The 288,358-nt window shown below is 39.6% G+C and overlaps 2 protein-coding genes across 11 annotated transcripts; one reads left to right on the plus strand and one right to left on the minus strand.

Moving 5' to 3' along the window:
• Positions 1–48,978: 48,978 nt before the first annotated feature.
• Positions 48,979–190,029, plus strand: CFAP46 (cilia and flagella associated protein 46). Of its 10 annotated transcripts, none has more exons than XM_073353952.2 (60): positions 48,979–49,051; positions 49,684–49,768; positions 50,363–50,487; positions 51,615–51,746; positions 56,607–56,671; positions 57,150–57,314; positions 69,738–69,861; positions 71,995–72,089; positions 73,463–73,573; positions 74,690–74,789; positions 77,595–77,693; positions 80,927–81,117; positions 83,609–83,837; positions 86,927–87,047; positions 88,520–88,643; positions 89,188–89,318; positions 93,633–93,778; positions 94,345–94,478; positions 99,867–100,079; positions 101,952–102,171; positions 102,442–102,591; positions 103,411–103,515; positions 108,181–108,362; positions 111,649–111,780; positions 113,505–113,670; positions 119,250–119,334; positions 121,528–121,666; positions 123,346–123,529; positions 124,386–124,545; positions 126,260–126,483; positions 129,124–129,240; positions 129,524–129,691; positions 138,232–138,380; positions 139,192–139,290; positions 139,629–139,758; positions 140,769–140,915; positions 142,410–142,610; positions 143,158–143,264; positions 148,922–149,104; positions 149,895–150,030; positions 155,153–155,341; positions 157,255–157,443; positions 159,036–159,170; positions 160,390–160,569; positions 161,521–161,691; positions 162,381–162,478; positions 163,332–163,411; positions 164,099–164,280; positions 166,682–166,803; positions 167,250–167,332; positions 169,177–169,341; positions 175,989–176,065; positions 177,567–177,627; positions 177,714–177,749; positions 180,547–180,649; positions 181,808–181,920; positions 184,325–184,406; positions 186,492–186,628; positions 187,284–187,370; positions 189,664–190,029. In XM_073353952.2, exons 2-60 carry the CDS (start codon positions 49,720–49,722, stop codon positions 189,798–189,800), a joined length of 7,965 nt encoding a protein of 2,654 aa, XP_073210053.1. In that variant the 5' UTR covers positions 48,979–49,051; positions 49,684–49,719; the 3' UTR covers positions 189,801–190,029. The 10 variants fall into 10 exon arrangements, 9 of the variants coding, with proteins under 9 accessions (XP_073210053.1, XP_073210056.1, XP_073210055.1 ...); XM_073353953.2 differs by having other exon boundaries at positions 48,990–49,051; positions 49,687–49,768; XM_073353955.2 differs by lacking the exon at positions 148,922–149,104.
• A 32,884-nt stretch (positions 190,030–222,913) lies between these two features.
• LOC140915360 (vertebrate ancient opsin) lies at positions 222,914–246,044 on the minus strand. The gene is made up of 5 exons (XM_073354948.1): positions 245,681–246,044; positions 235,144–235,354; positions 233,684–233,801; positions 224,140–224,379; positions 222,914–223,144 (listed from the first exon to the last, which is right to left on the minus strand). Exons 1-5 carry the CDS (start codon positions 246,042–246,044, stop codon positions 222,914–222,916), a joined length of 1,164 nt encoding a protein of 387 aa, XP_073211049.1.
• Positions 246,045–288,358: the final 42,314 nt, after the last annotated feature.

A 288,358-nucleotide genomic window follows, 5' to 3' on the forward strand; every position in this document is an offset into this window, starting at 1 on the left:
GAATGTCCAAGCTGAATTCAACTGCTCTGACAGTACATAGCAAGGGGTGATTTCTAAGGTAGCCACAACCCAAATTACATAGAGGTTTATGACCTAAAATCAAAACCTTTAATTACACCCAAAAACAAAATGTTAGCCAGTGCAATCTAAAAACCAGAAATAGGTTTATAAAATAATATTTATCTTGTAGGATTTTTTCCATAAAGAAAAAAATATATGTAGTGAAAGTCATATATGATAAAAAAAATTATAAAATACTGATAAAGCTAATTGATACAGTGAATATGAAGAAATAAAAAGAGAAACTCCCAGAGCCACAAAAAGACTTAGGGTCCAAACTCTCCCCTTTAAGTGTCTAAGTCCAAACTTTAGGCACTGTTGAGATCCTCAAAACCCATGCTCAGCTGTCGCCTACCTCTGGAGGTGCCTAAAGTTCCACTAGTGGTCTTAAACCATAGCTCCAAGTACAGTACACTGTAGTCATTCAACATGGAGTTAAAAATACATAGACAATTGTGATGAGACCTGAATCTGATAAGAAAGATAGCAAACTACTAGGCAGACACAAATGGGAAAAAGCACTTCTGACTAGTGCTGCTAATCCTCAACCATATCTATCACTCTCTGAAAAGTAAAGGAGTACTAGTGGCACCTTAGAGACTAACCAATTTATTTGAGCATAAGCTTTCGTGAGCTACAGCTCACTTAAAATGTTTCAATGAAACAGAAACTGCTCTGGGAATCCTGGCTGCAGCCTGAAGTAAGCCATTATCTGACCATCATGAGCCATTCTTACTCTCTTCCCATATCTCTTCTTTCAACTGAATCTGTGAAAAACTGTTTGTGTTTGAGCACAATGAAATGCAGGAAACATTTGGGGGCCCTTAAAATTTAATACTTTTTTTCTGTAATGATCACATTTTGAATTTGATTGTGAATATTTCACAAACTTTTACATCTGAAATCAAAAATGAGATCCTACAAATCATCTGGGGTAGTTCCACTGTTATCATAGTAGTAGTTCCCAAATCAACCTATTTGCGACATTTTCTGTATGGCTGCTGGTTTCACCCTCATTTTAGATGCCAATTAAATTAGCCTAGGATAGCATGTCTAATTTAACAAAAATGGTAACAAAGTTGTGGCCTGCCCTACAGGAATTGTCAGGGTGTTACCTGGGGGGCCTATCTCCAAAATGCAGAGGGCTCCCCAGAGCAAGCCAGTCTTGCTAATCCTTGAAAGGACATGGGTACAGCCTTCCACTCAAGGATTGACACATACAAGCAGAAATTCATAAAAAACAAAATAATTATTTATTGAACAGAAATAAAAAAAAATACAGAGAGTTTAATAAAGCAAGAAAGATACATAGGTTTTAATAAAACACAATGGAATTACATTTAAGAATTATACAATAAAGTGGCACAGCAAAATAAAAGAGACAGACTGCATAAAATACCTAACAGATACAGAGAATACAGTAGGCTCAATGTAACATGCATATAAAGATCCTTCATGCACAAAGGCTTTTAGTCTTAGTGTTACAATCTAACCCCATAATTAATACAATTTAGTATACGTGGTCTCTATATACACATATGAGAAACCATCATCATATTCACAGATTAAAAAGAAAATATTTATTTAATACTAACATTAACACTTAACACTAAACATATAACATCTAATATTTAGTATTTAACATCCTGTAAGCACTGCCAAGCGGTCACAGGATAGGCAGGGGAGATCTCATTCAGAAGCAGGCATCCAACTTTAACAACAACTATACCCAGGCACACTTAAAATAATTTATAAAATTACACTTACACTCACATCAAAATCCCTTTGACTCGTCTTAGGGCCATCTGCTCTGTCAATATAAAAGATGAAGATCATAGTATATCAGGGTTGGAAGGGACCTCAGGAGGTCATCTAGTTCAACCCTCTGCTCAAAGCAGGACCAATCCCCAACTAAATCATCCCAGCCAGGGCTTTGTCAAGCCTGACCTTAAAAACCTCTAAGGAAAGAGATTCCACCACCTCCCTATGTAACCCATTCCAGTGCTTCACCACCTTCCTAGTGAAAAAGTTTTTCCTAACATCCAACCTAAACCTCCCCCACTGCAACTTGAGACCATTACTCCTTGTTCTGTCATCTGCTACCACTGAGAACAGTCTAGATCCATCCTCTTTGGAACCCCCTTTCAGGCAGTTGAAAGCAGCTATCAAATCCTTCCTCATTCTTCTCTTCCGCAGACTAAACAATCCCAGTTCTCTCAGCCTCTCCTCACAAGTCATGTGCTCCAGCCCCCTAATAATTTTTGTTGCCCTCTGCTGGACTCTTTCCAATTTTTCCACATCCTTCTTGTAGTGTGGGGCCCAAAACTGGACACAGTACTCCAGATGAGGCCTCACCAGTGTCGAACAGAGGGGAATGATCATGTCCCTCGATCTGCTGGCAATGCCCCTACTTATACAGCCCAAAATTCTGTTAACCTTCTTGGCAACAAGGGCACTCTGTTGACTCATATCCAGCTTCTCGTCCAGTGTAACCCGTTGGTCCTTTTCTGCAGAACTGCTGCCTAGCCATTCGGTCCCTAGTCTGTAGCAGTGCATAGGATTCTTCCGTCCTAAGTGCAGGACTCTGCACTTGTCCTCATTGAACCTCATCAGATTTCTTTTGACCCAATCCTCTAATTTGTCTAAGTCCCTCTAACTAATCCATGCTAACTGTTCCTGATCACTTTCCTCTCCTCTAAGTGCTTCAGAATTAATTCCTTGAGGACCTGCTCCATGATTTTTCCAGGGACTGAGGTGAGGCTGACTGGCCTGTAGTTCCCCGGATCCTCCTTCTTCCCTTTTTTAAAGATGGGCACTACATTAGCCTTTTTCCAGTCATCTGAGACCTCCCCCGACCGCCAGGAGTTTTCAAAGATAATGGCCAATGGCTCTGCAATCACATCTGCCAACTCCTTTAGCATCCTCAGAAGCAGTGCATCTGGCCCCTGGACTTCTGCTCGTCCAGCTTTTCTAAATAGTCCTGAACCACTTCTTTCTCCACAGAGGGCTGGTCACCTCCTCCCCATGCTCTGCTGCCCAGTGCAGCAGTCTGGGAGTCTGCACCTCGAGAAGATGGTTATTGCTAATGGGTCACAGCGGTTATCTGCCAGAGCTGCTGCAGTAGAGGGGGCTAGCTAGCTGCTTTAGAAGTTGCTGCCCTCTAGAAGTTCTACTACTGTTGCTTCTGCAGGTAGCTGCTTGATTGGGTTGCTATGGAAGCCGTTGCTGTGGTGACTTTTAGAATTCTGCTGCTGCCCATTACATCATACCTATTTTATATATAGAGCTCCTCCCCTGATGCCATCTTGGATAGAGCTCCTCCCCATCCTATTTTTAGGAAGCAAAGCTCCTCCCTATGAGTTGCTGGAATCTTCTGGAATTTTCCACTCTCTAAATTTAAACTACGTCATCCCTGTCTCCACCATTTTGATCTGCCATGTTGGATTCTCTAATTTTAAACTATCATTAATTTCTACTTATTTAAAGCCTAAATCTTAGAGCTAAATTACTGTTTTATGCAAATCAAAGTGTCCTCATAATGTCATCCCCTTCATTTTGTAAATTGGGAGATGTGAATTTTACGGTGTTTAAATCCCTTTTCTTCAGTTTTTCTCTGCTGGTCTCTATCAGGGCACTGTAAGGTTTTTCAAAACAGCTAAAAGCAAAATTCCTCATTACACTGGAATCACCAAGCATTGACAACTCTAATTCCAGGCTTAGATTTCCTAAAATACAAAACATGATCTTTTATTGTGTATGCTTATGTATCTCTCATTCTTATTATAACATCTAATACTGAGTAGTGAGGCTATAACTCTTTTAGAAGTATCACAAATTTTCATGTGCTATAAATTGCATTGAAATATGTGGCTCATTGTAATTTTCTACCAAAATACACCATCATAATTATAATACTCAATGTTTTTCATCTGTAGATCTCAGAATTTTCCATGACTCAAGGATCTTGGGTGACTTCTATCTAAGCACATGTAGGAGAACACACTCTTTTGGGGTTAAAAAGAGAGGTGTGGGAAATGGTCACAACAAAATTCAAAATGTGTGCATTTTACAAAAATGTGATATTTCAAGGGCCCAGATACAAGCAAAATGAAATGGAGAAAAATCCAGAGTTTCTTCTTTTCCCTAGTTTTCCTAGTTTGTCAACCATTTATTTTTAAAATAAGAGACTATGACGAGAACTCTAATTTGGTTATTATGTGTAGTGTAGAAAAATATTAGATCTTGAATTAATGGAAGTAGTCAGAGCAATCATATGATACTTCTGGCTCATATGCAGCCTAGTTGCCATATTTTGGTTTTCTCAACTGGTGGCTCAGCATGATGAAATATTTGAAAGGTGGATTTAATAAGTTATTATTTAAAAAAAACCTCAGAATGTAAGATCCATTTAAATTTAGTGATCAGTTGAAAACTTAGTAAAATAGACCCATTAAGATTTTGTCAGTTGTAATGACAGTGTGATCATACAATGTCTGGTCTCTTGACAATGTGGAATTTATAGTGTGATATTTATATGGCTACTGTGCCCACACTATCAAAGCAGCAACAACACTGTATTTTATCAAACTCAAAGAAAAGTCCTGTAGGGATGATGATATAAATATGAATCCAATAATGGAGACTGACCAGATTATTGCATTTTACCAACACATTGTACAGCTATAGCAATTTAAAGCAAAGAAAAGTTTTTAAAAAGTTAAATAGTTGCTAGTCTCCTGTGCATTAAAGTATTTATTCTAGAGGTGTTGTTAGTTTTAGCGGTGCTCAAATGTTTGCCGAACTGTTTCCAAAATAATTTGGGTATCTGAGAAATTTGGAGACTTCAAAATGTGCCTCCTTGAAACGAATGCTGAGTACAGAACTAGTATCTCCTTCCCAGTAATTAAAAAAATACATTTAAAAATATGGATTGAAGGCTATATGGTAAATTATTGGCAAATTTCCAATAATGCAGCTGTGAAATACAAGGAACAATATACCACTTACAGTGGATTATAAGGCTGTATTTTCATCAAGGTTTTCTAGTGAAACAATACAGCACAAATGTGAAACTCAAGTTTTTTAGCCCAAGATGGAATTATAGCCTTAATTTATGAATACTTTGGGAGTGTGTTATTTATTATCATGTCTGGGAGTGCTGTGAAGGCAGCATAATCTGCTCTGGAGGGTAAGGCTAGCCTCATGTCTGCCAAAAGCAGCAACAGCTGAGCTCTGTAAAGAGCCCTGTTCAGCTAGTGTAAGCAGAAAATAACCATCCTCATGTGAAGCATATGTAATAAATAAGATGGTTGCCTAAGATGGAAAAAATGAAGTCTTTGTGAAATCACTCTTTGATCTGGTTCCCAGGCCATGGGTTTGATAAACCAGTTAAGTTATTCTCACCTGGAAGGCCCCTGCTCTGTGGGACAATTGAGGTGTGGAGCACATAGATACCTTAGATAGTGAGTAATGTCAGAGAATGGATATGGATGATGTGGTGTTTGCTTTAAGGGATGAGACACCTAGCAGCGTGAATTGTTGTTTTTCTTCAAAACAGTAATTTAGTGGATTGCAATAATTGTTCTCAAGTCAGGTTTGGGAGGTTAGTTATGGGCTGCTCCAACATTTTTTAAAATGTACATATTTTTACTGTGTTAGTGATTCTAAAGTTTTTTAGTTATTTGTAACAGAAGTAATTAATACTTTGTATTATAATTGTAGTTATGATGAGCATTCTAGGTGCATGAGAAAGTTGCATCAGTTTAAATTAATCAGTGTAAAATCATAAATTTAGTTAAATTTACTAATTTCTCCTGTATCTGTTTAAACCAATCTTACTTCTTTAGTTTAGGTCAATTATGACTATATTATACTCAGAAATGAGCCACTCTTAAACTGAAACAAGAATGTCTTCAGGGGATCTGGTGCAGCATTTGTCTACACTTGAAAGTTATACTGGCATAGCTATGTTGGTCAGTGGTGTGAAAAAAGCAGCTATGGCCCAGTGTAGACATAGCTATATTGATGGAAGAATGTTTCCATCAGTGTAGTTAACATTGCTCCGAGAAGTAGTGTTCCTACAGTCAGCAAAACCTATACTGTTGGAGTAGGACGCACCTACACTACAGGGCTATGCTGGTATAGCTATGCTGACATAACCATGCTGGTATAGTCTCCGTATTGTAGACATACTCTCTCATTCAGTAAGACACTAATGCAGCTAAATCTGTTAAAATATAGTAGATTGATGACTTAAGCTAAATAAGTATAAGCAAATGTCAAAATGGTTTAAGTATATCTATATTGAGAGTTTGCACTTGTTTAATTAGATTGATTTTTTAAAATTAATTTTAGTTAAACCTATACACTTTTATAGACTAGATAAGGTCTAAAGCTACTATGCTTCAAATATAGCATGTGCTTAATTTTACTCACGAGTAAACCTGTTGAACTAAAGTACATGCTTGCAGGTTTACATTGAGTTCACATTTGAAAGGTCTTCACAGTCCCACTGGCTACAAGCTTCAGACACTGATTCAGCAATGTACTTCAGCATGTACATAACTTTAAGCTGAGTAGTAGTATTGATTTCAGAAGGACAACTCACTCATGCTTAAGCACCTTGCTGAACTGGCCTTAATTTTTTAAATTAAATCTTGCATTCTGGAGCACAATTCTGTAGCTAAGGGTGGATTTTGACATGATTTCTATGGCTGCAGAAAATGGAGTGCATGGGATCCTGGATATCTGATGTACAGTATCCTATTTATATAAGTGTGTTACACAGAGTCTCAGAAAAAGTTATCTTTGCCTCAAGCCCTGTTCAAAATAAATAAGTACAAATAAACATTTTTCATCTTCTGTCTGAACTCATGTAAGCATACACTGTGAGAGAACCCAATTTTAAATGTCTTAGAAGTGCCTTCAGGAAAAGAAGTTTCCTCTAAATAAGATTAGCTATGTGGTGGAGCTCCAATAATTAGTAGTTATGTTTGAAAGAACATCAACCAAAATCTAAACCCTGGAATTCACTTTCCCTAGAGCTTTAAACTGTCTTTTCATTACTGAGGAGGTAAAAGGTTAATTTCAACTATTTCAATTAAATTTGAATAAGGTTTTAATGAAGCAGTTTTTACTATATATATTTTGAAACCCAGTTTCCTCAGAGCCTTTACAAATATAAAAATACTGGACTCTTTCATTTTTATGAATTACCAGCATATCACTCAATCAGCATTTCAAAGATAACATAGCTGGGAGGGAGAATAGAGGGAGTTAAACAGTGAGACTAGAGGAAGCCAATTACATATAGAGGAATGCAAATACAACTCAAAAGAAATATGCCTAGTTATAGATAGGTGAATACATGAACTTAAAGACTAAAAGTAAGCAATCACCTGAAAATTAAATTGACTATAATCTGCTGGCAGCAAGTAATGCAAATAAGAGGAATCAGGTTACATATAGCTTGATCTTAAAAACACATCAGCACCCAGTTATTGGAAAAATTCATAATAGTAGCAATATCCCCAATTCCTCTGTCCTGCTGCTGCACACACACCAACCTTTGTTGTTGTTTTTTAACAAAGGCATCAGAGGCATACTGTGTAATCCATTTATATATACTACCAGATGGTGCTCAGATTTTCTCAATGACTGCAATGGCTAATGATTCTTCTTTATCGACATGTGAATGTGTTTTGCTTGCAGGCTGAGGAAATAGCCTTTTCTTTTGGTAGGTGAAGTTATCAGCCCAGTTATGATACTCCCTCCAACCACTCACTCATTATCTTTGCTACACTATTAATTACTATTTATTATTATTATACATTGGTATCAGATCAAGTCTCCATTTTGCTAGGCACTGTATAAACACGTAGTAAGAGATTGTCCCTACCACAAAGAGTTTGTTATCTAAATAGAGAAGTCAGACAAAGGATGGAAGGAGAACTCTACCATTTTCTTAATAGTCTTGGCACTGGTGTTTATGGCAATGGTAGGCATTAATGTTATCCTCACCAAACATTGCACATGCCCATGGTATATTATCAAATGGCACAAGCATATCTGAGAGTAGAAACAGTCACAAGCAGTGATGCCACAGTGAGTAGGGGTCAGTACAAAGGCTTAAAACATGTGTTTGCCCAAAGCGGTGATCTGCTGTAATGAGAGAACAGGAGTTTGCAGAACAGAGGAAGATAGTATACTGTCACCTGTTCAACAATAGTGGCATAACAAAGCGGCGATGTCCATAACAATAGAACTAATGTATTAAATGCAAGAAATTTCATCTCCATAAGTGAACATAGTGTTTTAAGCCTTTTGAGATCTACTGATGAAAAGCACTATATAAGAGCTAGGTGGTACTATTATTATTATTAATTTTATTATATTCTCTCAGTTCTCCAAAGCCCCTTTCTGCCCATCTGCAGAGGGTCCCGATACAGCAGAATTTCTGTTTTTCCATTTTGCAGTTTCTTTAGAAAGTATTTTTTTTCTGCAGTGTGAATTCATCACAAACTCTTAAATATAAACCTGCAAGCTTATGTGCACAGGCAGAAACCACTGAAGTCAGTGGACTTCATGCAGACTCAGGGTCCAGTGCATTTGACCTTACAGGATTTTGCAGAAGGTTTGATACATTTGAGTTGCAATTAATTTCCCCATTTTTAAGCAATTAATATTAAACAGTAAACACACTCTATTGAAAAATGTTGAAGATTTTGATGATAGTTACAATCATAGAATTAAATTATGGAATCTGTAATTGCAATCCTGATTAATTCTATCTTTGTACATAGAAAAATTGAGGCTATGGAAAATGTAATGACATCCTGAATTATAATAATGTTAAAAATAACACAGGAATATTGAAATTTCTGATAATAGAGATGTGGTTGACATTTTTGGAAAAAGCTCATATTGTTAGATTCTCTAGATGTATTTGAACCACATGAATATGTTTTCATGTTCCAATAAACACTTTATCAAACACTCCAGTATCTTGCCATACTGTTTCTGCTACAACTGTTGTTGTGGATTTGAGATTGATTCGGGCATGAACAGATTATGACTTTTGTATAAGAATTTAAAGTAACATTCTGTTACAAGATAAGAATTTGTATTTTTCCAGAAGACGATAAGGCCACTCAGATACACAGAAAAAAGACTTTGAGCCCTTCAGGCAGACTTTTAGTCATTATGATTTTGTTTTTTGTTTCTCTTTTCAACAAGTCTTAGACTGATTAAATATGATGATAAAACTGTGTTTTTAAATTACGATCAAGCTAAAGATTTTCTTAGATGGAAAAAAAGAAAAAGGATTTAGCCCTAAGTAATGAAACAAACATGCCTTCCATCTCAAAGCCATCCAGTGTGCTTCTTGTTTCCATAACTACATGAGGATGGTCTGGCTGATTGGAAATAAAATATTAAAAATATTGATTTACATCTGATGTACATTGTACAATTGAAATGCAATGTATTCTATCCAGGTTCCTTTTAAGAGCAAGAGAGAAAATCAAAACTGATTGATTGTGAAAGTGTTGGCAACTATTAAATAAACTACCTGAATTATAGAGGAATTGCCTTTCATGCCTCCCACACTCTTACACATTTTGCATTTGACCATTCATTGTTTAACTTGATCACATCTGCACATCTCCACATCTGCACCCTACTCTGTTTCTGCTTAACCTAATTTTAGACTTGAATCAAATCAAAGTAAGGGGACTACAAAATTTATTATCCAGATTTACAGTGTGGTTATCATATACACACAGAAGCCAAGCTTGGGTTGTGCATAAGTACTGTGCTTGTGCTGGTTGTACACCAGCAATTCTATCGATTTGACATATTTTTAGTATGCAGGTTTAAAATATAAAAGTTATTGATTTTTCACCCAAACGCATCAAGTAATCCTGCTTTTCAAGATAAAAACTCTTGCCCCAGTTCAGCAAAGCACTTAAGTGCATGTTTTACTTTAAGCATGTGAGTATTCATGTTGAAGTCAATTGCTTAAACTTCAGCACGTGCTTAAGTCCTTTGGTGAATTGGGGCCTCTGAAAGTAAATCAAAAATATGTTATATCAGAAAGGTTCAGCAGTTTCCTTAGTAGTGAGGCCCAAAGGAAGTTGTTCTTACATCGCGTTCATCATTGTAGTATCTGAATAGAATTCCTATATACACATCCTATTCCTATATACACATCCTATTCCTTCTACACTAACAATTTCCCTATTTGCTGGATACAGAAAAGTACATGTATGGAACTGAAAGTGTATGCTGCACATGTTGACAATCTGTTGTTGCTCCTTAGATTATATATGTGGGGATTTGTGCTCCAGAAGAACCAATTCATTTCCTGCTAAAAGAGGAAAGGGCTAATAGTTGTAATACATGAAATTTATGAGCTCTAATACTGGCTTTGATGGGAAAAGTCCTGAATGCCTCCTGAGTGGTGCTGAGTACCGCCCCCCTCAATTATGTTGACATTAATGAGGCCCTCCCATCAATTTGGGGGGGATGGACTCAGCACTTTCCAGAACCAGGCCCTTAACCTTTCTGTTTCAGTTTTCTGATTTCTAAAATGAGGATAATCAATAATAATAATTGCATACTTAGCAAGGGTGTCCTGAAGACTAATTTGTGTTTGTAAAGTGCTTTATAGATGTAATTATGTAATTTCTAAGCATCCTTTTGACAGCTTCAGTTCACCAGAGCAGTTTAAATTAGGATAAGCAAGAAAGCAATGCCTTTTACCAAAGATCTGCATTTTTACTTTTACCACCTGAATTCATAGCTTCTCTGAAGAAAAAGAAATTCTCTGAATTTCTACCACTCAGTAGAATTTCTGAAATGTTTCTAATTCATCTATATATCTGTAGTCATCTTTTTTCCTTAAATTACTTTCCATTCCATTTGTGTTAAAGAGAAAAGTACATCTGCCACCTAGAATTCTTTCAAACCAAACACAGAAGCTTTTAAGCTCAAGAGGTAATTACATTTTTATGAGCTTTTCAGGGATGTGTAATATGGTAAGTAAGTCTTAGGTGTTGCCCATGAGCCTTTTAGAAATCACTAAACATAGTTTTGGTTAGGGAAATAGCCCTCAAATGTGATAATAATGAAGGAAAATTATATCAAGAATAAATTTTAAATGTTATGAAATTCCTTTCTCCTATATTACCCAGGCAGTACAGTACATTTCATCCAGTCAGAGAGAAACAAACAAATTTATCATTTATTGGTTTGCTCCTTATAAACTAGATGCTATACTTTCCAGATTCAAAATACACACTGAGCCTGATTCACTAATGTATTACTTCCATTTTATGCCACTGTAACTGTATTAATTTAAATGAAATTACACCAATATCAAACTGGAATAAAGCAGTAGGTCAGCAGGCTCAGCATGTTTTCCACAGTTGATTTAAGGTCTAATTATGCAGGTGAAAATTTGGAGGAACTCTGAGTACATCATAGTACACCCCAAGCCACCAGGCCACAGTCACTCTGGTAATGGGTGCAAAGGAAGCTGTTGACCCTTTACCATGATATCTGCAAGTCCCAGTGGATAGCAGGACATAGCCTCTGCTATCAAATGCACATGCTGGTCCTCATACAGGACAGAACCATTTTAAACTGGCAGTGAAACAAACCAGAATGTGAACAGATGCCTCCGGGTGTCTGGTTCCAAATTCTCCCACTCAATCTGGCCTCTTTGCACTGCTTAGCTAGCCAGCTAATATCCCTCTAGCTTAGGGGCATAGCCAAATCTAAGCCTATATGAAAGCAAAAGCTGATGTCTGTGTGGTTGTGGATCAGAAACTCCTATCTGAAGGGTGGTGGCTCTTGACCCGTCTGCAGAATGCTATGGCCAGAGTAGAGCAACCTGACCGGCCCGGCCGCTGCCTTCTCCCAGCCCCAGACAATTTTGGCAAGATTCAAAACACAGAGAATCCCTCTTGGCAAAAACTTTAAATTACAAAAAGACACAAAAACAGGAATATACATTCCATCCAGCACAGCTTATTTTACCAGCCATTAAACAAAAGGAAATCTAACGCATTTCTAGCTAGATTACTTACTAATTTAACAGGAGTTGTAAGGCTGCATTCCTGATCTGTTCCTGGCAAAAGCATCACACAGACAGAACCCTTTGTTCCCCCCACTCCAGATTTGAAAGTATCTTGTCCCCTCATTGGTCATTTTGGGTCAGGTGCCAGTGAGGTTATCTCAGCTTCTTAACCCTTTACAGGGGAAAAGGTTTTGCCTCTGGCCAGGAGGGATTTTATATCACTGTATACAGAAAGGTGGTTACCCTTCCCTTTATATTTAAGACAGGGGCCTACCCAACTTTCCAGTCCTAGCTATGTCTACTTCTCCGCTGGTGAACAGATCCTTGTAGACTGCTGCCAGCTGCCATAGGTTACTGCTGCCCCTAAGTGGCTTTAAACTACGTCAGACCTGGGACTAGACCTGCACATAGCAGAGAAACAGGGAATTATAACTGTCTTTTTGATACTCCTCCCCTTCTTCGCTGAGCAGATGTCAGGTCTGAATACATACACTTGGAATTGGGGGATATGGTGTAACAATCCACAGGTCCTACAACTCTTGCAGTGTGTTGCATACACCTGAAACAGGGTGACTAGTATGAAAACATCGCACAGTTGCAGTTGTATTTCTTTACGGTAGGCAATATTTGTGTAGTGTTGGGCAAGTCATTACATTTCTCTGCACTTCACCTTTGAAACCCGTATAATAATATTTACTTGCCTACCTCAGATGGGTACCATGAGTGCTAATTAGAGGGAGTTTTGGAAATGGAAAGTGCTATATAAGTGCTAAGGGCTAGATTGTAACTTAAGGAACAAATGGTAGTGCATAAACTGCACCAACCTAGAAGTCAGCCTGGAAGACCTAATGACTCAGAGACACTACTCTTATTCTCTGTGCCTCCCCTGCTTCCTCCTTGCCCTATGGTGACAGTAGGGACCCTAGGCTTGCAGCCTATACTAATACAGTGTTGCTAACTCTTATGATTATTGTTTTCCTTAAAGCCCCAGCTCCTGGAGTCAAGTGGATATGTGATGATTTCAGCTTTCATTCTTAAAGAAAAAGTAAGTTTCTAGCCCTGCTGGCTGTGAAGAAAATTTCCAAATGTGACCACCACACCCCCCAGTGCATCCTAAAAGCTCAACGAAGCAAAAGGAAAATAAAAACACCAAATCTATTATTTTTGCATAATCTCGTGATTTTAAAGCCAATCTCATGGGTTTTGGTGAGCCTGACTCAGGTTTTTTTTTAATATTTGGGGTTGACAATACTGATAATAACGAATTACAGGACTTCCTAAAAGGCTTAGCTCAACTGGCCAGAAAATGTCAAGTCTCTGATCATTTTTTTGTGCTTCTCCACCCACTCTGGAGGGAGGAAAATAAGCAAGTATGCAGATAACCCATACAAGAAGCAAAGGGGACTCATAGTAAGATTCACAATCAAGTTCTACCTTGTTATTTTTAGGTTTCCATTAAGAATCTCACAAAATATTTGCAAATAATACATGTGAGCTATTAAGTGTAGATAATTATCCATAGATAATTTCTTAAATAACGCCGGTTCTCACAGCTCTTAAATATCAGTTTGTTCCAAGACACAGCTATACTTTTATATTGCAATTAGTCTTCTGAATAGATTAGAAAGGGAAATAATATAGTTAAGAAAATGCTGTCGAGTCTACAAGACCCTCAATCACGTCTACCAATTTTGTTAAGTAAATATTGCAGTTATTGTTTCTTTTATAGCATCAAAGGTGTGTTAGGCATTTTACAGAAAAACAAGGGGACATAGTCCCTTTCATGAGAATCTCTTAGTCTAAATAGCAAGGGTCAGGGTGCCATCTCTGTTCTTTTCCTGCCTGCACTATGCTTATGAGCACACCCCTTGTTTTTTCTAAAGCGCTTAATAAAACTGTCACTATGGGTCTATGGCTGGCAGATAACTGAACAGAAAAACTGCAGATCTAACTGTATACTACAGAGGTTTCTAAGCTGTGGTTTACGGGCCATTGGTGGTCCGTGGTGCACTTGCTGGTGATTCATAAATATCTGGCTGGGTATGCTGCTGTTTTCTTTGTATCCTGCAGAGAGGAAAAGAATGGATGAAGCAGGGAGATGAAAAGGGGGGCAAAAGTAGATGGTGAGATTAACTCAGTTCAAAAAGGGAAAAATCCTTAGTGCACTAAACACAACTGAAAATACAAAACAAAACATTTCTAATCGTTTTTCTATATAGGCAATTGCCACAAGAATGTATGTGATCATTACTGTGCTCAGATATTGTGGTGATAATCATGGTATAAAAATCTATGTAGAATAGAATGACTGGGAGAGAAAGTGATCCATGCTGTTGTGAATGGGAGAGGAGGTGTATTGATAAGTTGTGGTTCAAAATGTGAAAGAAGTTTGAGAATCTCTGGTTGTGACAGAGCGCTGGGCTGGGACTGCTGAGCCAGCCCTCTGTCACTCCAGCTCCAATTCAGGGAGTAAATTGGAGCTGGCTAGAGACACCTATACCTGATTGACAAAGGGGAAACAACTGCCGGCCCAATTAGCCTGGAGCCATATACAGGCCCAGAGGCAGCCAAAGAGGGGATAGCTCTTCTCTTCTGGGTGAGGAGGCTAAGGAGTCCTCAAGGCTGAGAAACCCAAGTTGCATAGGATGAGAAAGTGGTGGGATTACACCCTGTAAATAAACTGCATCGGTGATTGTTGAAACTGAGGGGCTCCGAGTGGTTTTTGGAGCAGAGCAGAGGCAGGACCAAGCAGCACCCTGCTACACCCTGTTACACTGGTGTATTATAAACCATGTTGTGGAGGGTTGGAAATTATCTTCATTTTCAGGGCAAACTTCTAAAAGTGTGTTAGTGTTTTTATGTTCCATACAGTAGTTCTAGAAGTGAGCTAGGTGATCTATAGAGGAAGATAACAAGGTTCTTGAACTAACAAATTTAAAATCTAAACAAAATATTCAATTAAAGGGAATGGAATTCAGTGACAAGTGCTGTGATTGAGGGGTGATGTTTAGCATGCATTTAGGTGGGTCTACATTTGGGGTTTTGTTTTGAAGGATGTCTTTTGACGTCTCTTTCTTATGCTCACTTTCTTTCCTCACATCCATCCTGTTAGAATTCCTAGAGAGGTGAGCTAGGATTTGCAGGCCTCTTACAAGAAGTGGGTCCCAAGGAGGGACTTGGAGGAGGAGTGGATTAGTGAGGAGGCTACAGATGTAGGGGTTGCACAGAAAAAGGCACAGAGATGAGAGTGGAAAGATACAAAAGGTGTGTTAAGTTCTACAAAGTAGATTGGTGGAATGAGGAGGATGTTGCGTAGTTTATATTTGCATTCCTTAACTGTAGCGTAATAACAGGTTGACTTTTTTTAAACTAAAGCTGAGGGCCAGATGTAAACCTGACTGCACTGGGGGGGAGATAAGGAGAAGCCCTGCAACTACAGGACTGGTTGGCCCAGCTAGACAGTATTCTCCCAGAATTCCTCTAGGGAATCTAGAGGAGCAAGAATTCCATCCCTCTGTGCTGCCTTGGTTTCACCATGGAAGGACAGGGCCATCAACCCACTCTCCCTGGACCTTTTGGGGATGCTAGTAGCCCTGCTAGTCTATCTCCTTGCATCCTCTCCTACACCCCTTTGCACACATCAGAGCCAACCACATTCTGGTCCTGAGTATATACAACATAAGAGGAACTGAGCATTTTGCCTGTTTCCCAAAGGCCAGAATGCTGCCTTTGTCTTTTGCTGCTGCTGCTATGCCAATGAACACCAGAAATGTGTTCAGTTATGGTCAGATAGTGATCATATTTGTTTTAAGATTATAGGACCTTTGGATTAGGACCACAATTCCTACATTGGATTAGGCTGTGTAGCATCAAAGCAGTGTGCTGATAATGGATTAAAATACTTTTCCCCACATACTATACATTATAGAAGAATACCTGAACAAGATGTCTGCTAACTCCATTGCTATTTCTAAAGAACAAATAGTTCTTTAAAGAACAAATAGTTGCTATTTCTAAAGAACAAAGGATTTCAGTCAGGGTGTGGAAAACATAAAACGTGGATTTTTACAAATGATATTTTGCTCCTATTAGTTGTAAAATATCTTGGACTCAAAATGTTTTCTGAGATCTTGGGGGAAAAGTCAGGTTTAATATAAATCGCAGAAAAAAAATTTAAAAATCATCTTCTGTTGTTTAAACTTATAAGAAAAGACTTTGAAAATACTGAAGACGTGTGCTGAACCAAACTAAAATGGTAAAATATTTAATATTTGACTTGCTGGGAATTTGAATGGAAATATATATGTAACATCTGGGGGACACTGCTGATTAGATAGATAATATACAGCAGTGACTCTCAGATGTTAACACCAAATCTAAATTAGCAGAGAGAGACCCATTCACAATTAATCTAGATCATTATGGGGAAGGACTGGTGTCATAAACCTTCTCTATCTTAGGTTTATTTTGTATGTGCTCACTGTTACTTCCATTAAGATGGTCTAATGATCCAAAGTAAATTAAAAATATCCTTTCCATGGTGAAGGAGCAAGGAGGAAATATACTCGGTCAGTATAATTTGCTGCTTGTGTGAGTGTGTAGAACTCCACTGAAATTAATGGAGTCTCACCCCTTTACAACAGAGCAAAGGACTGAATGTGATAACATTTTCTTCACTCTTCATCCTGTCTTAGGCCCCTATTCAAAAAATCATGTTGGCATGTGCTTAAGTCCTGTTAACTGCAATGGGATATAACCACATGCTTAAAGTTAAGGTTTAGATTTTCCCATTTGGAAGTATTATCTCTGATTATGGTCTAACATTCCATTTGTATGCTGACAGCACACTAGTTTCCACTGCGGGTTCTTACTGGTAAGTACCATCTAGTGCAGGGGTTCTCAAACTTCATTGCACCACTACCCCCTCTGACAGTAAAAATTACTACACGACCACAGGAGGGGGGACCGAAGCCTGAGCCCGCCCGAGCCCCACTGCCCCGGGTGCAGGGTAGGGTGGGTGGCAAAGCTGAAGCCCAAGGGCTTCAGCCCCAGGCGGGGGGCCTGTAACCTGAGTCCCGACATGCAGGGCTGAAATCCTCAGGCTTTGACCTCGGGTGGTGGGGCTTAGGCTTCAGCTTCGGTCCTGGGCCCCAGCAAGTCTAAGCAAGTCATGTGAACTTGAACATCTAGTTGGTGGGTTAAAGATTAGATTATTTCTGGAATAACCAATAGCCAGTCAGAGCAAGGTTGTTGTGAAAAATGAACTCAACTTTGCAAAGAACAGTTATTATTTGCATACTAGTGAAAGTATTAACAAGCAGAGAAAGAATTGATGTGCAGCCAATTAAAAATGAATACCGAGGCATGAAGGCCAACAACAAGGGGTAAAGAAACAGGTGAGTCCAGATTTTTTTTTACTGCGACTGCAGAGTCAGCCATAACAAAATTGAAAGGTGTCTGCCACCAAGGGCTTGTATATTGAGTTTTCAGAAAAACAATTATCTTGTTGAAGTATTCAGCACAGATTTAAAATATGGGGTGTTACAGATACATTGGGAGAATAATGGGAAAGACTGGAAATTAAAGTTGTCAGGAAAAATAAATAATATTTCAGACAATAAAGTGAAATATAAGGAAGTGAGCATTAGAATACAAAACAAAATGATCTTATATAATACTCTTTGGTCTTTTGACACATTGCATTGTACTATTTTTACTTTATTGCACCCTGCCTAGAACATTGGATATGCCACTTATCAATATACATAAATAGAATTAATATAACTAGTGAGGGTAAAGATCCCAGATTATCAAAGTCTATAGATGTGCAATTATTGGAATACTAGCACTTAAAGCAAAAGCTGCTAAATGAAAACTATAAGTACCTGCTTGTTACAGAGAACTACTTCCGTCATTTCATTAAAAAAGCCTATATATCATGATATATCAGAAATGAGAGCAAACAACTATTCATAAATGGATACAATCTATGACAGACTTTCAGCTCATTAAAGAATGTCACCCACTGCTGCCACCATTATTACATTTCAATAGATAAACATTTTAAATGTATACAGTATGATTTCTAGGATTCAATTATAATTAGCTATTAAATTTATTCAGAGTTTGGAGTTCGGTTAGACTAATAGTATAAATTATGTAGTGCTTTGGTTATGTCATATGGTATATTATCATCATTGCCATGTTTGTGTTAATCCCTAGATTATACATTTAGGAAAAATCTAATTTAGCAGAGCATCTAATCTAATCTAATTTTTTTGGGCAGTATGGCCATTTTTCTCACTTTAAGCATAGTTTATAATCATTTTATTCAAAGCTAAACTTAGGCCTGCAAAATACAGCCAGTCACACAGGGCACCAAATTCCTATTATCCCTCTGCTAGCAGAGAGCCAGATGAAAGGAAATACTTTTTTTTTTTTAATGGAAACAAAGGGAAGAGTATTTTTCTTTCTAAGAAAGAGAAAAAGGAGGAACACGAGAAAACAAGGAGATAGTTAAAAGGGAGAAAACAAGCACTAAATGGGGGAAAACATCAGAAAATGGAAGGGAAATGGATGATGACAAAGGAGTTCAGGAATGGAAAAGGGAAACTAAGCAGGAAACAACAAACAAATTGAGGTTAGTGATTTGTATTTCACTTATTCCTACATATTTTTGTATTTACCTGGCCGGGTGTTCCCATAGCACCAAAAGTTTGAGTGAAAGGAGGTGTCGCTTTGGAGATTTGAGTTTTCTTATTTCATAATATTAGGCAGATATTTTTTAAAGTACCAGCATGTTTCACAGTGGTAGGTAATACAGGTATTCTCCCCTGAATTCCAAAACCTCTTTTGAAATAAAATTTGAAAATAAATGAAAGGGACCCAAAAAGGGAAACAGGAAAGAATGAGGCTAATTTGCCAGCCTTTGGGGGGAGATAGGCTGTTCCCTCAGTCACAAAGAACCCTATTGCTCCTTATGTCAGAGAACTCCTGCTTTTTGTCCACTATTTGAAAACAAAATACACACATTTAAAACTCAGTTGTCTTACAATATTACTAAAACACTCTGGACCATATTTCTAGCTGTTGTAAACTAGCATAGCTCCATTGAGCATTTGGCTCTTTGGGGTAGGGTTTTTAGATGTGCTCAGTGTAACCAAGGATAAGATATCTGGTATATTTTGGATATAGAGGTGAAATAGAAGTATTAATTAAGGTTGTGTAACAGATCCTAGAGGCCTCAGGCCTGTAAGATATTTAGCTTAGCCAAACATAGCCTCAGGCCCAAAGATAGGCTGACATGAGTAGCTAACCGGTGAATGATTCTATATCACAAGATGAAATATTTGACAGGTTTCAGAGTAGCAGCCGTGTTAGTCTGTATTCGCAAAAAGAAAAGGAGTACTTGTGGCACCTTAGAGACTAACAAATTTATTTGAGCATGTCATAAATATAAAGGGAAGGGTAAACCCCTTTGAAATCCCTCCTGGCCAGGGGAAAGCTCCTCTCACCTGTAAAGGGTTAAGAAGCTAAAGGTAACCTCGCTGGCACCTGACCAAAATGACCAATGAGGAGACAAGATACTTTCAAAAGCTGGGAGGAGGGAGAGAAACAAAGGGTCTGTGTCTGTCTGTAGTCGTCTTGGCCAGGGACAGAACAGGAATGGAGTCTTAGAACTTTTAGTAAGTAATCTAGCTAGGTATGTGTTAGATTATGATTTCTTTAAATGGCTGAGAAAAGAATTGTGCTGAATAGAATGACTATTTCTGTCTGTGTATCTTTTTTGTAACTTAAGGTTTTGCCTAGAGGGGTTCTCTATGTTTTTGAATCTAATTACCCTGTAAGATATCTACCATCCTGATTTTACAGGGGGGATTTCTTTATTTCTATTTACTTCTATTTTTTATTAAAAGTCTTCTTGTAAAACACTGAATGCTTTTTCATTGTTCCCAGATCCAAGGGTTTGGGTCTGTGGTCACCTATGCAAATTGGTGAGGCTTTTTATCCAACATTTCCCAGGAAAGGGGGGGTGCAAGTGTTGGGAGGATTGTTCAGTGTTCTTAAGATCCAAGGGTCTGGGTCTGTAGTCACCTAGGCAAATTGGTGAGGCTTTTTACCAAACCTTGTCCAGGAAGTGGGGTGCAAGGTTTTGGGAAGTATTTTGGGGGGAAGGACGCGTCCAAACAGCTCTTCCCCAGTAACCAGTATTAGTTTGGTGGTGGTAGCGGCCAGTCCAAGGTGTAATATTTTGTACCTTGGGGAAGTTTTGACCTAAGCTGGTAAAGATAAGCTTAGGAGGTTTTCATGCAGGTCCCCACATCTGTACCCTAGAGTTCAGAGTGGGGGAGGAACCGTGACATGGTGGCACAGTGGTGGGATTAACCGGAAATCATTTTGAGATCCAGTTGAGATTTTTTGAACTAGAAATACGGATTTTAAAAAGGAATTTTTAGGAAGTCCAGAAGGCAGCTTTGAAACTGAAAGCAGCTTGGTTTCTCTCTGCTTTGTGGCCAAGCAGAGACAAAAGGGGATTATCTTGTGAATTGCAGGTTTTCTTTGCCTGGAGGCAGGGTACTTAACTCCTGCAGCGAAATTCACAGTCTTCCAACCCAGAGGTTTTTTTTCTTTTTCTTTTCTTCCTAAAAGTAAATAGGGGGTGTGTGCTCTACCCATTTGCCTGGAGACAAAAGTGGCAGGGTTTTTTTTTAGGATTTTGATTTTTTTTTGTTTTACAAGGAGCACAGGTTTGAAAAGAAATTTTTTTTTTCTTTGGGCTGGGTAAGCAGGTTTCCAAGTGGTTGGAGGTTTTTTGCTTTAATTTGGGCCCAGAGCAGAGACAAGGGAATTGTCTTTTTCTGTAGGCTGACAATCACTATCAGAGAATAGGTATTCTATTCCAGCACAGCAAAATTTTACAGCCAAGTTTTGTTTGTTTATTTCTAAACCTCGGGTGTAAAGTTAGTTAAAAACAGAGAGGTTAGAATGGCCAAATCCTCGGCTCGACTACAGCTGGAATTAGCCAAATTTCAGGCTGAGGAAAAACAAAGGGAACATAAAAGACAGATAGAACTCATGCGGCTGGAGAAGGAGGTACAGGAGGCTGCCCACAAGAGGGAAATGGAGGCAAGGAAGCATGTGGAGGAGATGGAGAGGATAAAGGCCCAGCAGAATGTACCAACAAACCCTAGCAATCCTTCTCCAGGTACCACTTCCCATCCCAGAAAGTTCCCCACCTACGAGGCAGGTGATGATACTGAGGCCTTCTTAGAAAACTTCGAAAGGGCCTGCCTTGGGTACAACATCTCTACTGACCAATACATGGTAGAGCTGAGGCCGCAGCTCAGTGGACCCTTAGCTGAGGTGGCAGCTGAAATGCCTAAAGAACATATGAACAAGTATGAACTGTTTAAATCCAAGGCGAGAGTCAGAATGGGGATAACACCCGAGCAGTCTCGTCGGAGGTTCCGAGCCCTAAGGTGGAAACCAGACATGTCATTTACCCGACATGCCTACCACATTGTGAAACATTGGGATGCCTGGATATCAGGAGCAAGTGTTGAATCTCCAGTAAATTTGCCCTTCCTAATGCAAATGGAACAATTCTTAGAGGGTGTTCCTGAGGAAATAGAAAGATACATCCTAGATGGGAAACCCAAAACTGTAATCGAGGCAGGAGAGATTGGAGCCAGATGGGTGGAGGTGGCAGAGAAGAAGAAAACTGGTCGCAGTTGGAGTGGAGACCAGAAGGGACCACCCCAGACCACACCCTATTACCGGGGGCCGCCCAAAGCCCCACCTACCTCCCAAAGAACCCTCCAGACCCCTTATCGTCCCACCACCCCGTTCTCCAGCAACCCACCTCGCCCCGGTGACCCGTCAGCTGGACGATGTTTTAAATGTAACGAGCTGGGGCATGTAAAGGCCAACTGCCCCAAGAACCCCAACAGATTACAGTTCATTGCACCGGAATCACACCAGAGGTCCACAGGCCCAGATACCTCCCAGATACCCTTGGAGCGGAGGGAAACTGTGAGTGTGGGCGGGAAGAAGGTCACCGCGTGGAGGGACACCGGAGCACAAGTGTCAGCTATCCATGCTTCCTTAGTGGACCCCAATTTAATCAACCCAGAGATCCAAGTGACGATTCAACCCTTCAAGTCCAACTCTTTCAATTTGCCTACAGCCAAGTTGCCTGTCCAGTACAAGGGCTGGTCAGGAATGTGGACTTTTGCAGTCTATGATGATTATCCCATCCCCATGCTGTTGGGGGAAGACTTGGCCAATCACGTGAAGCAGGCCAAGAGGGTGGGAATGGTCACCCGCAGCCAGGCTAAACAAGCCGTGAGGCCTAGCTCTGTTCCGGAAACTTCTATCAGGACCCAGTCAGAGGTGATGGACCCGGACCCCAGGCCAATGTCTGCAACAGCAGTAGTGGATCCAGTCCCAGAGACCCAGACGGAACCAGTCCCAGAACCGGAACCAGCCGAACAACCAACACCAGACCCCGTGCCAGCACTGAATCCAGTACTTGCAACCTCAACACCAGAGGGCCCCACCGAACCTGAACTGGCAGCAGCCGATAACCCTACACAAGAGGCTCAGCCGGAGCCTGAATCCCAACATAGTGCACCAGCAGAGAGCGGTTCACAGTCAACAGAAACAGCTCCATTCCCTATATCGCTTCCAGAGGGACCAAGCCTATGTCCCCAATCCAATGAGGAACTGATGTCTCCAGCATCAAGGGAACAGTTCCAGACCGACCAGGAAGCAGATGAAAGCCTCCAGAGAGCGTGGACGGCGGCACGGAGCAACCCACCGCCTCTCAGCTCTTCTAATCGATCCAGGTTTGTTGTAGAAAGAGGACTTTTATACAAGGAAACTCTTTCTGGGGGACACCAGGAAGACTGGCATCCTCAGAGACAGTTGGTAGTTCCAACTAAATACCGGGCCAAGCTCTTGAGCTTAGCCCATGATCACCCTAGTGGCCATGCTGGGGTGAACAGGACCAAAGACCGTTTGGGGGGGTCATTCCACTGGGAGGGAATGGGCAAGGATGTTTCTACCTATGTCCAGTCTTGTGAGGTGTGCCAAAGAGTGGGAAAACCCCAAGACCAGGTCAAAGCTCCTCTCCAGCCACTCCCCATCATTGAAGTTCCATTTCAGCGAGTAGCTGTGGATATTCTGGGTCCTTTTCCGAAAAAGACACCCAGAGGAAAGCAGTACATACTGACTTTCATGGATTTTGCCACCCGATGGCCGGAAGCAGTAGCTCTAAGCAACACCAGGGCTAAAAGTGTGTGCCAGGCACTAGCAGACATTTTTGCCAGGGTAGGTTGGCCCTCCGACATCCTCACAGATGCAGGGACTAATTTCCTGGCAGGAACTATGAAAAACCTTTGGGAAGCTCATGGGGTAAATCACTTGGTTGCCACTCCTTACCATCATCAAACAAATGGCATGGTGGAGAAGTTTAATGGAACTTTGGGGGCCATGATACGTAAATTCGTAAATGAGCACTCCAATGATTGGGACCTAGTATTGCAGCAGTTGCTCTTTGCCTACAGAGCTGTACCACATCCCAGTTTAGGGTTTTCCCCATTTGAACTTGTATATGGCCGTGAGGTTAAGGGGCCATTGCAGTTGGTGAAGCAGCAATGGGAGGGATTTACACCTTCTCCAGGAACTAACATTCTGGACTTTGTAACCAACCTACAAAACACCCTCCGAACCTCTTTAGCCCTTGCTAGAGAAAACTTACAGGATGCTCAAAAAGAGCAAAAAGCCTGGTATGATAAACATGCCAGAGAGCGTTCCTTCAAAGTAGGAGACCAGGTCATGGTCTTAAAGGCGCTCCAGGCCCATAAAATGGAAGCATCGTGGGAAGGGCCATTCGTGGTCCAGGAGCGCCTGGGAGCTGTTAATTATCTCATAGCATTCCCCACCTCCAACCGAAAGCCTAAGGTGTATCATATTAATTCTCTAAAGCCCTTTTATTCCAGAGAATTAAAGGTTTGTCAGTTTACAGCCCAGGGAGGAGACGACGCTGAGTGGCCTGAAGGTGTCTATTACGAAGGGAAATGTGCTGGTGGTGTGGAAGAGGTGAACCTCTCCATGATCCTTGGGCGTATGCAGCGACAGCAGATCCAGGAGCTGTGCACTAGCTACGCGCCAACGTTCTCAGCCACCCCAGGACTGACTGAACGGGCATACCACTCCATTGACACAGGTAATGCTCACCCAATTAGGGTCCACCCTTACCGGGTGTCTCCTCAAGCTAAAACTGCTATAGAACGGGAGATCCAGGATATGTTACAGATGGGTGTAATCCGCCCCTCTGAAAGTGCATGGGCATCTCCAGTGGTTCTAGTTCCCAAACCAGATGGGGAAATACGTTTTTGCGTGGACTACCGTAAGCTAAATGCTGTAACTCGCCCAGACAACTATCCAATGCCACGCACTGATGAACTATTAGAGAAACTGGGACGGGCCCAGTTCATCTCTACCTTGGACTTAACCAAGGGGTACTGGCAGGTACCGCTAGATGAATCTGCCAAGGAAAGGTCAGCCTTCATCACACATCTCGGGCTGTATGAATTTAATGTACTCCCTTTCGGGCTGCGAAATGCACCCGCCACTTTCCAAAGACTTGTAGATGGTCTCCTAGCGGGATTAGGAGAATATGCAGTCGCCTACCTTGACGATGTGGCCATATTTTCGGATTCCTGGGCAGACCACCTGGAACATCTACAAAAAGTCCTTGAGCACATAAGGGAGGCAGGACTAACTGTTAAGGCTAAGAAGTGTCAAATAGGCCTAAACAGAGTGACTTACCTTGGACACCAGGTGGGTCAAGGAACTATCAGCCCCCTACAGGCCAAAGTGGATGCTATCCAAAAGTGGCCTGTCCCAAAGTCAAAGAAACAGGTTCAATCCTTCTTAGGCTTGGCCGGTTATTACAGACGATTTGTACCGCACTACAGCCAAATCGCTGCCCCACTGACAGACCTAACCAAAAAGAAACAGCCAAATGCTGTTCAGTGGACCGGAAAGTGTCAGAAGGCCTTTAACAAGCTTAAAGCGACACTCATGTCTGACCCTGTACTAAGGGCCCCAGACTTTGACAAACCGTTCCTAGTAACCACAGATGCATCCGAGCGTGGTGTGGGAGCAGTTTTAATGCAGAAAGGACCTGATCAAGAATTCCACCTTGTAGTGTTTCTCAGCAAAAAACTGTCTGAGAGGGAAAGCAACTGGTCACTCACTGAAAAAGAATGTTATGCCATTGTCTACGCTCTGGAAAAGCTACGCCCATATGTTGGGGACGGCGTTTCCACCTGCAAACCGACCATGCTGCACTAAAGTGGCTTCACACCGTCAAAGAAACTAACAAAAAACTCCTTCGGTGGAGTTTAGCTCTCCAAGATTTTGATTTCGACATCCAACACATCTCAGGAGCTTCTAACAAAGTGGCTGATGCACTCTCCCGTGAAAGTTTCCCAGAATCAACTGGTTAAAATCGTCCTTGAGATGTGGAAAATATTGTTAGTCTTTATGTACTTCGTAGTATATTTAGAGATGCATGTGTCTTATTAACTCTGTTTTCCTAGAGCTCCAGGAAGAAATCCCAGCCAGTGTTTCACCCTAGCTGAGATTTGGGGGGCGTGTCATAAATATAAAGGGAAGGGTAAACCCCTTTGAAATCCCTCCTGGCCAGGGGAAAGCTCCTCTCACCTGTAAAGGGTTAAGAAGCTAAAGGTAACCTCGCTGGCACCTGACCAAAATGACCAATGAGGAGACAAGATACTTTCAAAAGCTGGGAGGAGGGAGAGAAACAAAGGGTCTGTGTCTGTCTGTAGTCGTCTTGGCCGGGGATAGACCAGGAATGGAGTCTTAGAACTTTTAGTAAGTAATCTAGCTAGGTATGTGTTAGATTATGATTTCTTTAAATGGCTGAGAAAAGAATTGTGCTGAATAGAATAACTATTTCTGTCTGTGTATCTTTTTTGTAACTTAAGGTTTTGCCTAGAGGGGTTCTCTATGTTTTTGAATCTAATTACCCTGTAAGATATCTACCATCCTGATTTTACAGGGGGGATTTCTTTATTCTATTTACTTCTATTTTTTATTAAAAGTCTTCTTGTAAAACACTGAATGCTTTTTCATTGTTCTCAGATCCAAGGGTTTGGGTCTGTGGTCACCTATGCAAATTGGTGAGGCTTTTTATCCAACATTTCCCAGGAAAGGGGGGGTGCAAGTGTTGGGAGGATTGTTCAGTGTTTTTAAGATCCAAGGGTCTGGGTCTGTAGTCACCTAGGCAAATTGGTGAGGCTTTTTACCAAACCTTGTCCAGGAAGTGGGGTGCAAGGTTTTGGGAAGTATTTTGGGGGGAAGGACGCGTCCAAACAGCTCTTCCCCAGTAACCAGTATTAGTTTGGTGGTGGTAGCGGCCAGTCCAAGGTGTAATATTTTGTACCTTGGGGAAGTTTTGACCTAAGCTGGTAAAGATAAGCTTAGGAGGTTTTCATGCAGGTCCCCACATCTGTACCCTAGAGTTCAGAGTGGGGGAGGAACCGTGACAGAGCATAAGCTTTCATGACGTACAGCTCACTTCATTGGATGCCTGTTAGAATATTCTGGTGATTTGTGTGGCCATAACTTGTCAGCATTCCTTTTGTAATGATAATCACCCATTTTTTCATGGTTTGTGTGTATAAAAACGTCTTCTGTACTTTCCACAGTATGCATCCAATGAAGTGAGCTGTAGCTCACGAAAGCTTATGCTCAAATAAATTGGTTAGTCTCTAAGGTGCCACAAGTACTCCTTTTCTTTTTGCAAGTAATTATGGTGACTCAGTGATGTAAATGTTAATGAGTACAAGGGGAACTAACAAGTTAGCCTATGAAAAATGGGACACCTCAAGTTTAGTGGCGTATAGAAGTATAAATAAGGAAGAGGGGTTTAAACCTTCATAAATAGGTCCGAATCCCAGTGGGGGTCAGCGCAACTCATTAAAAAGCTGTATTCTGGCCTCTAGGTTTATAAAGAATTGCAAAATTGACTTTAATAGGACTAGTGGCATTGGTAAGACAACGAGAATTTGGCCCTCAGTTTCTGTGAATATAATGAGCAACTAGCAACACAAATGAAGTCCTTTTTGCCCCTGCTCCCATTCAGTGTGTTTAAGCACATAAAGTCTAAATGGAAAAAAAGCATTTTACTTTGTCTTTTGCATTCTGTAATGTCCCCTCAGACATCACCTTGAGTGCTGGCAGAGTTTTGCACCTAACCACTCCAATTCTATCAAAATCATTCTGTAATTCAAACAAAGCAGCACATTTCAGAGTAGACTTAGGAGCTATGTATTACTGCTTGAAGCGGTAAATGGAAAAATTCCCAGTCAGCTTCTGGCCAAGCGGTGACTCCTGCCATGTAGAAGGCAGAACCAGTGCTGGGGGTAGTATCACTGCCCAAAGGTACAGGGACCGTTAACAGGGGTAAGAGGTAGCTCAAAGTTTTGGTTTGTAGCTAGGGAAAGCACCTTCATCATAAGGGCCTGTTTATTATCCCCAGCTCACAGTATGTATCAGAGAACTACCTCTAGGAGCACCCCTTCCAGCTTACAGACAATCAGGACTCATAGCACAAGGAGCACCTTTTCCTGCTAGCATCAATGGTGCCTGGCTGGCAGCTTCTTCATAAGTAATGCACCCTGGCCTGCTGACTGGTAGATCAGGGGTATGATGTCCATACGCTACAGTGAGGGGCACTAAATAAGTACCTATCTAGCTAAATAGCTGTAGGCCTCTATCTGCCCAGGCCACTGGTCAGTTGTCACAAGTGAGGGCAAGGGTTTTGCCAAAAATGGTTATTTATTTAGATTTATAAAGCCACAAGCAGTGCCCATCTTACGTACTGGCTGGCGGAGTACAGTGGTTCCCCAGATGGTGGCAGCTGAGAGAGCAGCTAGCGGTGACGCCTTTCCAGGCCAGGTTGCTGGGGCCATAGAGGCCCTTCTGGGGCAGTGACACTGCCCAACTTTCTTATCAGCTGTCCAGGCTATGATTACCTCCAAACAAGAGGAGCACAAGGCACGTGAGGGCCTGTCCGTACTGTTAGGTCATTACACATGGAAATCGTTGAAAAGAAAATTTGGGAATGAATTAAAATTTTCTTCATATTTGAGCACAAGCTGAAAGGGGCAATGGTGAAGGGAAGAAGCCAAAGCAGAAAACAGCTGCCCAGAACCTGATCAACTCTCATTTTCACAAAATAACTCGAAGTATCTAAGCCTGATGCTCTTTCAGCACCTACGTGATGCTCTTTCAGGCCTACATGGTGCATACAGCAGAACATGACAGCTAAAGTGCAATAAAGATTGTGTGTTTGTACCACGGATGAAACCCCATTACCATGTGGGAGACCAGACTTAGGAGTGTGACTACAGTTGATGATGTCAAACTGCTTAGCCAATATGCTGGTATTATGATAGACCTGGAAATAATGTGGTTTTTGTCCCACTTTCAGTTCAAACCGCTCGTTGAAATTTTCAGAATTTCAAAATGTTTGACAAATTTACTTACAGTTTCAAATATTGTTCAGAAAAGGGTTGAATTTTCATGAACATTTTCCCCATTTTTTTTCTCATTTTTCTCTAGTTCCAACACAAATGTCTCAAATGTGGTGCTACTAACAGAGCATACATATCATCCCTGCAAAAAAGAAGACTTGCCTAGGATGTAAAAGGACCAGATCACACTGCAGGGACCAGCACAGGGAAAGTCATTCCATAAGTTTTAATATCCTGTACCAGGGCCAACACCTGAAGTTCCCACCAACTTCAGTGGGAATTTTGGGCATAGGTATAGCTTGACTTCTCTATTTTGGTGGGAAGCTCCAGTCAGGCCAATGGGGCCACACACATACGTGTGTGTGTAAATTCCATGCCTGCCCAAGGCTTGCAGTTTGAGGGGCCAATGCCCCCGCCCTCCAAACTATGCCCTGGTTTTTGTTGCACAAGGAATACAGAACAGTTTGATTTTGTGTTTTCAACCCTTTGCGTACTTTCCACAGAATAAGCTGATAATACCATGACGTTCTTTCAGAAAAGTGTAAACATATAAATTTTTACTTCCTAAAAATGATCTGGATTCTATGCCCACTTCCACCTCCTGCAGTCCCTTTGACTGCTGTGGGCTACATGGGGTTGGAGAGACAAGGTGGGTGAGGTAATATCTTTGTCAGACCAATTTCTGTTGATTACATTACATGGAAAGTAAGTCAGCACAGAGTTTGGGCCAACATACTGTACTTTCATTTTGCATCTCATCATAATGTAAAACATTCAAAGCCCTCCAGGAACTACTGACCTTTTGAGACTTTTTTTTGTTTGTGTTGTATCATTGTTGCCCATATGTAATGCTTTTCATCTTCAAGGGTCTCCTGCAAACATTAGTTAAGTACAATAGGAAAGATTTTGTCCACAGCATATTTTTCAACATTCTAAATTGTGTTTAATTAATGCTATGTGTTGTCACAATATATATAACTAAATTCACAGTTGGTCTTCTCTAGGTGCAATTATTAACACTAGAGATGAAATGAAGTAGCATTTCTGAATACTAGTCCTCATTAGCCACTTTTAATGAGTGTTTGTCAATATGTGTCATTAATCAAGAAGTGTTTTTTAAGGGCATTTTCTATCAGTTCAGAGCTAGAATTCAAGTTAAAGTTTCAGGAGCTATATGTAAATTTGAAATATCTAACCATGTGTGAATTTTGGCATTCCCTAAGGGGTTTGCAATTAAAATTATTCACTGATGTTTTAGAAAATACTGTCATCAGCAAAATCAAGGAGACTGAAGTCATCTTGAAGTTCAGGTATTTTCTGCAGAATGCTGAGAATTTCACTTTTTTAAAGAAAGTATATTTTAATGTTTAAAAACTATTTAACTTCATAACTCATAGGTGACATTTGTGATATGAAACTGTCATTGAAGCATGCTTTCAATACAAAAAATCTAACATTCAATACAGATGACAGTTAAAATATGTCACCAGTTGAGGGACTTTAAAAAAGACATAATAAATAGTAGGCTGTAAGCATTTTACTTAGATTTTTTGGTGATGGTGGTTGTTGTGGGAAGGTTGCAATTAATATCTGCTTACAAAAGGGTAGTTACCCAGATTGAGTGGTACTTTATTCCGCAAGTAGCTCCACTGATTTCAAAGAAACTATCTGTGGAGTAAGGGATTAAAGTGTGGTTTAGGTAGTGGAATCTCATCTATACAGTTTAAGACTTTTTTTCATGCATATGAAGCATAAAGTAATTCTTACATGCAACACTAAAATTCACTTCCACAGGAGACAGTAATATAAGCAGCAGGATTTTTAAAAGACAAGATAAATTTTTGAGCACCACTAAATAAGTGCACTGAGAAAAAGCAAGGCCTGTTGGCTGTTGTACTGTAGCCAGTGGCTGGTGCAGACCCCATCCAGAAAGCTCTAACAGGAAGAGAGGCAGGGTTGCTCTACAAGGGTGATATGGGCTGGTACTGCAGATACTCTTCTAGTGCTGCAAATACACAGACCTAGAGACAACAGTAACCAGGAACTTCACCTGTAAAGCACTCTGCTCAGGCAGTTTCAGAACACCATAAAGCTGGGGCAGTCAGAGCAGGGGCCAAACTTTCAGAAATTCTGAACCAGCTACACACATTTTTGAAAATCCCCCCAATTTTAAGAGCATCCATACTTAATCAATCCAGTTCTTTGCAGAATATACCAAAAGACTCCTTTGAAAAATCACCCAGCACATATCTATTTGGTAGATGATTGTTGAATTTCTAGGTGCTTAGCCCGATGGAATGAAATTTGTCTATAATTAGAATAAAGCTTTATTAATAAAGCAATTTTTGACTTTCACTCCACTTCACTATCAATAGGGTTTTACTATACCTAAATTCACTATAAATAGGCTCAAGTGTACTCCTGGTACCGTCACAGATAATCCTTCAGTTTTCAATTAGAATTTATTAACCTACAGAGTAAACACTTTTTGGTCATACTGGTTGCTGACTCCAGGAATCCTGAACATTAAATTATAAATCTTCTTATCTATTAATTTGTGCCACAACACGACCTATAATTTGTCTCTCAGATATTCCTAATTTATAGTAGACTGATGGAATGATAGATTGCTTTTCATTCTCATGATTGTCACTTACTTTCTGCATACTGAGTCTCATAAAATTAGCTAGATCTCTTTTCTCAGTTGCATTTTGTTTTTGGTAAGGTAGAATATTCTTTTAAAAACAATTAATAGATACAAAAAAGAATAATGAACACATTTTAAATGACTGAGCAGTCAAGGTTGTGTAAGCAGGGTCTGAATGAGTTCTCCCCTGACAACTTGCTGGGAGAGGGAGAGACTTCAGGAGCAAATTGTATTTACATGAACACACCTACTCTGCCGAGGTATCCAGCAGATAGAGTGGTGTTGCTCAAAGTGATCAGCTTTGGCTGGTGTTGGGTTACAAATCACTTTAATACTGAATGCAGGGGTAGTAAAATGTTGTTAGCAATGTTGTTGTCTTTGTTGCATGGATAAAGGGGAACAGAACTGTGCTTAACCTGTCCCAAATGAGGGGGTCACCCTCAGCTGAAAGGACTTAGTTAAGCCAGAGCCTAAAATGCCAGACCCTTCTGAAACTAAGAGGGGTTGGGACAGGTATCCCAGCCAAGAGGTGTGGACTCTCCTTAAGGGTCCCCAGTATGGTTTAACCTGTTCATCCCCACTGTTCAAAGATAGAGCTAAATAGGCACCATTAGGAGCCTCTGTTATTTTAAGTGCTTAAATGAGAGCTGAAATCATGTGGGTGGGACAGTGTTTCTGCCCAGACTGCTAAAAGCTGAAAAATCACTAAGAGCTGACAATCACTAAGGGATTGTTTACATTACCCGCTGGATTGACGGGCAGCAATTGATCCAGCAGGGGTCTAGTCTAGACATGATAAATCGACTGCCGAGTGCTCTCCCATTGACTCTGGTACTCCACCATGATGAGAGGCGCAAGCAGAGTTGATGGGAGAGTGTTAGCTGTTGACTTACCGCAGTAAGTAGATCTGAGTACGTCAGCTTCAGCTACTTTTATGTAGCTGAAGTTGCGTAATTTAGATCGATTCCCCCAACCCCCCAGTGTAGACAAGGCCTAAGAGACTGACCTGCAGAGGTCACAGCAGAGAGGCAGGTGACAGCAGACGGTAACTGACAGTCGGCCGGCGGGAGCAGAATGAGCTGGCGGTCAGCAGAAGTGGCCGGTGGGAGTGGAATGAGCAGCCAGAGCAAGTGCTCAGATGGTGGAGCAAGCAAGGTGCCTTCTTCCCTGGATGGGAGGTGAACTCACACAGATGCACCTCTGAACCCTGGGTCCTCACTGACCAAGGACAACTACTGAGTGGGGTATGGTGAGGTAGCATAGAGGAGCACAGAAAAGGAACTTTTGGTTGTAGAACTCAAGAACATGAGGCCCCATGCACTCTGGGGTGGGTGTCCTGCTCACAGTTTTATGATTATGAATCCAGCTTGTGGCATTTTCCCTAATTAATGTCAGATGATTTCCCTCCTTTCATTAAAAGTTTCTTTTCTACATTCAGACTCTGTGCTTGTGAGCGAGGAAGTATTGCCTCTCAGAGGTGCATAGAGGCAGTGTGTAATTTTCCCAGGTTACTGGGTGGGGGCTCGAGCTGGTTCTGTGTTGTATTATTGAAAAGGGACCCCAAGATATTGAACCCAGCCCTGGCAGAAGGATCACAGTTGCATGTCTTTCCTCACTATTTTTTCAAAATATGACAAAGCTTTGGCAATTTGTCACTTACCTAAAGCAACGTGAACCAATAGATTGCTGAATAGACTTATTGGACATATTGCTAGACTAGTTATAAATACATATGTGAAAGAAAAAAGAAAAGTTGTATCTACTAAACATTCACAGAAGACCAAGATTATTTTCAAAATTGAGGGTACTGAAGACTAAAACCTTTGTGACAATCCAGGAAAGTTGCTCTCCAAATAGATGTTTTACTAAAGGCCAAATTCTGTTCTCAGACATTTGTCTGAGCGCAGAATTTGGCTCTCAGTAATTGTCTTTTTCCATAAATATTTATTTTATTTATTAAAAATGACTCAACTTATAAGAAAGACAAGATGGATGCAGTAGTATCTTTTATTGGATCAACTTCCGTTGGTGGAAGAGACAAACTTTTGAGCTTCACAGAGCTCTTCTTCCAATCTGGGAAAGGTAAACAGAGTGTTATTAAGCATAAGGGGTTAACACATGTTGCAGTAGACCACTTAAAATGAAGTGGGCAATTAACACTTCTGCAGTCATAAGAGAAAGGAGGGTTACTAGGTTGAAAATTGTTGTATGGAAGGCATAAAACCAGTGTCTCTGTTGAGAAGAGTTGACCAATTAGTAGTCATCATGAAGAGATGAAAAATATGAGATTATTTAAGAAAATAATGAATTGGTCCAAAGGTAAAGAAAGTTTCACCCACTTAATTAAGCACATTTTAAAAAATGCTATTTCTGAGATTACAGTTGATGGGAACTCTTCTGCTGGAAGTTAACACAATTGGTGACATCACCAATGCTGGTGCCCTGCCTGGTACTAGAGATTGTAAACCACTCTTCACCCTGCTTTAATTTTGGTTGAACAATTGAAAGAAATTTAAAGATGTTAAAAATTCAGCAGGACAGTTCTTTTTTTGTTTATACTGATTCATAAAGCTAGGGGGAGAAAAAGTTTTCCAGTTTCCAATTATGTGTGAAATTTCAGACCCTGCCCTACCTAGGAGATCAATTAATAAAATATGAAATATAGATTTATACATATATAACATGAAAAATTCCATGTCAAGTCTAATGAAAATATCATATCAATTACATATCAATATGACATCAAAAATTACATATCATATCATATCTGTTTGTCAGAGGTTGGAGATGGATGGCAGGAGAAGGATCACTTGATCATTACGTGTTAGGTGCCCCTCTGGGGCACCTGGCATTAGCCAATGTCGGTAGACAGGATACTGGGCTGGATGGACCTTTGGTCTGACCCAGTATGGCCATTCTTATGTTCTTATACCCAAAGTTACAGTCCGTTCTCTCAGCATTAGGATACTTTTTCAAATGCAGAAGATGAAGTGTAAAGTGCTTTGCAGAAGAGCAATCATGAAGGCCAACAAAGGTTGAGTGTTAAAGAGAAAATTAACAAGATGAAACACTTGTATCTAAACAGAGATGATTAAGGAATATATAAATTCACACAATGATACAGTTCATGGTGATGGTTTAAAAACAAATCTGGAAACTCCTGTTTGCGCACACAGTGAAGTTCACCCATCTGTGGAAGGCCAGTAGAAAGCCCATAATGGGAATAGGAGTGGCCTAAGGAGGGCCACAGGATTTTAACTATGAGGATCTAGTGGCCACTCTTCTGATTGGGGTGCTAAATTACACTCCAACAATTTGTTCCCAGCACAAAGGCTGATATCTCTCGTTCTGTGCAGGGAGAAGTTCAGTGAATTTTATCCTTCTAGAACACTGAGAAGCAGGTGGACTGATTTATCATGGATATGGATTCAGAAACCAAGAAGAATGAAATTAAAGATACTCAGGACCTCCAAAACAGCCACTTTCATACACTGTAGTTAGTTAGTTCTCTTCTGTCTCAAGAAACATATATATAGCTCCACTTTTTCTATAGGTGCAGTGATTCACTGGATGTGTGTGTAAATAGTGCTGAGGAGGGATTGGAGTTTGTGATTTTCCTGGGTGTGCTCACAACAGGATGAATCACTTTAGCAACAAAAAATGTGTTGGTTTCTCACATCAACTTCTTGCAGATAAAAACAGGGTCTTGTTAGCCTCTTTAAAAAATTGTATGTATTCAATTTATCCACATCTTCTACAATACTCACTAGTTTTATTCATTTAAGAGATATGAAAGTGAGTGGGAGAGACTCTTAACCTGATGTCAGTGTGTGAATAGTGTTTGAAAGTGGCTGTTGATCAGGCACAGAGATGGACTTTAGATGGCAGGACTTTAAATTTCATTAAACTTGGCATGTGGAGGGATGCTACTCACTCCGTCACCCATACTCTCACATACCAGGCATTTTAAGTGGTTCTGGTGCAGGGTTTACAGTATATAATCCATAACTCAAGGTAGACTCTCAGCAGCCTAACTCTAGGATTCAGCTTGGTCTTCTGAATCCTTTCACACACTCCTCCCCACAAGGAGAGAAAAGGGTACTAAAAAGGAGCCCTTGGTCGCTGAAGGCCACAAGGTTTCATCCTATCCCATAGGCACAATGTCCATCAGCAAAATCCCAGCTCTTTTACCTCTGAGATCTGGCCTTTTTAACCATCTGCAACCTGGCCACTGGAGGCCATTATTTCTCCTAACTGTCCTTTTTTCCTTTCTTCCATCTTTTCTCTCCTCCCACCCCCACCCCACCCACCTCTCTTTTTCCCTGTCCTCAGCATTTCTTTCTTTTTCTCTCCATTTTTTTGTTTGCTTTCTAATTTTTATTTTTCTCTATTTTATGCCCTCCTCTTTTCTCTCTCAAAAACTCTTTGCTTCTCAAGGTGGGCATCCACTGGTGACTCCTTAGAGATTTCAGAGAAGAGAAGCTTGAGCTGGAAGGTTGTGGCTTGAGCCACAACCCTGTAGCTGTGAGCTGTTCCCAAGGCTAGTTTCATTAGGAGGCTAGGAGCTGCTTCAGGAGCAGGGAGGGAAGGTTGGGGACTTTCAAGGAAGTCCCTGTGTGAAGTCCATGTATTTGGAAATGTCAGATTTAGGTGAGACACAGGTGGGTGAGTGGGGGCTCTCTGCAATAGCATCCCATGGTAAAATCATAACAAAATACCCGGAGGTACTTCTGAATTCTCTGAACATTAATTCCCATGAATTACATATTGTATTGTCAGTATTTATTAAATAATCACTGATAATACTTACCCTTCTGGACATTCCTGTCTCCTTGGAAGGGAAGCTTCGGTTCAGATGCTAATAGGAGAGCATTAAGCCATGCTTCCACATAGGCAAAGAGTCCAGGAGAGTACTGGAAAAAGGTATAGAGTTACACAGATGTACCAAGGTCCATAAGATTTCTCTGTAGGTCTCAGAACATCCTCAGCCCCATTCCACCCCAAGGGTTTCAGAATCATGTCTCTGAACCCCAGGATGTCCCAGAATCTCTGCAGCCCTAAAACATTTGGAGATTTGCCACCAATTATCATCCTCCCATTAGGTTTTCCAGTGCAGGGTATGATCTGAGCCTTGAACCCATTGAAGTCACTGGCAAAACTGCCATGGACTTCAGTCGAAACAGGGTAAAGCCCAAATGTAGAAAAATCCCATTTAGGGTTTCTGAATATTCTGAAGCAGGAATATTTGTATCTTTGATTTATTGTCAGAGGAAAGAGTAAATCTGTTGGCTTTGTATTCATAACTCAAATTTATTGAAAGATTTGTTGCTGTGCTAGGAGATACAATAGGAAAAAAAGATTTCAAAAATTAATTTTCTACAATGGATGTGAATTTTCACTCAATAACAGAAATGCAGGAGTATAATTTTAACATTCTCCAGCCTACAAAAATGTTAAAGTCTATTAGCCTAGTTTGTGTGCAGATTAATATTTGTTTAAGAATAAATAAGATACATTAGAGCTTTTCATTTTTAGTAAAGGTGTTATGGCTACCAGGTTGTTAGCACTGCAATTTACAACAAACTGTGTGCCATAAAAACTATTATTATTTGTTCGAGTGCCACTTGCCTGATATACCTTTTACATTTCCAGTTCAGTGTGCTGTTCTGTCCTGGATGAATTTCTGCTTTTCCTTATCTGCAGATATTTATGCTTAATAAATCTGACAGTACAGTATTTGTAAGAACTACTTGTTATGCCTGACCTTCTCTCTGTATGTTTATGTTTAACCCTCAAAAGCTTACTTTATTTCCATCCATGGCAGAATTACACTAATGTGAAAGGTCAACCAAACAATGACTAAACCATTTGGTTCCTTGAGTGGTTTCAACTGGATGTACTATCCTTTAGAGGCATATATGGTTTTAATAGAATATCCTATCTTAAAAATGTGGAACATTAGCTTTTATTTCTCTTTTCTGAAATACACTAGTCATCAACAAAATCTATCCTAATAATGCCAGAATCCAATTATTTTTCTCAGGTTGCCTATATGGAAAAAAAAGGAGGAGATTGCTATATGCATATTAAAGGTACTGGTAAAGATCTGCATCTCAAGATCACTTATATTTGAAAGTGCATAATTTTTCTTAATCTTCAGTAATGGAAAAATTTCCTAGTTCATGCAAACTCACATCAGGTTTTGCAAAGCAAAAGCAAAAAACGGAGGTAGGAATCCATAAGGAGGCATACGCAAGTTCTATACATCTTTAGGTACAATCACCATATGCACAGATAATTTTGAAAGTTACATTGGTTTGCCCCCTCTAATGTGGGGTATATTCTGCCCTTGTACTTTCTTATCAACTAGCAACAAAGTGATTTGTGTCTGGACATTTAAGAAACAATATACTGATAGAAGTCTACATATATTTCGGTTTCAGAGTAACAGCCGTGTTAGTCTGTATTCGCAAAAAGAGAAGGAGTACTTGTGGCACCTTAGAGACTAACCAATTTATTTGAGCATAAGCTTTCATGAGGTACAGCTCACTTCATTGGATGCATACTGTGGAAAGTGTAGAAGATCTTTTTATACACACAAAGCATGAAAAAATACCTCCCCCCACCCCACTTTCCTGCTGGTAATAGCTTATCTAAAGTGATCACTCTCCTTACAATGTGTATGATAATCAAGTTGGGCCATTTCCGGCACAAATCCAGGTTTTCTCTCCCCCCCGCCACCCCACAAACCCACTCTCCTCTTGGTAATAGCTTATCTAAAGTGACCACTCTCCTTACAATGTGTATGATAATCAAGGTGGGCCATTTCCAGCACAAATCCAGGGTTTAACAAGAACGCCTGAGGAGGGCGAGGGGTGGGGGGAGGGAGGGGAGGAAAAAACAAGGGGAAAGCAAAATTTTCTCCACTGGTACAAGGAGAGGAATTGCTCTTTTGTTGCTTCATCTAATGTGAACTAGAAACGTCCCTGGAGAAATGGGAAAATCTGGTCATAGAATCATAGAATATCAGGGTTGGAAGGGACCTCAGGAGGTCATACAGTCCAACCCCCTGGACAATTATGTCCCTTTGGCATCTGACTGTGCTTGAAACAGAAAGTATCAGAAAAGGAGAGGATCAGCATGTCTAATATTTTATAATGAAATGCAAATGTAGAAAAGATTATCACTGATCAAAGCTTCAGCTACAGCACGGATACTTTTATGTGGTCTGGAAAGCAGCTTTTCATGTCTTAGCACAAGCTGCTGTTAATAACGCTTTCTGCTGCAATACCACCTCCCACTGGAAGATCTCAAAGTATTTTATACATTTTAATTAATTAAGCCTCACAACACTCCTTTGTGGCAGGTATATTAATTTATTATTCCTATCTTATGGATGGGGAAACTGACAGGCTGAGATAATACAAGACTTGCTCAGGGTTACACAGCAGGTCAGTAGCGGAGGCAGAAATAGAATTTAGGTCTCCTGGCTTCCTGTCATGTGCTTTTGGACCTGGTCTATCTTGGGTCTCCCTACCCTATGATCCCATGGTCTCCTATAAAGGGACATGGTAGGGAGAGACAAACTAAGGCCGTGATCCTTTAAAATGCTGCCCACTTTGGCCCTGATCCAACACAGCAATCCAGTACATGATTAACTTTAAGTGTATATGTAGTCCCATTAATATATATGGGGTTGCTTGCAAGCTTAAAATTAGGCATATTCTTAAGTCCTCTGCTGGATCTGGGCTAAAGTGCTAAGCTTTAAGAGAAATACCCTATAGCAAACAACACATCTTTGTAAACTTTAAATGGTTTCTTCATTCTGTACTTCCTAATACATTGCTTGCTATGCAATTCAGTATCTATTTTTCATGCTGGTTTCAAGACCACTTGGTCATTGTCTGATTCTGTTGGTATACAGCTTTAAAGAAAGACTGTGAGTGGAATCCACAATTCCTTATGCACGACTGTCTGTCACTGCTATTTTGCTAGTAAATATCTTCATTAAGTATTCTGTCTATCTCTTTTGGTACTGCTCCTGTGACTCTTGAGACATGGTCTTGGTCCAGTAGTAGATATTACGTACAGTAGCATGGTCTTGGTCCAGTAGCATGGTCTGGTCCAGTAGTAAATATTACGTCCAGTAGCATGGTCTTGGTCCAGTAGCAGATATTATGTACCTTGTCTCATTGATTTCAGTGGAAGTTAGGAGCCTAAGTACCTTTGAGGATCTGGGTCTAAGCAACTATGCATGCATCACAAAGGCTTCCCATGTATTGTACTTTCCTCATAAATAAAGATAGAATGGATCAAAAAGGGACAAGTCCTTGGTTTTGCATTTCATTAAAATCTTTATTTGCTTTCACCAATGAACATCCATTATAGTTCCTCACTACATTTTTGAGGAAGAGCCACAGACAAAGCTGAGTTGCCTTGAATTTATCTGTATGAATAAAACATAATACCATAAAAGTAATTTTATTTTTCATATTTCAAGATACTCTAGGTATATGCAGTAGCCAAAACAACATGTTTATTTTATATGTAATGGCTTAGCAGAGCAGAGCAGTTATTCTGTAGGAAGATTTGTTATTATGTAAAGTTTAAGAGGCTCTTCTTGGCAGAAGCAAATATTTCACAATATCTATGTGATGCTTTCTTTTTTAAAGACCTTAGTAAAATATAATGTTTAAAAACCTCCTAGAGTGAATATTTTAAGTTATGTTTTCTAGTGTTTTATCCCCATGGATAGATTTTTTTAAAAGCAAATAACTGATGACTTTATACCTCTTTGAAGTCTGAGAAAATATATTTAACATATGTGGGTTTAAAGTTATTTTATAGTAGGCAAAATTTTTATAGTCTTTAACCTTTCGTATAACTCCTCCAAGCAGAAGGAAATGTGCAAGTTTTTTAATTGTTCCAAGTCTACTGGAAAGAATATTAGATAAAGTACTTCAAGTTTAGCTCTTCTGGTTGGATAAGGCACTCTTCAACATGTAATACTTTTTTGAAAACTGCACATAGAAAATTTAACACTGTGGCCCAGATCCTCATCTCGTGTAAATTGGTGTAGCTGCATTGACTTCAGTGGAGCTACACTGATTTACATCAAAGAGTATCTGGCCTTATGAGCCTAATCCTGCCATGATTACAATGCAGAGCTATTGAAATCATGCAAGTGACCTCACTGGGTGAGTATACACTAGGAAGATCTATGAGTGTTTTCCTGCATAGGCACAGCTACAGGATTCCTACCAGTAGTGCAAACTGTTGTGCAGATTGGTTCCAGGTGTTCTTACCATGTTGGTGGCATCAACCTAGCTGTGGCATTGCTGCAAAATGCTTGCACATTTCTGTAGTGCAGACAGTACCACTCATGTTGTACAGGCTATAAAAAGCAGCTGAATTTGGCCAAGCTAGTTTAGCTAACAGAAGTATTCTTGCCAGTTGGGTTTACAAACTTGCAATAGGCCTGAAAAACAAACTATCAAATATTAAGCACTGGAGACACATATACTTTCACTTCTCAAAAGACATGGAAACTGATAGTTTGTGGTTATTTCTTTTAGAAAGAGAAGGTATAAAGCTGAAAAATTGATAATCAGTGTCAAACAAGAACATACTGATCTCAGGAGGGTAAGCTTCTTTTTTAAAGGGTTTTTTACACAGAATTTCATATGTACAAGTAAGGAATAGCACCTAATACATTGTGTGGTTGTAATAAAATATTTGCAAGAGATGTCTTGTGTGAATAGCCTCTTGCCTGGAGCATTTGAATAGTGTGCCTATCTCACTGTAAAAATAAATTATTTTGGTCAACTTTTTCATAAGGTTATTGCCAATAAAAACACGGAAGCTATGTGGAAATACTAGTAAACTGTATCTCTTATTAAGTTCAATGTGTTTTTGTGAGCATTTGTATTGTATAAATATGAGTTCATTCTAGCTGAATTTAGGTACTGTACACTATAGAATACTAGAAAATACCAGATTCTAAGGTCTGAGTTGCTTTGGGCATAATGATAGTCTTAGCTATAACAGTTATGTTTGACAACATTTGAAAATGGTGGATCAGATTCTGCTCTCATTTTTCACAACTGTAAATTGGGTATGTCACTTGAATTGTGCCTAATTTACAAGGTGTAATGAGAGCAGAGTCTCACCTGCATAGTTGCCTGGAGGAAAATGTAATATTTCACATCTCTTGGACTTACTATAATAAAAATCTCACATGGTGGCTCAGACAGAAAGAAATAAGTTATTATTTGGACATTATGAAAACCCTGGGTTCACCGTAATCGCCAGTGCTTTACAATAGTTACACTGGGGCTGAAGTCAGTCAGAATTTTGCTTGTAAAGTCAGAGTGTTCTAATTGGTGGCATGGAAGCAAATCTGCAAACTGAAGATTTAAGCAGAGCTTTGTAGACATTAGAGATGACATCAGAGACAATAATAGGTCAGCTAGTCCAGTCTGTTGCAGGCAAGCAGAACCAGAGAGGAAGGGGGTGCCACAGCATGGGCATCAGCAGCAATGTGTTGTCCTAACATTTCCTGCGGCTGCTTATCTCCTGCTATATTCTTTGACAGGGCTACTAACCTAGTGGATAGGAGGGAAGCAGTAGACATAATATATCTTGATTTTAGTAAAGCTTTTAACACAGTTACACATGACATTCTCAGAGGCAAACTAGAGAAAATTGGTCTAGATGAAGTTACTATATGCCTGGTGCACAACTGGTTGAGAAACTGTACTCGAGTAGTTATCAATGGTTTGCTGTCAGACAGGGAGAATGTATATAGAGGGGTCCTGAAGAGGTCTGTCCTGAGTGCAGTACTATTCACCATTTTCATTAATGACTTGGAGAGCATGCTTATAAAATTTGTGGAAGACACCATGGTGGGAGGGATTGCAAGGATTTTGGAGAACAGGATTAGGGTTTAAAATGACCTTGACAAATTGGAGAATTGGTCTGAAATCAACAAGATGAAATTCAGTAAAAACAGTTCAAAGTGCTACACTTAGGAAGCAAAGATCAAAAGCACAAATACAAAATGGGGAATAACTGGCTAAGTGGTAGTACTGCTGAAAAGAATTTTGGGATTACAGTGGATCATAAATTTAATATAATCCAACAATGTGATGCAGCTGCAAAAAAGGCTGATGTCATCCCTAGATGTAGAACAGGAATGTCATATTTAAAATATGGCAGGTAATGGTCCCAGTCTACTCGACACTGGTGAGGCTTCAGCTGGAATGCTGTGTCCAATTATGGGCACCCCACTTTAGGAAAGATGGAGAGAAACTGGAGAGAAGCCACAGCGAGCCAAAAAAAAAAAAGATAAAAAGTTAAGAAAACCTGATCTATGAGGAAAGGGTAAAAAAGCTAGGCATATTTAGTCTTGAGAAAAGAAGACAGTGAGGTGATCTGATAACTGTTTTCAAATATGTTAAGGGATGTTATAAAGAGGATGGTGATCAATTGTTCTTCATGTCCATTGAAGCTAAGACAAGAAGTGATTTAGGTTAGATATTAGAAAATATTTCAGCTGTAAGGATAGTTAAGTACTGGAATAGGTTATGAAGGGAGGTTGTAGAATCCTTATCATTGGAGGCTTCAAAGAACAGATTAGATAATCACCCATCAAGGATGGTCTAGGTATAGGCGGGCTAAGAGGGAGCTGGACTAGATGATCTTTTGAGGTCCCTTCCAGTCCTTCATTTCTATGATTGTATATCTTTCTTTCCCTAAAGTGTACCCTTACCTTCTCTGAGAGATTCAAGAGCCCACTTGTTTCTTCAGACATTTCTCCTGTTTATAAAGTTAGGTCATCGAATCAAGGAAACAGAAAACATAGCATGTGACAAAATGACCATTCCCACAAACCAAATTCCAAGTATGAAACGCTCACAGAATTGCTCTCTATGAAAATTTCATGAAAATCCATAGGCCCAAATAAGTTCTTAAAAACAAAAAGAAAAGGAGTACTTGTGGCACCTTAGAGACTAACCAATTTATTTGAGCATAAGCTTTCGTGAGCTACAGCTGTAGCTCATGAAAGCTTATGCTCAAATAAATTGGTTAGTCTCTAAGGTGCCACAAGTACTCCTTTTCTTTTTGCGAATACAGACTAACACGGCTGTTACTCTGAAACCTGTTCTTAAAAACAGTTATGAATTATGTTGAAATTAATAAGAATTGTTGTCTATTCACAGTCAGTTTGTGAATAGTATAAAGGATCAGATCCATACAATATAGTATCCACAGTAGATACTTCCACTTTCTGTAAGTTGATCTGTCCAACATCTTAATCACATTGTTGCTCTTCTTTGCATTCCCTTCAGTGGATCAATATCTTTCTGTTACTGTGGAGACCAGAAATAAATGCAGTATGTTAGGTATGATCTCATGAGTATTGTACATGAATTCCATTGTTCACGGTGCAATGCATCTGCATATGCAGCCCAACCGTCACAGTGGGCCAATCCTCCCCTGAGATGCCTGACCCAGAGGAGAAAGGAAAGAAGCAACATATGGGAAATATGTCATAGAAGCCTCCTGGCTAAATGAGCAAAGCTAAGTGGTATGCTGCCATCTCAGATCTTTTTTTTAAATTAAAAAATAAGCTCCGACAGAAAAAGTCATTAGAGAATCATTAATTTGCCATGCATGCGGACAACTGTTTGCATTTGCAAACTGGAGCATTATTGAACCAGGAAATACTTAATATTAGAAATAATTGCTTTATGGGTAAAGCCAGTGATGCATAAGGGGTTTGATCCATCCTCCACTGAAGTCAATGGAAAGGTTTCCATTGTCTTCAATGGGTGTTGGATCAGTTTACTCCCTTGTTTCTTTATATGGAAGGTGAAAGGATCCCCATAATGAACAACTGGAATAGGGAATAACCTGCCCTTACTGGAACTTTCTTCTCTAACCCTGTTAATAAGTGGTTGGTTTATGCCCTGGAGCATGAGAGTTTCTATCTGTTATAGTTTTAATCTTATTGATGTGATATAAATCTGTATGTTCTCATCATCCATATAAATGGAGGTTATTATAGCAACAGCCAGGGCCACATCAAATGATGTGTGGCACTAGTATGGCAGTAATTATTAGTCAGATAGCTGAAGTAGCCAGGAGTATTTTTTTCCATCTGTGATTGACCAAGAGTTTGTGACTATTTCTCTTAGGTGTATATCTCAGCACAGTTGTTCATTTCATCTTCATTTCCATTTTGGATTACCACAATTACTCTACACTAGGTTACACTTAAAGACAATTCAAAAAAGGACAAAACTTGATTGTCCTACTCTGTGCTTTTTGCAATGGTACACAGAATGAATTCCCTTTCAGCCCATTTCTGAGTGAATACAAGTTGTTGATTTTAACTTATAATGACTGTCTCTCTCTCTTTGCATTACCAGTGGCAAAGATCAGCTGAATTGCTTGAACTGACCATCCTTAGGTTTGTACATTGGGGAATGTAGGCAGAGTGTTCTCAGTGATAGGCTCTGACAGAGCCAGAATTTGTTGACTTTCAGGACATATTGTAAAGTCTGCCTATTAACCCAAGCTTTTAAGAAGAGTGGAGGGTTCTGAGTGTGGCTGTGAACCTTATCTTTTATAAGATTACTTCATTTGCTTACCTTGAAATGTGTTTTAATTTTTATTGTATATGGGCCTAGAGCTTTTGATAGATGTATTGTGTCCGTTGAAAAATAAATCAACATATATGTGTATTACACAACTTGGAACTATGCTATTCTTCAGGCCAATACCCATTTCAGCAGCCAGTTCAAGATACTCTAAATAGAGATATGCTTGAGTTGGGAAATGCTGGTGCTAGAATTGGATCCAAACTCTACTCACCCATGTTCAAGTGGATTCAGATGCAGTGTTCTTGTTCAGCCATTAGACAGATAATAAAAAAGATAAACATACTGTGCACTAGAAATGGTCAGCTTCTAATCTGAACTTCTCCATATCTCATGAAGGAGGAGGGTTTATACCTGCTGTTCCAATCTAGGTCCATCTCTAATTGTAATGTTCAAGTAACTGGGCATGCGGAAGACTATTAAAAATATGGAAGACTATTAAAAATAGTTACTAAAAATAGTCCAATGAAGTGAGCTGTAGCTCACAAAAGCTTATGCTCAAATAAATTGGTTAGTCTCTAAGGTGCCACAAGTACTCCTTTTCTTTTTGCGAATACAGACTAACACAGCTGCTACTCTGAAACCATTTTTCTTACTGTATGCCTCAAAACTCAGATACTTGCCATTTATGTTGAGACCTGTCATATTTTCAGAGATGTTTGAAATGCACATCAACACCATGCCATTTTCTTCGTGTGTGCAACTTTGGACATCTGCATTCCTTGACTGGAATTCTGGGATCCTGAAAGAGTTGCTAAAACTCTTTTGCACTTTCATTGACTCCACATGATAGATTCACTTTGGTTTTTTGCATTCACTGTTCATATACAGCCCATGTGGATGTGTGGTATTGGTTCAGTTATGTGGAAAGCCAGAGAAATACTGACTAGCAGTCCTTTGAAGGGAATGTACAAACCTGCATTTTCACTACATGCAAGATTTCCTCCAATTTTGGATTAGTTTCATAAGTCTAATTTATTGCTCTATTTTAGCATTTTCTAAAGCTCAGCTATAGGGTTTTCTTTCGTCACTGTACTTATTATCTTATCTCAGGCTGTCAGTTGCAATCCTATTTTTGAGTTGCAATCCTATTTTTGGCACATTTATATATATCATAGACACATTAATACTTTTGGTGGGGAAGGACAGATAGGAGAATTTCTCAGCTATCCTGTTGTATTTTTGAGGTTGTCCTGTGATTCACTATGTAAGTGCGTGCAATTTTGCCTTCTTGGTGAACCTGGAGGATGGTGATATATTTCTAGCACTTGTTTAGGATTTTTTTTAAAGCATAAGTGGTCGAGGCCCATGGTTTTGGAGCTGAAAGACAAGGGTCCTAGTCACATACATATGTAATGTATTTAGTAACTGGTCTGGATCTGTTGCCTGCCACATAATTTGTTATGCTCCCTAGTTTTATCACTTTTTGCCTGCGTAGCCTCTCATACTGACCATTATTCTATCAGAGTGGGACTGAGAAGGACTGAATACACCTCCTTTGGCAGCTTGTCAGTGCTATTGCACTTCTGAATGATATTAAATGCTCCTCTTACTATCCCATAGGTTGGAACATGCTGCCTTTACAGAATTCCCATCTAGCCTGAAATGCAAGAGACTTAGATTCATTTTCTACCGTATCTAGGCATTTATATTGTTTTTATCATTGTGGCTTCTGAGCACTATGGATGCTGGCATGGCTGAACGGGAGTTTGGAAATAGGGATAGCCCAAACATTTCATTTTGAAAATCTTTGAATTGATGTAAGCAGGGTCATTGAAGGTCCACTCCAACCAATTCATTTCTGACTGAATCTTTTTTCTGTACTGCTGTTCTCTGAAGAATGGAAATGCGCTTGACTGATATACTGTGAAAGGAGTCTAGATAAAATAAAACCTTAGATTTCAAAAGACACTTATTCATACCCAATGGCTGTTGTCTACATTGGTAAATATGATGTAATGTCATTTGCCATTACATGTGATTTCAGCCTAAAGCTGTGGACACTGGTGGCATATCTTGTTATTTCAAAAGATTCCATGGTAAAGGTACTAAAGGCAAAGGTGTACATCAGTGCTGATCACTTTTCTTGGCAAACACTCTTAGTGTAAAACTATCAATCACTGTTTTTGTTAACTAATTCCTGTTCAGAAGTGAATCTATATACAGTATGTTTTTTCATGAAATTGTGCTTTACAGATGCATTCATTTTAGGAGGATGTTTTTGCTACGACATGAGCAGGGTCTCCCACTCCCACTTGCGATTTTTGGAATCCTGCTAAAAAACAAGAGCAGGATTGTTCTTGAAGGACACAGTAAGAGAATGTTTCTTTTATAATTTCTTAACTGGATTGATTATGTGGCTAGGCTCTGCTCCTATTGTTCTCTTATAACCCCCTGTCATAAATGTAAAGGGAAGGGTAAACCCCTTTGAAATCCCTCCTGGCCAGGGGAAAGCACCTCTCACCTCAAAATGACCAATGAGGAGACAAGATACTTTCAAAAGCTGGGAGGAGGGAGAGAAACAAAGGGTCTGTGTCTGTCTGTATGCTGGTTTCTGCCAGGGATAGACCAGGAATGGAGCCTTAGAACTTTTAGTAAGTAATCTAGCTAGGTATGTGTTAGATTATGATTTCTTTAAATGGCTGAGAAAAGAATTGTGCTGAATAGAATAACTATTTCTGTCTGAGCATCTTTTTTGTAACTTAAGGTTTTGCCTAGAGGGGTTCTCTATGTTTTTGAATCTAATTACCCTGTAAGATATCTACCATCCTGATTTTACAGGGGGGATTTCTTTATTTCTATTTACTTCTATTTTTTATTAAAAGTCTTCTTGTAAAACACTGAATGCTTTTTCATTGTTCTCAGATCCAAGGGTTTGGGTCTGTGGTCACCTATGCAAATTGGTGAGGCTTTTTATCCAACATTTCCCAGGAAAGGGGGGGTGCAAGTGTTGGGAGGATTGTTCATTGTTCTTAAGATCCAAGGGTCTGGGTCTGTAGTCACCTAGGCAAATTGGTGAGGCTTTTTACCAAACCTTGTCCAGGAAGTGGGGTGCAAGGTTTTGGGAAGTATTTTGGGGGGGAAGGACGCGTCCAAACAGCTCTTCCCCAGTAACCAGTATTAGTTTGGTGGTGGTAGCGGCCAGTCCAAGGATAACGGGTGTAATATTTTGTACCTTGGGGAAGTTTTGACCTAAGCTGGTAAAGATAAGCTTAGGAGGTTTTTCATGCAGGTCCCCACATCTGTACCCTAGAGTTCAGAGTGGGGGAGGAACCTTGACACCCCCTGATCCCATCTACTGCTATAACCGTTTTCTATAATAAAAATATCAGTGACTGTGATGTTTTGTAGCACATCCTTTTGTGGAGGCCCTTGTTACTAAATTGTTTGCTTTCCCTGAAACTTCTTCTGTGATTTTAAAGCAATATATTCTGCTAGTTTATTTCTACATCCTCAACAGTTAATACTTTTCTTCTTGTCCCCTTTTGTCTGTCTTGGTTCTCTACCTGGGGATGCGGAGATGGGCCGGGGTGGACCTATGAATGTACATTCTGCTGTCTCAGCAAACACACACATCCTGTGGGCTTGGAAAGCACTGTGTGAGCCTCCAGGCCATCCCAAGCACTCCCCTGAGAGCAGGAAGCAGAGTGTTTGGGGCTGACGGTGCTCTGGATCTGGGTCCCTCCTGTGTGGATTCAGCCCCACACTACTGGCAGTCGCTGCCTTGGGAGTTGGGCGGCCGAGTCCAGCACATCGCTGTTGCTGGTGCCAGCTCCTGAGCAATTCCATTCCCAGGGACGGGCCAGTCCTCGCCTTGGGGCTCACCCAGAACTCGGGAGGCAGGAATTAGAACACACACGCACCCCTCCCCCCGGCCGGGAAAGCGCCGGGCTGGGACGGGAAGTGTGTCCCAGGCAGGACCCCGTAGGGGGAAGCGAGGTATGTTGGTGCGTTGCTAGGAGCCGCTGGGCAGCGAGTGAGGAGCGCTGCCGAGCAGGGGATGGAGGGCGCCGCTTGCTGATAGCGTCTGGTGCGGGCAGTTAGGGGGGCAGGGAGAGCGGGCAGAGCGAGGGTGTCGGCCTGGGACGGGGGGGCTGTTGGGAGATGAGGAGCGGGGCAGGGGGAGCGAGCGGAGTCGGGGCTCAGGCAGGGGCGGTGTTGGGGGGGCGGCGGCGTGGACGCTTTGGCAGGACAAGTTTCCTTGTGTTCTGGCCTTTATTCTACAGGCCGTGCCCGGACGCTACAGTGGCCCCCGCGCTATGGGGTGCCCCCCCCCCCCACCGCCCCGCCCTTGTGCGTGTGCCTTCGCTGCACAGTACTGTAGCGGTTTTTACAGACAGGGAACTCGACTGTTTGTAAATATGTCGTTCGTTTGTTCTGCTGGTTTCCGAGAGTCTCTAACTGGGAAGTGTGATCAGCCAAGGGAGGCCAGGGCCATCTACGGAAAGATAATTAAAATACACCCCTTTCTGTCTGGCAGCTTTAGCTGTATTTGTGATCTAAATAGACTCTGCGGTGTGCAGAATGGAGATTTAATCGCACAGTAATAATTATGGATCAAAAATAAATGTAGTGGGTTTTTAAAAAGAATCTGATTTGATTAATTCAAGCATCTATGTAAATAGTGTTTGTTTGAAACAATTGTGTTTATTGCATTTATAGCAGACTTGTTCAATCGGAGCCTTTTTGACTAAGAACATGGATTTGGTGATCAGACAGCAGTTGTCTGCAGCACAGAACCACCAAGGTAAATGCTTGAATAATGTATAGAAATGTTACTTGGCAGCTATTTTAAATAAAAGAGGACTGTAAAAGTTCTTGCAGTACATGGACCTTCATCAGTTCTTATTTTTATATATACAGAACTGTAGACAAAATATTTTTCTATGACTACTTTGTATGTCTTTGTTAGAGGACGTGAAATAAATACCATAATACAACGCTCTTTTTAGTCAAATAGTTTACTTCAAAACAATTTTATTTCATATAGTAGCTCTGAGAACTGGATCCAAGGTCCAATGAAGTCAGTAGAAAGATTCTCATTGATTTCAAGGAGTTTCAGAACAGGCCTTATATGTCCTTTGTTTTCTTGTCTGCTTGATTTTTTTTATTTAAAACTGCAAGAGACTCATTAAAATTCCCATCCAGCATGTGCTTAGCTTTACACAATGTCTTTTGATAACTTCTCCCTGCAAATATATGATTCTTTACTATGAGTAAAAATAAGAGCTCTTATTGTTGGGTTGATCACTTGAAATAATACAGTCAAGTGTCTGTGCATTCTGGCATAAAACAAAGAATATTATTTATTATCTTCCTTATACGTTATTTTTATTAACAGACATTCAAGCTTTGAAGAATACTTATGAGTTGATCAAATCAGCCAATCAAGGGAAATCTGCACTTGATTCATCAGAGAGCTTTAGCTCTGATTTATATGTCTTGTGTGCAGAACAAGCACTCCAGGTAACTACATTTTCTAGGTAGGGTATTTATCTGAAATAAATAAAAAGAACTGTCTAGAATTATACTATGATAGTGCTTTGGTAAATTAATATTTAAAGATATTGCCAGGACCACTGGAAATACAGATTCTGAAATTTGTTATGCTGCAATTTTCTTACTTTACAGACCAATTGCTTAGACTTGCTTTTTGGCTTATGCCAGTCTATCCTTTGCCCCAGCCTCTTCCCAAAGTCAGCATTTTTGTAAACGTCATCAATCAACAAGCTGCACTTTCTGAAGTCTCTGATTAGCACAGAGTAAGAGAGGTAGACAAGTCAAATGTATATTAATAGTTTTGTGATCATTGTTTCTTTTGTTATGAGAATGCTAGTGTGAGCTGTTTGGACAAGATGGAAGAGGAGTTGCTGATGAATGGTTGTTGTCATGCAGAAACTGAGAAAACATTCTAATCACAAGAGATTGTTGCTGCTACCTCTGAGTGTCATATAAAATGTGACTCAGATTTTTATAAGTTTGAAATATTTTTAAAGTATGATTTTGCACTGAAAAGTGGCATCTTAAGTTCCAATGTGTTCAGTTTACAAGTAAAAAATTTTTATTTCTTTTTCATAGTTACCATCCATATAAATTGTACCTGAGATCTGAAATCTAATGTGCATTATTTGGGGGCTGTGCATCATTGCCAGCAAAACAAGATTCTGTAGGCTAAATTCTGCTCTTGGTTATGCTTATGCAACTCAGAATTTGACCTTTCAGTTAACAGTTCTTTTAATGATGTGCAATACAGTGTAAAGTATAACAAATAATAAATATTTATTTTTATACTATAGTAAACCTCTGTGTGACTCTGAATAAACCTAGGAACCAGATCTGTTGTGTAAAAAGTTGCCATTTCCCATAATTTTGGGGGAGAAGAATGGTTAACTTTAAAATCCTAATGTCTTGAGTTGTTTGTGCAGGCCTTACTTTCCAATTGTAAATGGACCTATAAATGTACATGCTGCTGTCTCACCAAACACACACTTTTAAAAGCTGACCATTCTTGACCAACTGTTTATTGGATTGTTGTTCATTTAACAAAAAAAAAAAAACCCAACAAAAAACTTTAAAATAATGTTTTGTTCTAGTTGGGGTATCCAGAAATTAGCAGTGACTGTCTACAGATGTACTTTAAAGGAAGCCATCCTGTAAACCAGTTTATGGGTAGAGCCTACTTGTGCCAAGGCCAGTTGTACAGCCCACTCTCCACAGATAATTTGGTGAGAAAATATTGTGAATTTTAACATTATGGTAACATCTAGTTTTAAGAATGTTGATAGTTCAATGTTAAATTAAATTGTGAGTTTTAAATAATGTTTGTTCTCAATTCTTTTTTTTTTTTTTTTAATATATTTGTAAGGGTAGTAGGTAGAGCTGGCTGAAACGTAGAGATTTTGGTTTACCAGAAGTTTTGGTACTATCATATTTACTTTTGTTCCAAATTAGAACAAAAGCATATTTACCAACATTTCTCCACAAACTGGAGATAACCTGAATTTTTTGTTTTAGAAACACCAAGATGTAGTGTTACCCAAACAAATATGCAAAACTGACATTCTTGTAATTTACTGAATAGCAGCCATGAAACTGACAAGAATGTCAGTTTCTCTTAGCTGGAACTCTCACAGCAGCTAGTCCCCTAGCTGGAGCTCTCAGGGCTTTTAAGGCTTCCAGGACCCCTGCCATGGAGCTGGAAGTCATAGGACTGGCTCCAGCCAGAGCTCCCAGGGCTGCTGCCATAGAATGGAGACCCCAGCTCCAGCTGAGACTCCGGGGTCTGGCAAACTCCTTGCCCCCAAAGTGGGAAGCCTAACAGGCACCAGAGTCCTTGCTCCAGCTGGGGTTCTGGACAATGGCAGGGTCCCTGCCATGGAGCTGGTAGCCTAGTAGCCTTGAGAATGCTGACTCCAGGCAGGGTTCCCAAGATTGCTGCTACAGAGCAGGGACCCTGCCAGCCCCAAAAGCCCTGGCTCTGGGGGCTTGCATGCTCCCTGCTGGAGATGTGGACGCTGGAAAACTAGCAAGTTTTCCTGTGTTTCAACAGAAATTTTGTCAAATCTCTGAGAGATTTGATGAAACATTTTGCTTCAGTGAATTAGTATTTTCAGATTAAACTGTTTCATCAGAAAATTTCTGACCTTCTATAGTAGTAACTTATGTGTGACAACTTCCTAAAATGGAGGACACTGAATTTTTATATTACTACTTTTTTAAAAATTCCTTTCAGTGAGTATACAGATTTCTGGTTGATTTAGATTTTCAGAAATTCTTCAGGCCAGCATCTTTACTCTTCCTGCAATTCACTGTCTGTCAGTATGCATCTTCCAGCTTCTGCAGCAGATGAAACAGGGGTCCTACAAACAGTCTTCTTCACTACACAGCACTGTTTTCAGAGGCAGTCTATTCACTGTGCACTGAATCAGACAGGAGTCCTTTGGAAAAAAGTAGTATGTGATAACGTAATTAAAGACAGTATCATAAAGCATTCACAGAAGGGGAGCAAATTAAGTTGCACAGGTGACCTTAAATTCTGGCATTTCCTAGCCTTTGAGTATTTGACTCTGGAACCTTAAAAATGTTCTTTTAACATATTTGTGTGTAATTTCCCAGGTTTCTGAAAAACCTAAGTGAAAAAACAGAAATTCCACCATGCTGCATTACATTTATACCTACATAAATCATAAGGTTAGAACCTTTAGATCCATCACCCAAAACTTAGTCACTTGAGCTAATGGAGTAAATAACTGTCATAGGTTATCATCCTGTAAGTAGATCATTCCTAGAGCTGAATGGGGCATTTTGCCAGTCAGTTTCACTGATATCTGCTGACAGTGGAAGAATGGTAAAACTCAGGAATCTTGGGTTCCAGGCCAGGCTCTGGAGGGAGTACCTTCTGTCTGGACTCCCCGTTCTAGTCTTCCCCCACACCCCCCACAACTCCCTGTTCCCAGTCTTCTTGACCATGTAGTCCAGGTCCCCCCCTCCTACCGCCCTCATCTCACAGACTTTAAGGCCAGAAGAGATGATCCTGATCATCTAGTTTGACCTCCTGCACATTGTAGACCATAGAACCTCACCCAGCCATTCCTATAATAGACCCATAACCTCTGACTGAGTTACTGAAATCCTCAAATCATGATTTAAAGACTTAAAGTTACAGAGAATCCACCATTTATGCTAGTTTAGACCTGCAAATGATTAGTGCCCCATGCTGCAGAGGAAGGCGAAAAAGCCCTCAGTGTCTCTGCCAATCTGACCCAGGGAAAATTCCTTCACAACCCCAAATATGACGATCAGTTAGACCCTGAGCATGTGGGCAAGACCCACCAGCCAGACACTTGGGAAAAAATTCTCTGTAGTAACTCAGAGCTCTCCTTGTCCCAGTCTCTTTGCCCAGCCATTCCTAGTTGTTCCCCCACACCCTGGCTCCTCATTAGATCTGTCTTCTGTCCCCAAACTTACTTTCCCCACCCAACTGGTGCTCTGTCCCCAACATCCTTGCTCAGAGTCCCTGTTCACTCACCCATTTCCTCGTACAATCTCAATCTTTCCCCAATTTATTGGCTTGCAGTTCCCCCACTTATTTCTCTCCCCAGCTCCCAGTCCTAGTCTCCTTGCCTAGCCAGTCTTAGTCTCTCCCTCTGTCCCAACTCCCAGTCCTAGTTTCCCTCTCTCCCCCAAGCATCCAGTCCCAGCCTTCCAGGTGTCTTGTCCCAATCTACTCCCCACAATCTTCACACCCCTTGGTACAGTCTTGTCCCCTCTGAGTTTGAATCAGGCAGCTTTCTCCTCCAAATTGCCTCATCCAGGCACAGGGTCATTGAGAGCACGGAGAGATAGGGTCCCTGCTCTCAGTTCAGGTTTTCAGTCTAAAGCTCTTTCCCATTACAGGGAAAGTTTTGCACAGTCCTGGGTTGGAGCATGAATCTTTGAAATATAACAGGTTGCTACTTAGCGTGTTCGAACAGTGACTTTTCAAAGGTTTATAACTTGGCCAAATTTGAGTGGGTTTTTACAGGGATGAAAAAAGCCACGTTTCTTACACAAAAAGAAAAGGAGTACTTGTGGCACCTTAGAGACTAACCAATTTATTAGAGCATAAGCTTTCGTGAGCTACAGCTCACTTCATCAGATGCATCTGATGAAGTGAGCTGTAGCTCACGAAAGCTTATGCTCTAATAAATTGGTTAGTCTCTAAGGTGCCACAAGTACTCCTTTTCTTTTTGCGAATACAGACTAACACGGCTGTTACTCTGAAACCTGTTCCTTACACAAAGGCTACTCTTCCGCACCCCTTCCCCATCCCAAATTTCAACTGCTTGCTCCAAATTATAGACTTACCGGTGCCTTTCAAATAAAAGGTCAACAGAATTTTAAAGTGAGAAAAAAAAAAGTATTTTCCCTGTGTCAGATTCCCCAGGGTACAATCTGAACTGTTCAACAGCGATGTCTCCAGAACTCTCTAGCTTGGGGTGCCTTTTATATTGCTTTACTTCCAGAACAGCCACTCCTTGTCTGGTCACGCAGCCTTCAGCATGTAAATTCACTCTCAGCTAAATACACGAGTGCTCTCCCAGCCACGCATGAACTACCCGCAAATTCTTAGTCCCAGCCTTGTTCCCTAGAAATGAGCATTTTGCACTGCTCAGTATGCTCCTGGACAGTACAAGCTCATAGATAGTCCATCATTCCAACGCTGGGAAGTAATAATGCACCAATCTTGTATTCTCAAATAGAGGTTCCCTACACACTTTAATTCAAACACACACTGGTTAAGATAACACAGTAAGATAAATTTATTTACTACAGAAAGATAGATTTTTTTTACAAGTATAGATACATGTAAGTCAGGATTGGTTACAAAAGAACTAAAACCACATGCTAATACCTAAATGAACTCAAAAGCAAAATGTTTCTCTCACCATAAACTGCAACAGTTCACAGGCTGGATTTCTTTTCCAGCTAGGGACCATTCCCCCATTTGTTCAGTTCTTCATGTGTTCATTGATGACATGAGCAGAGAGATTATAAGTCAATTTCTTGTGCTAGAAACATTCTTGCTGAGTCATGGTGACAGGCGTCCCTTGTGGACTTGAGGTTAGAAACATACCTGTGTTGCAGTGTAAATTTCTTGTTTATTTCCCCCCCCCACCCCCCGCTGATGAATAGACAGTTAAATAGGTAATGGCCCCTTAACACCTTGCTGATGTGCCAGTGGGTCTTTGTTTCTAAGGCTTTTGTCTTCCCTGGCACTTTGTGGGCAAAACTTTTGTCGTTCAAAGGTGTTAACACCCCCTATACCCCCCCCGAATGACAAAAGGTTTACCACCAAAAAGTGCTGGTGTGAACAGCTGTTTGTCCGCAGAAGTGCTCTCCTGCTGACAAAGCCACTGCCACTCATGGGAGGTGGAAGTCTTTTGTCAGCAAGAGAGCTCTCTCTTGCTGACAAACAGCAGCTACACTGCGTGCCTTTTAGCGGCATGGCTGTAGCCGCACAGCAGTGTCACTAAAAGCCTAATAGTGTAGCCATACCCTGAGAAACTGGTTTGTGGGCGTTACCTGGAATTACAACATATTTCAGACAATCATGCCGTAGAAACTTATAACTTTACACATAGTGTTACTACACATATCTCAACAGAATGATAATATTCAGCAGAGTATGAGTTTACAATGATAACTCACAAGGCATACTTTGTACAAAATTTATCATAATCTTATAAAAGTGGTGAACATGGGGTACAGGCTGTCCTTGTTCTTGGAAATGACTGACTCCCTGGGATGGGGGAGGGGTGTGGAAGAGTGGTCTTTGTGTAAGGAATGTTTTAAGCTGAAATTTTCTAAACATATGTCAGCAAAAATTTCAGCCTAAATGGTTAAAGTTTGGCAATGTTATAAGCAGCTCTAGTAGGGTCTTTATTAATGGAAAGAATAAGACAACCTTAATATTATATGGTACTGGCAGCCCCACCTGTAGCAATAAAAATAATTTGATAATAGGCTGAAAATTATTAGTAATATGGCAGTGATTAATAAAGATATGTGTCAAACGAGCTTTAACAATTCTTTGTTTTTTTTAGGAAAAGTTTGAGAACTTTGTGATGTACCTTATGAAAGCATTAGACTTTGCAATACACGATCCAAGGTAAAACTATCTGATAGGGGTTACAGTTCCAAATCTCAACAGTGTTACTGACCTAGTTTTTTAAGATAATTGCTTCTCATACTTTCATTTTGTGGGGCTCTGGGTAACACAGATCTTTTTGTGGAGCATATCTGTCTCAGTCCTACTCCTTTCCTGTAACAACATTAGTGCTTCACTATGAAAAATAATAGTAGAACAGTATTAAGAAGACAAGATGAATATAAATGTGCTTTAATATGATATATATGGCTGATTATGTCCCTCCATTTTATAACTCTGCTGGTGGGAAGGACAGTGCAGGGTTAGCTCTCACTGATATATTCCTGAGGTGCCCACCATCCTCAGTCAGGATGGTAGGTGCAGTACAAACAATAGAAAGACGCAGTCCCTACTTTTGTTGTTTAGAAACTACATAAAGAGCCTTTTAAATAAGTATATGTTTATCTCAGATTATAAAATCCTATTTCTTGTTTTTCAGATATTATTTTTTGATATATAATGCTTCAGTCCTTTACTGGCAGGTTGTAAGGCCATATCTTAAACCTGGGTTCCGCTACCTTCTTATTCCCAGCCTATCTCAGATTGTAACAGCATTAAATCAAGCTGAAGAGCAAGACAAGCAATGGCGAGCAGAACTCATGATGTAAGTTTGAACTGTTATTTTAGGACCAGGGTCCTGTTGTCCTTTTGAGCATGTAGCTCCCATTTGTGGTTATCTTTGATCACAAACTGGCATATTAAATATTATTCTAAATATATTGTGAGTATGGTACAACTTGTAAATCATAGAGCAGAATTTCATAATTTGTACATAGACCAGTAGTTGTATAGAGAAAACTGCAGGATCAGACTGTTTAACTGTTCTTTAATAAAATCTAATAAAACTGTATATATAGTACTAAAGGTACTCCAGTTTGATATTTGTATTGTGGTTAAAATGGAAGTGACATCCGTGGATTTGACACGTCACAAGAGTTAGAAAGCTATAGTCACTGTCTCTGCAACAGGTTGTCTTGCTTCATATGGTCAAAATATATATTTAAAAAATCCCTGTCTGTAAAGGAGTTGTGGAATTACTCTTGGAAGGAAACTTTTACTCTCTATATCTAGTCAGTTCCAGTCTGAGGCATCATAACCTTTTGGATTAAATCAGCTGTGGTGCTGAATTAACTGTTGTGTGTGTCCTTTTAGGTTAGGAGACAAACTAGCTACATCATGGCTTAAGAACCATTTTTCTTTAGATAAAAATCCCTAGCCTAGACTGGGGCAACAGACATATCTCCTGTCCCCTGATCCTTGGAGAGGGTGGGAGGTTCCTGTCCCTGCCAGGAGAGTCAGAGAGGAGCATATTCAGTATTTCTGATTTCCTTCTTTTTTGCCTGATTGCGTTATATGGTAGTTGGGTTTGGCAAAATGTATGACCTTACCCCTTAAAAATTGACATTCAAACTGTCACCAAGGAGGAAGAATAGGGGCAGTCTCTGGCTGCATAGCTAAGAAGGCCCTGAAGTGCTGTCTGGCCAGTAGCCAGAGGAGCTCCCTTTCTCTCAGATGAATGAGTGAAAGGTCAAGTGAATTTGTGAAAGGTTAAATTTTCATATTAACTTTTTCTCCTGTTTAATGTAGCTGTACGTCAAAATGAAATTTCATGAAATAAGTGTGTTTAGCAAGTGACACTTGGAAAATGTATACTAAATACTAAATTTTAGAGTAAAGGGCACACAAATGAATACTAGTGTTTAATCAGTTGAGGTATGTGGGCTTTTTTATCCACGTGACCAGCTATGTATCATTTGTTACAAGAGCTATCTGAGATATAATATTTCTGAGACATCCTTGGGTATAAACATTATTCTTCATTATCAGACAGCACATTTTATGACTGTAAAATATGGTGAACTCATTTTGCAATTTGTAATTCATGCATATATTACTGGATTATATATTAGAAGGAAATTCTCATCAAAGTAACCTGATTCTGTTTAAGCTTATTTTTTATTAGTGAGTATTAGTAGCATTTTTCTTCCATGGTGTCTTAAAGGTTCTTCCTTACTAATTTGAACCAAAGCCACAGGCCTCGTGTCCCAAAGTATAAAAGTAGTAGGTCTCATTCTAATTATTCTCTAAAGCTAAATTTTGATCCACAGTCTTTGTTAACATTGCCTTTGGCATGAGCATTAGCAGTGCTGTCATAGCTTCTGCAATTTCTATAGCAACCCTCTTTTCCAAAGCAGGAGTCAATAGACAAAGGAAGTGAAAGAACTTCAGATACCATGTTGTTAGATTTAAACCATCAGTTTTGATCTTCCCTCACAGTAGCAGAGGAACTCATTGTGGTGTTCAGCCATTTCAGTAGTTAATACTTAAATTTATTCTCTGAAATTATCTGTGGACCTAGATTTTAAGTCATGTGACACTGTGAGAAATGATTAATTATTTTGGCATCCTGAAAAGTTCCCTAGTGCCATAGATCAGATTTAAACCAGCTGATTTTTTTTTCATATTTATAGAACTTTTAGATTTTTCCTGTATATCTTATTTGTTCAGTAATTAGAGTAATGAGCACTAGGTTAAACAATTATCTGTGGGCAGAATATTTAACTATTGATGCTCATAATAAAAAAATTCTGATGTAGTTACATATAGTCTATAATCATCTCTGTTTCAGAGATGCAAATACTAAGGGTATCTAAAAAGTCCATATTGCTTGTAGAGGAAAATTCAACATGAAACAAAGTAGAATGTCACTTAAAAAGATAGGTAAAAATATGGGATTTTGTTATACTATATATACTCGTTCATAAGCCGAATTTTTTCAGTAAATAGGGGAAGCATCAGAGAAGGGGGTCGGCTTATGAACAGGTATGGAGAGGGGAAGAGGTGGGACACAACCCCGCCCACACCCCCCAACAGAGGGGGCAGTTCAGCCAGCAGAGCCAGAAGGGAAGAGGTGGGGCCAGAGTCTCTCCTCTTCTGGCCACGCTGCTGTCCCCCCAGACTCTGAAGTAGCTGTAGCTCCGGGGCTGGCATCTTCCCCTGGCCCTCCCCAGGTAAGGTGGGAAGGGATGGGATGGGGAGAGTGTGGAGTCCCAGGCTAGGGATGGGGTAGGGAGGGGTTACACAGGGAGGGGTCATGTGAGGAGATCCTGAGTTAGTGGTGGGGTCAAGTGAGGGGTCCTCACAGGGGTTACTCTTCTGACCCCCAGCTTCTCCCCCATCCCCAAAATTTCCCCACCAGTTGCTGTCCCAGCCCGTCAGGGTAAGCCACTGGTGGGCCAGGACATTTTGTTTACTTGGGTTTACCTCCATGCCTGCGGATGCTCAAGGTAAACAAACTATCTTGGCCCACCAGCTGCTTATCCTGATGGGCAAGAAGCCAAAGTTTGCTGACCCCTGAATTATAGGGTCAACTAATGAATGGGTCATAAAAATTTTCGATTTTTATTGTCCATCTTGTGGGGGTCGGCTTATAAATGAATCAGCTTATGATCGAGGAGTGTTGTTGTGTTTTTTGTTATTTTGGTTTGGGCTTTTTTTGTTGGTTTGTTTTTTGCTAGTGCCACTAAATTTTCAAATGACCACCAAGACAGATTTTTTTTAGAAAAATTACATAAAGATGCATTTAAATGCAATAAGAACAGCAGAAAGATGCATGGTAGTTGTAGCATTACCATACAGAATCTAGTTTAAACAATGCTCAGTGGGTGCTTTCCAAATGTTATTTCACTGGCTGAATTGTCAGAGACCTTAATCTGAAGTTGTGTGTGAGGACATCTGCATGCACTCTTTTCTGGCACTAACACTGGGATGTAAATGGAATTTGAATGTGTGTTTTGTGTGTGAATTCTGTCCCTCAGGTGCCTAAGTATTAGTGTTCAAAAAGGACACATGAAGGTGTACTTTGGGGACAGGTGGAAGCCAGTTTTGAAAAATTTGCTCCGATAGATTTCCTGAATTAAAGGGAAAATTATGTGGTTGGATAATATTGAAATATTATTTTAAAGCAGTTTTCAGCCGGTCACAACAGTGGGTTCCAACAAAATAAGTCTGGGACCTAATTCCTTTAACAATATGAGGTCCTGCTAAAAAGACCTCTTCTCTCCTAGTCTGGTACTTCCACAATTGAGATTGGCTTGGTTGCTTGAGCTAACAGTCCTGGATTTTAACAGAGAAGTTATCTGGTGTTCTCAGTGAAAAGGCATTGATCCTTTTTGCATTTTAGTTCAATGGAGTTGAAAAGTACTTTCTCAGGGTCTCTCTGGGTTGAAGAGCATACAGAGGCTAAGACACTTGCAGGTCAATGGTCACCAAGAAAAAGGAATGTTGAAAATAACTCAGCTCAGAATGTGAGTAGGTTTACTGCATTTCTAATTATATGAAAAGCAAGTGATATCAGAAATCTTCACAAAAATAAATAAGAAAAGCAGTAGGAGCAAAGAGAAAAAAATGTTTTAGGTAGAAAACCATCATCAGTGCATTTTTCTAGAACTTACCGTGTAAAGCAGAATTGAAGCTAGGTTAATGGTATCCACATTGTAATATTTTTCAAAGGATTTGAAAGATAGTCCGTGCTTAGATGCCATGGTGCCATTGAAATACTTAAGAAAGATAGCACAGGAAACTTCTTCCAACTGATTTATGCCAGACCCTCACTAGAATGTGCATCTATATAACACGAATTCTGATATAACGCGGTCGCGGCCACAGATCCCAAATTTCAGTACAGTACCATTTTTTTTTTTTAGTATAGACGCAATAAATCAACCACTGAGCACGCTCCTGTCAACTCTAGTACTCCACCAGAACGAGGAGTGCAAGTGCAGTTGACGGGAGAGCGTCAGCTATTCATGTAGCTGAAGTTGTGTATCTTAGATTGACCCTGCACAGTAGCGTAGACAAGCCCTAAAATGATTGCTGTAGGCCTAGAACGCCATACAAATGTAATATAATAAAAATTTACAGGTACAGTACTGTATTTATCTTTAGAAAGATGTCAAAAATGTCAGGCAAAAGGAAGGCTTACTCGGTGCAGGAGAAATTGGATGCTGATGAACGACTTAGAAATGGCGAAACCCAGGCAAAGATTAGCCTCGATACTGGCATTAACGAGTCCACCTTTCGTGGATAGCTAAAGAATGCTGACAAGCTCAGAACTTACATTCATAACCTGGATGAAGAGTGTGGCCTTCAAAGAAAATGAGCCCATTTAGTGAATGATGCTGATCTTGATTCTGTAGTGTTCACGTGGTTTGTGCAAGAACAGCAGAAAGGCATTCTGATCTCTGGTCCGCTTATAGCCATGCAAGTGGAAAAAATCGACCAGGAACTTAAAGGCAAATTCAGCAATTTTAAGGCAAGTTTGGGTTGGCTATGACGATTTCAAAAAGACACGGAATCTCTCAGATTGCAGTTTTGGGGGAAAAATGCTCTGCTGACGACAACGATGCGCAATCATACTCTGCGAAGCTGAGGGAAATTTTACAGGCAGAGGGTTACTTGGAGGAACAGGTTTACAATGCAGATGAAACAGGAATTTATTATTGTCAAGGTTCCTTCCCCACTCTGAACTCTAGGATACAGATGTGGGGACCTGCATGAAAACCTCCTAAGCTTACTTTTACCAGCTTAGGTTAAAACTTCCCCAAGGTACAAATTAATTTTATCCTTTGTCCTTGGAATATCCACTGCCACCACCAAACTCTAACTGGGTTTACTGGGGAACGTAGTTTGGACACGTCTTTCCCCCCAGAATCCTCCCAACCCTTGCACCCCACTTCCTGGGAAAGGTTTGGTAAAAATCCTCACCAATTTGCATAGGTGACTACAGACCCAAACCCTTGGATCTGAGAACAATGAAAAAGCATTCAGTTTTCTTACAAGAAGACTTTTAATAGAAATAGAAGTAGATAGAAGTAAAGGAATCACCCCTGTAAAATCAGGATGGTAGATACCTTACAGGGTAATTAGATTCAAAACATAGAGAATCCCCCTAGGCAAAACCTTAAGTTACAAAAAAGACACACAGACAGAAATAGTCATTCTATTCAGCACAGTTCTTTTCTCAGCCATTTAAAGAAATCATAATCTAACACATACCTAGCTAGATTACTTACTAAAAGTTCTAAGACTCCATTCCTGTTCTATCCCCGGCAAAAGCAGCATACCGACAGACACAGACCCTTTGTTTCTCTCCCTCCTCCCAGCTTTTGAAAATATCTTGTCTCCTCATTGGTCATTTTGGTCAGGTGCCAGCGAGGTTACCTTTAGCTTCTTAACCCTTTACAGGTGAGAGGATTTTTCCTCTGGCCAGGAGGGATTTCAAAGGGGTTTACCCTTCCCTTTATATTTTTGACAATTATAAAATGTTGTCCGTTTAAAACCCTGGTGGTCAGAACAGATGAACATAAGAAAGAAGGATATAAACAGGTAAAAAATTGCCTTACTTTATTATTTTGTGTGAATGCAACAGGCAAGCATAAATTAAAACCATTGTGCATTGGAAAGTCTTGCATGCCTCTGTGCTTTCATCACGTAAATGTGAATTGCCTGTACAAGAACTCCAAAAATTCCCAGATGACAAGAGAGATTTTTGAACAATGTTCTTCACCAAATTTGTCCCTTCTGTGCGAAAGCATTTGCGGGCAAAACGCTTAGAAGAAAAGGCCGTTCTTTTGCTAGACAACGGTCCAGTGCATCCTCCGGCCAAAAGACTCAAAACCTGTGACAGTAAAATATGGGTTGAATACTTATCTAAAAACATGACTTCCAAAATCCAGCCATTTGATCAAGGTGTTATCGCCATTTTTAAGCAGCACTGTTGACGGAACTTGGTACAACAAATGATAGAAAGCGAGTTGTCTGTCACCGATTTTCTGAAGAAGTTGACTATAAAAGACTTCTTTTACATTGGTGGCGATTCCTGGAATTTATTACATGCTAAAACAATAAACCACTGTTGGATGGTGGAACTGAGAGAGTAGTTTGGTCATCCGCTCCTGGAAGAAAATGAAGAAAGCAGATCACAGTCTGACAAGGAATTCGACTTTGAGGGATTTACAGAGGAGGAAGTTGGAAGAACAGACGTGGAGTGGATGCAGGAGCTGTGCGAGCAACTGTCTTGGCTCGCGGTAACTGTACTGCCACAAAATATCGAGTCCTGGATAAGAGGTGATGATGAAGCAGAAGAATTTTGTCCCGTTGCTGAAAGTCTAACGGATGACCAAATTCTTCAGGCAGTACGACCAAACAACATTCCAGAAGCTGAAGAATTGGCCTTCGCCGTGGAAGAAGAAGAGGAAGATGAAGTGGACGTCGTTCCAATGTCAACTGCAACCATAGCCGGCTTAGAGACTGATTTGAAATGGTTTGAGACGTAAGACATTGAGCCTATAAAAATTATGCAGCTAAGTAGTCTTTTGCAGATTGCTAAGTGGAAGCAGCACAGCAGCAAGAAGCAAAAGCAACTCACCAACTTTTTAAAGAAAAACTAAACTAGTTTATTGTAATGTCAACTTTAAATCTCTAATAAATCAACACTTTTTTTTGTCGTTCATTGTTTCCTTCAAGTAGGAGTTTATTTTCTAAGGTTTTCTATACTTTATGGATGTGACATTTACTGTATACAGTAATTTCATTTTAACGCGGTCCCCGCTATAACACAGTACTTGTCATGGATCCCAAATCCCACGTTCTAGCGAGGGTCCGGTGTATTGCCTATGAGAAAAAACAAGAATGGAGAAATTGTAGTTGTTTGACATTTGTAATTCTGTCCATAGATTAGTATTTCATCTGAAGTTTTGTAGAACTGAACATAGAAATGTGTTGTTTTTCCCCTTGGCCAGTGATAAGGAAAGTCTGAAATGAATGCAGTGAATTTTTTATCCAAAGATATCCATCATAGTAAACTATCACGTATGGATTCCCTGAATAAGACCAGGTGTAAACTCCAAAAGCTCTTTAGGATTTTGCACACTGAATTGGTTGAAGCTGTTCCATATGTGCACCAACTAACTGTACCAGTGCTGCCCCCATTTTTCATTGACTGTTGTTGTTGCAGTAGTACCTGAAATAACCATTTTGCAGACCATTCGAGCTCATGATGTATTTCTGCCTCGTTTCTCCCTTGATCTCTTTGTGGCTTTTTCAGTTCTTCCATTTCCCAGGTGTGACAAATGTGGGAATTTTCTGTAATAATATTTTTATAAGCTGTCTCTGTGACACTGTACCTAATCACCCTCATTATTGTGTCACCAACATCATAAGATATTGTGCATCAGATGCCTGGCTGTGTCCAAACCCTGACAGATAATCTTCTTGAAATCTTTATGCTTTTTGGGAGGTGGCAGAAAATTCATTTAGGTATCAGCCCTCTTCCATAGCTTGAACTGTGCCTTGCCCTTGTAAGACATAGCTACCACAGATGGCAGCTGTTGCAAAAAGGCAAACCCTTTTCTCATGGGCAACCTAGCTTCCAAACTCATTTGGGTTTGGGGTGATGCACTCTGAGTTTATCCAGTCTAGTCTTGGCAACTGTCAGTCATGACTCTAGGAATCTCCTGGACAGGGTCTGAGTATCAAACCCAGAAACCTTAGCCAACCACCTCTAAAACTGAAGAATGCTTGGCTATTCCTGAGCACACTCATTCCCTTTGCACTCTCTGCCAATGTCATCAGTCTCTGAAATGTCACTAGTTTCATGCGTGTACAAATAACTTCATTGAATTTCCTTCACAGCTAGGCTTTCTGATCCCAAACAAACTATACCTTGTCTGGATGAGCCAGTATATCAGGGGGCCAGTAAAGGAACAGCACTACTAATCTTTGCAAACCAATGAAAGCTGATAGGAACAAAGTGCCAAGTATGTAGATTATCCCTGCCAAAAAAGAGCCAGTATGGCAACAGAAACTGACAAATTGTTCACTTATTTGCTTTCGGACTTGCCAGGTATCACGGATCTATAGGTTTTGGTCTATGACCAGGCTGTAACCAGGCCCTTGGGAGTGACCTCTTTAGTGTGCCAGACCCCAAGGACACACACAGGTCTTCAGCCTCTAGGGCTCTGAAACTGGGCCTTTAGGCACAAGTGGTCCCTATCTTTCTCTGTGGTTCCCTGCAGCGAATCCAGCCAAGCCAGACTCCTGTGGGAGACTTGTCCTCTACTCCTTCAGGGCACTATGCTGTCCGTAAATACTTGCAGCAATACTAGCCAGCCTTTTCAAAACAAGGTAACCATTTATTAGTCCCCTGCTATATAAATTCTGAAAGTCCTTAAGTTAGCAAAGAGAGGTAAGGTCAAGACAGAGATCAGACTGGCCAATGCAAGGGCTCCCTGAAGGCATGCTGCTGGTGAAACCATCTTGGCTCGTCCTTTCTGCTCTGTCCCTTTGTCTTTGGCTCCAGGTATGTGTCTGTGTCTTTGAGAGCTCAGCTTTTAATACAGCCGCCTGTTACCTTGTTTTTGTTCTCCAGCTCCAGCCATGCTGTTCAGCTGCCTCTGCAGCAAGGTGCTAATCTGTGGTCATTAGGTTTTCCACTGTCTCTGTAGGGTCTTCCATTCAAATATGTTGATTCCAGCCCAGACAGTCCTAATGGCTATAGGTCTCAAATATCTAACCTCATCTCTCAGAGAATGAAAATGAGTTGTCCCTTCTGCCCCCATCCCCAAATGGGTAGCGATGCCAGGCCTTGGGCATAGATGTGCACAAGTATTCATGAATGCATTTTTCTGGCATTTATAATGAAGTGCAGCAGAAAGTTGAGGAGTAAAATTCTCTTTTTGGGAAAAAGTGAAAGCCAGTGTGATGAAAGCAAAAGAGTCTTATAGTCACTTCCGATGGTCTTTTGTCCAGTTATTCACCCTCTCCACCACAGAGGTGTGAGCAATAAGCACAAACTGAGAAGTCTGCTTGTATAACTGAACCTTGATTTAAGGGTGCTCGGTATTGAGAAAATGAGGACATTCTACCTACTTTGAGGACCTTCCTTAGGGAGGGAAACTAAAAGCTTTTTATCTCTGATGTCCCCTAAATACCTTCAATGAATAGGTCTGAGCATTAGCCAAAAAGGCTACAAAATTAATTTTTTAAAATCTGTTGGAAAATTTTCCCCCTTCTTTGAATGTAATTGATCTTAGCAATATGAGCCAAAGACACTGCAAGGAATTCCAGGCCATCCTGGCAAAGAATATTAATGAGCCTCTGACACTAGAGGTATCCCCACTGGATTATAATTTTCCTCATTACAATTTTTGATATCTGTTAGCTAGTTTTTAATTCATTTAAAATGTGCTACATTGATTTTGTGTAGAGCTAATATTTTAATTAGAATGGAATACAGTATTAAGTCAAATATCTCACAGAAGCCAAATAAACTGGATATTTTTGATGAGATCACAAATTTGGTTGATACAGTAATGGTTGACAAGACCTATTTTCCATAAAACCACGTTTAACTTTAATTATAATACTGTCTTCTAATTATTTACTGATTGCATCCTTTATCAGCTTTTCCAAAACTGTGCCCGAGATCGATTCCTGGCTTGCCAGCCCATAGTTAACCAGGCCATTCTGTACAGCCTTTTAAAATATTTGCACAATTTTCCAGTTCTTTAGAATTTCCACAGTGTTCCAAGATTTGCTAAAAAGCTACATCAGGGACTCAGGGGCCTTCTTCCTATTCTTTTAAAACTCTTGGGTTCCACTCATGCTACTGCTGGTATGTTTTACGAAACTGTTTTCACTCAAAAACTGGTCCCTTCCTTCTGGAAAGTTGTTCTTTTTTCCTACCTAATTGCCCTAACGTGGCAAACAATATTTGCAGGAGCCAAAACAATAATGGTAAGATGAAAACATAGCTACTCTAGATATAAAGTGTGTGGGAGTAAGGAGACCTATAGTCAAGTAACTTAACCAATTTCTTGGTTCTGCCTAAGCAAGTTCTTAAAAACAAACAAAAATCCATTCTAAAATATCTCTGATCTAAATGTTTGTTGCCCTTCTCCCTGAATTTAGCTCAATTTAAAATTTCCTTCAGTTCAATTACCAATTCTTCCTCATGCTACTGGGCCAACTAAACAGCTGTCATCTTTTCAACCTCATTAAAGTGCTGATCCAGCAAAGCAGATGCATAATTTTAAACTCAGGATTAATTTTGTTGACTTCAATGAGATAAAGACTAAAAGGCTTAAAGTTATGCATGTGTTAAGTGCCTTTCTAGGTAAAGGCCTAATTTCCTTGTTTGTGAAGTAAAAGAAAAATGGAATAACTGAAGAGCAATTAGAATATTGAACTCCAGCCAGCTAGAGGCAAGAAGTACAAGGCTGTGGAAATTATACTATAGATAAACACATTCTGTTTTCCCATATTTTTTTCAGTTTTCATATTAAAGAAAGCAATAAATCAGTGTTTGATTTCTTCCCCTCCCCACCACACAAACACCATTTATCATGAGCTAAGACAGCAGTACAGTAGGACAAGCTATACTATGCTTTCACTGTACTTGCAAAAAATAAAGACTGAATTTAAAGAAGCGGTCTCACGCAAGAGTGAGGTATATTCTGTTGCGGAGTTTGAGATGAAAATCAGAAAACTTTTCATTTTGAGAATTTGGATTAAATTGCTGCTCCACTGAGTTTTCTTCTGATGTAGAGACACTTATGGCTTGGAGTCAAGCCCAGAGTAAGGGACAGTATGATGTTTCATTGCTCCATGTGTGGCCCAGGAGGGAGATCTATGACTCAATCACAATTTCCATCCTGGTCTCCCCACTGCTCCAGTGAGAGAGTAAATCATGCAGGTATATATTCAGTGCAGCATATGTTCCCTTCTGTGCTGACACAGCTACTCTGGCAGGGATGTTAGGGAGGGGGTGGCGCTAAAGCTCCTCCCAGTTCCCCCCATCTGTCCCTTCCTGTTTACCTGTGTGAGGTGAGGTGTAGTCTGCACAATGCTATGCATTGTACCCCTCTGTTGCTGTACCAGACAGGCCACAATTTGGCCTTTAGTTATAGTCTTTAAACTGTTACACAATTTAAAATATTTTGATTATGCAGTCATTTACTGGTCCTGCTTCTGCACCATTGACATCAGTGGGAGATTTACCACCAAGTCTTCTGCTTTAGTACTGGGGGGAAAATAACATTTATGTAACATGATCCCTTGTACATCTGATAGTATCTTTTATTGCACTACAGTGTCTATTTTGTTTTCTTTGGGTTTTTTTTTTGTTTTGTTTTTTTTTAAAGTGGACCCTGGGGGGGGGGAATGAAAAGTTGAATCCAACAGAGAAAAAATCCAAAAGTTATGCTAAAGGCTGTGAAAAATACCATGCTATGAATAAATCACATTATATGAAAATATCCTCTTTGGGGAATGTTGGGGAAACTTGTGAATGCATATTAAATGTATGTCCTGCAGGAGAAGTAGTCTCTTTGCATTAACCTTTTCATCTTTTACATTTACTTTAATTTGCTAGAAACATTAAAATGCGTTATTTAAGAGTTAACAATGGGTCTCTACTTGTTAAATCCTGATAAAATACTGAAAATGCAACAGGTATACTTCATCCAACTCCTGGCATGAATAGTGATTTATCTGACTTGACAGCTTTGTGAATCCAATCCTTTCATCAGGTAGAGAAAAAGAAATCTGAGAACACAGCACACTGAAATGTTTTACCAGCTTGTTTCATTTCACAGTTTCTGAATTTTTCTGTTTAATTCTTTGATTGAAAAGTATTCAAAAAACCTTCAAATCTAGTCACTTATGAGAATATTTTGTAATTGTGATTTTGAAAAAGCTGCAATAAATAGAAGATAAAAGTTATAAAATATTGTAGATGAAGAAAGGGCTTGGAACTAGGAGGTCTGTAGTTTAACATCCTGTTTGGGAATTATTGCCTTATAGTACCATTCTTCTCTATAGCACTGTAATGGGGAGCATGCAGCTCTTCTGGGTGAAGCATGAATTTATAAAGTCTCCTGATAGAATGTAAATAACTGAAATTTTCTTTAGATAATAAAAAGTGTTATTAGATGTTTAATATAATATATTTTTGTTTGTCTTGCAGAGAGCTACTTGAATGTTTCTTGGATGCTTCGAAAATTAAAGAAGCAGTGGATTTTTCATCTACAGCAGCTGCATTCATTAAAAATAATGTTCCAGATAAATACCAACACATGTTTTCTCTAATGGTAATTCTAAATATATCTATATATTTATATCTGTATCTATCTAATCTGTAATATTTAAATTAAGGATCAGAATTTGATTCTAGAACTAGCAAAATGCCCTATGAAGTCAGTGAGAGTTTTCCCAGCATCATGATAAAGGATTTCAGCACTTTAAAAGTGTTTTATCACAAAACATAAAGATCACAAAATATCCCAGAATGCAGTTTCTGGTAAATTTTATTATTGAATTTCTCTTTTCCATTTATCAGAAATTTCAGGACTTTGAGTATAACTGAAATAACAAATAATGCAAGGTAAAGCAACATAGAACTGATGTATTACAAAGGCAGATATCAACAGTGAAAATAATTTGCATAATTATTCATTTTGCTGTTGTAGGCTAAAGTCAGCCCTGGGGTAATATCACTGGAGTTTTATACCAGATTATTCTTATAAATCAGTTTTATAAGGATAGCTACTGTGATAATAATATTTGGGGATACTCCATGTTAATAACTTAATAAGCATAACCTGGGTTAATAAACTCTTCTTCATCCAATATGTTAATAAGCTTAGTTTACATTTATAAGCTCACAAATAAAGTAACTCAAGGTAAACTATTTAAATATGAGAAAGTCCTATTTTAAAAAGCAAAAATTCCAGAACAGCTAAAGTGTTTGGGGAAATGAATGAATGAAGATGAGTCTATAGGACAGTTCTTTATTAAGTGTGCCTTACATTTCCCATTATCCAAATATATCCAAAACATTTCTTGGGGAGCTATAACATTTCCATGGTTTGCAACAGAACTGAAATTTGGCAAGGGGATGTTTATGGGGTCACAGAAGTACCTCTTGTGGTCTCCCTTAAAATCCATTTAGATTTGGCCAAGTCTCAAATTGTCAAAAATTGTCATTTGCAATCTGCATTCTGCTTAACAGAGCTTGCTAGAGACTTGCTGCTAAAATTGATCACCATTGCACCTACCCTAAGCATGTTCTCCAGCATCTCACTTCAATGTGCCACTGATGGATCCTCTTCATCTTCAAAATGTTGATTGGCCTAGGATTGGATGCACTGTGTGTGAACCAGGAGACTATGAGATCTCAACTCATGTCCACTAATTAATGTTAATAATTCTGAGCTCTCCACATCCTTATTGTTTGGCAAGACTTCGTACCCCAGTGAGGAATTACAAAATGGGGGATTGGATCTCCAATCTTTAAAACGGGTGCAGGACTCCTTGCAATTGTGATATTAGTGAAGCAGTAAAATGGAGGCAAAGCCAGGCTGTGCATTGTTAGCTGCTTGGAGACATTGTTGAGAAAATCAGCCTGGCAGTGGCCTTAAAATGAACATAAAATGGTTTTAAAATTGCATCTGGACTGAATGTCTCAGCAGTGCCACCAAGCTTTGCACTCCCTTTAGTGCTTTAGTAATAGCATAATTGATTCCAGGATCTTTTAAGCTTTTAGCTTTTAAATAACATTGCATGAGGAAAAATACTCCGCAGGGGATAAACATAGAGAATTCTTGAGTGGGAGATGGGTCGGGAAGGAGATAAAGAGATTGAAGGAAGGTATTGCAGGAATGGAAGAGCTTTTAAAATAACCAAACATTCTGTTGGGGGTAGTGGGAAGCTAAGCCTTCCTCACAAAGGGTGAGATGGTTGGGAGAACAGAGGGCAGGGTGAGGTGTGAGAGAAGTTGAGGTGGTCATGTTTGTTGGCACGTGGAAGGTGAATACAATAGGCAGTAAATCAAGGTAAATCAGAGCAGATGAATTTGTGGGCTGTGGTTAATAGTATGTAAATATTCAGGTGTGTGACAGTAGTGGAACAGTGTTCATCCACAGTAACTGGAGGAGACTGTTAGGGCTTTAGTTAGTACTTTAAATCAAATCCTAATAGTATGTAGAGGTTTAACTTAATGGGCCAAATCCTCAGGTGGCATAAATTGGCATAGCCCTAGTAGGTAAAATATTCTTGCCTGTTATGCAGGAGGTCAGACTAGATTAGCACAATGGTCCCTTCTGGCCTTAAAATCTGTGGAAGGAAAAATGTAGTCAATGAACCTACGTTAATTTACACCAGCTGATGACCCGTTCCTTTGTGGTTTATTAAAATGGTGAATTATTTTGTTACCGTTTTTGTAGGTGCATCACAAACTAATGAACGCTTCCCAGATAGAGGAAGACATACAAAGCTCCATCAGTTTGTCAGTCATTTATAAAATTCAAACAATAAAATCGTAAGTATTGGAATCCAGACGTCCTTTTGAATTTTGATTTCTGACAATAAATATGTAAATCCAGATCCTAGCTCCTGTTCTGGTGGCACAAAGCAGCTTGTAAAGCCATCTTAGCTGATCATTAGAGGAATCCTCTTGCCTAAAGGAATCCTAGAAATCTGGGTGTTGTGGAGAAGCCATGATGGATCCAGTGCCACCCTTCTCCCAGCACCTAGCACAAGGGAAAGAGGTGAAATGATCCACTGGGACAATGTGCCATTGTGTGAAAATTATGCTGAGAACTGAGGGAATTTAAAGATGTCTGAAAGCCATCATTGCATAAATGTAGCTGAGTACAGATAACTGTACATAAATCTTAAATGAGGAGAGAGAGAGAGAGAGAATTGTGGAAGTCACATCTTAAATATAGGGGGCAAGTCATAAAGGGAGAAATTATCACCTATAGCTTTTAAAATTTTAAAAACGAAGAACAAAACACAGGCATCTAGACCTTGCTTTCTTTTAGCAACTATCAAACACAACTGAGCCCATGGTCCCAAAAACTTAACCACTTAATTTTCCCAACTTCTCAACCAAAGAGCCATTCATTTAAGGGCAAATTCTGTTCTTATGTAGATAGAGGTATTTCTGGAATAACTTCTGCTTATGTAAATAAGAGCGGAATTGAGCACTCTTTTCTTTGAGCCCCTTTTCCTTGCCCATACGTTCAGTTTAATTCTCCAGCTCTAACATTTCTCTCACTCTGAAATTTTCTTCTTGCCTGGGCTTCAAAACATTTTCCAGATTCCATTTGAATCTAGATTATTCAAGATATCCAATCATATGGTGTTCATGTGGATATTTTCTTATATGGCATCTTGTTTCTGGGAATCCTTAGCTATTTCTTGCCACGTTCTATGTTTACTTTCATTTTGAATAATTCTATTACAGTAAGCAGCAGTACATTCCACTTAAATGGTGAGGTAGAAACATTACTGTGGTTAGGGGACATACGATACATCTACAGAGAAAAAAAAAACCCACAGAAGTGAGCCTCAGAGCCTGGGTCAATTGACTTGAGCTCACAAGGCTTGCACTATGGGACTATATTTGTCAGTGTAGACATTCAGCTTGGGCTAAGGCTTCGACTCTGAGACCAAGTGAGTAGGGAAGGTCTTAGAGCCCAGGACACAGCGCCAGAGCCTGAAAGTCTGTACTGATATTTTTAGCCTCACAATGTGAGCCACACAAGCCCAAGTCAGTTGACCTTGGCTCTGAGACTCGCTGCCTTGGGAGTTTTTTTGCAGTGTAGGTGTACCCAGAGTGTTACAGAAGAATATTTGAAATATTTATTTTTCTGATTAAATAACCATCCGTTTCTAATATAATTGCAGACAATTGGATACAAATGAGTTTCCAAGAGAAGCCACCACAAGTCTGAATACCGTGTTTGAATTTTTGAAACAGTATGACGAGGATTCTTCAGTTTCAGTTCTTGATGAAAAGTAAGTTTTATTGGTCATCGCCCTCTGAAAGATCATGATGAGCCTGATTCTGATCCCATGAAGTCCATGGCACAATTTCTATTCATCTTTGTGAAAGTAGTTATTCTTCATCATCATTATTTGCAATAGTACTTAGATGTTCAAATGAGGGATCAAGGTCCCATTTTGTTAATTTAAGCAGCCCTGTAGTATCAAATATCTTCTCCCCGTGTAGGTACTTATAGACCATGATTAAATGTTCTTTTAACCTTGTCTTTGATAAACTGAATAGATTGAGCTGATAGAATTTAGTCTCTCAATTTAATACAGTTTTCCAGACCTAAATCATTCCAGCTCTTTTCTGAACCCTCCCTAATTTTTCAACATGATTTTTGAAGTGCGGACACCACACTGGATCCAGTATTCCAGCAGTGGTTTCACCAATGTTGTATATAGAGGTAATATCTTCTTTTTACTCTTCATGCTTGATATTTTCCTATTAATCCATCCAAGTACTATCTTAGCTTTTTTAGCCATAATTTGCACTGGAAGTTCATGTTAATTAGGTTATCTTTCAGTCCTCCTTACGGTCACAGCTTTCTAGAATACAGTTCCCTTCCTGTAAGCATAACCTACATTCTTTGTTCCAAGATATATGGCCTTATGTTTGGCTGTAGTAGAATGCATGACATCTGATTGCATCAAGTTTGCCAACTGACCTGGATCACTCAGTATTAATGATTTGACCTCATTATTTGCCACCTTGACTGTCTTTGTGTTATCTGCAAGCTTTGTCAGCAATTATTTTATATTTTCTTCCAGATCAGTGAAGATGATGATAAGGAATAGTGTTGGGCTAAGAACCAATCCCTGTAGGATCCCATTAAAACACTCTCACTGGTTGATAATTTCCCACAGACAGTTACATTTTAGTATTGATCAGTTAGCCTGCTTTTAATTAATTTACTGTTTACTGTATTGATTCTGTATAGTGCTAGTATTAAATCACAATGGCCTGCAGTATTAATTCAGATACTTTAGAGAAATCCAAGTGAGATTTATCACCTTAATCAAGGAATTATATCAAGTTAATTGGATGAGACAAATGATCTTTTAATGATTTTATTATTTTTGCAGAATTCCTTTGCTTCTAGAATTGGCTCGTCTTTCTTTGAAATTAAACTCTATCCAACTTGCATTTGATTGCATACATGATTTGAAGCAAGCTGGGATTAAAGTAAGTGCTAGGATTACACTGGTCTAATACTTTATTGTTATTATGCTTCAAAACAATTCTGTATGCATCAAGGCCTATTCTCACACTGAGGTACTGATGTAATTAACCCTCATTAATATGAATAGGAGATACTTGCATAAATTTTCTGTCCCTAAATTAGAGAAAAGATGAACGATTAAGGAAAAGAGTTTGTCTCAGAATAGTTAAAAGAAAAGTTTTGTTAAATAAAATGTTAAATACAGATTCTTGTCTATATTTTGAAACTGTCTCCTGTGGAAAGTCTTAATTGGGGATACCTCCAAAACTCCTCATGTGGGAGGTATCTCTCTCCCAAAATGATGTCGCAGTTTTGGAAAAGATGTAACCAGCCCAGCCATGGAAGATTCTGTCAGCCATCAATATGTAAGCTGTAAAAGCAGTGATATTTTACTTAATATTCATGGCACTCTTTTTGAATAAAATATTGTGTAATCAACCTCAGTATACAGCAGGTGGATTCCACCCCTGCTGAGAGGGAAGTGGGGCATTCATATGTGCCAAGGCTAGGCTGTTGGTTAGGGTTAAGGTATGGGGCAGTTCAAGAGGAGCTTGCCAAAAACATACCTCAGGTTATTCTCTCTTCTTGGTAATGGGAGGTCATAGGGCTGTTCCTTCAATGAACACACAAGTCTGTATAGGCTGTGAAACCAGCTGTTCTTGCTATCCCCTCCCATTGCTGGATTTGAGGGGTTGAGTCCTGCTCCTTCCCCAAGCCTCTTCTCCTGACATTTTATTGTTTTAATTATTCTTATTTTGTAGTAATTAGATTATGGTGGCAAACAAAGCGTATACTAGGGGATTGGAGCGGAGTATTGTGTACTTGTCCTGTATGCTCTCACTATAACTGTTGGTCTGGGTGGGTGTTTGTCCCTGTCCACTCTCACCTCCAGACTGGCTGATGGGGACACTCTTGTTTATTCTTTCTGTCCCCTTATTGTCTACCACTGCACACAGGGAGCCCTAAAGTTCTCAGGCATTATAGTGTGTGGAAGAGCTGCTGTTCCCGTGGGGCAAGAGGGGGATTTACAGATTCAAAAACTGTGTCCCTCTCAACCAATATGATTACGGTTGCCTGGTGATTTCCATTGTAAACCCCTATTTTCAGTTGCTTGTAACTTTACCAAACTTTAACTGCTGAGGCTGATATTTTCCATGTTAGCTGTCTACCTCAGGCTGATTGTTTTTTGGTATTGTGTTTTGTTTTGTTTTTTGTTTTTTTAATTTCAACCAAAATGGTTTGGCCATTTCCAAGAATGAGGGTAGGGAAAAATAAAGTTTGGAGAACTCTTGCACCCCTCCATGCTTTGGAATATGGGCTTGAAATTTTGCAACGGGGGAGCTGTCAGTGATGGGGCTTGAAATTTGGCAACAGGGGGTGCTGTCAGTGATGTGTTTTTTTTACTGCTCCAAAAAAATCTGCCAAAATGTGGCCAAGTTATAAGACTTTGAAAAATCATGGTTCACCCAAAATCGACAAAGATTCCATCCTCGCTGAGCATGCTTGAGCTTCTCACAGCTCCTAGTGCTGACTAAATTGTGCATGCGCTATCCCCTACAAAGTGACTGAGCATGCTTCTGCCCTTCATAGCTCCAGCATGTTAGCAGGCTGTGGAATGAACCATCTCCACAGAGTGACTGAGTATACTGCAGCCCAGGGATATGGGGCAAACCTGCAGTTTCCTTGTACTGGCTGCTTCTGGCTACTCTGGGCCAGGATGGGGCTGATCACTAGATCTGAGAGCAGGGAGCCTGATCATCTATGCTTTCAGTGAGACGCTTTCTGTCACTCAGGCAGTGTGGAGGAAAGCATCTGATTCAAATGCAGAGGGCACAAGTGTTGGACCTAGAGGATTGTGGGGATGGACTGGGGGAGTATATTGGGAGCAGGAGCCTAGTGTGTGAAGACTGATTCTGGTTGGGCAAGGAGACTGGGAGCTGGGGAGTAAAGTGTGCTTGGTGGAGGGGGGCAATGAGCTAGTGAGCACTGGTGGGGGGGGACTGAGATCAGACGAAAGTTTGTTGAATCAGAGAAATTTCTGCAAAACAGTTTATTTTTGATGAATCAGCATTTTCTGTTGAAATTCTGTTTTGTCAGAAAATTCTTGACCTGCTGTACTATTGAGAGACCTATTGGAATACTTTTTTCATATAGATTTTAATTTTGCACCTTTCAGAAGCAAACATCTGCATCAAATATCAACAATAGTATTGAACCCCATCCAGCATGTAAAATCAGATAATTTTGTCCAGTACCAGCTCAGAAACAGTCAACCATCATTCTTGACTCTTTTGTCTTACTCTTGAGAATTGCATGTTTTAGATGTAATAGAACAGGATTATCAGTTAAAAGATTTAATTTAAACTGTCAAAGTAAAACCATAAAGCTAGGAAAACAAAAGTTTTCAAAATAAAACCAAAGACATAAACTAATGGAAAAAGAATTAAAGGTACCTGTCCTTTTCAATCAACACAAAATCTTTGGTGTTCCATTTGCCCTTTCTACTATACTTTGCAAATATAATGGGTTGAAATCTCCTACCTTCTAAATCCTCTTTGTGAACCTTAAATGACTGGAGATAGACACTTGAGAATTCCCTTTGTACTGGCATGTCCATCTCCTGTGCCAGTTTCTCCCAAAGTCTGCAATGTATATGAACGGGGAGGCGGGGTGGACTTCACTAGCACATCTGTTTGTAAGGTTGGGGTCTAAATCACTATACTTGTAATTAATTTTACAAATATATTTTATATATTCATATTTTATAGGCGCCAGGAAAACTGATTGAAATAGAATGTCTGGAATGTGAATATGAAGTCCAGAAACTTGGCACTAAAATTGCAACTTATACTAAAGGTGTTGTTGAGGTATGTTCTTTAATTAGCACTAATTTCTATGAAGAAGGTGAACATTAACTTTCTGTTAAATTTTCAAAAGTTGCACATTAACTGTGTGTCTCAATCTCATGCAACTTTGTAAAAAAAAACCCAGATCATTTTCAATTATATCCATTAATTTTAATATAATATCTTTCTAATGGGCCTGAACAAAAGAACATTGAGTGAAATAAATAGAATCCTCTGTTCTGTCATCATATCAACAATTCGGTAGAACAGGGCCATATCATGTTGTTCCACAAGAAGGAACCAAATTGTCTGGCTATACCAAAAGAAGGATAGGAGACATTTGATATGGTTTTAATCATGCTGCAGCTCTATTAGATGTCTGGAACTACCTGGCAGATAAAAGTGTATAGTGGTGGTAACCCCATGTTTATTCAGTAACTTCCCAGGGGACTTCCATCAGCTAGCCCTCTCTTTTTCCATCCGGGTCTCCTAGCCAACCCATTGCGGGCACCTTACTATCCACCCCCCTTGTAGGAGGGTTTAAGGTGGGCTTTAAGAAAGGCGGTTTGGCTCCCTGCTGTACCATTCATAGGAACCCCAGCTCCTCTCTATTCTCATTCCATTCATTTAACCAACATCTCCTTTTAAAGTCTTTTACCAAGCCATTTATCTGGTCACTGTACACGTTCCCTAAGGAATACCTGCACTGGATATCTGCCCCACACTTACATAATGAGTTGTGACATATAGCCTAACTCCCTTCGTGCCACACATCAACAAAGCTCTCCCTGAAGCCACTGTGGGGAAGGCAAGAAAACCCCAACTCCACCTATGCCAATTTGGTGATAAGGAAAAAATTCCTTCCCAGCCCCCCTAAAATGAGTCTGCTAGTGCAATGCCTACAGCAGGTCTAGACCAAAGCTGGTACTTCACCACCTAAAGGGGAAGAAGGGTGGGTGCTGCTGTAAAAGGGGGCTTCACCACACAGGCTGTGCCTTTTAAGCCCTTATGTCCACCCAGTTCTCAGGAGATGAGTCAGTGACACCATGCTGGCCCCTTCTGCAGCAGTTTGACCTCTCCCTCGCCTCCCATAAAGCACTGTTCCCTTCATTCAGCCAGCCAGCCAAATTCCCCCCAGCTTAAAGGTGTGCAGTCAATGGAAAAAAGGGGACAAAGGAATGCTGTGTCATACTCATATTTTGCATCATATCTAGGGAAACTGTTTGCATACAAATTGTGATGGGTTCGGTCACAGAGACCTCCTTGGGATTGTCTTCTGACGTGCTGGAATTACCTCTGAGCCCGTTTTCCCTGTCAGTTTGGGACTCCAGAACCCTGCCTTGTTGAGCCAGACACACTAGTCTGCTGCAACACAGACCCAGGTCTGGTCCACGTCCGCAAAGCAGCAGACTTCAACCAAAAACTGCTCAGCAAGTCACCTATCTCCAGCACCCAGACACCCACTTCCCAGTGGGATCCAAACCCCAAATAAATCTGTTTTACTCTATATAAAGCTTATACAGAGTAAACTCATAAATTGTCCGCCCTTTATAACACTGATAGAGAGATATGCACAGCTGTTTGCTCCCCCAGGTATTAATCAATTACTCTGGGTTAATTAATAAACAAACGTGATTTTATTAAGTATAAAAAGTAGGATTTAAGTGGTTTCAAGTAATAACAGACAGAACAAAGTAGGTTACCAAGCAAAATAAAATAAAACACGCAAGTCTAAGCCTAATACATTTAAGAAACTGAATACAGGTAAATCTCACCTTCAGGGATGTTCCAATAAGCTTCTTTCACACACTAGACTCCTCCTTAGTCTGGGCCCAATCCTTTCTCCTGGTACAGTTCTTGTTAATTCCAGCTCAGGTGGTAACTAGGGGTTTTCTTATGACTGCAGCCCCCTTTATTCTGTTCCACCCTCTTTTGTAGCTTTAGCGTAAGGCGGGAATCTTTTGTCTCTCTGGATCCCCACCCCTCCTTCTAAATGGAAAAGCACCAGGTTTAAGATGGATTCCAGTTCAGGTGACATGAGCACACGTCACTGTAAGACCCCAAGCCTCCATTCTTTCCGGCCTGACTCTCAGGAACACAGGAAGATTTACAAGTAAACAGCCATTTACAACCAATTGTTCTAGTTAATGGGAGCCATCAAGATCCTAAGCCACCATTAATGGTCCACACTTTGCATAATTACAGTAGGACCTCAGAGTTATATTTCATATTGCTAGTTTGAGATACAAGAATGATACATTTATACAAATAGGATAACCACACTCAGTAGATCATAAGCTTTGTAATGATACCTTATAAGAGACCTTTTGCATAAACCATATTCCAGTTACTTTATATTCACACTCCTAAGCATATTTACATAAACATATGGAGTGTAATGTGACACACATTGAGGGCCAGATTTTGCAAATACATGCATGAAGGAGTAACTTGACTCCCATAGGTAGTCACATTGAGTAAAGTTGCTTCTGAATAGAAGTGTTCACATGTTTGGAACCTAAAATATCAGTCACTTATTTCAATTATTGAATAATTAGAAAAAAACATATCAGTGCTATTATCATTTGAATAAATGTAATAGAAATTTAGATATATTTAAGAAGTATCCATAAAACAAATGCATATTACTAAATTTCTTTTTAGTTTTTACTGTGTTAAAACTCTACTGAAAGCTATGAATTTGTAAATTTCTGCTGTAGAGCCCTATTTATGTAGGCTAGGATTTTCAAAGAGCTCTATGTTGGCTTCACATTGAAGTCAATGGGAGTTTTGCCATTGATTTGAATGGAGCAGAGTTAAGCCAAGACTGATTCCTTTGGAAAATCCCACTTATAATGTTTCTTCTCTTCTTTCTACCCCATGTTAGAACCTCAGCATCTGATGAATTTACTAAATCCTCAGAATTCACAAATAATCCACAATCATGGATTTCTGCTATCATAGGCGATAGGGATAGACAGGCTCTTGGCTGAGTGTGGCAGTAGCTGTAACATTATAGAGTACCTAAAATGACATTCTTTAGCAGTCAAAATGAGACTTTTGAAAAAAAAAATTCATGTACTGTGCATGAAATATGGGGTACACTTGAGGTATGTGAAAGTTTCATAAATCAGAAACTACAGAGGGTGTTTTCTGTTGGAAAGAACCTAAAATTGCAGTTTTACAGTAATATTTAGCAAATCATTTGTATTATATGTATATATAATCAATGTGAAGTAAATTTTTATTTACAGACTCAGCTGAAAGTGATAAGAAGACTTGAACAAGTGTTGCAACATGCAGTTCGACTGGGAGACCCTAATGTTATTCAGGTGGTTTGTGCTACACAGTGGAATCTTTGCCTTCCACTGCTACAACACAATTTGCATCAACATGTACGAAAACCATTAATATCTGTTGCTGATAGCTTAGAAAAGATTGACAGGTAAGTTACTATGCTATGTACGTTGTTATTTGTTACTTTGGAAAATAGTGGTCATTTGAAAGCTAATGTAAAGACCAAAAGGTAATTATGGGCATCAGTAAAAGGTGGGTAAAAATAATATTTAAACAGGACACCTAAATAATATCACATTCCTATTGTAGCCTTCCCTTATGTAGATCTCAAACATCTCTGAAAAATTTCCCAACAGATTGTAATAAATTAATATCTGGATAATCTGTATCTCACCCTATCTATCACTAAAATGCAGCCTTCTCTCAAATGAAATATCACAAATGATTAATGGTATACAGAAACACTGCAGTTTAGGACAGGAAGTGAGGAATAATGTATCCAATTGAAATTATATGTGGAAATTGTGTCATCATAATGTGATAAAATATGCTGGAATATGGCCTGGATTCTGACAAGAACATCCCTGCATTTGGGAAAAATACTACACAATATATAATAATTTGATTGATTGCACGTCTATTCCACCATAGGGATATGTGCACCAGCTCACAGTTGTTGGAGACTTTCTTCCGTCTATGGCACCTGTCGGAGTGAAGTGAGCACAACTGCTGCCTTGTGCTACTATGCACAGGTAGAACAGGTGGAGTGGCCCGGATCCACCCATCTGTTCCTTCTTACTGCTCATGGCGGTTGTTAGAGGTGGTGTTTCTTGCCTTTTCAAGTCCTTCCCTCATAGTATCTGTTTATTATAATTCTCGAGTAGTCTGAAGGTTTTACATAGTTTTAACGTTAGAGTTAAGTTTTAGTTTTTGATAGTTTGGACTCTCTGGTTTTTGCCTAGATATCGGGACTGGTATCGGGGTCATGCCTCAGTCTCCAGATTGCAAGTCTTGTTGCTCTTGCAGAAAATCAGTGCCTGTGAGTGACCTCATGCCAACTGTCTTAAGTGCCTGGGGGATATTTTTCAGAGTTTTAAGCCCTGTTCCAAGAAAGACAGGGCTGCCAGACTCAAGTTTCACTTAATGGAGTCCGTGTGCTGTCCACCATTGGAGCTTCCTGCTCAAAGCAGGCACCAAACCGGTCTGCATCTCTTAGGCGTACTCTCCTGGTTTGGCTGAGTCAAACATTGATCAAACTAAGTAATTTAGCTCAATCTTGCAGCTGTTTTTATTGAGTTGCAGTCAGAATAAAGGGCAGTCTAATGTCCTCCCAAAGAAACTCATCTTGGATTTCTGCTTGCTCCAGCTTGTTTACACTGCCAATTGGCTATGTGACTCCCCCAACTAGAATATTAGCCGGTGCAACCAAGTTTCATGCAGCTTCTGCAGCCTTTCTCGCTCATGTGCCCACCTTGGATGTCTACGAGGTGGCAACTTGGTTGTCAGGCCATACATTTGCCTCTCACTGTGCCATCTCTCAGCAAACCAAGGACGATACCAGATTAGTTGTGTGGTTCTCCAATCTTTGTTCAAATAGACACCAAGGGCAACCCCTGTTTGAACTGCTTGCGATTCCTCTGCAAAAGAATGGACACATGCAATCACTCAAAGAAAAAATGGTTAAACCTCTTGTAAGTTGTTCTTTGAAATGTGTTGTATGTCCGTGACTCACCCTCTATTCCATGACACCGGTTTGATATGGTTTCCTGAAGGACCATATCAAAGTCTATCTGGTAAGAAGGATCTGAGGAGGCTCGGGGGGGTGGGGAGGCACTCTGCTCTTTATACCTATGTAGAGTAGCATGAGGTAGCAGAGAGCTCACTGCATCCCAACAAGTACTGCTGAGGGAAGAAAGTCTATAACAACTGTGTGCTGGGCGCACACACACCTATAGTGAAATGGACATGCGCAACCCATCTCGAACAACAGTTATATGAAGGTTAGTTACTGTTTCTTCCAAGAGGTGAGAGCTTGACTATTACATCTCAGACAAAAGACAGCACTTCCTGCAGCCTAGTGTCCTCTAACACCACATTGGGGTATTGATTCATTAGTCAAAAGGAGGGGTGCCATGTATTGTATTGCCAGCACCTTTTTTGTAGTAGTTGTGACATTTTCCTTAGAGGTGTCTTGTCCCATCCCTGATTCAGGAAGGTGCTTAATGACATGCTTAATTTTAAGTAACTGCGTAGTCACACAGGGTATGTCTACAGGGCACTTTTGAAAATATGGTCATGTCATTTAGGTGCCTAAATAGGAACTACTGAAAATCTGGCTCTTTTTGAACAACTCTATCAGTGATACACAAGAAACAACTCAACAGCAAGATTATACAGTTCTTTCTTGGCTGTGTTGGCTCCCCAGGGCTAAGGAAAGCAAAATGTAGTAAATGGTTATGTTAGTCACTTCAGTATGATGATATGACACAGAAAACATGCAAGGAACAGATAAGTTGAGTGAAGGAATCTTGTTACTTATATTATTCATATTTCAGCTGCATTTTTTATAATTTTAAGTCTAGACAACTTTGTCTCTTACTGTTTTAACAGTTTACCTATAAAATTGTCCAATTTCCTAGCTTGTTGATTTTGCTACGTTGCCAAGTTCATATGGAAATTGCTCGTATTGAAGAAGATGAAGATAGAATAGAAGCTGCCATGGAACATTTTCAGAAGGCTATATATCTAGATAACAATGGGCAATACCAGGAACATCTTAAAATGGCTTTTCATCGTCTTCATTTATGCACTATGTTGTACAAGTCACCTGAGCGCCTAGAGGATCAAGCAATTATGATGATTGAACAGGTAATAATAAAGAACAATTTCATTTGTAGAAACAAAAAGTTTGCTTATTAAACTTCTCCAAAAGAAATTTTCATTTATAATTCTATTCTAAGAATTGTGTATATTCAGATCCAAGATTTCTAAGATAATTAAGTTTTGGCCTTTTGAGTAATTTCTTGCAAAATTATTTAATAAATAACTGTTAATGTTAATCTTTACTGACAGTATTCAAAGGAGAGGGCAGCAGTTCTGATGCATTCAGATGGCAATATCATCCATACACCCATGTAGGAAGAGACTGAACTAGCAGGGTTTATGGGGAAAATAAACTTGTGTATCGGCATACCAATAATATTCCATCCCATATTTACACTAAGAACACTCATGTACAATAAAGGAGATAGGAAAGTACATTAAGGAATGCTGCATTTCAGATCCCTCTGTGTTGGCATACAATTGTCAGCGTTGGTGGACTGCTGTATTTTAGGTATGATTTGATTTTAGGTATAGCATAGTTTCAGGACTCCAGCAACTTCTCTGATACCATCTCAGATAATTCAGCTGTGATAGTCCCCAAATAATCTGGTGTTTTAGGCACCAACAAAAGCATATAAATATTAAGAATATTAAGGTTCTTCCCCATTTATATCTTTGTGCTGCAAAAGTGGAGCTCAGCAGCTTATGGTTGGCTCTCTACATAGTTGTCAACTTTTAAAATTGTGTTTCAGGGGTCAGTTGTCTAAATAAACTGAAGGCCTGTGCATTTAGAACCTAGCCCCTAGAGGTTTTGTGTGGATTCTGGTGAATTTTAGCACTTATATTCTGTTTTACAAAGATCATCTGCCTAACAACCACAACCTCCTTTGGGCCAGGTAATTATTACCTCAGTTTTACAACTGGAGAAATGAAGACACAGAGAACTTAAGTGAGAATCAATGTCAAAGTTGTGGATAGAAGACAGGAGTATATTGCTTCATCCATTAGCCTGTGTTGCTTTTCATTTTACTGAACTGCCGCTGATAGTGATAACGGATCATACTAGCTTGCTCAGCTGCAGGTTGGCTGGGAGGAAACTTGCAGCAGCCTTTGCACTGTCAACCTTGGAGGCATTGCTTCCTGCAACTACAAACGGATTTGGAGTCTTCACAGAAATTCAGAGATCCTTGGCCATGGTTGTCATAGAACCTAGAGGTTAGTGCTGGGCAGTTACAGTTAGTTATGAATTTGATCTTTAGGACAAGTCAGTGACAAGCTTCCAACTCTAGCAACCAGTTTATATAGGGTTACAATTTCAAGGCTAGCTTCACAAGGAAGAAGCCTAGAAACATGTTTTGTAGATGAAAGCTGAGAGTTTCCTTTCGATCTGAAGGTCCAAATCAGTGTGGGATGGATACATGTATGTAGTCTTTAAAGACTACAAAGATCACCTGTGTATGTTGCTACTGGTTCATTAGTGTACGGATGTGCACAGTTACTCCTCACATGTGGAACAGAAGCTGAAAATAATAATTTAATGTTAAAACACGAGGATTTCTGGCTGAAATTATAGAGGTTTCCTGAAGGACCATACTATCCTAAACATCTGCTCGCCCCTGGCAAGCCATGACTCTCCGATTCCTGCAGACCACCAACCTGCATCATTTGCATGAAGGGATTTCCTCAGGTTGCATCCTCAGACCTGTTTTTGGAATAACTAATTTGCATTTGCTCCACAATGTGCTGTGAAATGGACCACTGATGCTTTTTTGGTTGATACGTTGCATATTAATTCTCAATTATATTTGGTCATAACCAAACTGTTTTGTAATTTTCTTTAACTGAACCATTTTATTTTTGAGAATATATCATAGTGACAGTTCATACGTTAAAAATTAAATAGTAAAATTCAGCCATGAATGTGAGCAACATTAAAATGTAGTTACCTGCATATGCTCTGAGTTAGCCTCAAAATGTTCATGTCAAGAACCAAGGTTTCAGAGTAAGTCTATCCAATAATAACATTGTAGAACAGTACATAAGTGTTTCTGGACTGTAATGCAATTCCTGTGGTACGTAAGCCTGTGACCAATGTTGTGGCTTATTTAATGGGTGAGATGTTGTGATAAATAAAGGTGGGAGTAGCTCCCTTTTATGGACACCCAGCCAGCCAGTTCGCTATAAAGTCCCTCTTGGTGTCTCTGCTTGCTTTACCTGTAAAGGTTAAAAAGTCTCCCTGGCTAGGTAAAAGAAAGGGAGTGGGCACCTGACCCAAAGAGCCAGTGGGAGGGCTAAAACTTTTTAAAATTGGGAAAAAAAACTTTCCCTTTGTCTGTCTGTTGCTCTCTGGAGAGCAGAGACACAGAACAGCAATGCTGTAAGCAGCTTTAAAACCAGATATGAAAAAGCATCAATTCATACCTTGAACCTACTTATCTGAAACCCCAAATATGTAAGTAAATTAGGGAATGACTAGGAAGACGCAATTAGGGTTATTTCTTTTATTTCTTATTGGTTTGTGGACTCCTCTGTGCTAACCTCAAATGCTTTTTGTTTTGCTTGTAACCTTTAAGGTGGACCTCAAGAAGGTTATTCTTGATGTATAATTTTTGAAAGTGGGTTTTTTAAATCTAGCAAACACCTAAGTTCCAAATGTATTTTCTTTCTCTTTTGTTTTTAATAAAATTTACCTTTTTTAAGAACAGGATTGGATTTTTGGTGTCCTAAGACATTTGTGCACATGTTGTTTAATTAGCTGGGGCAACAGCTAATTTCCTTCGTTTTCTTTCTCAGATCTTCCCCGGGAGGGAGTGAAAGGGCTTGAGGGTACCCCAAAGGAGGGAATTCCCAAGGGCACCTTCCTGGGTTCCAAAAAGGAGGGTTTTGCATTTGGGTGGTGGCAGCATCTACCCATTCAAGGTCAGAGAGAAGCTGTAACCTTGGGAGTTTAATACAAGCATGGAGTGGCCAGTATTAATTTTTAGAATCCTTGCGGGCCCCCACTTTCTGCACTCGAAGTGCCAGAGTGTGGAATCAGCCTTGACAGATGTACAAACACCAATTTAATGAAAATGTATTTATTTTTAATACAACTGTGAATGTACCCATGACAGTTAGTCCTTTTCTTTATGTAGGCTAAAAAAGGGAAGCAGAAAGACAGTGTGAGGAAGAAGCGGTCTCTTTTGGTCAATGCAGGTCTTGCACTGGCTCCTGATGCATTTCAAATAGTCCTTGACAGTGAAAATGAAGCTAAAGGTAAGGTATGTTTGCTGTGATTAAAATAGGTTAAAGATTTGTCTGTTACTGATTCTTTACCCAGCCTGAAAGATATTTGACCACTGGGGCCAACGATAATGTTTAGAAGACTGGTTTCAGAGTAACAGCCGTGTTAGTCTGTATTCGCAAAAAGAAAAGGAGTACTTGTGGCACCTTAGAGACTAACCAATTTATTTGAGCATGAGCTTTCGTGAGCTACAGCTCACTTCATCGGATGCTGTAGCTCATGAAAGCTCATGCTCAAATAAATTGGTTAGTCTCTAAGGTGCCACAAGTACTTCTTTTCTGTTTAGAAGACTATATGCCTTTGGGTGAAATCATTTCTGTAGTGGCAAAATTCCCATTGCCTTCGGTAGGGTCATCATGTTTTTGGAGGAAACCCTGTAGTCCCATTTCCGATGCACATAACTGTGTGACACTATAAACTTATGCTCTCAACAAAAAATTGATGTCTTGTATAATTTTATTTTAAATTTGTAACAGCAGAAGCTGTTCCTAGTCATACATGGTAACTATTGAATGCTCTTTCAAGTTACTGTTTGACTCAATAATATTCTGTGGCATTGAAATACATATGTTCTTTATTACTTTCAAATTTGTTGCCTTTCAATTTTGAGTGCTCTCTTGTTTCTTTATTATGCAAAGAACTAAATATAAATTCACAGTTTACCTTCTAAAACACGGACCCCAGGATTTGAGCTCATTGCTTGTACGTTATACCATGGACATTTTATCCTGTGAAAGGCTACCCACTCTGTCGTTAAACAGCGTCCATCAGGAGATAGATTGTCCATACTATTCCTGCTGCTTTGTGCCACTCTAGCAGTACAAAGCACCTATAACGTCAGTTTAAGCAGCCTTCTGAGGATTCCCCTCCTTCACCACAGTGTAGAGATAGTGTCCAAGGGAGAGGGAGCATAGCTAGGGAGTCATAGCCCTGGTGGTCCCTGGATGCTGGAGCACAGTTTGTCAAGTGCTGAATTGGGGCCTTTTGAAGGAAGCTCTGAGCACTATAAAAGGCAAAATTTCAAATATTTCACAAATTTTGTTGTGAACCAGTATGTATACTTTTCACTGACTCGACATAGATTGCTTTATCAATGAGATTTCAAATATTATTCTAAATTCCAATTAGCACACAAAATCACACGAATGAATCACATATACTCACACAAATCACATATACCCCATATAGTAGAGGTCTCCAATTATAGATATATTTCTCTTTTTAATTAGGCTGCACTGAATCAAACTATTTTTTGCTGATTTGGGAAATTATAGAACATTTTTATATACTAATTCCAAACAAAATTGTTAGTATTTTTTTAATTAGTATAATATAGATATTTTAAAATATATAAGGACCTACTTATGAATGAAGTTATTGTAGTGATGAAAAACGTGCATTGTAATACTTCAAAATTTGCTTGCATTTCTTTGTCTCCATTAAGTTTCCTCAGGTAAAAGTAGGAGTCAAATAAGTTATCTCTGTGCAAAAGCACAGCATCATACTAAGAGTGTGGAGAAAACCAATGGACATTTGAAACGATTAGGGCATGGAAATGACAAGGAGAGGTAATTACCATAAAGAAGGTGTAGATATTTTTTTTCATTTTAAAAGTGGTATATTACTAATGCCAAAGGGGAAAGTTTTGATATTAGGACTCTGAAATTATTTGAGGCTCAATCCTGCAAGGTGCTGAGCACCCTGGTACAGATCCAATGTAGCATTTAAGCATGTACTTACTTTTAAGCAAGGGATCAGTGTGGCCATATCATAAGCCGTTAAATTTTGTTTAGCTTTGTTTTGTTTATCTATATGCTGATATAATTAGAAATAACAGCTTTATTCCTTCATTTCCAATGTATAAGGAGTCTTCAGTAACTGGCACCCTCCTTCTGCAGTTGATGGTCGATGCTTTATGATTTATAAGTTATCTTTATTAGTGATAAAAATTGACCCTCAATTTAGTAATATTAAAATAATTGTTACTAGACTTTAAAGTCTGTATTATGATGAAGGATATTTTCAATTAACCTGAAGTTTCAGGCTGAATCTAGAATTTAGGAAATAAATTAGCTAATTAAATAGTTTTTACATGTGCTTTTTGTGTGATAGAATAAGACTTTGGGCAGATTTGGCAAAAGTTGCACGGAAACAAGGAGTATGGGATGTGTGCCGGGCAGCATGCAGATTCTGTCTCTTGTATGATGATACTCAGATGAGGAAGGTACCAAAATCTAAAAAATGTAAGTCAACACATTACTTACATTGTAACTTTTCTTAATTGATATCTTAAAAGTATTTTTAAATGAGAACTCAGTGTCATACATTGTAAATAAATTACTTTAAATTTGTTTTAACCCCAGAGGGATAATTGATTATTAAACAATTCAACACTTCTGATTTGGTAAATTAGTAGTAAAATAGAACTTTAAATTAGTCTGCAAAATTTTGAGAGAGTCTATTATTTTGCTAATTTACAAGGTATTAGGCTGCCATAATATTGCATTAGCAAAGAATTAAAAACACATCAATTTAAAAATTGGAATTCTATCTGAGAATGTTTTATGTAGTATTATAACTCCTGAGGTTCCTATCACTGAAAAAGATTAGAGCGAATGGAGCTTCTCTTTTTTCAGTGTATTTATTTCATACTGTGATAGCAGTTTGTGTATATAACCACCCCATGTCTGGATTGTCTTCAGGTTTTGAACCTTGGAACATTCAGCTTCAGATTGCAGAACTCTAGCAGTCAAGCTAAAGGAATAATTCCATTAGATGATATTAGCAGTAGGTTTTTATCCAGTATTAGTGGTAGTCAGTTTCTCCTATTGTTAATGTGTGTCTTTCTCTCAAAAACATGGGAGAAGCGTTTTTAAAAAATTAGGTAAATGTGATAGTAAAATTCATAGATTTGTCAGGGAGGATTTACAGGGTGTCAGAAACTACTTTCAAGTCATTTCTTTTCAAATCAATGATGTCCTTTTAAAAGTGAATTTTAATCCATTTTTTCCATTATGTGGACAATTATATATTTAAGGACTATATAGCCTATTGCTCTCAAACATCAGGCAGAACTCCATTAATGGCAACTGTATACATGAATTGAGGACACTATATACTCCAAAAGTTTTCATTTTAGTGCCTTTGATTTTTAATTGAAAAGCTGTTTGAGCATGAATAGTTGTACGAGGCATCAGGAATGCAGAAATAGAGAAGCTTGGCACAAAGCAGTCCTATTTGAGGAATGTATTTTATTTAGAGCTATGTGAGTGTGTTAATGGCAATTTTCAAAAACTTCGTCTTTTTAAATTAGTTGAACAACCGTGTCCTTTTTACAAATCAATGCCATCAGTAATGTGCCTCATGTTTTTATGTATATAATAAAAGTGCATTTTGAACATTCTGAACCAAGCACATTTCTAATTGCACAGCTGTTCCTTATACTAGTTAAATCTCTGATGTTACATTATGTTAAAATCAAAACAATTTGTGTTACAATAAGATTATTTGTTCTCTCCAGTAACTGAACTTAAAACAAGATTCCAGGGTGTAAATATGTGTACTTTCTTCCTCACACCACGCGTACATATAGAAACCTACCGATACTTCCAAACAAGGCTTTTCCAAGAGCAACATTACAGTGTTATTCACTGTGCTGCAACATGAAATCATGGCAGTTGGAAAAGGGTGACCAGACTTTGTTCTTATTCATGTTTATCTTTTCCTTAAATAATATCTGTTTGTGTTTCAGGGGGATAGCTGTAGGTAAAACCACAAATGTACGGTTAGGTATACATAATCATAATATGTAGGTCTTGTATAGCAGTTTTCATCAGTAGATATACAGAGTCTACTTAAAGTTATTTATACAGGTAAATGTTAGAAAGAGGAAGTAACACAGGAGTAATTGGCCAAATTTTCTATGGGTGTTAATTGGTACAGTGCCATTTAATCTATGGAACTGTGCCAGTTTTTACCCGCAGAGAATTTGATGTTTGTTACACAGTTATCAGTGATGTAAAAGGGTAATATTTGGTACAATTAATCAGTTGTTAGACAAGTAGCGAGCCATGAAGCATGTTTTCCAGCATATAAATGAAATTTATGTGGCATTATTATTCATTTAATAGTTCATAGGATGTTTAGTTAAAGCTATATCATTGTTCATTTGGGAGGTTTGTAGATGGATCAGAATTGTTGTATGCATATAAATACAAATCATTTGTGTCTTGTGCACAAACAATATTACATATCTTGTAAACTGGAATTCTTTTGTCGTAGTGTTCTGTTATTTTAATGCAGGAATATAACATGCTGGGCTGGAATTTTTAGTAAAGAAAATCTCAAGAAAAAAGTACAGGGTCTGAAATAAGACTATTTTATTGCTGAGGGTAATCACCAGAGAGGATAGTCTCTGTTTATCTAGAAATTGGTCAAAAATCAACTCACACTTAAAAGGATAAAACTGTTTTAAATTGGTCCTGGGAGGAAGTGATGGCCTCCCTGCCTGTCACTGGTCCACCTGTTGACACTTATGAGACACTGAATGCTACATAGATTATAAAGCCAGAAGGGCATTTTGATTATCTAGTCTGTCCTCCTGCATAATACAGGACATAGATCTTCTCTGAGTTAATTTCTGTTTGAACTAGAGCATAGATTTTTAGAAAAACATCTAATCTTGATTTTAAAATTGCCAGTGATGAAAAGTCCACCTCAACCGTAGTAAATTGTTTCAGTCACCACAATGAATTGTTCTGCACACAAACAGATTTACTTAATCCCTGTGCCTAAATAGACCTGCCTAAACAGCCCTACAGTACCACCCTAGCTACTTCATCACGACATTCACAATTTTACACCAAGAGTTAGGGCACAACAGGGGACAGAATTGCCATGTTCCAGGATGTTGGATTAATGCTTAATCCAAGGGAAAAGAGAATCTGTTTTCTCTTAATTACTGTGAGGTTGACAGACCATCATTCCCCTTCTTGATTTTAACACCATTTGAGATTTTCTCTTCCTCTGCCAGGACAAAATGCCCAGTGTTCTGATCCCTGTAAGACAATGAAAGAAGTGAACTGGAAAATGTGAGCCGGGCTCATATCTGTGAAATCCAAACATACACACTCTGATTGGAGCAAATCTTGAAAAGTTCACACCTGCCCAAACTGAGCAAAATCTCAACTGTAATGCTTACAAAACATAAAAGTGCAAGTTAACTAGGGTTGCCAGCTGAGTGGGCTGTTAAAAGTCCGGTTGGCAAGGGGCTGGCAGGCTCCCTATCCGGCTCCATGCGGCTCCCGGGAAGTCTCTCTGGCTCCTAGGGGAGGGGCAGCCACGGGGGCTCCGTGCACTGCCCCCTCCCCGAGTGCCAGCTCTGCAGCTCCCATTGGCCAGGAACAGCAGTCAGTGTTTGCTGTGGGGGCAGCGCGCAGAACCCCTGGCTGCCCCTCCCCCTAGGAGCCAGAAGGATATGCTGGTCGCTTCCCAGGAGTCACCTGAGGTAAGCGCCACCCAGAGCCTGCACCCCCTCAGCCCCTCCCACACCCCAACCCCCTGCCCCAGCCCTGAGCACTCTCGCACACTCCATACCCCTCAGCCCCAGCCTGGAGACCCCTCCTGCACCCCAAGCCCCTCATCTTCAGACCCACCTCAGACCCACATCCGTAGTTGGAGCCCTCACCTCCCTCCTGCACCTCAAACCCCTCATCCCCAGCCCTACTTCTGACCCACACCCCTAGCCAGAGCCCTCAGCCCCCCTCGCACTCCTAATCCCTCAGCCCCAGCCCAGAGCCCCTACCCCCAGCCGGAGCCCTCACCCCCTCCCGCACCTCAGCCCCCAGTCCAGAGCCCCATCCTGTACCCTGAACCCCTCATTTCTGGCCTCACCCCAACCCCCTTCCCCAGCCTGGTGAAAATGAGCTAGTGAGTGAGGGTGGGGACAGCGAGTGATGGATGGAATGAGTTGGGGTAAGGCCTCAGAGAATGGGAGAGGCCTTTGGAAGGGACGGAGCAAGGGTGTTAGGTTTTCTGCAATTAGTAAATTAGCAACCCTAATGTTAACCAATTTGAAAAAGTAAAAAACTGTAATGTGTCAGCACTCAAAGATGTCTAACCTATACAACTCAATTGTGGAAGAATGATAGATTCAGGAAGCAAGAAGTGGAGCACAAAGGAGCTGCTTCTGTCCCCCTGTGTTTTCTGTAGTCACAGCTTCATGCCAGCAACCCAGAAATGTGAGAAAGGTGCTTGGTTTGACAAGAGAAGACTCTTTAAAGCTGCCATTTCCTGATCACTGCATGATGTCCCACTCACACTACCATCCATCTAACTGATTTACATACTTGTCTCCCGGCACTGCCTGCAGAGAGGTATTTTCAGTTGCAGTAAACTGTAATGAATAAGGATTTTGGAGGCAGCAATTTTAAATCTGATTCATTCTATCCCTTTTATAGATTTTAATGTAACTCGGCATTTTTCTTATTTAGGAGTAAAGTAAAAAGTCTTTCTGATTTACATAACAACAATAATAAGTAAAGCTTCCTTTTTCTTAGCTCAAAAGAAGAAAGCTAGTACAATTGTGATGGATGATAATCGAGGTGGAAGCCTACAAATGGAATCATCCTTACCCATTAAATCATTCTCTCTTGAAAGAGATTTACTCAGAACATTAGCAGAAATAAGATTCATTAATGCAGAGGTTGGTAAATGCTACAGCTGTAATATTCATTTTTTGTGTCCTCCATCCTTGGCTTTATCTATAGTGCTGGTATACATTCATCTTAAGGAATGATGTGCCAAATATTAGAGATTGTAAACAATAACTAATGTGTTTGCAGAGCAACTAAAAAAAATTAGTTTCATGAAGCTAATGTCTAAGAAGTTTCCATTTAAAGTAAGTATACTAATGTTTTCCGTGTCAGTACAGATAATGTATTTCTCAGTGAATTTATTGCAAATGTTTGACAACTGCCCATAGAGCCCTGGAGTTTTAAAATTTCACTGAGATAAGGTGTGGTGGTTGTTTTTTTTTTACAGGAATTATGTTAAATTCATTGTCAGGTTATAAGGAATTTGAAGGACTACATTTAATATATTTTGTGATAAATTGCTATATGCCTAGACAGTATTTGACAAAATTGTGCAGCTAATATTTTCTTGTAGAATTGAGACTGTGACTTGAGCAGAAGCCAGTCTCTATTTTCAATGTGATATGGTTTGATGAAATTGCAGTTTCATATATATGTTTTCTATATATATTTCTAGGTGACTATTCATTTGTTAAGATTGGAGGGTGTTCAGCTGAATGACCATGCTGTTCCGCCTGAAGATACAAGCCAGCATCCCACAGGATATATTTCCAAACTTCCTGAACATGATCCAGATTGGATAACATACAGGTGTTTTTCTTTAATCTGTACCAAACCCTGGGGCCTTTGGCAAATTCTGTTTGATGATCACACCATGAAGATATTTTCAAAAGTTGTTACTTCTTAAAATAAAATCCATTGTTATCAAATGGTTCATTTTCAAAGGCATGGATTCTAGTGGGAAAAGAGAGAGAAGCTAAAGGAAAAGGTTTTAAGTGGCAGTTTCTGAGTTGGCTCCATTATGGAATAGCTACTGGCATACACTCTTGCAATGAACATTTTAACTGTCAGACCTAAGAAGCTTATAGCCACACAAAAACTCTTTAAAGCTAAGGTTAACTGTGCTGTCCATTTAAAAAAAAAATAGGATTTCATAGTTTAAAAAAAACATAATTGCCAAAACTCAGAAAATTTTCTGTTCAAATTCCAAAACCAATGTATTCCATTCTGTCTTTTTCTGTACAATGCCCGTCACTGTAATAATATCTGAGCATCTATGTAAATACATAATAAATGACTTAAGTTGGAAAAACTTCCTCTCTATTCCCTCCATCCAAAGGGAGTGAAATGAAGAGAAATTAATTTCAGGTTTCTTTTTTTCTCCCACCTCCATAAATGCTATTAAGTTATTTGTTTCTGTTTAAAATCAAGGGAGAAAGGGATCTATGTAGTAAATTTTACCTTTGGAACTGAAGTCCTTTCAAGGAGATTATAATGTTCCTGAAGGCCACCTCTAATAACTTGTAAGTTGGCATTCAAACTTGGGGAAAAACAAAAACAAAAAAGTGTATGCTCATACTCACTGAGAATTAATGAAAAAAAGACATGGAATTTCTTAAAATAGGATGGTACTGAATTATGATTAGACATTAAAAAGGATCAAAATCAAAGTGAAAAAAATATCTTTTTTTTTTTAATTCTTGCCTCAGAAATAGATGTCTGCTTAACATCAAACTTTAAAAGAAAAGTTCACCTCTGGGCATAAATTACACAAGAGAAATTGTCTGTAAAGCAGATTTTTTTTTCATATTTTTAGAGGGGGTTGTGTGGGGAAACATTTATCATCTTTTTTAAAATGGAACTTTGACCATGGCATTACTATCATGACGCCATAATGAAGGAATGGGTACTGAGGTAAAAAACAAGACAACCTTTCTTAGGTATGTTTGAAGTTCCTTGAGATCCTCAGATGGAAAGCTCTGTAGAAGTTAAGATTATCATCATCATTCATTATAATATATTAATATATAATGCTGAAAGTTTTAGGCTGAGGGACAGTAATTTCCACTACAAATTTTATATATTTATACTCTGAAAAACTGAGAGTGAAGAGTAACCATTTCCTAGCAAGTATATATATATCCCTGAGTAAATTCTCTTCTTCCCTTCATTTCCTTCCCTCTCTTCTGTTTCTGTTCTCTTTTAAATAATAAAATTGGAGGGACACATTGACCCTTTATACCGGGGTGGGCAAACTTTTTGGCCCTGAGGGCCACATCGGGGTTCCAAAACTGTATGGAGGGCCAGATAGGGAAGGCTATGCCTCCCCTAACCCTATCCTCCACCTCCCACTTCCCACCCCCTGACTGTCCCCCCAAGAACCCCAACCCATCCAACCCCCCCAACTCCTTGTCCCCGACCACCCGCACCTGGGACCCCCTGCCCCTAACCACTCCACCGGGACCCCACCCCCTATCCAACCTCCCACGCTCCCTGACTGCCCCAACCCCTATCTAAACCCCCAACCACTATCCAAACCCCCCTCTAAAGCCCCTTTCAGAATACAGCCCTGCGAACATGGGCAGAGGACTCGGGAGGAGCAAGGGCAGCCACGCAGCCAGAGAGAAGTTGCGGTTTCCCCTTTAAAGCTCCGCTTCTCTCCGGCCATCTGCACGGCTGCCTGGTGCTCCTCCTGAGTCCTCCACCCGCGTTCACCACACTTCTGCCATCCGCACCGCCCGCCTGCTCCCCTGAGGTTGCAGGTGAGCCTCCCTTCCTGCTGTCCCTTGCCCCCACAGTGCAGCCCCTCCTGCACTGGTGGCACGGCGCGCTGAGGCTGCGTGGGAGGGGGAATATCAGGGGAGGGGCCGGGGGGTTAGCCTCCCTGGCTGGGAGCTCAAGGGCCGGGCAGGATGGTTCCTTAGGCCAGATGTGGCCCAGGGGCCATAGTTTGTCCACCTCTGCTTTAGACTGATAATTTGCTGCCGAAATTATGGTTTCCTGTTGAGTATCTGAAATCACTGTCTTTGATGTACCAATATGCCGCAAGATCCTTTGTGCTGGCTGCTGTTGAACATGAAAGGAGAAGATGCAGTAGTCAGCTGAAAGGATGCGGAGGTACATCATGACCCTGAGAATACCAGTACTTGTTGCAACTTAGTGGTACGAACAAGTTGAGTACAGTACGTTAGCCCTTTCTAAAAAGCAATGGAGGGAGGAAAAGGGATTTTGAGACAGGTTTACTGTTGCCATCCTGCTTTTATCTCTGCCTTTATCTCCCTGCTTTTATCTCTAATTCTCTTCCCTGCTCCAATCACAGGTTAGAGCAGCCCAGGGGATGATCCAATGTGCCAGCTGACTATCGTCCGCAGGGAACAATTCACCAGTTGAGGAATGCTTCAGCCATACTAACTCTCCACCTCTCTTTGGTCACTTCATGCCCATTCATACCCCCTTCTCCTATAGTTTTTGGGAGAGAGACTTAGGAGCTCTGTTGGATGTATGCTTGATGGGGGCCTATGGCCAGTCTCTACTCCCTTTACACTGTCTGAGCAATGCACAAGGAGTAGAGGACAGCAGAAAATCTGCTTTTATTTTTGATACTGGTGAATATTTAAAAATATTTTGACTACTGTGCAGATTTGGAAAGAGGCCAGTAATAGGGGACACAGGAGACCTGATTCTCTTCCAAGATCTGCCACTAACCGCTGTGTGACCTTGGGCAAGTTAATGCATCTCTCTGTGTACCATCCCACCATTTGTCTGTTTTGTGTAATTATATTATTGCAGAAGGGACTGTGTCTTACACTGTCTGTCTATACTAGCATAGTAAAACCCTGATTTCAGTTGGGGGCTGTAGGCATTGCAGTAATACAGTTAACAACAATGAAATGTTTTGGTCAGATGAATGAAGCAATCAGATTCCATGTGGCCATGTAAGGCTGTATAAAAATGTTAGCTGTATTTTGAGTTATGCTGCCTTGAGATTAATAAGTGGAGTGTGCATCCTCAAAACTGATTTTATAGTTAAAAGATTTGTTTTATTATTGTATTACCGTGAAGCACTTGGGGGAAAATGACAGGTTTCAGAGTAGCAGCCGTGTTAGTCTGTATTCGCAAAAAGAAAAGGAGTACTTGTGGCACCTTAGACTAATAAATTTGCCACAAGTACTCCTTTTCTTTTTTGGGGAAAATGTTATCTTAATTAAAAATGAAGCAAAGAATTCCAAACACCTGGGGATATTTTAGAAGGCATGGAGACATGCATTTGTTAAATAAAAAATACATTTGATGCATGGGACATGACATTGTGAACCCCTGCCACTGAAAATACTGCTTGGAAGTTCCTGGCACCATGTATCAGGTTTGCAGCAGGAAGGTCAGAGTGGCTCAGCAATATTTCATGTAGTGGAGGGACACTCTCAGTTCAGATAAATTAGCATAGACCCTGAAGAAGCTAAAGTATGTGGTGGGTCCTTATTAAAATAATTAGGGCATCCTCTGGCCGTCTTTATTCAATATGCTCTCAGGAAAAGCTTTCATTAAAGAAGGATCTAAAAAGAAATAATTAAAGACACATCAACTAAGGGATGCTAATACTTCTACTCACATTCAATTTCATCATGATTTGAAGCTTAAAGTCTCTATGATTAGACAATGCTTCCTCCAGTATAAAAAATTGCTGTTCTACTTTTAGGAGTGTATGCGCCTTGGTGCCACAAGATTGCAACTAGAAAGTAAAAAGAAAAGGAGTACTTGTGGCACCTTAGAGACTAACCAATTTATTTGAGCATGAGCTTTCGTGAGCTACAGCTCACTTCATCGGATGCAAGCTCATGCTCAAATAAATTGGTTAGTCTCTAAGGTGCCACAAGTACTCCTTTTCTTTTTGTGAATACAGACTAACACGGCTGTTACTCTGAAACTAGAAAGTAGTGAGCATTTGGCTACATGTAGAGCCCATCAGGGATTCGAGTGTTTCGTGAGAGGGACTGTGTCCCAAACCAGCCTTAGTTCCTTTGCTGTGTCATAGGCAATATGTGTCAGAAACATCTTCTTTACATCAGTTGTATTGACCTTGAACTCATCTATCCCTCTCCTTTTGTTATTTTGAGGATACTTGTGTTTATACTGTAATTTTTAGTCTACTATGCAAATAATTATTTTTAGAAGTATGCTGATGCAGATTCCAAACTGCTTGCTAACTGTACTGCTGCAGAATTCTCGACAGTCTTCTTCATGTTATCAAGTGATTTTGGACTATTCCCCTCTGTGGAGTTCTAGGGTTCCAAGCTAGTTTTACATCAATTCCTTTACTTCTCATTTTCAATCAACTATATGGCACGAGGGGAAAAAAAAGCCATTTAAAGATGTGAGATGTGGCACCAAAATGTCCTTGACAGTTCCAGACATATGCTGAGCAGTTAAGCTTTTTCACCCCACTGTCCCCAGACCAGTGACACTAGAAGTAGTGGGAGAATGTTTTCCTAGGCAGCAAGCACTTAGCTATGTACGACACCTGTCAGAAAGATGTGCTTCCATGCATGTGCTCAACCTAGACGGAACAGTAATTATGAGCCTGCTGTATAGAAAGTACAATAGTTATGGACTTGATGCAGAAATTACTGGATTGATTCTATGATTTGTATTATGGAGGAGGTCAAGACAGATTATCATAATGGTCCCTTCTGGTCATAAAAATCTATGAATTCTTGATACATGTGCAGCATTGGGGTGCCCTCCTGTGCACTTTAACCTAACTATCCAGATAGGCAAGCTAGGAATGTGCTGCAAAATTAAATGGACACTAAAAATCTATATTCAATTATAGTTTTAACCTGAAGTTTGTAATGAGCTCTGGGACTGAGACATGGACTCATGGACACTTTATAAGGTGCCCTGGGGATAAGACACTAGATTTGGATTATGGAACACACTGTTTGCATTATTTTGGATGACAGTAGTGTTTTAGCGTTCTGGAGACTGATGTTCCTTATGTTGATTTTCCTTCTTCTCTCTTCCCCCCATCTATTTCATATTTAAAAAACAAACAAACAATTAGAAAATTCCATACAAAATACTGTGTTTAAAAAATGGTTGCTGGGTCAAGCAAGAGTGCTTGTAAATTCTAGTTCTTAGAATATATTCGTTTTGGTTTTGTAGTTTTGGAATAATAGCTACTTAATATTAATTTTATAGTATCTGGATAGACCACTTATCCCAATATGCTATGGAAAACTTTCTGCGGGCTGCAGAAATGGGAGAAGAGTTAAATGAGGCCTGGATTGTTCACAACACAGTGGTGTATGTCTTAAATCACAATAAACATCTTATAGCTTCAGGAAGACAGCGAGAGATTGTTGAGTCCCTGCAGAGTCTTCTCAGTGCAATCAAGAATACTGGACACAGTGGGTAAGTATGATGGTTGAGTTTGATTATTACCTTTCTCTTTTCTATTAAGCCTTTTATGAAGCTAAAAATAAATTCTAAAAATATTTTTTCACTAATCATAAATCACTTTTTCATTGTGCCATATTCCAATAGCACTAAAGAAATGTTGTTAGTGTTTTATTTGATTTGTGCATGGATATTTGAGATGGTATAGTGGATTAGTTGGTTTAAAATGAAGTTCCCCAGTCTAACACTGCATGATATTCACTCTGCCCTGTCTAAACCTTATTAAAGAGTGACTATACAAAGCTGATCTGGTCTTTTTAGTTTGGAGTGGCAGCAGGGCTTCTGTGGCTAATCAAAAGGAAAAGCTTACTCTGCACCCTGTCTTGCCAAAGCAGGGTGCCCTGAAATGTATTCACTTGATGTCCATCTCTTTCAAATTTAATGCATTATATTTGTTGTAAATGTTTAATAATCAAAGCAAGTGTGGTCTATTAATTTTTATGAATGTAAAAGCTTTGTAAAATTTAAAGCGGGGGGAGGGAAAGAAAGTAAAAGGAAAACACACAGTAGTTGGTTGCAGTCCAGGGGATATCCATAAACCTGTAACTGCCATTAAATCATCACTAAAGTCTGAATAATTAGTATCAGTAAAGATCCAAGTCAGGCTTCACTGAACATGATAAGGAGAGGAATGCAGTGTAGGAATATCTTCTCTTATAAGATCTGGTATAAAGAATCCCATCTTGCCTCTGAAATTGAAAACTCATGAATGGGAACAAAAAGTTAGTACAATAGCTTTAATCACTATCTCTTTGCAAAAATGTGTTAACTCTAACTTGTACCATATGTAGTTGCCATTCTTAGTTTTGAGCTAATCACTTAGAATCTTGGAGACCCAGAAGAAAGTTTTTCAATAAAAACAAACAGGTATTGTTGATACTGATATGGAGGAAGTGAGGATGCTGTTGATTATCGGAGAGATGGAATTTTGGATGAGGAATATGGCAATACCAGTACTGCTAGCATTTAGGAAGAATGCAACAGTGATGATGGGGACTCCATCACTGACAGTGGCAATACTTTATTAAACCACAGGTGGCAGAAAAAAAAGGATGCCTGACTTATGGCAAAAAGTCAAATAAAAAAATTAAACTCCATTTACTACTTCTGGTACTCACTTTCTACAATATGTGCCTTAATATTGTTTCCAGTAGTCTACACAGAAGAACATTTTTTTCTCAGATTAGAGTACGCCAAGGAAGCAGTAATTATCTTTTGTTCTGGAGTCACCTTTGCCAGGACCTCATGTAGTTATGTAAAATGCACATTAACGGGGAAAGAAAAGTTAATAATAGGGGCACCACAGCTACTGTGAGATCTGTGCTTTACCAGAAGGAATATCTGCTATAGCTGTTGTTAATTGCAACTCAACAATTGATTGTTGTAGAAATTAATGCAATGTTACAAATAAAGAAGTGTGATTTCACATAAGAGGAGTTGACATAAGAGTGTTTTTGTGCAAATACTCTTATTAATACAAGTGAGAGCGTAGAGGAGTAATAAAAATCTTGAACTGATACATAGACAAAAGGTTTCATAAATAGAATATTTTCCAGGAAGCAATGGCGGATCTTAATGTAGAACACCTTGGAAAAGGACATTATGAAAAACCATGAAGGCTAAATTTAGCTAAGCTTAACTTTGGTATATTTTAACTTTTTCTCCAATGTGAAAGTGTTTCTTTAAGGTTATTTTGCAAATGTTTCATAAGTTTGCTTTCCAAGGGAAACTTAGAATTTAGAGAAGTGTTAATCATCTTTCTGTGCCATCTTTATTTTACTCTAAGGAGATGTTTCTTACACTTCGTCTTTTTGTTTTGTCTTTCAGAAATACTGTTGTTTTGGTGATGTTATGTAATGCTTTGGCTCGAGGCCTAATTCTTTGTTGGATTCCAAAATCAGTTTTGAAAACTGATGAGAAGAAAAAGATAGATGCAGCAACAGACAAAAGTAAAAGGTCCTCAATAAAGGGGCTTGAAAAAACAAACAGTGTCCAACCTTTGTCAGTGGATCCAAATGGACTCCCTGATATTAAAGCGGCCTTAGAGGTACAAAGTTCTCATTGCTCTGTTTCCTATCAAACCACTATATTTGGAGGGGGAAAAAACCTCTCCCCACCATACACACACACAAGTACACACTCACAGCTCAAGTTGGAAAATTAGAGCCTTTATCCTTTAACTCAGTTGCCTCATAGAGATGTTAGACAGATAGATATGCGGTATTCTCAGCATACCCTCTGAGGAATGCATTGTATTCATAACAAGTGCTGGGCTATGGATTCATGTTCTAAGTTTAATTTTATTCTTGGATTTTAGGTTTGTGAATTTGCCCTGAATTTGACAAATAGAAACATACCTAATGAACTGGTACCTATTGCTGTACGACAACAGATCATTGCTACCTGGGTGAAAGCAAAACAGTTACTTCAGCAACAAATTGGGCATAAACTTGGAACTGATGATGAGGTATAGATTCTGTGAAATCATATGTGAAAAATGAATACATATAACATACTTAACTATGGAAAATATGAGAATATGTACACTTTTTGAATGCAATATGGAAAATAAGATTTGGTTGTTCCCATTAACACGTTACAAAGGACAACTAGTTTTTTGCATGGGGTGTAGAAATGACTCTCTTGAGTTTATTTTATTTCTACCTTCCGTTTTTAGCTACAAGAAATAAATAGCGGTAACTGTCATATGATGACATCATAACTATACCATCTTTTAAAGATATACATTTATAGAGTTATAAAATGCTAAGAGACCTCAAGCATATTTCAATAAACATATAATATTGATATTTGCATTATATAAGTAAGAATATTATTATTAATTTGAATTATATTATTAATTTGAATTTTTGTTCTTGCTGGTGTATTTCAATGGGAATGCCTGTTTTAAATAAAAACATAAAAATAAAATATATCTAATAAAACCATGATCTCAGAATTTTGTAGCATATATATGTATATATATTCATTGTATAGTTGCTATTCTCTTTCATATTAAAACTATTGGAGTTTTGATTTGACAGGAGTTATGAATGAAATTAAATGTATAAAAACTATAAAAATTTACATTTTAGGAACACAGTAAAAAACAGGTGAACAGTTTTTCTTTTAGCTAAATGACCCTTTAATGCCAATGAGAGTTCTACATATATATTCCCAAACATAGTTAAAATATATCCTTTGTCTAATTAATGAATTTACATTATTTTATAATGTTTATATCTGCATAAAGTTTGGAATAAATGTGAAATTGCTTGCTTCTCAGACTGGCGAGGGACAAAATCCAATCACAAAAGTTCTTGTTGCTTTGGAAATGTACTCATGTAATGGCTTGGGGCTCATGGACTTTATTGTTCCCAGTTTGTCTCAGGTATTTAGCTTTATTTTACTAGGTTTTTCTTGTGATAATATGTATGTCTACATACTGTAGATGTTGCTGGTATCTTTCTGTAATCTCTGTTTTGCATAGTTGGATACAAAATTATTTCTGTTAGAGAGCTATACTGTTTTTTATTTTCTTTTAAAACTTTTTAAAGTTAAGGTAATGATCACAACAATTAGTAAATTGACATCCCTGGAGATTAAATCTCTACATTTAACCACAAAATGGGTACAATAAAATAGTGGGAGTGCAAGATTCCCCCTGATATTCTACCAAGTTGTGCTGGGAGCTGCCAGATTCTGGTAAAGCTGCATTCAACATCAGACCACACTTCTGGCCTCTCATCTCTGTGGCAAAGATGACAACTTAACAGATGCTCTGTGCTGAAAATACTGTACAAAAACCCAAACCAACACATACCTCAAGCATTCTCTAGTCACTTCTTGAGGTCTTGAGAGTGGGGCACAAATAGAACCTGTGGCCATTTAAGGGAACATGAAGAGGTTTTCATTATTTGTGTCTCAGGAAGGCAGTAATGCATCACTATCCACAATTTCTTTAGTATGTGACTATTTGTTTTGGGGCAGATTTTGCCACCATTATTCATGTTGATTAGTGCCATTCTCCAAATGTAACCCCATTGAGTTACTAAGCATGAGTCAGGGTGACAGAATCTGGCCTATATCCCAAGATGTCAAAGTTGTCTTTGAGTTCTGTCAGTCTATTTTGTAGTCATATCTGTATACCATCCACAGTACAGGGTATCAGCTGTATCCCCCAGTTTCAGGGCAGGGCTATACTCCCCCTCCATGGTCCACCAAGGGCACTGACTTCAGGCTTCTGGCTCTCAGCAATTACCTCTTTTGGTGGAAACTCACATCTCTCTCCCTCCTGACCAGGGACTTAAAGGTGGCACAGTTCCCTGCTGTACACTTGGATATCCCCACCAAGCCAGACTGCCCAAAAGGCCTGTGCCTTCACTTTGCTTTCCCTTGGAGGGCTATGACTAGTGTATTCCCTCCAGTTTTAAGCTCCTTATAAGCAAACACATTTATCCTTGAGGTAGAAGCATTACATAGAAAACATATTAAAAAAGAAAAACTACATTCATGCTAAAAAGCTTACCAGAGGTCACCCTCAGTTCCAACCTCTTGCTCTTGTAAGTTTCAGGCTTTTAAAAACCACAAGTGGATATTAGTACATATCCATCTTAGAACCAGAACCCAGACTGGGCAGATCAGCCATTTTTTTTATACAGCTTGAGCCTTTAATCGTGGCCTTGTGTAACAGGTAATTGGCAGACAAACCCTCTTCTCAGGTCATAGCTTCAAAAGTCTTGATTTTTGTATAACGAGAGTTGGGAAATTTTGCATTATCCTTGCTGTAGGGTTTGCCCAGGAAATCCAATTAACACTTATTGTCCCAAAGTTCGTACATGTCTAGCACATTTTCAGTGTAGTCATTTAAATTCCCAAATCTCACAACTGCCCCCAGAGAGGTTACACATGATCACAGCCCACAATAATATATAAACTTAGTACAGTAAGGTCTTCTAAGGATACCATGAGAAATTAAGAACATAAGAATGGCCATACTGTGTCAGACCAATGGTCCATTTAGCCCAGTATCCTGTCTTCTGACAGTGGCCATTGCCAGACGCTTCAGAGATAATGAACAGAACAGGACAATGTTGAGTAATCCATCACCTGTTATCTAGTCCCAGCGTTTGGCAGTTGTAAGTTTAGGGACACCTGGAACATGAGGTTGCGTCCCTGAGCATCTTGGCTAATAGCTGTTTATAGAGATATCCTCCAGGAACTTACCTCATTTTTTTAACCTAATTTTTTTTATCTTTCACAAGATCCCTTGGCAGTGAGTTCCAGAAGTTGACTGTTGTATGAAGAAATACTTCCTTTTGTTTGTTTTAAACCAGTTGCCTATTAATTTCATTTGGTGACCCTTAGTGCTTGTATTATGGAAAGGGATAAATAACACTTTTCTATTCACTTTCTCCACACCAGTCATGATTTTATAGACCGCTGTCATATCCCCTCTGAGTTGTCTCTTTTCAAAGCTGAACAGTCCCAGTCTTTTTTTGTCTCTCCTTGTATGGAAGGTGTTCCATATCCCTAATCATTCCCGTTGCCGCTCTCTATACCTCTTCCAATTCTAATATATCTATTTTGAGATGAGGCGACCAGAATTGTATGCAGTATTCATAGTGTGGGTGTACCATGGATTTATACAGTGGCTTTATGATATTTTCTGCCTTATTATCTATCCCTTTCCTAATGGTTCCTAACTGTTAGCTTTTTTGACTGCTGCTGCACATTGAGCGGATGTATTCAGAGAACTATTCATGACTTCAAGATCTCTTTGAGTGGTAACAGATCATTTAGACCCTATAGTTTTGTATGTGTAGTTTGAATTACGTTTTTCAATGCGCATTGCTTTGCACTTATCAGCACTGAATTACATTTGTCATTTTGTCACGCAGTCACCCAGCTAGGTGAGATTCCTTTGTGAGTCTTTGCAGTCATCTTAGGACTTAACTATCTTGAGGAATTTTGCATCATTTGCAAATTTTGCCACCTCACTATTCAGCCCTTTTTCCAGATCATTTTATGAACATGTTGAACAACACAGGTGCCTGTACAGAACCTTGGGAGACCCTTATGTTTACCACTCTCCATTGTGAAAACTGAAAACTACCCTTTGTTTCCTGTCTTCTAACGAGTTGTTGATCCATCTGAGGACCTTCCCTCTTATCCCATACTGTTTAGTTTGCTAAAGAGCCTTTGGTGTGGGACCTTGTCAAAGGCTTTCTGAAGGTCCACGTACGCTATGTCAACTGGATCACCCCTATCCACATGCTTGTTGACTCCCTCAGAGAATTCTAATAGATTGGTGAGGCATGATTTCCCATTACAAAAGCCATGTTAACTCTATCCCAACATATCATGTTTGTGTGTGTCTGATAATATTGTTCTTTACTATAGTTTCATCCAGTTTGCCTGGTACTGAAGTTATTCTGACCAGCCTGTAATTGTGTGGCTTTTTAAAAAAATTAACATTACATTAGGTACCCTCCTGTCATTTGGCACAGTGGGTGATTTAAGTGATAGGTTATGTACCACAGTTAGTAGTTCTGTTAGTAGAGTTCAGAACTCTTCGGTGAATATCGTCTTGTCCTGGTGATGTATTGCTCTTTAATTTATCATGTTTTTCCAAAACCTCCTGTACGTCTCAGTCTGGAACAGTTCCTCAGATTTGTCACTTAAAAAACCTGATTGTTTTACTTAAAACAGTCTTTGCTATTAGTTTTTGTGTTCATAGCCAGTTGCTCTTCAACTGTCCCTAAAGATTGGATTCTTAGTAGGCATAAGTCTCCACAGAGTTCATGAGATCTAGGTCTTGATGGCTGAGCTCGCGTACCCAGTTTCATAAACGAAAATGATGCTGCAACCCCCCAAAATCCTGACTAAATTTCCCCTGTACCAATCCACCAACCAACTCAGTAATTTTCACTAAGCTTTACTCAAATACCAGGGAATTCAGGTTACATGGTCTGTATGTTAAGAAGACCCTTAGCTACTATCTAGACATATAACTAAGCCTATATATAAGTATCCTTGCTGTTTGCAGAAATGTTGCACACCATTAACTATAGTTCTTTGAGTAAATTGTCCCACAGATCCTCAGGGCCAGCTTAAAGATTCAAATGATAATTTTGTTAGTTTCAGAAACAGAATATAATGTTGAATGCACCATTTTTAAAATCTGACTCCTCTTATTTGGCTCTAATAGAGGTTCCAGTAGGTGAAAGAATTAAAAATAAAGTTGGAAACCTCAGTCCTTCTGTTTGGCATTCAGCACCAAGCCCCAATACACGTCTTCTTTTTAGAAGATTCTGACTTAATGTATGGATTGCAGGCATATGCCAAGAGTAGGAATCTATGCCAACATGCATCCGACGAAGTGGGTATTCACCCACAAAAGCTTATGCTCCAATACGTCTGTTAGTCTATAAGGTGCCACAGGACTCTTTGCTACTTTTACAGATCCAGACTAACACGGCTACCCCTCTGATACTATGCCAACAGTGTTCTTCAAGAACTATAGTCATCATAAATAACTTTTCTTTCCCAATTCTAATTCTGTAGGTCACATTCCATATTTTTCTTTGCCTGTAATTAGTAACTTTTTGTTTGTGTTGTGAACACAGTGTGTTTGATATTATACAAGATGCAAAGATAGATGGGCTGTGTTCCAAAGATTTTGCAATCTAAAAGACCAACAAAGAGAAGATAACTTTAAATTACTGTATATACATTTTTTAAAAGTTTGTGTTTGTGGGAATCAGGATGATTTGAATCAAAAAGGGTGGTGGGTCTGCAAACTGCTATTTGAATCAGGGCTTATCTTCTACACTGATAGTGAGAAAGTCATATCATATATGGGGCAGTACGAAGTGAAGGACAGAAATAGAATTATGTAATCATACCTTTATATATGTTGTTTTCTTTGAATCTTTACAAAGTTGTTGCATAACTTATAAAATATTTAATATATCCTTGCATACTGTGTATGAAAAGTGATTGACAATCAAAATTAGAGCATAAGAGAACATATTTCTTTTGCTATTATTTGCAGTTGGTGAAAATGACTTTAGAATGCAACTGGTCAGATCCATTAGTGGAATTGCAGACATTGACACGACTTACAAATTTTGCGTATGCATCACATGACCATGAAATAGTGATGACTTGTTCCCAAAGAACCTTACAACTAGATGATGCAGTTTTGTATGATACAGATGTGAAGAAACATGAAATGTAAGTATACAGAATTTTCCATGATAACATAAAATAACATCAAAGCATTCAGTAAGATACGTACATTTTTGTGATTATATAATCAAAATTGTTAGAGGTAAGGATCTGGTTTAAGGAGTAAAAAACTGTATTTAAGAGTAAAAGGTGATGAAACTTCCCTCTTACTCACTCTATTGTGGTTAGCAGTTCCAGCACTGTTTGAGCATTGAGGGCTAGATTATAACCTTACAATGCAGCCTGAGTAAGGAGCAATGCAGGAAGCAGATTGAGTGTCCTTGACTCAGTTCAAGAAAACATGTAAACACATGCTAAAGGCCCATTGAAGTAAATCATATGCTTAAAGTTAAGCATGTGCTCACCTAAATTAGGGCCTCTAACATTCACAATCTTGTTCCTGCTTTCACTTCATTCCAGGTGGAAGGTAATCTGTGCTAGCCCTTCTGGTGATGCAGGATTGTGTCCCTAACTGCACTGGGTTTGATGCATGGACTGAATTTACGCAGTTTGGAGGTGGTGCCAAGACTGCCCACATCTTTGCTCATCCATTCCCTGACCACTTCTGTGGGAGGAGGAGCCCGAGCCCAGTGGCAGCTACTCTTTCCCCACATGGGGGATGGAGATGGAGGTAGCCCATATAAGATGGGCTTTGTCATTTATGTTGCAGTACCTAGGTGCAATGAGACTGTTAACAAAGGAGTTGAAGTCTGAAAACTGGCTTCATATCTGGGATTAAGGCAACTTCCACACTAGATTGAGGATCTGCTGATACAGTCCTATCATCCAGAAAGGAAGATCCCCAGATGTATAAATGCAGCCCAAAAAGGAAATGTGTTTTGACCAAAAATGGATGAAATTAGCCCAGTTAATAATAATGTTTTTATACTGTCAGGGGAAAAGGTAATTCTGGATGGAAAATTTTGAGCATAATTAAATGCTGACATTAACCTTAACTGGAAAAACATGTGCTCTTTATCAGCTGCAGCCATTCACTAGGAAATTGACTTTCTACATTTTTTTCAAATCTTTCAGCAAAATGAGACATTCAAATAAATAGAGATCTTGAATATCATAGATAGAGAGCAGCTCTCTGAAGGCTTTTCAATTCATAAAACAATGAATGGATAAAATATTTTCATCTTTGACACACAACTTTAGTCCAGGATGTGTCAATTTCTCCCGTGTAAATGCAAACAATACTCATTTTTCATTTTGGTATGTTAAAGAGCAACATTAGGGTAAAATACGGCTTAAATTTGCTTTGGTTTTCATTTTTTCAGTGTAAAAGTGAACGGTGGAACACTGGTAACCTCTAGTGGTCATAATCATTATTGCATAATAGTTTTTGCTCTAAAGGGTAGGTGCTAGGCCAGGTGGACCTGGTAATGCAATAAAAGTAAGTTCACTTTGAAAATGTTTCTTTTTATTCTCTTCTATGCATACAGTTTGGTTTTTAAAAGTTTGCATAATATAGATACAACAGAATTTTTTTCCCTGCAAAAATACATATATTATCCTTTTTCTCTTAAAGCTTTGAGATCCAAATGTCTCAGAATGGAACATTTTTACATGATTTCTTTCTTTGCTTGAACTGACCTCTCTTTCAGTCCACCCCACCCTGAATAAATTCACAGGGAGAAGATCAGAAGTGGGCTCATCTGGAGCCTTGTACATAGTTCTATTGTTTAAAGTTGCTGCCTAAGTTTAAAGTTCTCACTAACAACTGTCAGTGTTTTTTAGAATCATAGAATGGTAGGACTGTAAGAGACCTCATCTAGTCCAGTCACATGCATGGTAGGACTAAGAATTACCTAGTCCATCCCTGACAGGTGTTTGTTTAACCTGCTCTTAAAAATCTCCAAATATTCAGATTCTACAACCTCACTAGGCAATTTATTCTAGTTCTTAACTGCCCTGACAGTTAGGAAGTTTCTCCTAATGTCCAACCTAAATCACCCTTGCTGCAATTTAAGGCCATTGCTTCTTGTCCTATCTTCAGAGGTTAAGGAACATAATTTTTCTCCCTCTTCCTTGTAACAACCTTTTATGTACTTGAAAACTGTTATCAGGTCCCCCCTCATTCTTCTCTTCTCCAAACTAAACAAACCCAATTTTTTCAATCTTCCCTCATAGGTCATGTCTTCTAGCCCTTTAATCACTTTTGATCTTTTTTGGACTTTCTCCAGTTTGTCCACATCTTTCTTGAAATGTGGTGCCCAGAACTGGACACAATACTCCAGTTGAGGCCTAATCAGAGAGGAGTAGAGCAGAAGAATTCCATCTTGTGTCTTGCTTACATCATTCCTGCGAATACATCCCAGAATGATGTTTGCTTTTTTTGCAACAGTGTTATACTGTTGACTCATATTTAGCTTGTGATCCATTATGACCCCTATATCCCGTTCCTCAGTACTCCTTCCTAGGCAGTCAATTCCCATTTTATATTATGCAGCCTTGGAAATACTTTGAAGTGGGAGGTCATAAAAGATTGTGGCCTAATCTTGGAGCCCCAGTAAAAGTCTGAATAGGGTTTTGCATTTGCGTGTGTGTGTGTGTGTATATAAAAAGAGAGAACAAGAGAGACAGAGAAAGCTGCATTAGTGTTAGGACATGTCTACATGTAGAGTGCTGCAGCGGCGCAGTATATCGATGCAGTTGCGCTACTGCCAGCATGTCTGGTGAAGATGGTCTATGCCAACAGGAGAAAGCTATCCTGTCAGCACCTCCGTGAATGGCAGAAGCTATAGTGGTGGGAGAAGCTCTCCCACTGACATACCGCTGTGCACACAAGCGTTCGTGTTGGTATAACATATATAGGGCCCTACCAAATTCATGGCCAAGAAAAATGCGTCACGGACCGTGAAATCTGGCCTTCCCCTCTCCACCCCCCCATGAAATCTGTATAGTATAGGTAAAAGCACATGGAAGACCAGATTTCATTGGGGAGACCAGTGTTTCTCAAACTGAGGGTCCTAGCCTTAACATATTTTATCTCTGTAATGTATCCCTAATATAATTACAGTATTATTTTACAGAACCAGAAAGGTAGAGTATAAAAAGTATAGAGTAATGTTTGAGTGAAGCTACACCGCATATTAGTTTCATAATTTGGTATCTGATTATAAAAAAAAGTTTTCAAATTTAGTTTTTAGTTTTGGTAGAAACTGAATAAATGTTTAAGTAGAGTCTGTAACACCACCATTTTGTAAAAGACAAACAGTCAATGGGAATGGATGCATTCTCACTCTGAAAGATTAGAACACATTGTGAATTATTTGTCTTTATGCAGGGATGATTACACAGCAAGACAAGAAATGTTAAGCACTGCTGCTTGTATACAGGGGAGGAGTATCATGGAAAATTTGGCTGGAAAAAAACATTTGCGCTTAGCAGCATCAAAAGCCTTTGTTCAAAGTGCAAGGTATGTTGTATTTTGATGGGGCTCAGCAGAATAATTTAATGCAGCTTTAAATTTTGATATAATTCCTATTTTGGAATCAGATCAACATATTCTTCTTTTCCAAGAGGTGGCTTGTGGGCTGAAATACTTAACAAACGATCTTGTGATACCTTCCAGTTCAGAAAAATACTGAATACTCATGTCTCCCATATAGCTGGATGCTAGAGCTTCAAAATGAGTATCTTTAAAGTCACTACTAATCAATGAAGGTGAAGCCACAGATCCAAAATGAGGGAGAACCTATTATCTAATACAGGGATCGGCAACCTTTGGCATGCGGCTCATCAGGGAAATCCACTGGTGGGCCAGGACAGTTTGTTTACCTGCAGCATCCCACAGGTTCAGCCAGTCGCAGCTCCCACTGGCCACGGTTTGCCGTTCCAGGCCAATGGGGGCTGTGGGAAGCAGCGTGGACCAAGGGATGTGCCGGCGGATTTCCCAGATGGACCACGTGCCAAAGATTGCTGATCCCTGATCTAATAGTTGTAGGAAATAGTACTGGGGACAGTAAAAAATATCAGTCTTCCAAACAAAAGGAGAAAATAATTGGTCCCACTGGCAGTCAAAAGTAGATAGGATATGAATTTTTAATAGATGAGAATCTGAAGCTCTAACCTGAGACTGCCAATATTCCAGCTCTTTCCCTTCCATCAGCCAGTAAGAAGTGTGTGACAGGATAAGTTCGAGGAAACAGAATCTTTGGGGATATCCAGTTAAAGCAAACAATTCTGTGCTCTTTTAAATGCAAGTGATGAACAGAGACTTCTTCATACAAAATCAAGTGTTCTGTACTGAGTTTGGCATAGCTGGACAGAGATTCTAAGAGGGAAGCAAGAAATATTGTTTACAAAACATTGGCTATAATAATATATCCAGTGACAAGTTATATGAAAGGAAATACAGACTTAAAAAATGCTAAAATTGCATAGCTTTGTCAGAAACCATGACCATTCTGGTAAGCATAGTGAGCAAGCCTTAGGCATCATCATCTGGTAACAGTCTGTTATTTCACAAGATTCCTACTTACAGCTATATGATGGGATTTAAGCCACTGAGTAGAAAGATGACATGGTACCACAACTGGGAAAGAATTACTAATTTCAGGACACAAAAATAGCAATAGCATGGAATATTGTCACAGAAACTATTCTTGTATGGAACTAGGGACATTCAAGTTGTGTCTTCATATTACTTCAGTACTTCATTATACTGTGTGAAACCACATAGTAGTTTAAGAGGTTTTGTTTTTTTTTTGTTAAATGATACTGTAATGAGACATTAACATGGTTGGTAGACAAAACACAATAGTTTAAAAATAGAGAGTTTTGTTATGATTCCCAAGTACAAATTCAACAGTTTTAGTAATAAAGACTCTTCAAATGGGTTACAATTAAATATAACACATAGATGTTACTGATATCATATAAAAGGATATCTTTTTACTTATTTCTTACAGCCGCTATTTGTGGGTGTGAACATATTCATTACCCAAAATGGAAAATGCTTTCTATAGGGGTTAATTCAAAAGCCTCTCATCTGAGGGAGACATATATAAATCCTGATTAGGACACAAAGGGAGCTGAGTTGGGTGGTTCCATGGTTATGCTTAGCAGACATTGACTACAGCATGCAGTTCAGCATGAATGGCAGTCTTTTCTCAGTTTAATCATACTTTTCTCCCTCAGATATGCAGGTGAAACAGGAAACTGTACCCTTGTAATGCTGGCAGCTAGACACTTCTGGAATGCATGTTTACCTTTTATAGGTTCTTCACTAGACAGAGAACAGCTTAAAGAGCCCACAGAAACAATTCTCAAAAACATCATTAAAGCAGAATCTAAAATTAAGCAGGTAAGATTATCTAATAAGTAGCAATATTTTAGTGGAATTTACTGACCAGTTGTGATTTTGAAGCACAATGTTGCTTTATTTGAAACTAGGGATGTTTACTTCAGGATTCTCTTTCCTGCGGGAGAGGAGAAAACTTCGAGTTTATCAGTCTAGCATCTTTTATGAGCACTTATATTCCTCTCATCTGAACACACGTTGACGCACCTCATCAATAGCCTCTCAACTGGAACTGTTTTCTTCAAAAAGATTTGCTGCAACTTACAACTTTCAGGTGTCCCTTTCTGAGGTTTACAAAATGGTATTAATACAAAATATTAATATAAGAAAATATGGGAAAAATCAGCCAGTAACTTGCAGATTGGTGGTGATAGTTGGTCATAGTGCTCTTGATCTACAGGACATATACAAAGAAAATCTCCAGTGAACAGAGGTTCTTCTTCGAGTGCTCGTTCATGTCCATTCCAGTCAGGTGTGTGCATGCCGCATGCACGCCACCTGGAATACTTTTCCCTTAGCAGTGTCCATGGGATCGGCCTGGACACCTACTGGAGTTGCGCCTTCACAGCGCCAAATATAGGGCCCTGCCGACCCGCCACCGCCTTACTTCCTTCTTACCGCTGGTGATGGCTAGCTGGAACAAACTGTTGCTCTTGCATTGCAAGCACATTTGGGCAGTGTCCACTCTTTATGTTTATAGTTTGTAGTAGTCAGGTAGTAGTTCTTAAGTTTCCTTTTGGGTTCCTCCCCCAGCCCTCCCCTCACCAACGCTTCCCAGGGTCCGGGGTATGCCTGATCCCCAGGATTCAAGCTCTGTGAGGACTGTGGATAGTTTATGCCTAAAAAAGTGACCCACACTCTTCCTGTCTGTGGTGTCTCAAGGAGAGCCACCACAAGAAGTGCAGAATTTGCAAAGGGTTCCACCCTAGGACCTTAAAGGACCAAGATCCAAGACTCAAGATCCTTTTAATGAAGGCGGCACTCCAGCCACAATCCGACCTAGGGTCAGCAGAACCCACACCCAGCACCTCCTTGTTTGTGCGCAGTGATCCGGCGCTGATGGTGTGTGAGCTGGTGCCGAGGAAGGACCCCAAGGAGTCACGGCACCGCCACGCTCCATCCATAGACAGTCTTCTGTGCGGCATCAGTCTCAGTCCCCAGTGCCCCACAAAAAGAAAAGGCTGGAGGGGGTCACTCTCCCCCTTCCAAGCCCAAGGAGCCTGCAGCAGGGAGACCCCAATTCAATCCACATCACCTCGGCTCTTCCACCTCCCAGGGTCTCATCGATTCCTGCTCCCCCACCAATATCCAAACTTCGAGTCGCTCCACCTTACAGCGTAGAAGCTCCATGGCTGAATGCAGTGGAGCTCTCGTGCTCTGATCAAGTCAGACAAGTTCTCCTTGGCAGCAGGAAACCCTCTACAACAGCTACCTACCTTGCCAAGTGGAAGAGATTTTCAATCTGGTCGGCGCAGCACATTCTGTCCCCAACGCTCGCCTTGGTGCCACTTATACTGGACTATCTTTTCCATCTCAAGCAGCAGGGGCTGTCCATGTCATCAATAGTGGTTCACTTGGCCACCATCTCTGCCTTCCACACAGGCGCAGAGGACTGTTCAGTCTTTGCTAACCAGATAGTCAGCTGTTTCCTTAAAGGTCTCGACAGACTATACCCACAGGTCCAACAGCCTGTCCTGGCTTGGGACCTCAATCTGGTCCTTTCCAGACTTATGGGACCGCCATTTGAGCCCTTGGCGACGTGCTCCCTGCTCTCTCTCTCATACAAGGTGGCATTTCTGGTAGCGATAACCTCAACCAGAAGGGTGTCTGAGCTCAGGGCCCTAAATTCAGAGCCCCCTTACACAGTAGTCCATAAGGGCAAGGTTCAGCTCAGGCTTCACCCGGCTTTTCTCCCAAAGGTTGTCTCCCAATTTCACATCGACCAGGATATCTTCCTCCCTGTATTCTATCCTAAGCTGCACTCCAGCGCCAGGGAGCAGAGGCTTCACTGGATGTCTGCAGAGCGCTAGCCTTCTACATTGAGAGAACGAAACTGTTCTGAACTTCTGTCCAATTATTCTTGGCAGTGGCAGACAGAATGAAAGGTCTTCCTGTCTCCTCTCAGCATATCTCGTCATGGATCATGTCATGTATTCAGGATTGCTATAGCTTGGCAAAGGTGCCCGCTCCTTCCATCACCACGCACTCCATCAAGGCTCAGGCCTCCTCAGCAGCATTCCTGGCGCAGGTTCCCACCCAGGGAAATCTGCAGAGCAGCAACATGGTCCTCCATACACATTTTCACCACGCACTATGCAATCACTCAGCAAGCCAGAGACGATGCGGCCTTTGGGAGAACAGTGCTACAATCAGTGGACGACTCCGACCCCACCTCCTAAACTTGGGCTTGGGAGTCACCTGATTGGAATGAACATGAACAATCACTTGAAGAAGAAACAGTTACTCACCTTCTTGTAACTATTGTTCTTCAGGATGTGTTGTTCATGTCCATTCCAATACCCGCCCTCCTACCCCTCTGTTGGAGTAGCTGGCAAGAAGGAATTAAGGGGGTGGTGGGTTGGCAGGACCCTATATTGGGCGCCATGAAGGCACAACTCCAGGGAGCACCCAGGCCGACCCTACAGATGCTGCTAAAGGAAAAATCTTCTGGCTGGCGTGCACACGGCACGCACACACCTGATTGGAATGGACATAAGCAAGACATCTCGAAGAACAACACCTTACGAGAAGGTGAGTAACTGTTTTTTCCTCATAACTGCAGAATATCGGATTTCTCTTCCACCTGCCTGAAAGAGTTTTTATTTTACATACTTTCTTCAGAGGGGGCTGATATTCAACAAAATATTCAACAGTTTTGAGGGGAAAACTATAACCGAAAGGGTGTTAAGAGTCAATAATAACATGAAATACTTCTTAAACCTTTTCAGTAAAACCCTTTACACAATGTGGAAATAGGCACCTTTCTAAATACCATCTAGTAGTAGATAGGAAATACTTGCTGCGTTCTAGATGGTATCATGTTAATTTTCTTCAAATCTCGTAGAGCCATGGAGTTTAAGGCCAGAAGGGACCACCAGATCATCTCCTGATATGTGCACACTGTCGTGATGAAACATAACCATCTATTTATTGAGACATTTTTCTTTTTGTTCTTCAAAAGCACTTGGAGTTTTTAGAATTCTCTCTTTAGAAAACTAATACATTTCCCATTGAAGTCTTTCCTTTCACGTCAATGCGTTTTGCATCAGGCCCTTAAAATCTTGTTCATATCTTTTGCATTCAGGCTCAGTAATACCAGAGTGTACCATTTCAGTTTCAGGCTGCATCTTAGATCATGTAGTAACAGAGTATAATAAAGAACAAAAAACTGAATTTTATTTCCACCCCAAGTAGTATATAAATCAGAAGCGTGATGTCTGGTCTGCTCTTTCAAAGTGATTAGAAGACAAAATTGATGAGTGTTACTCTGTACTTGAAAGTATAATGATGAGAACAGTTGTAAACTTAAGAGTTCTGATGTCTTATAGATAAGTTACTGTGACAAAGCTCTGTCCTTGCCTCCATGGGTCCCGCGTTTCCTGGCGGATTTCGCTAGCCTCAGAGGCTCACTGTGACCCTCCACGTAACCCTTCTCTCTCTAGGGTCAAGGGTCACAGTCTACTGAGCCATTTTCATCATAAGCCAGTAAGGGAGGTGAGGAGAAGTTATCCTTCCTTGCACAGTCTCTGTTGTCTCCCAGTCTCAGTGATTAATCAGGGGGCAAAGGGAGCCCAGGCCCACCCTCTACTCCGGACTCCAGCCCAGGGACCCTAATAGTATCAGCTATGGTAGCTGACCTTTTAGAAACATGACATGCACAGTTCCCTGGGCTACTTCCCCCACAGCAGCCCTCACTTCCTCAAGTTCCACTTCACCCTTACCTCAGGGCCTCCTTCCTTGTGCCTGATACGGTGTGTACTACTCAGTCTCTCTAACAGTACAGCTCCTGACATGCATACCCACGTGACTAAGTGGGAAGCTTTTAACTAGTTTCAGCCAGCCCCTGATTGGCTTCAGGTGTCCCAATCAACCTAGCGTTCTCCCTGCCTTCTGGAAGGTTCTTAATTGGCCCCAGGTGTCTTAATTGACCTGGAGAAGCTGCCATTTCACTTATCCTGGTACCAGGGATTTGTTTAGCCTGGAGCTAATATATCTATCTCCCACTACTTTTCTATAGCCATCTGGCCTAGCCCCATCACAGTAGCTACTGCCACTAGACACTTTTTGCTAAGGGTCTGGTTATTTCCAGAGCTTAACAAGGCAATACATTTAAAAGTGATAAAAGGAAATGCTTTTTTTATATGACTCATAATTAACTTATGGAACTCATTGTCAGAGGATATAATTTGGGCTAAAACCTTAATAGGAGTCATAAAAAAGATTTAGACATTTATGTGGATCATGAAAACATCCACACATATGCATTAGACAGAACAAAACCCTTTTTTTTTTTTTTTTTTAGAAAGGTTATAAACGCTCATGCTTCAGAACATATGAAAACCACAGAGTGATAGTGGTTAGTTGCCCTTACAGGCAGGTCAGGCCATAGATGTCCACTTCAGGATTTCTTTGAAGCATATTGTACTGACTACTATCAGAGACAGAAAATGGTGCACACTAACAACTTCTGTATACTGATCCAGTATAGTAATTCATATGTTCCTAAGATATATGTCAGGTGGGCAGGGTAATACAGTGATCCAACACTGCAAAGGCACAGTTGACAGCTGGTTTAAGATGTGTACCATCCTGGAAAGGTGAGTGGTATCTGAATCAAAACAAAATTTGAGGTTGAGATAAGGACCAACTCTGCTAAGGACTAAGAGCTTTAAAAACTAATGTCCAATTACTGTAAGCTATGTTGGGGTTCTCCTCAACTCTCAGTGTAAAGCCTAGATATTCCATCACTTCTAGGAAGACATGTGTTGGCCTGTCCAAAACTGATCCGTTGTCCAACAGCTATAACTCTAGTTTAGAGAATTTACTAGCCCAGTCCCTATGTAATTTGTGGTCAGTATACCAGCAGAACCATACCTTTGGGGTTTGCATGTGGAAACAGCCAGGTGCTCAGAGAATATTAGCTTTGGGGTCGGTCACATTGGAAACAAGATGAAAAAAATCCATGCAAAAATCCCTTAATTCTGTGATATTTGTGGTCATCCAGTTACAAACTAAAGCCAGCTAAGCCAAGACAGGACTGACAAAATCTAGTTACCTCAAGCAACATTATGGTATGGGAAAGTATTGTGTAGTTCATTGTATTAATCAGTGCAATTGTGTAATACACTATGCCATTAGAAACATTGATTTGGAGGAAAATAGTTGTTTTAGTTTTCAACTCCCATATTCTTATTAACTGACCTAATCACCCTCTCAATTAATGATTATTACTCTTAGTGTATTAATAGTTTAAATATTATAATTAAATTGATCCTATTTATACATAGAAAACAGGACCAGAGCTTGAAGAGTTGTGCTAACAAAAATGTATGCACTACTTTTCTTTTTCTTTTTCTTTTTAGGGAACAGAAAATACGTTGCAGCTTCATCAATGGCCTACAAAGGATTTTCAAAGTAGTGGATCATCAGAAGGTCATTTTCTCCCAGGCATGTGTTTTATTCTTGTCATGCAAAAATGAATAGTCTAATATTTTTGTTTCAGAGTAACAGCCGTGTTAGTCTGTATTCGCAAAAAGAAAAGGAGGACTTGTGGCACCTTAGAGACTAACCAATTTATTAGAGCATAAGCTTTCGTGAGCTACAGCTCACTTCCTCAGATGCATATCGTGGAAACTGCAGCAGGCTTTATATATACACAGAGAATATGAAACAATACCTATTCCCACCCCACTGTCCTGCTGGTAATAGCTTATCTAAAGTGATTTCCAGCACAAATCCAGGTTTTCTCACCCTCCACCCCCCCACACAAATTCACTCTCCTGCTGGTGATAGCCCATCCAAAGTGACAACTCTTTACACAATGTGCATGACAATCAAGCTGGGCTATTTCCTGCACAAATCCAGGTTCTCACATCCCCCCCACCCCCATACACACACAAACTCACTCTCCTGCTGGTAATAGCTCATCCAAACTGACCACTCTTCAAGTTAAAATCCAAGTTAAACCAGAACATCTGTGGGGGGGGGGGTAGGAAAAAACAAGAGGAAACAGGCTACCTTGCATAATGACTTAGCCACTCCAAGTCTCTATTTAAGCCTAAATTAATAGTATCCAATTTGCAAATGAATTCCAATTCAGCAGTTTCTCGCTGGAGTCTGGATTTGAAGTTTTTTTGTTTTAAGATAGCGACCTTCATGTCTGTGATTGCGTGACCAGAGAGATTGAAGTGTTCTCCGACTGGTTTATGAATGTTATAATTCTTGACATCTGATTTGTGTCCATTTATTCTTTTACGTAGAGACTGTCCAGTTTGACCAATGTACATGGCAGAGGGGCATTGCTGGCACATGATGGCATATATCACATTGGTGGATGTGCAGGTGAACGAGCCTCTGATAGTGTGGCTGATGTTATTAGGCCCTGTGATGGTGTCCCCTGAATAGATATGTGGGCACAGTTGGCAACGGGCTTTGTTGCAAGGATAAGTTCCTGGGTTAGTGGTTCTGTTGTGTGGTATGTGGTTGTTGGTGAGTATTTGCTTCAGGTTGCGGGGCTGTCTGTAGGCAAGGACTGGCCTGTCTCCCAAGATTTGTGAGAGTGTTGGGTCATCCTTTAGGATAGGTTGTAGATCCTTAATAATGCGTTGGAGGGGTTTTAGTTGGGGGCTGAAGGTGACGGCTAGTGGCGTTCTGTTATTTTCTTTGTTAGGCCTGTCCTGTAGTAGGTAACTTAAGAGTTCCCAGAAGTTCCCAGAGTGTCCCAGGGGACACCATCACAGGGCCTAATAACATCAGCCACACTATCAGAGGCTCGTTCACCTGCACATCCACCAATGTGATATATGCCATCATGTGCCAGCAATGCCCCTCTGCCATGTACATTGGTCAAACTGGACAGTCTCTACGTAAAAGAATAAATGGACACAAATCAGATGTCAAGAATTATAACATTCATAAACCAGTCGGAGAACACTTCAATCTCTCTGGTCACGCGATCACAGACATGAAGGTCGCTATCTTAAAACAAAAAAACTTCAAATCCAGACTCCAGCGAGAAACTGCTGAATTGGAATTCATTTGCAAATTGGATACTATTAATTTAGGCTTAAATAGAGACTTGGAGTGGCTAAGTCATTATGCAAGGTAGCCTGTTTCCTCTTGTTTTTTCCTACCCCCCCCACAGATGTTCTGGTTTAACTTGGATTTTAACTTGAAGAGTGGTCAGTTTGGATGAGCTATTACCAGCAGGAGAGTGAGTTTGTGTGTGTATGGGGGTGGGGGGGATGTGAGAACCTGGATTTGTGCAGGAAATAGCCCAGCTTGATTGTCATGCACATTGTGTAAAGAGTTGTCACTTTGGATGGGCTATCACCAGCAGGAGAGTGAATTTGTGTGGGGGGGTGGAGGGTGAGAAAACCTGGATTTGTGCTGGAAATCACTTTAGATAAGCTATTACCAGCAGGACAGTGGGGTGGGAATAGGTATTGTTTCATATTCTCTGTGTATATATAAAGCCTGCTGCAGTTTCCACGATATGCATCTGAGGAAGTGAGCTGTAGCTCACGAAAGCTTATGCTCTAATAAATTGGTTAGTCTCTAAGGTGCCACAAGTCCTCCTAATATTTTTGTGGGATGGCTGCATGTTACAATGTTAATTTATCATTTGAATGTATTTCAAAGGTACTGAAGAGGATCTGACATTAAGGACATCCCTGTATGGGTTATTATTCCACATGTATGCTGATAAAAGTGACTGGGAGACAGGACTAAAAGTGTTAGATGAAGCCATTCAAGTTCTGCCTCGAACTAAACATAGACTGTAAGTTGGTTGATCTCTTTTTTTACTGAAACATTTTAAGCATCCTGACTCTTGAGAAATATAAAAATATGGATAATATTTAAATATATATTTTACATTAATAAAATAGTATAGAGGTTGCCTTTTTGTTGAGCTGACAATTTTTATAACAGAAGACAATATTGTATCTTTTCCCTGCCCCTTCACACTGCTTTTGAGTATCAAAGAAAGGCTTGATCTTTGATTGCTTCTTATAATTAAAATGTTTATAATGTTTGTGTAGGTCATCTTTAAAAAAGTTCCTAAGTAGGTACTGTATAACCTTTTCAACTATTTGATTATGGATCTTACTTTGCTCTGTTTCCTTCTCTTCTAATTACTATCTGAAGTCCAGATTTTAAAAGCAAGATGTTGTAAGAAAAGCTTTTTAGATGTGATCACAGGATGAGTTACGATTCAAATTACCCATTGAAATGAAGTTGAGCTAAGGAGAATGAGATCTCAGGCAGCTTAGTCTTCCCTCTCTATGCATATGTACCTCTAATTTAGACTTTGTGCTCCTTTTGATCACTACTGTAATAAAATAATAATATAAAATATATGTCAGTTATTTCCCCCCGATTTTGTTATCCTTGCATTTTTCAAAGAGAGTTCCACACATGTTTTAACCTCTCCAGCTCCCCTCTTTATTATTTCTTTGTCCTGACTAGTATTCATGACACCTGTCTATTTTATATCATCTGCCAAGATAGGAGCTTGCTAATGATATGTTACTTCTCTAAGTAAACCCTCCAGACAATGTTGACAAGCAAACACTGTGGCTTAACCAGTTAAGATAGTATCCCATCAGAGGTACGTTTCATATTTCTCCGTCAAGTTCTTACGTCTCTTGTTCCTGACTTTGGGGTCAGGCCTCTTCATTGGTTACAGTGGATTCAACTGAGGTTGTTTTTCAGGGGGTGACTCCTCACATAGCTTATTTCATTATTTAAGTCAAAATACTATATTAAAACATTATATTTAACCTATCTTTTATTTAATGACCAGGCTTGTTGAACATCAAGGCATGTGTTGTCTGGTTGAAGAACATTGTTTGGCTAATACATTAGTAAAAGTATATTTGAATGATTAGTTATTATTCAGTTTGTTTTGCATAAAAATCCATGACAACATTTACGTCTAAGTGTGTTACTTGCGGCCGGCTACAATTTCACATGTCTGAATGTCTATTTCATATTAGATGAGTGAGGGTGGAGAAGGGGGTACTACCACCTTTTAAGATAAAATAACAGGAATTTGGACTTTCCCCAGCTCTAACTCCAGTTAGGTTAAAACTCTGAAACTAGACTATAAGCAGCCTAAGGCTCTGATCCTGCAAAGACTTACACGTGCAAAGGCTTAAGCACAGCGTTATGACAAGTAACAGTAGTTGAGGATCTCCCCTGTGTGTAGTCTCTTTGATGTCAAAGGAACTGGTCATAGTGCATAAGGTTACATATGTGCATCTTTGCAGGATTAGGGTCTAATTTATTTTCTAAAGTTAAGGTTTGTAAATATCCAGAGGAGCAGGGAATTTGACTTTTCTATAAAAGAAAGATGAGTAGTGAAGTGCAGTTACCTTCACAACTGTAACATATTGTAGGATACAGTCCATAATTTTACAGATAAGAAATTGAGTAATTTCTAAACTTTTTTTTTAGCCTGATTTTCAAACATATGGTTATAGTGAAGGCAAGACTTGGACGTAATTTTATGATGGACATTCAGAAATTCAAGGATGAAAGTGAGGACTATGTGTCACATATGTGGCATCGTCTGGCACCAATCTCCAAAGACATTGTCGGGCAGTTAACCTGCTATCAGAATGCCATTGAAGCTTTACAGGTCTCTATGTTGTTAATTTTTAATAGACTCTTAATAGAATAGAATATACAGCTCACTGCATGCATCCGATGAAGTGAGCTGTAGCTCACGAAAGCTTATGCTCAAATAAATTTGTTAGTCTCTAAGATGCCACAAGTACTCCTTTTCTTTTTAACACCAGTCAAGGAGATGTTTAATGCAACACCTGGTCATTGTTAGTTTCAATTCTTTATCTTCCATTTGTAGTCATCTTCTCTCAGTCCTCCATTATACTGTCTCACTGCTTAGCTCCTTCCCAATAGTGATGGACTGATAATGAGCAAAAGAGAGTAATTTTTTTACATAATTTAATTTCTTTGGTATCTCCATCACTTTAGAATTATACATAAGAGTAAACCATTAATTACATGTTCATTTAGCATTACTTTTCATCATAGTTTAAAATAGTTCAATTTAATAGAAAGAATAAATGTTGTGCAAATTGTTTTGTCAGTTTGTTAATTTGGTGAGGGTTATTTTTCACAACTTTGAAATTATTTTTCTGATGGAAAACCAAGTGGATGTAGTTTAAGTCCTGGGACTCTGTGTCAACGCATTTGAACTGATGCCTGGTCTCTCTTGAGGAGGAAAAGGCCTAACAGTGACTAATTGATGGAGACTTTAATAGAAGAAAAGAAATTTAACTAATACTGATTTTTTTAATTACATTCAGTTAGACATTTTCCCTGATTAGGCAATGTCAGTAAATTGCTTGCTACCTATTTAAAATTAAATTTTTGCTTCCAAAAAAACTGACAAATCTATATAGATCTTAGTATCAGTAATTTGATGTTACAGACTACAGTATGTGAACTAAATCATTCTGTCTTTTCTGTAGAAACAAGAAAGTGAGTGGCAGAAAGTTGATTATCTAATGGAATTTGCAGAATGGTTATACTGCAATAAGTTTCCTCTTAATGATGCTATTAAACATCTGGACTGGGCAGTAGATATCTTGCTACATTTGAAACTTGCCAAAGGACCTCTTGAGGAAGAAGGTGTGTAATTGATGTACTTATCCTTCAAAATAATTTCAGTACATGAATGCAGTATTTGTTTTTTGTCTTACTATCTTTTACAGAATAAAAGCACCTGATCATTTTCAGTATATAAAAAGACCTTATATGGAACATGTTTCAGAGTAGCAGCCGTGTTAGTCTGTAGTCGCAAAAAGAAAAGGAGTACTTGTGGCACCTTAGAGACTAATTTGTTAGTCTTTAAGGTGCCACAAGTACTCCTTTTCTTTATATAGAACATGTTTCTTCATCTACAAAAGACTTAGAGGAAGTGAAAATGAAAAACCTGAGCTTCTTCACTTAAGACCTGATTCAAAACTGAAGTTACTGACGTCAGTGAACTTTGCATCAGGCCCTTAAATAAATCACAGAAGAAATGGAACAGGTTGATACAAAGATAGGTGCCAGAGACACTCAAGAACCAGTGTTGATGTAAATAACTAGTTTGTACCCCTTTTACAGATAGTGAAATGAAGGCATAGAGAGACTGTCACTTTCCCATGAATGCTCAATGCAACGACCAGAGATAGAATCTGGCGTTCTGACTCCCAGACCCTTATTACAACTATGAAACCACACCCCATTTCTTTATCCCTTTACCCTATTTCCATTACTTTATGAAATCTCTGGGTAAAATTTTCAAAAGTGCCTAGGTCCCATTTTAAAACATGATTGTCAATGGGACTTCAGCCTCCTAAGCACGAGCGTGATTTTTGAAGAAGCAACTCAGGCCCCTAAGTTTTTACCCTTTGTAACCATTTACATTGCTAATACCTCAGTGACTAGTTTGATAGAATGTTCCAGTCTAATTGAAGAAAACAACTAATTTCTAGACGAATGATGTGTGACATTAACTGACATCTTCTCCATTTGTGTCGTATTTTTATATAGACAGATGAGATGGGTCAAAAAAGAACAAGTGATGAGATGCAGTTGTGAAAGATGCATGATTCCTCTGTTAACACTGCATAATTAAAATGGCACTGAAAATGTCCTATTCATGTTTTTTTCTTTAAATATTACTTATCATTGTTTGTGTAATGGCAATTTAAAATTAATCTCTATTCATGGTATTTCCCTTCCATTCCACATAATCTTGCTGGTTGTTGATGAATGCTGGGCCCCTTTCATCAGTTCTCTTTTAAGAAGAAAAGCATTAACCATTTTGTATAAAAATGTATATATAGATTTTAATGGATTTTGAGAAAAATAGAACAAAAAAAGCAGATCAGATTATGAACTTATTAAAGTTGTTCCTGCCCCTTTAGGGGAATATGGATATTTTTGTTAAAATCTCAGATCCCACAATCTTCCACATTTAACTCATAACAGTTAGAGCACCACTCTTAAGGGGCCCCAGAACAGAAAGTTAGAATATCCACCCTGTGGGCTGCTTAAACCAGGCACAATTAGATGAGGGTACCCTTACTCTGCATTTCTTTGCTTTGTCATTGCTTACAGTTCTTTTTAAAGTGTATTGTTATGTTTTTATTAATAATTGAAACTATGATAGAAGTAATATTCTTCTATCATAGCAAGGTCATCTTTGGTAAGTTGGATTTCCATTTTTCTAATGTCATCTTGCTGTCAGTGGATTCTTTTTCATTTCCACCTTAGAAATGCAACTTTAAATAAGCCTTGAAATATTGTACAATGTCAGACCATTGACATTGTTTTCATTGTTGTTTTTTAACAGAGAAAAACATCAAACAAGAAATACCATCTCCAGCAAAGCTGAAGGTAGACTTTGGGGTAAATGTTACAATTCCCCAAACTGCTAATGAAGATTTAAAAAACATAAGGCAATTGGAAACTTTGTTTAGAGCACATACTTTAATGGCTATAATTTCTGGCCATAGCTCACCTTATCATCAACAACACTGTTTGATGGCTTATGCTAACATCATTCGTATCTGGCAGGTGAGGAGATCAGAATTTACCAATCACATTTAATTTATCTACTATATGAATACATAGGGAGACAGTATTTTGTTATTTTAACTGTCTTTATTATAATACAGACAATCCAATTTTACAATATTGTTAGGATATAGTTTTACAGTTTCTAAGCTTTAAATTAGAAAATTATCACAAGAAACTAGAGAGTACCTCTGTGTAGTTCAAATTCTTCCAACAACCATATGGAAGAAAGACAGTGCTCAGCTAAAGCTATTACTCTCTGTTGGTGTGTATATTCTTTGGAGCCTGGGGATCCACTTCTTCTACCAATGGTTTCTAAACTTTACTATCTAAATAGCTAGGGTAGAATAAGAACCATGATTGGTGATTTACAGAATTCACAATACTATTGGTGAAGAACAATAATTACAGATAGATAGTGACTTAGATCATTTCAAAGGGTATGTCATTTAACTAAAGGAATTATTTGACTTAGGCCTGGTTTACACTGGGCGGGGGGGATCAATCTAAGTTGCACAACTTCAGCTACATGAATAACGCAGCTGAAGTCCATGTACTTAGATCTACTGTTCTGCAGCATTTCAAATCAAATTGAATGAACCTCATTAAATGTTGTATTTTCTCATTGATGTGACTGCCTAATTTCCAGTGACATTTATAGAAAATATCAGAAGGACTGCACTGCATGTTAAATTTTTTTAATTTATTTAAATATTCGAAATGGTGAAAGCTGTACTTTACCTCAGTATATGCCACATGCCATCGTAAGTGCCACCTGAGTGGTGTGGGTGAGAGATCTGCAAAGTGAAGCTGGTATCCAAATCAGTATGTTCCAGGTTGTATTATTGTTTTTCCAGTGATTACAAATGCTTACAAAGTGATTAAGTAATTGCTTAATATAAAAGCTTGTAGCTGAACCCTACTACATACATGTGTTGATAATTATCAGACATTCATCGTGAAATTAGTTTGGACTATATAACATATAAAAATTTGGAAAACAGGAATTTTAGAAAATAAAATTCTGACTAACATTTCCAAATTTCACATCGTTAGAATTTTTAATATTCTGTACTTGACTAAGAGAAACAGGATGATTTCTAGATAATGATAGTAGATGAATAAACATCAAAAGTAGCTAGTGCAGATATCAGTGTCTGTTATAGGACAATTGCAGTAGCTGTCTGTGGGCTAATGCTTATAGATCAGTGCTTCTCAGACCTCAGCAGTTCAGGAGCCAAATTAGCAAACATTACCCAAAAGAGCCACAGTAGTGTGAATTCATTGTTTCATTTACTATAGTACTATATATTCATATTTAAACAGTATGATGGGAAATAGTGTGGGTGGGTGTGTGGGTTTGTTTACACATATATATATAAATTCTCACAGCAAAATGACTGACCAAGTATTATTTTATCAGCTACAATTGGTTAATACCATAGTAAAAGCATCTTGAATGCTTAATTACTTAGGGTGATGAATAATTCAGTCACACAGAGTTTTAATATCATGTGCTGTAAAGAGCTGCAGGAGACGCATTAAAGAGCCGCTTGCGAGCCTCAGTCTGAGTGTCACTGTTATATATTAACATTGCTGTGAGCTTCAAACTTTTCATAAAAGACATTTTAGGATTGAAAATAGGTTGTTTATAAAGAGATACAGGAAAGCTTGCAAGACTGTGTGATGTGAAGCTTGTTTGGGATTAAAAATAGAGCAGATTTGATTGAAGATGAATGAGAAGGACAGATTAAAATCTTTTGAACTCCTCGGGGATCCTGATGCTTGTTTTCATTTCCAGGTGAGACTCTAGAATCTTAAGACTCTTCAGTAACTATCTGTTAGGCAATGGAGTAATTTCTGAAAGCTTAAAAAAAACCATGAAATGTTAGATGCCTTAAAAAAAAAAACACATAGTGCCATATGGTAAAGACCCAGTGTGAGATCTTGATAAGTTATGGAACATGTAGCCGGTGTTCCAGTTTTAGTCCACAGGTTGTCTTGTGGACTTTGATCACCTCTAACAGAAATTATTGTTCAAATGTCCTACCAAATTACTATCCTAATTTTTAGTCAAGATCAATAACAAAAAGAGCTTCAGTAAGGAGTTCTCTCCTTCCTTGGGAATCAGAACGTCAAAGCTTTGCTTCCACAAGACAAAGAGAAAGAAAGATTTTCTCCAGATACTTCATATTCTGGAGCTTCAGTTAATGCAGCATACACTATGCTACACTACACTTTTGCAATAGGGCAGACTTGGAGGAGCATATTATACTTGTCTTTCATCTGTGCACAGGCTCCCAATTCATGGTGCTGTGAAACTAAGGTGATGGTTGTAAAGTCCTAAATGATCTAGGTATTTATTTCAAAGACTCTCACTTTCTGTACCCAAACTGAACAGCTGTGTTCAGTCATAACACTTGAGCTGTTTAAGTGCACTATGGTGACTCATGCTTCCATAAATGCTTGTAGAAATAATCATAATGTGAGGGTTCTAGGAGCCTTTGAAATTTTCTGTCTCTGGGAGAGTAGTCTTGAGTGAACATAATGGAGTGTGATTCTGTTTCTAGTAGCTAAGGACAGCATTTATTTATTTATTTATTTATTTAAAGTTAAATAATTGTAATTATTTTTCTCTAGGTTTCATTGTCTGCAGCAGGATCTATTATTAAAGCATTACCAAAATCCTCACCATCTTCCCAGAATGCACAGTCAGCCACACCTAAGAAAGATAAAGGCAAAAAGGATGCAAAACAAGTAAGGCACTCCTCTTTATGAAAAATCTAGATATTTTTACTTCAATAAATAGTGTTTCTTAGGTCAGTTCTTCAAGCACAAAATTATAGAAATTGGCATTACAGTGCTAAAACTCACCACCTGCTGCTTTCCAGACCCCAAAATCAACCACCCTTAAAAAGAACCAAGCCCAAAAGGATGCCAAACAGGTGTCTTTCTTTTTTCCTCTTTGAAACAGTTCTGTTTAAGTAAATATTTATTGCTTATAGAAAATAAACTCTCTAAAGAGTTCCTTTAATTAAAGGTGCAGTCTTCAGTTATGAAGGAGAAGCCTAAACGAAAAGGACCAGTTGAAGCATTACCAGCGAGTGTGGAGGAATGGGCTAGCTATGACTGCCCTGATGAAGTTAGAGATGCTTTTAAACAGGAAACAAGCTGTTATGTTATTAACCGGGATAATATTCTGGTACCTGTAAGTAAACATTTCAAAATCATTGCTCTACTTTAGGAAAACAAAAGCTGAGACCAATCCTAGTGTGACGAAGTGGGACTGTTCTTAATGTTTCCTCTGAATAGTGTGGGGGTGCCTCAGTTTCCCCTATGCAGGTCTTAAGTATCTAGCTGGTGGGGTAAGGGTGTATGATCATTGCAGAGCCCTAGAGAGCAGGTGTGCAGGGGTCTGGACACAGAGAATGGCCGACACCCTGTTTCCTGGCAACTGATGGCCTGGCCCTTCCCCCTGCAGGGTGAGAGCTAAAGGGTTGGAGAACAAAGGAATCAGGTGACCTCCTGGCCCGGGAAAGGGACAAAGCCCAGAGGAGGAAGGGCTGGAGAGGGTTTTCAGTTTGAGGCTGGCTGGGGACATGGAGTGAAGTACAGACGTGGTTGTCTGGCTCACTGCCCCCCAAAATGGACCCAGCTGAGGGGTCCTGTTCTCTGCACCTACAAGCTCTGTGTTAGACCATGTTCCTGTTGTCTAATAAACCTCTGTTTTACTGGCTGGCCGAGAGTTGAGAGTCACGTCTGACTGCGGAGCTGGGGTGCAGGACCCTCTGGCTTCCCCAGGAGCCTGCCTGGGCGGACTCACTGTGGGAAGTGCACAGAGGGGCAGAGGATGCTGAATGCTCTGAGGTCAGACCCAGGAAGGTGGAAGTTGTGTGAGCTGTGTGTCCTGCAGACAGTCTGCTCACAGAAAGGAGACTTCCCCAGAGTTCTGACTGGCTTCATGGGGAGCAGTTCCAGAGCATTGCCCAGGGACTCCGTGACATCTAGACATTAGTTTTTGTCTGTATATAGTCAATGCGTTTTGCAGACAGTTTTTAAAAAGACTTTTTTTTCTTTCCCTTATCTGCTTTTATATTATGAAGGTGCTGTTTGCAACTCCATAATTATAATGTTCTGAAACAGGCTTAAAAGGGGCAACACATTCCTTTTAATTCTGTAAGTGTTCTAACATTACGTGAAACTTTACATAATGTTAGATTTTGTGCCATTTGAATTTTTTTGTTTGGGTTTCTTTAAATCAAATATTATTAAGTAAATGGTCTTTAGTTAAAATTCCTTTATGCCAGTTGGACAAAGTTGGTGAGAGAGACAAGCTTTCAAGCTTACATGGATCTCTTCTTCAGTTGTGGGAAATATACTCAGAGTGTCACAGCTAAATACAGTGTGAAACAGATTGCTTAGCATAAGTTGTTAACACATATTTCAAGGGACTGACCATTCAAGGTGAAGTGGTCCGTTAACACCCCTCCAGTCAAAGTGGGGAAAGACAAGGGAGGGGGAAAGGCAGCGAGGTATGGGGGTTGTTAATGGGTTAGTTTGTTATAATAAACCATAAATCCAGGGTCTCTATTCAGTCAATGATTTTTAGTGTCTAGCAAAGTTATGAATTTAGCCTCATAGATTTGTCTTTTGAAACTATTGGACAGGTTTCCTTTGAGAATGAGGACTGATTCGTCAGATGTAGAGTGACAGCTTCATGAAAAATGTTCACACCAATTGCATATTCTTTTGTTTATATATATATCTTTAAAACAACCCTGTATCTCCTCAGCTGTGGTAGAGGTGAATTTTGAGTGGATCTGGTATGCTAGCAAGTTTTTTTTAAATATTTTTAAAAAATTTCTGCTGTTATTCATCATAACTGAAAACGTATGTACAACAAATAGTCAATGCATAAGATTTTCTTCATCAGATATAAATCTTTATCAGCTTCATTTTTCTGGTAGATTTTATCCTTCATCAGAGAAGATGTGTATACCAAACATAATGAACCAGATTTGGACCAATTATTCCCACTGATGAAACCAGTGGGACTGGCCATGTGAATAAGTGCTCATCAATAGGAGTAAGAAGTTCACAAACTAATCCATGGGAAATTATGCAAATCTATAAGTGCTATATAGTAATTATGAAAATTCTAATGATAACAGTCATTTTGGCCTGAGGATCTTTTAATTCTTCTTCAAGTAGTGTCCCTATGGGTGCTCCACTTCAGGTGATCTGCACCCTGTGCCTTTGACTGGAGATTTTTGGTAGCGGTGCCTGTCTGGCCTGTGCATGCACTCCACACGTCCTTGTGCCTCACACTGAGGCTATATGGGGCCACTCGCGCAAACCACCTCAGTTCCTTCTCAGCTGCCTTTGGCCTGAGGTGGAGTCTACAACTGTGCCTCTTCTCTACTAGTATTCAGAATTCAGTTTGTTTGTTAGTATATAGTGTTAGTAGTTGTTGGAACATCTGTTCCTTCCTTCCTTCCTTCCTTCTTTCCTTCCTTTGGAAAAAAATGTTTTTTAATTTGTTGTTCATGCATATTGTTAGATAGTGTTAAATGTGTTTTTCCTTCAGTAGAGGTCAGTTTGTTGTTAATTTGCTTGGGAATGCCAGGCTTCCTGGGATTCAAAAGGTGCATCTCTTGTTGTGAGGCTGTCTGAGTCAGCAGGGAATTCCCCCAGTGTCTTTGCTGTTTGGGTGATACCCATATTTCTAATAAGTGCAAGATCTGCACTTCCTTCAAGAGTAGATTCCCATTAAATTCCTGATGATGGAGCTTTGGTGGACCTCCCTTTACATAGGCCTCCCACTATCACTAGTGCCCCCATCCACATCGACATCTCAGTCCCTGGACAAAGCTAGAGACATAGGTGGTACCGTGACACTGAGTACATTTACGGTACCAAAGACTTCAGCAAAGATAGTTCCAATACCTGCCTCTAAGCAGAAGGGAATGAGTAAAACTCCAAGAAAATCTCAGTCACTGACACACAAGAAGAGTATGGAGACCTCAAGTCCCAAGAGGAATTCCATGCAGACTCTGAACCATGTTGATACCACAAAGGCAAAAAGGAGTCAATTGTCTAAGACAGACACAGTACCAAGCTCGGGCACCACTATGCAGAGCAGCAGAGTCAAGGTAGTGAAGAGTTCTGAGCTGAGCCATGAACAACATTCAGTACCAGTAACAGGAAAGTCAGGGGTAGCAAAGACCACTCAGGTGCTTATGGTACCAAGGGAATTGACACTGACTATCTCCCATGCAAAGGGCTTAGTACCAGCTTCTTCAGTACCATAAGAACAGCCATACTGGGTCAGACCAACAGTCCATCTAGCCCAGTATCCTGTCTTCCAATAGTGGCCAATGCCAAGTGCCCCAGGGAATGAACAAAACAGGTAATCATCAAGTGTTCCATCCCCCAGAATCGCTCTCAACCAGAGTCACTCTCAACAGTTTCTCTCTCAACCCACTCTTGGACACCATCGTTACCGCATGAATGTAGGTACCCTGTGGACTGATAGTATCTTGGGAACCGAACTCTTCTCTGTTAATGAGTGCTGGAGGTTTGTCAACATCAAGACTCTCTTGGTCACTGACTCCGCTATCTCCTAGACCACCACATTCACCCTCATTTTTCTTGTAAATGGAACAGCTATCTCCACTGTTGGTGTATGTGAAGGAGGAATCTTTGGACTCTCATGTATCTGTCTAGGGTTCCCTTATCTATTCCCGTACATGCTGCTGTCCATCTTATACTGACGTACTACAGCAAGATAGATCCCAGATGGAACCCACATGGCAGGAACACACATGAATGCCTCCATTTGGGCCCTCCTCAGATATGTAAAACAGCAGAAATTCAGGACGGTGATCAGCATTCCCTCTAATTTTTCCCACACATGTGCAGAATGAATTTTGTTATGTGCACCAATATGGAGGTGATGTGTGACATATCACCTCCATATTGGTGCACATAACAAAATACATGTGATGGGGGGTGGGCCAAAGGTTTTGGAGTGTGGGAGGGGGCTTAGGGCTGGGGCAGAGGGTTAGGGTGCAGGGGGTTAGGGCTCTGGCTGGGGGTGCGGGCTCTAGGGTGGAGCCAGCGATGAGGAGCTCAGGGCTGGGGCAGAGGGTTTGGATGCAGGGGGCTGCAGCTCTGGGGGTGGGGCCGGGGATGAGGGGCTATCGCAGGGAGAGAGGACTCTCCCCATCTCTCTCTCCCCACAGCAGCACTGGGCTGGGGGAGGGCGGGCAAGGGGTCTCTCCCCGCTGCAGAAGCTCCGGGGCCAGGCTGGGTTGGGGCTGGGGGAGAGGCACCTCTCCCTGCTGCAGCAGCTCCAGGGTTGGGGGAGAGGCACCTCTCCCTGCCGCAGCCCTGAGCACCTGCACGGCACTTAATAGGCTGCTGTGCAGCTGTTCAGCTTAGAGGACTTTAGATGGCGACCCTTGCAGCAATAATTCCCTCGTTTAAAATTAGGAGATTGGTTTATGACTGTCAAGGTTCCTTCCCCACTCTGAACTCTAGGGTATAGATGTGGGAACCTTCATGAACCCCTCCTAAGCTTACTTTTACCAGCTTAGGTTAAAACTTCCCTAAGGTACAAACTATTTTACCTTTTGCCCTTGGACTTTATCGCTGCCACCACCAAACTTCTAACAGGTATATAACTGGGAAAGAGCCTGTTTGGAAACATCTTTCCCCCCCAAATCCTCCCAAACCTTACACCCCCTTTTCTGGGAAAGGTTTGATAAAAATCCTCACCCATTTGCATAGGTGAACACAGACCCAAACCGTTGCATCTTAAGAACAATGAAAAAGCATTCAGATTCTTACAAGAAGAATTTTAATAGAAGAAAAAGTAAAAAGAATCACCTCTGTAAAATCAGGATGGTAAATACCTCACAGGGTAATCAGATTCAAAACATAGAGAATCCCTCTAGGCAAAACCTTAAGTTACAAAAAGACACAAAAACAGGAATCTACATTCCATTCAGCACAGCTTGTTTTCTCAGCCATTTAAAGAAATCGGAATCTAACGCATATCTAGCTAGATTATTTACTAAGTTCTAAGACTCCATTCCTGTTCTGTCCCCAGCAAAAGCATCACACAGACAGAGAGAGAGGCTTTGTTTCTCCCTCCCCCCAGCTTTTGAAAGTATCTTGTCTCCTCGTTGGTCATTTTGGTCAGGTGCCAGTGAGGTTATCCTAGCTTCTTAACCCTTTACAGGTGAAAGGGTTTTTCCTCTGGCCAGGAGGGATTTTAAAGGTGTTTACCCTTCCCTTTACATTTATGACAATGACTCTCAGCCAACAAGACTCACACACTTTCATGTTGCTATTTACCCTTCACACCAAAGATTTCTTCAATTTTTGATCAACAACGAGCGCTGCCCATACAGGGTGCTTTCTTTCAATCTGTCTTCTCCCCAAGAATATCCTCAAAGATTCTGGTGGTAGTCGCCACCCACCTATATCATTTGGATATAGTAGTTTTACCTTATCTGAACAATTGACTGATCGGGGCACATCATGTCAGGAAGTGTTGGCAGCAATAAAGATGATGTATACTCTGTTTGGCAGCCTGGGCCTCCCAGATAAATCCCAGAAAGTCCATTTTTATTCTAACACAGCATCTAGACTTCATAGGAGCTTTCCTGGATGCACTGACAGACTGAGCAGCAGACTTCTTGCTGTAACAAATCTCATATCCAGGATTCAGGGAAGTCCTCAAGTAACAGTAGGAGATTGTCTTCAGCTGCTTGGACACATGTCAGCTTGTGTCTTTGTAGTGTAACTTGCCAGACTACATCTCAGAAGTCTACAGGGATGACTGCAAATGGTTTACAACCCAAGAAAGCACAGTCTAGACAGGTTACTATCTGTTCTCCCAGTGGGTTATACAAACACTGAACTGGTGGAAGGACCCAGCTCAAACATGTGCAGGTGTTCCATTTTTCCAGAATCTGTCTATGACAGTCATAACATCCAACACTTCATTTTTGGGTTGGAGGATACATCTGGTTCAGAGCAAATGGTGACTACTGGAATTGAGAGTAATCAAAAATGCTTGCTTACACTTCCTACTGCTAATTAGGTCCCAGTCTATAAAAATAATGACAATCTGGCATGCATATATGACATCACTGTCAGAGAGGAGTACATTCCCCACCTCTCTGTGCTGAAGCAATAAAATTGTGGAATTGGCAGATAGTCATCTTAGCTTCATATCTCCCAGGTATTCAGAACACCATGGCAGATGACCTCAGCAGACATTTATCTTGAAATTACGAATAGGAATTAAACTCCCAAGTCCTCCACATGATATTCCTAGTCTGGAGAGTCTTGGCGGTCAATCAGTTTGCCATGGTAGCTAAAGCAAAATGCATCAGCTGTTGTTCCAGAGGGGGGTCTCAATCCCCAGCCCCTAGGAGATATTTTCTCATCTCAAGGAAGAAGGGACTTCTCTGTGTATCTCCAGCAACACTGTTACTGTTAAAGGTCCTCAACCAGGGTCAGGTCAGGGTCATAGTGATTGCACCAACGTAGCCAAGACAAATTTGGTATTCCTACCTAATCAGACTAACCTCTTGTCCTCATTGGAGACTTCCGATCACTTCTCTCCTCCTGACTCAGTTGAACAGTTCACTGCAACCCGCAGGTTCTGAGGCTCCAAGCATGGTTCCTCAATGAATCTAGGAATAGGAATGAATCTGTTCATCAGAGGTACAACACATTTTATTAAACAGTAGAAAAGAATCTACAAGAAATACTTATCTCCAGAAATGGAAGCATTATTCTCTTTGGTGTAGCAGTCATCAGATTTCACCTATTCTTTCCTCCCTTCTCAGAGTATTGGATTACTTGTTGGAATTGGAAACATAGTGTGTTTTCTGTGAACTCTATTGGGGAACCCTTTAGAAGCAATAACAACCTTTCATTTACACACAGTTGCTTTTTGTTTTTTCCACTCTTCATCACCAAGCCATGGTAAGATTCCTAAGAGGTTTGTCAAATCTCTTCCCACAAATCAGAACTGCTCTAGCTGGGACCAGAACATAGTCCTTAACTGCCTGTGAGCCACCAGCTACATATTCTTTGTTAGATCTGTCAATGAAGATGGCTTTCTTGGTAGCTATAACTGGAGAATTGGGAGCTTTAATGGCTGGAGAACTGGGTGCTTTAATGGGAAACACTGCACGCCCCCTTTGCCCCATTCACCAGAGAGAAAGTATCGCTGAAGGCCCATTCCAGATTTTTACCGAAGGCGTCCTTGGAGTTAATCAAACTATTCATCTCCCAGGTTTTTTCCCCAAAACCACATTCAGACTTGTCAAGAAACCATGTTCCGTACCCTAGATGGTAGGAGGGCCTTAGCTTTTTACTTAGATAGGGCCACAACTATTAGAAGATCTCCTTGACTATTTGTCTCCATTGTGGACAGAAGTAAGGGTTTGGTTATTTCAAAACAGAGGTTATCAAAGTGGATCTCTGGATGTATTAAGATTTGTTATGATCAAGCTCAGCTTCAACCCCCTTCAAGAATGATAGCACATTCCACTAGAGCACTTTCTACTTCTATAGCCTGACATAAGGAGGTATCCATTGCAGACAACTGTAAAGCAGCAACATGGTCCTCTTGCATACCTTGTCTAGTCATTGTGCCATGGTGCCTACCACAAGATCAAATTCAACTGTAGGCAGTGCAATTCCCTCTTCTGTATTGGACTCTGCTCTGAACCTTGCACCTCCTCAGAGGGGGTATTCTTTGGGAATCACCTGAAGTGGTGCACCCACAGGCACACTACTCAAAAAAGGAGAGGTTATTCACGTTGTGCAGTAACTGGAATTCTTCAAGATGTGTGTCCTTTAGGGTGCTCCTCTACCCTCCCTCCTTCCCCTCTGCTTCAGAGTCTCCATTGTGAGACTTTGCAATGGAGGAGGAACTGAAGGCAGTTTGCCCACATTGCCCCATGTAACCTCAGTGCAGGTCATGAAAATGTATGGGGTGCTTGCCTGGGTCAAATGGGCACTGTTACCCAAAATCTCCAGTCAAAGAAAGGCATGAGCTCACCTGAAGTGGAACACTCACAGTGACACACATCTTGAAGATCTCCAGTTACTGCACAACATGAGTAACCTCTTCATCAAAATGCTAGTGGTAACAGGTGGCCCACTCCCTGGGTCTCATAGCTCTGGTTCATTAGAGGTCAGAACTTCAAAAGTCATCTTCCATACCAGGAGGAAGTACATGTTTGCTTTCTTGTACAACTCATTACCAAATAACTCTCATTTTCTCAGTCCCTCTTTGCCTGCACTTGTGTTCAGAGTTGCATTCAGTTACTGCTCCCTACGTATCTTTTTACATCAGCTTTTTGTGGTGAGAAATAGGGGAGTTAGTGATTGTCTGCCAGTTCCTTAGCTAAGTGCTGACTATTTTCTTTAATACTCTTTTTGTCTTTTAAAGCACTAACCAGCGATCTGCACAGGGAGCTGTAAATGAGGTATTTCAGTGGCTCAAAACTTAGAATTGTAAAATTCTGATCTGTTTGGCATCAAAGACTGAAGTCCAATTAAGCGTGTCTTAATACAGCCGTATGTATGTCTGGAGGATAAGATTTATGTCATGATTTTTTGTTTAGCTTGTACAGTTGAAGAAAGAAGAATGTATAGTTTAAATTAAAAATACCAACAATTGGTACAGAATTTATTATTTGTTTTTTTTATTTTTAGACTTACACTTTATATTTTATGGACCTTTTGGCTAAGGAGCTGCAGAAAATTTCTTGCAACCACCTTACTCTTCCCATCTTTCAGCTGGCTGAGGTTATTGCTCACGATGTTGTGGAAAGTAAAAGTCTGTCTGATCTCTACCATCTTCGGTTTGTATAAGTTACTTGCTTTGGCTAAATGGGAGATGTTTATGAAAAGCCAAACCAGCCCCCTCCATTTTGTACACTGATCCTCAATTACACTATGTAAACCATCCCTTTTATGATTTACATTGTTTTACCTTGTTCATGATTTTAAAATTGATTTGTTCTCTTTATTAACATACAGAATGTTTAACAATATTCAGTATGGTTTGTTCTTTCTTTTCTCTCATGAAATCCAGTAAGGGTACCTATATTATTATGTGCTATGTCCCAAAGTAAGTGTTTACAGGATTAGACAAATCTCCAAATGAAAAGTGTTTGTAGTTCTGTTAACACTGAAGAATTAGGAAACAACTTCATTTTTTTAAAAAGAGACATACTAGTTAAATAGTTTAACATAGTTTGAAGCCAAGCATCCCTGCTTGCACCCCCACGATGTATTGAGTAGTTGTGTCTTTCTCTCTAACTGCTATACTCAGATTTGCATGCACAGTTGAAGCAACAATTCTCTTTTTAAGGGGTACATTTTCAGATGGCAAAAATTCTCAGCTCCCCACTTTTTTTTATGCTTCTGTTAAGAGCATAAAATCTGTTAGGGATCTAGCATGTTAAAGGTTAAAAACTTTCTCCAAAATGTATTGAATTTTTTCCAGATTTAAACTTCACAGAATTCTGTTGTTATTGGCTATATTAGTCAAAGTTACCAAAAAAAAAAAATTGAAAGCATAAAAATACACTTTTTCAGAAATTTTGTTTCGATCAAGCAATATTTTCATTTTTGTGATCATTATGCACACTAATCTTTTTATTTTCACAGAATCTCCCTGATATGTTCAGATATAAAATTGAGTCAGGCATTCTCATATCATGAGAAAGCAGTTGGAGAAGCATACATTAACGAAGTGGAACAGGCAAAGTATGTGTTCTTATCGCAATGCACTTTGTGTAGCTTTTTTGTTTTCACAGAATCATAGGACCGGTAGGGACCTGGAGAAGTCATCTAGTCATCTGGTAACATGGAAACTATGCAGCGCATTATAAAGTTAGAATGATAATAATTTTATTTTTAAAACACCATTTCCTAGCACCACTTTTAATATACTTGTGACACAGCACAACATTGTCTATGAAGCATTTCACACAAATTTACAGAATTACTGTCATAAATCTGTGTAGTATAATAACACTTCAGATTAAAGATATTTTAAACAATATTTTTAATTTCCTTCCCTCCCCTCTGCCACTACAATTTAGGTATAGACAAGAGATTGCATTAAAAAATGGGGAAAATGTGCAACCTAAGGAGGAGGAAAGAAATGGATTATCTGAATGTACCAAATCACATAATAATGGATATAAGAACTCACTTACTGCAAAGGAAAAGGTTATTTAATTCAATTCCACACGTGCTATATTGAACAAAGTTTCTATTTTCACTGTGTTTTTTCTAGACAGATTATGATACACTATTGATTTCAATCAGTTACAGTTTTCAACTGTAGGAACCATATTTCTTGAATCTTAGATGTTCTTTAAAATTGTATGCTACTTAGGTTCCTCTGACCTAGGTTACCAGCATGTGAGCTGATGTGAGTTGAAGTTGCTCATCATGAAGAACTGATGCAGAGCAAGAAGAACGGAGCTGTATTTAAAGCCACTGACTGCTGCTCTTTCCAGTATCTGGCAGTGATATTGTTTCTCTAAGGCTAGCCCAGCTCAACAGCAAAGATCGAGGAACAGGAAAAGGAGCTCCCATCTCTAATATCACTCTTCTCTTCTTTCTTTTCCCTCCACTGACATCACTAGATACTGTTTTCACTCCCCCTGCAAGCAGCTCTGAAGAGATACATTCCAGCTCTAATTCTCCTCTCCCCTAACTTTAGTCTTACAAAATAATCCCATGTTTTCTTGTTGCTTTCTTCCACTCGTCTCTTCATTTGCATTTCATTCCTCTTTTTCCCTGTATTACTTCATTATCTTCCTCTCCCTCTGCTCCCACGAGTTCTTCCCTCTTATTAATGACTTCCTCCTCAACCCGCTCATTTAACTCTCACATATTCTTCTCCTGTTTCTCTCTTAGTTCTGGACAAAATAAGTTAACTTCTCCCATCTTAGTTTTGTTTCCAGACAGTACAGGATCTAAATTATTTTCACTACCCAAAAGTCAGTTACAGTATTGCATTTATCTTATACATTTGTTATGCAAATTCTTTTTGTGTTCTGTGAAGTCCAAATGCCCCAGTAAATACGTTTTCTACTATAGTTTAAGTTCTAATTTCTAGGTTATAAAACAGTCAGATGAATATGAGGTTTAATATTAAGTAGGATTTTCAATATTAATTTGGATTAATTTTCTGAAAGACTGTAATAATTTAAAGTTTTATTATTTTTCAGATTTTGGAGTTAGATGCAGTAACTGGAAAAGGGTTGAGTGGACTTTCTTTCCCATACCTGTGGATTGACAAAGCTGAAGTACTAATTCAGCTGGGTTTATATCAACCAGCAAGGCTACTCCTTTCAGAGGCACACAGTGCAACACAGGTCAATCAGAAATAATTCAAGCCTGTAAAAACAAAATGTTTAGCATGATTAAAATGTCACTTATGTTAATAGTAGTCAAAATGCAAAAACACTGTCCAAAGGCTGGAAAATTACCTCTTGGAGTTTAAATTTATATACTCTCAGTTTTACAAGGTTTATATCATATACTTAAAGCTACAAAATCCTTAAAAGAACACTGAAGTTACTTTAAAAAAGACTACATTCATTAGAAACCTAGATCTTGTATTTAAAAGAACTTAAAAGAAACCCAAACATTTGAAAGTATGGAGATTCAGAGTTATGACACCCAAAAACTTTAACTCTTACCCTCTAGAGGTTGTTCTTACAGCTGAGGGGGCATAGGATGGAGCATGCAATGCACCCTGTGAAGTAGTGGCAGTATGCTCCTCTAGTACTACTGGAAGCAATGTATCAATCCAGGATCTGTTTATTTAGCTATTGTGCGGGAGTTCAATATTTGCTCTTGAGAGATGTGACCTGCCCCTACTCATCTCGGTGTGTGTGATAACTCTGAAACCTAGTTATGGCAATATGAAGTCAATATTGCTAATTGTTTCACTGCTGGTCTTTTTTTAAAATAAAAGAAAGAAACATCCAGTTATGCAGGAATAGTGTGTGCGCAGGGGTGGGGGTGTGACTTATAATTTTGGGCAGAGCTTAAGTACAGTGCTACCATGCACTCACCAGTCTGACCCCTGCCAATTCAATATGTAAAGGATCTGCATGAAAGATATCTTTAAGTCCTGTCTTGTTACATCCTGCTGCTCTCCAGTGTGCAGTGTGGTTTTCTCCTCATGAAGATCATGTTAATCTGTCATAGTTGTTTCTGCCCTTCATCATCATTTCAAATAAGTCTTTATATTTTTAGACAAATACAAATATCAACTATTATTTTTAATCATATTTTAAACAAATATTTTTTCTTTTACATACAGCATGAATTTAGTATTGGGCAGTGAACAAAGTCCAGTGAAATGAAAAAATATCTTGTTATATCATAAAAGATACTGGGCCAGGTTCACAACTGATATAAATCAGCAGGGCTTTATTGAAGTCAGTGGAGAAATGCTGATTGAGACCAGCTGAGGATATGACCCATTGAAACTCTTCTCTGTGATCACATTTCTTCTGCCTCAGATTCTGACAGCAGAACGTATAATATCTAATAAAAGGGAAAAAGAGGATTTATTTTACCTACGGTATAGAAGAATCCACTTGGGGAGATAAAGGAAAATAGGCAATAGTTTGGAAATAGAAAATATGCTTAAAATGAGCTGGCAAATTTTTGTAGCCTGAAAAACAATTAGGAAGTAGCATGAATGCTAAAGAGCAAATTCTTCTGCCAGATACATGCACAAAACTGTCACTGATTTTGTGCTTCAGTGCCTATCCCAGTATTTGTCTTTAAATGTTACTAGGACAAGGTAGAGTCTCTGCTTTTAAATATATCTGAAATATCTTTTTTCCCCCTAGGAAATGAATGACATACATGCAGTGTCAAGATGCTTGTACCTTCTTGCTGTAGTGGCTAACCTGGAAAAGAACCATGGGCAAGCTAAGGCACTTCTTGAGAAGGCACAACTGATAGGAGGAAATGAACAGTTTTGGTACAATAGCACTCTGAGTCTCATACAGGCAGTTCTAGAGGAAGATAAGGAAGGAAAAGAGAGAGTGGTAAGAAAATAAAATGGATATTGTTCCCTTTCTCGGTACAGTCTACACAGGAAACTGTTCCAGAATAGTTCTTCTTGATTAACTCCATGTGTGGATGCTCTTATTCTGGAATAAGAGTGCTGTATTCTCAAGAGTGTCCACACATGTAGCTAATCAGGAATAGTTAATCAGCTTTAAATTCACACCCTATCTAATTCTGGATTTACTGTCATGTGTAGACAAGCCTTCACTCTGTGAGTAGTCTTATTTAACCCAGTGTGGCTAGTGGTGGAGTAATGTGCTACTCAACGAGCATAAGGGCATCAGAATCTGTCCCTAGGTGAATATTTATAGATTAATTAAATCAGTATAGTTAATTAAATGTAGTCCTGTCTATACTGTTACTTTTTAAAATTCTGAGCAAATTGTACAAGATAAGTTCCATAATCTTGGAGAATATTAGGAAAAAATAACAAAGATTTTCTTCTCAATTGTGTGTTCTAAAATAATGGTTAACGTATATAGAAATATAAAAAGACAGTTACATATATTATAATGTTATCTGCAGGCATGCAAAATTTTGCAAAAAACTGTGAAGGTGTTTAGATCTACATTAGAGGAGAGACCGAACAGAAAGTCTGACCTGGGTTTTATAATTGCATCCCTTGAAGCCAGGTAACTTTTTATATAATTAATTATATATATATATGCATTATGTCTGTAGTATTTGGTTTTGGGGGGATATGATACTAGCTATATATGTTATGTTTAGTAAAGAAGCTTCTTTACTTTCGATGTAAATTTTGAAATTATAAAGTCGTTTGCCTTTGCTATGGACATTCTGTTATCAGAGTGTTTTATACAATTTACTATTCCCTGAGTGTATCCGTCATGTGTTTTTTTTGTCCAGCTACTACTTTGTAACTATATTGTGTTTTTCCTCCAAGAAGCTAAAAACACCTTAAAGACATTGTCTCATACATCATGTTATATTTTTTATACACTTGGTTAATATTTCTAGTAGAATCAGGAATCACAAGTCCTAACACCCAATGTCCTGATGTAATCCATAGGCCTTGCTTCTTTCCTTCTGCCAGTTTTGTCATTTAAATTATTATATATGAGTCACAGGTCGGTTTTTTTTTATAGACATCAGTGTGCTGTTTAATAACCATGTGCCACAAAGTGTTATGGTAGCCACAAGCCATCAAGTAATGATGCCCAAAAGATTCACATTCTAGAATTTTTCCTCTGAGGAAGGTTGTCAGTCTGAGAGAACATTTTTTGAATAAAAGCAAATTTCAAAACATCCCCATTGGAATGAAGGACTGAGTTCTTAGCTTAATGATGCCATTTTCCTCATTGGGAAGCAAATAACAGCTTACACTAGGGACACTACTGTCCCTTCTCAAATTCTCCATGGCAGTGCTGGTCTATTCTAGCTGAGAGTAAGAAATAACCTATTTTATGACTTTTCGATAGGAATATGGATGTCATTTATCATTCAACCCAACTTTACTTCAGTATTTTCTATGCATGCTTAAGTGTGTTTTCTTTAGTTGACTTCTTCTGATGGTGTTAATTTTTAACGCCTAATTCTCCTTTCCTAATTTTATATATTGCATGTAGCCCAGCTGGAAGTTTGCTTCCCAGTGCTGGTAGATAGATATGCATTAGCTCTGTTTAAACTAGTAGATTAAAATAGCAGGGCAGCTGCAGCAACCCAGGTGGTGGCTCAGGCTCACAGCCCAAGTACAAGCCCGCATACCCCTCAGGTAGCTAGACATTCAGTTTTACTGCTATTTTGAGTGTGTTTGAGCTAGCATATCCGTCTATGAGAGCTGAAATGCACCCTCCCAGCTGCTGCGTAGAGATACCCTTGTGAACCTTATGTTTTTATATAGTTTGCCCTACCTGCCCGAGGCTGATGTGTTTGAACTAACAAAAGTAATAGTCTAAAATCGGAAATATAGTTTATTATGACTACTTTTGGAATGTGCTACCAAGCACTATAATCTAAGTTAGAGGGATCCAGGAAGAAGCCCTTTGCCCTGTGAATTTAAACCCTGAAACAGAGCATACATCTACATTTGAGCTGGGAGGTGTGATTCCCTGCTCACATAGATGTACCCATGCTCGTTCTGCTAGAGCAAGCATGCTAAAAATAGCAGTGTAGCCAGGATAGCCTGAGCAGCAGCTCAGGCTAAGGACCCAAATGGAAATCCACTTGGACCCCCTGGGAACTTACGCTGGATAAAAGCTTGAGCTGATGCCCATGCTACTACCCAGGCTACACTGCTATTTTTAGTGAACTAGCTTAAGCAGAGTAAGTGCAGGTATGTCCACCCAAGCTGGGATTCACATCTCCCAACTCAAATGTAGACATACCATAAGGGTTAATTTGGTGATAGTGAAACCCATATTTATTTTACCCTCTGTTATATATTTTAAATCACGTTCCTTGAAAGGTGTTGTTTGAGATGTTAAAGTATGAATTTGGGTGGGTAGGAAGAGGAGGGATGTCCGTAATATTCAGATCAATAAAAAAAATTTCCAAAGTTCAGTAGCTTTTGGATTATATGGGCAAGATATAATGGACCTATTAACTGGGTCCTTTTCTTACTTGAATTTTTTTCAGCTAAGAAGACTATACAAAACTATCAGCAAAGCCGTCCCTTGGGTGGGGCGAATTGGGGCGACTGCTCCACGCCCAGCACTTTGGGGGTCCCGTGGGCCGGTGCAATTGGCCGGCGTGGTGAGTCCCGGAAGAGACAAATCCACCACTCCCGCCCTGGACCCTGCACCCCCCTAAGGACAGCCCTGTCTATCAGACTAAGGGCTGTCTCTTTTCATTTTACCGTTCATATAGACACAAAGATATTAAGGTCAGAAGGGACCATTATGATCATCTAGTCTGACCTGCACAATGCAGGCCATAGAGTCTCATCCATCCACTCCTGCAATAAACCTCTCACCTATGTCTGAGCTAGTGAAGTCCTCAAATCATGGTTTAAAGACTTCAAGGTGCAGAGAATCCTCCAGCAAGTGACCCGAGCCCCATGCTGCAGAGGAAGGCAAGAAACCCCCAGGGCCTCTTCCAATCTACCCTGGAGGAAAATTCCTTCTCGACCCCAAATACGACAATTAGCTGAACTCTGAGCATGTGGGCAAGATTCACCAGCCAGATACCCAGGAAAGAATTCTCTATAGTAACTCAGTTCCTACCCCATCTAACATCCCATCACAGGCCATTGGGCCTATTTACCATGAATAGTAAACGATCAATTAATTGCCAAAATCATGTTATCCCATCATACACTCTCCTCCATAAATTTATCGAGTTTAATCTTGAAGCCAGATAGGTCTTTTGCCCCCACTGCTTCCCTTGGAAGGCTATTCCAGAACTTCACTCCTCTGATGGTTAGAAACCTTCATCTAATTTCAAGTCTAAACTTCCCAATGGCCAGTTTATATCCATTTGTTCTTGTGTCCACATTGGTACTGAGCTTAAATAATTCCTCTCCCTCTCCGGTATTTATCCCTCTGATATATTTATAGAGAGCAATCATATCTCCCCTCAACTTTCTTTTGGTTAGGCTAAACAAGCCAAGCTCCTTGAGTCTCCTTTCATAAGACAGGTTTTCCATTCCTCGGGTCATCCTAGTAGCCCTTCTCTTTACCTGTTCCTGTTTGAATTCATCCTTCTTAAACATGGGAGACCAGAACTGCACATAGTATTCCAGATGAGGTCTCACCAGTGCCTTGTATAAGTACTAACACCTCCTTATCTCTAATGGAAATACCTCACCTGATGCATCCCAAGACCGCATTAGCTTTTTTCACAGCCATATCACATTGGTGGCTCATAGTCATCCTGTGGTCAACCAATACTACAAGTTCTTCTCCTCCTCTGTTACTTCTAATTGATGCGTCCCCAGCTTATAACTAAAATTCTTGTTATTAATCCCTAAATGCATGACGTTACACTTCTCACTATTAAATTTCATCCTATTACTATTACTCCAGTTTACAAGGTCATCCAGATCCTCCTGTATGATATCCCGGTCCTTCTTTAAATTGGCAATACCTCTCAGCTTTGTATCATCCGCAAACTTTATTAGCACACTCCCACTTTTTGTGCCGAGGTCAGTAATGAAAAGATTGGTCCCAAAACCGATCTCTGAGGAACTTCACTGGTAACCTCCCTCCAGTCTGACAGTTCACCTTTCAGTATGACCCACCGTAGTCTCCCCTTTAACCAATTCCTTATCCACCTTTCAATTTTCATATTGATCCCCATCTTTTCCAATTTAACTAATAATTCCCCATGTGGCACCGTATCAAATGCCTTACTGAAATTGAGGTAAATTAGATCCACCGCGTTTCCTTTGTCTAAAAAATCTGTTACCTTCTCAAAGAAGGAGATCAGGTTGGTTTGGCATGATCTACCTTTTGTAAAACCATGTTGTATTTTGTCCCATTTACCTCAATGTCCTTAACTACTTTCTCCTTCAAAATTTTTTCCAAGACCTTGCATACTACAGATGTCAAACTAACAGGCCAGTAGTTACCCAGATCACTTTTTTTTTTTTCCTTTCTTAAAACTAGGAACTATGTTAGCAATTCTCCAGTCATACGGTACAATCCCTGAGTTTACAGATTCATTAAAAATTCTTGCTAATGGGCTTGCAACTTCATGTGCCAATTCCTTTCATATTCTTGGATGAAGGTTATCTGGGCCCCCCGATTTAGTCCCATTAAGCTGTTCAAGTTTCGCTTCTACCTCAGATATGGTAATATCTACCTCCATATCCTCATTCCCATTTGTCATGCTACCATTATCCCTAAGATCCTCTTTAGCCTTATTAAAGACTGAGGCAAAGTATTTGTTTAGATATTGGGCCATGCCTAGATTATCCTTAACTTCCACTCCATCCTCAGTGTTTAGCGGTCCCACTTCTTCTTTCTTTGTTTTCTTCTTATTTATATGGCTATAGAACCTTTTACTGTTGGTTTTAATTCCCTTTGCAAGGTACAACTCTACTTGACTTTTAGCCTTTCTCACTTTATCCCTACATGTTCTGACTTCAATAAGGTAGCTTTCCTTGCTGATCCTTCCCACTCCCTGAATGCTTTCTGCTTTTTCTTAATCACCTCTCTGAGATGCTTACTCATCCAGCTTGGTCTACAACTCCTGCCTATGAATTTTTTCCCCTTTCTTGGGATGCAGGCTTCCGATAGCTTCTACAGCTTTGATTTGAAGTAATCCCAGGCCTCCTCTGCTTTTAGTTCCATAAATTCTTCAGTCCTATCCACTTCCCTAACTAATTTTACTTAATTTTTGAAAGTCAGCCCTTTTGAAATCAAAAACCCTAGTCGCAGATTTATTTTTGTTTATCCTTCTGTTCAGTTTGAACTGAATTAGCTCATGATCACTTGAACCAAAGTTGTCCCCTACAACCATTTCTTCTATGAGTCCTCGCTACTCAGCAAAACCAAATCTAAAATGGCATCCCCTCGAGTCGGTTCAGCAACTACTTGATGAAGGAATCCATCAGCTATCGCATCTAGGAAAATCTGAGCCCTATTATTATTACTAGCACTTGTCCTCCAGTCTATATCTGGGAAGTTAGTCTCCCATGATCACACAGTTTCCATTGGTATTTACTTCATTAAAAACATTAAAGAGGTCTCTATCCATATCCAAATTAGATCCCAGCGGTCTGTAGCACACCCCAAGTACTATCACAGGGGAGGCTCTAGTAGTTTTCTTCCCCAATGTTATTTTTGCCCAGATGGACTCTGTCTTATCCATTCCATCGCTTCTTATTTCTTTACATTCTACCTCATCATTGATATACAATGCTACTCCACCACCTTTACCTTTTATTTCTCTTTCCTAAACAGCATATGTAATTGTCTCCTTTTCCTTATAATTACAGAATCACTCCAGTAGTTTTTATTTTAACTGAATATGGACTTCTTAATTTAGCTATCTTTTAAATGACTGCTTAGGCCTAGGTAAATGTATTAAATGAATATGGATCTAATAATTGCACCATGGCATCACTCATATGGTGTTGAAACATTGTTTCTGAAAATCATGTTTTGTATATTCTATTTTAAAACTACATCTAATTGTTAAAGCATATTAAGATATATAAAGAATTAGAAGGGGTCCTCCTCCATATCCATTACAAACAGAAAAATGGAAAAGGAGGCAGAAAGAAAAATAATACATCAGTTTTTGGACACAAATATGAGGTTGATACTTGAACTGTTTATCAGAATTCTTAATCCCATGCTAGCATATATTCTATTATTCTCCAAAGGAGAACACTTATTCAAATAAAATATGCCCAAAATTTCATGAAGGTTAATGCTGAGTCCTCTCAGTTATCAAGTATGCTACAGGAACCATATGACAAATTAATTCAAATTGAAGAGGACTTCCTTCGTTATGGATATAAAGATCATAGTGCTGAGATCCTGCTGGAACGTGCAAATATTCACAGGTAAACTTACACATTTGCTGGAAATGTTTATTACACCTTATTTAAAATACTCATCAGGTGCTGATTTAGAGTAAGATTTCAGCTGTCTGGGAAAAAGTGCATGAGGGTTAATAATATCACCTACTTCTATATCCTGATTTTGGATTCACATTGTCATTCTTGATGTAATATATCAACAAATATTCTGTAAAATCAAGGATTTACTGTTCCTATGCATGTAGCAGCTGTTCTCACAAGATTTATGGTTATGTGTTCTACCTTTGAGGTCAGAATAAAGCACCAAGGATTCTTTCTATTTTAGGGCCATTTGATTGCTGAACCAGCACCCTTGGCATAAGTTAAAGTAGCCACAGGATTCCTTTCATTGATGTCTCTTGAACAATTCCCTATGGTCTGCTGTTATGGCTAGAGATTGCCAGAGCACAGTGTGCTCCAACTTCCAGCTTTCCCCAGGACACCCCATTCAGAGACTGGGAGAATGGGAAGAATAAAGCCAGCTACGCTAGCCTTATGCCACGGGGGCATACCTTCTGGCAGAAGACTCTCCAGCTATCCATTTAGGGCAGCTTTAAGTCCTCTTTATGTTGCAGAAGGGACTTAACCTGTTCCAAGAATAAGGCCTTTAAAAAATTAATGCTTAAATATTTACTTTTTGTATTTGAGTCTTAAACAATATACATAAACAATGCAAGTTAGTTGTTCATTGAGCATTTTGAATATTTATAGCATTATAGAAGTAATAATCTTTTATACTACTACTCTTGTAAAACTCTGTTTTGCTTTTTTACAGAACAATTGCAACACATACAGAAGATGAAGAAGAAAAACATAGTTGTTATCTAGATGCATACAAGTTAGCTCAGAGAGCAGTATATGAAGAAGAAGAAGTGTTTAACAATATCTGGAGCTTGCTTCCACTTCACGAGGTAAATGGGATACTTTTACTGTATGCGAGATCTGTTCAATTAGGATTATTATTAATTGTATTACAGAAATTCCTGCAATCCCCATCTGAGATGGTGCCCCATTGTGGCAGGCAGGGAACAAAGTGAGAAACAATCTCTGCCCAAAGGAGTTTAGATTCTAAATAGACAAGGCATAAAAAAGATGGAAGGAAAAATGGAGACACAGAGAGATGAGATGATTTGTCTAAAGCAGGGGTGGGCAAACCTTTTGATCTGAGGGCCGCATAGGGTTTTGGAAATTGTATGGAGGGCTGGTTAGGGGAGGCTGTGCCTCCCCAAACAGCTAGGTGTAGCCCGGCCCCCACTTCCTATCTCCCTCCCCCCCACTTCTCGCCCCCTGATGCGCCTCCACCCCCTGTTCCTTGTCCCCTGACTGCCCCCCACTGCCCCATCCAAACCCCCCCCCCCGTCATTCCTGACTGCCCCCTGAAACCCCTGCTCCTGACTGCCCCCCGCTGCCCCATCCAACCCCTCCTCCTTCCTGACTGCTCCCCCAGGACCCCTGCTCCCATTCAAACTCCCATTCCCTGCCCTCTGATGCCCCAAACACTATCCACACCCCCATCCCCTGAACTCCCCAGCCCTCTATCCAACCCCCCGCCCTCCCTGCCCCCTTACCACGCTGTCTGGAGCACCGGTGGCTGGCGGTGCTGCAGCCGTGCTCGCCCCCTGGACCCAGCCATGCCACCGCGCAGCACAGAGCACCGGGTCAGGCCAGGTTCTGCAGCTGCGCTGCCCCAGGAGCTCGCAGCCCCACCACCCAGAGCATTGTGCGGGCAGCTCAGTGAGCTGAGGCTGCGGGAGAGGGGCCGAGGGCAAGCTGGCTGGGCAGGAGGGTCCCGCGGGCTGGATGTGGCCCACGGGCTGTAGTTTGCCCACCTCTGGTATAAAGTCACACAGCAGGCCACTGGCAGAGCTGGGAATCAAATCTAGGTCTCCATAGTCACAGTCCAGTGCCCTGTCCACTAAGCACTACTGCCAATCCTGTTTCCTGGAAATCCTGTTGTAATATTTTTACACCAATAGCATTCTTTGTAAAATTTGACTGGAAATTAGATACTAGCATTGCAAATATATTCTTTCTTTTGAAGTAAGCTAATTTCCCACTTATTTTTTCAGCATTTAATTCTAATATTTATCCAGATACTAAAGAAATCAATCAAAAACAGAACTACCTGAATATGACATTATTCTCACAAACATTCACTATAAATCCATCATAAATGCCCTGCATAATAAACTACAGCAAACTTGAGGAAGAAAAAGCAAATTAGGAATGCCAACTAATAGACATTCTAAAAGATAAACGATTGTTTGACGCAAACCTTTCAAAAGAAAAAATATGACATTTACAGTGAAAAATCATCATAACTCAGATTAAAAAAAACTAAAAGGAATTTGTATTGACAGTTTTTGATCAGGCTGTAAACCAGTTCACCAGAGTTCAATAAATGATTTGTCAGATAATGAAAATAAAAAAAGTTGAAATTAATTTTTTTTAAAAATGAGCACAGGATAAATTTGTCACAAAATTTAAAAGACTTTATTTTATTTTATGCTTCATATAAGGCAGAAAAGAAAAAATTCCCATGTGAAGCTGAATTTCTCATTTATCCCAATTCTAAATATTATGGGCTAGATTCTTCAGCTCACTCTGCTTCCTTTGTGCCACTTGAGTAGCACAGTATGGCCAGCCCCTGCTCACAACTACCAGCTAGAAATGCATGCTAATGGGCATGGAGCAAGGATAGCTAGTTCCTACACCTCCCTCCCTGCAGCTCCCAGTTCATGCCAGGGATCCCAGCTAGCAGATCTCTGGGGACTACTTATAGCTGCCAAAAGTTAGAGTAGTCTCCAGGCTGTTGTAACCTGCACTGGGCAGGGGCAAAAAAACAGGGAGCCCAAACTTCCCCAGTTCCCTCCACTATAGACTATCTGCCCTCCCCCAGACCACCTTCTAATCTGTGAGGTGAAAAATGTGCTTAGGTATTCAAAGGAGTATTATTATATTTGCCTAACCCAGTGTTATGCCTATTGTTTGAGACTCAGAAGTCTTTTACCAGCAGAGCACATGAAACCAAGTTTTCCTGTTAAATACCATAACTTCAGTTTGTCATTTCTTCACTTTCATTATGAAACGAGAAACCAGATTCCATCCATAGTTTACTTCTGTGCAACTCTAATGAAGGGTCCACACAGAAAGTTAGTGTGTGGCGCTCTACTGTAAGGTTGATTGACACCCCTTTGTGTCACGCACTAACTGTTTGTTTAGACAGCGGTTAGTGTTGCACATGTGTAATTGCGAGCAGAATTGGCCCTTAGTACAGAGTAAATATTTAGGTCCTAATCCTGCAAATGGATCTATACGAGGGTAAGAATCCTCCCCCACCTTTCCCCCCAGAAGTCTGACACTGAGATAAGTTGACTTTTGCTAGTACTTCTAAAAATGGTACAGATAGCATATTTTTGAAGAATAGCTGCTTTCATTTGTCCAAGTTGTTTTTAGCCCATAGACACATTTCTGCTGTTAAATGATAAATTATGATGGACACCACAGTTAGCTTAAAAGAAAAGGAGTACTTGTGGCACCTTAGAGCCTAACAAATTATTTGCGCATAAGCTTTCATGAACTACAGCTCACTTCATCGGATGCATGCAGTGGAAAATACAGTGGGGAGATTTTATATACACAGAGAACATGAAACAATGGGTGTTACCATACACACTGTAACAAGAGTGATCAGGTAAGGTGAGCTATTACCAGCAGGAGAGGAAAAAAAAACTTTTGTAGTGATAATCAAGGTGGGCCATTTCCAGCAGATGAAGTGAGCTATAACTCACGAAAGCTTATGCTCAAATAAATTTGTTCGTCTCTAACATGCCACAAGTACTCCTTTTCTTTTTGCGGATACAGTCTAATACGGCTGCTACTCTGAAACCACAGTTAGCTGTTACTTGGCTAAAGCACTTCCCTGGCTAAGACAGTACCAAGAAGAATTGTGCTTCCCTGCTGTGGGGGCTTACTCTGCTAGAATTGTCTAGATCAGCTAGAAGTGAAATGTCAAGGAAGGGAAGTAAGCATTGTGTTGGGTATTAGGAAATATATCCCTTTTTCTTTTTGAACTAGCATACAGTAAGTTATTAGGTGAGAAATATACCCTTCTGTATGGTTTGTCATGATATAAAAATAATATCTAGATCTGTCAGAAATATATAGGATAAGGGAAGACCATTATATAGTTACCTAACTAGTCAAAATGGGTCACTCCCTAATACTATGAATGCACAGTGGGATAAACCCTAAAATAAGACACAGATAAGAACTAAAGACGATTATAAACTTCACCACTTTCTATTCCCAAGTGCAAGGTCCATTTCTTTGATCTTACTTTGTCTAACAAATACAGAGCTGCTGAAAAGTGCTCAGATACTATAGCGATAAGTACAGTAACTCCTCACTTAAAGTCGTCCCAGTTAACGTTGTTTCATTGTTACGTTGCTGATCAATTAGAGAACATGTTCGTTTAAAGTTGTGCAATGCTCCCTTATAACGTGGTTTGGCAGCCACCTGCTTTGTCCACTGCTTGCAGGAAGAGCAGCCCATTGGAGCTAACTGGTGGTGGCTTGGAGCTAGGGTGGACCAGCAGCCCCCCTATCAGCTCCCCGTTTCCTGTGTGGCAGCCGCCCAGCAGGCTATCAATTGCCATGGGCTGCGCTTGCCCTCTGCCTTGGAGCTGCTCCCCGGAGCCTCCTGCTTGCTGTGTGGGGGGGCGGGGGGGAAAGGGGGCTAATGTCAGGGTGTCCCCCTGTTCCTGCACCCCACTTACCCCATTTCCATAGAACCGGGGGGGGACACGACAGGGTTCAGGACAGAGGGAGCTTCCTGGCAGCAGCTTCTGTCTCAACTTGCTGATCTACTTAAAAGGCAGTGGGGTCAGCGTACTTAAAGTGGCAATGCGCATCTCTCTCTCTCTCACACACACACAGTGTGTGTGTCTCTGTCTGCCATGCTGTCTCCCCTCCCTCCATTCGTGCTCCCTTGTAGAGTGTGAGGCTACATTAACAACAATGGGTTAACCCCTGAGGGCTCAGCTGATTGCTAGTGCATCATTTAGCAGTAAGGCGTCCCCTGGGAAATATCCCACCCTCTGACTTTACCACCTCAACCAAGCTTCACAATCATCATCACTATGTACCAGTATTAAATTGTTTGTTTAAAACTTATACTGTGTGTGTGTGTGTGTGTGTGTGTGTGTGTATATATATATATATATATATAGTCTTTTGTCTGGTGAAAAAAATTTCCCCGGAATCTAACCCACCCCATTTACATTAATTCCTATGGGGATATTGGATTCGCTTAGCATCGTTTAGTTTAAAGTCACATTTTTCAGGAATATAACTACAGCGTTAAGCAAGGAGTTATTGTATGGGGCAAAAATCTCCACAGAATAGAGCAGGATACATTAAAAAAAATCAAAGATCTAGTTGAAAAGGGATGCATGTGTGTCAGTCAGTCCCTTCTATTTGGCCAGTGATGCAGCTCTGGATACCCTGCTTGTCCAGTTCTCCCACAGGTTTCTCCATGATTTTTCCTTTGTGACTTCTTACATGTGGAAAAATTTTTGTGAGGTGGTCTGAAATGCCACCCTTATTTCTTTCCCTGCTTTATTATGTTCATAGAAATATGTCAGTGTGCTATAATGTAGTGATCTCATTATTATTTATTTAAAATGTGTGCCTCAAATAATTAAAGGAGTTCTGAAATTCTAACTTTAATCCAATAAATTAACAAAAATATTAACACTGTATATTTAAAGATAGGTCGGGCGCGGTGGCGTGTGCCTGTAATCCCAGCTGCTTGGGAGACTGAGGCTGGCGGATTGCTCGGGTTGTGGGCTGCGGTGCACTATGCTGATCGGATGTCCAGGGCCACTGACAGCCTGGCCAGCAGGTGGCTGAAGGACTGGCTAGAACAATGCGACTGATGTGTTGCGATCAGTGTTCTCTCTGTGAGGGCTGATGGACCAATCGATGACGGTGATTTAAAGATGGACTTCCACTCAATTATTTTATATTTCAGATTAGAAATATTAGTATGCCATTAATGAGACGGCTTGCTAATCTGAAGCTAAGCTTTGTGGAAATTAATTTGGATATTCTTCATCTTGTTAATGCGGAAAAAAAGCGGAAAGAGCTGAGAGAGGGATCACTTAATCAAGTTGTCGAAGAATTTGTCAGGTTAACACCTGATAGTGCTTCGGTGGAACAGGTAATTACATATGATCCTTCCTGTGATTTAACTATAAATGTTATATTTAAAAAAAAATCCTTGTGTTAGGCTAGAGGGATCGCCTTAGCTAACAATTAATAACTGATTAATAACTGCTAAACAGGAGAAAGGGCTGGCAAATCTTTCATTTGAATACGGGGGCACAGAACATTCAAGTATGGGTTTTCACGACCTTGTTAAGACCTTGCCTGTTCTCTGTGCCAAAAAGGCTCTTGTCTCTCCAAGGCAAAGGCTTAAGGATTATTGTCAGAAGCAAAAGTTGAGTGAAATTGAGCTGTCTTCACTGAACTACATTTTCCCCATTAAATCACACTCTTTTCACCACTCATACTCATAATATGACTGCAGCATTGTACTTCATCCTTAAGGCCCTTCATTTTCAGTTTTTTACTGAGAAATTCCCAGGTTTTTAAAAAAACAATTCGGTTTTTTTACAGATTTTTTCATCTGAATTTTGGACCACTCAGCAACATGAAAATACTGATTATTTTAAGAAAATCCAATATATTTCATTAGGTTTGTTAATAATAAATTAGTCTTAGTAGAAATGTAGGGTTGTCTGTTAAAGTAAGGCAATGTAATGGAAGATACACACACATGCACATGCATATGTATATGTTCTATTAATATACTTCATGAAATAAACCACAGTATTTAACTACTTTTACTTTCAGAGCTGTTACTTTTTTCTGTTTGTTGCTTTTTTTCTGTCCTCCCATTCCAGAATATTAACCCCAAAATTTACCCTGAAAACCATGAAGTTAACTTTGTGCACCGATTTTCACTCATTTTTCAATATTTGTAATAAACCTGAATAGAAAGGCCTTTGCTCATCTTCCACCTAATAGTCCCAATCAACGCTCCTGCTGTAAACTGTCTGCTATGAATCCTCATAAATACTGCATCACTGGCCACCCAGTACCTCCAGGTATAGTGCTTACTATAGTGAGTTTAGAGGATCAACCCCTAAATTAACCCCTGCTCCTTTGGCTAGGTTATCTGAATGGTGTAAGTGGGCATAGCTCCATTTAAGTAGATGGATCTACACTGGTTCACCGTAGTTGAGAATCTGGCCCTCTGACACTGTCTACTCTTACTAGTCCATTAGTGAGTATATGAAGTTAACCTTGCACACTCCAGAAAGATATGTAGTTATTTTTTAAAAAAAAAAAAGCAATGGTTCTGTACATAACAAGATCAGGATTGTTCTAAGAAACTAATACCTGGAAGCTGAAGCTAGACAAATTCATACCAGAAATAAGGTGCAAATTTTTAACAGTGAGGGTAATTCATCATTGAAACAACTTATCAAGAGATGTGGTGGATTCTCTGTCACTTGAAGTCTTTAAATCAGTATTGTATGTCTTTCTAAAAGACAGGCTATAACTTGTCCAGAAGTTATAGGCTTGATGTATGAATCACTTGGTGCAATTCTACACCCTGCATTATGCAGGTGAGCAGAGATGATCAAAATTGTCCCATTTGGCCTTGAAAATTAACAGAGCCCTTGACATGCTTTGGTAAAGCAAGTAGTGGAAATTAGTTTCAATATTGATAATTTTGGAAATTCTCATATTTATAAATTTTAGTATATTGAATTTCAGCATTCAAAATAAAATAGATTTATTTTCTGTTTTCATTTTCTATTATTGCTTCAGCGTTCAAAAAAGGGAGGAATAGAGCTGAAACTATCTTTATGTTTTCAGAGAAAAGAAGGTTACATGAAGTTGAAGAATTAATTATTAGGTTTCACATGCAACCCCAAAACCCAATATTTCAAGCTAAAGAGCAATATAAATCTATGAATCGTTCATTCATTCATGATGTCTTGGAGAACATTTATTTTATATATGAAAATGTGACTTGATTTAACATAATTTTGATTTTACCAGGGATGGATAGACATAGGACGGACTGTGGGTCACGTTGCGCTGGCTCAGTTAGCAAGTCTACAGAGTCTTTATACAGGATGTCCTGATATCAAAGCCAAGTACCTGTATCTCACTGGGAAAACTTTGCGTTTACTTGCAGTTAATGTGGACCCCTTAAATTCAGATATTTACTGGAATGAAACTGTTACGGTATGAATTTGGTTCTAAATTAAGATTATTAGATATATATTGATAAGTGCTTACTAGAATGTTGCTCTTTATGTACTGTTAATGCTTTTTTAATTGAGGAATAGACTGTGCAAATTAGTCAGAACCCATAGTTAAAGGAGCCTTGCCTTCCCCAGAGCTCCCAGGTGCACACCTTCGCCTGTGTTCTGCAGCCCCATGTGGCTGGCCACCTCTGCTGTAGCCCTGCTTCCTCACTCCCTTTGAGATGTGTTCCTGGGGGCTTGTCTAAACAAATGGTTAGTGCAGGACAAGCTGAGGAGTAAATCTGCAACACAGTAGCATGCCACACACTAACTGTCCATATGAACCCTGCTACTGCACACTAAAAGTTCTCTAGTGTAGTTTGATCTAATCCACTTTTAAATGGGAATAGGTCATTGCACACTAAGGAACTTTTAGCCAGGTCCACATGAACAGTTATTGAACAGCGCATTAGTGCACTGTAGATTTACATCCCATCTTGCCATGCACTGTTTGTGTAGACAAATCCTGGGAGGGACTTAGCAGTCCGTGCTCTCCCAGAGCACAGGGTGTAAAATTGTGTATGTCTTTTGTATAGGCTGTGCAGTGAGAGGGAGACTTCTGTGCTTGTCTGTATGGGGCAGGCAGAATCTGATTCTGAATGAAAATATATAAAATGCAGTGAATGTTATTTGATAAGCTCAAGTTTACGTCTTTTTACAGTATTTTGACCACTGGGCGAAAAGAGTTGAGCCTCTTCAAATCCTGAATAAAAATGTTCATGAGACATGAATTGAGCAGGACATTTACCAGAATGTAAAATAGTGATGTCAGGGCCTGGAGGAGAAGGTTTTCTTTAACTCTTTCACCACTGCTTCCCCACTACATTACTATTACTAGTGTTGCCTACTATTGTGATTTTTATCATGTGTCTCATGATATTTGGTGCTTTCCTTAAAGCCCTAGCTCCTGGAGTTAAGGGAATATGTGAGAATCTGTTTTCATTTAAAAATATAAAAGTAAGGTTCTAGCTCTCATGGTTGTAGATGCATCCGATGAAGTGAGCTGTAGCTCACGAAAGCTTATGCTCAAATAAATTTGTTAGTCTCTAAAGTGCCACAAGTACTCCTTTTCTTTTTGCGAATACAGACTAACACGGCTGGTACTCTGAAACCTAGTTTTTTAGTATGAGTCCTTTTAACACTGCACTGTACCTGAGTAAGTACCTCATGCTCTGGTGGGCAGTTTATGTTCCACCATTAAAGTTAATAAAGTTGTGGTCTCCTGCTTAAAAATCCATCCCCATGTTTGTGTTTCATTCTCCTACGAGTCCTGATTAATGTTAGGTACTTAGCAGATTCATCACTATCACCTGCTAACCAGAGTTTAATGCCTCATAAACTTGCTAATTCACTTGATATTATAAAGGTATTATTGTGGTGAGATAGACCCTCTCTCCATTTTTAAGGCTGAAACTAGCTTCCTCTTTATCCAGTGAATTTCACTCCTCCTAACTTAAAGCACAATAACTAATGCACTTAATTTTAGTGGGATAGATATATTAATGAATCCTCTCTGTTTCTGGTGGGTAGGAAGAAACTCCATTGAACACCATGAAGCCTCCCACAACCAAAGCAGAATGCAATGAACGTGAAATGATAAGTAGCAGTTCTCCAATTAGTAAAAACCAACATGATGAGCAAAGGAAGAAAGCAAATGAATTAAAGGTATTTTACATAGATATTTATATAAATAACTTGAGGGCTTCCTTTTTATGCTGGGGCTGATTAGCCTCAGGGGTGAGGTGTTTTTAGCAAATGGAATCTGAGGCTGAAGAATGAGTGTTGTAGCAGAGTTCACTCTTACAGACAATTAACATTTTAATACTGAAGCTTTTAATTAAATATCCAAAGTAAAGAAGTAAACAGAAAATGGGGTTGGCAAGCTGCCAAAGGCATATTGTTCCAAATACAAGTTACAAAACCTGTTGGATTCTTCTTTCTTGTCACCTCCCCTGCTCTCCCTTCACATTTTCCTCTTCTTTCACTCTTACCCCTTTTCCCCATCTCCCTGGTTGCTACAGGTTAGCTAACCTCCTCTTCCCTAACTAGCTGTCATTTGGTTTAATTTGTATTCAGAACTGAGTTGGGACAGAGTGTCTGGGATTTGCACAATGTACAGTAAATAAACAAGGCAAACGTAAATGTGCCTGTTCTTCTTGTAAGAACTTTGAATTATAGGAGAGGAAACCCACTTGAGGAGAAGGGGGAATTGAGACTAAAGAGTTTTTAACTTGCCTGAGTGTGTACAATCCCATATTCTTTACTTTTGGCATATTTTTGGTACATTCTTGTTCTTGAACATTTTGAAGTTTTCTGCTTCAGGTGACTGGATCAAGAAGCTGGGCTGGTGTCTTTATTGCTGGCAAACAGCTTGAAAATTACACAAGCCAGTCAGAATAGGAAGTTACTCTCATTCACAAGTGATTAGTGAGAAACAACTATAGTGATTATACATATGCCAGTAGTGTTGATTGGCTAATAATGACTGGCATTTTGGTATAATACTAGCTAGTACATATACATAATTGTAGATGTTTTATTGTAGACATTTCTCTTTTAAAAGAAAAATATAAACTAAATGTTTAAGATTTGATGTTTTTAAAAAGAATAGTTTCATCGGTATAGCTCTCTACTAACTGATCATTCAGTCTAGGCTCTTGATTGCACACTATTAACTCTCACTGATGTTAATAGATATTAAATGTATTCCTTACAAGGAGACTAAACCTGTACAATTTTTCATCAAACTTTAAAAAAATACAATTATACAAGAACAAAACCAGATATTTCTGCCAAGATTGTAGTGATCAAAAATGCATCAATAATGTATTTATGTAATTTAACAAATATTTTAATGTAGAACATTTTTATTTTTATTACTTAGAGAAAACGGATTTTGGCCCAAAGATACCTCTCTCAATCCAGTGAAGTTTTGCTTCAGTGCATGAATGTTGCATTCAGTAACAACATAATTGATATTCTGGCTGCTGCTAGTCTTGAAATCATTGAATGCATTGGACGATTTGATCCAGTTTCAAGTAGCCAGTTTTTGGCCCTTCATCAGGTAACACAACTGCTGCTTAAGTCCCTCTACAATATAAAAAAGAGCTTTGAGTACCATAAGTAAATTTGTCTATTTGGATAGCATGACAACTGACCACTAACCCACTATGTAAGAACTAGGTAGTGGTATTATTATTAATAATAATTAAATATAAAATATGTTTGCTGATTTTAGTGGTTTTTGTCAGTGTACTATTGACATCTGACCATTGTAAAACCTTGATAATTTTCATAATATGGACTTCAGGTTTTCACTAGTAGATACCATTATTGTATCATTTTACTATGTATAAAATATAATAAAATTAAATGAAAGAAAACTATACTGCAATAAAAAGTGCAATTCTGCCCTCTAAAGTGATTGTAAAAATGGCTGGGTTTCTAGGATTGTGAAAATGATGCCCTGGGTTTCTGCATTCATTGTGTTAAAGCGGATTGGAAAATTTTACCTGTACGTTTGGTTTGTCAGATTGATATCAACATCAGTATGTCTAACCCTTGGCATTGTTGACCATTTTCCAGCAACTAATTTTCAGGCTTCCTGAAGGTGGTTTAAGCTGTCTTCTTCTAGTTACTTTGTGTTTATAGTTACTAGATACTGAATTGCTGAAATAAATTTTTTCACACCTTTGGAAGTACTCTTCTGACACAATACCAGTGAGCCTGATTTGGAAGCCCAGGCTCCCATAAACTCATTAGATCTCTCCCTACCTCAGTGCAGGGAGGAGCGTTCCAGCAATCAGGACTGACGGAGAGATCAATTTCAGAAAGGAAATTAATAGCTAAGAAATCTTCCAGTCCTCATAATTTATCGCCAAAGCTTTTACACTGTTTTGTAACTGTAAATAATGGTAATATGTTTGCCATTTCATTTCACCTTTTATCTGACAAGCTTTTTCATAATATTTGTATGAAACATTTGGGAAAATAAACGAATATTAAAATATTACAGAGCTGTTCATCATCTATGATGATGAAGGATATCCTGCTAGCAGCCACTTCTAACACTAGCAGCTCTCAGCTGGCAGCACTATTGCATCTTCAACATCACTTAAAACAAAAAGGGGACATAACCAGTAATCTTCTCAAAAATGTGGAGCAGAGGCTAACTGCTACCTCAAAGGTAACTTTTTGAACAATACTATATATGAGTGGAACGAAATTGCTCTGGAGCAAAATAATGGCCCCTCCCTTTAATTCCTTTGGCCCTGGTCCTATAAACACTTATTTACATGGTTAATTTTAAGCACGTGAAAAGTTCCTTTCACTTAAACTAAAGTTAATCATATGTATTTAATTTTTTACAAGATTAGAGCTGTGATCTGCTCCTTTGTTTGGTAGGCAAAATGTTTGCTCCGGAAGATCTTATTCTTTCTCCCAAATTATACATTATTATGTATAATATTTGTACATATGTATTATAGTCTATACAGTTCCTTTTACAGAGGAGTATAAATGGTCCAGGTGTATATTCCTATGGAAATGCTTGAATTGCTTTTAGAAAGTATAAATGTTGAGTTGAAATATTTTGCTATTCCTTTCTACTGATAATATAAATCGGTTTCAGCATTTGGTAGTTTTTTAGCTTGATATGCAGTATAGTAGGCAAATAACTCATGTTAATGTTAGCCATGAATTATTGCTTTAACTTCATTTATTGTGCACTACACTATTCTTTTCTAAGTATGCCTTCTGGAAATAACAGTGCCTTGTTTTTTGGAACTATTATAGATCAGTCTCTTGATGAATGCACTGTAAGTGTTGTTCATAAAAAGATAGCAAAAGTAATGTCAGTTTTAAATTATTGTACAGGCATGGGGAAATCTCTGTGTTCTTGCACAACATTTTAACATCATAAATGAATTGCCACCAAACTTCCATATACTCATTCTCCAGCATTCAAATGACAGGTATAAAACTTTATCATTTTGTTTTGTACAAACTTTATTTTCCTTTTCCCAAGTTATTTTGACTGTTTTTTATCTTTTACTTCTAATTATGTTGATTTTGTAATTTAGGGTAAGTGAACAAGTTCAGAAAAAATAAGAACTGACCGAAACTCAAACATGAACCTAAAGTCATTTTTAAGTTTCCACAGTGCTCTCTCTTTCTGTTCCTCAGGTGGACAGGAGAGAGCCAAAATCTTTAAAGTGGTCCACTTTACAGCCCCCATGTTTCACTATGCATCCCTATAGAGATTGTGGGACTGAAGGACCAGATGTGTATCAGTGAAAGTCTCTTAACAGAGAATCTTCTCCCCAAGCTTCCACACACACACTTGGGTGAAGTTTGCTTACAACTCTGCAGGCTTCCTGAAAGGAGAGATTTTCTTCCTTTTTTCATAAGGGTATATGTATACAGCATCTGGGAGAATGCTTTCCAATGCAGATAGACAGGCTTGAGCTATCGCACTAAAAATAGCAGTGTGACCACTTCAATTAGCCACCCAAGTATAAACCCACCCAACCCCGTGGGTACATAGTCAGCTAGCCCAAATTACTGCCCGTGGCCACACTGCTATTTTTAGCATGCTAGCTCAAGTAGAGCTAGTGCATCTGTCTACCCACTCTGGGACGCATCCTTCCAGCTGTTGTATAGACATACCCTGAGAAAGTGTCGGGGCGGGGGAAAGGGGATGGACAAGAAAATTAGTGCAGCAATTCAAAGACCACCAGGGTAGTGGTAATTATTGCTTTGAAAGGCTGAAAGGTCTGAATATGTGAATAGTCAAATATTCCATTCTATTTTTATTGCTTTCCATAGATCAATGTTGTATAGTGCAATGATTGATAAGCCAAAACTCAGTAGCGGACAACAGAAAGGAAAACCAGGTCAGCCAATGGGTGAGTGTCTCTGTTTAGAAATAAAGTGATCAAAATGGTGATGTTAGGAGATCCATAGCTCTCACTGTTGCATTCAGTACAAGAAAATCCAACTCATGCTGTCAAGCAATGGATATAATTTTAAGACAGTGTGCTAAGGGGTGTAGTCTTGTCTTGATACCTGGAAATTTATGTACATAAATCCCATTAATGCCTGTGGAAGTTATATGCATAACAGATGTACTGTTTCTGTGCTTATCACTAGTCCAAATTTACAATAACCTAATCGCGTTGTTTATGAGGGCCAAAAAATGGTCAAAGTCAGAATAATGGTTATTGTAAACTTTTTATTGTTATACCCTTCTTATAGGTCAGGTGTGATTTGTGTGTTTTAAAGTATTATATGTCATAATAATAAAATGCAAACACATCTTTAATAGCGTGGGGGAGAAATCATTTTTCTTGCAGCTCCAGGCAATGTGCTTTTAGATACTTGATTCTCTTTCTGCCACTGTGTCTCCAAGTTCAAGACAGACTTATATTACTGTTTTTTTCCTCGATATTGACTATACCTAAATAATTGTGCTGTTGTTTAATACTATATTTTAACCCTTTATATACTGGAATTATTCAAAGTGGAATATAAAAAAATCTGTGGCTATGTGGAAATTATTTTTTTAGAAAGAAATACTTTTTTTCTTTTATTAGTGCAGGCTAAAGTTTCTCGTTTTCCTGTGAATCCTGATACAATCTTGATTTTGTTGGGAAAAGTACATCTTTACAAACAGGAAAGGATGAACAATCTCCTCGGACAGGAAATAGAAAAGAAATTCCATGTAGAGAAAATTGACTTTCAAAAATGGCAAGAAACTACTCCCAAAATAGATATGGTAATATATTTGATTCAGGATTTTTATTTTTAAAATAGACATTAAAATATATACGGAAGATAAAACAAAAAGCTGGGCAAAATAGCCCTCATCTACAGTTTCTAACATTTATTTCAAATGCAACTTCTTATAAGCTCTGTAACTGTTATCTCCTGTGTATGCTCTACTTTGAAACTTACCGTTATTTTCTTTGCTCTAAATAATGGAGTGTTGTTCTGTTGTTGTTGTTGTTGATTTTTTTCAACAGTTTTGAACTTCCTTAACAATTTAGACTGATGGAATGTTGATGTAAAATGAGATTCATAATTTGTCCCCAAATGGAATATTGTATATCTTAAGAGGTCTTCATTTCTACTTATATATAAAAATTAGGGGAAAGGTTTTGAAAAGAAACTATAGGAGTTAGGTACCAAGCTCCCCCTTGGCTTTAATTCCCTTAGGCATTCCTGAAAATCATTAGGTCCCTATTAAGCCCTAATCCTGTGAAGATTTACATAGTGCTTAACCTTAAATAGTCAATGGAACTGCTCACAATACATAAAGTTAAAGCTCTTGCATAAGTAATTGCAGGATTGGGTCCTTAGTATGCATTCATTTGTGTTTAGATTGCAAGATCACAGGAAATTGATGTCAACTCAAGAACTCTGGCTTCATTAGATTAGATATGCTTTTACACACAGTAGTTAATTTTCTTACAGGCATACAATATGTGATGTTCAAATGTCAAACTTTTTTCTTAATTTATAGCCTCCTAACAAAAGCACTGAAAAACATCTATAATTGAATAAAAAAGGTTGATCAAATAAATCTTTGTCTGAGATTGTCAGTGTTTCATGTCCCGTGTGCAGCATAATAACATGAGAAGACTGCATGCTTGTAAAGCTGAAATGGTAGTTTATTTTAAAGCACCTATTTACAGATTTGCTGCAATTGCAGCTAGCATTCAAGCCATTTGCACACAGACTGACTTCTTGGTGCCTTTTCCAGATACTTCTTTCCTGCAATCTGCACTTCTCCAAGTTTCATGGAGGTTGCTACATCACTACTAGTAAAAGCAGGCCTCTAGTAATTAGGTGACGATACATATGTAACTGGGTGATAAATAACATGTCTGAAACGAGAACCCTTGCTTTTTAAAAACTTTAAATGCTTATTTTTGGTTTTAAACAAATCTTTGAATACCACCAATTATCAGGAAGGAATTTTAAAACTAAAAGGAGAACCTTATCTTTTCCATCCCAGTGTCCCTCAGCAAAAATCCTGATTTAAGCTGGTGGGCAAAATATTGATGAATTTGTTTGTAGCCATAACCAGCCTTAGTTGTCATGGAGACCTATCTGATCATTATTTTGGTTCCCTCTCCTTTCCCTTCCTTTTGACCAATAAGGAATAGCAATAGCATGATAACATAGGTTAGAATGAACAAGGCCAGAGTTTTAAAACACTGGCCTCCATGTGTGCATATGAACTGTATGTATTCAGTTACCTATAATGACACTTGAAAGGCTAAGACCTGCCTGTTCAGTTAATAAATGCTATCACTTGCCTGCAAAGGATAGAATTTACTTCACAGAACCCATCTGCTGCATGTGGATACGATAGCATTTATCAACTGTACATACAGACATTTAGTACTTCACAATAGCATGTGTAAGTGTTCATGCACACACATAGTTACACCCACACAAATGGAGACTGGGGTGAGATAGCTATAAAAATGGACCTTTCAGTGTAAAATTAAAATTGTATGTGTTTTTAACTTTTCCTTTCTATGCTATTCAATTATTTCCCTCTTCCTTTTATTTCTAATCTACTTTCTCCCTCCTCTGTCCATTTCTTCTTTCACCTCCTTTCATCTTTGCCTGTCAGTTCTCTTCCCATCTGTTTTCCTCAGCCTGTTTGAGTCCCTCATCAGCCTCTCTCCCTCTGGGGCCATACCTTTTCTCTACTACTCCCATCTACTATTCACATTTCCCCTTTCTTACTTTTCCTTCCTTGATTTGTGCCATCACTTTACTTCTGTCTTTTTCTGGTCTTCTCTCTTCTTTCTCCTCCTCCTCCTTCCAGCTAGCTCCTTTACAGCAATTCAAGTGTTATTCAGTATAAAGTATTTGTAGCTAAAATATCTTATTTTATATCCCCAGGCATTATTGCACTGATTCTTGCATTAGAGAAGGGATTTCAACAAAATGCTGACATTAATAAAGCATTCAGAGAGAGCAATTTTAAAACATAATTAATTCAGTGATTTAAGGGAAATTGTTTATTTTAATATTATGATGTTTCAATTAGTTACAAACTATGATGATTCAATTTAGCCCTGATTAACCTATTGTACTTCCCATCTTTGTTGTCATTTAACTTTGTAAGCATTCCAATGATTTTTTTATTTGTATGATAGAATCTAACAGAAAACATAAATGAAAATGAGAAAAATTTTACATCAGATTTCTGTGATATTTTAAAAGCCATGGAAGAATATCTGAAACCAGTTTTGCCAGTATTTGATTTTACTGATTTTAGGTAAGATTTTTACAAATGTTTTATCATCTCCTTTCCTAAATCATATTAAAATTAACATTAAAAATATTTATGAAGTTAGTTCCTGATCCTGCAAAAACATACACACATGCTTAGTTTTAAGCAGGAATAGTCCCATGAAAGGAACTACTTATGTTCTTAAAGGTAACATATGTAAGTCTTTGCAGGATCAGGTCTTAAATAGGATTAATGGCCATCACTGTTAAATGTTACTGTATAACAAAAGTTATATAGTGTTAAAATCAGAGTTGAAACATTATCATTAAACTATTTAAGGCTTGCATTTTCCAAGAAACGTAAGGGAGGTAGGCCCTCCAACATCCACTAAATTTCAATGACATTGAGACACTTATTTCCTTCACAATGCTTTGAAAATTCAAGTTTGCTATGATATATGTAGTATTTTGAGATATAATTCTTATTTTCAGACAGCAGAGTCCATCAGTATCAACAGCAGAATCAGGAAAAACAAAAGCCAAAGATAAGGAGACAAAACATACTGGATTACAAGGTATGTCAGATCTAGAAAATAATATGTAGGGACAAATTTTGAAATATTGACACACAACCCCCCCCTCCGGCAACAGTTTGTAAGTACAAATAGTTGTAAGTGCAATTTAGGCCATTTACCGGACATGTCCAGGTACTTGATTATGCCTGCAAAATAGCTGCTTAGATTATCCACTGCTTTCAAAGCTGCACAAGCCCATAGCAAGACAATCTATTTGGGAGAAAAGATGACCCATTGCAGAAGATCAAAAAGAGAGAACTTCTCTGGGATCCATCAGTCTCCTTATTCATCTTCTCCTCCACTCTTCTAGGCTGTGGGGGTCCTCACAGTCTGTATGACTTAGTACAGTCCTAGGCTTGGCCTATACTGAAAAGTGACAGTGGCATAGGTATTTTGGTCAGGGGTGTGAAAAAAAACACACCCCTGACCAACATAGTTCTGTCAAGAAAAACCTAGTGTGGATGCAGCTATGCCAATGGAAGATAGTCTTCGCTATGTTTCAGAGTAGCAGCCGTGTCCACATATCTATTCAGGGGACACCATCATAGGGCCTAATCACATCAGCCACACTATCAGAGGCTCGTGCACCTACGCATCTACTAATGTGATATATGCCATCATATGCCAGCAATGCCCCTCTGCCATGTACATTGGCCAAACTGGACAGTCTCTACATAAAAGAATAAATGGACACAAATCAGACGTCAAGAATTATAACATTCAAAACCCAGTCGGAGAACACTTCAGTCTCTTTGGTCACTCGATTACAGACCTAAAAGTGGCAATTCTTCAACAAAAAAACTTCAAAAACAGACTCCAAGGAGAGACTGCTGAATTGGAATTAATTTGCAAACTGGGTACAATTAATTTAGGCTTGAATAAAGACTGGGAGTGGATGTGTCATTACACAAAGTAAAACTATTTCCCCATGTTTATTTCCCCTCCTACTGTTCTTGTATAGTGCTGGAAATGTCCCACCTTGATTATCACTACAAAAGGTTCCTCCTCCTCCCCCTGCTCTCCTGCTGGTAATAGCTCACCTTTCCTGATCACTCTTGTTCAGTCTGTATGGTAACACCCATTGTTTCATGTTCTCTGTGTATATAAAATCTCCCCACTATATTTTCCACTGTATGCATCCGATTAAGTGATCTGTAGCTCACGAAAGCTTATGCTCTAATAAATTTGTTAGTTTCTTAGTCTTAGCTAAGTAGATGGATGCATTGTCTACATTACAGCTTAGGTCAGAATAACTTATGTTGCTCAGGCTTGTGAATAAATCACCCCCCTGAGCGACATAAATTACACTGACATAAGCATCAGTGTGGACAGCACTATGTCAGTGGGAGAGCCACAGTTACAAGAAAGTAAGTAACCATTTTGCTTTGTTTCATACACAAAGGTACTGCTGTCTTTGGATAACAGCTCCTTTGAAAGTGTACTCTGACTGAAATTCATTTAACTTGCCTTTTTCTTAGGATGTTGCATGTCAGAATGGGCAAGTCTGTACATTTCCTAATATTATTCCCATGTTGGAAACTGCATATATGTCAAATTCATGTGACATTGCTTGAGGGACAATATGGTTGTTCATGAGGTACTTTCTCCTCTGAAGGAGGAGTAGGCTCCACAAATGCATATCCTAAGAACTTTGCAGAGCCTCTCTTTGGATGAAGAGAATTATCCAGATTATTATTGAATTATTAATATTAAAAATATAATATAACATTATTTAAAAAGCATTTTGTGCAGTGGGATAAAGAAGAAACTCCATATTCTCAGGTAATTTTAATTATTAACATATTTATGAAGAATTACTAAATATCTCATTTTTGTTATATCAGGTGGACTTACGGATTTAGGTGATTGTGTGATATTACTAGCAGACAAACTACTTATGGAGTTACCTCTGGAAGCTCTAAGTATCTTTCAAGAGGAGGCAATAAGTTCTGTATCCAGAGACTTTTCTCTCCAAATTCTCTACAATCGAATACATGTAGAAGAACCAGGTACAATGATGATATCATAAAATCAATTATTTATTATGTTATTCATTTATTTTACATTGAATACATTTGACTATGAGACAAAATTTCATACCCAAAAGTTTCCTAGTAATATTGGCTGGAATATCTATTGTTAAAAAACATACTATAGTTTTTCAGTATGTACAGATTTATAATATCATTACAGTGTGAGCTTTTCTTTTTCTAAAAAAAAAGCCACCAAGATTGAATCCACGCTAGGAGTCTGTCACCTCTCTGTAACCTACCTTTTGACCATACAGCTGAAAAACTTAGATAAGTTCTATGTACAGCCACTTTACCTGCAGTTCCTGCATGACTGATTTTGCAACATCTTTTGCAGCAGCTGTTCATGCTCAGCATTGCCAGCCTAGTGCTAATCTCAGATGAACAAAGGCATATCAGGACTAACTGCTATGTCCTCCCATTGTGGCAGCAATTCTGTGATAGAGACAGGAATGGTGACAAATTTCAGAAGCCCTAACTTACATCCCCCTGTTTGCAATGTGGGATGTGATCCTGGACTAGGCTTAACAGACTAGTGACAGGAACAGCCAGAGTGGCTGCCACAATGCAGAAATTTAGCTTCGCCCAAACTTCACAGTGTGACTGCAGGGTAGCGATGCAGATGGTCAAACTTGTGGTGGAGGAGTGCACAATTAGAAGATTGGAGGGTGGATTACAACACCTTGCTGCCCTCGATATTCTGTTGTCTAACTGCTGCATCGATCATATACGAAAGAAGAAAAAAAGTGTCAGTACAATATCTGCTTCCAAGGCCTCTAATTTAAAATATCCTGGACTTCCTTACAGCACTTGTAAAGTTTGTTAGACTTTAAATTTTGAAAGACCTTTTAGATTACACAAGTGGTTCTTAGAGCCATAACATTTGTAGTGGCTGTCAGAACAGAGAACAGAACAAAGAAGCTAAATTGAAAAATTCAGATTAAGGAAAGCGATTTAGGGTTTTGTCTATGCAGTGAGTTAGTACACAGTAAGCCGGGGTGTGAATGTATAGGACACTAGCTTGCCACGTAGTAACTTGCCAGGGGGACCCTACTGTCATGCACTAAAAGGTCTGTGTCAAAGAACACTTTGGAACTTTAGTGTGTAATAGCAGGGTCCATGAAGCCAGTTAGTGCATGGCAAGCTTTTTTGCTGTAGATTCACACTCTGTCTTGCAACACACTAACTTGCTGTACAGACAAGCCCTAACATAAAACCGTATGTGACTAAGTTTTAAGACATGTTACCTCACAACTACTGAACCATTTTCCTTTGTATTTAGCTGAGATTACACTGTGAGCTACATATTTCTTTTGATCCACTGAGCTATTGTTGCAAAATCTATGATCAGAAAATATGGGAGAATTGTGTGAAAAGGATGGCTTGCATTACATGCCCAGAGAACTCAAACCCAGTTGAGAGGGCTGTTCTGATTTCTAAGGGTACTCACTGAATCAGATCATCTCCTGATTGATTTGCATATTCCTCTGTGCAACCAGCATTCATAGAATCATAGAAACATAGGACTGGAAGGGGCCTCCAGAAGTCATCAAGTCCAATCTCCTGCTCTGTGGCAGGACCAAGTATATCTAGACCATCTGTTACCGGTGTTTGTCCAACCCATTTTTAAAAACCTCCAATGATGGGGATTCCACAGCCTTCCTTGGAAACTTATTCCAGAGCTTCACTACACTTATAGTTAGAAAGTTATTCTACTATCTAACCTACATCTCCATTGTTGCAAATTAAGCCTATTACTTCTTGTCCTACCTTCTGTGGACATGGAAAACAATTGATCACCATGCTTTTTATAATAGTCCTTAACATATTTGAAGACTGTTATCAGGTCACCCTCAGTCATCTTTTCTCAAGGCTGTCACCACCGCATCATGGGGATCCAGACCTAATAGTCAGAGCCAGAGTCTGCAGTCATAAGACAGGAGTCAGCTGGGTCAGGATTCCAGGAGATCAGAAGTAGGAGACAAACTGGAGATCATAACTACAAGTCAGAAACCAGAGTCAGGCTGGGTCAGGATACCAAGGGGTAGGAGGCAGGAAACAAATTGGAGGTCCTGAACCACAAGTCAGATGCCAGGAGTCAAGCTAGGTCAGGATACCAGGAAATCAAGGAGCAGAAGGCACACAGTACAGAGCAGGGTGGAGCCTAGTTGATCAGAAACTTTCCTGTTCCTGCCACTGGCTTAAGTAGGGCCAGAGACCCAATCACCTGCTCTGGGGCTCTGCCAGTCTGACCTCAGAGGCAGAGCGTCACCCTGGGGCTGGGCTTCATAGGTATGCCATTTTTAGGAAACTGTTAGGTGGGGGGTTGGAATATGGTTTCTCCCATGGACCCTGAGGACATAGGTTTGAGACCCCTGAGTAATGACAAATACTAAACATGCCCCATTTTTCAACCTTTCCTCATAGGTCAGGTTTTCTAAACATTTTATCATTTTTGTTGCTGTCTTCTGGACTCTCTCCCATTTGTCCACATCTTTCCTAAAGTGTTGCACCTGGAACTGGAAACAGTACTCCAATATACGCCTCACCAATGTCAACCACAGCATTGTTGCATCCCATGTTGTTACACAAAACATTCTTGTTAATACACCCCAGAATGAAATTAGCCTTTTTCATAACTACATCACATTGTTGACTCATATTCAATTTGTGATCCACTATAATGCCTAGTTCCTTTTCAACAGTACTAGCCAGTTATTCTCCATTTTGTATTTGTGCATTTGCTTTTTCCTTCCTAAATTGACATACAGTAGAACTTCAGAGTTACGGATACTTCGGGAATGGAGGTTGACACACCAGGCCAGGCTTCAGCAGCAGCTGAGCTCCCTCCTCAGCTCTGACAGGCAGCTTCTTTCCCTGGGTCGGACTGCAAGCTTGTCACCCTCCCAGCAGGATGGGGGGTGTGTGTGAGAGAGAGTCCCATTCCTTGCAGCGCAGGGTGGGAGGTGTGTAAGCAGTTCTGCTGGCTCTGGTTTCCTTGGGCTGGCAGCCCCAGCATCTTCACCTCTTACTGTAGCTGTAAGTGGGGGTGGGGACAGGCAGCCCAGATGTGCCTACCTTTAAGATGCAATGCAGGCACGTTTCAATATTTGCTTTTTTTCTCTCTCTCTTTTCTCTCTGCTGCTGCCTGATTGGTTACTTCCAGTTTCACATGATGTCCAGTTGACCAGTCAGTCCGTAATTCTGGTGTTCGTATCTTTGTGGTGCTACTGTACTTTGCACTTGTCTTTATTGAATTTCATCTTGTTGAATTCAGACCAATTCTCCAATTTGTCAGGGTCATTTTGAATCCCAGTCCTGTCCTCCAGCATGCTTGCAGTCCCTCCCAGCTTGGTGTTTATAAGGATACTCTCCACTCCTTTATCCAAGTCATTAAAGAAAATATCGAGTAATACTGGACCCAAGACTGACTCCTTCAGGGCTCCACTAGATATCCCCACTCAGTTTGAAAACAAACTATTGAGTATGGTCTTTCAACCAGTTGTGCGCCCACCTTATAATAATTTTATTTAGATCACATTATTCTGGATTGCTTATGAGAGTGTCCATGGGACTCTGTCAAAAGCCTCACTGAATCAAGATGTATCATATCTACAGCTTCCCTCCCCCACATCCATTAGGCCAGTAGCCCTGTCAAAGGAGGAATTTAGGTTGGCTTCGCAAGATTTATTCTTGACAAATACATGCTGTCTATTCCTTATAACCCTATTAATTCTAGGTGCTTACAAACTGATCGTTGAATAATTTGTTCCAGTATTTTTCTAGGTATCAAAGAGCTAAACCTTGCTATATGGTGCTGGTTGGCTGGTATCTGATTATTTGTTAGAGTATGACCTTAAGCACAGGGCCTTGTGAATCTCTGTGCTGCTGTAGGCAGCTATTGAAAGTGGGGCTTAGAAGGGCTGCAGAAGACTCTGTCCCAGCAACACACAATGGAGGTTATAGGAAGGAGCAAAAAGCAGGGGTTGCAAGAGATACTGGAAGAGAAATCTTCAGGAGATGCTGAGAGTAAGGTCAAGAACTGGGTTACTGGGATGTGGCAGGGAGCACAATTGGCTTAATCCTATTCTCATTGAAGCCCATGAGAAAATGCATGGCAGGAGCGGACTACAACTAAGTACCTTGAGATGTTTGTATGAAAAGCACTTATCAGTGTAAGATATTATTTATAAAACATAGACCTTGCTTTGACAACATCTCATATTCTGTTACCCAAATATAGTTCTGTGTGTTGCAAAAATCAATCTTCACAACATGCTCTGAAAACAATTACTTCTTTGTCAGTATGAAATATTAGTGAATAAGAAGAATCATAAGCCTTTGCAGATTAGTAAATAAAAGATCTATTGTCCTATAAATATTTACATTTAATAATTGGGCCACACCATTTGCAATGCATACATTCAATTTCATCCTTTTCTCTTGGTTTGTTTGTTTGGGTTTTTTTTAACTTTCAAATACTTCCTTGCATTCTGAAACTTATTCTGATACAGATTTTTGTTTTCTTCACATTTTAGTATATCAAATCTGTAAAACCTTATCTGCTAACAGCTTGAAATGTGTATGTGGTGGGTGTGAGGTTCATTAATACGTTCAGATACATATGCACTTCAGAACATGCGTGCGTGCCTGTTTGTTTATTGTGTAATTTATAGACGAATACGTAGCCTTACTTCAACAGGCATCTTTGCACGTATACACAGATTAATGTATTATCGCAATATATATATCTCATGCAATGTACTGTATTTTCCTCATAAAACAAGTTATTTTTATATATTTGAATGATACAAAAGTAGAGTGAAAATTGGAAAAAAACAAATAACACTTTTTGGAAAACCCGGAATTTTCGGTAAAAATCGGTTGAAACTGAAAACAAAGGGGCTTAAGTATGCGTAAGGTCAGGAAACCTAGCTCCAAACCAAGAAAGCAGAATGTATTCTATATAAGTTCTAATACATACCATGATTGTTACTGTAGTATGTGCCTTCCACTAGTGCATTAAGTAATGTGATTGACATCTGTCACATTTGTTCTCTTATCCTCTCCCCGGGATAGAAGTGTTTTGTTTTTTCAAATGTTTGTATAATACACAGATACACAAACACATTGCCATATATTTGTTAGAAAGGCAGTTTTAGAAAATGTCTTTTTTTTAATTTCTGTTTTTAAATTTTCATAAAATTCAGGGAGGTCACTGCCCTGCTGCTTCTGATGGTGCTGGCAACATGTAGGGGGCCAGCTAGAGCTGGTGCCCGCTGCTGCTGTGTTCCACTGGTGGGAGGGAGGAGAGAGTCACATCCCCAAACACACACTCCAGAGTCCATGGAAAGCCATTTTCATGGGTGTTGAAGGAATGAGGGTGTGTAGCCTGAAGGAAAGGTCTTGGTTTATGCAATTATGGAAGCAGCCACTGAGAGTGAGGAAAGAGGAGTAAAAAGCAACTAGTGAGTAATAAGGGGCACCTCAAATTATCCCCATGCTGCAGTGTGCTCCATCAATACCTGACTGCTATACAGCCACTTGGGACAATAGCCAATTATTCATAATTTAGAGCAGACTCAGGTAGTTGTTGCAGTGTGCACTGAGAAATGAAAGCTCTTTTCTCCTGATCCTTCAAAACTACTTAAATAAAAAATGCAGTGCCTCTTACAAATACAGGCAGTCCTTGTTTTGTTGTTCTTCACTTTAGTTCTTTCACAAAGACTCCAGTTCTTTTTAAAAGGTTGTAGTTACTCCGGGGATAGGTACTAGCGCTTGGTCCTATAATAAGCCTAGACAGTGCTTCTACAATTCTTCCCCAGCCCGCCACTCCTAAATCTGCAGTACAATAATCAATGAATATGTGTATTTTTTCTTGGAACTTTTGTATGCCTAGGTGACCACCTTTCTCACTTCTTTTCCCATTTGGCAAGCGTCAGCCTTGGACAAGTGGTTAGTACAGATAGTTATGCATTGTTATTCGCTGGAATGAAATTGTTTCCTGTTTTTAATCTATTCTCTCAGAATAGACCTTCAGAAACAACAAGTAATCTTTCAGGAAATGTTTCTTCTTCTAAATGTCTTCTGCAGCCCCATGTCTCCCACACTTTGTTACCTATGAACTAATCCCCTCCTGTCTACAGTTTCTGGAGGCAGTTCAAAGCTGTAGCAGAGCCTGTGCTAGCCAACACCACTGTCTCCAGGCTACTGCCAGATCATCTGCCCCTGTGGCAATGGTCAGTAGCAGTTCTCTTTGCTCTCAACCTTTCCCTTGCCTTTTTCTTCTTAGTCTTTTAGGCAGTAGCAAGCATCCTCTAATTGTCAGAGCCTACTTGACTAGAGCTCAGGCATCTTCAGCGGTCTTCCTGGCACACATCCCTATCCAGGACATTTGTAGAGCCTCAACGTGGTCCTCTGTCCACACATTCACAGCTCATTATGCTATCCCTCTGCAGGCCAGGGACGACACTGGGTTCAGCAGTCCCTATTCAGATACAAAACATTCCACATATTGTCTATCTTTTAAAATCATTACTTTTTTTTTTTCAGTGAAGGAGCATTTGCACAGCAGTTTAGCAAATACCACCTATATTTTAAAGTTTTTATTCTTTGAACTTTCACAGAGAATGAAGTAAAAAAAGACCCTAAAAGTACAAAGGAGCCAAAACCAAAAGTGGATCAGAAAAAGAACGTCAAAATGGTAAGCAAGAGAAATTCATACTGCTTTACATAAAAGTGTAGCGAGACATTCGTCCCTATGTTAGGACCATAATTGCAAACTATCTCACAAACATATTTCAGCCTTCTTTTTTTTTAATTTATTTCCTTACATTTTTCCTAAGACACATAAGTTAAGAAAAGCAATAGGGTAATTTGTTGTTCTTATCAGGGTCTTAGTTACACACACTGTAAGTGTGAGTTGGAGTGAAAACCACAGAATTTGTTAGAATCTTTTTTATTAATCTTTGCCAGTAACTGCTGAGCTAGTTCTTCTTTGAGTGCTGGTGCCTATGTGTTTTCCACACCTGAGTATGCATGAGTGCCATGTGCCCAAGTCCAGAAATTCTAACACGCAGTGTCCATTGGCCCACTTGTGTTCCCGACTAAGGGTATAAAAGGCAGCGCAGGCTGACACCTCTCCAGTTCCATCTTACTGCCGCATGGCCTGAGTCAGAATCTCTGTGTCCACAGAATTCTGCAGCTTTTTCTCTTGATAGAACCTGTAAATAAATATTTAATAGTTTCTATGTTTCATAACTTTTATATTAATCTAGTTAGAGTTTTATAGTATTGTTATTACAGCTTGTTTTTCCCTGTATTGGGGACTCCCTCCCCGTCACCTGGAACTATGCCCAGAGTCCCAGAGTTCAAGAATTGCGTCTCCTGCCCTTGTTCCTTCTCCACGAGTGACAGTCATCAATGCTGCCTCTACTGCTTGGGTGAGACATGTGTCTCTGGAAAGTGCAGACATTATGAGCTAGTTCAGGCCTCAGCTGAAGATGCAGCTGTGGGAACTGCAGTACTGCAAGCATCTTTGCTTCCAGCTTCTCACTCCCCTCCAGTCTAAGCATGGCTTGTCAATCCACCCACATGAGGAAGAAATGAAGGTTACTTACCTGTAACAGGAAGTTTTTTGAGATTTGTGATGCCTATCTGTATTATACAAATCTCACTCTTCGTCTCCTCTGCTTCAAATTCTGTTGGATTTGCAATCAGAAGAGGAACTGGAGAGGTGTTGGCCCACACTGCCTCTTATGCCATCAGTTGGGTATGGAGAGATCTACTGCACATTTGTAGGCCAATGGACACTGCTGCTTAGAATTTCTCGACTCAGGCTCATGGCACATATGCATACCCACATGTGAAATACAGACAGGGACCACACATCTTGAAGAACATCTAGTTACAGGTAACTAACCTCCATTTCCTTTAAATTCATATTCTGTGTATGAGCAAAGTATCCAGCATTAGATCAAAGTAAGCAGCTTCAAACAGACTTGAACTGCTTCTCCCCAACAAAATGTGCTTATGTTTTTGGTTTCAGTTGGCACTGGCATATTGTACCGCTTTTGGTCTAAGCCCCCAGACTTCAGTAAAGCATTTTAGTGTAGCTCATTTTGTCGGACACAATGTTGTGCAATATTGATATAACTACTGAATATTTTTGCATGGCAAAATATTTGTTTGTTATTTAATTGTAGGTACCCATTAACCGTATTCTACCACCTAACTGCCTGTCTGTTGATACACACAATTTTAAATGTATCCTTTCAAAAGGAACTATTAACCAGAATGTATGGGTTCAGATGATAGATTTCATTGTTTACACCTCCTTAGCTATAGGTCAGATGTTGTGGATCCATATAATGAAGCAAAAGAAGCAGGTAATATATTTAGAAAATATTTTCTCCACAACCTAAAGGTTTTGTGGGTTTGGAACATTTTTATAGTAAGTGATGAACTTAAGACAAGGTAATTGACATAACAGGTCATCCTCATAATGTTGCTTATGTTTTAATTATTTTTCTAATTATATAAAAATAAAAACCTGTTTCAGATTCAGTCAAATTAGGCTGCATTCTTCCTTCTTCATATAACTAATAAAATATGGAACCAACATCTCCCAGAAAATAATTATTGAAATAAACTTTCTCATTATATTTTCCCCACAAAATGTATAGCTCTTTAACAAGAATTTGTTTTGCTATTTTTGGATTAAATTGGTAAACTTAAGGCCTCGGCACTACTTAAGCATGCATTGGAGGTTCATGAGGAGCCACAGGAATGAGTGCTCTGTGATTTTCCTATGTGTTGCAGAAGAGATCTCCATGCAGGCCCTGCATAGGCTAGAACAGACTAAGGCTCTCGAGCTGCAACTGACCCTTGAATGTGTCTCCTGCAGCTCTTTCTAGCACATGATATTAAAACACTGTGTGATTTAATTATTAACTAATCTAAGTTATTAACCAGTCAGGATGCTTTTACTATGTTATTAAGCAATTGTAGAATACTTGGTCAGGCATTTTGCTGGGAGAATAATATATATGTTATATAAAAATAGTAAATGAAACAATGAATTCACACTACTGTGGCTCTTTTGGGTAATGTTGGGTAATGTTGATCACTAATTTGGCTCCTGAACCACTGAAGTCTGAGTATCACTGGGCTAGAGCAAAGGGTAGTGGTGGGAGTGAGGTAGAGGAGAGGTAGAGTGATCTACATTGGGAGCCAGTCATATTTCGATAACATGCAACTGATACAGAGGAGCTCTAGCTGCTACTCCAGTTCATAAGCTGCAGTGGAGGTCTGTGCTGCAACTCCATACCCTCGCATCAGGTTGTGAGGGCAAATTTCAGCTCCCAAACCCACTGTCCCTTGGCATTTCACCTGCACAGAGCCTGATCACTCTGACTTCATGTTGGTGATAAGAATTTCACCCCAGGGTAATAAGCTGGACTTTTTTCTTTTTTAAATAATTAATGTAAAACTGAAATTCTTACAATATTTAGTATGTAGCCCTTTTCCTCGCTTAACAATTGGTGTTAATAGTTTCATGTTTTCTAAATTTATAGAAAAGCAGCGTTTCATAAGTATCAAATGGTTATCTACAAGTGACAGCAAAGAGTGAATCAACACATTTCTAAAAATCGGTGTTTATTCTGCGTTCTTTGAAATGTAATCATACATAAAATCTTCTGTGACCCTGAGTATCCATTCAAAGTACCTGAAATGTTTGGTATAATAATGTAACTCTATCACTTAAATCCAGCCTGGAGGTTTGACACTTAAAACCTGTGTAAAGAAATAGAAGACAAAAAAAAAATCAAATTGTTTGGTTTCAAACTTACATAAACGCTGGGAGTAAGATTTTCAAAAGCACTTAGACCTCCCAAATAACCTCCTAGAAATGTGATACCAGTTTGCTGTACATTTGGAAATTTCATATTTGTGATTTAGTGAATCATTTTTTGTGAATCATATTTTGTGAATCGTTTAAAATTGAAAATAATGTTTTCTAGTTAAAGTTTGAAAAACAAAATTCTATGCATTCTATTGATAAATAAAAGCCATTATGCTAGAATTCTGTGTATATTTTATCACTTTTAACAAGAGTTATATTTAGAAGTCCTCTAGCCAAAGATTATAAATAAAACTCATGTAGTGATTAAAGCCTTGAAGTGGCATGTTATCTTGTGATTCCTTATAAAAGGTCAAGGATACAACAATAATCAAGAATGTCAATGTAAGGTCATTTAAAAATGGCCACTTCTTTCTTGTGGAGTGTATTTACCAAGGCTACGTGTATCAGTTACTGTGTTTGTACAGTATGACACAAAATATTTTCATAACTACCAATGTCACCTATTTTCCCACTGAAGACAATAATTTAATTTAATTTTTATTCAAATTTATTAGCAAAAGCTAATTTATTCAGCATGCTCAAAATATACTTAACTTTGGAATTTGAACCAGATAAAGTTATAAAAAAATAATCTTTAACAAAGGGGAAAATATTGCTCCAGCCTTAGCATATAACAAATGTTATGACTTTGGGACACGTTGCTCTACCTAATTTCTCTTTGATAGCAGAGCAGAAATAACTGATTCTGAAGTTTTGGAGGAGCTGCACGTAGGAAATTATAGCTACATGTACATAGAAAATATAATCAATATGGAAAAGACTAATTAAACTGTAACTAAAACTGAAGGGTTGTTTGGTTTTGAGTTTAGTCTTGTGAAATGTGTTAGACTGAGAGCTCTGGAAATTGAATTCCATTTTGTATATAGGTGCTATATAATTCCTATCACCAGAGTATCTGAGCCCCTAAAGCAGGAATATTATGAGCAGTGCAATGTTATGTTAACTCTTGACACAGAAGAACCATCTTTAGAGCTCATTTTTATACCTATTCTATCCTTGACTTCTCTCCTAGGTTATCTTTGTATCCCTCTCAGTCATAAAATGTGCCATCACACTTGGCACTAGCTGGCACCTTTAGCTTTAGTCAGGATTAAGACCTACAATTGACAGGGCATATCGACTGGACTTTTCTCATGAAAAACTTTAGACTGAAGGATGATAGAAATAAAAAAATTGTATTGCCAGCCTCTGCGTGTTAGAAATTTAGGCTGCATTGCATACTCTATATTACGTTAAATGATTAAATTCTTATGTTACAGAAGCAGTAAGTCCTTCCCAAAAAATAAAGGAAATCCTAGAAAAATATCATGACCAATTTACACCACACTGGGAAGGAGTTATTGGTAGCATGCATGTTCCAAGGTTTGTTATGGCTCTTCTATATTTCTCTCTTTTTTCAAAGAGGTATTTCCCAGAGGCCCCAGTCATGACTAGGACGCCATTGTGCTAGGTGCTGTGCAAATGCATAGGAAGACATCGCCCCTACCCTAAGCATAGCTACAGATTTATAGATGGAAGAATTTAAAGAAAGAATCCAGAAGACACACCTGTAATACATTTTGCCATATTGATCACAAGCAAGGTTATAGTATGTATAGGGGTATTCTATTGTTAGCAAAATGGCACTGTCCTTCTTGATTGTAATAAAATTACCATAAATGGAACTTGGGAAAAAACCTTCTTATCTAAAATAATGGAAAGCTGGAGAAGACATATACAAGGAGTTTGAGAGAAAGTTATAAAGTGTATACATAGACAAATTTATAACATTGGCATTCTAGCAATATCACTCTGACAAAATAACAGGAGGTTACAAGTTCAGGTAGTTCAGATCACCACCCGTCCATCTTACAAGTACTTTCATCTTCACTGAATTAATAAATCAACAATTTTGGAACCAAATATTTGAAAACTATATCATTTTCACACTAACTATAGGATTGTAATATTGTAGCACAGACTTCTGAAATAAAATAGTGCAGATTCATCCTGTAGTTTACAATTTCAAGAAGACCTGATGATGGAATTAATATTGTTTCATATAGGTGGTTCACTTAGCTTCATTTATAATTACTTCAATTTTAGGATCATCTCTTTCCACACCCCAATTCCTTAGCTCCCTAATGAGTGTATCTCTGCTAGTCCTTGAGCATTCCCTTTGAACATTAAAATAAATACTGTATCTCAAAGAATTGGGGATTGCACAGTATATACTCCCTTGTTCCTCTGTAGAATAGTCCCTTAAATCTCAAAAGCGCAGTCCATGTCTTATTTACTGTGGGGTGTTGTATTACTATGGTAAAGTATACAATTTAGCTAAGTAAATTATTGTGTAATAGTTCACACACACTGCTGTTCAAATTCTGTACCATAACTGAAGTCTTCTCTCTCTTTTGTCTTTTTACTTTTCAAACAATTTTTTGTTGAGAAATTGACATTGAAATATTTTGTAGAGATGTATCCAGAAAAATATTACTGTAAATCAACTGTCTGGTCTAAATAGCTTACCTTTCTTTGCAGTCAAGCTGAGTGGGAGCAGCTTCTGAATAACTGCAGTGCGTTTCTGTTCTATGGAATGGAAAGATTCTTGTCTCATATTTTACTTAACAGATTCATTGCTATGAACATCCCAGGTGAGATAAGGAAGCTGAAAAAACTATATATTTTGTTCTCTTACCTTGCAAAGTGTCATAAAATTCTATTCCATGCCAAATAATTATGAGAATATTAGGCTTATGCAATGAAAGGTACAGTTTAACACAGAGCTAAGGGACCATGTTCTTCATTCAAGAAGTTCTTCATTCAACATGTGGAACAAATAGCCATTTAAATTCCTGTTGTTTGCTATCTGTTAGAATAGTCTTAGAATTTAAGCAGTGAGAATTTAACACTGCTTTTGGGACGGAGGGGTTACTGTCAGACTTGCTTGCTGTTTTTATTGTTGGACATATTTTTCTTCTTCCTGAAATTTAGTTTCTTCCCATTGGGTCCAAATTTCTCAAAAAGCCACATATTATAAGGTTAGGAGTAAAATTTTCAAAAATTGCCTCAGATTTTGGGAGTCCAAGATCTGATTCTCAGAGTTTCTGAGCGCTGACAGCTCCGAGTTGAGTTAGAGTTGGAGATGGTATCTATAAATTACACTTTACATGTTTCGAGTTGAGCACTGAAAATTAGAGTTCACTTTTGAAAACATGGGCCTAAATGATATGTCTCTGGTAGTCTTGTTTTATAGTCCCCTGAAAAAGCAGGGAAATGCCTTTCCTATGTCTAGAATGATGGTGCTTCTTGAATGCTGAATCAAATTTCAAGTGCTAGGAAAAGTCTAGTCCCCCTATTTTATCAACAGGAAATTCTAAACATGTTGATAAAGACACCACCGGAACAGAAAATATGTGAGACAGATGTTGTGTGATTTCCAGCACTTCTCCATGGACAGAGACCATAGTGCAGGGGAAACACAGAGGCTAGTGATACAATATCTTATATTTTCTCAGAAAGCTTTGGTAGATTTGTCAGTTACTCAGATGCATTTTTACCAATGTGGTGATGGCTTTCATCCTCACTGGAAAAGAAAACAAGTCTGTTTCCTGTGTCTGTTAAATTTCTCTGAGCCTGTTGAAAGACCAAAGTCTTCTATTTTCAGAAGCACCCAAGTGTCTTAGAAGCCAAAGTCCCATTTTCAAAAATGACTTTAAGCACTTAGTAGCGTAGGTGTTAATGTTCTTTTCATGTGGCTACCGCTTCTATTCCTTTAAAATATAGTTATTCCTATTAGAGGCTGCACAGTATACCTTTTACAGGGAATTAATCCTGACAGATCCATTAGGGGCATATTTAAGGATTTGAGGCCAGATTTTTCAAGGTATTTAGGCACCTAAAGAGGCAGTTAGGCACCTACTGGGATTTTTAAAGGACTTAGGCATGAAACACCCATTAATTTCAAGTGTCTTTACAAATCTGGCCTCAAGCCCTTAAATATCCACTGTACACAGTGTATCTGTCGGGGTAGCTGCACAATCTTTCCACTTTCTGGTCATCTACCCAACTTTCCACAGGTTGACAGCCCATGAGGTCATTTAATGTTACCTGTAGGCTGAATTGGGTACAGAGCTAATTTTCATGGAAGCTAATAAGTATTAATTCTTATGACCCTCCACTGACCTATGTCTGCAAACATGGCATTATAATTCTCTCACTAAATTTTCTGTAAGTGAAGATTGTTTCTTGCCATCCTGGCTACAATTATCCACATTTCACAGTTTTTCAAAGGACATGAATATTTATTTAGAAAGGATAAGTTAGCTATTCGAATTCCAATAGCTTCTTGTGTTTTTCCTTAACAAATATTCAAAAACAGTACAGAAAAGGCATTGGTAGTGAATTAGTCTGCTATATATTCCTTGATTTGGTCTCACTGACCATGTAAATTAACTTAACGCATTTGGAAAAATCACATTTGATTTGCAAAATGTGATTATCTATCTGAATAGTAGAAATATTCGTAAATCTCACTTAAATTTAATTTGCTTTCAGACAGACAACTGACAAATGAAGCAGAGATCCCTGTCATTTGTTTGTAAGAATAAATAGGACCCTTCTGGATAAAAATCACATTGAACCAAATTTTGCAACCTTAAGCAGTATTTACTCATGCAAGTAAATCCTACTGAAATCAGTTCTTCTGAGCTTGAAAGGGTTGCAGAAATGAGTCCTGTAAATTTATTATTATTATTATTTGTTTACTATTTGTATTACCAAAACACGTAGGAGCCCTGTTCATGAACCAGGACTCAATTGTGCTGGGTGCTGTACAAACACAAAACAAAAAGACGTCGGGTAGTAGTAGAAAGTGATTATTCAAATGCTTTTCCTTAACCAATAGCTGAATATACAGTTATGGCAGAAGAAACAATAAATGTTTATATTGAAAACTGTTTATTCAATACTTTCACCAGAACAATATCATCAGAAAGGCACATGTTATCTATATTCATTTTGTAAATGCTGTTAAAACAACTAACTTTATTTTTCCAGAATGCCAGTTGATGATACTTTTAGATCTGATGCAGTCAAATCAGAGTTTCCAACGACTGGCAAAGCTTGATACACTCAAAAGGTAGCATAAATCTTACTTTATCCTGCAGATAGTCACAGTGCCACATTTTTTGTCTTTAAAAGCAAATTTAAAATTGTCTCCTCTGCTTCTGAAAGTGGGGTGGACTCAGATCTGAGTCTGGAGTGGGGAGTTTGGCTGCTTTTCTTCATGATCCTACAGAAGCCTTTTTTGCAGGTGCTGCATTGTATCAGGGTTCCACAGATGAGGACAGATCAAGGTTGTGAGGAGACAAAGGCAGGGGGGCAGAAACCTTCCCCACTGTCTTCTGAATTCAGGATTTTTAAATCAATCTAGTTAAACAGATACAGCCTTTCTAGCATAGAAAGGTACTTTAGAGTCCTTCTGAAGGTTTATACAATTAATACTTTGATACTAAGCCAAGTGTTTGTCTGCTAGAATAAATTGTTTTGGAATGCTAATTAACTTCCTTCCAGATGTTTAGTATTGCTGATTAAAGGTGTTAACCTTGAAGACAGCTAAGTATCTGCCTTGCTTCTAAATTTAAAGAGACAAAGCTTACACATTTATTTTATATATCTAATACAAATTATTGAGAGATTAAAATACTTTCCACTTTTCTGACTTCATCTGATAAATGTCCCACTAATAGGAAATATATAGAAAAGTCCCCCTAAAAATATAAAGAGTCATCAGTGAGTATCGCCACTTCCACTGAAAGTACCTGTACACCTTGCAAATTAAAATGTGCTGGATGTAAGATATCTAATACATAAATACACACGCACACAAAATAACTAAATATTTAAATCCAGTAACTAAGCCTGAATCCCCCTCTTTTACGTGAAAACAATTAAGAATGGTGCCTTTATTTCTCAAAGCTTTTTTCCCCCAAACACAGTCGTTCCCTAAATTAAGTCAAAAGACAATTTCTTAATGTAGGTTTTCCAACTGTGTACATTTGCAGTCTCATCCTAATAGATTATTGTATTTACCAGCCTGTTGCTGTCATCCTGCATCTCTTAAGTGGATGATTTATGGCTCTGACTGTGACAGTTCCCTGAAAGTTTAGAATAACTTCAATTAGAAGCTAAATCACATAACTTCATGTTCCCCCAAGAAATAGATAGCATCCTCCAAAGAGATTATAGAAAACCTTAACTGTTGTTTTATACAGGGATTACCATGAAATGCACATTGACAAAAAGCCAAATTCCATTTTTAAATTACTACAATTCCAATACTGTAAAATTTCACCTAAAAAAAAAAATCTATCAAAACTCCAAATCTCCAAATGTTCAGTTGCAGCAATTTCATTTAGTCCGGCTCCAGGGAGGAGAACATGTTTCCTTGTTTGTTGTTTCTGAATCTCCAAACTTTTTCAGCACTCGCTATAACCGCTTGTTTTCACTGCTAAAGTATCTGCATTTTTTACTGTGGGTAATTAATATGTGTGACCTATGTTGAGGTAAAAATACAGTAAGACCAGGGACTCTAGTTTAACTGCAAGGGCAGCCTGAAGTGCCTTGTCTTCATTGTTGTTTTACCTTGGGGTAGCTCACACATGTTATTACCACAAGGGAAACAAAATACAACTTTTTTAGCAGTAAAAAAGTAAAACTTTTTTAGCAGCCCTATCTCCAAATATGATGAAGCGTAGACATGCATCTCATGTAAGGAGAAGTCACTTCTCTTCTTCTTTTTCCTCCTCCTGAAGGTAAACATTGCCAACAACTCAGCATGCCTGTCTCCAAAGAACTCAGTGGGATTCTAAAGCCTACTGCACAGCCCCTTATCCACAACTAATGTGCTTTGTCTGTTATTCTTTCCTTTAATTTACTCTATTATCCTTCCCTAAACAGTAACATGGCAGTGCACAGTCTGCGAGGTCAGAGTTCACACCCTGCAAAGTTGAAGTAGAACTTAACATAGTAGTTTATATAGCATCCCATACTTAATACAAAACATTCCAACACATTTTCACTAAGAATTAAAAATGTATGAGAAAAATGCAATCCACCATTTACTGATATGTTTTGTATGGCAAAAGTTGAATAAAAGTCATTTTTGTCCTCTATATTCAAAATTGATTGATTCTATTATTCTTATACTATTGACTTTCTTTAGTCGTCTACATATATCTGTAGAGAGACCAACAGAGACAGCAATCCTTCTAAGCCTTACCGGTGTTCGTTCCATTATGGCCAACCAGTGGTATACACCCCTGCAAGAGAACGCAAAAAGGCTGGAAATCTTGTCTGAAAGTATGTACTTGTGGCAAATCTTACCTTAACACATTAGTCCTTAAAATTTTCTGATGCTTTATGTAGAATAGCACAATTCTTGTACTATCCTCTCTGTAGATCGAGGGCTGAGAGAGAGGCTGTGAAGACCTGCATGCTAATAAGTAGCAGGGATTGGCTGGCTATGCGGGCTTTCTGATCCCTCCTCCTAAAAACCCTGCTCAGAGCCCTACCTGTCCCCCATTAATGGAGAGAGAAGTGGCCTTGAGCTGCCGGACACTAGCAGCAGTTTACTATTTTGAGAAAATGTTCTGTGATGCCTTCAAGGAGAACATTAACTTTGTCTTCTTGCTTTAAGAATGTAAAATGAATGTGAGTGAAGGACAAGCTGCTGGTTATAAATTAAGAGCAAGACTTTTATAGTTAAGAGCAAGGTCTTGAATCATGAGAGCCACAGAGCAATCTGTAGGTGCTGCTAGGGCACAGCAAGGGAAACTACCTGAAAGTTACTAGCACAATCAGGCAGAACTATAACTAACTCTTAGTGATTTATATCATTTTGATTTGCTCAATTTTTAAAAGCTGAGGCACTGGTCTAAAAAAACCAGGGTTTGTATCTTCTTGTTTTTCAAAATTCTCATTAAAAGTTCATTAAAATGACAGTCATTCTTTTTAGATTTGTTACAAACTGGAAAAACAACTGGGCAGACCATTCGTGTTCTTCAAAAGTATACGATTGGAGTGGAAAAATCACCAACTGGAGGTAAGAAATACACTTCTGTATAATGTACAGAAACTGGCCTCTGATATTAACAAAGTTAGATGCTTGTAGTTTAACCACTATTACAATTCTTTGTTACAATGCAAGAGAGGAAAAATGTGGCCACATCAAGTGGCTCCTGTCTTCAGTTGCACTTCTCCCTCAGTTGATTTACTGCAAAGCTAAAGGTAAGATTGGAAATAAGTATGTTTTAAACAAAGGAACATCAGGAGAATATTGTGGTTTTGAAAAAAGGCCTCCACTAACTAGGAGATAAGAATATATAATTACAACAATTTTTAAAACATTTTGCAGTTGATATGTACATCCACAGTTCATGGAGGGAGTTAGGGGAAAGAGAAGAGCTTAAAAGTCAGACCTTGTAGACCGATGCACACAAGATAGTCAAGGTGAACTAGTATCTTAGAGTGTCTAATATGTACCAAATCATAAATTGTTTTAATCACCATATAGTCGTAATATATATAAGAAACATATTAATTCAACATATATTAAGACAAATAAGTCTTAATCTCACATTTTCGGACTATCCAGGACAACGTTGATTCTGCTTCATAATCTGGGTCCTGGTAAATCGCTGCATTACTCTATTTTTATGCTGATAAAAATTCATTCTATTTAATCTAATGGTGTACATTTTATATAGCTTATTACATAATGGCATCATTTCTAGAGGTTCTGAGCACCTGCAATTGCCATAGACTGCAGCGGGAGCTGCTGGTGCCAGGAGTCTCTGAAAATCAAGCTTTAATTTATGCATATGCCATGGAGAATGGATATTTGGAAAATTTCTATAATTTAGTAAGGTACTTTTCAAGTTTAGTTTCTATGGAAAGCTTAATTAATCTTTACATTTTATGAAAACTTCTTCACTTGATTCCAGCAACTTCTGAATTTGGTTTCATTTGACATATGCAGTATGTATTTGTAATAAAGTAAACTGAACTATCTCTGCATGAAGTAAATCTATTATTATATAAAATTACTTCCATAAAAATGCAAATTCTCAGTAGGAAGTAATGAATGTGACTCACTCTTTATAGTGTTCTCTGCAGTTTCCAATCTGTATTTATCAACAATGTACTGTGTGCAGTCTTACTGCCTTGGGTGTGCTGTCATACACGAAATAGAGTCAGAGTAGATCAATACGTAAGTCACACCTCCCTGGAAAATACAATATGGTTGGTGATTAAGTTGGTGGCACTCTCCCGTCTGAAGCCCCAATCCTGCAAACAGTTACTCATGTGTTTATCATTAAACGCATTAGCAGTCCCGTTGTGGTCAGTGGGACTACACACAAATTTAAAATTATACATGTACATAGGTGTTTGCAGGCAGAGGGCCTTAGTTAGTATTGAATTAATAACATGTTTAAAGGGGGTGTTTTGCTGGTATAAGTGCAGTCTAACAGATGAGAATTAAAGCTAAGGTCCTGACTACATGTGCTGACATTCAGTGGCAATTTTTGGAAAAGTTAGGGGTACCAAGGCCAGTAATATGACCAAAATCTAATCTGGGTAATTACATTTTGCCTATGTAAAATTTCCTGTTTGGTAGCTTTACCACAATTAGCCCAAATCCTCACCAACATAGTGTGATTATTTCCCATGAAGTCTGACTGATATAAAATTTCATTTGTGTGAGTGGCAAGCAGTGCTAAGAGCATGACAAACATGAAATATACTCATTAATTTTACATTTTACAGCAAGTAGTAAATTACAGTGATGTGGCTGCAGATCATGGCAAAATCTCTACAAATACAAAATAAGTTCAGCCTGCTTGGTAGAAGGTAGCTACTAGAAATTCTTCTCCGTACAGGGTAATTTATAGAGGAATTTCCACCTGCTGGCTTTGGGGGAGACCCCCACAGGGGCAGTCCTGGACTTATCTGTCTATTGGTTTTTACTAACATAGCATCATAAATCATATTCCATTTACAAAGTTGTGTAGAAGTTGCCAAAGTTAAGGCTTCTGCCTGTAAAGTACAATAAAATAACGCAATTGTTCTTGGTGAAAAGCCAACAAAATCCTCACTTTGCTGACTTATTGTAGTAATGATTTGGGGTAGTGGGAAGACTAAAATCATAAGTATTGTCTGAGTTCTCTCTGTTCTATACTCAAATGTCCTTAGTGTGTATTGATCATAATTTCAATGTAAAACAGAGGAATGCAAAAATACTAGAATATTTAAGCAAACAGAAGGCAAAAATACTATATTGTAAAATATTCTAATAGGTATAATTGTAAATAACAGTTTTTTTGAATATTTTCTAGTGGAAGAGAATTCTAAGAATTCTTCTAGTGATGAAATCGAAAACCAGATCATTCCCAATCAGTCAAACCTTCCTGCAATTCAGCCTTCATCTTTCAATTGTGTATTATATGGGCTGCCCAACATAATTGTTACGTGAACTCATATCAGGTTTCTATATGTAAATAGGAATACGTGATATTGGCCTTATCTTGAAGGCTAGCATTTAGTCAGTCATCTTAAGTACTTTTTGTGTAAACTAATAAGAACTGAGTTTAAGAATATGCAAAGCGTGTTAGCTAATTTACTTTGTTTTAGATCTGTGTACTGATATTAAAGTATCAAAGAAGGTTTTCATCAGAGCTTTCTGTTATTGAAAATATGTAGTTCTCTGTGCTCTTCTGTTGTTGATTAAAGTCTTTAAAAACAAATCTTGGATTTCTGCTTGTGATTACTCCATTATTTACCTCCTGCTTAAAAAAGAGCAAACATATTGGTTTTCATGTCACAAACTTGTGCGATGAGACTCAAAAGTATTTTTTAATTGACTAACTTTCCTTTGAATAATTTATAACAGCATTGACGAAGTTCTCAAATCTCTCCTGTGGGTCACAAAATTCCAGAAAACTCATTTGCAATCAACTATGTTGTGTTGAGCAAAAATAAGGTATATTTTCCACGTCCTTTTGCATTACTTGCTCTGCATTCACCTACAATAGTATAAATAGTGATTGGATTTTCCAGGGCCACACACAGATGTGGGAAGGGAGCTCAGCAATGGGAGCCCAACAATGGGAAAGGCCAGCCTCTTACCAGCACTCCTGATCTTGTCACACCTTTACTATATTGCTGACAATGCTTTGTCCTACAGTCACAGCCTAGAGAACACAAGATTTGGGCACATTCTAAAGCCAGTGATGTGGCAGCAATTATAAAAGTACTCAATGGAGTTTTGTACAGGTACAAGTCACTAAAATTCCTTTCCCCTATCCTACTTAGTAGATTGTGCCCCATTTTAGGGGACCATGTATATTACTTAACCTTTTCTTTCCTGTATTACTTTAACAGTGAACATCAAAAAAAAGCTCGACACCCAGACACACCATTTAATGTCCATGGAACCTGACTGAAAATTTTTCTAGGGTGTCCTATTATGAGGTAATTGATCTTTTCCCTAGTGTATAGCAGTAAACATGGATAACATTTGCTGGCCTCCAAAATAAATGAAATAAAATAAAATTAATTAACTAACTAACTAATAAGGGAGTATAAATTATGTGTCCTACACTACCTAAAATAGGGATGTAATATTTAATTGGTGCTGTCTGTTCATAGGTTTCATTGATAATATAAAAGCATCTTTTATGTAGAACTACTAAATTAACCACATTCCGAAATAATTGTAAATAGGCAGATTTCGTTTGCCTTATGCTTAGTCAGTCACCGGTGGAAGTTTTTATAACCTTTTTTGTACCAATAGTAATAAATGCAAAATAATTTAGAACTTAGTGAAAATATAAAGCTTTGATCATCATTTCAAACAAAAAAGTTTTAAAATACTCTTTTTTCCCAGCAAGGCAGCCAAGCCTGTTCCCTGTGATAAATTGTTTGTACTCACTTTTAAGGCATTAAAATGTCACTAAAAAGATACTGTTCCTGGCTACCATACTGTGCTAACGTTAATTAGAGTCTGATAGAGCTTTAAAGATTTGTAGCACATTATTATAAAATCACGACATGCAAAACATCTTTTTTGTTCACACAAGAATATCAATAAATTCTTCTCCACTACCAGAGGTTTATCAGATAACTTTATATGACCTGTAACTTCTATATCAAATTATTTGTTATAAAACACACAATGCTTTTTAACAAATGTATTCCATTTAAATTGAATTTTCTTCTCTAGTTAAACATTTGACTCAGTCACATTTTGTAAATGTATTGCCTTGCTTTCCTCTAGGCTTTTGGGAACATGCCAAAATTAAACCAGGCAGTGTTGGCATATAACGTTTTAAGTTATCAATGTTAAAACATAGGACTGATTCAGCAAAATAAGTTTTCTCTTCAGTCTTCTGTACTTTTCGAGATTCAGACAGCCACAGCAGATGGCCATATTTAGCATGGAATCCCACTTAATTATTCCCCATTTCCCATAGTCTTGCACACTCAGAAAAATCTGCTCCCCATTGGCAAGTGTAGCTGTCCAGGAGACAGAAAGCTCCCAACCTCCTATGCTCTTTTATTCCTGAGTCTCAGAAACACGAATTCTCTCTCCCATGGGCATGCATGTCCTAGGAGATAATCCAGGTATCTAAATGCAGCTACTCTTGCCCTGTCACAGTTAAATATGTAATGGCTATCTTCTTTTTGAGTGTGTGTGGATTGTTTTTGTTTTGTTTTGCATGTTTTAAATATTTAATAAAAAAAGCATGCAGTTAAAGGTCAGGGACTCCTTACTTGATTGAGGGATGCCTAGGAGTCCTGTACACTTTCAGTTACTGTTGTGGTCCACTGGGTGTCTTCTACCTCAGCTGTAATGTTGAAGGGAATTTCTCCCTTTTTCTTCAGTTGCTCTTTTTTGATGCCTCAAGAGGGGGCAGGAGTGAGGGGAATATGGTAATCAGGAAATAATCGTTGGGCATTGTAGCCCCTGTATTGCTTCTCATGGATGATATGCAGAATGAACCTGTCATCCAGAGAAGAGTCCAGAGTTTCGGTTATTCGTTCCTTACTGACAACCATTCAGTCAAAAAACTCATAAGACCCCTGCGCTTGTAATATGATGTCAGAACACACCTCAGGCTTTCATGAGTCCCCCAGCGGCATTCTTCAGTTGTTTCTGTGACAATCAGGATGGTAAATCTATCTTTGGGAGTCGGGCGGGGGGCAACATAAAGGCTGAGATTTTCAAAGCTATGTGACTAAGTCCCCTGAACTCCTTCGAAAATATACACCAAAATGTAGTAGCCTCTGTGGGACCGAGAGGCCTATGGTGTGTGTGTATGTGTGTGTGTTTCAGTAAATACAGAAGCGAATTTCCTTTGGATTGTGCCCTTTGAAGGATACTCTTGTAATGATTCGGTTACACCCTAAAATTGTGGAAACTAATGGTAAAGCTCTGCTAACAGAAAGAGAATTATCAGGTAAGAAATTTCTCAAACTCTCTAAGCCTCTCCAAAATCCTTATGCAAGCCCTGTGCATAGTAGAGTAATCATGGCAGACCATTAATCTTTGCTGTGGGTGGAAGCCCAACGAAAAATGCACAGGTCAGCTCTGCAATTCACTTCCTCTTACAGATCATTAGTGGAGGTGCTACATAAAACCAAATGTAATACCAATCCCTGTGGTACCCCAATAGACACTACCCTTCATCTTGATACATTGCATTATCCTGGTAGCAGCCTGCATTATCCTCTTTTCAGCCCAAGTGAATGTTCATATCCAAGCCCATTTGAATTGCTGCTTTACAAAATTTTGCGTGAAGATCTATTAAATGCTTTACTAAAATCATAATCTGCTGCATTCCGTTTACCCACCAGTTTTGTAATTCTGTTCTTAAAATGCCAAGGTTTTTCTATAGACTTTCTTCCTAAAATGCATCTTGCTTGTAGCTCATGGTTCCATAATCCTCTAGGTGTTTACCTATGTTTTTAACATGATTTTTTTTTCCCCACTAATTTACTCAGTATAGAAATTGAAGTTACAGGAGTGTAACTGCCAGGGTTACACTTTTCTTTATTGTAGTTTTGGATTACATTTGCCTTATTCCAGTCTTGCAATATTTCCCCAGTGGCCATGATTTTTCAAAAATAGTTGGTGGTACACTCAGTTCATTAACTAATTCTCTTTTTACCTACAGTGCATATCATGCAGACCACCTTAATTGTATGTTCAGAATTTCTCAGTACTCCTTTAACTGCGCCTTATCTACAGTTACTTTTAGAGCCTTCCTTCCTTACCAATTTTTCAATCTTCTTTCTCTCCCTTTCCACTTAGGCTTTTTAAAATGTATTCAGCTTCAGTCATTTTTGAATTACCATTAATGTTATCATCCTCATTTTATTAATGTATCTGTTTATCCCTATTTCTCCTTATCCTCTGATATATTTCTTAAAAACCTTTCTTATTTCCCTTGATCTATTTAGCCAGTGGTAACTTTTTTTCCTGTAAGCTTTAACTAAGTATTCTTGTAACTTTTTTTTTCCCCAGGACAGGATGTTTTTTAGCCTCAGATCTTTGAGCAGTTTGAAGCCACATTAGCCACTCCATTGTTTGGCATTTTTCTTTTTGAAAGGAACTTGACCCTGCTAGGCCTGAATTTTGATATGTTTTAGGCTTTCCCAGCTCTCTTCCACCATGATTGATTTTAATAATACTTACTATTTTAATTTCACAAAGTTTGCTTTTCTGAAATCTAATGTTCATTCTGGGAACCCATGGTCTCCAATACTGAATTTAAGTTACTCATCGTGTTCACTGGTTACATCTTTCTCAGTATATCTTGTTCTCAGTCAGTTCTTCCCAATCTGTATGAAATAATTCAACAATATCTCCTCTGTTTCAAGTCTGTGCTTTCTGAACCAAGGGTTTTTTCCTTTATTTATGTTTACTTTATCTTAACAAAGGAGCCTCTTCAATGCATGTTCGGCTACATTTGCCAGCACCCATACAGATAATTTAAATTCCCCGTGAGTACAGTGTTTGGTAACCTGGAGTACCTAAGTGGCCTGTAGTAGATATCCACAGGTATTTCTCTCTTGAATTCTCACCGAGAGAATTTACCCACATCTTTCTTCATCACATTATTTATTGTCAAATTGTAGTTTGTTGGCATTGTAAATATTTTTGACATATGGTGCCACTCATTCACTTTTTCTTCTCTTATCTCTATAATGGATAATAAAAGGGCTTGAAAAAGAGAGTACTCTTTTTTTAATTGTAAATCAACAATCCTTTCCTATTTTGCTACGTATGTCTTAATGAACTTACTGCATTAACTTTAGTATGCTTGAAGTACCAGCTTTCCAGACTTATGACAGGGCCAGAAAAGTTTCTTCACCTATTCAGAAAATTACAAAGGATGTTCTTCGATAATAACCCAAGATAAAAGATGCAATGCTGAAAAGGTTAAGAGAGACTGTTTAGCAGTGTCTAATATCAAAGTGTATTTAGCTTATTCAGTAGTTTACAATTGTGAATTTTATTTATGAAACTGATGTAAATATTTTATCTTTTGAAGTGACTTTTCCCAAAAATGTTCCCATTGGTATTGGATGCTTTGTCCCTAACTGCCAGGCGGCAACCTCTGTCAAAAAGATGAATGAGTACGTTTGAAAATTTCTCTGCAGTCTGACAGCACTACTTTATCATAAAACTTTGATAAAGAATAATGTCTAGATCCAGGAAACTATAGACCTGTAAGCTTGACTTGTTGGGAGGAAGATACTGGAAACGCTAATCAGGGATACAGCGGGGAACACCTAGAAATGTATGATTTATACTAATTAAGGATAGTCAGAGCAGAGGGCACGCATAACATTTGATCAAATTTCTTGAGAAAGTAACCAAAGTAGTTGACTTGTGGCCATGGTGTGCAGCCATAAACATGGGTTGCTGGGACTTTAATAAACCTTTTTATGCAGTACTGCACTAAAGACTACTTAGTAAGATCAGTAAATATAGTATAGCTGCTTGAGTGGATAATAAACTACCTTGAATATCAATGAAAGTGGGTACTCATGCAGTGATATAGGATGATTACTAGTCAATGCCACAATGATTAGTACTTGGTGGGTTTTTTTCCCTCTGTATTATCAGGTAGAAGCAATGTGCAGTAACATGATTAAATTTCCTGATACTATAAAAGCAGAGGGTCACTCAGTGCAAAGGCACAAGCTGGTAGAATTCAGAATGATTTGGAGAACCAAACAGCACAGACAAATGAATAGCTTTTATATTTCACTGCAAAGAAATGTAAGGACTAGAGGACAATAACAAGAAGGAAAACTAGTATACATTGTACAAGGAAAAAATTCATCAGTACTGCTGATAAAACTCTAGAGCGGCGAGTTTTTAAGCAACAAAGCTGGTAAATAAAAAGCGAGGGTGGGCAAATTATGGGGTGTACAAACAGTTGAAAAAAGTCGTGGAGAAAAGGGCAGGTTCAAAGGCTTGAGTTGGTTAAGCACCTGAAACCCTGAGTGCTTTTCTGAAGTTTTTCCCAAACTTTCCTTGAGTTGTGGCTGAAAGTTAAGTTGATTCTTATTTTGGCCAAATAATTTTTGCCATCCCTATCTCTTTTCAGAAATTAGTATATATTTAAGCAATTCATAAGGTCACATTCTACATAAATGCTCTATGGGGCTGATTCTCACTTAGGCTAAGGGCCCTTTACACCACTCTGGAAGTGTAAAGGGATCTTAAAATATGTGGAAAATATTATTTACATCCAGTATACGGTCACCTTAACCTGCCAGAGTGATTAATGGGGTTTTAGTGTAAATGATATTTTATGTGTAGTACACACTTGAGGTGACCCTTAGTAAAAGGGTGAGTTAAAAGAATAGAAGGGGTTTATAATATCACAGAGCTTACTCTGCATGATAGAGGGAATTTGGGAGTGTTCTTCTTCAAAAAGGTTAAGGAAACTAGGTATACGTTCTTTGCAATACAGATGATCCTCATTATTACAAACACTTTCCTGAAAGAACAATAAAGCTAAAGGTCTATAAGACTAATTTAGCTATTATTTAATACAGGACAAGTGACACAAACTAAAGCTAAGAAAAGCTTAATGACTGTTTTTAAAAAGACAGTTTATTAAATACTGAGTAGTGACTCAAGGCAAATTAGTAGATTCAAGAACTGTAGTGACTTTGGGCAATTTAGAAAAACAGTGCTACAATTACCAACTATGCAAAACTGACCTCTTGCCCTGAATATACGAGTCACTGGAATATTATTTTTTATGAGATTGTGCAAAGATCCTAGCAGAGGATTGCTCATTGCTGCAAACTGCTTCTCCACCATCTTCCCCCAGTCACTGCAGAAGAGACCCTCTATGAGTTGTGCTGGCTCTAACTATTTAAGATGGGCGAAGCCTAGCTGCATTTAACATGGCTGTAGCATAGATAGGCGCAGAGAGTCTTAACTTTGAACAAGCCAAATAACTCTTGAAATTAATTCTCTGTCTGGGCAGTCATATGAATTTTGTTTGCAAGTTTAGCACCTACCATTCTATAGAAATCTCTGCTGACGTCTAAGAGAGTGGGCTTTCCCCAGAAGGGGGCCTGGGACCAGCCAACTCTGTTCCAAGTCATGGCCCCTTTAAGTTCAGGGAAGGATCACCAGACCAAGCTAGAAATGGGAGGCCTGCTGTCTTAAGTCATGTGACCACATGCTGTGAATTAAAAATGAGTGCTCTTAACTCAGGAGAGACTAGAGTCGGGAGAGACCAACAGGGAGGATCTCTGGTGTCATCATTAGGATAATGGTGGGCTAAGGAAACCTACACAGTACAAGCACAGCCTAAGCAAGGAGGGCTAGGGAGACCCTGCCTCAAGTGAAAAAAGGATCTGAGCTACTCAGTGATCAGGACTAGGAAGAGAGGAGCAAGAAGCCAGAGTGGGACTGGCAGAGACCCCCTGAATGGAAGGACCTGGGGAGCCAAGAGAGCCAGAACTTGAAGCCCTGAAACAAAGAAGCCCTGAGGAAATACGAGTTTGAATCTGCAAGGGCCAAAGAAATTGTATATTTATTTTGAGAGGACTTAATTCATTAGACCCCAAGAGTGGAAAGGTTATTTTAAAACTCCTGGTGGCAAGTGGGTTAACTGGAGAACTACTGGGAACTGAGGTGGGGTCCCATGTTCAGGGACTGCATCTTACAATATGAAGAGTAAATTTAATCTTTTCAGCCAAACTGTTCAAGTGCAAGTATAAAAATTGAGTTAACCTTCAGTTCCATTATCAAGTTGTATAGAAAAAGTACTCCCTGGGGATAACTACACTGAGAATGGTCACAGATAGAAAGATTTTGATAAGATTACACCAAACCTATTATTAGATGCACACAAATACAGCAATTTTTCAGAAGTGCACTTTCTAAATGTTTATACTGTATTATAAATAATCTTAACCAAAAACATTTGCTCGATAGGTTTTTTTGTTCTTAGGATTGCAGGGACATGCGCTTCAATATTTGGTTGCAAGCTATTATTTTTTTCAAATTATTTTTTTTCAGCCACCAAAAAAAAAAAAAAAAAAGCTAACGAATGACCAAGGAATAAATTCTAGGAGAAGCCTCTTAGAAATATGAGCTTTCTACTAGAAAGACATTGGCACAAGCCCAAACAACAAGAATAAAAGCTTCTGGAAATATTTCATCTACATGCCACCACATTTTTTACCTGATGCTGTCTCCATTCATACAAGAAATATTAAACAGTTAGTGCTATTCCATGTATCAAAGGCTTTAAAATAACTTTCTGAATTATGTCTCAGCAACATAACAAATCACATTATCAATTAGCTTTTATAACAGAAATGACATACCATAATATATTCGAGCATGAAAAAAATTGCTCTGCTGAAATTTATGTAACCTAAAAAATGTGAGGAGAAAAAAAAATCATGTTGAATTTATTGATAATATTACAGGACAAGAACATAATTTGAGTGGTAGGTAACAGTCCAAGAAAAATGTGACAAAACTTCATAGCTCTAAATGTACCATAGTGAAGAAATGCATCCAGTTAGCTAGAGAAGGGTATAACAAAAATAAGGCACTTAATTGTCCCTGATCTGACTGCTTTATGCTGCCACAAAACTGCCATAATGGGGCAGACAAAGATTCCCCCTGACTTAGGTATCTGTCCCCCTACTCCTGCATACTCCCCGCCACTTTCCAAAGGGGGTAGGGTACAGCACACCAGCAAATCCTCAGCTGGTGTGATGGAGAGTTGCACCCAGTATAACTTAGAATAACCTTGAGACTGCTCTAAGTTATGCCAGCCCATGATCGGGGAGCCTCTTTCTTTCCACCTCTCCTGAGCTGCACCAGGAGTAAACTTGGCCCATTTGAAGATTGAACCTCAGATACCTTAGAAGCACAGAAAGCAGTAGTTACCATCATTTGTATACAAAGCATGGAATCAACCACTATAAATCTACAAAATGCACCAATGAATTGTATTGTACTCTCAGTACATGTTGCATATTCATTTGAAAACTTGCACAATGTCCACAGTACATGTCTTGGGAGGTAAATGATTTACAGACAGAGAAGTGTCAACTTTGATCATGTAACCTACCCCCAACTCACCATTCAAAATGAAATGTGAAAAGCTGTTGACATTTTTGCAGGTATCCAAACAGTGAAAAATATTTTCTGCCAAAAATTTCTTCTGAAACACCACATGTTCAAAGAAGCACTGTGCACTCAAAAACAGGCAACTTGAGCATTCTACACTGTCCACCAAATATTTAATCCCGCTGTGTTAAAGGAATCAGATAGGTATGGTATGGGTCTCTGTGATGGGGCGTACTTGCCCCACACTGCAGCGGAAGGGGTTAAGGCAGCGCTCTGAGCAGTGGAAGCCACGCCCTCTCAACCCTGCTGGGCATGCTCCAAGTGCTGCTGCAGTATAAAAGGGAGTACCCTAGCCTAGTCTGGGCTGATGGCTGAGGAGCAAGGATGCACCTCGCTGGCTCCAACCAAGGAGCAGTCAGGATCCTGGACTGTGGAAGCAGGAGATGCCAAGGCCCAGGCAGGCACACAGGTACCTGCAGACACCCCAGGGAGATTGCAGTCACCACCAAAGGAGCCCTAAGACTCTGAAGACACTCTGACTTCAATTGCAGGAGTCACAGTAGGAAGTAGCCCAGGGAGGGACTAGCCAGTGTCTTTGCAGCAGACGGTGTATTGCGGGCAGATTCCCTGCTGACTTCGTGGCAAACAGATTTGCCACTACCTGGGCTGGGACCCAGTGGAGCATGAAGGGTCCAGGTTCCCCTATCCGGCCACCCCCCTAAAGGGTGCCCAGCACATGCCCTCCTGATGGCTCTGGCCATTGGGCCGCACTACCCTGCAGCCAAAGGGAGTCCTACTGACTCTGGCCATTGGGCTGTGCTTCCTTGCAGACAGGGGGAGTCCTATTGGCACCAGCCATTGGACCACGCAGCCCTGAGGCTGAGGGCAGCCATGTAGATTTAACCTCGGGGCTACCATATCCTTACCCCACCCCCAGAGTGACAGGATGTATTTGCCCCGTGACAGTCTCCCATAACTAGTTTTAAGGAACATGCATAACTAACCAAAAACTTGTCCAGGTGGTATATGCATCAGTTCTAAGAATGTGATCAAGCTAAATCTATTCACAACCTTCTGTACAATGAAACTTACCTACTGAGAAGAGAAGGTGGGCTGACATAGAAGCCTCTCCCTAAAACGTTTATAACAATTTCCAGTGAAGACTGATCACTGTGGAACTCACTGCAGGGTGAGTGCATACAAATGAGTTTAACCTTTTACCCAGACTCAACAATGCTGCATGGTGATAGATTTTAGGTCCCTCACATGTGAGCATATTGCTCTCACATGCAACAATAGGTGAGGGGAATGGACATGCTCTGGAACCATCCTATCACTAAGTCTCATACTTATAGTGCTTGGGAGGCAGCAGATACATAGTCAGAGACCAGAATGTTTTGAAGGTTTCAAATTTTAAAACCCATGGTTCCCTTTTGTTGCTCGTCCATGTATGGTAGATTCATTCCTGAGGTCAAACAGTGAGACTTTATGCCATCCATTTTCCAGTACTGAGAGGTTGAGTGAATGATTGGCATAAATGAGGTCTCTCTGACTAACATCAAGAACATTAGGCTGTGGCTCACATAAAGCTGTCTGCTGGTTGGCTGATGTGCAGCCAGCTGGTGAGAGTTGTCTCCTGCATTAGCACATCTGGGGGACTTGAGTGAGCCTGACGAATGTCATCTTCAAAAGCCCTGCTTGGGTTAGTTCCCTACAGCATATTGAGGAGAGAGTGAGGCAGAATGCCTAATAAGAGAAACATTTCTGTTAAGTATTGCAGGTTATAGAAGGGCTGCTTAGCTCTTATGGTACAGAGACTGATTTCAGACTGATTGGCCCCTTCTTTTTTTTCTTTTCTTTATAAACCAAAGTGCAGTATAATACCTTACACAACCCTACTGGAGTATAAAATAACAGCTGCAAAGTCTCCAAGGCTAAAGCCCACAGTCTGTATTTTCTATATAAATAATATACCTTAAAAATAAATATCAGCATAACAATAGCATTGGTACAGATGGCTGGAGTGTATTCTCTCATTGTATGCATGCCCTGTACATGTGCATTGTAGGGAGAATATACATGTGGTAGACATGTGATACCTTCTAGCATTATACTGGCAGCCAACAAAATAAAAATTCTTTTTAGAAGCAAAAGTCCTTCAGAAGTAATTTCAGCAGAGTAAATGGAAGAAGATGAACACAGCAAATAGCTGTAAGCCTTAAAGTGTCTGGGTGTCCCCCTTACTAGAATAAAATATAGATAAAAGTAGATTTTACTGCATTTGTATTTTGTTATCTTTCTGAAATGTTTTTAAACATAATGTCATCTTTTTTTTTAGTTAGATTTTCAATTTGGTAGCAGTGTGCATTAATAAGTCAAACGTTGAGAAATCTAGTTATTTATCATTGAATTTTTAACTTGAATTATTTTTCCTATATTTCTCATAATGCTTGGGCCTGACACGTGATGGCAGAAGAGGGCAGAAAATTGCAAGATGAAACTGAAAATGAGATCACTACTTAACTCCAGGAATACATTCTTTTTTCAAATTGGAAGGTCACATCCTATCATTTTATTTAATGTTCTTGAGTTTGGCGTTTACCATTTCAAATTATTAGGAAAGGCCAGAAGTCAAATAAGGATGAAAAGCCTTTCCAGAAATCTTCAATAATGCAGTGCTAATTAGAACTTTGTGTTTATTTTCTTTTATGAATAAATACCTCAATAGTTGACCGCTAAAGTGAGGGTTATTAAATACATTAAGCAGCATCCTGCAACCAAAACACTTTTCTACTAAGTTCTATATTTTTATTTGGGTTTTTTGTTTGTTTGTTTGGTTTTTTTCCTTTGCTTGGATTATTTTAAGGTCACACAACAAGCTACTGACTAAAGTGAAAGTTTCAGAGAACAATTTTATAGAGAAACTGTAGCCCATAACATCTTTTTAGATTTTAGGAGATGATCCAGGAGCATTCTGGGGTCTCATTTACACTCAAGTAAGTCAGGGGTAAGTCCCCTAAAGTCATTTGCCACTGTGAATTTTGAATCAGATCCACTATTGTTAATCAGATTCATTATTTAAGAAATATGTGTTTTTCTTTAATGATGTGTGGTTATGTGTGAACTTATTGCTTGTGAATGAGGTCAGATTTATATTACTGCAAAATGAAGTCCTCTGTTTATCGAACATGCACAGCATGGATAATGCAGGATTTCCTCCTCTCCTCCTGTTAATAATCCTCTACCCTGATTTTGGAGGGACACCTTCTAGGGTGGAATGGGGCGTTCAGTCCCCATGGCCATAGCTATTTGGTTTTGTTTGATATTGATTCTAATACAGCCTTCATCTTCATTGTATCCGAGCACCTTCCAGTAATGCATTAAGCAATATGACTAACATCTGTCACATAGAATCATAGGACTGAAGCGGACCTTGAGAGGTCATCTAGTCCAGTCCCCTGCACGCATGGCAGGACTAAGTATTATCTAGACCATCCCTGACAGGCGATTGTCCAACATGCTCTTAAAAATCTCCAATGATGGAGATTCCACAACCTCCCTAGGCAATTTATTCCAGTGTTTAACCACCCTGACAGGAAGTTTTTCCCAATGTCCAATCTAAATTACCTTTGCTGCAATTTAAGTGCATTGTGTCTTGTCCTATCCTCAGAGGCTAAGGAGAACAATTTTTCTCCCTCCTCCTTGTAACAACTTTTTATGTACTTGAAAACTGTTATCATGTCCCCTCTGTCTTCTCGTCTCCAAACTAACAAACCCAATTTTTTAAATTTTCCTTCATTGGTCTTGTTTTCTAGACCTTTAATCATTTTTGTTGCTCTTCTCTGGACTTTCTCCAATTTGTCCACATCTTTCCTGAAATGTGGCACCCAGAACTGGACACAATACTTCAGTTGAGGCCTAATCAGCATTACTTCTTGTGTCTTGCTTACTACACTCCTGCTAATGCATTCCAGAATGATATTTGCTTTTTTTTTTTCAACAGTATTACACTGTTGAATCATATTTAGCTTGTGATCCACTATGACTCCCAGATCCATTCAGTACTCCTTTCCAGGCAATCATTTCCCATTTTGTATTTGCGCAATTAAGTATTCCTTCCAAAATGTAGTATGTTGCATTTGTCCTTATTGAATTTCATCCTATTTACTTCAGACCATTTCTCCAGTTTGTACACATCATTTTGAATTTTAATCCTAGCCTCCAAAGTACTTGCAATCCCTCCCCTCTTGGTATCATCCGCAAACTTTGTAAGTATACTCTCTATGCCATTATCTAAATCACTGATGAAGATATTGAACAGAACCAGACCCTGAACTGATCCCTGCCTGACCCCACTTGATATGAACCACTGATAACTACTCTCTGGGAATGGTTTTCCAACCAGTTATGCACTCATAGTAGCTCCATCTAGGTTGTATTTCACCAGTTTGTTTATGAGAAGGTCATGCAAGACAGTATCAAAAGCCTTACTAAAGTGAAAATATACCACATCTACCACTTCCCCACATCCACAAGGCTTGTGGTTCATTCTTTCTCTCATCCTCTACCAAGGGGGAAAGTGTGTGTCCAGTGGAGTGTTATGTTAGGGTGGAGCTTTTGTCTTTGTTTTAAAATACGTACACACCCTTCTGTGTTTGTATTGGAGAAGGCAGCTCATGGAAATTCATCTTACACTTGGAGCAGAAGGGAGTGAGGTTAACAATGATTCTTACTACAATGGGACTATTACTAATGGATCTTGTGTAGATCTCTTTAAGGCATGAACTGTCTGGATTTTGTGTCCTGACTGCACTGAGCATATTATAATCTCCTAAATAAGTAATCAAAATGACAGTTTCTGCAGTAACTTTATCCGTTGAGGAATCAGTAGCTGTTCTATGTGCAAATTGAATGGTTTTGTGCATTCCATGTGGATGCTCAGAGTTGTCAGTATGTGATGTACCGTTTCCACAGGCTATAGGGCACACATTTTGTGCATGCAGAAAAGGGAGGCCATCTGAAAATTTCATCCTAGATATCTTACTGCCCTTCCAGTAAATACACATTATCTAGCATTAAAAGTTCATAACCAGCTATCCATATCAATTATCTATAAGCTGTGTATTGTAATGGCTAGAATGTGTATATATACCATTTACTCTGGTAACTGGCTGAGAGGATATAAGCGCTAATACTCCTATGGCTAACAGACTATTCTTTAGCTCAGGTGGTTGAGGTAAAATTTGTGCAATGTACCTGCTGTCTGTAAATTTGTAGTCATAAACTGTTTACTGCCTGCTTAACTTGACCCATTATGTCATAATCTTTTGTGGCTTTGGTAGGTTTTTTTCCTCCTGCAGCGATCAGTTTTGTTTGCCTTGAATGACATTGACCTTTATGCAGCCTGAAAACACCTGTTTAGCATATTTTAGTTATCTACATTACTGACAGTAGAAACCTAAAGGCTATTGCATATTGAAATAAATATACAGTGGAGTTCTACAAGCCTTTATGCCTCTTCATCAGTATGATTCAAGGGACATGGCCTACATCTATACTCAATCAAACGTGGCTACGTTGGCCAATATAATCTAATTGTTTGACATTTTTATCACAATTCATTGAGACTAAAGAGAGATGACTACATTAATATCTTGATGCAGTTGGGTAATAGCTGGGATAAAGCTGATGTGCCAAATTACTGAAAAGCTCTTAAATTCTTACAGTTTTAACTCTTTGTGACAAGCAAAGGGAGAGAGACTTCAATATAAATATAATAAAGAAAAAGAAAAACATGAACTATAATGAGAAATATAATAAAGAGGATTACCATAAATTCTTCCTAAAAATCTTTTCTTCACTAATGATCTTAAAACTTTGTTTCTGAACATTTGAGATGAGGATTACTGTTAATCCTCTTAAGGTGGTAGGGTAGAGGACGGAGTAATTTAAAATCCTTTTAATATTAGCATTATTTTCTTAGATAATCATTTTAACTAAGGTCAAAATATATAGAAAATACTTTCACCACCATTTTGACTGACCAGCTTTGTGGGTTTTACTCTTGTAGTTAAGCTGAGCACAAACTTCCTAGTGACATACACCCCTGAAGGAGTATCCACAGTAATGCTAGTGCATAGAAATACCTAGAGGACCAAAGCCCTTATCCCAGTTAATCATCCATTCTGGAATACACCTCCCATCTAACCCCAGTCAAGTTTCCATCTAAAGCCATCTCCTGCAACAGCAAATATGTAAATAAGTAGATTGTGAGAGCATGGTCTCTCAAGAGTGGCATTGAGAATCCCCAGGCTAACAGTGGGCCTGAAGGGAAAGGAGAAGCATAGAAGTTATATTATTATTCTAGTCTAAGCACTAGTTTGCACCTGGAGAAACGGGAGTAGGAGCAGAAAATGAAGCAGAAGCAGGAACATACGTGAAAGCTGATGCTGGAAACATAAGAGAAAGGGGGCTGTTGGACTTGGTTTATCACTAGTGGCTCTTCTTTCTTTTGTTCCATCCTCAATTAGCCTCTCTCTGCCTTTCCCCCAATGTATTAGCTCATGTCTCCCCTTAACCTCCCTCCCTCCCTCCATGTCTCTCCTTTATGGAATACAATTCTTCCCATCACTGCAATTGCTTCTATTAGTCTTTTCTTCAAGCCGCTCAGGAACAGCTCATATTTTACAGTGCAGCTAACACTGGTGCCTGATAGGCGAATGATTCACCTGATGGTAATGGATAACAAGAGAGTAAATGAACATATGTTTGAAAAATCAAAATCACTCCACTGATGTAATTAATATCATAAGAGCAGCAGTAGCAAGAACTGTCTGGACCCCATTTCCATCATGTTGTGGAAGGAGTTGCTCATAACTCCCTCTACTCAGCAAATTCGGCTTTTCAGGCAATTCATTCTCTTGTCCTTTCTTATCTGAAAAACCTTCAAGGAATAATGAAAAAGATGAAGATAACATGATTAGTAGTATTGATTCTGTCATACCACAAGACTGTTCAATAACAGCACCTTACTGATCAACAAAGCCTCCCAGTGGCTTATCTGCAAGAGGCCAGCCAAGGTTTTCTATAAAGAAGTCCCCATTAAAGGGGAAGCGTTTCTAACAGATGAAACAATAGAACAAGCTGTTTTAATAGCCAATCAAAGATATATAACTAATAAAACAAATCTATTCAATTTGGACAACACCCTGTATATTACAAATGTGATGCCAGATTTTCTGGTTTGGCCAAGCTATGCTTGACAGGAGACTGGATGAGTGGGCAAAGGTGCCTAGTCTAGTTTCTGCCATAAGTTAAAGAACCCTGAAGACTGCACTAATTTATGCCTGGCTGTCCATTACCCCCCAGGGCAGATTGGCAGCTATGGATCACCATGGCATAGGGAAGCCCTGTCCATGTCCCCTTTCACCCAAACACTTCTCTTGCACCAGGAGCCAGGTGTGGGATGTTGGCATACAGATTGCTATGATGGATGTACCCATTACCCAGGGATTCCCGTGGACAGAAGTTTTGTTCATTGAAATCATTGTCTTGTCATTCAGTTCCTTATTTGTACACTATGACATGTTGGGGTTCACCCAGGCCACTAAGGTGTTCAGTTAACATGGGCTTTATAGCCCTGGGTGTCCTGTAGCTATGCAGCTTTGGTTCAGCATTTTGACCCCAAAGGCCTACTAGCAGCCCACTGACCTCAGCCTGGCTTTGCCCAACTTGTTTATTCCTTGCAGGCTGACCTTAGTACCCTTCCAGCCCCACACTCACCCCAAAATTGTCCTACTGCAGGGACCAGTCCCTCTCACTGGACCCTTCCAGAAAAAGCAGTAGATTGGCTGCCTTTACAAAGATACTCTTGCATTTCTAACTTGTCAGCTTAGTAGAAGCACACACTTTACCAAACTTACCCAGCTCTGGTGATTTATAATGAAAGCAAAACAAGTTTATTAACAAAAGAGCATGGCTTAAGTGATACCAAGTAAAAGAGCTAAAGATAAAGGTAGTTAAAAGCAAATAAAAGTGAAAACACATTTAAAAGTCTAAAACTTAATCTAGCAAGACAGTCGTTGTTCAAGATGGTTTTTCACCCCCCGTCTTCTTTTTAGCTTTTCACTGGACAACCTGGCCAGGACCCACAGAGATCAAATTGCTTTGTTTCTTTGTCTCCTTAAAGTGCAAGATAGCTGAGGGTTCACTCGCCCTCTCTTTATACTTTGAACATTTTAAATATATTCTTCTGAAGGGTACCCCCAGATTAAGTTAATTACTTCATGCTGAGTAAAGGACCCCTGAGGTCTAGAAGATAAGGCTCGATGCTAGTTCCTTCCCCCACTGGTAGTTACTACCATGCACAATATTTCTTAATGCTGCAACCTCCGATACAATGAATGGGGTTTTGAATTTGAGCCACATCTGGTTTGAGGTGTCAGGCTTTTTCCTTTGTCTCGGAAAAAAACCCGTTTTATCAATTCACCCTGATATGCCCAGTTGAAACACCTTTTAGTCAGACTTTAAAGAATAATACTAGTGAGTATCCATAATTTCACACACAGCATTGTTACACATATTTTACAATGATATTCTTGACTAATGTGTGATTAGTTTTCAAATGATACCTCACAGGGCATATTTTGTACAAAAAACCATTGCAGTCGGGTGTGAATACGGGGTAGAGCATTCACCTGTGCCAAGACCTTTTTTCACAAAGGTCTAGTGAATGCATTGTTCATCTTCCTGCAGCATGCCTATGCAGCTTGCATGAAAGAAGTTGATTTGAAAGCACTTGGGATTCTATCTGATTAAAGTTTGTGTGTGTGCAACACTGTGGGGATGTTCAAATTACTCACGGGGGCAAACATATCAGTTAATAGCAAATATCTGAAGGACAACTGATTTCTGTGGCTGTCATAAATATAAAGGGAAGGGTAAACCCCTTTGAATAATTTAATTACCAAGCTTCCATTCATAGAATCATAGAATCATAGAATATCAGGGTTGGAAGGGACCCCAGAAGGTCATCTAGTCCAACCCCCTGCTCAAAGCAGGACCAATTCCCAGTTAAATCATCCCAGCCAGGGCTTTGTCAAGCCTGACCTTAAAAACCTCTAAGGAAGGAGATTCTACCACCTCCCTAGGTAACGCATTCCAGTGTTTCACCACCCTCTTAGTGAAAAAGTTTTTCCTAATATCCAATCTAAACCTCCCCCACTGCAACTTGAGACCATTACTCCTCGTTCTGTCATCTGCTACCATTGAGAACAGTCTAGAGCCATCCTCTTTGGAACCCCCTTTCAGGTAGTTGAAAGCAGCTATCAAATCCCCCCTCATTCTTCTCTTCTGCAGGCTAAACAATCCCAGCTCCCTCAGCCTCTCCTCATAACTCATGTGTTCCAGTCCCCTAATCATTTTTGTTGCCCTTCGCTGGACTCTCTCCAATTTATCCACATCCTTCTTGAAGTGTGGGGCCCAAAACTGGACACAATACTCCAGATGAGGCCTCACCAATGTCGAATAGAGGGGAACGATCACGTCCCTCGATCTGCTCGCTATGCCCCTACTTATACATCCCAAAATGCCATTGGCCTTCTTGGCAACAAGGGCACACTGCTGACTCATATCCAGCTTCTCGTCCACTGTCACCCCTAGGTCCTTTTCTGCAGAACTGCTGCCTAGCCATTCGGTCCCTAGTCTGTAGCTGTGCATTGGGTTCTTCCGTCCTAAGTGCAGGACCCTGCACTTATCCTTATTGAACCTCATCAGATTCCTTTTGGCCCAATCTTCCAATTGGTCTAGGTCCTTCTGTATCCTATCCCTCCCCTCCAGCGTATCTACCACTCCTCCCAGTTTAGTTGAAATTGAAATTATTCAATGTGACTTCACAGAGTTGCACATACAGTTACATGTATATAACTGGGTTTTATCATTAAACAAAAACTTCCTTCTTGACATCTCACATAAGTATCCAAAGTACCCTCCATTAAAACTTCAGAAAAACAAAAGAGTGTGGAAATTGTTTCTTTTGTTTTTCAGATACTCTACAAGCAAGCTGGCGCCAGCAGAAAAATAACCCAGAATACCATGGATCTATGTTTTGTGGTGTTTGTCTTGTTGCTAGCATTGTTGTGTTTTAATGAACAGAAAACCTCAGGGTGTGGGTGGGGGTGGGCATGGGCAGGTGGGTGTGTGAGATGGGAACAGGGAATGGGGGTAAGAAAATTGGAATCATGTTTTGCTAAAGCGGGAGATGGGAACAGGGAATGGGGGTAAGAAAATTGCAATCATGTTTTGCTAAAGCGGGAGATGGGAACAGGGAATGGGGGTAAGAAAATTGGAATCATGTTTTGCTAAAGGGGGAAATGGGAACAGGGAATGGGGGTAAGGAAGTTGGAATCATGTTTGGCTAAGGGTAGGAATGGGAACAGGGACACAGGTGTAAGGCTCTGTGGTGTCAGAGCTGGGAAGGAGGATACTAAGGAAGGAAACTGGAATCATGCTTGCTGGAAGTTCACCCCAATAAACATCGAATTGTTTGCACCTTTGGACTTCGGGTATTGTTGCTCTCTGTTCATGCGAGAAGGACCAGGGAAGTAAGTGGGTGAAGGAATAAGCCCCCTAACATCTTGGTGCCGGTGACTCGGATGCTTTTCATTGGATAGGTGAGTGGCAGCCTGTAAGTCCCCCTCCCCAACAGTCCGCGCAGCTGCTTGGAGGGGGTATCGCGAACTCTCGTGATGGTAGTTGTGGGTTCTGGCAAGCCAGAGTAAAGGATTTTTTGGATAAATGGATAAGGGAGGACCAGGGCCCATACCAGGTACAGGGGTCAACCTGGGATAAGATTAAAAAGGAAATGGAGGAAGTGTTAGGGGACCCAGAGGTATGGGGGGTGGCTGAGGAGCCCACCCTCCTTGGTATATGGGTAGGGGAAGAAGGTCCCTGCCCATCGGGACTGAATGCCTCCCAGGGAAAAGAGGCACTTCAGTCTGCTTAAGAGGTTTGAAGTAAGGGCAGCATTATGGGAAGCTGCCAGAAATCTTTCAAGTTTGGTGCTGCTTCAGCAAGGGCTGCTGAAGGGTTGTAAATTAGTTAGGGGTAGTGAAAGATGATTTGGCACAAAAGGGTTTAAGGTCAAAAGCAGAGTTAACAGACCAACTTTAGAGACTGGATCTGAGACTTGGTCCTGGGGGAGTGGAGGAAAAAAAAATAAAATAAAAGTTTCAAAGTGCAACCTGCCTTTCCACACTCTTTTGTTTTTCTGAAGTTTTAATGGAGGGTACTTTGGATACTTATGTGAGATGTCAAGAAGGAAGTTTTTGTTTAATGATAAAACCCAGTTATATACATGTAACTGTATGTGCAACTCTGTGCAGTCACATTGAATGGAAGCTTGGTAATTAAATTATTCAAAGGGGTTTACCCTTCCCTTTATATTTATGACAGTGGCCCTTTGGGAAGGTTGGATGTGCATTTCTATTGAGTCACAGCCCGCAAGTGATTAAATGCATGCTGACCATATAGCAATGTCCCTTTTGGCTGCAAAAGTGTCAACCTGTTTATCATATGGCAAAGTGGAGTGCTTTACAGGCCAGCTAAGACCTGCCTGCCACTACTGCTGGAATGAGGACTGAATACAGTTTAATATAAATACTGCAGGTCTTTAATGAAAACCCAAGGTGGTATTCACCAAGCCCTCACACCTTGTGTAAGTCATTAACACCTGTTCAAAGTGGGTGTAAAATACTAGCCGTTTGATCTGGCAACATTTTACATCCATCCACTCTGCACAGGCATATGTGATTATGAAAGGTGCACAAGTTGAGTGACTGTAGTTAATATTTCTACCACTCAGAAAGGTATTAGTGAAGTCCTCGATACAGAGCCTCATATCATCTACCACTAGGGTGGGCTGTGGTAGCTGTTTAACAGCACACAGAAACATTACATGACAAACCAAGGATTCCTATCTCCCCTATATGTTTTTCCCCATGTAGGGGATGATTTGGCCCTAGCTCATTTTTATCCTTTTGCCCCTCAAAATACCCCAGGCATTAGTCCAGGTAATGGGAAAATAACCTGCAAAATTGATTTTAAAATGCGATTTTGTATTTGAGTGGAAGTGTTCTAGAAACTGAAAAGTGAAAGTGCTACTTGCTAATTTTTAATTTATACATTAAAATTAAAGTCATTTTTCAGATTTGCTGAAATAACTAATTTCTAAAGAAACGTTGTCTATGCCAGTTTTCAGTCAGGAACAAATTTTTACTGCTCTGGTACATAAGCCCTTAAAAATTGAGTTTTCAAAAGAATGCTGGCACAACTTTAAGTGAAGAGTAAGGCTCATGACAAGGATAATTTATATATTGCATTCTGGAAAACAAAAGTACTATTTCCATTGTAAACAAGTAAAGTGATGGATTACTGCTGACACATTCTTTAAGGAAAAACACAAAGCAATTATCCTCTGATGTCATGGAAGATTTATAAGAAGGTCAGTTAGTTTGTCTAGGCTGCATCATTAAAATGTAATAAATGATCACAAAACAGAGGGAGGTTGTTGCTTTAGGATGCTAATTTTCCAAACCATGGTTAAAGCTGTAAAATAGTTTTCAGTAAATCTGTGTGATTTCTGATGGCAACTTCTGACAATAAAATATAAATTCAATTACATGCAAAGTTATTTAATAATCAAATTGTTTGGCAACATGCATAAGTTATACTCCAGTCATGAACTCTTGACATGACTGTCCCCTGTCTATAGCACAAGTAATTGTTTGCACATGGCAGGGCATACCGTTAGTGTTGTGTTGTCATTAAGTAATAGAACTAATCAGGTGTCACCACTGTAAATCATACAATATTTTTGTTTAATTTTCTCTGGCTCATAATTTGAAAATAATTGAAATTGTGTTATATAGAAATATTTAACAGTAGCTAAGGTCACAGTACATTTGTGGCACTTGAATTTAGTTAGACATGAAATAGATTTAACAAACAAATAAGCAATGGTAGTGTCCTCATTTCATAACTCGCCATGTAGCTACATTTCACCTGTGTGATGCAAGTAATGACCTGTATGCAGAGCAAATGAAATCATGTCTGTTTTATACCAGGATGTGCAATGCACTATAGACCTTATTTTCAAACAATTGCCGTTGAAGTTAGTAACCTGGGTCCAATGGGAACTGTAGGTACTCAGCGCCTCTAAAAATCAGTGTCTCTTTGTGTGTTCCTGCTCCATCTGCTGAGATTCACTCAAATACTGAGTTACTATGAGAATTCTGGGTACCTTTACTGTGAACAAATAAGAGACACATTTTCTGTAGTGGACCATTTCACAAGTGACTTTCTTGGTCTTATCTGCCCTCGGAAACACCTGTGCAAATCCATTGTCCTGAATTTTCTCAATTTAATTTTATTAGACCAACGTGGCTTCTCTTGAACATAGAAACAAGACACTACTTATGAAACAGCAGCAGCATGGGACTCAAAAGGGAACTGCAGTGGAGGCAGATAAACATTTAATGTATGCTTCATGTTGCTACTGATACAGAACTTTTGCAAAGTTAGTATTCCACAACAATTGAAGAATACTGGAAAAACCAATTTAATAAACGTAGGCATCATTGTAAGATCCAATAGTCTCTGACCGACCAGTGCTAGAAACAGCAGTTTGGACCAATATAAATTCTTCAAGACATTAGTTTTCCAAGAACCATTGTCTGACCAGTGGTCAGAAAGAAAATGTCCATCCCTGTTAATATGGAATTAGATTTGTTGTTGTTGTTTACTACCTTTTAAGAGATGAATTGTCATTTACTGATACAAGGGGTTGAATGGAATTAGAACTCCTGGGTTCTTTACCAAGCACTGCCACTGTATTACTATATGACCTTTAACCTCTCTGTGCCTCTGTTTACTCATATGTACAATAGGGATCATAGTACACATCATGAATGATGAAAGCTTATTAACAAAAGTTTAAGACTTTGGGGTGAAATGCACTGTAGCCTTGTCTCCAGTAGGGAATTTTAGTAAAATGTCTTACCGGTACATTTAGAAAGCAAAATGGATTGGCAATTAGCTATGGAGTATGTCTCTTCTAGAGCAGAGATTTGAATCAAGCAATGGTCAATAATAGCTGCTGTTTTATTGTTTTTGCTTTTTAGTGCACAAAGGAAAAGGTCACTCATGTGATCTGTTTGCCTGAAGTCTTGTCCAGGCTGGACCTCCAATTACAGCCAACAGTGGTGGTCAGTTGCTGCACCAGGGCAAATATCCACTGTGGACAGGCCTGTGTTTTTATACTCTGCTCTTGTTATCTAAGTGCCTTGATGAGGATCTTTGTATCATGTTTCTAGAATGTTGCGCTGTTTTCCAGGAGCTATATAACACTGCAACGATAAGAATGCAAATTAGATCAGGATGTCATGAATGGCATTTACTGCACTACAATCAAATGTAGTTTTTACAAAAGTAGATACAAAAGTTTTCCTATTTATTTTCCAGTACTTGTGAAAGAGCTAAATAATAACTTATTTTTCACATTAGTCAGCTAAGGAAGAAAAAGTTTTGCAAAATGGCCTTTGGCCTTTACTTTGCGTTAATATAGTAAGTAAACACAAGAAGGATAGGATCAGAAAATATTACCCATTATTTTTGGTAGTACAGGTATATTTATATATTTACTATTTCTAATTTGTATCATACCCAAAAATGTGCTCACAGTACACATAATTTGATGAGCTCCAAAGACCTTACAATAAAGAACATGGCTGTGCTATCTGCAGACAGAATATAGACAGAAATTATTTGAGGGTGAATAGATGGATCAGGTGAGCAGTCCTAGCAGAATTAAAACATATTTGTTCAGATAGGCAGTGGGCATGTATTTAAATTTTTTTGACTCCTTATAGAGTGAAAATCTCAGGTTTTTCTGTCAAGATTTTCAGTTTTGTCTGGTTTCCGTGAGCTTGAAAATCTAATGTGAAGCCAAGAATTGCAAGACCATATGAACATGGAAAAAATAAAACCTCAAAGATGCAAATTTTCAGTCTGTAGGTCAACACCATTATCAAGATGGCCTAGTGCTTGCATGAGATCAGCTCATAGATGGAGAACAGCTGGTTGAAGCTAAATCACAGCAAGATAGCGGTAATGCTAGGGGATAGGGGAAAGCCTTTAGAGGAGTTTGCAGTCTCCTTTGGTTAAAAGTGCACACACACAATTGGTCCATTTAGTCCATAGCTCAGGGTTGCTCCTGTTTTCCTTTTTAACACTAAGCTCTCAAAGAGCAGCATCCAGGAATAATGCTTTCTATCCTCTCTGATTGGCTAGGAAAGTCTGTCGCATACTGGTGCATGATGCCTGGTGTGGAAAATGTAGAAATTTTTGGTAATATTTTATGGAAAATATGCATGACTCAGTTTACCCACTCACTTTGTATTGCTTCCCAGTAGGTCTGAAAGAGTTAATTTTTCCTCTGGGCTGGAGGAATAAGGGGTGGGGTGTTCATTATATAGGCAGGTCTGAGTTGGTATGAATGAACTTTCAAGAACTGTCCACATATGGATGAAGTTGCTTTGGAGATACAATGGAGGACCAATGACCAGACACTAACTGTTAACAGCTAGGAGCCAAGGGAAGCAGAACCTGTGAACACAGCAGGACTGACCTTGAGACAAAGGACTCTAGGTGAGAGGTCACTTGGTTCTAAGATTTTCTGCTGCACATCAGCAGCAGAGATGCAGTCCAGAAGGCTTTGGAAAAGAGGGGCACGTAATGAAATTTTACATTTCCAAACTCACCTAAGGATGCTTGAATAGTGTATTTCAGTTGACTAGTAACTGCAGTCTTGTTTTGAGAATGCTGTCTTGCATTGCTGCAAATAGCTACTGGTTGTACTGCTTCCTACAGGGATAAAGTCTCTACCATGGGTCTAAACTCATTTGGACCTGCTGGACAGCTACAGAGAGAAACATGGGTGCTGAATCTAGCTGTCCAGTCGTGTGGAGTTGCCCTTGTAGAGGTCTAGGGCAGTAGTTCTCAAACTTTTGTACTGGTGATCCCTTTTATATAGCAAGCCTCTGAGTGCCACGCTCCTCCCATAAATTAAAAACACATTTTTTGTATATTTAACACCATTATAAATGCTGGAGGAAAAGTGGGATTTGAGGTGGAGGCTGACAGCTCGCAACCCCCCAAGTAATAACCTCGTGACCCCCTGAGGGGTCTTGACCCCCAGTTTGAGAACCCCTGGTCTAGGGCTTAGCATGTGAAAGGGGGCATTTCCAGAGGCTGTATGATGCTTGGAGACACAGTTCATCCTGTCAACCCTTGACCTCTGTCCTTAGTTATTCACACCTTCATCATCTCTTGGCTGGATTACAGCAATGGTGTATACGTGGGCATGAAGCCTTCAGCACTTAGGAAATTCCAACTAGCACAGATCACTACAGTGAATCTCCTCAGCAACACAAGCTACTGTGAGCTCATCACAGCTGTCTTCTGTTCTCTATACTGGCTTCCCCGTTATTTATTAATAAAGTTCAGGGTCTCAGCCCTTATTCTCAAGGCACTAAGTGGCCTGGGCCCAGGATATTTAAAAGATCACCTAAAGCTCAAGGATGAAGACTGGTCAAGAACTTCATGGCTCAGGCACAATAGGGGGTAAGGCTCATCTGTGCATGAGACAGAATCTTTTCAGGGCTGGTCCAAGACTGTGGAATGAATTCTCCCAGGAAGTAAGGACCATTACAAACCTCATGACTTTCTGCTCCAAGTGAAGACAATGTTCTTTGAGCTTCACTTCTCTAACAGAAACACATAGTAACATGTACATTTAAAAGGAACCAAAAAATCCTCCCTCTATCAAAAGAAGACACTCCACTGTCCCCACTTCTCCCCCTGGGAAAAGGATGAGAGAACAAACGTCACATGACAGATGTTAGTCATGCACCCTAATGCACTACTGGTAGGAACTCAGATTCTACGCCAGGGGTGGGCAAACGTTTTGGACCGAGGGACACATCTGGGCATAGAAATTGTATGGCGGACCATGAATGCTCGCACAATTGGGGGTTGGGATGGGGGTGAGGGCTCTGGGGTGAGGCTGGGGAGGAGAGGTTGGGGGTGCAAGAGGGAGCTCTGGGCTGGGACTGAGGGGTTCAGAGGGCGGGAGGGGGATCAGGGCTGGGGCAGGGGCTTGGGGCATGGAAGGGGGGTCAGGGGTGCAGGTTCCGGGTGGCGTTTATCTAAAGCAGCTCCCAGAAGCAACAGCATGTCCCCCCTCTGGCTCCTACGCAGAGGTGCGACCAGGCTGCCCCATCCACAGGTACCTCCCCTGCAACCCCCATTGGCCGCAGTTCCCGGCCAATGGGAGCTTTGGGGGCTGTGCTTGGGGTGGGTGCAGTGCACTGAGCCCCCTACACATAGGAGCTGGAGGTGGGACATGCCGCTGCTTCGAGGAGCCGTGTGGAGCGGGGTAAGCCCCTGACTCTGCTTCCAGGTGGGAGCTTGAGGGTCAGTTTAAAACATCTGGAGGGCCGGATGTGGCCCTCAGGACGTAGTTTGCCCACCCCGTTCTACACTGATGAGCACCATCTGAGACTCTATATAGAATAGATTTCTGTTTTCTGGGTTTGAAGCTAGGTTTACTGGTCTTACTCTGACTGTACATTTTATTCTTTTTTGAGCATAAACCCATGTACATTTCATATTAGTATTTGACCTTAAATGTCTTCTTACCTGTGTGATGAGCAAATATTACTGAAAGTCTATGAAATCTTAGTAACACAAGGTATCCATGACTTACAGAGACTCCTTGCTGCTTATACTTCTCTATTTTCCAGAATGAAAAGAATTTGCACACTAAGATGTCAGCAAGAAAAGTTTTTTAAAACCATTTTTAAATCTTTCCAAGCACCTCATTTATTGTACATCTTACTGGAAAGGGCCACAGGCCCAAGACCACCTCTCCATGGCTGACAGCAGTTGTGGCTGATAATGATGATGGGCAAGTCCCAGCACAAGAAGGTGAAGTGCAGCCCAGGAAAGGACAGGCTGGTGGCTGCCTGATCCTAAAGAAGCTCCTCATCTGTGGCACCCACAGCCATGTGCACGTTTCTCATGGTGAGCACCGTTGGCAGTGGCAAGGAGCAGCAGTGCTGGCCATCCTATTGCCTGCTCAAGTTTGACCCTGCCTGCCCTCTGTCATGATGCAGGGCTGTGGGGCCAAAATTAAGTGAGTGACATTGTGATCCCCATGCATGGGGGGTCGCAGCAAGGCCCAGGTTTGGCCCCACTGCCTCTCCATCAAATTAGAGGGCTACGAGGCCAAACCTGAGTGGGCGCACACAGCAGAGGGTCTGACAGTAATACTCCTTCTCACTGTTGCCGTGCAACCATCTCCTGCACAAGGGCTTCCCGAGGCCAGCCGGGCCTCACCGCACTTCCAGCAGCCTGTTCTCCTCTCAGAGGTTGGGAGGGACTCTGCACCTGGATGTCCAGGCTGGAAGGCAGGAACTGAGCATGATGGTGACTCAGCTGGTGAGGCACTAGGGCCAGCAGCTGCAGCAGGGATGGCTCCACGAAGACTGACTACACATACCATGGGAAAAACTTCTGGGGGCGCCCTGAAAGAATGGAACAGGGATGATGTCAGCTAAAAAGAATGTGCCCCCAAAGAATCTGAGCAGTCACGTTGCCGAGCTCCACCCCCACCTCAGGAGCTACACAAAGAGCCTGTATAGCAGACAGCCAGGGAGGCCGAGGAGCTTGCCAGCACCATCCTTTGCATCTGAAGAGCAACAGCACCAAATGAGCTTGGTAGGAAGAGGGGTCTCTGCTGCTCTTTGCCCGGGGGAGGGGGCTCTGCAAGGAGCTGCAGCCCATTGGGAAGGCACAGGCGGGACTTAGGGGCTCTGCTGGCTGCAAGGGTAGCGCAAGAGCTATTTGCCTGAGAGTCTGAGGGGTAGAACCTCTTATCCGGCAAGGAGGAAGCTCTAGGAAGCTCTGAAATCGGGTGGGGGGCATTATGGCCAGTGGACTAGAGGGGGTCCTCTGCATAGATTTGCAGCCTGGTGAGGGCTTTTGCCTGGGTAAGGTCTCTGCTGCTTGTTGGAGGAGCATTTGGCTGGTGGGGAGGAGGGATCCTTTTTGCTGTGGGGGAGCTGTAATGGCTCTGCTGCCTGACAGTGGGTGGTCTTTTAGCTAGCAGGGGTTCTACTGCCTCGTGGTTGGGGAGAGCCCAGCTTTATTCTGAGTACCAGCCGACCCTGCCTGACAGCTGCTGACTGGAGCTTATTGAGCTACAGATTTTCCTCCTCCCGGTGACAATCAAAGGGGAAGGAAAAACCCAGGGAGGGAAGAAGGAAGTTCCCCTCACCACAACAATGCAGAACCAGGGAACATATAGAAGTCTCTGAACCAGCCTTCCCCAGTTGATGACAATAGTCCACCAACCTCAACTGCAGGTTAGTGCATTTTTAACTTTGCCAAGAAAATTGGCCAGGGCCCACCCATTTACCCCCTCTCTGTAGACCCCACCCCCCCGTGAAGAGGTTACAATAGCCTGAGGCAAAGAGAAATTTTCTCACCCTGCACAGCTTGAGCAGGAGGTAAGAGAGTACATATCAAAAACTGGTTTCAGAGTAAAACTGAGGTTAGTGGAACTTGAATTACATCTCCACATTGCACAGTGCTGCCAAAAGGATATTTGTTTTCCTCCTCCATGCATAATGAGCCAACCATCCCACGACATGGGAATTACCTGCCCTAGAAAGTCCTGGCTCTCCTGTGCAGAATAACACCCCAAAAATATTGCAGCTAGGTAGAACAGTATATGGCCAATGAAACGAAAGACTTACTAATCCTGAATATAATATACATACTGTTCAGAAACAAGTAACCCTTTTCTAAATTGGTTCAAGTTGCAAATGTCAGACCACCTTCTGTGGTATTGATTTTTGAAAAAAGTTACACATAAAACAATATAAATGTAAAACAAAAAGGTTCTTTACTGAATATTGTAGTTTGAGTTCCTTAGGTGTGGGTTTAAAGGAGGTACTGATTAAATTATCAAATAAAACTGACAGAAATTAACTAGTGGACCTAATTCTACCCTCAGAGACACCCATGCATCATCACTGAAGGCTGCACAGAAGTCACTGAGGGCAGAATCTGGCCCAGGAACCATGACCGTTTTAAGAAAAAACACCAGCAGCAAGGTTTCCAAAAGAAAAAAAGTAAGCTTAGATAGTTGTCCAGCAAAATACATGTACTGTAATATATTCTTTTAACGGTCATGTGTTATATTGACCACTAGAGGGCACCCACAACATCCCATTGGTTCTGCAGAACCTGTATTCTGAGAATATACATTAAATCCTGTAACATGAAGTTTCAGACAAGAAGGTCGTGGTGAAAAGAGAGACAGATGAGGAAGAGATGATGCATTTTCCCACCTTTTGGCTATGTATTTCTTTATGAGCTAACACACACTGGCTTGGTGAAGTTAGTGTCGAATATATGTCAGCAGCTTTTGGGAGTGGTAAATTATTCTATAAAAATGTTGATGTTTAAACTGTGAAAGAAAAATCAATGCATCTGTACCCACCGGTCAGCATATGTGATGTGTCACCCTCAGTGCCCAGTCCACAGAGGATCCCAGTGCTAGAAAGTCTGGCACTCTCACCCAAGCTGTGGCAACTCAAGCTTTTGGTTCTGTGGTTCAGTCCCTGGTGTTGTAATCACGTAATTGGAGTCTTGTCTAGGACTGCTAGTTATAGGTATAGTTATACCTGCCAAAGGTACAGGTCTGTTACAGAAACTGTCACTTTAGCTCAAGCTGAAGAGATTCATGCTTTTCTTTCTGAAAGTCCCCAATTCAATCCATAATATGCCAGCCATGCTGGTATCAGTCACACATCCATTCACCGTTCAGGGTTCTATCATACTGTGTTCCTTGTAAACTGATGTTGTACAGAAAAAAAGAGAGGAAAAATCAGCTAGAAACAACACTGATTTATTTACAGCGAAGGAATTTTATTCTTATTTTGCTCTGAAGTAAAAAAACTTAAATGAAAACTCTGGGTTTTGGTGACTGATTTTGTTATCACTTTGGCATTGCTATGGCCAGTACATAATATGGCTAGCATGGATGCAGTGAAAGCCTGCTGCAGTTTCCACGATATGCATCTGAAGAAGTGAGCTGTAGCTCACGAAAGCTTATGCTCTAATAAATTGGTTAGTCTCTAAGGTGCCACAAGTCCTCCTTTTCTTTTAGTGAAATAACTGCTGTCTTCTAGTAGCATTTAATAAACATGTGATTCAAGAAATAATGGTTTTCCACGTTAAGGACATACTGCCTTACAACACCTTACTGCCATGAACACTGCCAGACGCTGCATGTTGATTTGACATCATTCTAGTTCCACTCAGTTACAAAAGAACAAATATAGAATTTCAAATCTACTATGCCTGATCCTTAGTGATATTTCATACAATGTACACCAAAGATTGCATCAAAACTAAATTCCTTATTGCATTCAAGTGCTAGCCTGATCTTTGGGGGTGAGCATGTATGCTGTCCAGGGGAAGCAGATTTTATTTCTGCATTATTAGTAAATAACGTTAAGTATTTGACATGCAAAAACACATAGGATCAAAGCTGGTAAGTTTTGTTCTCACTGTTTATGGAAATTGTATTTACATTGCACTCCCTGCTCCTGCCATCCAAGCTTAGATAAGATAATGGTTTGAAGTGTTTGGCCCAGGAACATAATGCTACAGTGAATAGATGAGGCCTGATGCTGGCAGGATCCTTGAAATCCAGAATCCAAGGTCAGAGACATAGACTTAGCTGCTGATCACAGGCTGAGCAGTTTTCAGAGTAGCAGCCTTAGTCTGTATCTGCAAAAAGAACAGGAGTACTTGTGGCACCTTAGAGACTAGCAAATTTATCTGAGCATAAGCTTTCGTGAGCTACAGCTCACTTCATCGGATGCGTACAGTGGAAAATACAGTGGGGAGATTTTATATACACAGAGAACATGAAACAATGGGTGTTACCATACAGACTGTAACAAGAGTGATCAGGAAAGGTGAGCTATTACCTGCAGGACAGCAGGGGTGGGAGGGAACCTTTTGTAGTGATAATCAAGGTGGGCCATTTCCAGTAGTTGACAAGAACAGTAGGGGGGAAACAGACTCCAAGGAGAGACTGCTGAATTGGAATTAATTTGCAAACTGGATACAATTAATTTAGGCTTGAATAAAGACTGGGAGTGGATGTGTCATTACACAAAGTAAAACTATTTCCCCTGTTTATTTCCCCACCCCCCCTACTGTTCTTATCAACTGCTGGAAATGGCCCACCTTGATTATCACTACAAAAGGTTTCTCCCCACCCCCGCTGTCCTGCAGGTAATAGCTCACCTTTCCTGATCACTCTTGTTACAGTCTGTATGGTAACACCCATTGTTTATGTTCTCTGTATATATAAAATCTCCCCACTGTATTTTATAAGCTCACAAAAGCTTATGCTCAGATAAATTTGTTAGGCTGAGCAGTGAAGATGGTGCAGCTGATTGCTGGCCTGGGGCTATGCTGCCTTGTTTGAGAAGTACATCATGACTCAGGTTTCAGAGTGGGGCAATTGGAATCATGTTTGGCTAAGGGCAGGAATGGGAACAGGGACACAGATGTAAGGCTCTGGTGTCAGAGCTGGGCAGGGGGCACTAAGGAAGGAAACTAGAATTATGCTTGCTGGAAGTTCACCCCAATAAACATTGAATTGTTTGCACCTTTGGACTTCGGGTATTGTTGCTCTCTGTTCATGCGAGAAGGACCAGGGAAGTAAGTAGGGGATAAGGGAAAGAATTCATCTTGGGTATAGGGATGCACAGAGTCTGCCTAAAGTTTTGTTGGAGCTGAGCCTTTTAACCATAATCTCCTCAACCCCAGGGGCTGACTTTTACAAATGGCATTCACTAAAAAACCCAAAGATCATTAATAGCAGCAGCCTCCCGAGCCATGTGATCTCTGGAAGGTAATGGATCCTAGCTCTGCATCAGGCAGACTTCTACAGGGGAAGGTCAGCCAGCTACAGAAGTTCTCCTCAGAAAGGTCACTTGCACAGTAGTGGGGTGTGACATTTCCCTTATTGCGCAACATCCTAGCCCTCTTCTCTCTCCCCACCACAATCATTGTCAGCTGTTATAAATCCACCTCAGGGGATTCTAGGGACTTTCTTGTATGGCAAAGATATGGGGGAAAGGAGAGACTTGAAGGGCTCTCGGGAAGTCTCCCTGGCTGGGTTTGCATTAATGAAACAGTGGCTGGGAATCTGGAGGCATCTCTTGATTGCCATAGAGTGTTGTGGCTTGGGAAAGGAACCGTACCACAGATCAGAAGTGAATATAGGGCACTCTGCATTCTCTTCTTTTTTGAAGTTATTAGAGCTCATAATCCCTTCTTAGCTCTACCTGTTTGAGCTCCAGTCAGTCAAGTACTAAGTATTATTTATTTATCTTTATTAATTTGGAGCCATGGGATCCTTTGTTTTCTTCCAATTCCCAATGTTCAGTCAGTTGAATGAGAACCTACTTCCCTGTTAGCATGTCAAGTCCCAGTATATGTTCACTGGAGTCTCCTGAAGTCATTCCCAGGAGCCAGGAGGGTGGATGGACTGGAAAAGGGATAGTGTGGAATCAGTTAATAGTGGGGCATTCCACTGTCACATAGCATGCTGATTCTTTGCCCTCTGAATACAAGGAATACCTACAGCTGCAGAGCTTGGAGGCCCTTGGTGTTTCTGTGGCTCAGCAACCCCAGAAGCAAATTTCTGCCAGATTGTGGGCCCTCACAGTCTTGCTGACAACCATTTGAATGAACCGCTGATAACAAGGGAACATTCTGTAGTGCTGCATTTCTTATCTCGAAACTTGTTCTGTTTACATCGGACAGACTTTGTTTTCTGAAACTGTCAACTGAGTAAAAAAATGGCAGCTCCTCTGTTCATTCTCATTTCTCCTGTTTGAAATGGTGTTGCGTGCTGCTATTGTGAACATTTCATCACCACCTTTGTCCTGGGTTATCACCACTCTCTCCAAAGTTGGGTTCATATTGCATGTTGCAGTCTCTTGGTCACTGCATCCGCACAGCTGAATGAAACACCTCCGGAACTAGAATTTATAAAATAAAGGAGATTAACTTTTTTTTAAACCTTACCATGAAGCTTAAAATATCTCTGTGAGGCTGTTTGTGTTTTGCATGAAAACATTTGGAAATCCTTGCGTGAATCAACATTTCAGGATTGGGAATGTGTGGAAATAGCTGTCGGAACCATAAAATGTTTAGATTTGCAGCTGACATAACGAATAAAGTCATGAGTGCCAGTAAATGTATCAGCTGCTCTTTCATTATCTCACCTAGATACAACTTCCATTTCAAGTCCTTTTTTCTTTATTATAATAATACTCTGCATTCTGATTTTTAATACCACGAACCACTACTGTTCATCCCACAAACCATTCCTTTCCACTGAGTTTCTTATTACTGTGTCTATCAGCAAAGCAGTCAGGTTTCTTCCCCTTGTCAGCCCTCCTTCAGCTCCATGCAGCCAATCCTCCCCACCCCACCCCCCCGAAAAATGTATGCTATCTCACGCACACCAAAGTTTTCCCCTCCTCCACAAACACACACATACATTTCCCCTTCTCACAAATTCTGCAAACACACCCTAACATTGCTCCTCCATGTACACACCTCACAACATCCACCAATGTTGCAATGCCCAGAAAATGACAAAAATTGAATGGGAGAGTCTTGCAAACTGAACTTTCATTAAGGAACCAGAATAATTTGGAAGGCTTTTTTTTCCATTCTTCTCCAACCCTAACTTCTACAACTACTATTACTAATTATTGTTATTTTATTTAATATTTATATTGCAGCAAAGCTTAGAGACCAGCCACCTCAAGGTCCTTGCCCTATAATATACAGTAGATGGATATAAATATTGGGTTATTTTAATTCAGAAAGATGTGTAATGTAAGTGGAGCAATATTTATCTAAATGAATTAACATGTAGGTAGATAATTAATTATTGAAACAATGCCTTCACTCAGGAATGACTCAAACAAAATATCAAAAGATGAGTATTGAAGGCATACAGTACCTGTTTGTTCATAAAGACATAAATAATCGGATTATAAACTGTAGCTGTTTTGGAAAAGAAAGCTGGAATTGCGGCCAGACGAGGCTCCAGCTCAATGGAAGGCCATGCGGTGACAAGAATGGAAAAGGCTGCATATGGAGACCAGCAGAATAGAAATGCAAGGATCATAATAATAACCATTCGAGCGACTTGTCTTTCAGGTTTCCTTGTAGTCCCCAGTCTGCCTTGAGTATCTGACACCTTTAAAGAAAAACATATAAGGTTCCAGAAAATTTGGTAGAAAATAATATTGATGAATTATATAGTCAGTTGCTTGGCCACACTTTGGTTTGTTATTTTGTTATGAAATATACTCAACAGAGGAAATAATCCGTGTCAGTCAGGTTTATTAATATAGTACAGGAAAAAGGATCTACACGATAGCAGTCTCAGAAGATCAGTCCCATGCAGTGATGTTACATTCCCCTTATGCACAAGATGTGCTCCCTGAAGTTACATCCCCAAAGCCATCTTTTTATACCCTACCTGTTTACCAGTAAAAGGTACCATATACATCACCTGAAACTAGATTCAATTAAACAGCTTTTTACCTTGTTTGTTTCTGGTACCATGGGGGTACCCCTTTATCTTTTGGTCTGAACCCCTGCATTCAGGTCATGATGTACCCTTATCTTTGTTCTGAGCACATGCATTCCAGGTACCAAGGGGCCTCAAGACATCTCATAGGTTTGTGTGGGTAACTCCTTTCCTGTTGCCATGAGGAAATAATCATATGTCCTGATACTGACAGTTTTCCTATCTACTCAAGCCAAGGCTTGCTTCAGCTCATGCAAGTTGTTATGGGATACTTAGCCTAAGTGAACAGGATTATAACAAAGATACAGGCCAATTTGGGCTAAATAACTGCTTTAATAATGTGTAGACTTAAATGCTTGGACTATATATGGTGGGTAGTATTATCAGTATAATATATATGTATGCAAGCTAGCATATATTAGTTAACTATAAGAAACAAAGACACGGATCTGTAAATCTAGTAAGAAAACTAGCTGCTTTTTTGAAGACAACCTGTAAGGTTGCTGTGACTAGATCATAGCATGTGAGGTTCACTGAGGACTTATGTGAATTACAAGTGGTATCATTATTAAAGTTTGGGGGTTTTAAAGGACAATATCTTTGATTACAAAGGAGTAGCACTAATTCTTTATTTTACAATCTCACAGCCAAATTCTTCCTGCCTTACTCAGACACAATCCCAGTGAAATACTTAATCCTATTGACTTTAGTCATGTGCAAAGTGCACAAGATTTGGCCCTCTATTCAGAATTCAGGAGGCCGGGGTGTGGATAGGGAGCAGGGGAGAGGTCCTGGGGGGGCAGTTAGGGGCGGGGGTCCTGGGAGGGCGGGGTCAGGGCACAAGAAGCGGGGACGGGTTGGGGGTTCTGTCAGGGGACAGGGAACAGGGAGGGTTGGATAGTGGGTGGGGTCCCAGGGTGGGGGTTGGATGGGCCGGGGGGGCAGTCAGGGGTCAGGAAGTGAGAGGCGGCAGATAGGGAGTGGGGGCCAGGCTGTTTGAGGAGGCACAGTCTTCCCTACCCAGCCCTCCATACCATTTTGCAACCCCGTTGTTTGCCCACCCCTGTCTTAAAGCTATGATCTCGTCTACAAAATCATCTTCTTTGTCTATCAGTCCAACCAAGCACCTCTCCTTATGAGTTCCTTCACCAGCTTCGTCAATTTCAGACTTCTTTTTCCTTGATTTTATGATCCTGATCCTGCCTATAGGTCTAAACACAGAAGTTGTGCCAGTTTAACTAAAGGTCTGATGTTAAACTGAATTAGTTAAACCAGTGCAACTTTGCACATGGGCACTTAAACCAGTTTAAGCCTGACTTGCGCCCTGTTTAGCTTGCACCTGGAAAAAAAAGAGATCATGGTGAGTCAAATAACAGATATGCAGCACCTGATTATGGTGCTAATTGTTCAGAGTGCTTTGGAGACAGATAGAAGTGTGATAGTAATGTTAACAGGAATTATCCTTATTGTAGTTGTACATATGCCTACCTAGTCACCAGGAGTGATCATTAGAGCACAAGGAGCAGAGATGCCAGAAGTGTATATCAGACACTCTGCTGCTGCATGCCCTTCACCACCAGAGAGTAGGGAAGAAGCACTGTGAATTGAGCACACCAGGATTAGGACCGCATATGTGGTAACTTGTCTTCCTGCAAAGAGCACTTGGGAAGCTTAGAGGTATTTATTTGACATAGGATGTTGAGGGATATTCTCATGCTGGGCAACCTGAGGAAAGGGAAATGATAGCACGTGACAAAGTAGATTCAGCTGAAGGGTTACAACCCTACATTTTCCACTGTTCCTGCGGCATTTTAGGGGCAGAGTTTTAAAAGTATTTAGGCTCCAAAAGGTGCAGATGGCACCTAATGGCATTTTTAAAAGCACCTAGGCACCTAACTCCCAATGGGGAATGCTTTAAATTTTGCACTATATGTTTTTCCACCTGATTTGATTGCATTTGCTCTTGATTTAGCAGGGATGATTTTGTTTTGTTTTGCTTATAAAATCTAGTATGAAAAGAGATTGGTTTATTGCTGTTACCCCTTTCATTGGAATACATACCTGAAACTGATTGCTTGATTACAATAATGTATTTTCCTTTTTTAAAAAAGAGGCTCTGTGGCATTATAATTTTGCATAAGATTCCAAATTATTTAGTCCTAAAGTTGACTAACTCAGTAGTGAATTTGGAACCCCAGAGTTAGCAGGAATAGAGGCATTCTATGATATGTTTGAAATGATGGCTGTTTGCAGTCAAGCATAGAAACAAAGAGTGAGGTGAGTTAAAACTATAGCAATTAAGAGTACTTAATAGTAATGATGATACATCTCAAATAATTATTTATGTATGTTGTGCTAGTAGGAGCCCCAGTCATGGACCAGTGTTAAGAACTGTACAACACAGAACAAGAAGACAGGCCCTGCCCCGAAGAGCCCATGACATTTATATGGTGCTTTTCATATGTACCTATGTAACACTGACAGACAACGGTCATTGTCAGCAGGGATAAAATCTGGGACCTCTGGAACTTAACGCAAGAGCCTCTACTGTATGAACTAAAAGACACATGTCTCTTAGCCAAGGCTATAGCGGGCTCATCAATCTCTGGCTGGTCTGGGTGCCACTAAAGGGGGACAGAGTGCAACACCCAGCAGCATGGGTTACACATACCTAGGAATCACTTCACCCATATCTGAAATACAGTCACCTCTGAAGAAGAACACTAGAGTATTTTAACCAATAGTAACGGTTTAGGAAAGGTGGTGAAGGAGAGTAATATACACATTTGAAACAGATGATTAAAGGATTAAGTTATTTAAATTCCTGCACCGCTTCCCAAACAAGTCGGATTTCTAGAAGGAATTAGGAATTCCAGTTCTCAGTTCCTATTTTTACTTGTTTCTGTTTATTTTGGTTATTTTAATGCCTTATAACTTCCTAGAGAAATCAATTTTTATGGTTTTATTTGAACTGTGACAGCCTGCATCTGAGCAAATATCATTTGGGTAATTAGAAAGATGTAGCGCTTTTACAAATAATCATAAAAGCGATCATTTATTGTTTGCATTGTGTGCTGTAAGCTGTGTGTAACCACACCTATACACCCATACACTGAGCTTCTGTATTGTTATTATACATTACCAAGAAGTGAACTACAGAGAGTAAGAACTGGATGTAATAAGGGGTGAAATCAGCAGAGTGCCTAGTGAGGAACCTTGCCTCTTTCTATTTGGTAGTTGTTTTCAGTAGTTTATTTCTTTAAAAAGCAGATTCTAAAACAGTTACAATCAATGTTGTTTTATCAGCTATTTTTAGTTTTAAACTGAAAACCTAAATCCCTAAATGAAATAGTCATATATTGTCATATATTTACTGAAGGAGTTTGTTTTCTAGCCAGATCGGATCTGTAAGGCCAAATTAAATAAGGTTAAGTAGTCAAGCCTTCAGAGAAAATTTTGTTTTGGGAGATGTACTGAATTTTTTCTCTGTAGAGATGTGGGCGGGACTTGTTTTGTTTGTTTTTCAAGGATTGAGTCTTCCTCTGAAAGATGAACTGTATGTTCAGAATGGAAAGTCTAGCTGCATTATGAGAACTGTATTTGTTAAATGTACTGACTAACCAGACAGAGAATGGAGTTCAGCACAAAACCAAAAGAAAATGAACCTGTAACATGTTTTATAGGCTCCACAAAGGTCTACCAGCTGTCCACACACAGTTAAGATGTCTCAGCTGCATACAAGCCAGCCCACAGGAGCTCAAAGATATTTGGCATTTTTCTTACGCTGTACTCAGCAGTTTTCAAAGTCTCCTTTTAATTATTTCCTAATATACAAAATAGAGAGGGACTCATCCCAAAACCTCAGTTCCAAGCACTGCTAAATTTTGGGAAGGATCCAACCATCCTCCAAACTTTGCAAGCAAGGCTCATCTCCAGTACCAAAAATTGTTCGCCTGATTCCAAGGCAGAGCTAATACATTATGACTATGGTGTCTACGAGGACAAGACAAACACTTTGGGGATATTTGCAAATGCATTTCCGAAGTCCTTCTTTGAATCATGACGGGTTTGAGTTCAGCAGACAGGTATCGCATAATGTGTCATGTGACAGCATCATCAGGTGATGCCAACCAAGAGAAGTCTGTACTTCCTGGAGCATAGGTGGTCATGCTTACACTGCAGAAGAAGCTGTGTGGGGAAGAAGCCAATAAAAAAGAGCCCTGAGCTCTGGGAACCTACCCCTAAGGTGCAGGTTGGAGAAGCCAGTCCTATTTTTTCATGTGGTGATTCTTGCAAGGGAGAATAGGAGCAGAGGGCAAATACAGTATGTTTAACTGGCTGTGTAATGGTCTGGTGATGCTTGTGACACAATGTGCAAGGCACACACACTCTCTCCATGCAGTGGCAGTCCTTTCACAAACCAACTCCATCAACAACTCTGACAGTGATCCTAAATCACATCTCCCTTCATGTCCATTCTTCTCTTCCTTTCTCCATCCCATTTCCCTGTTACACTCCCCAACATTTCTGTGAACTGAAAAAAAGGAACGGGTAGAAAGGGACAGAGAAAGCAGATGCAGGAAAATGGGGAGAGGCGGATGCTCAGAGAAATGGGGTGAGAGAGAGGTAGAGAAAACAGATGAACAAGTGCTAGGAGCGAGAACAGGAGGAAGGGTGAATCCTGTAGCCCACAGATAAGAGGAGCAGTATTAGCTATAAAGGGAAGAGGAGAGCCAAAGCCTGCTCTCTCAGTATTCCACTGCTGTCTCTCAAATACTTGTATAACCCACTCTCTATTTGTGTGGTGTTTTTCCATATATGGCATAGCCCACCCAGATGAAAATATCATACTCTCCATCTATTAATTATTCCTGTAACTCAAGTGGGTGAGCTTGGTGCTAAGTTGCTGACAGTTGTGGGTTCAAATGATGATGATGTATGTGTGGAGGTGAAAAATTTATACACGTCTGTGTAATAGTTAGTCCAAGGAGTGACTTGCGGGATGTATTTAGAAGTGAATTTGGATGTTGTGTTAACGTTGGTTTCATGATTGTATGTTTAGTGTTTTTGTTTTGGTTAGTGGGAGCTGTCCTTTTAAGAACCGTGTGGCAGATTCAGAATGTATTCAAGACTGTCAAGGGCTTGGCTACACCTGGAGTTACTCCTGATCAAGAGTGAACACTCTTAAGAACAAGAGTACCTTGTTGCTGTTTAGTTTAGTTAAGCTACACACGTGTGGAAGATCTTGCCTGTGTTCCCAGAAAGCAGAAGGTCCTGCCTGTAAACTCCATAAAATGTCAGAACTTGATTTCAAATGAACTTATCCTTCCAGAAAGTCAGCCCCATTCTTGAATGTGTAACTTCAGTGCTTAAGGGGTGCCTCAGGGTATTGCTAATGAGCTCCAGAGCCTTTCACTTGTAGGTCACTCATTTATATCTTGCTCAGCTCAACAGGGATTAGATCTTGTTCCGATCTAAGGGAAGCTGGATGACCCCTGTGTGCGATACGTTTAGCGAATCCCAATTCCAGCTCCCACACCACTAACTCACCCCTACATTTTGCACTAGGTTGTAAATTCTTCATGACTTTCCCTTACTCTGTGTTCGTACAGCAAGTCGCACAGTGTGGCCCCAAACTCAGTTGGGGACTGCAGTGAGAGCTCCAACGGCGGGGAGGGGGCAAAATCACCTCTCTGATTCTAAATTTGTGAAAGTTGGCAACACTGGGTTATCCTACACACATTAAAGGGCACGCACAGGGAAGTTCAGAAAACAGAAGAAGGATTGAAAACATGATTCAAATTTTTTTTTTAATCTTTTGATTTTGGGGCCAATCTCATGATTTTTTGAACTTTTGGGATGCATTGCAATATATAAATAGAGGCCTGGATTCTGGGCCATGCTCCAGCTGTTGTGTACTATTCTACTGGCACACACTGATGATAAAACCAGCAGATCCAGTTCTCAGAGGTTCTCACCTAAGTAAGTTTTTCAGATGGCATAGAACTGCCTTCGATGGCATGATTGAGGTGTTCCTCTGCAATCCCTAGCTGCCGGAATGTCCCCTTTGAGCTCTTGGCAGCTGTCACAGATGAGAGCAGGCTGAAGGCCAAAGGGTACTCTAACCTGGGCCAGCAAACTAGCTCAGTGCAGTGTCTCCAGGACTCGGAAAATGCAAAAGAGATGCCTTTTTGCCTCATTCTCCCTTCAGCTATGCAAAGTGTTTCTCAGCCGCATATGATGCAAAGTATCTAAACAGAGATGCAGTCTTGACAGGAGCTATAAACTCTGTTTCCACACACGCACTCCTTCCCATTAATCCTAATGGAGCTGTTGTGGGTTACTCCTCACTGTGTGCCCGTGTGTAAATGACAGCTAGGATGTATTTTTCTGGTACTGTGTTTGGATAGTATTTTGACTCTGCTCCATCTCTACTTGTCTCACATTAGCCTGTCCCTTCTAATTCTGGCTTGTCACAGATGACAATGTATTCCTCCTAAACCCAGGACCAATTAATTGATAAGGAGCACTGAAGTGATGCTTTATATGACAAATGAAGGAATGAAGCATAAGGTCTTTATCTCTGTTGTAAATCACTAATAAAAACTTTCCTTACATTGTTCAGTCCTTTAGTAACTTTCAAACTGGTTTTTTAAACCTTCTGTTGGATCCGTAGAGACATGAATATTGAGAGATGGGAGTTCTGCGGTGAGTGGCTCTGTTTGGAAAGAAACTGATGAGACCCCAGAGCAGCATGTTTCCAAACAGAGATGGCCCCAGACAAAATCACTAGCTGCAAACACCTGCATTTAGGAATATTCAGGACCCCAATTTTGAGGCTTGCGTCCCTCTCTACTGTATTGAATAGCTGTATTTAATACAATCTAATGGCAATTACAGAGCTCCGTACGCAAGAAACCAGTATCAACATACTGTTGTGCAGAGGCCTGTACTTTACCCTGTCAAAAGTAATGAAACCCCAACTCAGTCCCATATATAAAAGTGTTGGCAAAAGTTGTGGACAAAGATTAGTACAAACTGAATGGCTTCACTAAAAGAACTATGCTAAGGGGTCTTGAACGCTCCTAGTAAAGTCACAGATTTAGACATTGCTTGTTTGAAGATAATTCCTGAACCCCGGAATCCACCATGACGCTGTTGGGTCTTCGTTGTCCTGATAGTGAAAGATTTCCTGACTAAACCAAGCCAGAGAGAGGGAACATCACTAGTTTCGGCTAAATCCTGAACAGCACCTGTAATGTGAGTCTTAGGTTCCTGTTATCATCCCTTCGTTAATAAGTCATTTTCCTTTTCCATCTTATATCCTCTTTTCCTTTTCTCTTTTTGGCTTCTGGAGTCTACAGGAAAACCCCTTTTCTATGGAGAAAGGCCTGTCTGAGTGACCATCTCCCGCGGAAGAGCAGCTGATCAAAGCTGCTGCATGTGCTGAAGGAAACCCGTCTTTCTCTCCACATTTTAATTTTCTTTTCTGGATGTCAAAAAAAAAAAAATTCTCTTGGTCCTGCAATCAGCTTTGACTACACCAAGGAAGGCAGCCCCATTGGTGCAGCCGCACAAAAAAACTGTTTGGGGAACCACGAGTAATGGATTTTGGAAATAGAGATTCATCACCTTTATCAACAATGTTTAGAGACTTTGGGTTGTTCTGAAGTCAACACAGGCATAAATGCTTTGTGGGTTCCACTACATTGCAATTTACTTCTCTCTTTTGCTGAAGGGGTCCAGTTCCACATCAGAGTGTCTGTGCACAGTAGAAGCACAAGTTCTTCTGCAGTTAACACCCAAGTTTGAGAACGCTTTTTGTTTTAAGACCTACGTAAATCTTTGTGCAGCTATTTCAGCTAGCCTCCCCTGGATATTTACAGGATGAAGTCCTGGCCCCACTGAAGTCAATGGAAAAACTCCCATTGACTTCAATAGAGCTAGGATTTCACCCACAACATGTAGTTTCCTATCCAGTTTATCCCAGTAGACAATTAGAACTTGTCTTTGGGATGAAAGCTCAGATACTCATTTCCTTAACTTTTCTCTTCTGTCTTATTTTACACACCAGACCTGTTTTGACATGCAGAATAAATAAAAGCAGACATTTAAATATTCAAACACTAAATAAAAAATCCCAGTACAATGTAGCCTGCTTTCGTTAAATCTTAGATGAAGGATTATGATGGCGCTGCATTATTAATAAAACAAAGGTGGTAATATTCTCTTCCTAGGTGGAAAACATAGTGAGTAGCTTATTAACACACTTTAAGCAAATTTGTGAGCATTCCTTTTTTGTATGTGTACTATTTTGAGAAAGTTGGCATAGTTTTTAAGTCACAGACAAAAACATTTTTTAAGCCTATTATCCTTTTCAGGTCCCAGTGTCCCTGGAGAACCTTCTGGATTCAGTTTATTGCCTTCCATGATATGTGCCGCACAGTATTCTGTAATTTACAGTTTCTATGAGCTCATGTAAATATCTTGTGTCAGAGTGTTAAGTAGTGTTGTTTTTAAGCATTACTGTCATATTCCACAACACAGCTCTTAACATTTCCAAAACCTGGAAATTTTGAGTAGATACTGACTTACTCTGGTTTAAATCTGAAGAAACTCCACTGATTCGAAGTAAAACTGTAAATAAACTTTATTGGCTTGTTCCGTTTCTTTGTTTGTTTTCACAGTATAGCATGTTCTTTCACTCCTCTGATATTTAACTTACAGGATGTACTGATAAATGAGTCAAACGTCAGACTTTTGAAGAGTGATTGCTAATCTGTATGAATTTCTCTGTGGAAGAATGGGTATTTAACAAGCAATGATAAATCTGCTGACTATACACTCTGTCTGGAAATTCGATCTGCTCACAGTTTGGTGGTCTTGGACAGTGCTTATGTGCTGAAAATTCCAAACAACTGTGTAATTATGCCTTTTTGTTTGTTTACTTTGTAGTGTTTGTACCTACCTTTCTTAGTTTCCTCATCAATTTTCCATAGGATACCAAAATCACAAGTAATGGCAGTATGAAACAGGTGGTGAAGAATGTAATAATGTAGGTATGATCATTATAGGTTCCTGAATACCTGTATAAAACACAAAATGTATTATAATTTTAATATTACATTATTACTTCTTCAGTTTGTTTTGTGGAGAGGAAAAGAATCCTTTCATGTTCTCCAGTGATATCAGGAGTGCTTTGTGTGTGTGTGTCTTTACTTGATTAGAAAGCAAACCTTATATGTTGTGCTGTAAGAAGGCTGATGCTTTCAGAGATCAGTATAGTCTAACAACAAGACACTGAGTATCAGTATCTCTCACATACAGATATATTTTATAAACAGAATTTAATTATAAAACATTTTGTGACCCTTTGAAATGCAGGGATGTACAGAAATGTAACATTTTATTATAGGTGGCTCAAGCCACCTACCTGTTGGATATTCTGGTCTAATTTTCAAAGGGTACACATTACATATAATGCTCTTTTGCTGGTACATAAACATTTCTATGAATATTGTGGGCAAATACCTCTCTGCATGCACAAATGAGGGCTTGCACACATATTGGAGTTTGTGTGAGCACAAATGAGGTGCACATAAATGGGCACACAATCTATTGTGTGTACTTTCAGACTCTAAGGTTATGGCTACACTTGCAGATGTAGAGCGCTTTGAGTTAAACCAGCCTTCACAGAGCGCAGTAAGGAAAGCGCTGCAGTCTGTCCACACTGACCACTTCAAGTGCACTGGCGTGGCCGCATTTGTGGCACCTGCAGTGGCATTGGGAGCGGTGCCTTATGGGCAGCTATCCCAGCATGCAATTGACTGCAATGTGCTTTTCAAATGGGGGGGTGGTGAGTGGGGTGGAGTGTGACAGGGAGTGTGTATGTGGTGGGAGAGAGAGTGGGTTTTTGGGGGGCTTAAAGCATGTCCGCATGCTGTCTTGTAAGTTCAGACAGCAGCAGACCTCCCCCTCCTCTCCACCTCTCTCCCTCACACAGCATTCCACAGTAATGGCTTGCTTTGTCTCGGAGATGGTTGTCAGAAATGGAGCTTTCAAAGGGCATATCCACATTTCAAAGGGTGAGTTCAAAACAATAAGAAGAGTAGCTACTTGACTTAAGGGGATTATGGGACATTTCCACAGGCTGATCAGGGCGCAGTAATGCAACACCTCGCTCACACTGACGTCCTGGCATTTCAGCCACTACGCAGCAAGCGTTAATCTTCTCGCCGAGGTAGAGTACCAGCAGCGCTGTAGCTGCAGAGTCAGAGCGCTCTACATGCCTTGCCAGTGTGGATGTGAAGTGAGCTAGGGTGCCTGGGGCTGCTTTATTGCGCTGTAACTCGCAAGTGTAGCCAAACCCCAAGTTAGCGTAGCCTCTGGTTTTGTTTTCTCACTGATGTGCTATGGGAGTTACCTTACCAGTTGGGCTCACAGGTAGTTCCAATCTTGCTGGTGGTGTAGCTGCTCCAGCCCATGGTAGGAGGGATGGTCCAGATAAAGGAAAAGATCCAGACGAAGATAATGCCCAGGGCTGCATGCTTCCCCCTCAGGCGCATATTTCCCAGTGGGCGACAGATCACAATGTATCTCTCAAAAGCCAGCAGAGCAAGAGACCAGAGACCAACGATTCCTGTAATGAAAATGTGCATCTTGGTCAAAAAGAGGACATTACAATACCATCTTAGCAGTAGATCAAAAAGCAAACTCCATCCTACATCACAAGCCCTTGCTATTAGTTCAAGCAGAGGTTGGATGTGTAAAAGAATTACCCCATATTTGAGTTTCATTTTGAGTGTGCAAAAGCTCTTAGACTGGACTACAGCTTTGGCCTGCTGTACACGGATTTAGAAACGCAACTCAAAGGGTGGATTGTTTTAATTGCATTGGATTTCTCCTCTTGTTCCTTGTGTGCCACAGAAAGATTTGTCTTATCAGAGTGCAAGGGAAGCCATGTGTGGCTTGTAAGAATAATTGGGTAAGATCTATCTTAAAAAGCTGACTTTTCAAAAGTCTGAAACAGATTTAGCCCATTTGTAACTCAAACTGTCATGCAACTCTGTCTTACACTCAGCTGTCTGCCGCCTCAAGGAACCATTCTGCTACCCATGGGTCGTAGATACTCCTTTCCCCCCAGATGTGTACGTCATGCACCAAGGAGCCAGAGTAGTGAGTGTAGGAGCTGTCATGGGAGACCTAGACCATGCAGAGCTTCCCCCCAGGCTTGCCAGTTAAACCAGTCTTGGTGGGGCTCAGGGTCTTGTAGTGACCTTGGGATTCATTAAGTCACAAACCAGTGAATGAGAAAGGAATGAAACCTTTATTAACAAAACTAGAGAGTGTCTGTGATGAACTGCTGTACAGTGCTGCACTGTGTTCTCAGGCCAGCTGCTTCCAGGGCACATCTCAGAATTCCTATTTCATAATACTGTCCCTCATGAGGGAGCTTCTCTAAATTATAGTTGCACAAACTTATTTCTACATCTTCCCTCCTAAAAGAAAATTAGCTCTTATTTCTTGTATATAGAAGAACTATCTAATAACTCATACATTAAATTTGACCCAACTAATATGTTTCCATAAACTATAATCCATGTACAAAATGTATCAACTATCTAGAGAGGAAGGGTTACCTGCATATCACTCTGACATGACTCTTTACCACTCACTTTCCTCAAATACCCCTGTGACATTACCCAGGGTACAATCTGGAATGCTGAACAGCTGTGTCCCCTTAAGTGTCCAACCTGGAGTGCTTTTTACACTGCTTTGCTGTGAGAACAAACCACTCCTGGTCCTGCTCACACACAGCCTCTAGCATGCAAAATCACTCCCAGCTAAATTAAATGAATGCTCTGACCAGCCACTCATGAATTACATGTAGAGCAACACCAGCAAACTCCCAGTCCCAGACTTGTCCCCAGAAATGTGCATCCTGTTCTGCCCAGCTCTCTCCTTCTGGACAATACAAGATCATAGAATGTCTGTCATTTCATTAATGGAACATGATATGGGCCAGATTTGTTATCGCAAGTGGAGGTTCCCGAACACTCCAATCCCAACACACACTGGTTTAGGTTAAACAATAAAAGAAGTTTATTAACTACAGAAAGAAGGATTTTAAGGGACTACATGTAATGAGGTATAAAATCAGAATTGGTTACAAAGAAATTAAAAGATAATATGCAAACTAATACCTAATTTAGTAAACTAAATAAATTCAAAACAAAGGTTTTAATCTCACCATATGCTTACAGCAGTTTGTATTGGATGAAAAGCATCCCAGCCAGGACCCCTTTCCCCAAACGATGTTTCCTTTGTCTTTCAAGCATTGTAGCTGCTGTGAGTAGAGATGGTGGAGAGATGTAATTGTGTTGTGAGTGTCCTCCATTCTTATACCATTCTCTGCTCTTTGAGGATTATCTACAGCTGGGGTTCACGTGACAGGCAGTCAGTTTACAAGGAAGATCCCAGCCAGGACTTAAATTCTCAGAGACTGTTTCTCGGAGCTCCACACGTCTTCTCCGATTTGGGGCTCTGGGTTTCCACTCCAGGAGGGGGGGTCTCTTGGGGCTTTAGCTGCGGGGAGCTGTGGCTCAGGTCTTCAGCCCCGTGGGAGGCACCGGGGCTGCTGCGGGTTTGAAAATATTTACCGAAGCTCTGCTGAATTTAAGCCCTGCTCCCAGCTGTTCCATTGTCAATATGTAAAGTTCTCACTGACACCCTTCTTCCTGCTACAGAATGGCTGCTTAACTAGATAATAGTCTATAATAGTTTATCTGTTTATGCTGATATTTGATGGGGCACTAGTGTGTCTTTGTCTCTGAAAAACTAGTTTGGGCCTGCTTGTCTTAAACTTGGAGCCTATTATAACAAAGTTATAAAATAGAATCTTATAACTTTACATACAATGTTGCCACATATATTTTACCAAGAAAATAATGTTCACCAGATTATGAGTTTTCAAATTAAACCTCACAAGGCATACCTTGTACAAAATTTATCATAGTTTTATAAAAAGGGTAATGATAATGGTACAGACTGTCATAACCCCTTCTCTAGCCAGGTTAGCAAGTCTCTATGAGCCTTTCAGGATGTTTGATCTCACTCTCTAATCATCTCAGTATCAGCCTTTCATTAGTGTCTGAGTTCTCTTGTTGCTTTCCAGTTTGTCCTTTGTCCTTTGATGATAAACCATCAGTCAGTTAGTAAATGCCAGAATCCACATTCACTGTTTTGGAAACTTCTGCAATGAATCTTAGATCCTTTTGATTAGTCCAAAATGTGACCCCTTAGTGGACTATGTAAGACCTGGGATGCAGCAGTTCTTTAATGGTATCCCTTTGGCTCCAAATATTAGAGGTGTAATTCCTCAGGCACTCTCTACTACCTAGGTTAAGAGATGGGAGATCATTGGCTTTTTTCTAAAAATATTTCTGCTTCCACTTCTGATTTTCTTTTATCTTCCATGTTTCTTTCATCTTCCATCTTCATTGTCAGGAGATTTCAGCAAGTTACCAGAGATTGGTAAATTAGATCTGATCCTTCCCATTAACAGCTGAGCAGAGGAAGAGCTATTCAAATGCCCCCACTATCAAAAGTCTTTTTTCATAAGGTTCTTTACTGTCCATATAGATCTTTGCACAAGTCCATTTCATTGGGGGTAATTTGAACTTGATGTTTTGTGATGAAAATCCCAATTTGTGGCAAATTGACTAAAATCTGCTCTGGAAAATTGCAGTCCATTATTTCTAAAGACTTCATCTGGAATGATGTGTCTTGAAAATATTCCCTTCATGCTGGCGATCACTGACTTACTACTAGTAGTGTGCTGGGTACAGAGAATAATAATCTGTGACTATTAAATAATTCTTTCATTTGCTTGGTAAATAAGTCAGTGCCTACTTTCTCATAAGGGCCTTGTGGCACTGTGCAAGGCATGGCTTTTAGTTCAATCACAAAAAGCAGTTTCCTACTGCATTAGTAATCTCGTGCTTGATCCACAGTCAACACCTCTCATCTGTGTTCCCTCTAAACTGCGCACTGGGGTGGCCTCCCAGGAATGTTTGAAGTGCCGTGCAGTTGATTAACAGAGCCAGAGTATATTCAGGTGCCCCTCCCCCTGCTGCTTCACGTTGCTTCTGCCCTCTGCCTTGGAGCCCCTGCTGCTCCTGGGACCCTCCTGCTGGCTGTGCAGAGTGGAAGAGAGGGGGGCTGATGTCAGAGTGTTCCCCTACACCCGCCCCTGTACCCCAGCAGGGGAGACAGAACAGCCTCACCCAGGACTCCAAGCAAGAGAGGGTCTGAGGTCTGAACACTGGGCAGTGAGTGAGTGCCTTTACCTTAAAGAGACAACGCACAGTCTCTCACAGACTTCCCCAGCATACACAATCTCTGACTGTCTGTCTCTCTCTTCTCTCTCTTACACACACACACACTGTGCGTGTCTCTGTCTATACACAGAGAGAGAGAGAGTCTGTGTGTATCTCTGTCTATATTTATACACACACACACACACAGAGTCTGGTAGTTGGTAGTTCCTGCAATGCACATATATTCTCTGTAATTTTATTCTTTCAAAGTGTGTTATTTTAGTTTTTTGACTGGTCTATGCATTTCATCATTTTTATTTCTCTCTTGCACTTAAATTTAGTTCTTTGAGTAGTGAGTTCTAAAATGCCTAACCTGTCCTGGCTGGAGTAATTATCCCTATGGTACCTTTTTTAAAATATATATTATATCTAGATCTTTTGTTTCTGTTGGTGGCGCACATGCACACTTTTCCTCGGTGCACATAACTAAATTTATTCCATACCTGGATGGAAAAATTAGAGGGAACATTGCCTCTCATGCCCATTGGTTGCACTTCTCAATTCCTAAATGACTATTGTGGATCTTCTGTAGCATTTCTTTCTGAAAATTTATTGGTATTGCAACCTTGCAGCCCTTGAAAATCACTCAGTCTATCACAGTAAGTTCATATCTGCAGTTCCAATAGTTAGATCCCTGTGCAGATACAAATTTATACCCGCAGACGCGGATATCTGTGGATATAAATCGGTATCCGCAGCACCGTATGGCTCTCCCAGGAACTGCAGTGGTGAAAGGAGCCGAACATGGGGCCACTGATCCCAGGAGCCAGCGCCCCATGCCAGCAGTTCTTCCTGTGTGGCTGTACCCCTTCCCCGTCCCTTCCCTGCTGCTATCTGCGTCTCCTGTCTGCTTGCACACACTAATGTGACCAGGGACAGCTGCTGGTGAGCCTGGTGCCCGCCCCAGTGAGCGGGGCTGGGGTCAGTACAGCCACGCTGGAGGAGCTGCCAGTGCAGAGCAATGACTCCTGGGAGTGGTGGCCCCATGTTCTGCTCCCTTCACCGCTGTGATTCCCGGGAGAGCTCTGCAGTTCCGCGGATATTAATTTATATCTGTGGATATCTGCATCTGTGAGTATAAATTTGTATCCGCGCAGGGCTCTACCAATAGTCTCTTATACTTGGACAGCAACTGCATATTTCTTCAAGCCACCCTTTAATTATCACATTAAGGATCTCTAATGATTCATCTTTCATCGCTTCCCCTCTGATTTGTTGCAGGTTTTTGTTAGGTACAGGAATTGACTTTACAATCAGATCTACACAGGCTTGCATCTCTATCGCTCGGGTCTTCTCTGGCTTCAGAGTGAGAGTCACCACTCAGGAAAGTGCATCATAGTAAACATGAATTTGCTGGGTGTTCAGGTCACAACCAAATCATACTCTTGCTGCTTTATCATCATTCTTTGACTACTTAAGATACAGTAATTTAGCAGTTTGCCAAATAATGCTATGAGAGGCTTCCTGTCTGTTTCAACATCCACTGTCTGGCCATAAATATATTGCTTGAAGCTCTCACGGGCAAACAATATTCCTAAAAGCTTGTTCTCAATCTGGGCATATGTGGTTTCCACATAAATCAGTGACTTGGATGTGTACACCGCTGGTTGCCAACAATCATCGTGTTTCTGTAAAATCACTGCACCTAATCCAGACTATGAAGCATCTGCTGAAATTTTAATAGGCCTGCTTGGTGCATAGAACTTCAGCACTGGCTCTTGTATGAGTTGTTGTTTCAAACCTTCTCTATGATTCCTCCTGTTCTGCACCCCAGTACCATTCATTTTTATTTTCTAGAAGTTTCTTCAAAGCTGCTACTTTTCTAGATATGAATTTTCCAAGATAATTAACATTCCCAGAAACCACTGGACATCTTTCTTTGACTGAGGACATGGCATTATTTCAGTGGCTGAAACCTTCCTCTTGTCAGGTTTTACACCTTTGTTGGAAATAGTATCTCCAACAAAAGTCAGTTCTGGAACCCCTGAAACATGTCTCTCCCTATTTAGTTTCAAGTTTGCAACTCTAGCTGCATCCAAGACTTCCTGAAATAACACTCTTCGTTAGTTGAACCCCAGATTATGATATCATCCATTGACGTGTTGAGACCATTCATATGTTCATATATCATAGGCATGGTTTTGTGGTACACTTCTGGTGCTGAAGCTATGCTGAGAGTAGGCATAAGAATCTGTATCTTCCAAATGAGATATGAAATATGCATAATGTTGAGCTTTCTTCCATTAATTGTTCCTGCCAAAATTCTGAGGAGGAATCCAATTTACTGAAATACTGTGCATTCGCAAATTGAGCAATAATCTCCTGTGTGGCTGGCAGTTTGATATGTTCTCCTTTTATAGCTTTGTTGTGGTCTCTCAGATCTAAGCCTATGTGTAGCTGGCTGTTGTTTTTCTCCACAGTGAGTAGGAAGCTCACCCATTCTGTTGGTGCCTCAATTTTTTGTATTATGTGCATAGCTTCCATTCTTATGAGTTCCGCCTTAAATTTATCACAGAGTTGAAATGGCACCTTTCTACATGGATGGATAACTGGAGGGATCAGCTTGTTTATCTGGATTGTATGGTCACCCTGCAAGCAACCAATCCTTGAAACAAATCATGATATTCCCAAATGAGTATCTCATAGCCAGGTTCAATGTGATCTTGTAATGAGAGCACCTATTCTACCAGATTGAGTTTTTCACAGGCAGCCAGACCTAAAATTGGTGTCACCTGCTTTGGTACTACAAGGAACGGGAGCCTGTATGTGGTGCTTTTATATTTGACGTGAGCGATGCTCCTCCACTTCACTGGTATATTTGTTCCAGAATAACCAATTATATTTATATTTGTTGGTCTATTTTCATTCCCTCATAATCTTGTTCAGACAGACTATTAACCTGAGCTCCCTTGTCCAGTATGAGTGGAATAATTGCTTCATTCACTTTCATTGGCAGCATCCAGTCCATCTCATCAGTTTTGCTTGATCCAGGCACGTCTATGTGAAACTCCCCAACCATGTTTTCAGCTACATGCACTTGACTTTTCTGGGATTTGCAGCATTTTGCAAAATGGTTATTTTTTTCACACTTATGCCAGAGTTTCCCAAAGGCAAAACAATGTTTGGGGTCTTTCTGAGATCCAAATCTTCCACATAACCACCTGTACCCAGTCTCCCTGCTAGCAGTGCTTTTCATAGCTGGTAGTTCCACTTTTTAATTTGACCCTTTCTGGCTATATTCTTTTGTACTTAGTACATGGATAACCCCTTCTGATGAATTCAGCTCTTTGGTTTGTGCTTTCACAATTTCTGCCCCCTGAATATCTGGAGGGCTTTTTTTCAAGTTAAATCTCCTTCACAGAGCAGTCTCTCTCTTAACACATTGTCTTTAGTGCCACAAATGATTCTGTCTCTAAGCAGTGACTCTGTGAACTCACCAAAGACACAGGTTTTACTGAGTTTACTTAATTGTGCGACACATTGCTCTATGGTGTCATCAGGTTTTTGCATGCAGGTAAAAAATTTCTCTTTAAATGTCTCATTCCTTTCTGGAATGCAATGTTCCACAAGTTTAGTCAACGTTTTACTTAATTTCAGGCTTTTACCTTCTTTAAAGTTGTTATAAATATTCGGTGCTTCTTCCATAACAACATGCAAAAAGATTGATTTCCCCTTTCCTCTGCTTTCATTTCAAACACAGGAGTTAACCTCAGAACTACTGCAGTTTCTTTCTCATTCAGCAGTTCTGACACCATGTAATGATCTTGGGGTTCATTAAACAATAAAGCAGTGAATGAGAAAGGTATACAACTTCTATTTTAAAAAACTAGAGTGTCTGTAGTGAACTGCTGTACACAGCTACACTGTGTCCTCAAATCTCTTTCCAGGACACATCTCAAAATTCCTACATTCATAATACTGTCTCTTAAGACTGAGCCTCTCTAAATTGTAATCTTGCACAAATACAACTCTACAGGACTGGCCCTGTACATTCACAGCAATCCTTCCCAAAAGCTTTTGACTCCCCGCACACTGCCAATTACATTTGCTGAACTCTATGCCCAAAGATGTATGGATTTTTTTTTTTTAAGTTGTAATGCAGGCCATAGTACTCCGATATCTCCTCATCTGAGCTCAAGACCTGGAGCCAACAACTCCTGAGTTAATGACATTTGCTCTGCCATGACATTCCTTGTCCCATTATCCCATCTGTGATAATACCTCATAGGGAGGTATGTGGAAAGGTTTAATTAGTCAATTTTTGTAAAGCACTTTGAGGAAGAAGAAAAAAATTACAGAATTGCTAAATAATAGTACTAATTACCTATTTAGGGTTTCAGAGTAACAGCCGTGTTAGTCTGTATTCGCAAAAAGAAAAGGAGGACTTGTGGCACCTTAGAGACTAACCAATTTATTAGAGCATAAGCTTTCGTGAGCTACAGCTCACTTCCTCAGATGCATATCGTGGAAACTGCAGCAGGCTTTATATATACACAGAGAATATGAAACAATACCTATTCCCACCCCACTGTCCTGCTGGTAATAGCTTATCTAAAGTGATTTCCAGCACAAATCCAGGTTTTCTCACCCTCCACCCCCCCCCACAAATTCACTCTCCTGCTGGTGATAGCCCATCCAAAGTGACAACTCTTTACACAATGTGCATGACAATCAAGCTGGGCTATTTCCTGCATAAATCCAGGTTCTCACATCCCCCCCACCCCCATACACACACAAACTCACTCTCCTGCTGGTAATAGCTCATCCAAACTGACCACTCTTCAAGTTAAAATCCAAGTTAAACCAGAACATCTGGGGGGGGGGTAGGAAAAAACAAGAGGAAACAGGCTACCTTGCATAATGACTTAGCCACTCCAAGTCTCTATTTAAGCCTAAATTAATAGTATCCAATTTGCAAATGAATTCCAATTCAGCAGTTTCTCGCTGGAGTCTGGATTTGAAGTTTTTTTGTTTTAAGATAGCGACCTTCATGTCTGTGATCGCGTGACCAGAGAGATTGAAGTGTTCTCCGACTGGTTTATGAATGTTATAATTCTTGACATCTGATTTGTGTCCATTTATTCTTTTACGTAGAGACTGTCCAGTTTGACCAATGTACATGGCAGAGGGGCATTGCTGGCACATGATGGCATATATCACATTGGTGGATGTGCAGGTGAACGAGCCTCTGATAGTGTGGCTGATGTTATTAGGCCCTGTGATGGTGTCCCCTGAATAGATATGTGGGCACAGTTGGCAACGGGCTTTGTTGCAAGGATAAGTTCCTGGGTTAGTGGTTCTGTTGTGTGGTATGTGGTTGTTGGTGAGTATTTGCTTCAGGTTGCGGGGCTGTCTGTGTGGTTTGGACTTACTCTATTTGGCAAAATAGAATCATAGAATATCAGGTTTGGAAGGGACCTCAGGAGGTCATCTAGTCCAACTCCCTGCTCAAAGTAGGACCAATCCCCAACTAAATATGGTTGCTAGAAACAAATACAATCCCCTGACTATATAATTTTCACACTTTGAGGTACTTAATATTTCAGAATAATCCAAGAAAGTTGGCAGGTTCAGCTCTTCCCAGTCTCTCTTATGCTATCTGGCAACTTCTAGAATGGACGAGCTGTCAGTGGAGGACAAGGGACCTTCCTTATGGGTCACTCACTGCGGGCTGCTCTCATACATCAGTATGGATGGTTACGGCTACACACCAATATTTCTGACTTCACTCTCTAGCACTGTCCTTGAGTATGAGAGCTGACCTGGTTAGGAGATTACCACTGCTATGTGACTTCAGAAAAATGATACCCAGCTATAAAACAGCAAAAAGAGAAAAAGCCAGTTAGAATGCAGGCATTGATTTATTTTTTGTATGGGATGCCTCATTTTAATTTCCTATCTGGGCTGAAGACCTGGGAGGTGAAGGGGTGTAGGGAGAAAGGCTATAACTTGCTAGGTTTACTATTCTTTTTCAGTTTTTAATATACTTCTTATATTTAGTAAAGTAACACAACAAGAAAGGAACATGAAAAATGACTGATTTGAAATAGATCATGTCGAAATTAGTTTCTGATCTTTGTTTATAACACTGCATAGTATGTCAGAGATTACTATTGCAGCAATATCACAATCCTGCCCAAACTATAGGAAGATCCTCATAAAATAAGAGGAGTTTTACTATCAAAACATTTTTTCATACTTTGTGAACAGCAGGTGCGTGCTTGCTCTCACTCTCTCTCACACATACACACCATGAAAATTGTTAAATATTGTTGTTAAAATATTTTACTACCATTGTTTTACAGAAAAATATAACCGAACATATGTTAAAGATAAAGACATTCAATGAGCAACATGAACTCAGCAAGCCACAGCAGCTACAGAACATAATTTATTGGAAAGAGCCAGTGAAATTATTTGCATGTAAAGTCAGTGACTTTATAAAGTTGCAGTGTACACAACCACTTTGATGTTCCTGTTTGATTCTAAACCTACACAACACAGACCTCAGCCTGAGGGAAACTTCTTTTCTTAAGGCTTCATATTAAGACAAATGAATATGAAAATATAAACAAAGTTAAGCTTACCAAAGAATGTGATGGCAAATCCCTCCAGTACACAAGCCCAATGTCCCATATAAAAATAGCCTTTTATATTGGTAAAAAAACTGATCGTGCCACCAATCAATGAGACCAGAAAATCAGCTATAGCCAGGTTTACTATGACATAATTGACAGGTTGCCTCAACTGTTTGAACTTAAAAGTCACCAGTATGACAGCAAAATTCTCAGAGAGCGACAGAGATGTCACCAAGAACATTAATGCAGCTAGAAGCTGGAAGTTCCAGGGCTGGATGATTTCCAGGGGGTGGTGGAAGGGATCCCAAGGTGTGGAGCTTGCAGTGGAATCAGAGAGCAGAGACTCATTTTCAGGTGCTCTGAACACATCCATTTCTTTCTCTCCCTCGCCAGAGAAGGGAAGGATCTCAGATAGTATTTGACTGTATAAGGGGTAGATATTCAGGTTAAAAGGAGGAATTTGCCATCCCCAACAGTCGTTTAAACAAAAGCTCCATGAATCTTCCTTTCCAAATGAAGTCTAGGAAGTAAAAGTTTTGGCTAGAGGAAAGTTCAGTGCTGTGCATGGGAAGTGGGAACAAGTCCAAGCAGGGAGATCTCTGACAAGTAATGTAGTCTTCCTCTCATGGCAGCTGTTACTGTAACCACGTCTGCAATAAAGCCCAACTACAGGAGCAGCAGGATTTCTCCTTCTGACACAGCCAACAGCAACACAGAAACACACCTCTGATCACCCCTGTTCTGTGGGGGAAGATGAGGCTATGGCTGGAATCCCTGTCTGCCAAACAGCCTTGTAAAAATGAAACAATCCCTTTGTTACTGAGGGAGGGGTGATCTTCCTCATGTCTCTCTCTGCTGGAAGCACAACAGAGTGGAGCCTCCTTTCTTACTTCCCTCTGCTTGAGAGAGGGCAGACCTGACAACATTAGGTGGAATGCCAGAGCAGGCGTAAAATGTGGCAACGATACTGCAGTGTAAAATTGTCCAAATCTAAGCTACTCTGCTAACTTACATTCCCTAAAACTGAAGCGACATCAGACCAGTTGCCTGTAGTATTCATCATAATTTCCTTAGTCATTTTTCACTGTACTGTACACATTTTTTTCAGTAAGGGGTTTTTACTGATTTTGTAATAAAAGCATACAAAAAGTTATATTTTCAACACCAAACCAGCACATACTAATTAAGGGTCAAGTTCTGCTCCTTTACTCACACTAAGTTGCATCTTACTTCTTGAGTAATATACTCCTGCACCCATTGCGGCTACCTGACAAGTAAGGCTACTACTCAGCAGGAATAAGGGTGGCAGACTCTATTCCTCAAGAAGAATATCTGTTTTTCCCAGATATTTTTAGCAAGTGGCACCGGGGTGTCTTATGTGTGTCACACACTTATGATTTAATTGCTTAAAATCATTAACTATGTAAAATACTGGGGAAAATAACTTGACACAATCACCAAATTCTATGGATCAGATCCTCAACTGTTGTGACTTGGCATAGTTCCTTTGAGGCTCTGCAGCTACGTCAGTTTATACCAGTTCAAGCTCTAACACAATATGCAAAAAGAAACAGCAAATCTCATATACACACATTAGTAACTGCAAATACAGAATTTACAAACACACATGAGCAAATGAAATTGGTATGTCATGACCACGGAATAGTAGCATATAGAGGAACCCTAATAATCAGTCATATACCTCTAAAAAAGATGATCAGATGCCCAGTCTCTAACTCATCTTTATTCATCACCATTATGATTATTTATTAGTTATGTTACTCTTTCCAAGTTGGCCTGCTCAGTTCCCCATTTCAAGCCAGTGATCTGGTACCATATGGATGGGTCTCTGAAGCTGCTCTAAATTATATCACAGGTGGGGATGCCCCTTAACAGCCTGAGAATATAGAGATTATTTATTTATTAGTGTTTCTACTGAGATAGTGCCTAAGGATCCCAATCAGGAATCAGAGCACCAATGTACAAACCCAAAAGCAAAGACAGTTCTTCTTAAGGAGCTCACAGTGTAGGATTTTGACACTGAACAACATGAATCAATGGCAAGGTTTAGGGGGCAGTGAGGACAAAGTAATATAAAAATGCATCTGCATAGGTTAGTGGTTTCAGTAGTCACAGGAATACGAGGGTCTAAGCCCCAAGAGGACATGATAAAAGGGTCAGCCATCTCTACTGGCAAGTGCCGGAGACAGTCTTCCCTGTAGGCAATGCAAGGGAAGAGGTTCTCTATGCTTCTTCCTCAGAAGAAGCCACAGAAGATTGGATTTGGAATTTTAAGTTTAACTTAATTTCATTTTTCCATTCACTTTTTTCATAGCATTTTCATATGTGGCATTACTGGTCACAGTGGGATTTTTCTATATTGTTAACTAAAACAACTAGAACTGATTTTTATTTTTTTAAGAGAGAGTGAATTATAAGAATTTCTGGACATGATGATGGAAAGATGGTGGGGAAGATACTAGAATATTTTTTAACTCAAAAGTACCAAACCCATCTTCCATCATTTAAAATAATATTTTTATTTACAAAGCATCAACATACACTCAGTTGAAGTGGTTGGGCAATACACAAACAGATCGAATTTAATAGCACAAACTTCATAAATAATTTAAAGCTAACTAAAATATTAAAAAGCAAAAAGTGGCATAATTAAAAATCAAAATACACTGGTTAAAATTGATGGTCCAGGTGCTCAGCTGGTGTAAATCACCATAGCTCCATTGACTATGCCAATTCATGACAGCTGAAGATCTGGCCTAGGAATTTATAATTAATGTTTCATATTATCATGTTATTTAAAACGATGTAACATCACCTTAAATGCCATTAACTGTGAGAATGAAACCAAACGCTGATACTGTCCTTTTAGCTCTTTTTCACACACTGCATGCTGTTCCTCATACTGAGTAAGTTTTTATCCTGAAAAGTAATTTTTGTAAGTGGGATTTAACTTACATTGGAGGAAATTAGTTCATAGCTAGATTTGCATGACAGTTACAGATTCCTTGGCTATATGTTGATCGTCACAGTTTGGGCATTTTTATGCTGTTGCTGTATTGTACTGCTAACTTGTATCACTGGTAACTTTAGATACAATTTAAATGTATTCCCTTTTATCTTGATATTGTGCTACCCTTTTCTGTTCAACATTCTCAGAAATTTGGTTTCACATGTCTCATTGTCTTGGCTATCTATATTTTGTTTGTCTTGTTCTTCTTCTTTGGTAGGTCTACTTTATGACTGAATATGATTCCCCATGATGTGTATTTTTATTAATTTTTACAATATACACTTGCTGTATCCTGGATTGGTTCTCCTGTCTTGGTGTGTTACAGGAAGAGATGAGCAAATATTGGATTTTTTAAAATTATTTTATTTTATTTTTGGTCACTGGAAATTGTCTGGTGGAAAAAACAGTTTCAGATAGAATTGAAAATATTTTTTTTTAAATTTTCAGCAAAATGTTTTGTTTGACCTAAAATGAAACACTTTGTTTCAATTTTGAACACTTTTGAGCATTTTAAATTTTTTACAATAAAATTTCTAAGCAATAAGTAATTTTGAATTGAAAAAGCAAAACATTCTGTTTAGAAAATATCAAAATGTAACATTTTGAATTTTAGATTTTTGTTTTAGAGTTTTTTTGTTTTGTTTTTTGGTTGGTTAGTTTTTACCAAAACAATTCAGCAACATCAACACAAATTCATAGAACTATTTGGTGTTGCCAAGTCTGCATTTTCCACTGAAAAAAATTTTCATAAAATTATATTATCCAGCTCTACTTATGGCTGTTATTTTCCAGATCATTCTTTCATCCAAATAACATATCTATATGTGCTTTCTCTGTTGTTGTTTTTTTTTCGTGAGACTATTTTTCTTGAAAATTAATAATGATTAAATTTAAAAAGCCAAAGCAATGCTCTAAGACCCCTGGTCAGCAGGGGGCTGTTCTTAATTGTTGTCATTTAAAGAGGCAGTTCTGCAGCTATTTACTTATATTTACACAACCAGGAAGTGTACAAGATTTTTTAGTTCCTTTTATAAAACAAATACCCTTAATCCTTTCTCCTGATGTTAGGTTTCAGAGTAGAAGCCATGTAGTCTGTATCCAAAAAAAAAAAACCAAAAAACAGGAGTACTTATGACACCTTAGAGACTAACAAATTTGTTAGGTTTCAGAGTAGCAGCCGTGTAAGTCTGTATTCGCAAAAAGAAAAGGAGTACTTGTGGCACCTTAGAGACTAACAAATTTATTTGAGCGTAAGCTTTCGTGAGCTACAGCTCACTTAGAGCATTAGGGCTACAGCCCACTTCATTGGATGCATTGAATGGAACACATAATAAGAAATATTTCAGTATGCTAAAATATATATATATATATATATTTATATATATATGTGTATATATATATACACATACAGAGAAGGTGGAATTTGCCATACAAACTGTAAGAGACTAATTAATTAAGATGAGCTATTATCAGCAGGAGAAAAAAAACCTTTTGTAGTGATAATCAAGATGGCCCATTTAGACAGTTGACAAGAAGGTGTGAGGATACTTCACATGTGGAAATAGATTCAATATGTGTAGGTTTCAGAGTAGCAGCCGTGTTAGTCTGTATTCACAAAAAGAAAAGGAGTATTTGTGGCACCTTAGAGACTAACCAATTTATTTGAGCATAAGCTTTCGTGAGCTACAGCTCACTTCATCGGATGCATACTCGGGTGCCACAAGTACTCCTTTTCTTCTTTCTATATGTTCCATTCAATGCAGCCGATGAAGTGGGCTGTAGCCCACGAAGTTTATGTTCTAATAAATTTGTTAGTCTCTCAGGTGCCAAAAGTACTCCTGGGTTTGTTTGGTTTTTTTCCTGATGTTAGGTTTTTCCACTTCTATTAATGGTTAGTCTTTTCTTCCTGGCCTTTCAGTCTTTTCTTTTGCTGTATACATAAACTGTTAACATTTCCACATTAACGTGAACTGCCCTGCCATGTAAGAATTTATCATGTTCCAGATTTTTAGCCCATTCCTGCAGCCTCTGCTTTACTTGGAATAAGTGCTAGGGACTGACTTGTTTCTTTACCAAAGACCCTGGTGACTAATACTACTTATATAAAGTAAACAAAGAGGGGAGATTGCAGGCTGGACAAGACCTTCAGTCTGTGGCTAAATTACTGTTGGTTTGAGCAGGTAACATAAGGTCAGAGGTCAGGAGCGGATGTAAATAACGTTTGTGTAAAATGCGCTCAGTAATTCCAACTGCAAGACAAATTCAGGGTGATAAGAACTGTGCTACCTAAAATCAAGTCCGTTGTCGGGAATTGTACATGTCAGTTTTTGAACTTGGGTTGAATTTACCAGTCCCAGGAGACCTAGAGAAGGAAATGGGATATTAAATCAATGTGATACTAGTAATGGTATCCTTGAATTACTTCAGTATGCTAAAATTGAGTCTGTGAAAGTCAGTCCCACAGGATACTACTCTGTAAACAGCCATGGCCTTCACTCACATAAGTGGCTGTGAAGCATTTGCTTTGTCCAATCAAGTGTTTATGAAAGCAGGCGGGGCTCTTAGTTCTGCTGAGGTTCAGTGTAAATCTGGAAAAACTGGAGGAATTTACTTTTGATAGGACCAAACTATTTACAATGGTGGTGATGTTTAACCATGTCAGTAAATGCCCTCACCACTCCATTAGTTAATTTTTATTTTCAAAGTTTCGTCAGGGGACTAATCCACTCTTCATCTCCATGGATGTGGAGGCCCCCTTGCAGCGCCAGTGTAATTCCACTGTTGATGAGTTGCTAAAAATGTTCTCTCAGGTAGGCATCCCCAGTGTGATGCTGACAAATCAGGACACCACTTTCATGTCAAGATTAACACAAGTTCACAATTCAGAGCTCCGATGAAGTGAGCTGTAGCTCACGAAAGCTTATGCTCAAATAAATTGGTTAGTCTCTAAGGTGCCACAAGTACTCCTTTTCTTTTTGCGAATACAGACTAACACAGCTGCTACTCTGAAAGCTGGAAGATCAGTTAGCAAATGTGATCAAGACTGCTTTTTTTTTTTTCCAAATTTGCTTGTTGAGACTGGTATGACCCTTTCTTTTGGATGTGGACCTCACTACAGCTATCTGTGCCTTTCCAAATTAAAATTACACTCTGGAATGCTCTCTACATGGTCCTGTATCATCAGACCATTTGTAAACTCAAGCAAATGCAGAATGTGGCTGCCTGCCTGTTAAGTAAAGTTTTTGGTCTAGAATACATTATACCAGTACCCTGGCTGCCTATTAGTTTCTGGATGTAGTTTAGGATGTTGATTTTAGTTTATAACAACGCAAAAGGTTTGGGACCTGCCTCTTTTATAGACCACTTTTCTCCTTGTTCTGTGATGCCTCAGCTGTATTTAATAGAGGAGTTTAAGGTACCAGTTCCCTGGTGGGCAGGCCATTTCCATAAGGGATGCTCCATTCTGTCATCACCCACCTTAGTCTGAAATAGCCTGAAATTGTGCAATTTTTGGATGTTCTGCAATGCTTTCTCATTGTCCCAGGGTTTTAATAAGGTGGTAAGTTGCAGGGTACATGATAGTTGGGCATTCAAGGAGGGGTTAGTTTATCATCAGCTGTCTAACTGATTTATAATCTATGAGGGGGTCAAGCCAGGCACACTGTTTTTGATTAGTTGTGGATTTTCAGTGTATTTGTATGAGTGCTTAGAGATTTGGTAGGTGATTTGTATGCATTTAATTTAATAAACCTCATTTTAATCAATGAGAATTGTTGATGTTCATCAGCTGCTTACTATCTCTGGGTTTGGCCCTTATAATGTGTATAAGAATTTTGTTTCCAATAACCCTTAATCTAGTCCATTATTCCAAATACCAGTGGCATGATAATGCTGGGACCACTGAAACTGACAATGGCAGCTTCTGTAACCCTATGATTACCTATACAACTTCATTAGACAGTATTCACCTGTCTTCAGAGGTGTGCACCTGCTTGTATACATATCATCCTGACAGATGGCAAAAGGTGAGATGAACACTGTGATACACAGGGCCCTTGGAAAAGGGTCCCCTATTCTTTTGAAACAACTCTTGTCTCAAACCTGACAAACTGACAACATCAAATACATTGCTTACAGAGCATTTGTCCTGAAATGGTAACGTAGTTTGCAACTTATCGAGTTCATAAACATACTGTGATGTGTGTACAGGTAATATTGAGGAATAAAGTAACTATATTGAAGTTAATGCCCTTATGCTCTTATGGTTTATGCTCTTAAGATTAAAAGGATTCACCAAGGAGTGATACTTCTTGGAGATGGCTTGTTTGTGTAGGAGTTGCTGCCTCATCACAGAACTGCTAATGGAAAACTACCAAACACAACTGCAAACAATTGAAACCACTTGGAGGGTTTTTTTAAAAAGGACCATTATAATAGACAGGGTTCACCCTGCCTATGAAAAAAGATAAGACTGTCTCAGTATTACAGGTAACTCTGGATCTGTTTACCGAGGAGCCATTTTGTTGAGCAAGGTGTTTTTCATGGAAGATTGGATCCTTGCTTCTATGAAGCCTGCCAGCTCTACAATGGACTGAACTTTGGAGAGAAACCCTACTTTATTAGATAGGAAAGTTAACTATTAATAAGTACAGGCTATAGTTTGCATTTTATTATTTTGGTTTGTATTGTAAGCATTTGTTTCCATCACTCTCTCATTTCTAAGTGAATCTCTATTCCTTCTTTTGTTTCATTACAAGTGCTGTGTGTTATACCGGACCCGTGGTTTTAAGGTAAAACTGGTAAACTGGGATACACTGCTCCTTTGGAGGCAGAGGAGCTGGGATTTCTGTGGGTAGCCAATGCAGCCGCTAGATATCATAGGGGAACAATTCAAAGGTGGGGGACTGGAGTGCATCTCTTGTTAACTTGTCAGACAATGACAGTGCTGGCATAGCCTGGAGGAGAGGGCTTGAGTGACTGAAAGGCTACTGGTGTTAGGGAGCTAACATTCTTTTACGACAAGCAAGACTCCCTCACTCTGGAGGTAGGGGTAACAAAGTGGCTCGCAGACGTGGGTACCCTGAGAACCATCACAAGCATGACCTTGCTTTTCATTATCTAAAAATAGAATATGAAAAATAGTGACATTCAAGCTTAACATTCTTGTGCAGTAAGAAGATTAGCCTGGAAATAAACAGCAAATTATTAACCCAGAAGAACTCATTGTAGATGCAGTACCTGGTTTACAAAGAAATGCTGCAGAACTCGGTTTTCTATCTGCTGTGATATATGGAGACAGAAGGAATCCTGTGTCTCACACAGGGTCTTACTAAGGGACAGTGACTCAGCTAAATAATAATATCCATTCTCCTCCTAGATTTTCTGCAACTACTGGAATGCTCATCCTCCTTAAAACTGAAGGGGACTGGACCAACAGTTCATCCATTAATCAGTATAGGGGACCATAAATACAAGATACATTGACATAGGGCCAAACAAAGAGGGGCCTTAAATTTGACTTGTCACAGTTCATCTCTTCTTGAGTATCTGAGAACAGTTTGCTCTAGAGGATTGAGAGTGTAAGAATATTCAACTGTGACTTTTACTTTTGTTATATCAAAACATATGACAACAGGGGAAAAGAGCTGCGCTAATGTTCCTGGAATTACCGTTACTAAGAAACATGTTGTATAAAGAATTAAGTGAAAAAGATGAAGTAAAACACATAATCCAGTAAAAACAGACATTTGGAACCAAAATGTGGACCTATTTCCAAAGAGATGTTGTGGAATAGCACTTCACAATGCCCTATTGGAAACTGGGAATAGCACTTCACAATGCCCTGTTGGAAACTGTTGGCAGGGAGCAAAGTATACACTCTAACACGGCTTTTTTATCTCTAATTTCCACGAGTGTATGGTGTAGAGAAACATAAAAATAAAAAAGGAATTGGGGAGAAGGGAAGAGATAATGAAGTCTACAGGGAAGCTCCAAATTTTGCTCTGGGATTGATATAATAACCCACAGAAGGAACAGCAAAGTAGTATTCTGAACAGGAATAACAGATTGCAGTCTCTGAATCCCTTCCAATGATTGTCAAGCAAAGAGGACTCTGCATTCCAGGATATGTTTTTTTTATTAGCTACTCAGAATGGATGCTTCCACCTCAGAAGGACAAAAAAGAGGACAAGATCAAAAGGACAAGGGGAAGATTGATAGAAAACACTCAAGCACAAAGGGGAACCTTCCACTGGGAGCCAAAATGTGGTTCTACCAAACATCAGGTAGAAATCAACCTTACTAATTGAGTTATTGTTAAATAAAACACCATCATTTATATCAATATGAAGAGGCATCAAGGAAGAAATATGAATGGGTTTGACATAATTATACTGATGATGAATTTCTAGAATAGTATATTGATAATGTCATTACCTACCATGCATCCCTGGTGTGAAAACAGCAACATACTTCATTGAGAGAATATTCATGAAGTGTTTTAAAGAAATTCAGAGGGTGGGGCTACATCTTATTATGTCTGCAGCTGTAAAGTCAATGTCTACACTCAAATGCACACACAAAGGGAAGCTGTTTACGCATCTAATGGCAGAATGAGTGGTGTTTCCTGGATTGAGATTGTTATAGATTACTTTGCAAGTCTAAGAGTAACAGCCGTGTTAGTCTGTATTCGCAAAAAGAAAAGGAGTACTTGTGGCACCTTAGAGACTAACCAATTTATTTGAGCATGAGCTTTCGTGAGCTACAGCTCACTTCATCGGATGCATACCGTGGAAACTGCAGCAGACTTTATATACACACAGAGAATATGAAACAATACCTCCTCCCACCCCACTGTCCTGCTGGTAATAGCTTATCTAAAGTGATCATCAGGTTGGGCCATTTCCAGCATAAATCCAGGTTTTCTCACCCTCCACCCCCCCCACACACAAATTCACTCTCCTGCTGGTAATAGCCCATCCAAAGTGACAACTCTCTACACAATGTGCATGATAATCAAGTTGGGCCATTTCCTGCACAAATCCAGGTTCTCTCACCCCCTCACCCCCCTCCAAAAAGCACACACACAAACTCACTATCCTGCTGGTAATAGCTCATCCAAAGTGACCACTCTCCCTACAATGTGCATGATAATCAAGGTGGGCCATTTCCAGCACCACTGACTTCCTGAGGAAACTTCAATCCATCGGTGATCTTCCTGATAACACCATCCTGGCCACTATGGATGTAGAAGCCCTCTACACCAACATTCCACACAAAGATGGACTACAAGCCGTCAAGAACACTATCCCCGATAATGTCACGGCTAACCTGGTGGCTGAACTTTGTGACTTTGTCCTTACCCATAACTATTTTACATTTGGGGACAATGTATACCTTCAGATCAGCGGCACTGCTATGGGTACCCGCATGGCCCCACAGTATGCCAACATTTTTATGGCTGATTTAGAACAACGCTTCCTCAGCTCTCGTCCCCTAAAGCCCCTACTCTACTTGCGCTATATTGATGACATCTTCATCATCTGGACCCATGGAAAAGAAGCCCTTGAGGAATTCCACCATGATTTCAACAACTTCCATCCCACCATCAACCTCAGCCTGGTCCAGTCCACACAAGAGATCCACTTCCTGGACACTACAGTGCTAATAAACAATGGTCACATAAACACCACCCTATACAGGAAACCTACTGACCACTATTCCTACCTACATGCCTCCAGCTTTCATCCTGACCACACCACACGATCCATCGTCTACAGCCAAGCTCTGCGATACAACCGCATTTGCTCCAACCCCTCAGACAGAGACAAACACCTACAAAATCTCTGTCAAGCTTTCTTACAACTACAATACCCACCTGCGGAAGTAAAGAAACAGATTGATAGAGCCAGAAGAGTTCCCAGAAGTTACCTACTACAGGACAGGCCTAACAAAGAAAATAACAGAACACCACTAGCTGTCACCTTCAGCCCCCAACTAAAACCCCTCCAACGCATTATTAAGGATCTACAATCTATCCTAAAGGATGACCCAACACTCTCACAAATCTTGGGAGACAGGCCAGTCATTGCCTACAGACAGCCCCGCAACCTGAAGCAAATACTCACCAACAACCACATACCACACAACAGAACCACTAACCCAGGAACTTATCCTTGCAACAAAGCCCGTTGCCAACTGTGTCCACGTATCTATTCAGGGGACACCATCACAGGGCCTAATAACATCAGCCACACCATCAGAGGCTCGTTCACCTGCACATCCACCAATGTGATATATGCCATCATGTGCCAGCAATGCCCCTCTGCCATTTACATTGGTCAAACTGGACAGTCTCTACGTAAAAGAATAAATGGACACAAATCAGATGTCAAGAATTATAACATTCATAAACCAGTCGGAGAACACTTCAATCTCTCTGGTCACGCGATCACAGACATGAAGGTCGCTATCTTAAAACAAAAAAACTTCAAATCCAGACTCCAGCGAGAAACTGCTGAATTGGAATTCATTTGCAAATTGGATACTATTAATTTAGGCTTAAATAGAGACTGGGAGTGGCTAAGTCATTATGCAAGGTAGCCTATTTCCCCTTGTTTTTTCCTACCCCCCCCCCCGACGTTCTGGTTTAACTTGGATTTAAACTTGGAGAGTGGTCAGTTTGGATGAGCTATTGCCAGCAGGAGAGTGAGTTTGTGTGTGTGTGTGTGTGTCCCTGGGGGAAAAAAAAAAAGGGGGGGGTGAGAAAGCCTGGATTTGTGCTGGACATGGCCCACCTTGATTACCATGCACATTGTAGGGAGAGTGGTCACTTTGGATGAGCTTTTACCAGCAGGATAGTGAGTTTGTGTGTGTGTTTTTTGGAGGGGGGTGAGGGGGTGAGAGAACCTGGATTTGTGCAGGAAATGGCCCAACTTGATTATCATGCACATTGTGTAGAGAGTTGTCACTTTGGATGGGCTATTACCAGCAGGAGAGTGAATTTGTGTGGGGGGGGGTGGAGGGTGAGAAAACCTGGATTTATGCTGGAAATGGCCCAACCTGATGATCACTTTAGATAAGCTATTACCAGCAGGACAGTGGGGTGGGAGGAGGTATTGTTTCATATTCTCTGTGTGTATATAAAGTCTGCTGCAGTTTCCACGGTATGCATCTGATGAAGTGAGCTGTAGCTCACGAAAGCTCATGCTCAAATAAATTGGTTAGTCTCTAAGGTGCCACAAGTACTCCTTTTTTTTTTTGCAAGTCTAGAAATCTTGCCCTGAGCCTCAGCTGATGTAAATAAACATACATCGATAGACTTCATTGCAGCTATGCTGATTTACAACAGCTGAGGGTTATTTTACATTGTGCAAAGGGGAAAGCTTTAAAACCACATTTACCCCCACTATCCTAAATTTTGCTTATTTGTGCATGGAGACGTAGCTTCAGCAAAGAAAGGATTTACCCATGAAGAAGGGAAGCTATAAAATCTGCTGGCAGAAGCTTCCTGGGAATCTTGCAGAATAGAGGTTATGTATTGATTGGCCACTGCTTAGATTAACTCCTTGGGGCAAAGACTATCTTTTTGTTCTGTGTTTTTGTACAGCACCTAGCATAATGGGTCTGGTCCATGAGAAGAAGCTCCTAGACACTACAGTAATACAAATACATACTTATAATAACTGCTGTCTTACTCCAGTTGTATTTACTACCCCAGAGGACTGCAACCCAGGTTGCACTGGCTTCTACTGGTGTATCTTGTCCATCATATTTTAGGAGGAAAGAGCATTGTTTCTGGAAGTATATGCCCAGCTAGATACCCAATAATGCATATTTAAATTAATCTTTTTTTGAGATGTTACAGTATTTTCACTTGATCAGTTTTTTAACTGGTATTTACAGCAGTTTGTTTGATATTGGGTATATTCCTCCTTCCTGTCGTCCACCCTTCCATTCGTTTTCTTTTCCCTCTATTTCTACATTAAAATAAAATATATAACCTCACCAGAAAAATATTGCCGATTGCTCTGTTTATAGTTGCCTAATACAACTGACTTACAAGCAGTTTCCATGTGGTCAACATTATGATGTTTTTAGAGGAGATGATCTTTCCCCATTATGTCATTGGTTCAACCAAAGGATAAATTTACCCTCATGTAAATCCATTTAGTCAGTATCATTGTTCCATGGATTAATCTATCCAGTTACTGTATTTGTGTTTGATAAAACTCTACAATGGCAGAAAACATGACCATCCTATGTCCTAAAATTATGAACAAGCAGGGAGGTGTAACTAAAATAATACAAAAATAAAAAGATAATTTTGTTTGTCTTGATAGCTTTTTCCCATTCCTAAAATGTGTGTCCAGCAGTACTTAACCTTAATTTTTAAATTGCCTGTGATATAGAACGTTTTTCCAATAGTTAATTATCTTCACTGTTAAAAATTTGAATCTTTATTTCCAGTCTGAATTGTCCAGCTTCAACTTCTAGCCATTGGATCTTGTTATATCTTTGTCTGCTAGAATGAATGTCCCATTATCAAATTTCTGTTCCCCAACTAGATACATATAGACTGTGATCTAAGACACCCCTTTTGCTTCTCTTTGTCAAGATAAACAATTTGAGCTCTTTGAGTCTATCGCTATATGGCATGTTTTCCAATCCTTTAATCATTATTGTAGCTCTTCTCTGAATCCTCTCCCATTTATCACCATCCTTCTTTAATTGTGGACACCAGAACGGTACACTGTATTCCAGTAGCAGTCATACCAGTTCCAAATACAGAGATGATACAGCCTCTTTACTCCTACTCAATATTCCCCCCTTTATACCTACAAGGGAGACAAGGTGGGTGAGGTAATATCTTTTATTGGACCAACTTCTGTTGGTGAGAGAGACAAGCTTTCAAGATTACACAGAGCTTTTCTTCAGATGTGGGAAAGGTGCTCAGTGTCCCAGCGAAATACAAGGTGGAACAGATAGTTTAACATAAGTTAATTAAGTAGTTAATACATATTTCAAGGGACCATTCAAGATGAAATTGCTGGTTAACTCCACTAATCCTCAAAGGAAACCAGGAGAGTACTTTCAAAAGATGAGTCTGGGAGCTTTAATTCATAACTAAAAATCATAGTCTGACTAGAGACACCGGATTTATGGCTATAGCTCACTAACAACCCCTCCCCCCGCCACCCAGGTGACTTCCACCACCTTTCTTTCCCCCCTGTGATTGAAGGGGTGTTAACAAGCCACTTCACCTTGAATGATCCCTTGAAATGTGTGTTAACTACTTATGATTAACCATCGTTCCACCTTGTATTTAGCTGTGACACGCTGAGTACATTTCCCAGACCTGAAGAAGAGCTCTGTGTAAGCTTGAAATTTCTCTCTCTCACCAACAGAAGTTGGTCCAATAAAAGATATTAGCTTACCTACCTTATTTCTCTAATATCCTGGGACTGACACAGCTACAGCATTTTATATATATATATACATACAAGTGTCTCATTAGCCCTTTTGGCCACAGCATCACCCTGGAAGCTCCTGTTCAGCAGACTATCATAGAATAGAAACATAGAAGATTTGAATTGGAAGAGACCTCAGGAGGTCTTCTAGTCCAACCCCCTGCTCAAAACAGGACCAATCCCAACTAAATCATCCCAGACAGGGATTTGTCAAGCCAGGCCTTAAAAACCTCTAAGGATGGAGATTCCACCACCTCCCTAGGTAACCCATTCCAATGCTTCACCACCCTCCTAGTGAAATAGTTTTTTCTAATATCCAACCTAGACCTCCCCCACTGCAACTTGAGACTATCGCTCCTTGTTCTGTCATCTGCCACCACTGACAACAGCCAAGCTCCATCCTCTTTGGAACCTCCCTTCAGGTAGTTGAAGGCTGCTATCAGATCCCCCCTCACTCTTCCCTTTGTAGACTAAATAAGCCCATTTCCCTCAGCCACTCCTCGTAAGCCATGTGCCCCAACCCCCTAATCATTTTCGTTGCCGTCTGCTGGACTCTCTCCAATTTGTCCACATCCTTTCTGTAGTGGGGGGGCCTGAGACTGGACGCACTACTCCAGACGTGGCCTCACCAGCCAAATAGAGGGGAATAATCATTTCCCTCAATCTGCTGGCAATGCTCCTACTATTGCAGCCCAATATGCCGTTAGCCTTCTTGGCAACAGGGGCACACTGTTGACTCATATCCAGCTTCTCATCCACTGTAATCCCCAGGTTCTTTTCTGCAGAACTGCTGCTTAGCCAGTGGGTCCCCAGCCTGTAGCAGTGCATGGGATTCTTCCGTCCTAAGAGCAGGACTCTGCACTTGTCCTTGTTGAATCTCATCAGATTTCTTTTGGCCCAATCCTCCAATTGTCTATGTCAGTCTGGACCCTATCCCTACCCTCCAGCGTGTCTGCCTCTCCCCCCAGCTTAGTGTCATCCAAGAACTTGCTGAGGGTGCAATCCATCCCATCATCCAGATCATTAATTAAGATGTTGAACAAAACCAGCCCCAGGACCAACCACTGGGGCACTCCGCTTGATACCAGCTGCCAACTAGACATCGAGCCATTGATCACTACCCGTGACCCCCTAGTCTTTTTCAGAGTCACTGCTTCCCAGAATTGAGATCCCCCACCATGTAAGTATGGCCTACAGTCTTTACATTTGACCTCATTGAACCACATATTGTTTGTATGTGTCCAGTTTACTAAGCAATCCAGATTACTTTGTATCAGTGACCAGTCCTCTTCATTATTTACCAATCCCCCAATCTTTGTGTTATCTGCAAACTGTATCAGCGATGCTTTAATGTTTCCTTCACGGTCATTGATGAAAATGTTAAATAGCATAGGGACAAGAACTGATCTCTGTGGGACCCCACTAGAAATACATCTGCTCAATGATGGATTTACTGCTATATATTCTGAGAACTGTCAATTAGCCATTTTTGAATCCATTTAATGTGTTCCATGTTAATTTTATATCATTCTATTTTTTAATCAAAATATCATGTGACAACAAGTCAAATGCCTTACCATAATCTAAGTATATTACATCTACATTATTGCCTTTATAAGCCATACTTAAAATCTCATCAAAAAGAGATATAAAGTTAGTTTGGCAGGATCTGTTTTCCATAAGCCCATACTACCATCATTAATTATGTTACTTTCCTTTAATTCTGTATTGATCAACAGCCACTCTACTATATCAGGGGAGTCCCAGCTGTTCCTGTAGGGCAGCTTTCTGTTGCTTCTGCATGGGTGAAGGAGGGGCAGGGATCTAACCCAGCATTTTTTTAAATTTAAAATAAGGAACATCTCTTCAGGATGGGAACGCTGCACAAAAACCTGCTGACAACAGTGCTAATACCTGATGTTTTTAAATAACACCCAGAGATAGGTGAAATATGAAAAAAGTACTTACTTTCACTTAGAGTAAACCCAAAGGGAATAATTGTGGAAAATAATCCAAAGGTGACAAAAAGGTTAAGGGGAAAATCTGTTAACCTTTGTGACTGGACATAAACCTGGCTTTAGAAAGACTAAAAATATTCTCGAAAGTGATAAGAATATAGTATGCTCTCTCGAAATACCATACTAAGAATGAAAACAAACTATATTTACTTACAGATTGTCACAAAATACTGAAGATGTATTGGAGTGAGTTCATTTTCAGAAGTTCTAAAAAAAATAGATGTCTGTGACTTTATAACTTGGAACTTGGTCAGCTGTTCCCGATATCTTCAGTAAAAACATATTCCATCATCCTTGAATGTCAAATTAAAGGTCACATTAAAGCTTGAATGGGTAAATTATTTGTTATCTAATCCACATTGAAAAAAATCTATGGAGAAAATCTGAAGGGCTTAATTAATTTCAAACTATAAAATCTACAGTGAGATTAATTAGTATGAACTCTGAGCTAAAGTAAAACATTTATGGAAGCAGGATATCGTCAATCTGTGCCTCTGTTCATCAGAATCTCTCATTTCAAAGAGAATCATTTTAACTTTAAAAATTAGCTCCTCTGCCGTAAAAGGGTGTGATGAATGAAGAACTGGTTTGGGTTTTTTCTGTCCTTTCTGCAATAAATATAAATACAGTATAAGTGTGTTGGGGTTGGAAAGTTTTCTAATTCAAGTGTGTTGCAATTAAAATGTAGATAAGTTATTGTGTACTGATCATACATGTGTGCTTCACCTGGGCTTTTTGTGTGCGTCCAGCAAGCTCTTTTATGAGTATAAAAAGATTATAAATAAAGTTTTGTATAAAATGGGTGTCCACATGTACCCTAGAAAACAACTGCCATGAACTTTTGCCATTCGTCATACTTTTGAAAGTCTAATGTGACAATTCCTAAGTTCAGTAGAAAAAGAAACATCACCCATATTCAGGCTGCTGTGTAATTAGTTTTACAATGTTTTTATTCATTTGAAATTTCTTTGATATTGCATTCTGTAGGGCTAATAATAGATTTTAGCCACTGAGGTTGTTATAGTCTACACAGTGTGTGGAAAAATAGATCATAATAACAAAAACAAAACCTCAGTGTGACAATCTGGGGGATCTATGTACAGTTTATGCATTCTTGTTTTATATTGGGGACTCTCCAACTGTATCTGTGTCCAACTGAAAACTCCATTTTGAATGTGGGGTTGCCTGTTGTCTCTTTTGTCTTGGTACCTCAGCGCTGGCCTGAAATTCCAAGAAGGCTAACAATGAAGCATTGTTAAACCTTGATAGTCTTCCATTCCAATGGAAGCCCCCTGAGACAAAGGTGGCTACTACATAGGGCAAACCAGTTTTTCAAGCCTGAACTCCAGTGGGGAGGTAACTAAGCAATGGATCACTAGTGGAGGACTCTAATCACTGGTCACCTGATACATAGGAGTGGATGTTGTAAAAGAAAGGATGGCTCACTGGCCATTTTAGGGAGAAGAGACCAGAAGGCATGAGGGGAGACTCCATGTTCCATCTGCAGAAGAGAGAGGAGAGGAAGAATTCTGGACTCATTATAAAGACTCTGACCTGAGCCCAAAGAATGCTCAAGAGTGGTGAGGAAACTGAAGCAGAGAAAAGCATATAGGTGTTTATTATTTTGTCCAGATTTGTACATTTCTTGCGCTACCTAAAGGTTAATTGTGTTATAACATACAGGCTTTGCAAAGTTTTCTGTGCTTCAACTGTCACGTGTCCCTGGAGAGGTAAAGGGTACATCAGAGATTCCCACTGAAGTCTGACTGCCATTGACTTCAACGGGAGCAGGACTGGGCCCTCTTCAAAATGTGTGTGTGTGTGAGTTTGAGAGAGAGAGAGAGAGAGAGATGTGCCAAATATCCACAACTGATATGTGATCTATTGTTTCAGTCTCACCTTATGTTCATTCTTCTAAGAGCTTATAGTTGTAATTCATACTGTATTCAGTCCATGGAGACATTTCTAATAGGATTTGATAAGGTCTACTTTAAGGCCCAGTCCTGTGAGACAACCTTCACCCTCATCTCGCTTTGAAGTCAGGAGCTTCTCAGCACCTCACAGGATCATGTCCTACGTTCCATAAAGGCTAAATCTTACCCTTGCCCACACTGTTAGAAGAGCAGGGATTCTGGCAGATACATCTACATCTGCACCTCAAATTGTGCTGGCCAGGATAGGATTTCATGGAGTGCGGATTAGTTGGGCAGAAGGGGAAGTTAGGTGAACTCTGCTGCTCCTCTGGTGGGGAAAAAAATATTCCCCTGGTGAGAATATTTGACCCACTGCAGAATGCACACCAGCCAGCTGAGGGATTCACTGTATACATCAAATATGGCATAGCACAACCTTATAGAAAATGATGCCTCAGCCATCACAGAACTAGGTTCAGTCCTAACATTCTCTTGAGTGATGGGGCGGGATCTTGCCCTTTTGCTTATTTAGAGAGCTAATGGAGGTTCTACAAATATATAAAGAGCCTGTGTGAAGGTTAATGGGGAGGATGGAATTAAAATATAATAATGCTAATGCTTTTATGTGTCTAAAAAGCCATCTGCACCTATTAAAATATAGTCTGAGTGGATTAAATTCATCCTTGATCAATGCTCACTGAACTCACATGGGCCCAGATCACCTCCTTTGCTTTTATGCAACTAGAGGGGACTTAACACAGGTGGCACTCCTCCTTGGGACATGGAAGCAAGGAGTGCCTTCTCCAGGGTGCTGTCTCCCTCCTTGGGAGCTCTGCAGTTTTTGAGGAGAAGCACATAAACAGTCACTCTCTGAGAGATGTCTGCAGATGGTCTGCATGAAGGTGTAGCCTTTCTTTATTTGAACTGAATTAATGATTCTGTGTTAACCTACAATGGGTTCAGCTCCTATTTCTACAGTTTCCGAATCAATAGGGTGACAATTACCCTTTACAATTCTCTTAGATGGGAGACTCTTAGGAGCACACCGTGATGCTGGCAGGCCAAGTGCCAGCTTTCGCTAAGGCCTCAGACGTTAGCTAACAAGTGACAAATTGATAGCAGGAGACCAAACCATTGCACTTATGTGTTAGTGTTGCTCAAAATAGGTGTTAATCTTATAAGAATATAGGGTACTACTTGATTTGTGGTAAGTGACTGGTCTCTTGGGACTGGAAGAAACCTGAATATTGTATGATTTTTGTTGTAAGTGACCATTTTTTTACTAAGTCTAGCTTGCCTGGCTGGAGAGTCTAAGGGGAACCAGGAGCTGGCTTTCTTGTCAATTTCATGGCTTCAGCTCCAGAATGGCTGCCAATAGCTGATGTAAGGAATGCAGTGTCTACATAGACACTGTGTTGCCCTAACTACACCAACATAAGTCCTATCCCTCTCGTCGTAATAGCTTTATTATGTCAGCATAGCAGGGGAGTCACGTCGGCAGGAGAAACATTTCAATGTGTACACCTCCACTGTTTTGTCGATGAAAGCCGACTTTTGATGACAAAACTGTGTAGTGTAGATAAGGCCTAAGTGACTTACCAAAGGCCATGCTGCCAGGCAACACTGGAGCTGGGATGAAACTCAGGAGCTCTGGGTTTCTAGGCTGGTGGCCAGTCTTCTGTAACATGACATCTCTCAACCTTCTGACTGCTGGCAAAACTTAAAAATGTGCATCATTGGATTTTAAACTGATTTTTTTCAAAGCCCAGTTTGGCTCTAATGCTGCATCAGCCGGTTGTCTGAGCATTCTCATGTACACATCTTGTTGATGTCTGATCTCATTGTCCTTGATTCATGTTCTGTGAGGATTCAGATGTCCATGTTATCCAGTTAAAATCCACTTATCTGCTACTAAAGATAAGCAAAGAATAGATGGACAACAAAATGAAAGGGTGCTTCCTGTAATCCAGGTCTTTGCCTCACACGGCAGATTTTCAAGAGCTCTGAACCTAACCTGAGATCATGCACTATCAGATAGAGAATAAATTCCATAGGTAGATACTTCACAGTTCCCAGCATTATGTTTGATTTATCAATAAGATCCCAAAATATGATAGAATGGATAGTGCATATCAAATTGCAGGCAAGAATTAGGACATAGAGCATACACACAGAGAACACCAAAAGATCAGAAAGAGTTTGTATCAATTATATTTACTTTTTAATTGTTGAACTGTAAATAAATGTGTCTTTACTCGTGTGGTGGTTTTTATTTAAGATATAGTTCCAAAACTTACACCATGTTCTTTTTTAAGGCCTGATTTTGGAATTCTCGCTCTCACTAGATAGTTCCTACTCATTCAAGAAGTTCCACTGACTTCAGTGAGATCACATGCATGACTTCAGTATGATTCCATAAGACTGATTATGATTATGATTAGGTTGCAGAATCTAATCTTTAGCCAGGTTCCTCGTTGTGTTTAAAAAGAAAAAGACTATCTGTATTTAATTTGACATTAGATATCTACAATCCTTTGCAAATATTTCAAACATTGCTTTAGATTTCACATTCTCTAAGGATTGCATGTGGTATTTGCACTAAACATTGGCATTATATTGAGACCAAAGCTATGAAGAAGCGAAAGTCAGAGTCAGAAATCAGTATGTTGCATTTTTCATCATATTTACCTACAGTGAAAATACACGGTGAAGAAATTTACCTCTCAACCATGTCCATCTTGATCAGAGTTTAAAAGTCAATCGTTAAACAGGACTGTCTTTATCATCTTCAAAGTACAAATATTGCAGGTAGACAAGAATTATTGACTATATTTAATGGGATAGCAACTGGCTACTCAGCAATTTATGTGACTAAACCTTTGCAGAGGAAGAGGCAGTGAGCAGTGATTAATCTGCTATCAACCACCAGGACAAAATATGGAGAAAAACAATTATTCCACTGTCTTTCCTGTAATTATCACAAGCCCTTTCTCCAACATGCAATTGTAACTTTAATTGACTTTTATAATGAAGTCAGAGTTTTTTTCATGATCAGACTCTGCTTGAAACAGCAGTGTCTCACAAAGCAGAATTTGCTTTCTTGGCACAGCAGAGACAACACTTTTTTATTTTACAGATGTAGGCTTCTGTAATAGACACATTCATCTCAGTTTATTATTACTTGTTCAAGGGGGAACAATCAAAGTTATGTGTTTTTAAAATTGGATTCATGGAGATTTATATGTGGGATCTACAGCTGGCTCTAAATCACAACAAGCCAAGACCTAGCAAAAAAGTCCCTCTGGGTTCACAAGCTTTTAGTTCGCGAGCTCATTGGTCTCTTAGGCTCACAATAAAGAGTGAATAAAAAGCCTCCAAACAAAAGTCAAACAATCTGTCATTCACTCACTGAACTCATTTTTAATCCAGACTTAAAATGTGTCAAGAAACTCATTATCAAGCCCCCATGAAATTCAAGCTGCTTCATACATCAGAACCAATACAGCCACACCACCTCCATACAGAAAGGTCCCAATTATCTCATAATAATGTATTAGTGGGGATGACAGAAGCAAATGTGAAGGCTCAGAGCAGCAGAAGTATTCAGAGCTACACTGTAATTTGGACCACATGTCTGCACAGGGGAGTCAATTTGTGTCTAATTCATTTGGAAATGCGCCTGAGCCATGAAGTTCAGCTCCAGATCCAAACATCCCCAAAGTTCAGGGCTGTTTGGATCAAGGGTTTTGGTTCAAGGCCTCTCTCTCATAACAGTATTTAAAAAGTAGTTCCTAATAAAGATTAACTGTAACCAAAAACTCTGACCCAGATATGACTGAACTTCGGGGAAATTTGGCTCCAGATCTGAATTTCATGGATTGAACCTAACATGATGGGTGTGGTGTGATAACGTTTGATTGGTATTAATTGTTGTATTTATTTATCATTTGTATTGTGTTTGTATTTCAGACCCTAAATTATTATCAGGCCCCCATTATTCCAGGTATTGGAGAAACACAAAGGTAGAAATAGTTGATGTCTCTAAGATCTTACAGTGTAATTTAAGAAAAGATTAACCAGGTGTGACAAACAGTAGATGAGGACAAGGGTAACAATAACCAGTTCACAACGGAAGTGTGCACAATGTCAGTGCATAACTTCTCAGTAAAAAGCATGGGAGTTTTTTAATAGAAATACATATATAAGGGTTATGTTTTTAGGCACAAGCCTATGTAAAAGGGGAACTCATAGCTGTGCTGCCCCAGCAGGAGCCCAGGAAGTACCCACAGAGGCACAATTCCTTCCCTGTTCTCCCCTTGCTCCCTAGAAGTAGTAATTGACTATTGGCCCTGGCCAGTACCAGACTACTAACCCTTGCACAGGTTCAGTTATGCTGGCCAGCCCACTAGAGGCAGTGAATGAATCATAGAATCATAGAATATCAGGGTTGGAAGGGACCTCAAGAGGTCATCTAGTCCAACCCCCTGCTCAAAGCAGGACCAATCCCCAATTAAATCATCCCAGCCAGGGCTTTAAAACTTAAAAACTTCTAAGGAAGGAGATTCTACCACCTCCCTAGGTAACGCATTCCAGTGTTTCACCACCCTCCTAGTGAAAAAGCTTTTCCTAATATCCAACCTAAACCTCCCGCACTGCAACTTGAATGTTGTGTCCATTCCCTATCCTGCTTTAGCAATTCCTGTTCATCTGCATGGGAGTACTAGGTGTGCAGCCCCAGAGTACCGCTCCGTGCCTGCAGTGGAGATGCCGGGAGGTCATGAAAGGGAACCCCACGGAGGGTTGGGCCACAATCCAGTCATTAAATAAATTAGTATAAACTAAGATGCTAATGCCTTGTAGGCATCACAGTAAAAGGAAGTGGTGAGGACAAATTTGAAGGAGGAGTAGCAAATGACTTTGATACCCAGGTGTTGGGCCACTGAGCTCACAGATGCCCATTCCTGAAATCAGTACAGAAAGCTGGAAGGTGCTACTCTCTGCTCCTGCAAATCCCTCCTCAAGACGTACTGCTGCTGTGATGCCTGTAACCCTAGTCTGAGGGATCAAATGGAGTAACATGCTTGTTTGTTTGTGTCAGAGGCAGATTAAGATTTATTGGAGGCATAGGCACAAAGAACGTGGTCTGAGTTTGGGTAGATTTTTATGATCTATGCTGGCAGATACTTCATTCATTAAATTTCTTTCTGAAAGTCAGATATGAATAAGGAGAACCCCCAACCTCTACTAAACTTCGCTGAGAACGAGTACTGTAGCTATATGTGTCTCCTTCTCTTTCATTCTACATGAAAGAACCCTGTGCATCAGAGAAACTTGTAATAGAAGCTGCATTCTACCTAACTGTGAAATGAAGGAAATAGTTAAATATCAGAGATTTTTATTTTTGTACCATGGGGATGGCTTTTCAGCTTGCTATGTAATGATACTTTCACTGAGCATTTGAGAATCTCTGGGGTATTACTAGTCTTTGGACCTTTTGATCCACCTTATTGTTTGGTAATCTTTCTGCTTTATTAACTTATGAAAGAATTTGATCTCATTTTGAGTACTGGAGTTCAGATGTATATGTTTTGAGATGTCCACAATGTCTTCTGTCTTATTTTTAAATATATCAGGACGTACCTTTTGATATTCATTCTGGTTGGAGTTTTAAATTGTATATTTGCTTGAGAACTTACTTTATTTTATTTTTTTTTTTATTTGCCCAGGTCATTGCTATATGAGATAGGAACAATTTACCTGTTAGGTAATTTACTAACTACCTTCCACAGAAGAAGAGTATGTTTGTTTCAGAAAGCTGTCTCTATGATCACATTGGTTGGCTATCAATTGCATTGCTTTTTTTATAGCTCTGCAATGTTCTGAGAAAGACCTGTGAGTCAAAATATTAACAAATTTTGCTCTCCTCTCACCTCCTGAACCTTTATAAAGGGTTTCAATAAATATTCAGGAAGACATTCTATCTGAATGAGTATAAGAGTACAAAACCAGCTTCTTTAAGAAATTGCACTGTAACTAAATAATAATTTATACTTTAAAATTTCATCCAAGGATCTAAGGGTGTTTTAGAAATGTTAATTATTAAGATTTTTACCAGAGGTGGTTAAAAATACTAATTTCTTTTCATGGCAAAAAATTTTAAATAATTGTTTTCACAATTTTCCATGGTTTTGCTTTCAACCACGGGGGGAAAAAATGGAAAAAAAGGTTTTTGAAAAACATTTTCAGTAAAATATTTTCTTTTTAGGTAAAAAATGTTTGATTTAGAAACATTTTTGATTTTTCAAAACCAAACATCAAAATTTTGAGGCTAAAACCAAACCAAAAATTATTATTTTTACCAAATTAAAATGTTTATCAGAAAAGAAATGTTACCTGGTCTGGTTGAAAAACTGGACAATTTTTACTAATTTTCAAATTTTCATTTTGATCAAAAAGCCATTTTTGTCAGGCACATTTACCTTTTATAAAACCATGTTGTATTTTATCCCAATTACCATTTGCCTGTATGTATTTAACTACTTTCCCTTTCAAAATTTGTTCCAAGATCTTGCATACAATTGAGATCAAACTAGAAAGCCTGTAGTTTCTTGAATCACTTTTTCCCCCTCCTTAAAAATAGGCACTATATTAGCAATTCTCCAGTGATAGGATATGAAACACCCCCCCCAAGTCATTGAAAATCCTTGCTGTGGGCTTGTAATTCCATGTGATAAGGAGTTCAGTCACAAATTTAATTAACACATTATTTTTTTAACGAGCGTCATCAACATGGAAGCATGTCCTCTGGAATGGTGGCCGAAGCATGAAGGGGCATATGAATGGTTAGCATATCTGGCATGTAAATATATTGCAATGAGAGCTACAAAAGTGCCATGCAAATTTCTGTTCTCGCTTTCTAGTGACATTGTAAATAAGAAGAGGGTAGCATTATCTCCTGTAAATGTAAACAAACTTGTTTCTCTTAAAAAACAAGGAGTCCGGTTGTACCTTAAAGATTAATAGATTTACTTGGGCATACGCTTTCATGGGTAAAAAACCTTGCATCTGAAGAAGTGGGGTTTTTACCCACGAAAGCTTATGCCCAAATAAATCTGTTAGTCTTTAAGGTGCCACTGGACTCCTTGTTGTTTTTGTGAATAAAGACTAACACGTCTACCCCCTGATATTTGTTTCTCTTAGCGATTGGCTGAACAAGAAGAAGGACTGCGTGGACTTGTAGGCTCTGAAGTTTTACATTGTTTTGTTTTTGAGTGCAGCTTTGTAACAACAAAATCTACATTTGTAAGTTGCAATTTCATGATAAAGAGCTTGCACTACAGTTCTTGTATGAGGTGAATTGCAAAATACTATTTCTTTTGTTTATCATTTTTACAGTGCAAATATTTGTAATAAAAAATAATATACCCTTTGGTTTCAATTACAACACAGAACACAATATATATGAAAATGTAGAAAAACATCCAAAAATATTTAATAAATTTCAATTGGTATTCTGTTGTTTAACAGTGCAATTAAAACTGGGATTAATTATTTTAATCGCAATTATTTTTTTGCGTTAATCACGTGAGTTAACTGCAATTAATTGACAGCCCTAATTAAAACAATTATAGCACAGAGCCATTAATGTGGTTCTGCTGCTTTCTCTTCTGCCTAAACTGACCTTGGTCATGTTATGGTAATTTTACAGGTTTTCAATCATGTAATATAAATTAGAATTGGAAATCAAGCAGGCTTTTTTACTTGTAAAGCAAAGGAATAAGAAGGAAGACCTTTTAACACAGTTTGTTGTTATAAATTATTAAATCCAAAGCAAAAGAAGTAAATTGAGCCTTGATATGATAACTTAGTGGCAAGGCAATTTACCCATTAATTTATGTTATAGAAACTGGGTCATAGAAACCTTTTTGTCACTTAAGTGTAATTGGATTGCTTATTAAAATACAAAGAAATTGGAGGTTTTAATGTGTATCAAATATATTTGTCTCTGTACCAAAAAGTAAACTTTGTCCCAATTTGCTAATTTTTCCTAGCTTGTGATTTGCTTCTAGACACTATCTGTGGAAGCCTTAATCTCTCTGGATGCTTTCATCACTTCACTGACTAAGAAAAATTTGATGTCTGTTTTTGATGGCATATTAGGTAGAGCAGTCTTCTATATTTATGAATATGTCTGCCAGAGAGAGTTTTATTTTGCCTTTTTTATTAATTTTTCTTATCTCACTTGACACACACAGCTAACACTGTGGTATCAGCTGGAGAAATAGTCTAGCACTTTTGGAAGTAAGAACAGCCCAGTCTAGCTATATTTAATATGAAATATGGACTCTGAAAACAGATGATGCATTTATTTAACACGATAAACTTTGTAATGCATATTAATTCTTGTATGTATAGAAGTAGTATATAGAAATTAAGAAATTCTAGTCAAAATTCAAAAATTAATAACAAGTAATGGCCCAAGATATTGGCTGCAATATTCAGAACTGCATCAACACATCCCAGCCTCCCAAAATTGTGGGGGGGTGATATTTTCCAAGATTTTGGTTTGGTCTCAGCAATTTGCAGAAATTTGGTTCTGATCTGTTCCCTCTCTGCTTTATAGGCATATCTTATGTGGACATAACAGACCATTCTAGTACCTGTGATTAGTATTATAAGATGAATAAACTTTTAGCTGAAATTGCCATATACAAAGGACTAACTAAGCCAATACCTCCTTGTAGCAGGGCAGTTACCCCACTCCTGAGAGAAAAGGCTAGGCTTATTGGGGAAGCAGCCACAGCTGGGGCCACACCCCAATCAGGCCACACCTAGCCCTGTTATAAGGGCTCAGGGAAGAGATGGGTCCGTCTCTCTCTAGCAGTGGAGGGAGGGACGGACCGGCCGGCCGGCCGGGGAGCAGGGTACCAGAGGTAGAGTAGTGCTGGGGAAAGGCAAGAGGAGCTGGGGAGCTCCAGCCTGGCAACTCCCAAGGCTGCAGGCCTTGTGCAAGGCCTAAAGAAGGTACTGGGGCTGCAGAAGTGCAGTCCAGAGTTAGGCAGAGGCAGCTGGTCCAAACCCCCCTTGCCAGTGATGAGTGGCCATTACAGACTGCAGTCTGCCCCAGTGAAAGGGGGCTAGATGATGACTGGCAGTAGCCACTGGGGCAAGGTGGGGATAGAGGGTTGGGGGTTCCCCTGGGAGGAGAGACCCAGAGAGTGGGTGACACTGGGGCAGAACCCCAAGGTAAATGGGCACTGGGGTCCGGGAGGGACATGGGGCCTGAGGCAGGCGAGACACCGGCCAGCAGAGGACACTCCGAGTGCTGAAAGAGCTAACTCCCAAGACGACCAGCAGGAGGTGCTGCACCAGTGAGTCTTGACCTTGCTACACTCCTAATATTCAGTAAACATCTTTTGTCCTCCAAATTTCATATCCTAAATATGACCAAAAAAATCCATAAACTCAGACTGTCGCCCACCACTATAATAAATCTGACCAACATATGTTGCAGCAGTTTGCTCAAAAAGTTACACTATGGCATAGTGAATTAAAATGCATCTCACATACTCAGTTGTTTGCTGTTACATAGTGCAAGCTAACAGCTGTGGCTTACCATAGATGTTATACTTTTCACAATTCTGAAAAATCTGCCAGATCATAACACAAATTAAATGGAATCTCACTCAGTACACTTCCTAGTGAAGAGGTGCCACACCACAAAACCACCACAACCACAACTGGCAATCTCAGAAAAGAGTCCAACGGTTGAAAGAGGTGGTCACTCCTGGTCAGGACAGAAGCACGTTACTGAAGCACTGTGCAATGCTTATGTTGTACCTCTGACGGCCTGATTCTGTGTGCACTCCAGCTGCTTTGCACTGCTAAGCCATAAACCCAGAAGATCAGTCCCACCTAACAATTTCCATTATATTGGGGGTAACCGGAGGTGGTCAGGGCTGCTTCACCAATGCAGGGGCACGAACAAGGAATGTCCCTATGTCCTGACAGTGTACCTGGTCACTGCAGAATTTGCTCATGTTATCACCGCTTGAGTTAAAGTCTCTTGTATTAACCTAGCTCTCAAGTGAGAGCAGCTGCACTGGAAAGCAGCACTTTGCGCAGCATAGGGTGATTGGATTAGCAGCACAGAGCAGCTGCATTCCCACTGCATTATTAGCTCGAGGGTCGGCAGCACTCAAGCTTCAACCCACGTTCCCTGATGGGTCAGCTTAACACCAGCTCGAGATTTTTGTGTGATGACAATAGTCAAGTTGGGGCAACACTAAAGTTACAGCTAGCGCTGTAGTGAAGACAAGGCCCTAGATGCCAAAACAGGCTCTTCAGAACAAACCCCGAGACATAAGCATAGTCTTCAGCTTGCTCTAACTTTTACCAGGGATGAGCCTGTCCCTGGCTGGCCCATGGATTGGGGAAGCATGAAGATCTTAAAGCCACCATTGCCCCATCTCTAGTCATGCCTCATGCACGGTTTGATCAGACCAGAGGATCAGACCCTGTGATGATATACACAACACACCACTCTCCAGGGTTTTCAATTCTGCACGGTTTACAAACATTACAAAATAAAAATATTTGTAGTTAAAATACATCAAAATATTTTCTGCACATATGTAACCATCCTGGTAAAATATTTGCATCCTTACACAATTTAGTTATAATCTTAAAATAGGATTCCCCAGAATATGAAAATAATCATAAATCATTTGAAGATGTTGTTATAACCATTACTGTACATTTTATATTCCACGTGCAAATTCAAATGCTATATCCTCTATGTTAACATTTTTTCTAATACAAACAGAAATATCCAAAAAGATTCTCAAGTCTTAAAACATCTCTAGATCTATATAATCTTATAGGGAGTTAGTATCCACTAACAAGTCCTTTGGGATGTGTGAACTTTGTAGGAAAGAGAAATAATAAGCTCCCCAGATAGGTTGAGCATTTTTTTATGAAACCTCATTATTTAAGTGCCCACTTTAGAACTATACTGTTATATTTTGCCATTGAACAAGTTAGATTTCAAGTCTGCTTTATGAAGTAGATTTTTAGATTCATTATTAGGGCACAAATTTTTGATTTTCAGAAAGAATTAACTGTGAATAGTGAGTATTGGACCCAGTTTACATGTTTGTTTACATGACATAATATGGCTGCTAAAGTTCTTGGCTTCATTAAGAGGAAACATCAGGACAGGCTTGATGAGAATGGCCCCGAAATATATAGACTCTTGAACTCACTGCATGCCACCCATAGAGCCTACATAGCGGACAACGTTTTGGCAGCTAGGAAAGCTATATGTCTTCCAGCAAAATAGATTCTTCAGACCAGACTTCTGACCAGACTGCAAATGCAAGCCAAGAGAGTGGCAGTTAAAAATGGCAGCAGATCGCAAAGATACACAAGTACTCCTTTTCTTTTTGCGAATACAGACTAACACGGCTGTTACTCTGAAAGATACCAAAGCTCTTTTGCTGGCTTTCAGGCTGTGAATGGCTCTAGGTGCACAGGATCACACCTATATGCACACTGAATGGCAATCAACTTTTAACTGACCAAAAAGAAATACTTGACCAATGGATAGAACATTTCAGTTTGCTTCTTAATCACCCTTCCAATGTTTTCAAGGAAGCAATTACAGGTAATGTTCTTCCACAACACCTGTTAAAATAACTTTACACTAGCCCCCAACTTATATAAGAGCATAACACAATCAAGCAGATGTCATAAGGGAAAGCGCCTGGACTGGATGGCACTCCAGTAGAGATCTATAAGCAGGGTGGCTATCACACTGCAAGGCACCTCACATGGCTCTTCCACATTCTCTGGGAGCAAGAGTCAGTTCCACAGGATTTCAAGTGTGCCAACACTGTCCACCTCTATCAGGGCAAAGGTGAAAGCACAAACTGTGATAATCATCATGGCATTTCCCTACTCTTTGTTTCTGGGAAAATTATTTCACAGGTAATGTTAAATAGACTTAACACCTACCTTTTGGAAACCATCCTCCCTTCTTATCATCTTCTTCTTTTTCTGAATCTCAATATGGATTTCAGTCTGGTAGAGGCAGTAGACACATGATCTTCACAGCCCTCCAGCTTCAGGAAAAATGCTGAGATCAAAACCGTGGTCTTTATATAGTGATCGTCAACTTCACTAAAGCTTTTGAGTCTGTAAATAATGAGGGATTTGGGAAACTTTTGTCCTGTGAAGGTTATTTCTGTCATTCAGTCCTTCCATGATAGGATAATGGCCAGAGCGCTGGAAAATGGTAAGATGTAGGACCGCTTTCCTGTCATCAATGGCACCAAACAAGGTTGCATGCTGACTCCCACGCACTTTTCTATCCTTTTTTTCGGCTATCCTTATGGATGCATTTCATGACATTGACAAAGGAGTATTTATGCAGTTTGGCAGTGTTGGGAAGTTGTTCAATATGCAACGCTCCCATGCTCGCATGTAAGTGGCAGATTTACTCATTAAGGAGCTTCTATTTGCTGATGACTGCACAGATAGCTCACTTGATTGATGATATTCAATTTATAACGGATCCCCTCACTTGTACAGTCAATCATTTTTGTTTCACAATCAACCTAAAGAAAACTGAAACATTGTACCAACCTGTGCTGGGGCCATGCATGTCTACCCAATTATTAAGATCAACAAGGCTCCTCTCAAGTCTCGAAAGAAGTTTTGCTACCTAGGGAGTATTCTGTCACAGAATGCCACAACGGATGATGAGATTATCCATTGTGTAGCCAAGGCCAGCTCTGCATTTGGAATGTTAGGGGCATAAAAATAAGCACTAAGCTAAATATTTATTGGGAAGTCATGCTTACAATGCTTCTATATGGTTGTGAGATATGGACAACATATCACTGCCACATTAGTAAATGTTATCAGTTCTGTAGGTGCTGTCTTTGGTGTCTTTGAAGAATCTTACGTTGGGACAAGAGTCCCAATATCAAAATAGTTAATCTTTGCTGGATGTCTGGCATTCAAAGCATGCTCATGAAAGCTTAGCTGCACTGGTCTGGGCATCTCGTTCATATGGATGACTCAAGAATACCCGAGGCCATATTTTATGGTCAGCTAACATGAGGCACCTGTGCCTGTGGTGGCCAATATAAACGATATAAAGACACACTGAAGTCAAACTTGAAAGCATGTCAGGTTGACCCCAGCAATTGGGAAGCAACAGACCATTACAGAGCAATGTGGTGGCATGTTGAAAATAATTTCCCTTTTAAGTTTATTAAGGTTTACCATGACTCAGTTTCCATACAAGCATTACTTCATTAGTTCAACTGTCACTTGGTATTGATTACATCCAAAATATCTATATATGCATATACACACTAGTATTGTATATCCTAACAGCAATACACTTGTAAACATTGGCCAAAATAGTCACAATACCGTCAGACCCAGGAGATTCCTTCCCATCAGGATATTACTCCAACGGGGTAAGGAAAAAAGCTCTGATAAAACAAACTTCCACAAGTCTTGTTTTTAATATATTATAACAAGCAAGTGACATTATTGAACCCTAGCCAAAAATAAAAAAAGGGAGTATTAGGGCTACATCTGCACCCAGTTTCCAATTAATCAGGTGCAGTTAACTTATTTCACAAGCCTTACATAAAATGATGCTGGTATTTCCAGGGTCACTACAAATTTAACACATTTTTTCTTTCTCATGATTTTATTCTTTTTGGTCTCACACTTTGAGCTTCTTGATCATGTGAACATTCAAACTCAATTTAAAATCATAATTTACTTCAGCCTAAATGTAGGTCCATATTCCTAAATGGCATATCTGTCATGTTACTGTTAACCACTTTGAAGCAAGGCATATTAACACCTTATGTGAAAAGCACGAACAGCGCAAGACAAAGCTATAACAGCCTGCAATGGCCATGGACAATCTTGTCTACTCCACTTGGATTGTTTGCGATTCTTGGATTGATCTGATCTCCTATACATGTTCACCTACAGTGTTTGTTGAACCCTCATATGTCAACATGAACGTGAGACTCCATCATCATCACATTCTCTTACGATAATAGAGGCATAGTTTTTGCCTGTATCCCATGTGATGTGAGTGCAGTAGCAGTCTAAAGCTCAGAAAGAGAGAGAGAGAGAGGAGGAGGAAAAGTTTCCCTTCTCTCCCCTCCCCCGCCCTTTTGAGCTGCTATCTAATCTAATTAGATCACTTAGGGCTGAACTAAGAACTGAATAAAAACTTGTTTAGGTGAAAATTTGCAGTATTGGAATTAAATTCATTTTAAAATATAATTTGACTTTTTGTGATTCTTTTCATTTTATGGTAACCTCTCTAGTTAAAGTTTTTTTTCTCTAACCTGATTGGAAGTTATTATCTTTTTTAGTGAACTGACAGTTTGATTGGTTATCCCATGCTGGAGGTTCATTCTAAACTTCCAGGGAAATGTTAAAATGAAGACCTGAAGCACCCGAATGAAGGATGTAGGCTGATATCAATAGGCTGGAAAATACAATAATTTATTAGGGTAAAGTAACAAATGTACCTGAGAAAAGAATATTACAGAGTTTTTCTCTTTCTCTTAATTAAAGGAATGACTTATATTTGGAAAATATTTTCTAAGGACAAAAGGCCCCAGAAGTTTGGATCCTGATATGTTTTCTTATTTTCTTGTGAAAAGAGGAAGTATTTTTACTCATGCTCAATTACTGGAGAATTATTAATATCTTTTGTGTGTGTGTCTCAAGTTGAACACCCAAAAACTGAGACATCCATAGTTGCTAATCACTTTTGTAAATCTTGAGCCCCAAATTATTCATCCTACAATGCTGCATTGCTCTTGCAGCTATGGCCCTCTTGATCTGTGTTATTAAAGTGTGTCTTGCTATTACATTGAAACCACTAGGAGTGTGGGGGCTCACTTTAAAAGCTTAGCAGTGGGCATGTACAATTACTGCAGGACAAGAAATATTATATTATGGACTGAGAAGGGGAGAAAATATAACACTAGCTCAAAAGAGAAAACATTTTGGTTCGATGCTGTGATTTGAAAATAATAATGTCTGATGCTCCTTGCATTCAGACTGTGGTGAGAATGAATCTTAACACGGATCATCATCTTGGACAAAATGTGCAAGCTACTCTTTAGTAACAACATCACTGAGCAGCAAGACTTGGCACACCACAGAGCAGCTGCACAAAGTCAGTCTCAGTCCAATTAATCCTCACATACCCTCTCCTCTCCATCCTCCTCTGCTGCTGCTTCTACTTCACGCAGAAAGCCAAAGGATTCGTTAAATTTAGACACACGCAAATACTTTTTGTTCTTTTTATGGCTCCTTTTGTGAATTTTTCCTCCTTTTCAGATATACATACCATGAGAAAAAGGAGCAGATGAACAAGGCAAAATAGTTATATAAAAGAGAAAGCTTAGTCCGGATGGTGGAGAGAAGAGTTTCTAATCAAATTCTGTAGAAGTGTCAGTGTGAAGTAATTATATTGTATATTATGAGGCCTTCACATGAAATCCTCTGGGGATAGAGGTTCTGCACAACTTTAACCCCTATTGTGAATTGATGAACTCCCTTAGTGACTTCACTGGGGAATGAAGGCACTCATCAGCCTCACAGGATCAGGCCATTAATGATTAGGGACTCAGCCACGCAAGGCAGGGGTATATCTGAGAAGGTACAGGGTATCTTTTATCTCCATTGGTTTACATGGGAGCATCTTACAGCAGTTATTCAGCACCTCCTATGATTGTGCATTACAACATGAATCATAGAATTCAGGGCCAGCGATATGAAGTACAGAACTGGGCCCTTAGTAATTATTCTTACTTATACGAGAAGCTGTCACTTTTTTTGGAGGAGGTGGTGGATGAGGGGGTGAGGAACTGTTTTCCCAATTACCAAGGTATATTATAAAACTTTTTTTCACATTTTAAAAAAATCCACTTGTGTAGTTCACTAACTCTGCTTCTGTGTATCCAGTCTAATCTTCCCTTCAATTTACTCCTGTCTCTTACCAGCACAATATCTTCTTTCCTTTTTCCCAGAAGTTACTGGACCAAGAGGCTGATGTCAAGAGGTTACTGGACCAAGAGCCTGAGCACGCATCGATACCATTGCAGTCAGTGACGCTCAACACTTAATCAGGATCAGGCCCTAAGTAATTAAACTGCTGAAATTGTACCCATCATTTAGGAGTAACATATACAACCAATCCTATGACATATGGTACATTCATTACTAGACAGTTGGTGGAAAAGAACCTAGAGAGAAATGTCGAGCACAGATGGGCATTCCTTGATTTGGAGAAAGAACATGACAAAGTACCTAAGCTACTTCTGAGGCCTTTGCTACAATTCTATGGGGTACCAGAGGAACTTCTCCAGATGGTGATAAGTTTGTATAATGGTTCCATAAAAAAAGTGTGGCCAACCTTTGGTGTAATGAAGGGTTTCGAGATAAACGCTGGAGACCTCCAAGAATCTGCACTTAGTCCATTACTATTCATAATTGTGGTGGACTTCATAAGTAAGCAAATCCAAATGGATGGTGGTATGAAGTTGCTTTATGCAGATGATATTGTGCTCATGGTGCATACTGAGGAAGATTTGGTCCAGGCAATTGATGCCTGGAATAGGGAACTAACAAACTATGGCCTCAAAATGAGTAAAGAAAAGACTGAAGTCATGTGGGTGACCCATGCAGAATCAAGATAGGTGAACATCAACAAAGAGGGCCAGCACCTAAACAAACTTTCTGCATTTAAGTATCTTGGAGATGGGCTAGTGGTAAGTGGAGAAATTGCCAGAGAATTGCAAGCAAGACTGCTGAGCATGGGGGGAAGCAGGGTGGATAAAAATCAATGATTTTTAAAACTAAAAATTAAAAAAATGGATTTTTTTGTATTTAAATCAGATTTTTTTGAGAAAGTGCTTTTTTTGAGGGAAAAAGCTATCTAAAGATACAATATAGCTCAAAGATATCTCATCATGGAATAGGGATTATAAATTCTAATTCTATAGTATGAGACAATATATTCATGTAATGTTTAAGAAAAGTTTTGTAAATAAGTTCCAAGAGTTCATGGATTAGGGACCCAATCTTATGGGGGTACCGGAGGCTTCTGTATAGATTATTTAGGTTAATCTTTCTATCTACCCAATGGGACTCAGTGTCAGTCTAGAAGATACCATCAGAGATGCTTAGTTTTGCGGTTCTCAAACTGTGGATTTGTGTCTCCAGAGATAACATGCTTGTTAACAGCAAAAATGTTTTTAAATAATATATAGAGGTGAGAAATAACAGGCCTCAACCCTATTGTCCCTCTGCAAATTTGTGTACACAGAGTCAATCCCTTACCTCTCTCTAAAAGTGCAGGCCCTATGGCCCTGATCCTGCAAACACTGAGACACATGCTTAACTTTACTACTGCAAGTAGTCCTCTGGACTTCAATGGGACTACTCTTAATAGTAAAATTAACAATGTGTCTAAATGTTTGCAAGATTGGAGCCTAGGTGAGGAAAATAATGCAGAAATCCACATCCTTTCAACTCCAATTGACTTCAGTAGGAGTTTAGGGCATTCAGCGTGAGAGGCACTCAGCACTTTATGGAGTAGGTACCCATATGCAACAATATTTGTTCAGACCATAGACAGCAGGTGAAAAGAAGCTAAAAATACATTTTTAAAAATTTAATTCAGATAAATTTGCTTCTGCTATACAATACAAATTGTCCAGTTGTTTGTTATTAATTGTGATTTTTTTAATAATTAATAATATCTAACTGGAGATAGCAAGGGCTTGGTGTAAGAAATATTTGCAAACTTAGCACAATTATTAGGTGTACAGGCAGAGTTAAAACAAAATAACAATGTCCATACTGAGTCTCACCGTAGCTTGAGATAATGATCTCTCACTTTTATGGGTACTAGAGGAACTGCGTGTTCTCATTTAGTTTGTTTAGAAACTACTATAGTTTCTCATAGCCTGATGCTCTGACACAATAAGCACCTCTTGTTATATGCAGCACCCTCAGTTCCCTGTGATTTCAAAGTACATTGAGGATGCTGAGCATCTTGCAGTACCAGCCCTTTTAAACTCACCAGCAGGTAACCAATGAATTGTCAAGTGAAAATTGATATGCACACAGAAACTGGATTGCACTCATTTGGTGATGTTTGTATTGCACTGTACCATACCTTGAATTATATGTCATATAATCCTCCACTTGGGCCTTTCCAATATTGAGACTAGTGTACAGAACCTTAGTTGAATGATTATTCATGCAAAATAATTTTTCCGCTCACATTCACAAGTAAATATTCTCCAAGTATCCTGCCGACTATTGGCTATGGTCATAAAACCAAACTATTGTTTAATATTGTCAGGTTCAAGAGGTCTATAAATAAAATGCAGGCTGTCCCTTTGTGTCATGTTTTTTGTAAACTATACTGAAGTAATCATATTTAAACTCAATACACACTACAGAACAGTTTAGTTCAAAGATCATTTTTCTACCTTTGGTTCTTGTAGTTAAATTAAAGTTAATACATTGTTACAGTTGTGCAATAGAATTGTCGACACTATCCTTTGCAGACAGGTTTCTTATGTGGAAAATTAATATGGAAGATCACTTTTGATAGGTGACGAGAGCTAGGTCAGAAGCGTGTATTGTATGTTTCTTCCAAGCCCTCAACTGTCTATGAGTAGCCCTTGAATTCTTGGAGATATTATTTTCATACTTTGTCAAGTAGTTAGTAACTTCTTCAGATATTTATGATAGGATTAAGCTTGGGTATGCAATCATGTGAAACAGACATTTTCTGCATGCCTGGTTTTATCTGATTATATTTTTTTAATAAGCCTTGGCATACACATTGTTAGCACAAACAGATCTTGAAAGATACATAGTGATGTTAGAAAGATGTCTGTCTTCATGGACTTGAATCCTAGATTTTTATTTTAAAATCTAAATGTATTTAATGATGATAGTATATAGTACTAACAGTTATCTACAGACCTTCCTTCTAAGGGTCTGATGGGAGATAGTAGGCTGGACACTGGTCATTCAAAACAGACAAGGCCCGATTCTCCCCTGCCTGCACCTGGCATGGTATTTACAGCTATACGGAATGTATGCATACTCACCATTGTGTGTTGCACAGGTGGAAATGAATAAATACCCAAGTTGCAAAGGGGACTCAGGGCTTATATTTAAGGCCACATAGTGCATGGCAAGCTGGGGTGTAAATCTACAGCACTCTTACCTGTGGCACACTAAGTTGCCATATGGCCCCTGCTACTGCGCACTGAGTACCACAGAGTGCTTTACTCTAAACAGTAAAGCATTGTGCGTCAAAATGCACAATGGAGCTTTTAGAGCACAGCAGCGGGATACACATGGTCACTTCGTGCAATGGCAGGCTGGTCCGCTGTAGATTTACATCCCAAATTGTTGCTCACTAAATTACTGTATAGACAAGCCCTCAGGCACCTAAATTTCACTAAGGAAAAGAGAGTGTAAAACAAGAAGCGTTTTGTAATCTTCTTCAGTACTGGTTTTGTAGGGGAAGGAAAATCCTTTAAAACCTTTTTCTCTAAATATCAGTTACTCTGATTAATTAGGTTATTGTAACTCTTCCTCTTAACAGTAATATCGAATAATCCTCTTAACTGGGACATGCATTATGGGGAAAGAGTCTGTAGTCAAGACCTGTCACTATTTCACGTTGAAAACTGCTATAACTGATAGCTTGCTGCATGCCCTGATTCTGTTACTGGTGGACTAGGCTCTTTACTGGTCTGCTGGCATGTACCCTATTCAACTTCCAACCTGTTGAAAATCATTTCACCTTTTACTGTTTTCATTTTTCTTATGTGATTCCTTTCATTAAGCTCCTTCACTAGCGTCATGTTTCTCTTTGTATACAGTTTAAAAGTTCTCATACAGAACCTGGGCATTTAGGACCTGATTCTCCTAAGAGCTGAACTCCTACTGAAGTTGCCTCGAGGTGCCTGAAGGTCTTTCACTCCTGTTTGCCCTTTTACCTGTCTAGTTTGGGTTCTGAATGTAGACCCAATCAGAATTTTTGTTCAACTTCTGGTTTGCTTTTAATATCAGCATTTTTGCCAAATCTGTGAGAGCTTTTTAATTGATGTGGAGTTCTTTACCAGATTTGCATAATTTACTATCTAGTGAAAGGATGATGAGGGTGTTAGTATCTTGTAACATCAGGTTCAATCGCACAGGTCCTCCATCCATGGAACTCCCAGTGAAGTTTTGTACACTGCAGGCTTGAAGCATATGCAATTCCTTTGTGCCTTCATGTCATGGTTTTGTACAGCACTTTGATGATTGTGAAAAGTGCATTTTAAAATTCATAATTTGCAATAAAGTACTTAGATTTCCTCATGTGAGTACTAACGATTGTAAATTGCACACTTTTTCTAAATATAGGGAAATTCTATTTATTTATTACCAGATCTAGACAAGAAATTGGCTCTGAGAAAGAAATAATAATAATTCTGATGATGCCCAGCACTAAAAAAAATCTGGGTGTGTTTATGCAGCCAGCAAAAAGTATAATATTTTTAGAAATAAAGGACGCAGAGAGATTCATTAATGCAAATACGTATGCTGTAATTTTTATTGCTTCTCTTAATGACTCAGTGACAACTATATTAATTAATTTAATAGATAATTGTCTGAACTCAATCTTGCCAACTATCAGGATTTTATCATGAGTCTCATGGTGTTTTGGTGTTTTTCTTCAAGCCCCAGCTCTAGAAGGTAAAAAAGTAAGTTTCTAGCCTTCATATTACAGAGACAAGCTTGAAAATGTGAATGTTAAAGGCTCAAAAGCCTGATGGCAAATAAAAAGATTCCAAAAATCTGTTATTTTGAAAAGCTCATTTGGAAGGGGATTGAAAAAAGGGGCTGATTTATGATATTTGAATGTTTTGCTTTGATAATAGTGCAAACTTTTCCTTATTTTTCTTGTTAAAGATAGATAACTGTAACATTGTTGAGTTAGTGGACCTGATTTTTCTCTCATTTATGAATCAGGAATAATTTCAATAGTTACTTAAAAGAATGCACATATCTGCATCTGTATGCATTTAAATATCTTTCAGAATCTGGCCCTAAGAGCTCAATATGATAATGAGCTCTGTGGGATGGATCCCCTGCACCTGAGTTTATTGCAGGATTGGGACCTAGATGAGAGGTAAAAAAGACATATCAATTCCATTCCTCTAGCTCATTTATTAATGAACCTGCCTTCTACCTACTGCTTGTCTTGCCCATGATATATTAGTAAAAGCCCTTCTTATCTCCTAAATCCCTTTAGTTAACATTAACTCATTCTGTTTTAGTTTTTGCTGCCATTCCCTCCCTCCCCCCCCCCCCGCCCACCCCAAACCTGCCTGTATGTTCTTGTTAAGCTTCCAATTCCCCCAACCCCACTTTTTCTCTTATCAATGCAGTAGTGATAAGAAGATTTGATTTTTGTTTTATCTTCAGTTTTATACACTCAGGTGTCTGGCAGGTTTTTGATTATTTTATTTTAAGTGAGGAACATGCTCACCATGCAGGTTTATTTCAAGTTTGAAAGGCCATAAATTAATATGTCAAATGAGCTGCATTGAAAGGAACACTAGTGAAACAGCTGTCATTTTCTTGTTGTTACTCTCCAGGAGCTTACATTCTGCTCTATTCATTCATATTATTTGTGCCCTTGGACAGCATTGTAAGGTTCATCTCACTGACACATACGTAAATGTGTGCTTCTCTTGTCTCTGTTAATGGCATTCTCAAGTGTTTTACTTTACATTTGGCATTGCTGCAACGATCTAATGTTATGCCAAAGGCCAAAATTCTCCTAGTGTGTTATGAATAAAAAACCAATTATAATAACTTACATTTACATAGTGCTTTTCATCCCACACAACCCCAAAGTATTTTATAAACTGCATAGATACAAGAATCACTGCATCTCCTGCTGGAAGTGCAGGCACCTTGGGGATAAAACTTGGCCCCAAGAACAATTTAGGACAGGAAGTGATTAAGAATACCATATCCAATTAAAATATGGGATGAATTTAGGTTAGGCAGAATGTAATAATCAAAATGGAATTTGTGAACAGGATAGTGTGTGAGACATATGTATACTTTGTGCTAGACTTTTCTCTTGTGAGGTTTTATGGGGAAAGTTTCCCTCCGTCGGATGCTCTGTTACCATGTATTAAAATCAAGGAAATCATTTTAAATATGTAACACCGGCAGACCCTAGTCGTTGGCAGATGGGATCAAACCTGGGACCCCTGGAGCTTAGTGCATGAGCCTCTACCGCATGAGCTAAAAACCAACTGCTTGTTAGCTAAAGCTATAGAGTGGACTCATGAACCTGTCTCTCTCTCAGTGATCTCGGTGCCACTAGATGGGACAGAACACCACACCCAGGAGTTGTGTGGGTTACAAATATATTCATCACAGACATCCCAACCACAAACTCCACATGTTAGAGGGTGGTAACACTCACTGAGTGGCAAATACAGCTCTGTGTGCCTGGTGTAAGCAATCAATCCCTAAAAGGGCCAATGGCTAACTGGGTGGAGGAGCACTTAGATGTAGGGCAGCTTTTGCCCTGAGAACAGGAAATGACTCTCAGCTTCAGATGGTTCAGACTTGGAACCTTTGGATGGAACTGATCTAGGAGAAAGTAAACTCCAAATGAAAACAGCCACAGGGTTAGCACAGTGGGGCAGCACCAGCAGGCAATTTAGCTCCTAGGTTCTTTGTGTATTATGGATTTTTTGTGCTCTAGTCATTTAAAACATGCTACCACACTGGAGGTAACCAACACACCAATTTCTGGGCAATAGTAACAAATTGGCAAAGATCTGAGAATTTTTAACCTGGAAATTCACTTACAGGTAGGTCAGGAGAGGTGGTTGAGGCAATGACTAAAAGGAAAATCCATATACTAGCTGCAGGAAACTAGATGTTGTGGAGGCAAAAGTAAAATCTTGAGAGATAGATTTAAAATTATTTGGTTTGAAGGAAAAAATGAATTAGTCTCTTCTTTGATGATAATGACCCAACTTGTAGCAGCATGGTTAATGATAGAGAGTAGGATTATTTGTGTGATGTCAACACATGCTCTGCAACAAGGTTGACCTATGGAAGAAAAGGTGAGCTTTAGAAATGAGCGGGCAGAGTTGGTGGTTATGGTTGAGAGTAACACCTTGTTAGTGGTTGGTGGTGATTTAAACTGCCATACTGGTGAAGGGAGCCCAGAAATTGGCTTTGGCTAAGGAAATGCAGAAGGAGAGTGTGATGGTGGGTATCAGGCCCTTGGAGGCCCCCTGCTGGAGGCCTTGCAGCCCTGCCCCAGGAAAGAACAGTAGAGGTGGGTCCTCCAGGCTACCTAGAGAGGCTGCAGGGAAGTAGCCAATCAGAGCCCAGCAGGCTCATGTCAACGGAGCTGCTGGACAGACCAGATCAGTTGCTGGCTGGAGCCAAGGGAGTAAGAAAGGTGCTCATGGCTAAGTGCAGGAGCTTCAGTACCTGGGCAGGGCAGTTGCTGGCTAGAGCCAGAGGACCAAGCACAGTGCTCCTGGCTGATTATTGGTACTCAAGCTGCATTTTATCCCTGAGGTGTAAGGGTGAAACTGGAAGTACCAGGGCTAAGAAGGGAAGTGGTCAAGAGAAATACAGCAACGAGTAGCTAAAATGAAGCAGCAGGCAGCTGCTACTTAGTGTCACTGGGTTGGAACCTGGAGTAGTGGGCAGACCTGGGTCTCTTCCCCAGCCCCCCCACCCTCACCTCCCACATTGCAGAGTGGCCTCAGCCCAGAAAAGGGAGTTTAACCAGGCCCAGAGAAGGGGGCAGAAGACCCCAAAGAGAGTCAGCATTTAATTGACCCTTGTTACCCCTGGAAGGGGATTGAACTGAACTAGTGGTTCATCTGGAGAGCTGGGGTCAATAAGTCTCACGACAGGGTGAAGAGTCATCAGCGAGGGAGCCCTTGGGGCACTGCTCCATAACAGAGCAGGGACCATTGAAAGCTAGCCCAAGTGGGGCTGAGACACAGTTTGAAAGCTAGCCCAGGAGCGGCTAAGGATAATCAGGGTACTATGATAGGCCCTGTTAGGCTGACTGAAAGCTGAGCTGGGGTTGGGGCTAAAGATACCAATCGAGGGTACGATAATAGGCC

Source organism: Lepidochelys kempii, chromosome 7 (genome assembly GCF_965140285.1).
Source record: "Lepidochelys kempii isolate rLepKem1 chromosome 7, rLepKem1.hap1, whole genome shotgun sequence".
Classification (NCBI taxonomy): domain Eukaryota; kingdom Metazoa; phylum Chordata; order Testudines; family Cheloniidae; genus Lepidochelys; species Lepidochelys kempii.

Coding starts and splice junctions, on each gene's coding strand:
- CFAP46 (XM_073353952.2), top strand. CDS start 49,720: ATGGATTTGGTGATCAGACAGCAGTTGTCTGCAGCACAGAACCACCAA. Junction 50,488..51,614: donor GTGCAGAACAAGCACTCCAG/GTAACTACATTT, acceptor GTTTTGTTCTAG/TTGGGGTATCCAGAAATTAG. Junction 139,759..140,768: donor CACTTACTGCAAAGGAAAAG/GTTATTTAATTC, acceptor ATTATTTTTCAG/ATTTTGGAGTTAGATGCAGT.
- LOC140915360 (XM_073354948.1), bottom strand. CDS start 246,044: ATGGATGTGTTCAGAGCACCTGAAAATGAGTCTCTGCTCTCTGATTCC. Junction 235,355..245,680: donor ATTTGCCATCACATTCTTTG/GTAAGCTTAACT, acceptor TTTTCATTACAG/GAATCGTTGGTCTCTGGTCT. Junction 224,380..233,683: donor TGATGAGGAAACTAAGAAAG/GTAGGTACAAAC, acceptor TTTTCTTTAAAG/GTGTCAGATACTCAAGGCAG.